This window comes from Pinus tabuliformis, chromosome 6 (genome assembly GCF_031772625.1).
Source record: "Pinus tabuliformis cultivar Carrire ecotype Pingquan chromosome 6, CPIR1, whole genome shotgun sequence".
In the NCBI taxonomy this organism is placed as follows: Eukaryota; Viridiplantae; Streptophyta; class Pinopsida; order Pinales; family Pinaceae; genus Pinus; species Pinus tabuliformis.
This window is the reverse complement of record NC_142292.1, coordinates 363,341,784-363,630,141: the sequence shown is the minus strand read 5'-3', so window position 1 is coordinate 363,630,141 and position 288,358 is coordinate 363,341,784. Positions and strand designations below refer to the sequence as shown.

Genomic DNA, 288,358 nt, shown 5'->3' with positions numbered 1-288,358 from the left:
GAGCAAGCTAGCATTCTTTGTTATAAAGATGATAGTGACCCTATTTGGCTTACAGAAGAAAGTAATCATCAGTGGGAAATAATTTCAAAGGACAAGGGCTACAATCTCTTTGGTGAACAATTGCTTACTCTATGTGGGGCCTTTGATTTAGTCATTTGTAATGGCTTGACTAGATGGGAAAAGTCTGGTAATTTCACTTGCAATACTTACAATGGAGCAAGTGTGGTAGATTATGTAATTTGCTCACATGGTTTATGTGAGAAAATGGAGGAAGTTTTGATTGGAGATCAGCTGTGGGACTTGAAATCAGATCACAAGCCAATTTATTTATGTTTCTCTTGGATTGGAAAGAAACAATTAGAGTCAAAAATTCAGCATGTCCAACAAAATCTCCCACAAGGCTAAATTCTTTTGACCCCAGAAAATTGTAATACCTTCAAAATGAAATTAGAGAGGCTCTTCGAGAAGGATAAAATTACAATTCACAACCTTCATAGTCATGAATTAACACATTTAATTCAATGCGCACTTGCAAAGTGAAAAAGAGAAAAAAATTAAGAAGTCTGAAACAAATTGCTTTCCGGTTAATGCCTGGTTTGATGAGGAATGCAAAAAGGAAAGGAGAATGTGGAAAGAGTCAAACAAGGATAACATAAAGCCCAAAGCTTACAAGCAGTTATTAAGCAAGAAAAAAAGTTGATTTCATGGTTTCAAGGAGGGAAGAACTAATCTTCCTTGGGAAAAATAATCCCAAATTATTTTGGAAGGAGCTCCAAAAACAAAATGATACAAATTGGAAATAATATTGCAGCTTCTAAATGGTTTGACTATGCAAGACAACTCTATGAGCAGGTTCCCAAGGTTGACCCTCCCCCCTTGGTTAAGATTGATACTGAACTCTTCACGGTACAAGAGGTAGAGATGGGTATCAAGAATTTGGGTGTTGGAAAAGAAAAAGACTTAGCTGAACTCCAAGTAGAATATCTAAAGTGGGGCTCAAATATTCTTGCACCTCACATTACAAAAATATTCAACAACGTCATACAACAAGGGCCCCCCATAGATTAGACAACTAGTATGGAAATACCTCTTTTCAAGAGAGGTGATGTCAATAATCCCTCCAATTATAGGACCATCATGATAAACCCTTTGTTTGCAAATCTATTTTGAAGCATGCTAGAAAAAAAAATTAGCAAGTGGGCAAAAGAAAGAGATAAGCGTGCTAAAGGGCAAGCAGGTTTTAGACCTAAACATTCCACAATTAATCATTGTATAAATTTAAGGCACATCATTGAAAACGTTTGGGAGAAAAGGGAAGATGTCTTTTGTTGCTTTGTTGATTTCAGAAAAGCGTTTGACTCGGTTCCAAGGGATAAGCTTTGGCACAAAATGGAGGAACTTGGGGTTCCTAAACATTTGAGAGCAGTTGTGCATAGGTTTTATGAAGAGGGGAAAGTCAAAATTAGAACTTCAACAGGGATTTCTGAAAGTTTTAGAAGCGATATCGGGGTCAAGCAAGGTTGCCCATTGTCTCCTACCCTTTTTGGTTTATATATCGACAAGCTTGAGGAGTGGTTAAATTCGCAAGGGGGTGATGGAATCTATTTGGACAAATTTGTTATAAGGCTTCTTTTGTATGTAGATGACCTTATTCTGATTGCTAAATCAGCTCTTGGTTTGCAGAGCACTTACTATCCTTTGAGCATTTTTGTATAAGTGTGAGGATGCAAGTCAATATCAGCAAAATGAAAGTAGTGGTCTTCTCTAAGAAAAGAAAACATAACCAGCATAAGTTATACTTTGAAGGCAACATTCTGGAAGAAGTTGCGGATAACAAATACCTTGGAATTGACTTCAACAAAAATCTAAGCTGGAATGGTTGTAGAAAGAAAATAACTTTGGGGGGGTGGAAAGCATTTTATGCTTTTAAAAATAGGTGTAGAGAGGCAGAGTTATGGGACTGGAAAACCACTCAAACTTTTTTTGGACTTCTAGTGATTCCGGTCATTCTCTATGGTTGTGAACTGTGGACCAGCAATACATCCGACATGCAGTTGAGACAAATTGAGAAAATTCAGAAGTGTTTGATTACAAACAAATTTAAGATTAAAAGTGCAATTCCTTATTATATCTTGTTAAGTGAAACAGGGACTGCTCCTATTAAAGCAATTGCTATGGTGCGAGTCATAAGGTATTTAAGAAAAAATCAGCAAATGGAAGAGGGTAGATGGCCTAAGGTTGTCTTTAATGATAGATTGTGCAAGAACAAAAAAACTTGGATGCAGCAAAATAATAAATGGTTTAGTAAATGGGGTATTTGCTTGAATGCGTGTCCCATGAACAACAAAGAGATAAAAGATTTTGTTATGGAAAAGTTCCACAAGCGTACTTGGGATAAGGAGCTAGGAAGAAAGAAAAATTACTATATTGAAGTGTTTAATCCCACTCATAGTCATCAACCAAAAGAATACATTGAGGCAAATATCTCTTGGAGAGCCAAAATTCTTATTGCTCAGTTAAGGACTAATTCTCATCAACTCCGTTGTGAAATAGGGCACTAGAAAAGGCCAAAGGAAGTGTTGGAGGAAAGAGTATGCATTTTTTGTTCTTCCGGAAAAGTGGAAATAGAAAAACATTTCATTTTAGAATGTGAGGCCTTCAAAGACATTAGGGAAAGTTATGCAGATGTGCTGGGAGCGCTCTTGGGATAATCTATTTAGCAAGGGTTTTTTCGAGAAGCTAGGAGCATTTATTTTGAAGCTTCACAAAAAAAGGGATGAATACATCAAGCAGATGAAGAAGCAATCTGTCCCATAGTCTATCTTTAGCCTCGTGGACGTTAAAATAATTTCTTTCTTTCTTTCTTTCTATATGGGTTCAACACCCTGAAAAAAACCATAGGGCACTTGGATTGTGCAAGGGTTACCCATCAAACTTGTGATTTCAATAAATTCCTGCCGAATTTTAAAGAAATTAGACCGAAAAAATCCACCGAAAAAGCTTCCAAAAAGTCTCACTAAAGACAACTCGATATTAATATAATCATAATTAAATTAATCGAGTTGTATTTAAAAATAAAAAAATAAAAAATATATATATTGAAATAGATTTAATTTATATGTATGAGTAGGTAATTATTTATATATGTATAGAGATTAACTTATAATTAATTTGAAATTGTAATATTAAATCAAATGAAATGAATATATAACTTAAAAATAAATATATGAAAATATACAAATATAATATTTATTGAAAAGTGTGTAAAAACATGAAGATTATATAGGGATATGCATTGTTTCTTTCAAAAAATATGAAATGACAATAATAATATTTTATTCAAAAAGTGTGAAATGACTTTTATTATGAGTACTTTACTTTATGACTTTAAAAATACTTAGAGCACTACCATGGTTAACCATGAGTTTTTATCCACCATTGATAATGTGACAAGTAAGTACCTTTAACTCAAACAATGCCACCTCAACCATGGGGGATGATGTCATCCCCTAAAATGTGATTGGTTCTCATAAAGTGAATTTTGATTGTAAATTTTCCTTAGGAGGCCCATTTTTTACTTCAAAATTCCTCTAATGGAGGGTTGGTACACATTGTTGATCGAGATGTCTTCACATTCACTTATGTGTTGAATAACTTGGAGATATGCACAGGTTGTCCAGGCATCGATTGACCTATGATTGGATGGGGATGAGGTATTCATATAGAGGACGTGGCATGGTTGGTCATGTGATGGAGTGGCCAAGTGTCTGATATGACTCAAGGACTGATATTTTTCAGGTTAGATCACTTGAAGTGGAAGGGCACATTAGTAGATGAGATTGTAGATTTTCATGTTTTGGCTAGACTTCTTCATTGGGACTTCCCTATGAGCTGAGATGAGATATTGGTGACCTATGAGGGGGTGGAGACTTGATGGATATATGATCTTGTCAGGGATGTAACATGATGATCGAGATGATGTTGGCTTTGGTTCGAGGATCTTGAGATGACACATTGATGGACTCATGTTTATGACCAGTGGAGCCTTAATGTAGATGTATGTGGTGATCTTGGAGTATTTTTGACTTGTTGATGAGCTTGAATTAGTGACTTGGGTAGACCAAGTGCAGAATAATTCAAACATAGTATGGGATATGTCTCTTCGAAAAGAATTGGAAAATAGAGATTGAGTTTGAGATACCTTATTTTCATGATCCAAAGTTAGAGTTGGGTGAATTCGGTTACATCTATGATGGGACCTTGGTGTGACACTTGGGTCATCAGTTGAGTCTATGATACTTATCCATTAAAACATGAATTTTAGAATGGAATGATTGACAAGGTTGATTGTTCCATGATTTGGAGAGTCTTATGAGGAGGAGGATTGGGACATCCATGGATATTGCTCGGTATATAGATGACATGATGAGGCGAGTGGGACCTAGCTTCTTCACAGAGATGTGAGTAACATGTTTTCGTATCTAAAGAGACGAGGAGTGGAGAGACTTGGATAATGATAGAAGTAGTGGATCCTGATGACTTGGTGGATCACCTTGAGAGGAGGTTGTTTGGGAAATCATGCAAGGATTGCATGATTAACTTGGTAATTATGAGTTTTGAGGTCTCTTCATGGACTTAGGTATGGATTAGGTCATGGAGTTGCTAGATGGAATTCATTTGGAGATATTCATAGTGAGAGGGGCATGGGATTCCCTTGTTTGAGACAATTGTGTGGATGGACCTATGTATCTAAGGTACAACATGTGGACTTTATGGAGGATTTCTTAATGGGGAAGAAACAACTAATGACTATGTGAGGATGTGAATTCTGGTGAGTTGGATGCTAGAGTTAGACTAATCACCCAATTAGTTCAAGTCATTAGGCTATATAGTGCATAGAGACATGTTAGATTTATGTTGGAGTAGGGAAGTAGAGTCCATATGTGGCTCAACACATGGAGATTCAATGGTTAGCATGGTAGAAGTTGTAGCTTGATACGTTGTAGACAAATATTGTTACGAGAGACTTTCTATGATGGCATTGGGATGTGCAGATACTTGTGATGGATTGTGATTGATCACTTGATGACAAAGATATTTTAAGGAATAGTCTACATATATCCTACTTTCTGGATGAGAGAGTGTGGAGGACTTTGGGTTCTTGAGTGATAGTTAGGAGGATGTGTTGGGACTGAGATGAGTGAAGAGGCTAGAGATATGTCTCTTTTTTTTAGAGATTGGATTTAGAGGAACTATCCTGCTCCATCCTTTCATATATTCATGCACTATGATGAGGAGGTTTTCCTATGGCACTCGTGAGACAGGGTGTCAAGATGAAGAGAATCTTCCTTGTTGATATTGATGACAAGCATTGGTGATGGGTTTTTTTCCAAGGGGTTATTTGTCAAGGATGAAAAAAAAATGGGGGAGGATGCCAGGCCTCTGTACCATGAATGTGTGTGCCATCATTTTGGGTCTTAGAGAGAGAACACAAGACATGTTAGAGAGATATCTCACTTTATGTGTGATGTATGGTTGCGATGATATTTGTGACATTTGAATGAGTTTAGTGGGCGAGATTGGATGTGGACTCACCTTGGATATGGATCGGGAAATTTTTCATGTGTTATATGCTATCCCCTAAGATATACATGTCATTTCATCACTTGGATCATTCACCCTTTTGAAATAAAGTCACACAGAGGGTTGTAAGGTGGACCGAGACCGCTTAGGGTGGACGAGGTTGCTCATAATGAAGGATGTGTGGATGAATTTGAGTGACATGGGTTGGCTCTAATGTGCATGGTGAGACATGTTGCAGTGTCACCTTGAACCACCAGCCATAGGTGTTATTGGGAAATCTAGTGTCTATTTAGAGTTTCTAGTCCCACTAAGACGGGTAGCTATCTTATAAACAAACAAATTAAAGTCACTTGTTTTTCCTTTACGAGAGAGAGATGAGAAAGAAGCAGAGAGTACCAACCTTAGTCTTCTGCTTGGCTCCTTGCTTGTTTCCTTTCCCCTTTGACAGAATCTCGCCACTGCTTCCTTACTTGTCCCGCTTCAAAGAGCACCTGTAGATTCACAGCAGCATAATACCATCAAAGCATATAGATCTTTCACTGTAAATAATATAGGATCAGATATATATTGACCATACAAATGCATATATCAACATAATATTCATAGATACACAAGAATATGGAGGAAAACTCAAATAGCTTTATTAGTAAAAGTAGTAGAAGAGAGGATTACAACCACTTGGTCTGACCCAGCGCCATCTCCCCAGCTTGAAAGCCCTCTTCACCTCACACAAAGCAAGATCACCCAACAATGTCTTCAAAGAGAAACTAGCATCACCTCTTTTCAAATTACCCAATTCCAACCTTTGGATCTCTGGGATGAGGGATCCATTTATAGATATTTGCAGGGTGGTGAGTCAGCTTCTAGGATTTTGATTAGTGGCATCTCTCTGATAGTTCTTGGTTCCACTTGGAGATTTCATGATCTCTTACTCATCCTTGAGCGAATTCAGGTAGGCAAGTGTCAAATGAGCAACTTCTAGAAGATTCTCAGGGTCTCCACTTAGCAAATTGCTTGTGCCATTTGTCTGCTCTCACTCATCGCACCCTACAGAAGGGATTTTCAGTATGCATCGCACTTTTTTCATGTGGTAGGTGAGATGCATCGCACCCTTTGCACTAGGTAGTCTATATGGTCCTGCTTTGACCAGTTCTGAGTGGTTTCTCATGGAAAACTTTTGGGAGATGATGTAATTAGCTGACCTTGCTCCTTTAGGGTATGAAACAACACTTTTAGGGACTTAGAATCCCTTGGTTTATGGACATATGTGATTGGGGTTGCAATGCCCAAATATGTCTATAACAGTTGCCCCCTAAAGCATGAGGTCGTAAATCTTTTGATGTCGGGTGAAATGCTTTATAATGAGGATCCGAGGTTTTTCGCACTGGAAGGTGACCTGTAATAAGATACAAGACAATACATTATCTTCATAATATTTTCATGATCTAGCTAAGGCGGGCATTCCCATGCTCAGCTTGATAAATTCGTTTTCATGTGCGTAGGACAGACAACCGTCTATGTGCAGACTGATGATTATGGTAGAGCCATCATCCCTTAGTTTGGATGATTATCTGTGCAGCAATGATGCACATTTGATGTCTTTATCTTCCTGATTATATCGCAGCCCGAATGGATGAAACTAGATCCGAGGTCTTCAAAACTCGTTCGATCTTCTCCAAAAGGTACAAGTCGATCCATGTGAAAAAGATGTTTTGATGTCGAACATGGAAGAACATCGCCTGATTACCAGCCAATGATGTAATTTGTTAACAGGCGCAAGAGGAATCACCGATAATGATGATGACCCTCAAGGTACTGCAGTACAATTCACATGGTGCGAATACATGAGTCAATGTCGAACACCACGAAAAATCTTTCGGTCGAAGGCCATTAATGTAAACCTATCACCGGAAGTGAGAAACTTTCCGTTGAGGCATGCAAGCTTCAAAGTACTGGAAGGGTTGTCCCTAGGTCAGCTTCTTGGATAATGAGATGATGTCGACAAGAAGTGACCCATCGTAGGAGGGCATTAATGGATCCCAAATCTATGACACAGAATGGAGCAAATGATTTTGTAGAGGTGAAAACGATCTTATGATACAAGGTTTAGGGTGGCGGTCATGAAAGAATGAAGCATGAAGGTATTGTAGCGGATGAGACACAAGCTGGGTAGGTGAATTCTCTGAAAGAATTCTCTTGAACATATCGGCGACACTGAAATGGATTGGTGGCGTTAACCCCAAAAGTGGATGGTATGATGGACCAATGGTGATATGACTGGTTAACGGAATAACCCAACCCGACTCAATCATGGTGATGGAGTGAAAGTGTCATGTTCAAGAGCGACCAGCTACCAATAAAGTTTCATCAAGTTTTCTTCCCAATTTTCCCCAGTTATTTCTGACCAGTACCTCTTTATTTTTTTCAAGCTTGAGGAGGATAACATATGCTTGTTCTATAATTTTCCCTTCGGGAAAACCCATCGCTATGTTTTAACGAGCCTAGCGACAGTGAAACTCGTTCTTGTCTGAATGGACAAGTTTGTCGCTATTGTTTTAACAAGTTTAACGACAAGGATAACTCGGTCCTTTTCAATTTTAGAGAGTCTGAAAAGAGATAGAAAGAAAACTCCAATATTCATTTTTCGTAATATAATCCCTTAAGTCCGAAAAAGTATAAAACAATGCGAAAGGGATGACTTTTCGATAGTTTTAATGAGCCGAACAAGACAAACGCTCGATCTTTTTGTGTAATAATCCCTCAGGTCCAAAAAGATTAAAATCTAGAGGATGTATAGCACTTCCAATCACTTTAACGAGCTGGAGAGACCAATTGCTCGGAAATCATTTCATATTTTACGAGTCAGATGAAAAGAGCTTAAAGGAGACTCATTTTTTGAGGAACAAGTGATGTTTTCAGATAGCAGCTAGTTCCAGGTAAGGTTTGGAACTTTCCAATCACGACAGTGTAAAGAAGGTGGCTAATAGGATCACTCGTCGCAGTTGTTCCTCAAAAGGGGTAAACAATCAAATGGAGGCAAATGATCGGCTATAACAGAGTGGAGGTGATGATAAGAACACGACCGAAGCTCAAAATCTGATGATAATCATTCACAATGGTTATTTACCGAAGGTGGGTTCATTTTTTAATGAGCTTGAACTCTGGTGGAACATATGCTCATTGCTAGGTTTAATTTTTAACGAGCTTGAGCTTCGCTTAAAACTGCTTGTGCCCATCATATAATAAGGATGTCTCATCGATAGGTTCATTTTTTAGGGAGCTTGCACCATTCAAAATTATGCTCTGACTCCTTTTATTATGTAAGCTAGGAACAACCAATCCTATGAGTTTAAAGGGTTAATAACCTACAAACTAAGAAAATAAATGGTCGTTTTTCACTTTCACGCAAAAAGGTTTGCATGCCCCCAGTATAGCGAAGTAGAGTTTCCCAGGTTACCCCTCAATTTGCAGACAAAACATTCATTCTATCGGGAAAGGCCTACCTTCTAACAGAGGTATCTTATTCTGTTCTAATCCCATTTTCCTAAATGGATGGGTTTTTCAAACCATTCATATATCCTCTATGGAAACCTACCCTATACCTGAAGTTTTCCTGCCGAAGCAGACCAGGGTGCATGCCCCCTGGGTTTCAGTCACGACCACCGAATCACTCGCGCTCATCAGGTGGACGGACTGGAGATTGATGAGAAATTCCTTGCGCAAAAAGACCTGTTAGGGATGGCATTTGACTATTAGCTATGTGTGAACCGGGGAATGAAAGCTGGTCTACGAGTTGGACCACTCTGCCTTCATGCGGAAAACACATTACTCGAAAGAGTGAGGAGACAATGGCTCCCACGCTATAAATGTAGTCACGCCCAAGGAGTAGATTGTAATCTAAAGGCCCTTGGACTACCATTACATTCAGATAAATGGTTTTCCTTCTCAAAGTTATAGGCAAACTTGGAAGGATCCCTAACAGTCGATTGGTTCCTTTGTCGAAGCCTGTCATATTTCGCATCTCAGGAAAAAGCGATGGCGAACCAAGCGCTTTCCAAGCAATTGAGGAAAGGATACTCACAAAAGCCCCTTCATCTATGATGGTACCAACCATGACCATTTTGTAAGTTTGCACTATGATTCAGAATGGTACATTAGATGGTAAACGGGGTCTGCCTAGTAGATTCCAATCGAAGGAAATGACTAGGTTGCTTGGAGGTGGGACCGAATAAACGGCCGGATACAACTCTGACGAATTTCCTTCCTGAGGTAAAGGAATCGGCAGATTTACCCCATGTTCATCGGAGTCTGTGTTTACGAAAAGAATTTGAACGGTGTCGTCCTCATTCTCTTTGGTGACTGTATCATCTGAAGGTAAATCTTATGAAGCCAAGATGGGGTCAACTGCCATCTCGACCTGTTGAATTTGGTTTGATGTGGAATCAGAGGGTTTATCTTCAATGATAGGTGCTTCGACTGACAACAGCGGTGGGTTTGTCAGATTTTCAACTAGCCATGGATTCGGCAAGAGTTTCTTGTACCCAGGAGGGAGTCGCTGCAGTGATGTAGGACGATTATCCAAGACTCTTTTAGCTTCGTCCAGGAAGGGACAACGGTGAAGGGCATGATCGCCTTCACACAGTCTGCAGGGAAATTTAGATTTTCCTTTTTGTCCGGTGACTTCATTTTCACTAGTTAACGGTGTACTCTCAACATGATCATCAAAGGTTGATGACACTGGATTGTGCAAGTGGGGAGACCAGTCTCTTAGGATCCATGGGATGCAAGGACAATCTCAGTGATAGTGGTCTCCTTTGCAAATGACACATGGAGATTTAGGTTTGGACGGTGTAGTGTGTGGATTTTCGCTAGATGATGCACAGTTGCCCCTTTTTGCCGTTGGCTCCCCCTTCTTCTTCTCCTTCCCCTTCTTCTTCTTCTCAGTTACTTGGTTTTTAGTTTTACTATAGTCACCAAGCGAAGAGGAAGAAGGAGAGGGAGAGACAAATGAAGTAGAAGGCTGGGGGGGAACTCTCGTATCATCTAGATGCTGATTCGATTGTTCAGGAATCATGGTGCTTTCAACGACAAAGGTCGAGAAAAGCCATACCGACAGGCCAATTGTCAGTCCTGTAAGGGACAATGCGGCCATATGAGGTGCACCAACATCTCCCCAAGAGGAGAAAGGACTAGGATTTCCCCCAAGGGGAAATCCTTGGTTGGTGGACTTCATTTTCTCAACCTAAGACCAACGAGGGAACAATGATGTTATTCTGATTAAAATAAATTTTAGATGCTTTGACAGAACTTGCTTTTTCAATTTTTAAGAGTCGAGAAAAAGCTAAAGATGACTCTAGTCGCCTTCGATTTTTAATGAGCCTGAATTGACAAGTGCTCAGATGGACCTTTTCCTTTAAGGAGCCTGAAAAGGAACGAAAGAGACTGCTCTGGAAATCTAGACAGATTGATTACCAAACCAATCGCAAAACTGTAGAATACTTTTTACGGTACAGCAGTCAATCTTCCTGAATGTTGTGTTCAGTGCATTGCGATCAATAGGGCGGTAGACACGGCTTCCTAAGGATAAAGGATATAGCCTAGTGTGGTCTCCCAATATATACTTGACGATACATGGGAGCACAAGTCTGTACTGGCACTTGTCGTCTCAAAGAGGAGGAATCACCCAACCTACGATGAAAGCGACAGTTACCAAGCTTTACGACGCCAGAATACATCTCTAGCCTAGACTTCTAAATGTTGTGTGTTAGGTTCCAAAGCGTTTTTATGTTCATTGAATTTATTTTATAGTTGATATTTCTTAAGAAGTTGGCCTTTAAGGTTCCCCGTGTGATGTAGATATACAATTCCTAAAATGCAATCTAAGATGATAAACAGTTGTTTAATCTTCTTTTTGCAATGAAAATCTTAGCTACTAAGGAAAGAGAAATGAAATTCTTTCAACATAGAGCAGAGAGCACACACTAGATGCACTATCCTAAACCAAAATCAACAAGCAGTCTAAATGCAAATGCACATGCATGTATTTGTTTTCGCTTTCTTAAAGTGTGAATGACAAAAAGAATGCTAAGTACAAATCTGAATTATTCCTTCTTTCAAAGCGACAGTACTAACAATTTTCTTTTCAAAAAACAAAAAGGAGACAAGACGACACTTTACGATTTTGAATTCAAAACTATTTTTGACACTTGAAATACTGCTAATTCAGATCAAATATAAGAGTAACAATGTAATCAACTATCAAAAAGAGAAGGATTCTTTTCCTTGACTGAAAATGACACTTGCAACACTTTCAAATCCAAAGACGACAGTTCGATTAAGCTACCATTTTGTAAATGAGAACTATGAATAGCGAAAAATACATAAAAACATTCACAAATATTTGCACAATGGAGGTTATATGATGCAAAGAAAGGGGGTTTCAACAGTGGTCTACTGATCACAGACAACAAAACTCCTGAATAAACTTGAAGAGAGTGAAGAAAAAACCAAATTCTGGAGGCAGATCTAGTTTTGTCTAATCATCGCACCTGTAACATAGGAAAACAGGGATGCATCCCACCTACTACACACCGGAGGTGCGATGCATCCAGATTACCAAGAAGAGAAGGTGTAATGGTCCAGGGACGAGACTTTAACTTGGTTTTTGGTCACATTTTGCATCTTAGTTCAGGGATTTAGGCTGAGCAAATGATAGTCAGTAACTACAAAGTACAGGGGCTGATCTAATGAGGTTACTCAAGCTACCTCTAGGGCACTTAGGATGTTTGCAAGTCAATTGCTCAGTTCATAAACAAACCTGGAGATTGACTGAAGCAGCATTGATCTACTTTGTACTCACATAGCAAATGCAGTTCGAAGGCTATTTGGCTTAACTTCAGGCTCTGCCTGTGGTTTATGAATCAAACAAATAGAGACAAGCAATCAAACTAATCGCTCCTCAGTGGAGTCGCCATTTTGTTATCGGGAAATCTAGTGTATATTCAGAGCTGCTAGTCCCACTAAGACGGGTAGCTATCTTAGAAACAAATAGATTAAAGTCACTTGTTTTTCCTTTACGAGAGAGAGATGAGAAAGAAGCAGAGAGTACCAACCTCAGTCTTCCGCTTGGCTCCTCTCTTGTTTCCTTTCCCCTTTGACATAATCTCGCCACTACTTCCTTACTTGTCCCGCTTCAAAGAGCACATGTAGATTCACAACAGCATAATACCATCAAAGCATATAGATCTTTCACTGTAAACAATATAGGATCAGATATATATTGACCATACAAATGCATATATCAACATAATATTCAGAGATACACAAGAATATGGAGGAAAACTCAAATAGCTTTATTAGTAAAAGTAGTAGAAGAGAGGATTACAACCACTTGGTCTGACCCAGCGCCATCCCCCCAGCTTGAAAGCCCTCTTCACCTCACACAAAGCAAGATCACCCAACAATGTCTTCAAAGAGAGACCAGCAACACCTCTTTGCAAATTACCCAATTCCAACCTTTGGATCTCTGGGATGAGGGATCCATTTATAGATATTTGCAGGGGGGTGAGTCAGCTTCTGGGATTTTGATTAGTGTCATCTCTCTGATAGTTCTTGGTTCCACTTGGAGATTTCATGATCTCTTACTCATCCTTGGGCAAATTCAGGGAGGCAAGTGTCAAATGAGCAGCTTCTAGAAGATTCTCAGGGTCTCCACTTAGCAAACTTCTTGTGCCATTTGTCTGCTCTCGCTCATCGCACCCTACAGAAGGGCTTTTCAGTATGCATCAAATTGTTTTCATGTGGCAGGTGAGATGCATCACACCCTTTGCACTGGGCAATCTGTATGGTCCTGCTTTGACCAGTTCTAAGTGGTTTTTCATGGAAAACTTCTGGGAGATGATGTAATCAGCTGACCTTGCTCCTTTAGGGTATGAAACAACACTTTTAGGGACTTAGAAGCCCTTGGTTTATGGACATATGTGATTGGGGTTGCATTGCCCAAATATGTCTATAACAATAGTTTTCAGGCATAGGTTGGCTATGGTGGAAAGGTGAAGAAACGCGACCACCCAACCACCCATAAGACCACTATAAATGCACTCAAATAGATGCCATTTGAGGAGAAGCTTGGATGAAAGTTTGGATCTATTCCTACATTCATAGTGTAGGTTGAAACTATAGGTAGAACCTCCATATATGGGTAAGAGAATAGGTAAAGTGGAGGAAGAATAGAGTAGGATGGATGGTTTCTAAGGGAGATTTTGGTGTGACAGTGAAGGAGGATGTATATAGGGATTGGTGGACACGTGGACGAGAGAAATCAGACTGCGGGTTTGAAAACAAGGGTTAGTGACTTCGCAACTCATTAGGGTGGCAAGGACCCTAACCACTCATTATAGGGTGATTTCTTATCTAATTTGGTAGATGTTTGTGAGGAAAGGTTGGAGAAGGCCTACCAAAACTATCTGCAACAAGGGTAGAGTTTTGTTTGATGTTTTGGAAGGTTTGGCGGAAAACCCTTTCCCTATCCTAAGGGTGCTCATCTAGGGTGCGTGGTATTCTTTGGGGTATTTTACCATTATATTGGGGGGTTAGGCTTGAGAAGCCTAGATATAGGATACTTGTAGGCTTTGGCCATTGTTGTACATTGTATTATTGCAATAATATCATATTTTATATTGATATGTTTCGGTGGGCTTATAGGGTCTCACCCCACACATATTATTGGTGTACATTTTACATGGATGTTTACATGTAACATTGTGACATTGTATTGCGACAATTTTATCGTAGCACACTTATACATGTGGATGATACATGATGTTGATGGATGAAGTTTTGGCATTATACTTGTGTTAAGGTTGAATTTTAATTCCATAAATATAATATATCTAACACATGACAGAAGTATAAGAGATAGAGGAATACTTCGCGAGTGAAGTACTTGTAAGTTGGTCATAGTCATTACAAGGAACCTCGTTCGTGCCACATGCTCAGAGTACTCGACATGCCTTGACTCGAGTAATGCTTTGGGGGTGTGATAGTTAGGTACATTGATAATAATATTATTTGAGGCTATTGAGGTAGCTAAATCAAATAAATCTATATTAATCTAAAGCACATATAGCTTCATATGGGTATAGATATACTAGTCATGAGTGCATAGTTCTATTAGCAATATTTATAATTGGAATTAGAATCACAGTAAGTATGACAAAAGGATTTTCTATTGGAGGTTTTCACAATCAAAATTAGAATGTCATTGAGTGGGAGGAGGGTGTTATATATTTTTGTGAGTTAAAAATGGAAAAGGACATGAAGTTTAATGCAAATTTATTTTCACTCTTTTTATTTAATTGATTTTTTTTAAGTGATAAACTTTATCATAATTTAGTTGTTAATCTATAATTAGGATAGTTATTGTAGAATGTCATTGAGTGGGAGGAGGGTGTTATATATTTTTGTGAGTTAAAAATGGAAAAGGACATGAAGTTTAATGCAAATTTATTTTCACTCTTTTTATTTAATTGATTTTTTTTAAGTGATAAACTTTATCATAATTTAGTTGTTAATCTATAATTAGGATAGTTATTGTTGATTATTGTTCATGAATGTGGGTTCGATCATCACCATTATACAAGGGAAATCACTTGTTAAATAATTTATTGATGATTTGTAACGTGGTAGACTTTTACTCTTGCCAAATGCCATTAGATTTTGGGTTTTAAGTCTTATTCTAAGACCACAAGGGAGTTTTATTCTTAAGTAGTTTTAAGTCTTACTATAAAATAATAAAAAGAAGCTTTGATTTAAATATCACTTAAAATAAAGTTTGAGTCCCCGTGGTCATCGCTGAAACAATTTTCAATGAAGTAATATTCTTTCATCATTGAAATTACATTTAATGAAGTCATATATTTTTTATTCATATATTTTTTTATTGACATTTAACCTTAATCATATACATAAAACCAAATACTATTTCTAGTTATAATTTAACATTTTATATTTGTTGTTATTCATTTATCAAAACCAAAATTTTAATATAAAATTTTGTCAAGATAAAAAATAAAATTATATTCTTAATTAAAATTAAAATTTTCCATTAAAAAAAATAATAGTTATTAAATTCCTCTTTTTATATTTATGTTTATACAGTAAACCTCATATTGAAATTAATCATTTATTAATTTTCTCTTTTTATATTAGCATGTTGAACATGATTTCCTCTTTTTATATTATCTAATCAATGTTTATAAACATTAATCATCAAAATACTTATTTAATGATATATTTCATATTGTCAAAAAAACCTAAATTCTAATTTTATTTTAACCTATTAATAATAATAATATAAAAGTATGTCTCGAGTAGCTCAAGTGGCAGTGGTTGTGGAAATGAAGTCTCACCGAACTGAAAGTCTTGGGTTCAAATATTGTGCTACCCCCCTAGCGGGGTGAATAATGGACATGTAAAAACACAAAAATAGGAGTCCTACCAAGCATACAATATATATATATATATATATATATATATATATATATAAAATAAAGTAATAAGAATTCAATATCACTTATAACATGAATTTTTTAAATTAAATTAAAAGAGAGAGAGAAAGTAACATAACTATTTTTAAAACAAATCTCAATCCTATAGGTTAATTATTATTAAAAATATTCCATAAAAATTAAATACCTATTATCCACCTACTAAGTATTAAAAAATTGTTTCAGCGAACAGGGTAATCATGGAAGCTCAGTCCAGTGTGTCGTGGGAGATTGGTTTCTTTGGCAGGGTTTGGGATGTCATTGGAAGGTCTCTTCACCCAACCCCTAGTCTAGTGAGAGTCACTCACATGTTATTCTAGTTAGGTCGGGAGAGTGAAATTGGAATGAGAATATTGTTAAAGCCCACTATGAAATGTCTTGCGGTTTCGTTGTGTCTATTGTCCCACTGCATCAATTGTCTCACTATGAAAGGTCCCACAGTCTCTCTACGTCAATTGTCCCTCTGCATCATTTGTCTCTCTGCGTGAAAGGTCTCACTATGTCAATTGTCATGAATGTTTACCCCTGGGGGTGGTGTCGCCTGCGCTAAGACAGGGTAGCTGGCCACACTAAACTTAGTTGCGAAAAATGCCTACATCTGGCCTCTTTCTCCCCTCTCGCATGTGGAATATGTGAAAGGGAACACGCTGAATTGCGAGCAGGTATGGCTGAATTGCGAGAAATTCTTGAACATCATAGGACTGAGGCATGTAAAATGCAGGAGATGAATGTCGAGAAGAGCAAGAAAATTTGGCAGTTGGAGGACGAAGTTGATGCACTTAGAAACAAGATTTAAGATCTCCAAATTCAGCTAGTTATGCAATACTCAACAACCAGAGTAAAGCACTGGCTTCAATCTCAACCGTCCAATTGACCCAAAAGATTAGTTTTCCTCAAAATGTTTGTTAAAAATGTTAAGTTTTAAATGCATTTTTCTATTATCACAATATTGTAATGTCTATACTAGTACATTAATATTCACTCAATTATTTTTTATAATTTTGAAGGAAAATTAAACTTGAATAGTTAGTTTCCAACTTATGAAGCCTATCAATAAAAATGTATTGAAATTATAAATCACTCCTATTTAATTATCACTAAGCACAAATTAATATGTATGCAATACTCTTTCCACTCTTTCCAATTAAAAATATATATGTTAATAAGTAAATTCAATTTTTAGAAAACTTATTCAAAACAAACACTCTTATCAACATAATTATTATAATAAATAAAACTAAAAAATTATATTTTCTCTTAAAAATTACAAATATAAACGATTAAAAAATTAAATAAAATACCAAACAAACATTATACTTATAATTCTTCTCATATCAATGCTCATGCTAATAAATCAATTCTTTTCATATAAACGCTCATGCTAATAAATTACAAGAACTTGATGACTTAATACTCTACATATCAGTAATATTTTAATACGTTAATAAAAGTATTTTTAGTATTAAATAATAAATTTAATATCAAATTATTTAATGTTAAATATTAAAATTGACACCAAATATATAATTATATTTAATATTTAAATACAATTGTGTTTTCTATTGGGATATAATTATAAATTTATAAGAAATTTGTATTTTAATTTATTACTTTATTTATATATTTATATTATTTTATAAAAAACATTAAAATTTATAACAATTAATTCTCAAAATGAATACATTTATTGTTATTTGTGAATGTGGATTTATTAGTCCCTGTCGGGGACTATATGCGATCGATAGATCGCTGACCGCGCGTTGACCTAGCTAATTTTCCGAAATATTAAGGCAATTTCCTAAGTCGAACTAAGGTTTTGGGCGAGGAAAGGTTTTGGGGTCTTATTGCTGGCTTCGCATGGTTCGAGGTGGAGGCCACATGGTCCCGTGGCTCCCACGCGGATGGCATGTGTTGTGGTGGTCTTATGGGCAGACAACTGTCCCAGGTACGCGGACGGCATGTACTGTCGGCTTGGGTTTTACCCTGTTCGCGGCGTTTGGGTTGTTATTGTTAGTTGGTTGTTTATTGTTTAGCTCTGCAGTCTCTGCGATTTTTCCTTTGTGTCTGTTGTATTGTCTGCGGTGAAAACAGAGTGCGGTTAATTGTGTAGCAAACGTTTGGTTGCGGTTCTGTTGTTCCAGGTCCGGCTTGTATGCCTCGAGTGTCTGGTGTTGCTTTGGTAAGTTCGGCTACTGTATTGTTGAGATGTTTGTCACAGTATTGAGGGTTTCTGTTAGCTGCATGGGTTTTATGGAAATTTCCGTAAATGTCCTACAAAGTTACTCGGCTTGGGTTTTACCCTGTTCGCGGTGTTTGGGTTGTTATTGTTACTTGGTTGTTTAGCTCTGCAGTCTGTGCGATTTTTGCTTTGTGTTTGTTGTACTATCTGCGATGAAAACAGAATGCGGTTAACTGTATAACAAACGTTTGGTTGCGGTTTTGTTGTTCCAGGTCCGGCTTGTGTGCCTCGAATGTCTGATGTCGCTTTGGTAAGTTCGGCTACTGTATTGTTTAGATGTTTGTTCCTCTGTCGTTTGGCGTTTTCCAGTAGCGTTGATGTTTGTCACAGTATTGAGGGTTTCTGTTAGCTGCATGGGTTTTATGGAAATTTCCCTGAATGTCGGTTTCGACCACCATGTGACTTCCTTGTCATTTGGGCCGAGACGACCTGGGTGAAGCTGTGATTCTTGGTGCAGATTGAGCGGCACGTGGTCCCGCGACTCCCAAGCGGACGGCATGTACTGTGGTAGTCTGCCTGCTCGAGATCCTGGAAAGCTAGTCAGCTTGGGTTTTACCCTGTTCGCGCCTTTTGGGTTATTATTGTTACTTGGTTGTTTAGCTCTGCAGTCTCTGCGATTTTTCCTTTGTATTTGTTGTATTGTCTGCGGTGAAAACACAATGCGGTTGCTGCCTTCTCGGTTAATTGTATAGCAAACGTTTGGTTGCGGTTCTGTTGTTCTAGGTCCGGGTTGTATGCCTCGACTGTCTGGTGTCGCTTTGGTAAGTTTGGCTACTGTATTGTTTAGATGTTTGTTCCTCTGTCGTTTGGCGTTTTCCAGTGGCGTTGATGTTTGTCACAGTATTGTCTGTTTGTTTCCCTCAAGAGTCCATGGTTATTTGAGCATTATAAGTTAATGGAATTTCTCTTACCTGCATGGGTTTTATGGAAATTTCCATAAATGTCAGTTTCGAGCACCATGTGACTTCCTTGTCATTTGGGCCGAGACGAGCTGGGTGAAACTGTGGTTCTTGGTACAGATTGGGCAGCAGTCTTTTGTAGTTTGAAGTGTTTTTGCACATGAAGATCTAAACAAATTGGGGTTTTTGAACTGTTTGTGCGGCATATTGGGTTTTTAATGGAATGTATTGTGGTTTGGAGAAAGAATTAGGTACTCATCTGTTAAATTCAAGGTTCTGGTGCTGGGTTCTGCATGAATATGATCTAGACGAGAAGGAATTCGAACTCTCGGTTAACTGTATAGCAAACGTTTGGTTGCGGTTCTGTTGTTCCAGGTCCGGCTTGTATGCCTCGACTGTCTGCTGTCGCTTTGGTAAGTTCGGCTACTATATTGTTTATATGTTTGTTCCTCTGTCCTTTGGCATTTTCCAGTGGCGTTGATGTTTGTCACAGTATTGTCTGTTCGTTTCCCTCAAGAGTCCAGGGTTATTTGAGCATTATAAGTTAATGGCATTTTGGTTAACAAGGCGGAGATAGGAAGAAGGTTGGCATGTACTGTGGTGGTCTTATGGGCGGACAACTGTCCCTGCTCGAGATCCTGGAAAGTTACTCGGCTTGGGTTTTACCCTGTTCGCGCGCTTTGGGTTATTATTGTTACTTGGTTGTTTAGCTCTACAGTGTCGCGATTTTTCCTTTGTACTTGTTTTATTGTCTGCGGTGAAAACACAATGCGGTTCCTGCCTACTCGGTTAATTGTACAACAAACGTTTGGTTCCGGTTCTGTTGTTCCAGGTCCGGCTTGTATGCGTTGACTGTCTGGTGTCGATTTGGTAACTTCGGCTACTGTATTGTTTAGATGTTTGTTCCTCTGCCCTTTGGCGTTTTCCAGTGGTGTTGATGTTTGTCACAGTATTGTCTCTTCGTTTCCCTCAAGAGTCCATGGTTATTTGAGCATTATAAGTTAATGGCATTCTGGTTAACAGGGCAAAGATAGGAAGAAGGTTGGCATGGTTTCTGAGAAGGACAGAAAACGAGAGCTTACCAATTGAATTAGCTTAGTTTGTTGTTGTTTATGTATTGGATCAAATGTTTCCTTTGCGAAAATTATAAGCTTTTCCCTGATACTGAGGGTTTCTGTTACCTGCATGGGTTTTATGGAAATTTGCGTAAATGTCGGTTTGGACCACGATCTGACTTCCTTATCATTTGGGTCGAGACGACCTGCGTGAAGATGTGATTCTTGGTACAGATTGAGCAGCAGTCTTTTGTACTTTGAACTGTTTTTGCACATGAAGATCTAAATAAATTGGGGTTTTTGAACTGTTTGTGCCGCATATTGGGTTTTTAATGGAATGTATTGTGGTTTGGAGAAAGAAATAAAGACCTGCAAGTATTTATGTATTTATGTGCCGCATATTTCCTTTTTTTTATTGATGGAATGTATTGTTATTAGTGGAATGTGTTACTCTGTTAAATTCGAGGGTCTGGTTTCAGGAGTTGTCAGGCTTGAGCAGACTGTTGTTCCTTAGGCGTGTATTCAAGGTTTTTCGCTTGTATAATTTATGTGTATGCTTACTTTGGTGCATAATGTTTTTTTAAGTTTGTAATTCTGTTATGGATGTATGAATATTCGACTCTGACATTACTCCTAGAGCGGAAGATTGCTTTGTTAAGAACTTTGTTAAGTTCATTTAGTTACTATTAAGTTCATTTGCTTTGTTAAGAACTGCTGAATTGAAGGTTTGCTATACTGGTGCTAGATGTTCTTCGTTTGCTGTTGTTTATATATTGGATGAAATGTTTCCTTTGCGAAAATTATAAGGTTTTCCGTGATACTGCGGGTTTCTCTTAGCTGCATGGGTTTTATGGAAATTTCTGTAAATGTCAGTTTCGATCAGCATGTGACTTCGTTGTCATTTGGGCCGAGATGACCTGGGTGAAGCTGTGATTCTTGGTACAAATTGAGCGCCAGCCTTTTGTAGTTTGAAGTGTTTTTGCACATGAAGATCTAAATAAACTGGGGTTTTTGAACTGTTTGTACTGTTTGTGGCGCATATTGGGTTTTTAATCGAATGTATTGTGGTTTGGAGAAAGAAATAAAGACCTGCAAGTATTTATGTATGTGCTGCATATTGCCTTTTTATTAATGGAATGTATTATGGTTTCGAGAGAGGAATAAAGACCTGCAAGTATTTTTCCAGGCACTTCTGGAGACTTCGTTAACCAATTTCGTCATTTGCATATTTTCTCATGTACTCGTACATGCTGTGTTGTGCATGAATATGGTCTAGACGAGAAGCAATTCGAACCCTTGGCTTCGTTGCAGGTACGACGTTATTCTGCTAATTGCTTTTTGTCAATTTCTTAGCATCCAACTAGCTCCGTATAGTGATGTATCAAGACATTTTGTCTATTTAAACCTTAGATTAAAATCTCATGTTAGCTAGTTATAACCAGATTGGTTCTGATATGATGTTGAACTACCTTATTCTCCTCAGAGAGAAAAAATAATTTTATTATGAAAACAAAATTACATTTACTATATATGTTTTTGCATTTCACAGATATCCTTAAGCATAGGAAGTGATAAAAGTATTGCTGGCAACATATCTTGCTTCATAAACAGTTTTCAAAAATGTCAATATGACAGCCCTATCATAGTCATTCTAACATATATCAGAGCTTTGAAGCCAGTTTTGTCTCATAAGAAATTAGCTCCTAGATATGTCCATAAACAGTCCCATAAAAAAATATAGATATAGAGATATCCTTAAGCATAGGAACTGATAAAAGTATGGCTGAGAAGATAGCTTGCTTCACAAACAGTTTTCAAAATGTGAATATGACAGCCCTATCATGGTCATTCTGACATATATTGCAGGTTTGAAACCAGTTTTGTGTCATAAAAAATTAGGTCCTAGATATGTTCATAAACAGTGCCATAAAAAATATAGATATAGATATTCACATTTAAACAGTCCCATGATTATATCAAAAGTGTGTCAAGACATTCCATGAGCTGCCCTTCCACTTTCTCTTGAATGATCCAAGGTCGTGCTACCAAGTGTAATCTAGCTTTTGACAGTCCACCAGTTTCCATGTTCCTGTCTTTGTAGACATGTTAAAAGATAATGTGTTAAATACTCTATTCAAGCAAGTTGAATCTGCTCAAATATAGGGTGAAATTTATAATTATCCAATGAATTTGTTCCATTCATCCAATTCACCACAATTTGTGAATCATCAAAGATCTGTAATTTTTGGGCATCTTTTTTCACGTGCCACAATTGGCAACAGTCTTTGGACAATTTGCTCAAGCAAACTGTTGCTGTGTTTGCCAAAGTTGTCCTTTGAACATATTACATGTTCATCATTTATATGAATCATACCTCCAGCATCACATAATAATGGATCTTCTTGACAAGCCTTATGGAACTACGCTTATGCACTACTTGTATCTGGTTCTCAATGGCTTGTTTGGGTTCCTTGACCCTTGAATTCTGTTTAGATCCATATGCTATAACCATACTCTGATATCGAATAGCAGGAAACTTTTTACCTTGAAATAGCCTCATAGTTATTTTATTTCACAAATGCAATTGACAATGATGTTAACTTTCAGAAATATTCTTAAACTTATGCGGCATTTTTTCATTTTGTCTTTCCATTGCTTCCTTTTGTTAACTTCATTTTGTCTTTCCATTCCTTGCTTTTGTTAACTTTCAGAAATATTCTTAAAATTATGCTCCTGTTTTTCATTATGTCTTTGCATTGTTTCCATTTCCAACTTCTTTGTTATTTATAAATATGGCTTCTTGGTAGAAATTTGATATTTGTTTAGCAACATAATGCAATAGCCTATTTTTTTAATATACATACATTTTGTTCAAAACAATCATGTTCAGTTTTTGCTAACTTCATCAATATTTTTTGCAAAGCTGTACAAGACAATTGCAAATGGCAACTCTGGTAAGCAATTGCAAATGATGGAAGAAATAATATATGTTGACAATTACAAATTCAAATTTCAATGCATTTTGCCTGAGAACATTGATATTGTATTAAAAAGAAATGGTCTTTTTAGACTAAATGCATTTTCATATACTGTAGGAGATTGTCTATTTGACTCATTCGAAATGCTTCTACATTTTCGTTATACTTCAAATGAATTGCGAAATGGGTTAATAGACCACTTTCTTTTTTGCTTAAAGAACAATGACGTTGAAGCAATACAGTCATATCAGATTGAACTAGCACCTGATTTCCTATACGAGTTACATGGTGTTAATGATATTGGTACATATCTTCATAAAATGCATTATTCTGCATCTACAAATATAAAGGAGTCTGACAGAGGTTTATGGGGTGATACCTTTTGTATACGTTGGTTAGCTAAATGGCTAGATATATCAATTACAGTTTGGTCATTGACAAGAAAAACGAGATATTTGCTCTTTAATCAACATGAAAATGCAATTCCATATTGCATTCTCTTTCATGATGCAAATCCTGTTAGTGGTCATTATGAACCATTGGTTTACCAAAAGTTTCCAATTTGCATTTCCAACCAGTCTAATATCTACCTGTCACCTATTTGCAAAGATATTGAAAGCCATTGGATGCAAATTGCAAATAATATGCTTTTAAATGGACTAACAATTGCAAAGCAAGTGACATCTAATTGTGGTGACAGTCTCTTTAATGCAATTTGCTATTTAGTAGCAACAGAATTCAATGCAGAGTCTTTGCGACTTTACATTGTGCAATCTTTTTGCAATGCACTTATGCATAAGAATCAAGAGGCATTGCATTGTTTAGAGCAATACCTAGTAGTTGACGCGGTACACTATACAATGAATAGCAACTGGCAACAGTATTTGATAAATATGGCAATGCCATATGAAAAAGGACAAGTGGAAGGCGGACCATTTTGTCTACAATGGATATCTGTCATATTCAAATTCAATATCCAAGTATGGTCCTCTGTTGCTAATAACTTTGTCAATTACAGTTCCGCTTATTCGAGATGCAATGATATTGTTAACATCTTGTCATTCATGACAAATACATCACATATTCACTACCACGCAATGATACAAGAATATGTTCACAATTCTCAAGAACTGGACATCGAAGCAAATGACGTTTCTAATCAATTGCATCATAAGCATATAGTAGAAAAAGAGCAATGCATATCTCAAGTACATTTTAGCAATAATATTGCATTTGAGATAGCATGCCATTTAGATCAAATGCAACCAACTAAGGATTGTAGGCTGAATTATCACAAGCTAAAGCAATTCATACGTACAAAACGCATGATACAAGAATATGTTCACAATTCTCAAGAACTGGACATCGAAGCAAATGACGTTTCTAATCAATTGCGTCATAAGCATATAGTAGAAAAAGAGCAATGCATATCTCAAGTACATTTTAGCAATAATATTGCATTTGAGATAGCATGCCATTTAGATCAAATGCAACCAACTAAGGATTGTAGGTTGAATTATCACAAGCTAAAGCAATTCATACGTACAAAACGCAAATGAAATGACAAATGCAAAAAACGATTTTCTAATAAGAAGTCAAGAATTACAAGCAAGAAAAATGCAATACAAATTTATATGGAAAAAGTCGAAGACACGCCTAGGAATACATGTGCAGTTCGTAACAAATTGCATTTTGCAAAAAATACTAGATTCTTCACTATAGATTTGCAAGAAAAGCATATGAATTTGACATTGAACAATAGGACCTTTAGCAATGAAAACATATGTGTTTCTTGCAAGAAAGCGCTCGAGAATGGAAAGCTACCACAATTTGCAACACCTGAACAAATAAGACGTAACATTTCATTGCCAACTGTAAATATACTTTCAGACCTAGAAGAAAGACTTGTGTCATTGAGAATTGCATTTGCACAAATCAGACAATGGGGACATAGACGATCACAAATTGGCTTAACAGGATCAATTATCAATGTACCATTTCATATGGACATTGTGCAAAAAGCATTGCCACAATATCTAAATGATACAATGACAATTGCAGTTGCATTGAAAAGACAATTGCAATACAAAAATGCATACCAAACAGGTAAAGTACGTCCAATTATTGTCATGAAAGCATTGAACGAACTATGTTCTAGAAGTCTTTATAAAGATAGCAACATTTGTATAAATGAGAATTGGGCCCATGTTTTACAAGAGAATAATGAATCCATTGTGGAAAATTCAAACAGTGACAATGAAAGTGATACAGATAGTGATGCAAATAATGAGACAGCTACTGAAACATTGGTGCATGGATTAATAGAATCACAACGCATCTACGATTTGCAAGACATGATTATTGAATTGGCACCTGCTGAAGGACAACGACCATTAGGCATTTTCAAGGACAAATATGCAGAAGAAATGAACTTTCCAACATTATTTTATGGCAATGCACGTGATCATGACATCACAAATAGGTTTAGTTACCAAAAAATTGTGCAATGGGAATTGTTACAAGCAAGTGGTGACTTCCAATATCATACAACAAATTTGTTTTTCAAGACAATGCGAATAATAATTGATAAAGTGCTTTCTTGCATATGGGTGCGAATAAGAAAAGGACAACTAAAAGGCAGGAAAATATTAGCAAAAGATGTCAAGTATCGAGCAAATTTGGAAAAGTTATTGAAGTCTGACATTGGATACATAGATTTCAAAAACATTCGCATATCTTCTGACCATTTGGAACAAATTAGGAAAAACATATTTGCAATGATACGACAACTAGGGCCTCCAACTTTCTTTGTGACATTCACAAGTGCAGAACATCGATGGAAACCATTAGTAGATACACTCGTCACATTGTTTAGAAATAAAGTAAATAAAAATGCTATTGACATATTAGAGGATGATGACATTGACTACCTTATAAGAAAGTATCTAGTCACATGTAGCCAATACTATAGACATAGAATTAATGCTATAAAGCAACTGATATCTCAAGATACTACATTCTTTGGGAAAATATCTGATTACTATTTCGTAACAGAATTCCAAAATAGAGGAACTGAACATGAACGTGGATTGTTATGGATAGAGAATGCTCCAATATATGGAAAAGAAAGCAATTCAGAAATTGAGAAGTTTCTTGACAATTACATCACTTGTAATACATATCATTTGGAGCCAGATGTTGCTAAATTGCATAAACATCACCATACAAGAAGTTGTAAGAAGCAAAAAAATTCAAATGGCAGATACAACTTCCCCATGCCACCAATGAAATCAACATTGATCATTGAACCAACCAATGCAGAAAATAAAAAAATCATAGAGAAATCAATATCGTTCTTTGCATTCTTGGCGGAAACAAACTACAATGATTCAATAATACATGACAGTTTCCTCCTAGAAATAGGGCTACTAGAAAATGAGTACATAGAACTATTACAACATACAATAAAGCAACCAACAATTTTCCTAAGACGAAAACCTTCTCACATTTGGAATAACAGTTTTGCAAAGGCTATGCCTACTTTATGGAATGCAAATACAGATGCACAATTTGTGCTAAATGCATATGCTGCAGCGTCATATTGTAGTTCATATATGACCGAAATTGACAAGTCTATGACAAATGCATTTAGAAGAATACACAAAGAGCATCAGAAACATGAAATTGATGCTATGAAAATGATTCGTAAACTTGGAAATACATTACTCAATCTACAGCAAATGTCAGCTCAACCAGCAGTGCATATAGCACTTTCATTGCCATTGAATTCTAGTTCAAGGGAATGTATATTTGTAAACACGTCTCCAGTCGATGAACGCACATTTATGCTTAAACCGCCTATTCTTTTGAAACAAGAACCTGATGATTCGGAAGATGTTATGTGCCATTCCATTGTTGACTACTACATTGGACGACCAAGTTCCATTAGCAAAATCTGCCTTGCAGAATTTGTATCAAATTACAAGAAAGATGGCAGACCCATATCTAAAAGGAAAAAACCAAATGTTATACGATTTGTCAAATATAACAAACACAATGATATTGAAAACTTTTGTCGAGAGAAATTATTGTTATATATGCCATTTGAAAATTGTGAAGATACATTGAAACAAGAATTGCCTACATGGCTCTCTGCATATACATTACATGAAAAAACAATTCAAGTCAATGAAGCCAAATTTACATATAACATCAATCCAACATGGGGTGATTTAGAGACTGCAACAAATGAGCAAATTAGTTCTTTGAATAGTAATCAAATGAATATGCAAAACCAAGAGAACAATTCCCATTATGAGGAATATGATTTGCAATCAGACTTGCAATTTCCAAAACAATCTGAAATGAAGAAAAAAATCAATCTTGGATTTCAAATTACTGCCCATCCATTTTTAATGGAGAACAATGAATATTACAAACTTAGAAGAATCTTGAACAAAGAGCAACAATCAATTGTAAAAGACATTGCAATTAAAAAAAAAAACCCGAAGGAACCAATTTACCTTTTTATTACAGGTGGAGTAGGTGTAGGTAAAACGCTCATAGCAAAAGCGATTTTCCAAATGCTTATACGAATTTATGATTCACAAAACACAACTGATCCTATGAAACCAAAAGGTCTAATATTAGCATACACAGGAAAAGCTGCATATAATGCAGGTGGAACAACAATCCATTCTGCATTGCTAATGCCTTTTAACAAGTCTCAACTGTTTTCACTAAGCAAAGAAGTATTGGACAACTTATCAAAGCTATATCAAGAATTGCAAGTAGCTTTCATAGATGAGGTCTCGATGATTGGAAGTCGGTTCTTATATTCTATTGACAATAGACTCAGAAACATAAAACATGTCCAGACGAAATACTTTGGGAACATTGACATGATATTTTGTGGTGATTTCTATCAAACACAACCTATTCAAGACTCTCTTATTTTTGAACAACCAACAATCAACAATCAAACAATAACACATGATTTCTGGAAGGATAATGTCAAGTGCTTCCAATTGCATATGACGATGCGACAAACAAATAAGAGATTCATATCAGTGTTAAATAGAATGCGAACAAATTGTCAAACATCTAACGATATAACATACATGAATACAAGTTGCATGCGCCCTGTACCAAATGATCCAACATTTCCCTATTTATTTTACAAAAACAAAGATGTTGCAATGCATAACAAGAAAATGTTGATGCTGATGCCTGGCAAAGAAATTTTAATTAATGCAATTGACGAAAATGAGAAGAATAACGACAATTTCCCAACTCATCAACATACGGCTGTTTTGGCACCGCACCTTTTGATAAATTTGAACATGTTAGTTGAAATGTATGCTTGCAATTATGATGTACCAGATGGGCTAGTGAATGGTGCAGATGGAATAGTTAAAGCATATACCCATACAGATAACGTCGATGTTCTATGGATTAAGTTCCATGACCCTAATATTGGTCATCGACAATCTAGAAAACTAGCTCATTTGTATACTTCAGAGATAGCACATGATTGGACACCAACATTGCGAATATCAAAAGCAATGCCTATGACATCAAAGATGGCGCCATTGAAAATACGAAAACAATTTCCAATTCAACTTGCATGTGCACGCACAATACATAGATCACAAGGCTTAACCTTGGATAGGGTTGCATTCGACCCTACTGGAGTACAAGTGCATGGCCTAGTATACACAACACTATCACGTGTCAAAAACATAGAATCATTGTATTTGCTTAATCCTCTTAAACATAATAATTTCAAGGTCAAGCAAAAAGTAAATTGTGAGATGCAACGTTTGGAAACCATTGCAAAATGGCAATTAGAATATGACTCTTCATCAATACAATCATTGCGATCCATCTTTATTCTTTCATTGAACACTCGCAATCTTCATGCGCATCTTGCTGATATATGCAATGACTATGACACAATGCAATCTGATATCTTGTGCTTACAAGAAACACATATGTTGCTGTGTATGGAAAATGAATACTTCAAAAATTTCAATTGCATCTCAAGTTGCATTAAGCATGGAGTAATGATATTGATAAAGAAAAATATCATTATCCTTGAACATACCCATTTTGAAGACTGCTTTGTAGAAGCATTGCTCGCAAAAATAAAAGTTCACACATTACAAATTGCAATACTCAATATATATGCATCGCCACGTGCAAACCTGAACAATATCCTCAATGTCATTACAAAAGCTTTGTACCACTTAGATCTAAAAAATATCATAGTTATATTAGGGGACTTCAATATTGATATGGTACATTGCAATCAAAAAACAAAGCAGCTAGAAACCTACATGCAAAACTACAATCTGCATTTCCTAGTTGACAAAACTAATAGCATGCACAAATCATTGATTGACCATGTTTGGGCAAATCTAGCTAATATAAAATATACAATTTTCGTATTGGATACATATTGGTCTGACCATGATACAATATCTCTTGTCCTTCAGCTATGATAACCAATTTCGTCATTTGCATAATTTCTCATGGTACTCGTACAGGCTGTGTTGTGCATGAATATGGTCTACACAAGAAGGAATTCGAACCCTTGGCTTCATTGCAGGTACGGTGTTATTCTACTAATTGCTTTTTGTCAATTTTTCTATTCATTGCTTTTTGTCAATTTGTTAGGCTTTTAATTTTTGCATTGTCTATGTTTATGGTCCAGTTACTCTAGGTTTATACTAGAGTTACTCCGTGATTGTTTTAAAAAATATAGATATTTAAGCTGTATTGGCTCATTTATATTTTTTCTCTCATTCAATTATATTGCAATTCAAATGTGGAATCGTCATTGTTTATTCTGTGTTTACATTAATATTAATATTAATATTATTAATTATTCCCTGCGACATTTTCCAACATTTGCCAAGAATTCCTCTATTGTCCCTCTGTTACATACTATGCATTCTATTGTACACATTTACATATATGGTGTTTTGTGTCGATCAATGCAAGTTATGCCAAAGACAACCTTGTCATTTAACCAACACAAGTATCCTATCATAAATTTGCAGATATGACCTCATCTATTTATGCATGCAGATTCTGCTAGTAAAACCCTTTTCAATTGAACAGAACGACCAAGAAAAAAGAACAACAACATGCAACATAAACAAACTGAGTATATTCTTTTTGCCTTTCCTTTCCTATGGATCTTCTGTTCTTGTTCAAGTTTTACTTTTATATGTTCTTTTGACTTGCACTAAATATGTCTTACTATTCTATAACATAGCATAAATCTTGAAAAAGGAAATGAAACAATTGAAGAAATAGAATGCATAAGCCAATTAGAAAGCGCAACCCAACCACTTGTTTTGCAAAGGTATGTCTATGAGAACTACAGAAATATGCTAATTTGTATTTAGAATATTAATGTTTACTATATATGCATTCTATTTTTATTTTTTACATATGTATGGTTCTATGGTTTTAATGTTCTTGTTCACTTTTTACTTCTAATTTGCACTAAATATATGTTACTATTCTATAACATAGCCTAAATCTTCAAAGACGAAAACAAACAATTGAAGAAATAGAATGCATAAGCCAATTAGAAACGGCAAGCCAACCACTTGTTTTGCAAAGGTATGTCTATGACAACTATACAAATATGCTAATTTGTATTTAGAATAATAATGTTCACTAGGGTATGTCCATGACAACTATACAAATATGCCAATTTGTATTTAGAATATTAATGTTTACTATATATGCATTCTATCTTTACATATGTATGGTTCTATGGTTTTATTGTTCCTTGTTAACTGTTTACTTCTATATGCTCTTTCAAATTGAACTAAATATATGTTGCTACTCTATAACATAGCATAAATCCTGAAAAAGGAAAACAAACAACTGAAGAAATAGAGCACATAACTCAATTAGAAAAGGCAAACCAACCACTTGCTTTGAAAAGGTATGTATGACAACTATACAAATATGCAATTTTCTATTTAAAATATTAATGTTTAATATATATATCTTCTCTTTTTACGTATCTATATTTAAATGTATATATAACAGATTAATCTTTACTATATATATCTTCTCTTTTTACATATCTATATTTAAATGTATATAAATTAGAAAATCTTGGACGAGTGAAGAAAGCACTAGTAGTAAGTCCCCCCAAACAATGCAGCAAGAAGACATGTACAGGTTACATATCTCAATTTCTTTATTGATTGCTTATCACAAAATACACGTGATAATATCCACATCATATTGAACCATGCGTTTGCATGTGTTAGTCCAACTGAAACAATTGCAGCCAAACTTCATTCAACAAATGTACAAAATGATACATAAAAAAGGTATGCATATGAAACACAAAACTCTAATCTATTTCTACTTATTCAGTTTCTAGGAGAAACATACTATTCTACAAATGTTTATAGCAATTTCTAACTAAGCAATTTTAATAGGCAAAAACAGATACTGCCAATTAAAGTATCAATTGAAGATCTGAATAGTCGTAAAATTGGGCAGTTATTTGTTGGAGACATAATGGTTGTCTATACTGCATTCCTTGATAAAGCAAACAAATCACGTCAAGTATTGCGAGCTGATTTGACAGATGCTCAAGGAATGATGACTATAACGTTGAGTGTACCTGCACATTTGGTGCAGCGACATGAACACAAAATTTTGCAAGGCAACAACATCTCAATTACAAATTTCAGAATATTGCCTAAAACTGTATATGATCGCGGTGACTGTGACAAAATAATATTGCTTAATGAATCAAGTATCATAGAAACTGTACCTGAAGTTTGCAAAGAATATTGCTTCATTCCCAATACAACCATTAGGCAATTTGCAAACAAAAAAGAAATGTACCCAATTGGCACAATCGCTGCCGCCGTTACACTTGCCAAACGAGTTGGATTGCATTACATACTTCATATCAAAGATGGAGATTCTGAAAACGACAATGCAACTGTATGTATTCAGATGTTACTTATTCCTAATTTTCAGTAGATAACATGCATCACTTCAATACATAGTTGTTGTAATTTGTCTATAGTTTTTGTAATTTGTCTAGTGCAATTGCAATTTTTCAATGCATACGAACAATGTATTTGCATATTACTTTTTGTATTTTTCAATACATAACAATTTCTGTTTTGCAGTTGCAACTCTTTGACACATATGAACAATTTTTCCTTTCAATGGAAAAACAATTGCAAAAAGGACACTTTCCGCTCATCCTTTTCAAAAATTTAACAAAAAAGGTAAACACAAATGAAACAATATTCAGAGCATCGAAGTCAACGTTCATGACTGAACTTAACACAGATGCACTCAACAATCTCAGAAAACTAACTACATCTACCTATGTTGTAAGTATAGCAATAATAATGTTTTTTCTTCCTTTGCATTTGCCATGTAATAATGTAAATTAACACTTGAATGTTTTATAAACAGGTCGAAGGTATTCTGATCGCAACAAATCCATATTCAACTCCTTTCGAACCTGTTTGTGCAATTTGTAACTCCCCAGTGAATTCATCCATAGCAATAGCCAATGCAACAATTTTCTGTTCACAATGCAATGATAATTGCCCTTTCCTCTACAAGAATTGTATAAATGTTGTAATATAATCCATTACAAATAACTTTGTCCAGTGCATTATCAGGGAGCCGTTATTACATGACTTGCTTCCTGATTTAAAATCAATGTCATATGAAACATATTTGCAACAGAAAGCTACCACTGTTTACATCTTACGTGACTTCAAAATTTAGAGCAAGTTCACACTCAATGAAGATAGTGAGCTATTACATGTCAACTAACAAATGGAAGGTACATGAACATATGCCTTAACATGTTTTCTCTCAAATATGTCCTCTCTTCAATTTACAATGTTATCATTTTGTTCTAACTAACCATTTGTTATACAGATTACAAAATGCAGGAACATGGCAGCCTTCACATCCACAACAAATGCAAAAGTAATATGAATATGTTTCTTCATATTATGCTGTTACTATAATACAAGTATTTGACTTGCAATTTTGACTCATTTACAAAGAATATGTAACGCAACGGTTGATGAAAAAAGGCTAGAAAGTCTTTATGCATCTGTGTTTGTAGTGTTTCTGTTTCTGTTCTCTATCTCGAATGGAACGCATTCTGCATCATGCTTTATATCATTGAATACAGCAAATGCAACATCAGATCAGCAATAATTTTGTATCTGGCACTTATTATCTACTCAAGTTAAATGACAAATTGTATATTGAATCAGCTAGTCATTTCTGTTCCTTCCTATGTTATAGCTGAATGCTACGTTAGTTGTTGTTTCTTGCATACTGTAGGTAACGACTCAGGAAACAAGGCTAGAAAGTCCTTATACATGTCTCTTCGAATGCATTCTGCAACATGCTTGAAGCTAGACTTTATAAATAGCACCAAACTATATGGACTTTAAAATGAATATATGTTGTTTGAAAATGGAATTATGGCATAATGCATTTGGTATTATTAGTCCTTCCCTGGAACTATATGCAATTGATCAATTGCTGACCGTTGGTTGACCGACATGATTTTTCATTATAATAGCATTATAAACTAAGTCGAATGAAAGTTTTGGGCTCGAAAGTTTTGTTTTATTTTACCTATGTTTCTCTTACCTGTACAAGGAATGAAAATCTCATCTAAACATAAGTTTCATAGAGGAAAACAATGCTGGCAATGTCGCTGCAACACTGATGACTTGGCTCGCTCCAAAGAGCAAGGTCTGTTCACTATCTTTTGTATCAGTGGCAGCCCCAATATTTTCAGTTTTCTATCCTGGTTTTTGAGGGGAGGCATGGAATTGGATGTTCAGAATCCTCTTAACATCATGGCTACTGCAGTTTTAAATTCTTTGGTCAATGACTTAAGACTTTGAACGTAACAAGTTTTCAGAGATGGACAATGGAATGAAGAACATGCAACAATGCTTGTTCTTGGTGACATAATCAGCATCAAACTTAGAGATATTTTTCATGCGGATGCACGTTTTCTTGAAGCAGATCCTTTAAAGATTGATCAGGTCTTAATCCAATCCTTTTCTTTACTTCTTATTTCTGATTACAAGTGCTCGAATTTTCGGTATGCTTTTATATCGTTTATGGGATTAACTTCAACATTTGGTAGTTTTCCTGAACCACGCTTTATGACAATATTTTTGAATGTGTGTAGTCTGCCCTCAGTGGTCAGTCATTACCAGTAACAAAGGGTCCTGGCAATGGGATTTATTCTGGCTCTGCTTGCAAACAACGTGAACTTGAACATGTTGTCATTGCTACTGGGATCCATACCTTTTTTGGCAAACCAACACATATTGTCAACAGTACAAACCAAGTTGCCCACTTCCAAAAGGTTGGTATTTATTCTGGACTTCTGATTCTTCTTTTTGTCCTTTCTCTTATTTCATAAATACATAATTTTTGCCGATACTGCAGTTGTACCAAATTGGCTAGTTAGGGTTCGTGGTAATATTCAATGATGCAGTACTGTTAGCTTCCTTCCAACAACTATCAATTACTAATTGTTGTCATGAATAGGTTTTCACAAAAGGATATGACAAGGATGCTATTGTCTTGATGGTTGCAAGAGCATCCAGAACAGAGAATCAAGATGCCATTGATGCAGCAATTGTTGGGATGCTTACAGATCCTAAGGAGGCAAGTATTTTTTTTATGTCATCATACTAAATTTTAGTCAATAAGCAGGGCTATGCTTATTTTACTGATTTGTATCTTTTGTTGTGCCTTTTAACATCCATGCATCTAAAAGACACAGCCAACCATTCCAGACCTCCATTTTCTTCGTTTCAATCCAACTGACAAGAGGACAGCTCTCACTTATATTGACAATGAAGGGAAAATGCATCGAGTTAGTAAACATGCTCCAGAGCAGGTATTGTTCTTTGGATCAATTATTTTTATCTTTCACACAGAAGCAATGAATAATATAAATTTTCATAGGAATGCTGAATAATATTCTTCTTTTTATAAAAAAAATCAATGAATTAGGGAGATAGATTTAACCCGAAGGTCAGTGTTTGGCTCTGCAGTTGTGGGTGTCTCCCACTAGAGATTTGTAGATAACATTATACATAAAACTACTAAGATTCATAGTACATAGCTCTCTATTTCAGGTGAACGTGCAATGTTTGCCTTACTCAACCATTAGATATCAGTTCCAGTCTTATTTGTGTTTTTGGCCTAAACAACATAAATTCTCAACTGGGAGGCATGGAAATCTATTGGAATGCATACTTGCTCACCAGGATATCCAAGTCCTATGCAATAAAAACGGGCACTAATGCTTTGTGAATGACCTGGTAGAGTTTATAAGAATAATTTCATTTATGAAAGATGAAGACCTGTAATTTCTAACCCTATGATGCCCAAAGGTGTCAGTGGAGCAGAGTCATTTTGGATACTAGCTTATCCCCACCCTGAACTCCTAACCTTGTATTCTATGGCGATTTATACCTCTGGAGGTACAGAACCCTTTCCTCTATGCTGTCCTTGGCACATCCTAATGAAGCGGTTCCATATTCCCACTCGTGGAAGCTGCATTGTCTCTTATAGATCGCCTAATCGATCTCTCTTTCGACATTCCTTAACTGCTGGTTGGTATTTCTTTCCACACTAGCAAGTTTTTTTTGTCTTTTCCACCAAATTCATTAAACAGACCTTGTCTTCCACATTTAGGGTCCTATCAAGAAACTACCTTTGGAGTTCTTCGGCAAGGGGACTTAAAGGTTTGTATGAAACCCGTGCCTACAATTTCTAGTTGGTTGTTTGCATTTTCTTGCACCATTTTGCCCATTTGTTCTATACTAAGACAATGGCAATGACATGGTGGTCGAAACCGACATTTACGGAAATTTCCATAAAACCCATGCAGGTAAGAGAAACCCTCAATATTTAACCAGAATGCCATTAACTTATAATGCTCAAATAACCATGGACTCTTGAGGGAAACGAACAGACAATACTGTGACAAACATCAACGCCACTGGAAAACGCCAATCGACAGAGGAACAAACATCTAAACAATACAGTAGCCGAACTTAACAAAGCGACACCAGACAGTCGAGGCATACAAGCCGAACCTGGAACAACAGAACCGCAACCAAACGTTTTCTATACAGTTAACCCAGCAACAACAGAACCGCAACGAAACGTTTGCTATACAGTTAACCGCATTCTGTTTTCACCGCAGACAATACAACAAATACAAAGGAAAAATCGTAGAGACTGCAGAGCTAAACAACCAAGTAACAATAATAACCCAAAGGGCGCAAACAGGGTAAAACCCAAGCCGAGTAACTTTCCAGCATTTCGAGGAGGGACAGTTGTCCACCAATAAGACCACCACAGTACATGCCATCCTCAGCACTCTGGAATATTTTGAGCCAATGTTCGTATTAGATCTCGTTAAAAAGCATTACCTAGTTAGCGTGAATCTGAAGTTTGATGACACATACAGATCTGTAACCAGTAACAGGATTGCATGTGATAAAGTATCTTTGAACAGCTTGATCTTATTTTGAAATTTTGTTATCTAATTAGCAGCGCTGCTGCAGTGACTTTTGAAATCATGCACACAACAGCTGCCAATATTACAATATTACCAGGAGAAGACCTTTCTCGGTCTGCTTTCGAAACTGATCAATTGTTTCAGGTATATACAATATTCAGTTTCTAATAAATTGTTTTTGCAAATTAAAAGAGATCTCGTCAACATTGGAAAATTGCAACAAGTCATGTTACACATCTGTTTTACTCTTATACAGCTTTAGTCAATCAAATATTGTTTTTAATGTTAAACAAGCTTTTGACACATTGTACATGATATAAGGATTGCACAAGAAGCTTTAGTTCACATAACTCCTTAAGATGTTTTGTCTCAAATATGTCCTCTCTTCAATTTACAATGTTATCATTTTATTCTAACTAACTGTTTGTTATGCAAATTACAAAATGCATGAACATGCTGGCCTTCACGAATGCAAAAGTAATATGAATATGTTTCTTCATATTATGCTCTTACTACAATACAAGTATTATGACTTTGTAACCTCACAGTTTTGATGTCTCCTTCTGCATTGTCATGTTCAGCTAGTTAGCATGACTCTGAAGTTTGACCACAGGTACAGTTTTGTAACCAGTAATAGAATTGGATATGATAAAGTACCTTTCAGCAGCTTGATCTTATTTTGAAATTATGTTGTCTAATTGGTAGGGCTGATGCACTGACTTCTGATATGAGGCACACAACAGCTGCCAATATTAGAATATTACAAAGAGAAGACCTTCCTCGGTGTGCTTTCGAATCTGATCAGTTGATTCAGGTATATACAATACTCACTTCCTAATAAATTGTTTTTTCAAATCAAAAGAGATCTCGTCAACATTGCAAAGCAATGCGAAACCCGCAATAAGACCCCAAAACCTTTCCACCCCAAAACTTTGGTTCGACTTAACTTATAATCACTTGCTTATAACAATGTGTTAAATGGCTAGTGATTGAAGCTCAATTGTTGATACCTTGCTATGAAGATCCTTTATTGATCAATCCCATTCATGATCAAGCTATCCGACTATGCAGTCTTCACCAGCCCCATGGTCATCAAAGGTCAGCTTTGTTTAAACATTTTTATTTAGTTCAAGTGCATCCATTTTGTATGCAGTTCTTGATTTCTCTCCAACATTTTCCAACATTTGCCAACAATTCCTCTACTGTCCCTCTGTGACTACTTTTTCATTTTGATTTCTTAGAATAAAAGCAGATTCCTTGGTGCAATTAAATTTCTATTTAAGAAAATTAAGCATAAATCTATCTGCAAACACCAACCCCTGTAGTACTAACTATATGCTTTGTTTCAAAATTCAGTCAGATCGCGATATAAACAGTATTGGCAATTTCTCTGAGTTTGAGGAGCCAATTCTTCGTCAAGGGAGTTCTGCCAGATTTCGAAGGTACACAAGATTTGCAAAACTTTGTCAATTGCTCCTATCATGGGGGGTTTTGCTGATCACCATTTCTGTACTAATTTCCCTGGCATTGTATATCACCTTTGGCAGTGTCACAGCAGCTCGTCAGCTTATCACAAAAACTATAGTTCAAGTTGTAATATATGAACGCATAGTCGCAGCCATTCTAGGAAAGTCTCGAAATGCTGTTGTTAAAATTCAGCAGCTAAGCTCGTATAAAGAAGCATAAATTTCTGCAAATTCCATGGGATCCCCTTCAACTGAAACTTTTGAAACATGGAGACTTGGAATGAAGTATTGTCATTGCTGACAAAATGACATTGTACTGACAGAATGACAAAATGTTACAGCACAAAATTTGAGTGCCATTTCTTTGACTTGACATAAATGTATTTTGATAAACATGAATTGCATTATATTTTGAATTTGGATTCTACTGCCACTGCTTACGCTCCAAAACCAATGTTCTCTATGTAAAAAATATATATTTTTATATATATTAAATATATCATTACACAAGACGGAATCTGAGATAGGTCGAAAGAGCTCCCGACGATGAACCCTACTGCCGCCGCCGCCTCTGCGCCCTCGGCCATCGCTCGGCCTCGGCTCTATATCGTCGAAGGGGAAGATCGATTCCAGACCGGGAAGCCGGAGCACTCCTCAACGCTGGAGAAGCAGGCATTGAACAGACATTCGGAGCAGAAACCGAACCCTAAATGCGAGGCTGCCGCCGCCGTAGCCTCCTTATCCTCGGACGCCGCTTGGCCTCTGCGCGGACATGCTGATGAAACGGAGGCTCGATTCAGGGTCTTTTGAAGTTGCAAACCAGAGTTGCAGCTCCAAGCAGAGGTTGAGCCGAAGGAAGAGGCGAACCTCCATGCATTGAACTCAAGAGCGCACAGCCATGGCAGCTCTGGCCCCTCCACTGAGCAGCTGCCTCTCCACAGATCTGGCGCCCTTCACTCTGCAGTGGATCCAAGGTGGAGCAACAGGTACCTTCAGCAGAAGTTCTCTTCTCCCCCATTGCCTCCTTCGCGTCAAGAGATAGGAGACACTAAAGATTCTGGTTCCATGCTGCTCCAGAAATCTTTTGAAATTTCCCCTGCCCCCTTTCAGGTTCAAATGGCACAGATCTTGGGCAAAACCATTCTGCAATGGGTAAACCCTACAGATCTGGTGCAGAACCTCAAAGCAAATCTGGAGCACAGTCTTGGGATCCCCTCAGCCCTACAGAGACTTATTTTCCAAGGTAAACAGCTCGAAGATCCTCTTCCTCTCTCTTTTTACAGCATAAAAAACAACAGTTCTTTAGTGTTTTCCTTTCGCTTGAGAGGTGGAGCTGCAGGGTAGTCCTCTTCTGCTCCTCCATACTCCTACAAAACTGCAGCCCGCTCTGAGATACCCGCAACCCCGGAACCTCCCAAAACCAAACCTTTTTTGGTTGACAAATTGGAGGAGGTTCCCTCTGTTGAGATCTCCTACTCTGACCTTGCAGACGACACCCAAAAATTTGCTGAAAGGGCCATCATCTGCAGATTCAATGGGCTCTGGCCACGCTCAAAGGATCTTTATGACTGGATCAAAGACAACTGGACTGATCGTTGCAAGGTTTATTTCCGTGCAAAGGGATATTTTATAGTGTTGTTCGACAACCTCGAGCACTACGAAACAGCCTTAGAAGAAGGCCCTTGGTTCATGGGTTCAGCAGGCCTCTTCTTAACTCCATGGTTCCCAGACTTTGACCCAGCTTCTGCAGTCATCACTAAAGCCCCAGTATGGATTAGACTTCCAAATCTCCCAATACACCTGTGGCGCACAGAAGTTTACAGGCAAATAGGCAACACCTTGGGTTGCTTTTTAATGGGAGATTACAAGAGGGAACAGCAAGGTCTCTTTACATATGCCAGAGTATGTGTGGAGCTAGATTTAAGCAAGGGATTGCCAGAGCAAATCAATCTCAAGATCAATGACTTTGTTTGGACCCAGTTTCTAGATTACGAAAACACGGCCTTCCGATGCCGCCACTGTCACCTAACAGGGCACCTGTAGAACTCCTGCCCATCGCCGACAGCAAGAACGAAAAAGGGAATCTTCGCAAAATCCAAACCCAAGCGTTGGGCTCCCTGTCCACCGCCGCCAGCTGGGAGCTCTAGCTCCCCAAGTATGGAGGATGAGGAAAGCGATTCAGAACCGGACCAGGCGCCTCAGCCCATGGTTCTGCCCAAGGACACTAAGGGGCACACCCATGTCTCAGCAATCTCCCAGAAACGCGCCCATGAGACTTCCTCCTCTGAATCAGAAAAGGAGTTCCCGAAGATAGAGAATTCCAATCTTCAAGTTGTTCTAGCTCATTCTCCCCATGATGGCTGGACAAAAGTCAACAAAAAGAAAGGGAAAAAACACTGTGTTGTAGTTTCTGACCCTCTGGGGTAAAAGTCTGTTAGTCAGTCCTTGCACTCAAACTATTTGATGTAGCTCTGTGTTTGAATCTTTCCTCCGGGACCGAGGTTGATGGATCCATCATTTCCGGTCTGCCGGTCTCTTGCTTCTCCTGATTGTACTATATTTTACTTAATAGATTTAGTCTTTATCGAGAAAAAAAAAAATATATATATATATATATATATATATATATATATATATATCTATATATCTATATATATATATATATATATATATATATATATATATATATATCTATATATATATATATATATATATATATATATATATATATATATATATATATATCATTACACAATGTATTAGCTTATCATTTTAAATTTTAAATTATATTTTTTAATTCGATTACTATGATATTGCAGAAAGCAAGAGTATAGAACACCAAAAGATAATGGATTTTTTCTTGGAGATCATGATCAATTTACATTTCAACTCGTAACGTTTAAATGTTTTTTTAATTTTAATTTGTTTATTTTATAAAATAAACTTATCAAAATTATTTTATTATTGTACTTAGATGCTATATTTACTAACCCAAAACTATAAAAGAGACCAAAAGTCATCTCCTTTTGCATCACAACAAATCATTAATTAAATGCAACAAATTACTAATTACAAATTAGATCAATTTACATTTCAAGTCGTAAAGTTTAAATGTTTTTTTAATTTTAATTTGTTTATTTTAATTTTTAATTTATAAAATAAACTTATCAAAATTATTTTATTATTGTACTTAGATGCTATATTTACTAACCCAAAACTATAAAAGAGGCCAAAAGTCATGTCCTTTTGCATCACAACAAATCATTAATTAAATGCAACAAATTACTAATTACAAATTAGATGCATTTCAAGTCGTAAAGTTTAAATGTTTTTTTAATTTTAATTTGTTTATTTTAATTTTTAATTTATAAAATAAACTTATCAAAATTATTTTATTATTGTACTTAGATGCTATATTTACTAACCCAAAACTATAGAAAAGGCCAAAAGTCATGTCCTTTTGCATCACAACAAATTATTAATTAAATGCAACAAATTACTAATTACAAATTAGATGCATTTCAACTCATAAAGTTTAAATGTTTGTTTAATTTTAATTTGTTTATTTTAATTTTTAATTTATAAAATAAACTTATCAAAATTATTTTATTATTGTACTTAAATGCTATATTTACTAACACAAAACTATAAAAAAAGGCCAAAAGTTATGTCCTTTTGCATCACAACAAATTATTAATTAACTGCAACAAATTACGTCCTTTTCTTTGCTAATTGGTAATTGGACAAATTTAAAGCTCACACTAAAGTTATGATAAACAATATTTTTAAATAAATAAATCTTTTGTTCTTTTGACCATGGAATAATTCCTCAATCATTGAGATTAACCTGAATCGTATCATTATGTCCAAATATGTTACTAGATATGTAATCTTTCAATCATGGCTTCAAGACTCCATAACTATAATTTTTAAATGCTTAAGTTCTTCTTTGACCTTCGAGAATAATCTATGTAAATATTCAACACTCTCCACCACGAATTTAATTAACAAATTTATATTCATAATAATGTTTATTTGCTCATTACCATTTTATCAATATTTCCATAATATTCAAATGTAAAAAAATAAAAAAATTCTATGTTTTGTGCACCATGGTTATTAAAATACATAACTTGCTTTAACACCTTCCTATTATTTTATTATATTTTAATTTTATTATATTTTAAAGTCATGGTTATAAAAAAATTATTATTATTTAATTTTATTATATTTTAATTATTAATCTAAGCATTTTTTTAAATCATGAGACATTGGAAAATTATATCTAAAACTAATCTTATTTTAAGAAATACAAACTCAACATTATAACAAGATATATGGCAAGTGTCTTTTGAAAATTAATTTTAATCATAATAAGAAAATATAGGACCAATGTCTTTTAAAAATTACTTTATAATTGAAAATAATAAAACAAGTGATAAGCTAATTTTACTTTATACTTTTAAAACATATTTTAAATATATATGTTAATGTATTAAGATACAAATTAAATTATTATTTTAAATAGATGGATATATTTGCAATATGAAACAAAAAATTTGACATATAATAAAATTGTAACAAACATTTATCAATTCAATGACATCTCTGACAATTCTTACTTAACAAAGCCAAAGTTCATTGTATTTCACTCTTCGCATAAAGTCAAAAAGTTCATTCAACAATTCGCCATCCAATTCATTAAATCTTAATACAAATACGCATGCGTACAACACACTACTAATGGAAACTAGCTCTCATGATAACGCAAATTAAATCTCATAATAATAACTCACCAAACTGTTCTGTTAACCGGCAGGGACTAGCGCCACAACAGTGGCTCCTTGTTTATTAGGTTAGTGGTCTCCCGGGGATAAGAATAATTTTCCATTTTATGAAACTGACAAATCATTTTTTCTACATTAAAAAAAGTTAAATTCTTAATCATCCATTTTAAATATTATTTTAAGATTAACATATATATATATAAATTTATGCATAGACATTATTTTTCATAAAATTTAAATATATATAGATATATACTTGAAACCATATATTATTTCTTATAAAAGTTTAGCTTTTCTTTTTTTCTATATAAATTTTATAATATTTTTTTTAACTTGTTTAGAAATTACATGTTTTTAATTATTAGGTTCACTCAACCTTTATTCTCAATTGCATTTGAACATCGATGAAATTAATAATAACTCTCATTAGTTATGTATATTTTTTTTGTTAATTAAGGCATTCTGTTGAATTATGAACATTGTCATACAAATATCAAAGTTTTTTCCTGCTCATTGTAGTGGTATTCCACGAGGGAAACCAAACCAACAACGGTGAAGGTAGTTGACTAGTTTCCCAATCATCAAAATACTCAAATTGTAAATTCAGTTCTAGCTAGACTACTTTTGAGCAGTTGTCTGAAAATATTCACAAAATTACTACATATCGTCTGCTAGTTGTAACTGGCCATGCATCTAACTATGGAAAGAAATGAAATTTCTGAAACCAAAACATTTGCCAAGAGCTCTAGATGATCTTCGTTTGTCGGAGGACATTAATGGGGCTAGGTCATGTGCACTCGAGCCTACAAGAGGTTTAATACCACACTTAGAAGGCCTTCAATATGTGCCAAATGGGCATTAAGGTTGCCTAAGTAGGAGTGGTGGTGGCATTGGATTCATTGAATTTTATTGAGGCATGCAATGATCTCATTATGGTTCTCATATTTTTGTTTAAGCACCTAACCAAGAGCGTCTTCATTTTCCAAGAAAAGTGATGGAATTGAGGAATTGACTACACCGTCCCCTGGTGTAGCCAGGGTCAAGAACCCAAATAGAAACTTCAATTTGAAGTTCGAGTCAGAATAGGCATGGGGGTCATTGATGGTTAAGGCTTCCAATTGTTGGAATTCCACCTGAATTTTAAGTGGAGTGGTAAAATGGAAAATGGCAGTAGTAACTTGGGATTGAGTTTGAGCATGACGCCTGCTCAAAAGGCCACATCCTCTAGACCCCCAACAAGAGTGCATTCTCTAGTGAGGCATATCGTTCAGGAGTAGATAAGACATAATATTGGTAAACCCCCAGAGGAGGCAAAGACCAACAAACCAAGCTATACCCTGCCAAGATAGATTGAGAGGGGAATTAGGTATTGGGCCCAGACTAACCAAGGGATGGGGTGAGACAATAACTGAATAAAGGGGTTGATTCTAGGGAGAATCTCCATGCGACAAGTGAAGACCAAACTAATCAAAACAACCCAAGAGATTTTAATGCCACCAGGACACGTAGAACGCCATACATTAAATTCCACCATGTAAAGAAAACTGCACTTAAAAGCTTGTAGAGACTAGACATAGGATAATTCGCCCCTTCGTTGACAAACCATCGAGCTATGAGATGTTGCATTTGAAGCTCCCTGCTACACTGGATGACATGGTTTCCTAGGCTAACATTCCCTACGACCTCCTCCTTGCACCTAGTTCGAAGCTCTGTCGGAATGTGAATGGTGTAGGGGTTCAATCCTCGGGGGCATGGGCCTTCAATGAATGATGAACCAGAAAATCCACCACAGTGGTGGAAATATTTGACTTGTAGTTAGGAGTCTCATCTCGTGCAATAGAAAAACCTGAGGCAATGATTGGGAAGGTATGATGCTTTGTGGAAGTGGACTATGCCATCATAATGTGATAGAATGTTGAGATTGTTGGAATATGCAACTGTATGGGGTGAGATGGCCACACCATCCCTCCCTCTCTAATGTAAGGAGAGGTTGTTGGGTGGTGGGCTCCCCCCCACTCCCATTTTCCGTTGGCTCATTTTTTAACACTCCGATCGGGGATCATTAGTTATGTATATTAATTGAAGGGACTATCTATTAATTATTTCCATATACCAATAATAAATATAATAATAAATATGGAAATAATATTATCTTGAATTATTTTCTCATGTGATTTTAAAATTCCTCTAATTTTTTGTAATTCTCTACATTTTATATGAATAATTATAGACAAAGGATATTAAAGTAAATTTGGGGTTTTTAAATGAGTCTCTAAATATATATATATATATATATATATATATATATATATATATATATATATATATATATATATTAAAAATAATAAAACTATGTCGCATTAAGTATGTACTGCACAATTACTTAAATATATTGTTTAGTGAAGATTAATTTATATCATCTCATTAATAATAATTGTTAAATAAATTGATTGATGTAAAATTAAATGATGAAATTTAAAATAAGATTGAAAGATATAAACTATATACACACAATGAAAAAGTGTTGCTTAGTAGCTAGTATATGTATCTTAGTTTATATATAACTAAATTAAAGTAAAAAACAAAAAAAAAAAACAAAAATTGCATATACCTCATCTTGCAACAGTAATACTAACTACTAATATTGTAAACATGTATCTGTTAATTTTTTTAAAAGTTTGATGATGTGAAATAAATGTAAGAAAATTATTTATTAAAAAAATCTTTGAAAATTAGAAGTGAGATTTAGTTAAAGGAAAGAAAAGTCATTAGAATTAAAAAATAAAACTGAACCATTATTTTCATAGGTAGATACAACATAAATTTGTCTTAACATGTTTCTAGAGTGTTGGTTGGAGCAGTTGATAAAGATAGAAGGAAATGAAAAACTGAATGGAAACCAACAATAAAATTACACAAGTAAAACACAATGTTTACGTGGTAAAACCTTGACAAGGAGTCAAGGAAACATCCACGGGGCAGGGGATTGGATTTTTTATTAAACCAATAATGATTCTCCTTATTACAACAGTTCAGGCATTCATCACATTATAGAAGGCTCTTCCATTGCATAACAGTTGTTTCGTTATAAAACCAACTTTGCAGTAAATACTATTGTACACATATTTACAATTAGTTGTTAAATTCCAACAAACTCCACCTTGACAATAATTTTCCTAATCCCTTACCCATGCTCATTTAACATCTCTTCTGCAAGCCAAGAGAAGCTAAACACCATCGTAGCTTCTCTACTGTAACTGGCTTCATGAATATGTCTGCACAATTCTCCCGTGTATGGACCTTCTTGAGAGCTACTTTTTCTCCATCAATCACATGTCTCAGAAAATGATACCTTACATCAATGTGCTTGGTCTTGCTGTGATAAGCTGGATTTGTAGCCAAGTGAATAGCACTCTGACTGTCACAGAGTACATTCACTTTCTCCTGCATCCTTCCAATCTCATCAAGTAGACCCTTTAGCCAGATTGCTTCTTTACTAGCATCTGAAGCAGCTATATATTCTGCTTCGGTAGTGGACAACGCAACTGTTTCGTGAAGCTTTGAGATCCAACTAATTGCTCCACCTACAAGAGTAAAGGCATAACCTGTAGTAGATCTCCTTTTGTCCAAATCACCTGCATAACCAACATCTACATATCTGCAAATTGATTCTTCACTACCATTAAAGATGATGCAATGGTCACTTGTGCCTCTTAGATATCGAAGCACCCATTTCACTACTCGCCAATGTTCTTCACCTGGATTTTCCATGAACCTGCTGACAACTCCAACTGCATGTGAAATGTTAGGTCTTGTAGATACCATCGCATACATTAAGTTGCCTACAACATTTGCATATGGTACATGAGACATATATTGCTTTTCTTCATCAGTTCTAGGACTCAAAACTGAAGAAAGCTTAAAATGGGAAGCTAATGGAACATTAACAGGTTTCACATTGTTCATACATAACTTTTCAAGTAGTCTCTCCACATACTTCTGCTGTGATAACCAAAGCTTACCATTTTTCCTGTCTCTATGTATCTCCATGCCCAAGATATGTTTTGTTGCTCCAAGATCCTTCATATCAAACATCCTAGAGAGCTGAGCCTTTAACCTGTTGATCTCTTCCATGCTTTTGTTTGCAATAAGCATATCATCAACATACAAAACTAAGATAATGAATATGCCATTTAAATTCTTGAATATAGAACTTTTCAAGTACTTTGTCCACATACTTTTGTTGTGATAACCAAAGCTTACCATTTTTCCTTTCTCTATGTATCTCCATGCCCAAGATATGTATTGCTACTCCAAGATCCTTCATATCAAACGTCCTAGAGAGCTGAGCCTTTAACCTATTGATCTCTTCCATGATTTTTCTTGCAATAAGCATATCATCAACATACAAAACTAAGATAATGAATATGCCACTGAAATTCTTGAAGTATACACAATGATCATACTCATTTCTAGTAAAGTTTTGGCTCACCCTGAAGGAGTCAAACTTCTTGTACCATTGCCTGGGAGACTGCCTCAGGCCATACAATGATTTTCTGAGCTTGCAAACTAATCTTCTGTTGTGACCTTATACAAAACCTTATGGTTGTTCCATATATAACTCTTCATCCAAATCACCATGTAGAAAAGTTATTTTAACATCTAACTATTCTAACTCAAAGTTAATTAATGCAGTTAGTGCCAACATAGTACAAATAGAAACAAGTCTTACAACTGGTGAAAAAATCTCATGAAAGTCGATACCTTCAACCTGGGAATACCCTTTTGCTACCAGCCTCGCCTTATACCTTTCGATACTTCGATCAACTTTCTGTTTCAGTTTGAAGACCCATTTGCATCCAACAACACTTCTCCCTTCAGGAAGTTCTACAAGATCCCAGGTATTGTTCTTGTCTAAGGAATCCATTTCTTTTTCCATAGTCATTTTCCATTTTTTGCTATCCGTATCATCTATTGCTTCCTGATAACAAGAAGGTTCCCCATCTTCAGTAATCAAAGCAAAAGATGAAGTAGAATCATCATACCTTTTGGGAGTTTTTCTTTCCCTTATAGACCTTCTTAGAGTGACTGGTTGCTGAACTAGTTCAGAAAATTCAACAGCTTCTTTTGTATCTTCATCACCTTTTCCTCCAGAAGTCTCTCCTTCCTTTCAACTTTCAAAGAAAGGTCTGGACTCCAACTGAATTTTTTGATTTGGTGATACTTGTTCTTGTTCAATTCTTTCAACATTTGATTTTAAAAGAGAAGATTCATCAAATGTTACATCTCTACTAATGACTATCTTCTGTGACGTAGGATCCCACAACATGTATCCTTTCACCGCATAGTCATACCCAACAAAGACATAACATTTTGATTTTGGATCTAATTTTGAGCGCTAATTTTTAGGAATAAGAGTATAAGCATCACAACCAAATATCCTTAAATGTGAATAATCACAAGACTGACCTGACCAAACTTCTTCAAGAATTTTACAATTAATTTCTACTGAAGGTGATCTATTAACTAAGTAACAAGCAGTGGATAATGCTTCTACACACAACTCCTTTTGCAGGTTAGCATTGCTGATCATGCTTCTAGCTCTTTCCATAAGAGTCTAATTCGTACGTTCAACAACACCATTTTGCTGAGTATAAACAGCAGTTTTGTGTCTAACAATTCCTTTATCCTTACAGTATTGTTCAAATTCTAGAGAAGTAAATTCACCACCATTGTCAGTTCTTGAACATTTAATTGATTTTCCTGTTCTTTTTTCTACCATTGCTTTAAATTGTTTAAAGACATTGAATACATCAGCTTTCTTTTTCAGCATAAATACCCAAAATTTACCAGAGAAATCATCAATAAACGTTAAAAAATATAGAGCACCTCCATATGATACAACAGGAGATGGTCCCCACAGATCAGAATGAATATAGTCTAAAATTTCTTTACTATTATGACTTCCAGTTTTAAATCTCTGTTTACACTATTTTCCATACACACAATGTTTACAAAAATCCAACTTCAAGGATTTCAAATCAGGAAGTGATTTACGTTTCATCAGTACCTGAAGACCTTTCTCGCTCATGTGACCCAATTGCTGATGCCATAGGCGAGTACCTTCTTCTTCTTTCTCTGACACAATCGCTGCTTCACTAACCTGAGTACTTCCTTTGAGTCTGTAAAGATTTCCGACCTTTTCTGCTTTCATAACAACTAGGGTGCCTTTAGAGACTTTCAGCACTCCATTCTGACCTGTAAACTTATAACCATCTGAATCCAACACTCCCAAAGAAATCAATTTTTTCTTCAATTCAGGTACATGTCTAACACTAGTTAATGTTCTAACTGTGTTATCATACATTTTAATCCTGATATTTCCCATCCCAACAGTCTAACATGATACATTATTACCCATAAACACAAAACTACCATTTACATATTCATATGAAGTAAACCAATTTCTGTGTGGACACATGTGATGAGAAGTACCAGAGTCTAATAGCCAACTTTCAAAATCCTGAGAGACATTAAATACAGGTAAAGTTTCATCTATCATACATAATTCTTTAGTAGATAAAACTTCGTCTATCATAACTGAATCAACCTAATTTGCTTCCTTCTTCGGGTTATCAGACTCTTTTCGTTTTCAACAGTGTTTCTTAAGGTGTCCAATTTTATTGCAGTGCCAAAATTTTGCCTTACACTTCTTTCCCTTTGATTTTGATATGGAAGACCCCCCTTGTTTTTTCTCCTCTTTCCTTTGACCGTCCTCTAGCTATCATGGCTTTTGGTGTAGCTGTTTCAGTATTGGATTTCCTTCGTACTTCTTCAGACAAGAGAGCTCCCACAACTGATTCAAATTTCAAAGAATCGGCAGTGCTCAAACTGATTGAAGTTACGAAGTGGTCCCACGACTCGGGAAGAGAACACAATAAGGTTATAGCTTTGTCTTCTTCCTGAATTTTAACTTCCATGTCTGATAATTGGCATATAAGTGTATTAAAAATATTTAAATGTTCTGCAAATTTTGTACCCTCCTTCATCCGCACACTGTACAATTGTCTTTTCAAGTAAATTATATTGGTTAACGATTTTGTCATATATAGTTTTTCCAATTTTTCCCATAAACCTATTGATGTACTCTCTTCAACAATGTTGAAGAGAACTTCATCCATCAGGCATAACCTGATGGAACTGAGAGCTCGGGCATCCAAGTCCTCCCAGTCCAAATTTGTCATGCTTGCAGGTTCCTTATTTGCCCCTAACTTTCAGTTTCCATAGAGCAAAGTTGTTCTTGCCAGTGAATTTCTCCACCTCGAACTTTGTATTCGTCATCTTGGCCATTTCTTTCCTCCTAGGGTTTCAGTCTTTCAACTAGGGTTTCTCAGAATTTATCTTCCTTTGATTTCTTAAAAAAAATTGATTATGTTCCCCTTTAATAAATTTCCAAAACTTCCACAAAAAACTTCAAACCCTATTCAACTTTTCCTATATCCTTTTTAGTTCAGAATTTCAGAGAAAAAAAAAGTCTTTCTTCCCTTTTTTTTAATAAACCCTACTCATCTTCGGTTCAGAAATTTCCCTACTCCAATTTTAAAAAAAATATATCTTTGTTTCTGCTATAAAAAAAATTACCCAGATTTCTTTTTAAACAACAGCTCTACTTCAAACAGGGGGCTTTCAGCTTCTCTCTATTGTTTTCTACTTTGACAGGGGCTCTCTGAATTATGATGTTACCCGGACATTTTCTTTAAAAAATTACAGACTTCAAACAGTGGCTCTTTCCAACAGCTCATTTTGTTTTCTATGGCAATGGGCTCCAAGGCATAGTTCCTTTCTCTCCAGCAACGAGCAACCGGCATCCCTCTTCCTCAATAGCGACAACACTTAACCGGCAGTCCTCTTCCTCAACAATGACAATACTCGGACCAAGAAATCCGCTGCAGCAAAAAAAAACTCAGCTATACTCGGACCCTCCTCGATGACGCATGCGATTTCTTCCAGACCCTCAGCAACAACAACAAAAAATACACAGCGTGCGTTTTTTCATAACTCGGTGTGGGGTTCCAGCACTAGACGGCTACGCTCCAACTTCACACTAAGGCAAGGGCGCGCCTTTTTTTTCACAGGTTTCAATGCGTGCGTGCTTGTTGGTTGGAGCAGTTGATAAAGAAAGAAAGAAATGAAAAACTGAATGGAAACCAACAATAAATTACACAAGTAAAACACAATGTTTACGTGGTAAAACCTTGATAGGGAGTCAAGGAAACATCCACGGGGTAAGGGATTGGATTTTCTATTAAACCAATAATGATTCTCCTTATAGTTCGGGCATTCATCATTTTATAGAAGGATCTTCCGTTACATAACAATTGTTTCGTTACAAAACCAACTTGGCAGTAAATACTATTTTACACATATTTACAATTAGTTATAAAATTCCAACATAGAGTCTCCAAATCATTCTTACTATTATTTGTAGTTTCTCTTGTACAAAAAGAGTATTTTTGTAATGTTCTTCCAAAAATAATATGTTAGAGTCACAAACTAAATGTTATGATGTTCTTAAATAATATAATTCAATGTTGAATCATCAATGCATATAGGAGCTCTTTTACTAATATCAACACCAACAAAAAATTATCAAATTGCATAAAATGCTTCAATGCTCAATAAGATAATCATGCTTGTTTGCATAAAAAAGTAACATAATAATACATGTGAGAAAAATAAAGATCAGAAACAAATGAAATTATCAAAAGCCTCATACAATTTACAACATAAACAATATGATTTCCAACTAAAAACACATGCAAAAGATAAAAAAAATATTTGAGGAAATAGATGGTTGGAATTTTTGCAATTAAAAACCTATTATACCACACAATTTCCAGCTACTAAAACATATTTTCAAGTTGAAAATTTATGCATAATTTCACCAATATATAATGAAGAAGATGGTTGGAAAAGTCTGCAATCAACACATGGTTGTCCCATGAAATTTCCAATGTCCACAATGTCATCTTTAAAATGAAAGCTACAGTTTTCTATAAAACAAACTACTTTAAAGACAAATCATTGTCCAAATAATTATTATGTAAATTAATAGCAATACTTATATTAATGTCCAATACATAGTGGTAGCTCGTATAATATTAAAAGAGGTAAACTTGTTGAGGTCAACTTGTGGAACACAAAATGATTTCACACTGATTTGTAATGCTTATAATAGTAAAAGAGGTAAGCTCATTGAGGTCGAATTGTGGAACACAAAACCATTTCAGACTTATTTGTAACGAACAAACTATAAGACAATTGTTTCAAATATTTTTCTAGAGCCATCACATAATGTTTGTTAGACAATCGACGTTTCGAACCCTCAAGTGTGGTTCATCTTCAGGATCCTAAGACAATTTTTGCACGAATCCTACTTCACAATTTTGGAATGGTCATGAGGAGATATTTCAGCTGAAATATAAATAACCACACCATGACACAACTAAACCTCGTCAATACAAATAAAAATATGAATATGTTAAATATTTTTTTAAACATACAACATAGAGATATAAATATAAATATAAATATATTAAATATTTAGTTCTAAATAAAAATAAAAATTAATCTCAATTGTATCCATTTTTAACAGTTATAACAACTATGTTGAATAATAATAACACAATAATCAAAGGAATCACATTGCCCACTTTCACTTCACAAGTTGTCATTTTCTAAATCTCTTTTACTTGAGTGCAGAAAAGTACACTCAAACTTTGTTTAAATTTTATTAATTTCTTATTTTTAAAATTGTTTTTTACTAATTTAATTATATTCATTGAGATGATAGTTGTTGCTTTAGGGAAAAGAAATTATAGAAAGGTGAAGGGAAAAATAAATAAATCAAATTAAAAATTAATAAGGAAAAAAACTATGATTAACAAAATTGGAATTGAAATTAGAGAAAAAAAATCCATAGAAAAAGACAATAAAAAGTATAAGTCATTAAAAAGTAATTAAACTAAAAATTTAAAATATATATATATATATATATATATATATATATATATGGACAAGTTTTTTAAATTATTTTTTCCTCTTTAAAATTTGTCTTCTTAAATTGAAAATATAGAGAAAAACTATAATTCATAAAAATAGAAATAATACAAAAAATTTAAAAAAAAAATGAAATAAAAATGAAAAGTTAAATAAGAATGAAATACAACTAAAAAATAAATATTAGTAACTAATAGAAACATGGAAGTCACTAAACAACACCCATAATAAGACCTCAACCAATCAGTTTACAAAGAAATAAATTTAAATAACAATAAAAAATAACAAAAATTGAATTCTCAATGTTAAACTATGGATAAGAAGCACAATTTGTTGGTCAAAGACAAAATAATACCATGCTACAAGTATAATAATGTATTTCAAAATTATTTAAATTCATATACTATTTATTTAAAATAATTTATAATTTGATTAATAATATTATTTTTTTGATAATTTAATAATAAATTTAAAATACAAATAACTAAAATCAGAATTAAATAATAATAATATAATTATGCTAAAATTAAAAATAACAATGGTTGTACTTATACTTGCTTCCTAAAAATAGAGTGGCTTATGAGTTGGAAATAGGAAAAAGCATGCCAAAAGAGTAAATAATAGAAATATAAAAATTAAAATTAAAATTAAAAGGCAATAAACTTAAATAAAAAAACAAAAGGGGAAACTTATGAATAATGAAAAAAACGCAATTAATACAAATACTTAAATATTTACCTATTTGCTAATGCAAAATATTAGAGAATTTTTTTGTGAGATATTATTTTTTTTATTTTTTTATCATTTTATTGGAGAGAATTGACAACAAAGTTGGATATAGGAAAAAACATAGGAAAAGCAAAGGAACTTTATAGGGTCATGAAGTTGTAATTTATGTAAAAGTGGTGGTGAATCAAGTCTATGTAAAAGTGATGGTGAATCAAACCACCATCTTCTTATGGGCTATCACCCTTACTTTTTATTTTTTATATAAGTGATATAAACAACTAGAGTGGGCTTGTACTCATGTGACATGGTGTCAATTTTGACAGGGATCGCTATAACCTCCATGTGTACTAATGCAACCCCTCACATGGTACATAGGGATAGTTGGGGGTTTGAAGTAACAGCATCATAAAGAGTGCGTTAAAACTACAACCTATCACTAACTGCTCTACACCACTAAGGCTTTATGGAATGCCTCTTTACAAGAAATGTTTCGTCAAAAATTATCAGGGAAATTGAATTTAATTTCCTCTTAGAAGGGCCCTCGATAAAGGAGGATTTAAAATCTTGGATCTTAGATAAAAACACAAAAGGAGATCAAGATTTTACTCCAATTGTGGCCTAGAGCATATGATTAGATTGAAATTATGCATTGTTTGAAGATTCGTACCCTTCCTCTACTCATTGTACTATGTAGATTTTGGCTATTCTTGCAACTTTCTCTTAGAAAAAAATATCTATTCACAAAACTTGTCACTTGGCCCATCATATCCAAAAGGACTCCCCATGAGATATCTTTAATGAAGTAACAAAAGGTTGTTGGATGGTGCCTCCATTGATGTAAAATTCATTTCTTAGTGAGCAACATGAAGGGCACATCCTCTTTGAGGAAGAAATGAAGAAAAGAAGGAAAGTCTTGACATGAACACATTGTCTTGAACACTTTTAATATATTTCAATGGATTGAAATAATTGGAAGTACTAGTGGACAAGAATCTTTGGAAGAGAAGGAAGCCCAAATGCTTAGGAGCCCCAATGGTGTGATCACGATGCCCCACATTTGTTGAGGTAAATGAATTGGAAAAGCAATGAATTTGCAAGTAATATCATCATCATCTGATTGTACTCATTGTATCGTTTCCAACAGTAGGTGGTATGCCACGTGATTCCTCACGGTTGAGGAGATATGCTCTCTCAAAGTTGAAGCAAAAAGGTTTGGTCATGATGCCCCAAATGAATGATGACTTGGACCAAAATTATTGGCATATAAAATTAAATAAAAATATATTGGAATTTGACCAATTATGTAGGTATTCGTAGTTACAAAATGTTGACCAAGTCGGCGCTCAAAACGAGATTTGTATATATTAAAAATGATTTTAAAGGGGGAAATAAGGTCAGCCTCTCAAAAAATTGAATTTATCAAATTAATTTTTTGCTAAATGGTCAGGTCAGCTCCATTTTCAAGGGAATTTTAGGAAATTTGGCCCTTCTTTTGGTCCCCTTGAAATTGTATAAATTGGACACACGTATCCCCTCCAAATGAATTCATTCAACTCTTGATTATTCATTTGATTAACTCTGAAATTCTAAGGCTAAGGGTGTTATTAAAGATCTGTAGCAGAGGCCAAATTCTTAAGGGTTTTGGTTTTATTGTTTTATCCTTCTATGTGTGGTGATTCGTGAGATAGGATAATTTATTTAAGGGTCATTAAAGTCATGTTTTGAGGCAGAGAAAAGGATTGAGTTTTAGCAAGAAACCACAAGAAATTAGGGTTAAATTTAGCCTTATAGCATACCACAGGGGAGGCCGCATACAAAGGCTTGTTAGGGATTTAATTCCAGGCTTGTGTAGGTCGTAGGATAGGTCCAAATTTCCTTGTGGAAACCACAAGAAGGACCACAATCAAGCCTATTTGAGGCCACAAAAAAGAGGCTGCAATAATGTATGTTGTAGGGTACAAATACCCTTGTGATAGTCACAGAAAGATGTCAATTTTATGTTTGTTTTAGTAGCACAAATAAGGTACCCTTAAGGCATAGAAGAAGGACTAATCAAACCTTTTTTTCAATCATTGAGAGGGATAAATAAGGCTTGTTTGAGGAAAACTGATCCGGATTTATGCAGGGACGAAATAAAATATAGATTTAAATAGAAACACAAAGCTACAATGAAAAATGAACTTCAATTCATTGATAACAAAATACTGAAAATTATTTACATGTAGAATGGAAATAAACTAGCTCAAAAGATAGTAGCTTATCTCTAAGAAGCGATATGGTGGCTACATGCCTCTGATCTATGTTACAATGAGGCTCAAGGCCTATTTATTATTGAGAAACAATGGAAAACCCTAAACATCCAAAAACCTAATCCTAGGAGATGAAGCGCCAAAAGTTTGTGGGCCCCGTTGGGGTAAATTAGTACATCAACTTCCTAGGGTCGTAACTTAGGCATACAATCTTTGTTTGACACGTACAATACCTTGCTAGAAATATCTATATGAGGACTACAACTTTCGACTGTAAACCCCTACTACAATATTTGGCTTTCCCAGTTTTCCAAAAATGTTTTTTAGGGCCTTATAATGGCACTAGAAGTTCAGGACCCGAAAAATTGCCAAAAATAGTAAATTGTGTTACAATTAAGGAAACTGAAAGAAACAATGTTGGGGTCCAACTGGAATAGGTGGGCGTCCAACAATATCCACCTCAATCATTCCTCCCCATTTAGGAAGAAATAGTCCCCATTGCATTGAATGTCTCCATGAGATCGGGAAACTTCTTTTGAACTTCGTCCCTAGTAAGCCACTTGTTTTGGTGCAGGAGTTGGCCAGCTTTGACAACCCAATATAGTTGGATACTCTATTGGAAATTTTTCTTGATCTATGTGTCCATGATTCGATCAATTTTGTCTTGTTCAATGCAGTCCATGTTGAGCTCTGTTGGTGTCAACTGCTAAGCAATGTCTAATGTGTCTAGCAATGTGTTGACGGTGCTGGAAATCCATCAACCAAGGGGATCTCCCCGATGTGAAGTCCCAACTAGACCTCACACCATTTGGTGTAGGAGTCCCATCCAATATGAAGGCTTGGTTTCCATATACTTAGATATCTTCCTTGGCTCTAGTTGTCAGCACATGAGAGTGTTATGTTGGTATCTTCAAACAACAAGGTATGTGTGCATGGTGAGTGTGTAATGTAATTGTGTTAAGGTTCTCTTACTACAAAGGGGAGAGTAAAGTGATCCTCTAAATGAGAGGTAGTAGTACCACCCAGGAAGAGACACACACAAACCAGAAAGTTCTATCCAGCACCCAGCGGAATAGTCCATAGCAGATGCGGCAGTCATTAAAACCGAGGTGAAGGGGACAACACATACACCACCCAGCAGAGTAGTCCACATGGATGTGACAATCATTATAACCAGGAAACAAAGATGGTATGTCGAGTATCCAACGAAGTAGTCCACAAGGATGTGACAGCGGTGATAGTCAATACACAAAGGTGGTATGTCTAATATCCTGCGAAGTGGTCAACGGGGATGAGACAATGGTGATAAGAAATACAACACATCTTCAACAATGTAAGTACTAAAACAACCAAAGTAGTTCAACTATCTTAGTACAGGTTAAGAAAACATGCATTACAAATGTTTAAAGAGTAGTCTTACAAACATCTACAAAACATGCATGAAAACGTGTTGGCCTTAACAGGCTTCTGAATTAAGAAAAAGTCCCAAGACACATCTGTACACCATAAATCACTAATCCCACTAGTGCAACATTGGAGCCACCCCTCGCTCCTCAAAGAACAGACTATAGAATCTCAAGGCTATGTGGGAGGAGCCAAGGTGAAAAGTCCTTGCTCATATAATGGGATGTGTATATATAGCCAAGGGTGATGTTTGACCCTTGTGACTCTTAGACTACCCTCATGATCGTTCAACTTCCCATGCATTTTCAACTAACATGACTCTTCTACTTCCTATGTGCATCCATTGGACTTCACTTTACATTACATTCGGTTACAACGGATATGGCCCATAGTGGTAATGTGGCCAAGACAACTCATGACACAACTTGGCATGACACTGTAGACATGTACTGGCTGATTGTGGTTTCCATGTCAAGGTGTTGTGTTTTTGAGTGATGGTTGTGCTCTTGGTGTGCTTTGTCTTTTCCTCTGCATGGCTTAGTGTTGTTGGGTCTTCGTTGGTCTTGGTCTTGCATGATGGTTCGATGTGTGTGTTCCTTTCTCTTATTTCTTGATGTGCTTGGTACATCTGTCCAGTTGCAAGCAAGTATTCTAGCATGTGCACTTCTTCTTTATCCCGTTCGTCGTCTCACTATGATCTATCAGTGTACCTGTTCCTGCAATTCACTCATGACAGGACAACATCAAATCCAAAACCTCCTAGTCTAGCATGATGCATTGTTTTCATGTTCCGAGCCCAAGACAGATGACATGCTAGGAAGAGGGCTGAGAAACTGTGCAATGCGCAATCCCAGGTGACAGGGAGGGAGGACAAGTCACAGTGCAGAGCACAACTTAGGCTAGGATGAGGAACTCCGAGAGCATAGCCTCCATTGTCTAGGAAAACTGCATAGTGATCACTATGAGGAAAAATTGCGCAGTGAAGGACACCAGTGGCAGCTGCAAGGTGGGACCCTGAGGGGAACTCCTGCAATGTTCCTGGAGGGAAGACAGGACAGGTTTGTAGGGGACCTATTGGGTAATTCTGCACAGTTTTCAAGAGAAGTGCAGGACAGGCAGTCGGGGACCAACTAGGCATGTCTATGCAGTTTCTGAGAGCAGTGTAGGACAAGGCAGCAAAGGACTATCTGGGAATGTCTACGTTGTTTCTAAGAGCAGTGAAGGACAAGGTAGTAGAGGACCAATAAGGCATGTCTTCATAGTTTTGGAGACCATTGTAGACCCAAGTCATAGTGCAGTGCAGGTTTCCAGTAGACAAGAAGGAGGCTTGATGACTGTGCTTGAGAAATGTGCAGTTTAGTTTGGACATGGAGGAAGTTTTCTGTGAAGTTATGGGAGGCATATCGGTTTCTCGCCTTTGAGATTGTGTAGCGCAACTAACATGGAGGACGACCTCAAGAACTATGCAGTCTCGGGCAGCAGAGAAGGGTCACTGAGCGTTGATACTGTGCAGTCCATCTCAATCGAGGTCCAGTGGAAAAGGGTTATCCGACAGACAAATATTTCAGAAAATGGTTATGTGTGGGAGGCAAATGAACTTGTGCAGACTTGACATTGTGATCATGCACTTAGCATACTCTGAAAACATGATAACACTAACCACTCAGACAACATAGAAAAGCATGACCCTCTGTGAGACCGTTTAGAGGTGAAAGCGACAAGTGCGACACTTAGGATAGACCTTTGGACAACTATGACAACACTTGTGTGACAGTGCTTACAAATTTGTGTTTGAGTACAACAGATGTTCACATAGTGAATACAACCCAAACACACAAAGGCAAACCTTCAAAATGACCAGAACAAGATCACAACCATGACAGAGCAATCAATATGCCAAAAGATGACCATTCGTCAAACATGCAAAAAAAGGGGTGAAAATACTTCACAAGAGCTCATGGGATGATCTCCAGTGTTTGCAACCATTAATGGAAAAACCAAGGAAGGCTCTGAAATTTAAATGCAAAACAAAATTTTGGAGGGTGTTGCAACCGCTACAACAATTGGTGACACACTGGTTGAATACCATTTTCTCTGTTTTGGTTCATTTTATGGAGGGGCCTTGGTCCATCAGGAAGTATTGATTCATTATGCAGGTTATTTTGGCTTCCCCACTTACCCCATGGACATACATGGTTCGCCTTGTACCAACTCAGTTGAACACAACGTAAGATTCAGCCAAATCATAGTGTTTCGAATTGGGAAGGGTAGTTTAGCTCATGAGCTTAAGATTTTCAGTATAGTTTTTCATCTTTGATGTTTCTCTAATGCTACCAGGTTTGGATAGTACCCCAATGGAGTCACGTAGGAACACAAGAATTTCTCCACTACCAACGAGCCTGGACAGTACCCCATTAGAGTTTCTTTCTTCACCTCTCTCCGCAGGAAATCTTTCTCTTCTTTCGCCTTTGTTATTTTTGAAAGAGAATTGTGCATAAGCACTTATTTATTTTTGGGGCAGAAGAGGGATCCCGACTTATTGAGAGAAGGATAGGTTGTTCCTTCATAGAAGCATGTAAAGACCTCTGATTCAAGTTTACTCGTTTAGATTTTCCCTTTCTCCATTTCTACTGGTTGCCAGGATAAGCTTGCACACCAAAGAAGAAAACTAAGTACAGACATGAGGTTTCCCAGACTAGACAAGGGTTCATGGTTGGACCAAATCTCTCCTTACGGATGGATCGTATTTTCCATCAAGACTTCATAAGCCAAAAGTTACAACCAATCATAAGGAAGATGGACACAGGTCTAGCCAAGGGCTGTAGTGTCCTAAGACTCTTTGAATGCCATCCACATACACATTTAGAAACCAAGACACAGGTCCAGGCACAACACTTATTTTTGTAGTGCAAATAAATGGAAAACTCAACATGAAAGGACAAACAAGATGAGAGGAAAGGCATACACAACAAGGAAAAAAAACAGAAGACAAGAAAGAAAAATGACTAAAACAAATAGGATGTAAAACCAGAGTAATAAAACAATCATGGACTAAGAGTGCAAGATGAGTGCAAGGAAGGGAAAATTGAGATGCAACTAATCCTACTCCTATCCTAACAGCTAAATGGTTGAGGTTACATGAAATGAAATTTCCAATGAATCCACCATAGTCGTTCCACACTTGCATCCATAAAGATACAAATGATTAAACCAGATAAAAAGTAGTGTGTAACATAAGATATAAAAACTTGAACAGCTCGCACAAGGATAAAAAGGTCTTTCCTGTTGGCAGAAAGATGTGTCATAACCACTACTATTACTCAATACACATGCTTACCTTTTCGATGGCTATTGTTATTCAACAAACCTCGAAAACCTCTTACGAGTGTGTCCTCATCTACACCGAGCTTCTTGGCAGGCACGAGCACTAATTGAAACTTGTTGTCTGCAATAGAGCTTGCCAAGTAAGATTTTTCCATCCATTCAGTGATTGGATCGTAAAATTCGTAATGGATGCCTGGAAATCCTTGTGATCTTTGAAAATATGGATTTTTTATTTTTCCAGACGGGATCATGATGGGAATCTCATTAGGAAAAATAAATCTGAACTTTCTCAATATTCATGCCAAGACAGTGAGGACCTGCCATCAGCGCAGGTTGAAGTGCCTCACCTGCTTGATAGAAATCTGAGGTGAAAGAAGTTAAACAATGAATATTAGAGTGCATGAAGCAACTGTAATCATATGTGCTGATGGGAAAATGATAAGTTGAATGACAGTCACCCAAGATAGAGAAATGAACAGATGAGTTAGTTGAGATGTCATATTCTCGGTTTTAAATTTGAATAATATTGCAAATTCTCTGCACAATCGAACCAAGTTCGGTGTGAGCTAGATGTGATGGACAACCTTCCTACAACTGGTGAAAAATTGCACAGGCATCATGGTCATCACAGGAGTTTAAAAAGGAATTCAGCACTGTGGATGCGTGAAACTAGTAGGGGAATGGTGAATGGAGAGGAACTTGATTCGTGTGATAGCCTGTGCGCTCATCATCATGCATGGATATTTCTGGTGTGATGAGCGAACAGATTTGTAGTACAAGGATCACAAGGAGACAGAGAAGTTGATTATGAGAGGGAAAATTCGACAAGTATGATTGTGGGCAAAGACAGTGTTTGAGATGATCAACTCCATAATTCCATGATTTCATGATGGACGAACACTCCCAACCTGAGTTTGATGTAAGATATGTGCATGAAGACAGGTACACTGTAACAGATTCACAGATTCGGTCGGAAGTAAAATTTTGAAAATTTGAAAGATCACACCCAAAATACCAAAACTTTTCTATACGGGAATCCACATCGATTGATACAATGAAGATAGATAGATTGTGCATGAGAAACCAAATATGATTGGGTTCAGCGGGCTTACCAAAGTCGTGAGGTCCTGACATAACCATCAACGGGTGTTGAAGTGCCTCGACTCCTTGGCACATCCTGGAACTTTCCAGAATTGCAGAATCATATTTTGAGTCTTGAACCAAATCATGCATGGCTTGAGGATGGATGTTGTTGCTGATTTCAAAACTACTCTCAAGATGGAAGCCATCTATGTCACAATTTGCACCATAATTTTCAGCTTCAAAAATCTAACTTGAAGAGTTGCCTTCATGCAAGAGAAGAGAATACAAGGAATGGGAACTAAACTCTATGATTAGAATATTTTAAACTTTATAATGGACAGCCTCACCATATTGTGTCAATCAAGGAGATAACTCATCGGATGGAGAAACAAAAAGGCACGAAGTATCTCTGCCACATGTAGATGCGTTGTGAATGGTAGGACACACAAGCAAGTGAGGTGAAGAGGAAGTTTCGATATGAATGTCTTCTTTGATCGGAGCACATTCTAGATTTGAGTTAGAGTCTTCATGAGAAAAATGAAGATCACATGATGTGCTTGGGTGTTCTTCACAACATATGGAAGCATGGCAGTGGTGAGTTCCCAAGACTAGGGTTTGATCGAAAGAATTAATTGTACAGGATTTTACACCGAGATTAGCAGAATCAGAATCGTTCAAGAATGGGAACTCATTGTCTTGATGTGGACAATTTTGAAACAGATAGGGAAGATTGATTGTTTCCTCGCCTACCTTCTCCTCTACCTGTGTAATGTGACTTCCTTGCGCTTGATCATAATTTGAGCCAACAGTTTGAGAATCAAGAGAATGTGAACAACTGGTTGGTGGAGCAGATTAATCAAGCGAGTCATGGTACAAGGATTCATGGCTTGTAAATGATGGAGGATGGTAGAGATGCAGATCAGATTCGAGACTTGAGTTATGAATGGTGAAGTCCTCTTGCGGAATGTAGGGGTGAGTCTTCACTATAGGATTCTTGAGCCATTCTGGAACTTCCTCCATAGAAGCGGGAGACAGGTGAGAAGATGGGTTAGGGACGTGTTGCAAAAATTTCTTAGCTTTGAAATCACCACAAGGGGGCACCCACATTGGTACTAGAAAAGGAGGACAAGGAACAAACGGGTGTTGGGCTCCTCCTCTGCAATTTGAGGTGCCTCATGGTTCGCAAGAGTTGGGGAGGAAGGGAAATCGGTAGGTTTTCCATATTGAGAAATATGAACCAAGTGTTTAAACTCTTCTCTCAAGAACTCAAAGTTCAAAATTTGTTCATTTATTTATAACAAAGGTGAAGGAAGCGATCAGCAAAGTCCTCAACTAATTCGTCAGGCTCCATTCTTAAACAACATATTTTTTCAAGAAAATCCTGGTGGTTATACTCATCGAACGTTTTAGCCTTCATTTCGGCAAGCTAACCAAATGAATCGATAGATTGAAAGGGTAGAATGCGACACCATTTCTTAACATGACCTTCGAATGTGAGGGTGAATAATGCAGCCCAGACATATCCAGAATTTATTTCGTGACACTTGCAAAAAGTCATAAACTGAAGCACATGCACACGAAAATATGGTTCACCCTCACCACTAAACTTCAACTTGTACAGGTCATGGATAAATTCTGTGGGGATGGTACATTCGAACTTTATAGAAATACATCCTAGGATTACGATGTCAGGAAGAGCCATTTTTAAATAAGAGATTCAAACCAAACTCTATAGGCAATCTTGTCGTTTATCCCTCCTTCTAGCGCCATTTTGTTGACGGTGTTGGAAATCTGTCAACCAAGGGGATCTCCCCAATGTGAAGTGCCAAATAGACCTCACACCATTTGGTGTAGGAGTCCCATCCAGTATGAAGGCCCGATTGCCAAATACTTAGAGATTTTCCTTGGCACTAGTTGTCAGCACATGAGAGTGTTACACTGGTATCTTCAAACAGCAAGGTATTTATGCCTGGTGAGTGCGTAATGTAACTATGTCAAGGTTCTCCTTCTATAAAGGCGAAAATTAAAGTGAGCCTCTAAATGAGAGGTAGTAGTACCGCCAAGGAAGAGACACACATGAACCAGAAAGTTCTATCCAACACCTAGCGGATGTGGTAGCCGTTAAAACCGAGGTGAAGGGGACAACACATACACCACCTAGTGGAGTAGTCCACATAGATGTGATGATCATTATAACCATGAAATAAATATGGTTTTTCGAGTATCTCGGGGAGTAGTCCACAAGGACGTGACAGAGGTGATAGCCAATACATAAAGGTGGTATGTCTAGTATCCCGCAGACTAATCCATAGGGATGAGGTAGTGGTGATAACAAATAAAACACATATTCAACAATATGAGTACTAAAACAACAAAAGTAGTTCAACTATCTTAGTACGGTTTAAGAAAGCATTCATTACAAATGTTTAAAGAGTAGTCTTACAAACATCTACAAAACATGCATGAAAACATGTTGGCCTTAACAGGCTTCTAAATTAAGAAAAAGTCCCAAGACACATATGTACACCATACATCACTAGTCCCAGTAGTGGGACATTGGAGCCACTCCTCACTCCTCAAAGAACAGACTATGGACTCTCAAGGCTATGTGGGAGGAGCCAAGGTGAAAAGTCCTTGCTCATAACATGGGAGGGGTTTATGTAGCCAAGGGTGATGCTTGACCCTTGTGACTCTTGGACTACCCTCATGATTGTTCAACTTCCCATGACTTTTCAACTGACATGACTCTTCGACTTCTTATGTGCGTCCATCGTACTTCACTTTAGATTACATTCAATTACAACGGATATGGCCCATAGTGGTGATGTGGCCAAGACAACTCATGACACAACTCGACATGACAATGTTGACATGTATTGGTTGATTGTGGTGTCCATGTCAAGTTGATGCGATGTTGAGTGATGGTTGTACTCTTGGTGTGCTTTTACTTTTCCTCCGCATGGCTTAGTGTTGCGAGGTCTTCGATGGTATTGGTCTTGCATGATGGTTTGATGTGTATGTTCCTTCCGCTTGTTGCTTGGTGTGCTTGGCACATCTGTCTAACTATAAGAAAGTCTTCTAGCATGTGCACTCCTTCTTCATCACTTTCATCGTCTTGCCACAATCTATTAGTGTACATGTTCCTGCAATTCACCTATGACGGGACGACATCAAATCCAAAACCTCCTAGTCTAGCATGATGCATTATTTTCGTGTTTCGGTCCTGAGATAGATAACATGTTGGGAAGAGTGCCTAGCAACTGTACAATGCACAGTTCTAGGTGACAAGGAAGGAGGACAAGTCACTAAGACAACGCAGATTGCAGTTCAAGCTGGGATGAGGAAATCTGGGAACACAGCCTTCACTTTCTAGGAAAATTGCGTAGTGACCACTGGGAGGCAGAATTGCACAGTGAAGGACACTAATGGAAGCTACAAGGTGGGACCCTGAGGGGCACTTTTGTGTAGTTCCTAGACAGAAGACAAGACAGGGCTGCAGGGGACCTACTAGGAAATTCTGCGTAGTTTTCAGGAGAAGTGTAGGACAGGCAGCAGGGGACCAGCTGGGCATGTCTGTGTTGTTTCTGAGAGAAATGCAGGAAAAGGCAGGAGAGGACCATCTGGGAATGTCTGTGGAGTTTTTGAGAGCAGTGTAGGAAAAAGTAGTAGAGGACCATCTGGGCATGTCTAGGAAGTTTTGGAGAATAGTGTAAACCCAGGTCTCAGTGCAGTGTAGGTTTCCAGTAGACAAGAATGAGGCTTGATGACTATGCTTGAGAAATGTGCAGTTTAGTTTGGACATGGAGGCAGTTTTCCGCGTAGTTTTGGGAGGCAGACAGACTTCTAACCTCTATTATTGCGTAACACAACTGACCTGGAGGATAGCCTCAAGCACTGTGCAGTTTCGTGCAGTAGAGTAGGGTCACTGAGGGCTGAGACTACACAGTGCAGCTCAGTTAGGGTCTGGTTGAAAAGGGTTATCCGGTCAGAAAATTTTTCCAAAAAATGGATAAATGTGGGAGGAAAGTGAACTTGTACATACTTGACATTGTGATCACATACTTAGCATACTCTGACAACATGACAACACTAGCCATCAGGAAAACATATCAAATCATGACCCTCTGTGAGACCGTCTAGAGGTGAAAGCGACAAGTGCAACACTTGGGCTAGACCTTCGAACAACCGTGACGACACTTTCATGACTTTGCTTACAACTTTGTGTGTAAGTGTGACATATGTTTAGATAGCGAAGACAACCCAAACACACAAAGACAAACCTTTAAAATCACCAAACCAAGATCGCAAGCATGACAAAGAAATAAATATGCCAAAATACGATTGTTGGTCAAACAATAAAAAAAATGGATGAAAATACTTCATAAGAGCTCATGCTATGAGCTCGAGTGTTTGTAACCATCAACAGAAAAACCAAGGGAGGCTCTAAAATTTGAATGCAATCCAAAATTTTGGAGGGTGTTTCAGCCAGTACAACACTTGGTGACTCACTAGTTGAATACCAACTTCTCTATTTTGGTGCATTTTAGTTTGGGCCCTTGGTCCATCAAGAAGTATATATTCGTTGTGCAGACTACTTTGGCTTCCCCACTTACCCCATAGACATACATGGTTCTCCTTGTGCCAACTTAGTTGAACACAACACAAGATTCAGCTAGATCACAACCTTTCGAATTGGGAAGGGTAGTTTAGCTCGCGAGCTTAAGATTTTCAAAGTATAGTTTTACAACTCTGGTGTTTCTCCACTGCCAGCAGGCCTAGAAAATACCCCGGTAGAGTCACGTAGGAACACAAGCATTGCTCCACTGCCAACGAGCTTGGACATCACCCCGGTGGAGTTGTTTGCTTCACCTCTCTGCGCAGGAAGCCTTTCTCTTCTTTCGCCTTTGTTATTTTTGAAAGAGAATTGTGCATAGGCACTTATTTATTTTTGGGGCGAAAGAGGGATCCCGACTTATTGATTGCAGGAGAGGTTGTTCCTTCAGAGAAGCATGTAAATACCTTTGATTCAGGTTTGCGTGTTTATATTTTCCCTTTCTTCATTTCTTCTAGTTGGATAAGCTTGCACACCAAAGCAGAAAACTAAGTGCAGGCATGAGGTTTCCTAGACTGGACACAAGTTCATGGTTGGACCAAATCTCTCCTTATGGACAAATCGTATTTTCCATCAAGACTTCATTAGCCAAAAGTTACAACCAAGCACAAGGAAGATGAACACAAGACTAGATAAGGGCTGCAGTGTCACAAGACTCTTTTAACGTCAGCCACATACACATTCAGAAAACAGGACATAGGTTCAGGCACAACACTTATTCGCGTAGTGAAAACAAATAGAAAACTCACCATGAAAGGAAAAACAAGAAGAGAGGAAAGGCATACACAACAAGGAAACAAAACCAGAAGACAAGAAAGGAAAATGACTAAAGCAAACAAGATGTAAAACCAAAACAAGAAAACCATGACGGATTGCAAGTGCAATATGAGTGCAAGGAAGGGAAAACTAAGATGCAACTAATCCTACTCCTATCCTAAATGTCAAATGGTCGAGGTTACGTGAAATGAAATTTCTAGTGAAGCCACTGTACTCATTCCTGACTTTCATCCATAAAGAAACAAACAATTAAAACAGATAAAAATTAGTGTGCAACCTAAGATATAAAAACTTGAACAGCTTGCACAAGGAAAACAAGGCCTTGCATGTCGGCAGAAAGAAGTGTCACAACAACTACTTTTACCCAATACACATGCTTACCTTTTCGATGACTATTGTTACTCAACAAACCTAGGAAACTTCTTGCGAGTGCATCCTCATTTGCATCGAGCTTCATGGCCGACGCGAGGACTAATTGAAACTTGTTGTCTACAACAGAGCTCACCAAGTAAAATTGTTCCAGCCATTCAGTGATTGGATCGTAAAATTCATAATGGTTGTTTCGAAAGCCTGGTGATCTTTGGAAAGATGGATTTTTTAATTGACAGACGGGATCACTATGGGAATCTCAAAAGGAAAAATAAATATGATCATTCTCAACAGTCATGCCAATATAGTGAGGACCTATCATCAGCGCAGGCTGAAGTGCCTCACCTGCTTGATAGAAATATGAGGAGAAATATGCTAAACAATGACGATTAGAGTGCGTGAAGAAATCATCATCAGACGTGTTTATCGGAAAATGATAATTCGAATGGCAGTCACCCAAGATAGAGTAATGATCAGATGAGTTGGTTAAGACGTGAGATTCCCAGTTTGTAATTTGATCAATCTTGTGAATGCTCTCCACAATCGAACCAAGTTCATTGTGAGCTAGATATGATGTACCACCTTCCTGAAACTAGTGAAAAATTGCGCAAGCATCATGATCATCACAAGAATTTAAAAAGGATGTCAGTACTGTGAATGCATGAAACCAGTTGGGGCATGGTGAATGGAGAGAACATGACTCGTGTGATAGCTTGTGTGCTCATCATCACCCATGGAGATTTTTGGTGTGATGAGCGGACATAATTGTAGTACAAGGATTGCAAGAAGACTGAGGAGCTGATCATGAGAGGGAAAATTCGATAAGTATGATTGCGATCAAAGAAAGTCTTTGAGATGATCAACTTCATAATTCCATGATTTCATGAGGGACATACACTCCCAACCCGAGCTTGACGTAAGAGATGTGCATGAAGACGAGTGTGCTGTAGCAGATTCATGGATTTGTTTGTAAGTGAAATTTTGAAAATTTGAAAGATCACACCTGGAATACCAAAACTTTTTTACACGGGAATCCACATCGATTGAGACCATGCAGATAGACAAATTGTGCATGAGAAACCAAATCTGATTGGGTTCTGGGGGCTTACCGAAGTCGCGAGGTCCTAAGATAATGATCAATGGACATTGAAGTGCCTCGACTCCTTGGCACATCCTAGAAATTTCCATAATTTCATAATCGTATTAGTAAGCTTGAAGCAGATCATGCATGGCTTGAGGATGGTTGTGTTGCTAATTTCAAAACTACTCTCAAGATGGTAATCATCTCTGTCACAAGTATCACCATATTTTTCAGCTTCAGCAAGCTAACTTGAAGAGTTGTCTTCATGCAAGAGAAGAGATGACGGGGAATGGAAAGTACACTCTATGATTAGACTATTTTCAACTTTATCATGGACAGCATCACCGCCTTGTGTCAATCAAGGAGAAAACTCATCATATGGAGAAACAAAAAGGCATAGAGTATGTCCGCCACATGTAGATGTGTTGTGAATGGTAGGACACACAGGTAAGTGAGGTGAAGAGGAAGTTTTGATATGAATGTCTTCTTTGACTAGAGCACATTCTAGATCTGAGTTAAAGTCTTCATGGGAAAATGGAAGATCACATGATGTTCTTGGGCATTCATCACGGAAAATGGAAGCTTGGGAGTGATGCCTACCCAAGACTAGGGTTTGATCGAAAGTATTAATTGTACAAGATGTTCCACCAATATGAACAGATTGAGAATCGTTTAATAATTGAAGCTCATTATCTTGATGTGGATAAATTTCAAACAGAGGGAAAATTGTCCTCTTCCTGTGTAATGTGACTACCTTGTGCTTGATCGCAATTTGAGTCAGCAGCTTGAGAATCAAAAGAAAGCGAACAACTGGTTGGTGGAGTAGATTGATCAAGCGAGTCATGGAATAAGGAGTCATGGCTTGTAAATGATGGAGGATGGCAGAGACACAGATAATATTTGAGACTTTAGTTATGAACAGTGACGTCCTCTTGGGGAATATAGGGTTGAGTCTTTGTTATAGGATTCCTGAGCCATTCTGGAACTTCCTCTATAGAAGCGGGAGAGAGATGAGAAGATGGGTTGGGGACGTGTTACACATATTTCTCATATTTTCAATCGCTGGAAGGGGGAACCCACATCAGTATAGGAAAATAAGGAGGACAAGGAACAAACAGGGCATTGGGCTCCTCCTCTGCAATCTGAGGTACCTCATGATTCCCAAGTGTTGCGGAGGAAGGGAAATCGGGAGGTTCACCGTATTGAGAAATATGAACCAAGTGTTTAAACTCTTCTCTCAAGAACTCAAAGTTCAAAAGTTGTTCAAGAATTTCATAACAGAGGTGAAGGAAGCGATCAACAAATCCCTTAACTGATTCGTTAGGCTACATTCTTAAACGGCAGATTTTTCATGGAAATTGCGGTGGATATATGCATCAAATGTTTTAGTCATCATTTTGGCAAGCTGACCAAATGAATCAATAGAGCTAAAGGGTAGTATGTGACACCATATTTTGACATGACCTTCAAATGTGAGGATGAGTAATGTATCCCACACATCTTCAAACTTTATTCTGTTACACTTGCAAAAAGTCATAAATTGAAGCACATGCGCACGAAGAGATGGTTCACCCTCACCACTAAACTTCAACTTGGACAGGTCATGAATAACTTCCACGGGGAGGGTACATTTGGAATTTATAGAAATACATCATGGGATTATGATTTGAAGAAGATTCATTTATAAACTAAGAGATTCAAACCAGACTCTATCGGCACAACCTGTTTTCTAGCCCTCCTTCTAGCACCATTTTGTTGACAGTATTGGAAATTCGTTAACCAAGGGGATCTCCCCAATGTGAAGTCCCAACTAGACCTCACACTATTTGGTGTAGGAGTCCCATCCAGTATGAAGACCTATTTTCCATATACTTAGAGAACTGACTTGGGTCTAGTTTTCATCACATGAGAGTGTTATGTTGGTATCATAAAATAGCAAGGTATGCATGTCGAGTGAGTACGTAATGTAACTGTGTCAACATTCTCTCACTACAAAGGGGGAGAGTAAAGTGAGCCTCTAAATGAGAGGTAGAAGTACCACCCAGGAAGACACACACAAACAAAAAAAAATTATCCAGCACCCAGTGGAATAGTCCACAATGGATGCGGCAGTCGTTAAAACCGAGGTGAAGAGGACAACATGTACAACACCAAGTAGAGTAGTCTGCATGGATGTGACGGTCATTATAACCAGGAAACAAAGATGGTTTGTTGAGTATCCCGTGGAGTATTCCACAAGGATCTAATAGCGGTGATACCCATTGAACAAAGGTGGTCTGTCTAGTATCTCGTGGAGTAGTCCATGGGGATTAGACAACGATGATAAGAAATACAGAACATCTTCAACAATGTAAGTACGAAAAAAACCAAAGTAGTTCAACTATCTTAGTACAGGTTAAGTAAACATGCATTACAAATGTTTAAAGAGTAGTCTTACAAACATATACAAAACATGAGTGAAATTATGTTGGCCTTAACAGGCTTCTGAATTAAGAAAATGTCCCACGACACATTTGTACACCATACATCACTAGTCCCAGTAGTGGGACATTGGAGCCACTCCTCACTCCTCAAAGAACAGACTACAGACTCTCAAGACTATGTGGGAGGAACCAAGGTGAAATTCCTTTCTAATACAATGGGAGGAATATATATAGCCAAGGGTGATGCTTGACCCTTGTAACTCTTGGACTACCCTCGTGACTATTCAACTTCCCATGATTTTTCAACTAACATGACTCTTTGACTTCTTGTGTGTGTCCATGGACTTCACTTTACATTAAATTCAGTTACAATAGATATGGCCCATAGTGTTGATGTGGCCAAGACAACTCATGACACAACTCTACATGACATTGTTGACATGTACTGGTTGATTGTAGTGTCCATATCAAGTTGTTACGCTGCTGAGTGATGGTTATACTCTTGGTGTGCTTTTTCTTTTCCTCTGCATGGCTTAGTGTTGTGGGTATTTGATGGTATTGGTCTTGCATGATGGTTCAATGTGTATGTTTCTTTCACTTTTTACTTGAAGTGCTTCGTACGTCTGTCCAGATGCAAGCAAGTCTTCTAGCATGTGTGCTCCTTCTTCATCTCGTTCATTGTCTCACCATGATATATCAATGTACATGTTCCTACAATTCACTCATGATGGGACGACATCAAATCCAAAACGTCATAGTCTAGCATGATGCATTGTTTCTGTGTTCCAGGCCCGAGACAGATGACAAGATTGGAAGAGGGCCCAGTAACTATGCAATGCGCAGTTCCAGGTGAAAGGGAAGGAGGACAAGTCACTAAGACAGCGTAGAGCATAGTTGAGGATGGGATGAGGAACTTCAGGAGCATAGCCTTCATTGTCCAGGAAAATTGTGAAGTGACCACTAAGAGGCAGAATTGCGCAGTGAATGACACCAATGGCAGCTGCAAGGTGGGACCCTGAGGGGCACTTCTGCGCAGTTCCTAGAGGGAATACATGATAGGGTTGCAAGGGACTTGTTGGAAAATTCTCCACAGTTTTCAGGAGCAGTTCAGTTACCTGCATACAAATTCTAAAACACAGAAAATAAACAATGCAAGAGCATAACACATAAAACACATACACACAGAGATTTTCCCCTGGATCCCAAAATCGGGACTACCAGCTTGATTTTTCATTATGTTCCTTTCAATGTTATAATACATATTTGTACATGCCGAAGCATCCAATACCATGGACCGAAAACCATCGCTTCCAATACCATGGACCGAAAACCATCACGTCCAAATACCATGGACCGAAAAACATCGCGTCCAAAAAACATGTGCGAAAATCATGCACAAAACCATAGGTGGGTCTGCCCAACCTAACATAGGGTCCAAAACCAAAATTTTCCAGGGCACTGCCCCGGACCCCATAAAGTGGGGTTACGGGTACACCTCAAACCCCTTGTGACCCCCCCTCGCTACACAAGCGGCGCAACGAAGGGGGTGCTCGCCCCCCCCCCCCCCCCTCCCCCTCTAACCCCCTAGTTAACTATGTGGGCTAGTCATGGAAAGAATATAACACAACCCAACATTCTCCCACTTGTTGTTTTCTTTCCACAGGGGGCCACAAGAGAGCTTAGTCATTTTTCCAGCCCTGAAATGCCCATTTTTTCTCTACACCATGGGAACTTCTTAGAGCTCACACATTTTGTCAATGCATCTGCAGTATTCTTCAAAGTGTCCACCTTTACCAGCAACACCTTTTTTTTCTTCTATCATATCCCTCACAAAGTGATACTGAACATCAATGTGGTTTGTCTTTGAATGATATGCAGGGTTCTTTGGCAAGAAAATTGCACTTTGGCTGTCACAGTCTATCCTTATAGTTTCTTGTACTAACCCCATACTTGAACACAATCTCTGCAACCAAACTGCTTCCTTGCTTGCATGAGTGGCTGCCATGTATTCTGCCTCTGTAGTTGATAGTACCACTACAGATTGTTTCTTACTTATCCAACTGACTGCACCTCCAAATAGGTTAAACACATACCCACTTGTATATCTTCTCTGATACAGATCTCTAGCCCAATCTGCATCAACAAAGCCATGAATATCCAACACTCTGTACAATCCTGGTCTTCCTTGGTAGCACAAACCATAACCACTAGTGCCACGCAAATACCTGAAAACCCGCTTCACTGTTGTCCAGTGCTCCTTCCATGGTTTTGACATAAACCTTCTCAATACTCCCACTGCATGTGAAATGTCTGGTCTAGTACAGACCATTGCATACATCAGGCTACTGACTTCACTTGCATATGGAACACGGGACATGTCCTCTTCCTCTTCTTGTGTCTTGGGACACTGTTCAGCAGATAACCTCACACCTACAGGAATAGGAACCTTCACCGGTTTACTATCCTACATATTAAACCTCTGCAGTATTGTCTCGACATACTTCCTCTGGTTTAACCAGAGCTTCCTCTTTGTACAATCTCTTTTAATTTCCATGTCCAAAATATAGTTTGCAGCACCAAGATCTTTCATGTCGAATTTGGAGGACAATTGGGTCTTCAAATCTTGGATAATTTCTTTGTCATTTCCAACCAGCAACATATCATCCACATACAAGACCAGATAAATAACACGGTCACCAATTAATTTAAAATACACACAGTGATCTGCTTTGCTTCTGGTGAAGTTAATTCCCCATATAAATGTATCAAATTTCTAATACCACATCCTTGGTGACTGTTTTAACCCATACAGAGACTTCTTTAACTTGCATACCAGTTCTTTCTTACCCTTCACCGCAAAGCCTTCAGGTTGCTTCATGTAGATCTCCTCTACGAGATCCCCGTGAATAAATGATGTCTTCACATCCATCTATTCTACCTCAAAATCAAAAGCAGTAGTAACAGATAAAAGTAATATAATAGAAGTTACCTTGGCAACAGGAGAAAAAATATCACCAAAATCAATTCCCGGCACCAGGGAATAACCTTTTGCTACCAACCGACCTTTGTATTTCTCCACTTTTCCTTCTGCATTTGTCTTCTTTTTGAACACCCATTTGTTGACAATTGTTTTCCTTCCAGCTGGCAACTCCACCAGATCCCAAACCTCATTTTTATGCAAAGATTCCATTTCATCAACCATGGCCTCTTTCTAGAGTTTTCCATCCTCTGAATCCACTGGTTCCTTCACAGTTCTGGGATCATCATCAGTAACATACAAAGAAAAATTTGAACAGAAAGTAGATGGACTATACCTTTCTAGCTGCCTTCTTTCTCAAACTGATATTCTCACAGTCGAAGTTTGTGGCTCTTCATCTTCTGATTCCTCCTCTACTGTAGAGTCTGATTCTTCTTCCTTTAGCTCGAACTCTATCTTCTCAGGTTCCTTTGGTTGGACTTCATGTTTAATAACATCTTTCACCTCTCTGAACACCACATCTTGGTTGTACACAACCTTCCTTGTTACTGGGTTCCAAAGCTTATGACCCTTTAAACCATCTTTATACCCAATAAAGATGCACTTTTCAAATTTACTATCCAACTTGGTTCTTTTCTCCTTTGGAACATGTACATATGCATCACATCCAAATACCCTTAGATGTGAAAGAGAGGTTTTCTTACCAGTGCATACCTCTTGTGGAGTCTTATCCTCCAACGCTGATGAAGGTGACCTGTTGACCAGGTAACATGCAGTATCCACCACCTCTGCCCAGAATTCTTGTCCTAACCCAGCACCACTGAGCATGCTTCTTGCCCTTTCCATCAATGTCTTGTTCATTCTTTCTGCAACTCCATTTTGCTGAGATGAATATGGAGTAGTCTTCTGCCGTGATATACCACGCTTTTACAGAATTCTTCAAATTCCTTGCTACAAAACTCTCCACCATTATCTGTCCTTAGCACCTTTATCTTCTTCTCTGTCTGGTTTTCCTCCAGAGCCTTAAATTCTTTAAACCTGTCAAAGACTTCAGATTTCTTCTTAAGGAAATATATCCATGTATTCCTTGAGAAGTCGTCTATAAATGATACATAGTACACAGAATTACCCAGTGATGGAACCTTCACAGGTCCAAACACATCACTGTGCACAAGCTCTAATATGTGTTTCACCCTCTTACCACTAGAGGGGAAACTCACCCGATTTTGCTTCCCATATACACAATTTTCACAGAAATCAAAATCCAAAGAGCTATTACTCATACCTTCTACCATACCCTTACCATGAAGTATTTGAAGGCCCTTCTCTCGAATATGTCCAAGCCTTTGATGCCACAGCATGGTCTTCTCTCCAGATACCACTAGATTTTCTGCTCCACTTTCAGGAAGCACAGAACTATTGCACCCATCAATAACAGTGCTACCTTGCAGCTTGTACAGAGTTCCAATCCGAACTCCCCGCATTAATACCAATGCTCCCCAAACCATCTTGCAGGTATCCTTCTCGAGCACTGTTTTTACACCTGCATCATCCAACTAGCTTACAAAAATCAGATTTCTGGCCAATGCAGGAATGTGCAGAACACCCGGAAGTGTTCTAACCCTTCCACCTTGCAACTTCAACTTTACTTTTCCACGACCAATGATTCTAGCCTTCCTGTCATCCCCCAAGAAGACATCACCACCATCATATTTCTCATACTCACAGAACCACTCTCTATGGGGAGTGAAGTGAAAGGATGCACCTGAGTCAATAAACCATGCCTCATGATCTACATGTGTACTTGAAGAAGCCAATTACACATCCCCACCTTCATCTGAGGTGGTTTTCGCCTCTGTAGAAGGAGCCTCATCAGATCCCTTTCCTTTGTCAGGAGCTTTAGATTTACAGTCCCTTTTGAAGTGGCCTTCCTTTCTGCATTTCCAGCACACCACCTTTACAGGTTTTCTAGGAGATTTAGATCTCCCTCTAGATTTAGATCTCCCACTCGATGACTTATTTTTGTTTCTGTTCTGGGACCGTCCTCATACAGACAAGGCATCACCATTTTGGCTCTCCATATTTTTCCATCTCATCTCCTCCGTCAGCAAGGCTGAGACTATTTCATCAAACTGCAAGGCAGTTGCATTGCTACCTATTGCAATAACTAGACTATCCCACGAATCTAGTAGAGAACACAACAAACTGATGCACTTATCTTCATCTGAAATTTTAATATCAACAAATGATAACTGACTTACCACAGTATCAAAAGCGTTCAGATGCTTTGTCACTGAGTCTCCATCTTTCATCCTCAGGTTATACAGCATTTTCCGTAGGAATAGTTTATTCACCTGAGACTTAGATTGGTACAAAGTCCCTAACTTGTCCCACAAAGCCTTCATCGTAGCTTCCCCTGATACATTCAACAATACTGAATCTGAGACACACAACCATATTGTGCTCTTTGCCTTCCGATCCAACTTCTTCCATTCTTCATCGGACACTCCCGTTGGTTTATTACCCAGATCTACCGCGATCCACTGATCTTTATCCACCAACAGATCCTCCATCTTGAGTTTCCACAACTCAAAACTCTGACCATTAAATTTCTTGATCTCCATCTTTCCACTGCTCGCCATCTTCTTTCACCACCAAAATCGATCTCGCAGATCTCCCACATAACAAGGTCTACCACAGGCGCGAGCGAAACCCCTCAGCAACAAAGGCATCCCCTTGAAACCAAATCTGCTCTGATACCAAATGTAGGTTTTAACCTCGTACAGAAATTACCTACATATGAATTCTAAAGCACGGAAAATAAAAAATGCGAGAGAATAACACATAAAACACATATACACAGAGATTTCCCCTGGATCCCAAAATCGGGACTACCAGCTTGATTTTTCATTATGTTCCTTTCAATGTTATAATACATATTTATATATGCCAAAGCGTCCAATACCATGGACCGAAAACCATTGCGTCCAATACCATGGACCAAAAACCATCGCGTCCAAAAAACATGTGTGAAAATCATGCACAAAACCATAGGTGGGTTCGCCCAACCTAACATAGGGTCCAAAACCAAAATTTTCTGGGGCGTTGCCATGGACCCCATAAAATGGGGTTACGGGTACACCTCAAACCCCCTGTGACCCCCCCTCGCTACACAATCAGTGCAACGATGGGGGTGCTCTGCCCCCCTCTAACCCCCCAGTTAACTATGTGGGATAGTCATGGAAAGAATATAACACAACCCAATAGGACAGGAAGTAGGGGACCAGTTGGGTGTGTCTGCATAGTCTCTGAGAGCAGTGCAGGACAAGGTAGGAGATGACCATCTGGGAAATGCCTGTGCAGTTTCTGAAAGAAGTGCAAGACAAGGGAGTAGAGGAATAATTGGGTATGTATGCGCAGTTGTTTCCGACAGAGAAGAAGGAGGCTTGATTACTGTGCTTTAGAAATGCGCAGTTCAGTTTGGACATGGAGGTAGTTTTATACGCAGTTCTGGGAGGTAGACAGGTTGCTCACCTCTGGGATTTTGCAGTGTAACTGACCTGGAGGACAGCCTCAAGCATTGTGCAGTTCTTGCTAATCACTAAGGGTTGAGACTGTGCAGTGCAACTCAATTGAAGTTCGGTGGAAAAGGGTTATCCGGTCAGATAGATTTTCTAGAAAATGGCTAAGTGTGGGAGGCAAGTGAACTTGTGCAGACTTGACATTGTGATCACACACTTAGCATACTCTGACAACATGATGATACTAATCACCAGGAAAGCATAGCAAAGCATGAGCCTTTGTGAGACTGTCTAAAGGTGAAAGCGACAAGTGCGACACTTGGGATAGACCTTCGGACGATCGTGTTGACACTTGCGCGACAGTGCTTACAACTTTGTGTGTGAGTACCATGGATTTCCACGTAGCGAAGACAACCCAAACATACAAATACAAACCTTCAAAATCACTAAAACAAGATCGCAAGCGTGACAAAGAAATCAATATGCCAAAAGACAATTGGTCAAACAAGAAAAAAAAGGGGTGAAAATACTTCACAAGAGCTCATGGGATGAGCTCAAGTGTTTGCAACCATCAACGGAAAAACCAAGGAAGGCTCCAAAATTTGAATGCAAGCCAAAACTTTGGAGGGTGTTTCAACCACTACAACTCAATGGTAGAAAGTATCGCCGAAGGCAGTGCACATTGAATCCAAACTGCAAACCAAGGAATGTGGAGATACTGAGCTTGAAAGCATTATCTTCCATAGCCTTGGTGATGGTGTAAGGATCATATCAGAGTGGTCAAAGATTACGAGGGGCTCCAGTGAGCTTCTCTTTCTCCAGATGTAACCAAACTTTTTCGCCCACCTAAAACTTATGGGGCACGTGATGTTGATCATGTCATTGTTTGTATTTGGTATTTTATTTCTCCAGGATGTCGTGAACCTACTGGAGGATGTGTTGAATGTGCTTAATCAACTTGATGGCTTTATCAACTTCAAACTGGACATGAGCAAATTCTTCCTATGTAGTTGCAAAAGGCAATGCAACATCAAGGGGACATAATGGTTGAAATCCTAGCCCTGTTGAGAATTCAATAGGGAAATCTATATGTTAACTATCTTAACTTGATAAATGTTTCTGCTACCTTTTTACTTATTAGCTTTGATCTTTATTATTCCAATGTGCAATACATCAAATAACTACCAAAACAATAAGAACAATGACACAGGATATAGGATGCAAGTCACGGCCAAAACCCCTCCTCTTGAGGGGAAAACCCATAAAATCTCTTATTATCTTTCAGATATTTCAATTAATGGATACCATGACCTAGACTCAAACAAATACCCTCAAATATCAAGTCTTCCTCTGCCTTCTCCTAAAATATCTTCGACCTCCCAGTAGATCCAAAAATTCTTCTCCCCAGCAGTTGCTACAATTGTTGTTGCTTCTCTTTGATACTTTGATCTCCCTCTAACTACCTTCCCCTTGACCTCGCTTGCCTATAATTGAGTCTTAGCACTAATAGGACTCCCTAATAGACCTTAACTCGCCTTCCTTCTCTTTTTCTTCCAAAATCGAACCTCATACTAGCCCAACGCAGAAACCCCAACTTCGCATTTCTAGAAGAATGGAGAGAGACACCCAAACACTTTGACTTCTTCACCCCTCTCTTCTTCGCACTTCCTTCTTCGACTTTCCTCTTTTGCCTTCTTCGCATAAGATATGAGTGAAATGAATGGTCCAAATGGAGGGCGAGTTCCTCTTATATGTAGGCTCCTTCAAGGGTGGATGTGGCTCTTCATGTAGGTCGACTTGACAGCTCATTAGGCCGACTTGATCTTAGAGGTATTTTGACACTTTGAAGACAAAATAAATTTTATTTTACAATTTACAATGTGCCCATAGGGTCTTCCGTACATGACAAACCTTAGAAACACTCAATGGGTGATTGACCTATAAAATAAAAGAACTTGAGCATGAAACCCATGCTCCAATAATAATAATAATAATAATAATAATCTTATATATACAAGAATATGTTTCATACTAATGAAGACTGAACCTAGTTACACATTTTTCAACACTCCCTCTTAACTAGGGAGGTATTCATAAGAGGTACATGGTCATTCTCAATCTAAAGAGATATCATAAGAAGAGTCGGATTGGTAACCCATCTGTCTAGCATCATAATAACCAGCATTGTCACATAGCAAGGCCTTGACTAATAGCTCTATCTCTCCACAAGATTATAGCACAATGCTAGCGAGACCAATGATGTATAGACACCATCATCCTTCTCTCTCCAAGGTACATACCCCACCCGGGTGTTCACAGAGTATGACCTTACATTGTACTATTCTTATCTTGGGTAGCTAATCCTCAAATAATATTGGTCCATGACTACTCTTTTCTAGAATGCCCTACCACATTCTCAAAGAGTATCGAATGCCACCCAATCCTCCATTATTTCTTCCCAAGTGAAGACAAGAATGTTTTGTCTATCTCTCCCTCTCAATTAGGGAGGAAAAATCCACCAAACCAATCTTGTCCCTTAAGTATACAAGCTTCTTGTTTGGAAGTGAATTCATCAATATGTCAGCTACCTGCTCAGCAGTGGAGATATATCATAGCTACACCACACCATTTTGTATATTATTTGTCTTCCCATGAAACATTGGGTCCTCAGACAAACGAATACAACTGGTGCTATTACAACGTATCACTGTAGGGTTCATCGGTCCTTCAAACAAGTCATATAGCAACTTCCTTAACCAAACTACTTCTCTACTTAATTCGCATGCTGCAACATATTCAGCTTCAGCGCTACTCAAAGCAATGGTGTATTTATTTATGCTCATCCATGAGACCATCAAGGATCCTAGACTAAAACATCCTCCTGTAGTGCTTCTTCCATCTTGTTCACAGCCTCCCCAGTCGGAATCTGTATAACCATTCAATTGAACATCATTCCTTCTATCATAGTTCAAGCAGTAGTTTATGGTTCCTCCTCGATATCTCATAATATGTTTTGTTGTTATCCAATGATCATGCTTCGACTCGACTTGGAATTGACAGAGTACATTTACTGCAAAACATATGTCTGGTCAAGTATTCACCAAGTACATCAATGAGCCAATCAATTGTCTATATCTGGAAGGATCTACAGGGCTTGGTTCAAAACTCCTTAGTATTTTCAAGTTTCTGATATTCGAAGTGTTCATAATTTTACAGTCCACCATGTTGAACTTCTTCAGTGTCTTGGTCACATACTTTCCCTGACCTAAATAGATTTCATTAGGTTCCAGCCAGACTTCTAGTCCCAGATAGTAATGCATCAGCCTAAGATCCTTCATGTCAAATTTTGCTACCAATTGTTTATTACATTCTTCAATTCCACATTTTACCCCTGTCAAGAGAAGATCATCTACATACAGAAGAATAATTACGGGTTCATTGTTTACAAACTCAATATAGAGGTTTGAGTCAGCAGAACTTTTCATGAAGCCTAACCTCTGTAGGTATGCATCCATCCTAGCATACCATGCCTTCGATACTTGCTTGAGGCCATATAATTCTTTATTTAATTTGAAAATATATTCCTTCCTATCTTTGATTTCGAATCCGAAGGGTTGTTCTACGTAGACTTCTTCATCTATAGTGCCATTTAGAACCACAATCTTGACATTGATTTTGTGGATGTTCCATCCCATCGATGCTTCCAAAGAGACTAATGATCGAATCATTGTATATCTTGTTTTTGGAGAAATTTTTTCTTCATAGTCGATGCCTTCAAGTTGAGAGAACCCTCTTGCCACAAATCTTGCTTTATACTTATTTATACTTCCATCAGCTGCATGCTTGATCTTATAGATCCATTTGGAAGTAACTACATATTTTTCTTCAGGCCTAGGTACGATCTCCCAGACTCCATTCTTCATTATAGATTGATATTATTCATTCATGGCATCTTTCCATAGTCATGTATGAAGCATGCCCAGAATATCTCTTGGATATTTTACTTTCTCTAAATGATCCTTGAGTTGCCCCATGACCTTATACATCAAGTAGTGTAGACTTCAATCAATTTGATATTTTCCTTGTTTCTTGAATGACCATGAGTTGAACAGGTTCACTAGGTCCTTCTTCCTCACAGTGAAATCCTTATCCTTCCTTGTTAATTTCTTGCTCAAATATAGGAAGTTCTTCGTCACCAGAATCTATAAAAATTTCTTTTGGTTTCTTGAATTCTATGCTCTCATAAAATATGACATCATGACTAACTTCAATGTGATGTCCATTTTTCATATAGATTCTATCGCTTTCGATGAGTTACTATACCCAAAAAATATACCTTTCACACCGGAAGGATCCAACTTCTTCCTTTTGTCCTTTGGTATATAAACATACACAGGACATCCAAAGATCCAGAGATGATCGACAGATAGCTTCTTCCTAGTGAACACTTCTTCCGGAGTCTTCTTGTCTAAAGATCTGTGAGGACATCAATTTTGTGTGTAGACTGACATCTTTGTTGCCTCACCCCAAAGAAACTTAGGTAGATATTGATCATGTAACATTGATTTTACACTTTCTTCAATGGATTTGTTCTTTCTTTCTGCAACTCCATTTTGTTCGGGATTGTATGGAACTATCAGCTCCCTCTTAGTCCCATATTCCCTACAGAATCTTATAATCTCTTTGGATATATATTCTCCTCCATTATCAGATGTTAGTATCTTGAATCTTCTTTCTGTAAGGTTCTCCAATTCAGCTTTGAATTCTTGAAATTTAGTAAATACTTTATCCTTGGTTTTCATTAGGTAAACCCAAGTCTTTATTAAGTGATCATCTATGGATGTGACATAATAAAGATGTCCTCCAAGTGATTTTGGAGTCATAAGGCCACACACATCAAAGAGAATGAGATCCAAGATTTCTTTTGACTGTGAAGCACTGCATCCAAATGGTATCTTGGTATTTTTTCCCAATGCACATCCTTTGCAAAGACCTTCATGATCCTCCTTTATATTTGGTATTCCATCTACTAAGGAATTTGGAGTTGGAAGTATCTTGAAATGTAAATGACCAAACCTTCAGTGCCAAAATTCACATGGACTAATGTAAGTGTGGACTAAGGCATGGTTTACAGGAGATATTAATTTGTATAGCCTTCTTTCTCAAATGCCAATCACTTTTGCTTGTTCTATGCTTGAACCTTTTTACCATACAACTACTTTACCATAAATGAATGCTACTCTATCTCCTTTATATTCAAAGCTTGAAATAGAAAGTATATTTTTGTGCAAACCTGGAACAAAAAGAATGTTGTTGAGGTGGATGTTTCTTCCATCTTTGAGCCTTATGGATGATGATCCAATGCCTTTCACTGGATATATTTTGTTGTCTCCAAGTTCCATAGAGTATGCATATTTTCCTTTTGACAAGGTATTCAATTGGTGGGAGTAACCAGTCATGTGCCTTGATTTACTACTATCAATCACTCATATATCTTTGTCTTGGAATGTCCCAGAGAGAGCCGAGAAGAGTCTCTCATCCCTTTCTTTGAGCGATACCTTCTTTGAAGAGAATATGAGACTCCATACTTCTTTGATACCTTTCTTGAGATGGCTTGCAATCTTTTTGATGACTTTCTTCATTGTAGAGGAGATCTTCATGATTCCCTTAGAGAACCAAAGCTCTAATACCATGTTGAGAATTAAATAGGGAAATATATATGTTAATTATATTAACCTGATAATTGTTTATGTTACCCTTTTACTTATTAGATTTGATTTTTCTTATTCTAATGTGATATACATCAACAGCTACCAAAACAGTAAGACCAATGACACAGTATATAAGCTGCAAGCCAGGCCCAAAACCCCTCCTCTTGAGGGGAAAACCCAAAAATATCTTATTATCTTTCAAATCTTTCAATTGACAGATACCATGACCTAGACTCAAAAAAATACCCTCCAAGATCAAGTCTTCCTCGGCCTCCTACTAAAGTATCTTTGACCTCCCAGTAGATCTGAAATTATTCTCCCCATCAATTGCTACAACTGTTGTTGCTTCTCTACGAGACTTTGATCTCCTTATAATTGCCTTCCCATCGACCTCGCTTGCCTTGAATTGAGTTGCTTCTCTACGAGACTTTGATCTCCCTCTAACTGCCTTCCCATTGACCTTGCTTGCCTTCAATTGAGTCTTAGGGCTAGTAAGATTCCCTAATATACCTTTTCTTTCCTTCTCTTTTGCTTCCAAAATCAATCTTCAAACTAACCCAGCACAGAAACCCTAACTTCTCATTTCTAGAAGAATGGAGAGAGAGACCCAAACACTTCGACTTCTTCGTCCTTCTCTTCTTCACACTTCCTTCTTTGAGTTTCTTCTTCTATTGAATGATCCAAATGGAGGATGAGTTCCTCTTATATATAGGCTCCTTCAAAGGTGGATGTGACTCTTCATGTAGGCTGACTTGATCTTGGAGGTATTTTGACACTTTCAAGACGAAATAAATTTTCTTTTACAATTTACAATGTGCCCATAGGGTCTTCCATTTATGACAATGACTCTTATACCTAGGAAAAACCCTAGAAGCACTCAATGGGTGCTTGACCTATAAAATAAAATAAAAAAATTTAACATGAAACCCATGCTCCAACAATAATAATATTTATTTTATTTATTTTTATACAAGAATTCATTTCATACTAATGAAGACCTAACCTAGTTACACATTTTTCAACAAGGCCCACTTCAAAGGGGTTGTGTCAAGTCGAGCTCTAGAGAGCTCTATTATAATTTTGTTGCACATAGGGAAGACTCTCATCCCATGTCCACAGATTCTTAGAGTTGTACATGTGTAGTATGTGCACAACATCTTGTTGACGACCTTTTTTTGGCCATCAGTCTAGGGGTGGAATGTAGTCGACTTGGTGAGCTTAGTGTCCAACAATGACCAAAGGCTCGACCAAAAATATCTTAGGAACTTGCTATCCCAATATGATATAATGGTTTGTGGGATCCCAAAATGTACACACACACGTTCAAATAAGATTTTGGCAGTGGCCTCTACTGTGATACTCTTCTTGCAGGCAGCCAGTATGGCCATCTTAGAAAATTTGTTGAAGACCACAAATACACAATCATTTCCATTCTTGGTAGAAGGAAGGCCAGACATATAGTCCATGGAGATGGATTCCAAAGGTCGTCTAGGATTAGGCAGATTTGTATACAATCCGTGCTCCTTAATAATTGGCTTGGTAATGGCACAAGCAGTGCAAGATATGATGTATTTTCCAATATCCTACTAGATATTTGGCCAATAAAAATACTTTTGTAGTATGGCCATAGTTTTCTCCACACCAAAGTGTCCTGCGACCCAAATGTAGCACACCTCCCAGATCAGCTTGGCACGCCCACTTAAAGGAACAAAAAGGTGGCTTGAGTAGCATAATAATGCATCCTTGAGGTGGAAGTATGGAACTTTCTTGCCATCCACTAGCATATGATATGAGGTGCCAAAATCCAAATCATTTTTATATAATTTTGGTGATCTAGAGTTCTCATGGCCACAAGAGTTTAGAAGTGTGGTCAACGTTGCAACCAATGGCCAACTAAGGCAATCTGCAACATGATTTGTGATGCCCTTCTTGTACTTGATATTCAAATGGAATTTTTACAGATGTGTGGACCACTTCTGATGGTGATCGTTCTGCAACTTCCCTTGGGTTTATATAAACTGCAAGGGTCGGTGATCTATGTGGATGATTGTCTCCATCCCTAGAATGTAATGTTTCCATTGTGGGTAGGCCTTCATGTTGGAATACATCTCCTTATCGTAGGTGGTGTATTTCTGAATTGTGTCGGAAAGTGTCTCATTGTGATAGGATACTAGATGCCCTTGTTGGGACAGAATTGCACCAGTAGCATAGTCAAAGGCGTATGTCTGAATTTCAAATGGTTGTTGCAGGTATGAAAATGTGATTACTAGTATAGAGCAAAGGCATTGCTTCATCTCAAAAAATTCCTTTTGTTGGGACTTAGACTAGAAGAACTTTTCTTTTGCTCCACCCTTGGTAACTTGATCAAAGGCCAAGTGATATGAGATAATCCCAACATGAACCTCTGATAAAAATTGGTAAGGCCCAAAAAGCTACGAAGCTCTATTAGAGTGGTAGGGGTTAGCCAATACCAAATGACTTGGACCTTAACTGGATCCACATGCACGCCTTACTCATCAATGATGTAACCCAAACATTGGACATGTCTCATGTCAAAGGTGCATTTCTCCAAGTTGGCACATAGTTTGTGTTGTCGTAGGGTTTGACGAACCTTCTGAATGTGTTGCAAGTGCTCTTTCCAACTCTTGCTAAAGCTGAGGATGTCATCCAAATATACAACAAGAACGATTTGGTAAAGAGCCACAAGATGCCATCCATCAGCCTCATAAAAGTTGCAGGGGCATTTGTTAACCCGAAAGGCATGACCAACCACTCAAAAATTCCCTCCTTTGATTTTAAGGAGGTCTTCCATACATTCGTGGGTTCTATTGGAACCTGGTGATAACCATACTTTAAATCAATCTTGTTGAAATACTTGGCCCCTTTGAGCTAGTCAAGAAGGTCATTAATCCATGGGATTGGATACCTATTCCTAAAAATGATTTTATTTAGTGCCCAATAATCAATGCAGAGTCTCCAGGTTCCATCCTTATTTTGTACAAGTACAATTTGGCTCCCACAAGGTGAGGAAATTGGTTATATGTTCCATTTTTTCAGCAACTCCTAGATATATTGCTTGATTTCTTCAATTTCCATAATAGAGTGGTCGTATATTGGTCCATTGGGTAGAGGTGCTCCAGGAGTCAGATAGATCGAATTCTTGACCTTGCAGTGCGAAGGTACCCCTGTGGAGGAGGAGAAGATGTCTCTGTATTCTTCCACAACCTTATCCACCTACTTTTGTTTTGTGATGGAACCCTTCACGAGGTCCATGGATGTGGTCGTGATCTTCCGCTTGCTTTGAGAATGAATAAAAAAAAAAACAAATTTCCTGGTATGGGAGATGATCTTACTACATTGCTTACCATAGATCAAAGAGATGGTGGTAGGTGGGGCTACCTCCGGTATTTTGTATAAATTATTGCCCAAAGTGATAATAACGAGAATGAATGAAAAATAAAACAAATTTCCTGGTATGGATGATGATCTTACTACATTTCTTAGCAGAGATCAAAGAGATGGTGGTAGGCAAGGCTACCTCCGGTATTCTATATAACTTAATGCCCAAAGTGATAATAACAATGTGAGGCCTCAACTCATACACAGCATGGCACTTCCAAGGATATGGTTGGCCTAATAATACATCACAAACTTCAAGAGGAGAAACGTCACACAATACCTCATCCATGAAGGGTTTAATGTTGTAAGCAAGATGACACTACTGGAAAACATGAATATCTCATTCTTGGTGGAGCCACCCGATGTTGTATGGTTGCAAGTGTGGTGTGGTTAGTAGGCCCAAACTCTTAACAACCTTTGATGAGATGAGGTTCTTTTGGTTCCCATTTTCGACAATGAACTGCAGCTAAGACCCCTTCACCCACATGTGTGAGTCAAAGAGACCCTCCCCTTCCTCTAGATCTCCGGGCTCCATATTTTGGATCTTGGTGATGGCAACAGTGATGATGGGATCTGCATCAATAGTTTCCTTCCCTTTGTCATTCCCCTTGTCAGGTTCTAACTAAGATTCGAAACATGCATTTGAATCTAAAGCCTTCAACTTGGCCACAAGTGGTTGCTTCGCTAGACACTCACTTGAGTTGTGAGTGAGGCTCTTAAGGAACTCACACCACTTTCTTTTGTCCTTTGTCTTTATGGTGTGTTCTTTTCTTTCAGCTTCGGCAAGTTGTCCTGGGTCACCCCACCTTGGATTTGTCCTTTATTCTATGGTTTGGGGGTTCCTTTCCCTTGCTTCAGATTCACAGATCCAAATTCTCACTTATTCTATTTAATTTTTTTCTCAATCTTGACAATGTATCGATAGGCAACGCCAAGCAAGGAGATATCCAAGAACTCCATCTCATCTTGTATGTATTTTTGTATAAATTCATGACACTTGAGTACCAGATTCCACTCATAATCATTGATACCAAACTTCATGTGAAGGGTATGAAAAATATTTGTGAACTCTCGCACGTCTTGGTCCCTTCTCTTTCATAGTGTGGTGCACTTTATGTACTTATCTTCATAACTCCTCACGGGTTATATTGTTCCTTGATGGCATCTTGGAAATAATTCCAAGTGGGTGTGGCTGAAAATAATGAGGGTTCCCTCTCATCCCTCTTATCATAATAGGTTTCTCAACAGTCCTTGATGTGGGGGCGGCTTTGAGGAGTGCAAAAGTAATATTTTCCCTATTGGAAAAATCATGAACCGAAAAATATCCTTCCAACATATTTAACCATTTATCTACAACATCTGCATCTATCTAGCCTTCAAATATGGGAATGTCAATGTTTTCTTGTAACTTAAAGGGAGTGGTGCCTCCAGGGTGACTGTTGGATGAAAATGTGTTGCTTTTGGGCATCTGCCGAAGGATCTAGGCAAAGTTGTCCATCATCGTGTTCCTTAGTCACCCGAGGGATTCTTCGAGAAATATTTTGAAAGTATCTTCTACTCCCTCGTATTTCTTATCTTCCGCCATGGGAAGTCATCGGGGTCAGCGAGGTCAGACTTGCAAAGGTTCAACAAGTTCAAACCCTAACTCCTTATACCCCGACCTCGTTGGGGACATGCTAGAAAAACAAAGAAAGAGCAGACCACTCTAATACCACTGATCAGGATTTATGCAGGAACAAAATGAAATACAGATTTAAATAGAAACACAAATCTATAATGAAAAATGAACTTCAATTCACTGATAACAAAATACTAAAAATTGTTTACATGCAGAATGGATATAAACTAGTTCGGGTGATGGTAGCTTATCTCTAAGAAGAGATGTGGTGGCTACATGCCTTTGAATTGTGTTACAATTAGGCTTAAAGGCTTATTTATTATTGAGAAACAATGGAAAACCCTAAACATCCAAAAACCTATCCCTAGGAGATGAAGTGCCAATGGGCTTCATTGGGGTAAATTGGTACATCAACTTCCCGAGGTCTTAACTTGTGCATATGATCATTGTTTGACGTATATGATACCTCATTAGAAATATCTATTTGAGGACTACAACTTTCAATTGCAAATCCCAATAGTAGCCCACATGTTTTCCCGTTTTCCAAAAAAAAATCGTTTAGGGCCTCAAAATGGCTCCGGAAGTTCAGGACCCAAAAAACTGTCAAAAATAGTAAATTGTGCTATGATTAAGGAAACTGAAAGAAACAATGGTGGGGTCCAAGTGGAGTAGGCATGTGGCCACCAATATCCACCTATATCATAAGCCAAGGGACATGTTTTGTGTCATTTTTGGTAGCGGAGAAGGGATCCCCTTTTAGGTCATGTTCAAGCAATAGCCTAAAAATATTATTAGGGATTTGGTTAAGCCATAGTCAAGCGCTGACTAGGACTTGGTTTATGGCTTATTTGGCTCCAGTGAAATTATTTTTGATCTGGTTTTTGTTTGAGTACTAACAAGATTATAGCTTGTTGACTATGCTCCTTTGGAATTTATGAAGTGTTGTTGTAAGTCTACAATTGTTACAGCTTGGGTGCATTGGTCTACAAATAGAATCTAAATTTATTGATGATGGTGTATATTTGTTCCAGAGAGTTTATATTACTAATGTATTGTTATTTTACTCTTATATATATGGCATTGTTGTAGAGTGAAATAGTATCGATTCATACATTATTATGTTGGGTATGTATGGAAAGTTGTACTTTGTACAATGTTAACCAGAGTTGTTGATCCATATAATTGGTTATAGGATGATAAGATACCACTACAAAGAAAAAATCATCTTGATGACTAAGTAGTGGTGACAAGGTTATGTTGCTATAATTTCTTGTTTGTTGAGAGAGTAATTGAGGTCTACTTGTATTGCTATATGTTGAATACTCAAACTTGTTGTTGATCATAAAGATGCCATGAAAGAGCCTTGCATATTCTGTTTTTGATGGCAAGGTTTGACAATGAAATGTGTTGAGCAGAGTTAATGAGCTATGGATTGTATTGCAGAGAGGGAATTGGATTAGTATTTTTATGATCTGGTGTTTCCCAACGTAGAAGTTGAGACAATTTAAGGTTGGGCACATGCCAAACTTGTGGCATATTGGATTGTGCATGTGTGAAAGAGCTAGCAATGACATGATTTTTCTTTTGTGAAAAGGGCAATGTTGAGGAGAGTTATCTTGTTGGTGACAAAAGTGATAGTAATTTCAGTAGCAACAATATTGTGGAAATATTACGACAGGAGGACAAAAGCAGAGGCAGTGCAACAAGGTTATTGATAGTAGTGGTTGGACAATGATTAGAAAAGTGAATGTTGTGTTTAATCAGTGTGACTAGTGTAATATATCTTATTCTTTTATCTTCTATCTTTAGGGTGGTAGGGTGGTACAAGGTAGATATTGAATTTTCCTTTGGGTTGGAGCCTAAGAACACTTCAGGGTGGCAAAGTGGTGCTAGGGCAACAAATTGATGCTAGCAGGGTTTTAGAGCATCCTTCCAGCTGGAGCTAGTAAAACCAAGATCTTGCGGCACATCCTTTCAGTTGAAGTTAATAAAATCAGGGGGTTAGAGCCTCCTTTCAATTATTGATGGAGAATATTTGAAGTTCGAGCTTTCTGTTGATGTAATATTTAAGACATATATTAAAATCATTCAATTGTTTTCTCGCATTTGGGTTTCCATGTAAAAAATATCTTGTGTACTATGTGTGATGTTGTGCATTGCCGAATGGTATTACCAATTGTTAATGTTTGCATAATAATTTGAAATGGTAAAAAGTTCCCAATATTGATTCACTTCCCTCTCAATGTTGGTGAATATTCCAACAATTGGTATCAGAACATGTTCCTTCAGTTCTATCTTATGATAGTTGGAAGGAAAATCTTAGGAGAACAGAGATGGGAAAATCAAGAAAGCATGCCTTCAAATGATCAAAAGGAGTCTTCGGTAATGCACTAGTTTCAAATCAAGAAAGCATGCCTTCAAACAATCAAAGGGAGTCTTCGGCAATGCACTAGTTTCAAAATTTGTTACAATCTATGAAAAGAAATAGGTTGGTCGAATTCCTTTTTTCGATTAAACAAGCTATGGATTTTGAAAAGGCATAATGGAAACCTATTTGGGAGCTCTTAGATATGAGGTATATGTTTCAGTTATTTTTGGAAACACATCTACCGACGAATAAATAAGGTACAATAAAAAAGCAATGAATGTCATTCTAAGTGCCTCGCTATATTTTTTTAAAACTAAAGTGGATAAATGATCATTAGACAAAAAACTTTGGGAGATGCTTCAAAACTTCTACTTAAAGAAGCACACAGATCAAGATGAAGAAGATGATCATGATCATGATTCAATTAGAGTAGATATTTAGATCAAAGAATCTAACAACAATGAAGAATAAGAAGCAAAAGTGGACATGGAGAGAGAATTGATTAGTGCATTAAGTGATCTTAGAAAAATAGAGAAGAAAAATGATATACTTGAATAAGAATTTTCCCTCCTAAGACTTCAAGTAGAGGAGGTAAAAAGAGAGATAAAAAATATTGATGAAGCAAAAGTTGCTCAAAAGAAAAAAAAAATTGACACAAATCCATCTGAAATAACAAACTCAACGCATAGTAGAAGGAGAAATTGCAAGATGTTGAAAATAAGAATCATGTCATTAATGAAAAGGAACAAGAAATTTCTCGCTTCAGGTTGAAGATGAAAGAAGAATTTGATGCTCCATGCAATGAAGGTAAAAGTTTCAAACCCCCACAGAGCAAGGTTGAAGAGAAGCCTCAAAGAAAAATCCTTCAAAATCCAAATTGAAGTGAAAGAAAAAAGAAGATTGAAAGTGTTGGTCTTCCAAGAAGTTATGCTAAGGTAATCCAGGACAAGGATCAACAAAGAACTAAACCGCCTCCAAGAAAGAATTTCTTCATAAGACCATCAAGGCAAGACATCTCATCCAGGTACACTCATATTTTATGGGTATCGTTTTTCATGTTCAACTTTCAGACATAATGCTAAGGATTGAAAATATTATGATGGGGATGATTATCAAGTTCATTATCAAAACCGTAGAAGCAATTTTTCAGGAACACAAGACAGATGTCGAAATGAACCCATTAGCAAAATGTACATATGACTTTCTCCATCATTCAAGTATCATGTGGAATGCTTCAAATGTCATAACTATGGACATATAGCTTGTGATTGTAGAAGCATGATGAAGTCTTCCATAAGGGAAAACGTTGATATCAAGTACAAGATTTTCAGAAGAAAACAAAACAAGAAGAACATATGAATGAAGAAATCTTAGAGGCCATGCTCACATGGTTTGTAAAGTAGCAAGGCCACAATGAATTCACATATGGAAAGGAAGATATCAAGATTATAATGATGATCCTATAGCAAATCATATTCATAAATCATTATAAACAATTCGGCTTGGAGACTCCCACTCCTATGAACCTTGAAGAGGTGGATTCTAAGTAGCAGCAATTAAAAATTTGATCTTTGGACAACTTGATTTGAAATGGAAAACTCAATGTGTTTTGAAGGAAGACATGAAGAAGTCATTGAAAGAGTAATAAGCATTATAGGCAGTTTAGTCGGCATTGTGTACAGTTGAGCATTATATTTGAAAAGTGGATTCATGGACTGTTTTGGTGGCAATTCAAGATTGATATTACGAATAATTGTAGAAGCAAATTGATAGGTGAAAACAGAATGGAAATCGAGGTACAAAAGGAAAGGGGGAGAGAAATTGTCATGGGAAGAAATAAAAATTGCAAGAAGACAGAGGGAGATACTTCATCAGGGGGATTTACCCTTTTCCATTGATGTCAAAGGGGGAAAAAATTTAAGAGAGGAATATCATAAGAATGGAGATAGGGGGAGTATGAGTGTTTCCATGAATGACAAAGGGGGAGATTTTTGAATGGCTTTGTCATTGATGTCAAAGTTAATTGTTGGTGAGCAGCATGAAGAGCGCAGCCTCTTTAAGGAAGCAATGAAGAACAGAAGGAAAGTATTGAAATGAAGGCTTTGTCTTGAAAACTTTTAACATATTTCAATGGATTTCAATAATCAGAAGTACCAATGGACAAGAAGCCCTTAAAGAGAAGGAATACCAAATTCTTAGAAGCCCCATTAGTGTGATCACGATGCCCCACATTCATTGAGGTAAATGAATAGGAAGAACAATGAATTTGCAAGCATGCCAAGTCCATCATCATTGGATTGTACTCATCATTCCATTTCCAATGGTAGGTGGTACACCACGTGATTCCTCACGATTGAGGAGATATGTTGTCTCAAAGTTGAAGCCCCAAATTTTGGTCATGGTGCCCCAAATGAATGATGTCTTGGACCAAATTGTTGGCATATAAAATTAAATGAAAATATATTGGCTTTTGATCAATTATGTAGGGAATTTTAGGACAGGTCAACCCTCCTTTCAATCCCCTTGAAAGTGTATAAATAGGGCACACGTATGCCCTCCAAATGAATTCATTCAACTCTTGATTATTCATTTGATTAACTCTAAAATTATGAGGCTAAAGATGTCACTGAATATTTGTAACAAAGGTTGAGTTCTTAAGGGTTTTTGGTTTTATTTTTTTATCCTTTTGTGTCTGGTGATTCACTTGATAGGCATAGTTCTTTAAGGACCATTAAAGTCATCTTCTAAGGCAAAGAAAAGGGATGATTTTAATCAGGAAATTGTAGGAAATTAGGGTCGAATTTATCCCTATATTAGATTGTAGGGTAGGTTGTAAACATAGGTATGTTAGGGGCTAAATTTTGAGCTTATGTAGGCCATAGGACAAGGATCGAATTTCCTTATGGAAGCTGCAAAAAGGGCCACATTTAGGCTTGTTTGAGGCCGCAGAAAGGGGCCACACTATGGTTTGTTGTATGGCCGCAATACCGTTGTGATAGCCACGGGAAGATGCCAATTCTAGGCCTATTTTGGTAGCACAAAGAAGGTCTCGTTAGGGAAAAAAAGAGGGACTATTCAGGCCTTTCTTTTATCATTGAAAGGGTTCATTAGGTCATGTTTGAGGAATACCAAGGGATGTGTTTTGTGTCATGTCTAACAGCAAAATGAGACCCCTTTTAGGGTATGTTCAAGCAGCAACTTGAAGATTTGATTAGGGCTTTGGTTAACCCTCAGTCAAGGGCTAAGCAGGACCTGGTTTATGGTTGAGTTGAATACATTGATATTATTATAGAGGTGTTTTTTGGTTGAGTACTAAAGAGATAAGAGCTTGTTTATTATGCTCCTTTGGAATTTGTAAATTGTTGTGGTTGTTGTAGATCTATAATTGTTGCAACTTAGATGCACTGGTCTGTGGAAAAAAAAACTAAATTGATTGATGATGGTGTTTAGTTTATATTACTAATGTATTGCTAGTTCACTCTTATATATGGTATTGTTGTAAAGTGAAATAGTATTGATTCATACATTACTATGTTGGGTATGTATGGCAAGCTTGTAATTTGTACAATGCTAAGCAGAGTTGTTGATTTGGAATTGGTTATATGATGATGAGTTGCCACTAAAAAGACAAAATCCTCTTGATGACTAAGCAATGTTGACAAGGTTATGTTTCTAGAAGTTATTATCTGTTGAGAGAGTAATTGAGGTTTGACTGTCTTGCTAGGTGTTGATTACTCAGACTTGTTATTGATAACAAAGATGCCATGAAAATAGCCTTGTATATTTTGTTGCTAATGGTAAGGTTTTGACAGTGAAATGTGTTGAGAAAAGTTATTGAGCTAGAGATTGTATCACAGAGAGAGAAATGGCTTGGTGTTTGTGATATTGTGTTTCCTAAGGCACCAGTTGAGACAGCTTAAGGTTGGGCATAGGACAAACCTATGACACATCAGATTGTGCAGGTGGGAAATAACTAGCAGTGACATGATTTTTCTTCTATGAAAAGGGCAGTGTTGAGGAGATCTAACTCATTGGAGATGATGGTGGAATTGACAACAGTATTGTGATAGTATTATGATAGTTGAACAGAAGCAGAGGCAGTGCAATAAGGTTATTGACAACAGCGGTTGGACAATTATTAGAGCAGTCAGTGCAATCGTTGATCAGTGTGACCAGCATGATCTATCTTATTCTTTTATCTTCTATCTTCAGGGTGGGAGGGTGGTGCAAGGCGGAGATTGAAGTCTCCATCATACTGGAGCCTGATAACACTTCAGGGTGGCAGGGTGGTGCTAGGGCAACAGATTGATGCTAACAAGGCGTTGGATCATCCTTCTAGTTGGAGATGGTAAACCTAGGGTGTTAGCACATCCTTTCAGTTGGAGCTGATAAAACAGGGGGTTGGAGCCTCCTTCCAGTCCTTGTTGGATAATCTTGGAAGATGGAGTTTCTTGTTGATGTAATCTTTAAGACATATTAAAAGTGTTCCATGTTTTTCTCTCATTTTAATTTCTACATAAAAATCTATTATGTACTATGTGAGATGTTGTGCATTGTTGAATAGTAATCAATTGTTAATGTTTAAATTCCAATAAGTATAAAGGGAAATTCTCACATAGTTCATTTTTTATTAAAATTGAAAAGTGAATTAATGAAATTTTCTTTTCCTTTTCTAATTTTAGTTGAGTAGAAGATTTAGCAACTAGGTGGGTCTCATACTCACATGACATGGGGTCTATTCTCATCACTACCATTGTAACCTCTAGTTGATGGTTGGGTAGGTGGGATACCCATGGGGTTTCAAACAGTTAATCATTACGCAAGGAGTGCCTTAATAGTGAACCCATTCAACCCAGATGCGGGTGAATTAAGTTATCATTAATGGAGTTAATTAATGGTGCCGACACTCGGCCCTGCCAGCTGCTGGACAACGCAATTCTCCAAGCTCAAACTTGGCTCATGATGGCTCACATAAGGCGAAAGCGGGTCTGCCTGCAAATCGACTTAAATTCTCACACCAGTCGAGACAAGGTTGTTGTTGTTTTCTTCATGGCACATTCGGCCTTCCATTCCATTGTTTGCTCCCTGTCCTCTCGCCTTTGCTTGCTCCATGCAGAAAATCTCTGCAGCAGAACGGTTTCAACCATTAGCGGGTGGCTCCTGGTGGCTCTTGATGTTGGAATTGGGCTTCCCTTTTCCCAATCTCCGTCCTACTCTCTGAACCTTGCTTGGAATCCCTTTGTGATGTCTCGTCTCCCCTCCAAAGATACATGTTCTACTAAGCTCCCCCTTTGCCGCTTAACCATGGTCCGCCATCGCATGAGAAGCCGACATGGAGGGAGCCGTGGTGGTCGCGCACGTCCTCAAGCTGCCCACTCTATTGATCAACCTCCGCCCCCTACTACTCCGCCTTCATCTCAAGTGAATTCACCTCCTCCTAGCCCTTCTCGCAGACCTTTCCCGCACAATGCTTTCCAAACGACACATTTTAAGTTTTAGAGCAGCCTGAACAAGCCCATTATCATGGCCAATATTATCATCATTTTCTCTGAAGCAGGGGCTCCGCCTCAAGCTCTAGCGTGCACCTCGGCTGAGCACTCTCAGGGCAGTCACAGAATTGCAGGCAACCATGGCATTGAGCAAAATTTGGTCGAAGAAGGCAAGGTGGACAAGCGTGGCGAACAGCATGTCGAGGGTGGTGCTCCTGGCGACACTTTTCCACCAAGTGGTAGCTCTCTTGGGTCCTCTGTCTCGATGGCCATTGCAAGCAGTTCTAGCAGCACCCGTCTAACGTCGGATCCTCCTGGCGGCAGCGGGGCTGGTGAAGTGGCAAGGGATGGAGAAATCTGGTATGGAAATGCATGCCCTGTCGTTGAGGAGCAACTGGACCAGGACGTGGTCATGTGATGCCACCTGGACCCTTTCGTGTCCTCCCAGAGTTATCTTATCGCTCACTTTGTTAAGTTCAGAGGGTTTTTGGTTTTGTGGTTCTAGTTTTGTCTCGGTGGCTCGGTAGTCTGGTTCTTTGTCTTTGTGGTTTGTTAGTATATGAATCTATGGTTGAAACGGACAGCATCTCTGTCTTTTGTTGTTCATCTTGACAACCTCAGAGGGGGTTATCCCAAATCCTCTTTTTGGTTTTCTCGTTGTATTCAAGTTCCTATGTATGGTTTTTTGCATAACTGTAACTGGTCCTCCCAATCATGGGACAGTTTTGATGAGTTGAAGGCACTCAGATGCTCTAGACTGAGGCTTCAACCTCCTTGTAATATTATTCTTATTTCCCTTTAATAGAACTAGTCTTTACAGAGGAAAAAAGAAATAGTGAACCCATTCACTAATTGTTCTACACCTCGTGGGCTCTTAAATTGAAGGACATGGGGGTGGGATTTAATCCACTTATGTATGCGCTAGTCATGAGACCATTTAATATAATCTCTCTTGGTGAAACCACATGTTCAACAACTACGTCAAGGTTCCCCCATGGCTTTAGGTTAGGCACTTGTTGAAATTGAACCTTCCCAACTATGAAAAAAGACTCACTTTTCATCATTAGATCCAACTCCTTTGGGTCTAAAAGATGGAATTAAAGAGTAAGAACTAAGTATTCTTTTCTAGTAAGAGTAAAGGAGTTTACACCTGAAATTACACACACACACACACACTCCTTGTCATTAGATGTGTATTTTATTATAATAATTAATGATTTAAAATTCTTATTTCATTTAATGTGTCTATATTAAGAATTTAAGTAATGTTAATTTAATTTTTTTAATGACTTAAAAGTAGCGATGATATGAAATAATATATTTTAAGTATTTCAAGGAATTTTATCATATCTCAAGATAATATTAGCAAGATTTTCACAAAGTTGAGATTTATATTTGATTAATAGTTCTCAAATAGAAAGATGGCACATAATCATACTTAACTATTATAGATCCAATTCAAAAATTATAGTTGACCCATTTTTTTGAAATTGTATTGGTTTTTGAATTTGCAACTCATCAATTGTAAGTTTTCTTATGACATCCATTTTAGACCCCATATTTACTCTATCGTAAGATCCATGTCTATATTTATGCCCCTAGTTGTAGGATGAAAAAAATCATATTGGAACTTTTAATCCTCTAGAGATTGAACAAATCTTGAAAACATATTATTGGTAAGATATTTAACCTAATTTTGTATCTCTAAGAAAAGAGAGAGGTAAATTACATTAGATATAACTTTAGATCAATTGTGAAAGAAATAATATTAGGATGGGACCTTGTGGACATCAAATCCAAAAACTAAAAATCCACTTAGAATAACAAGAAACTATGGTCGGATCATATCATCGAAATATCATATAGATTATTTCTCCTTGAAAGCTCTTTTTCCCTAGAAAGAATGAAAATCTAGCTGGCTATGATTCCTTCTTCAATTCCCAACCATAGGCCACTCATTTTAATAGTATAAAACGCATAATATCAATGGCTAATCCCATTCAAATTCAATGTGCTTGGGTTCTAAAAGTATTTTCTCCTAAACATCATAAAACCAATCATGTTTCTCATAGTCGTGGCTCTCCCTCTTTTCTATGGGAGTGGAAAATTAAAATCCTAGAGACAAGCCTACAAAATGGGCAAGGACCAACTCTATAAATGATGTTAAGGAAAGGGAAAATTGGGGAAAAAATGGAGGAAATTTAATCTATGTTATAGTTGGATATGTAATGGAACCACTAACATTAAAGGAGAGAAATTAATTCAAAATTTCTCAAATCTTGAAAAGATTTAAAATGTACGTGTCTAAGTCTAGGAGCTCTTGATTGAAGATGTCAGACAAAAAAACCAAATTCTTTCACATGCAAGGAAATATAAAAATAATAAAAATCGCATCCATGAAATCACCCTTCCTAACGTTGACAAGGAAAACAACTTCTTGGAAATTTTTGAGGCTACCCAATTCCACATCATATATCTTTGCACAAAAGGCTCTCATGTGAGTACTAGTGCTTGAGAAGACATGATATCCAACCTCCCTGAGCTAAAATTAGCGAAATAATACACTCCCCTCATGAAGAAGATGTTTTTACCATGAAATAATGGTATCCCCTTAAACCATGGACCTAAATAAGGCATTTGGACTAGATGGATTCCCCATCAACTCTTACAAATAAGTTCAACATGTAGTTAAGAGAGACTTGCATCACCTATTGAACCACTCAAGGAAAAAAATGCAAGTGAAACAAGAGATCAACCCCACCTTTTTAGCCCTAATTCTTAAGGGAAAAATCTTACAAGGTTTGATGGGTTTAGTATTACCACTCTATGATGTCTAAAATCAAATCCTCTCCAAAAGAAAATCCAATATATTCAATGAACTCTTGGGGACTTTGAGTTCAAATAAAAAGGGAGGTTTTGTGAAGGGAAGTTGATATGTGAAAATGTCTTCATAGTTTAGGAAGTTGCCCACATTGGCTAATCATGGTTGGAAAAAGGGATGGTCACTAAACTAGACATGTCTATCACTTCTAATATAGTGAGGAAAAATTTTCTCTTCTTAGTGATGTGAAAATTTCAACTCTATTGCAGCAATTGGAAATTATTCTTCTAACCGTAAATTTAATTATGCCATTAGAGAAATTTTGAGGTCAAAAATGGGCCTCAAAACAAAAATGTACAACCAAAATCAATTTTATAAGAACCAATAGGATTCAAGTTGATGATGTCAACCATGGGGGATGATTCACCATTTTTGGAGAAAAAAACTAAAAATATTAAAATATTAAAGCTAATTTTTCAACTTATCTTCATATGTATTTACTCAAATTTCAAGTGGGAGTAATTTTTCAATGTGTAATTTAATTCCTCGTCCAAGGAGTACCCATGTTGCATACTTTCGATGGACCTTGCTACACGAAAAATGAGAAATACATGAAAAACTTGATTGCAATCACATTTTTTCATATCTTTCTCATGTTTCGTGTAACAAGGTCCATCGAAAGTATGCAACATGGGTACTCCTTGAATGAGGAATTAAATTATGCATTCGACAAATACTCCTGTGTGAAATTTTAGTAAAATATAAGTCGAAAATACGAGTTGAAAAAAAAAAATCCCTCTAAAATTTGATGATGTAATGTAAGCTTATTTTATTATTTCCACTATTATTTTATAATATTCCTTAAGAGGCCAATTTTAGACCTCAAAATTTCTCTATTGAGTTTATTTGCTACATCAAACAACGAATAAAATCACAATTGCAATTTTCACCATAAAAACGTTGCAAAGAATAAAATGCTAGACATTGAGAAATGCTAGTGCACACATAAAAATTCTAACACCGTTATTTTGGACAATCGTCCCTAGAAAACCCCAATGTGGGAAAATAGGTGTAGCAGATGAGGGTTTTATTATTATTATTATTATTATTATGCAACAATAAATATGAGTACAATAATTTAGATGTCAAACTGGCAATCCAATCTGAGAGAATCATTGACAAAATTCTTGTGAAGAAATTTCCTTACCCCACGACATAAATCAACTCCCGAAACTAGATCTATAGGTCATCCTCTCAGCCCCTACATTAGCTTTTGTGCAGGCCCTTCTACTCTACCTCTGGAAACTGTTGATTATTGTTGTTTTTATATCTGCATCTGGAGTTGATTTGCTAGACCTTCTAGACTAATTGGCGGCCATCTGCAATTGAATCGAACCCTCCTCTGGATAATTTAATCAAATTACCTTTGTGTGTTGCCTGCGTAGCCCCTGCACAATCTCTCTATGGGAAAATTTTCACTCCCTCAAATTGACTCTTCTAGCACTGGAAACCTCCACCGAAATACTGACTCACTCCTATGCTCTATCTTTAACTCAATCTCACCAATTGAATCACCTACACTGGAAAATAGAACTGTCAATATCATTGAGTATCTGCACTAGTGTGTTCTCCATCTACTCATCGACCTCTTCTTATAATCTCCATTTGAGACTTCAACTGCCACGATTAAATCTTAATCAATGGTTGAGATCATCTCCAAGTCGATCTATGTGAGTTTCTAGGGTATTTTCACCTTTCTCAATTAATTACTATTAATTAACCCATTTTCCTAAGTTAGGAAAAATTTAAATGATGGTTAATTGATTTAATTTATCTATCTCTAAGTGGAATTTCCATAAATGATTTATGGGTTTTGGAGTTCTCTTGTGTTTTAGCCTCTCCGCAAAATTTGAGATCAAAACACCACCTGAAGCTATAAAAACTAACACTCCCTCTTGTTGATAAATCTAAGGCATGGATAGTTAAAAGATTTCTCTGCTTGATAATTGCTTGTAATATAATTTTACTTCTTAGCTTATGATATTTTCTTCGTTATGTTATTATTGTGTTATTTTCATCAAGACAATTACCAATATTCACAATAAAAGACAAGTAACACAGTATGTAGGCTTGTCAGCTAGGGTCAAAACCTCTCACCCCTTGAGAGGAAAACCCCATCAAAATTATTCTTCTATATCTTCAATTAACGAGTATCAATACCATGACACAGACCCTTGACTCTAGTATCCTTTGAAGAACCTTGTCACTATCCTTGATGCTCTGCCTCTTCCCTTCCACTTTATTTCTTAATCTCGAACTACTCTCCTTGGCTCCTTCTAGAGAAACTCGGTTTATATTCTTCACATTGCTCCTTCTCAACTTCCTCTAGAGAATCTCGATCTCTAGGATTCCACTGGTCTCCTCTAGGGAAACTCGGTCTCTATATATCGTTCACCCAGAAGAAACCCTCCTTTCAAAAGAAACTTTGATTTCATTGATCCCAGAAGAATCTCTCCTTTGTACTGCCCAGAAGAAGCCTCCTTCATACTACCCAAAATAAACCTCCTTCGTATTGCCCAGAAGAAACCTCCTTCATATTTCCTAGAAGAAACTTCTCTTATCCCTTTTCGCACTTCACTTGATACCACCTTCTTCGCACTTCTTCTTCAACAGATTCTTGTCGAGTTGCTTGACTTCAATGGAGGCCGAATGTGGCTATATATACACCTCCACACATGTCCTTGAGGTCGACATGATCCCTAGAGGTTAGGTCGACTTCTTCCACTATGTTCTTCCATCGTTTGTAGGTTGACTTGAAGAGGATAAGTGACAAGTTCTTGGAGGATACTTTACATAGACAATATTGACCTTTTACAAAGTGTAACATGACTTCATTACATGACAATGACTCTATCATTTTATGACTAGATGACAAATAATTCCTAAAGGCTCTCAATGGGAGTCTTGACTCAAAAACAAAATTCGTTTCTCATGAAACCCATGAAGCAAGTCAATATAATAAATTTATTCTTCTTTACATCACATTACATAAAATCATAATTACATGTCACTATGAATGCCGAACCTAGTTACACTTTTCAACACCTCTTAGCAAGGAAGGTGTTCTCTAGCGTTTCACTGCTACAACACCATGTCTCTGCCTCATCCTCCATACACATTATTGATGTCTAACAACTGTAGTTTCCTACCATTTTCCACCAACCACTGTGCTAAATTTAATTCATCTGCTACTGGTTATAGTTGAACCATGTTGCATCTATGCTATTGTTGACACTGCATTGTACAACCTGTATTGCTACCAACTTTGCATCTGTATTGCAACACAACTAACATTCCCTCTAATTGTTGTTGTTTCTGCTAAAACTATTACAACTGAGAAGTATCCAAACTATTGAACCAACTATGTCTTTGTGTTGTAATTGTCTCTGACTACTACTAGCCTCTATGCTGTCCACTGTGATATTTGTGTTGTTGTTGATTATGCATTGTGCCTCCTCCACTATTATCAACATTTTTGTGTGCTCCTCGACATCTATCTGCAACTAGTCTACAATTGTCACTCTGGAACTGGCTATCATGTGGGCCCATGTAACAAGGGAAATGATACATGTGAGGAGTAAACTGCAACTATTTCTCCTCTATGGACCCTAACCATCTCTATGCAATGTTGGTGTCTAAAACTCGATATATATCCACCTCTCTCCTGGAGGTATAGTTGCACACAAAGTGAATTGGTCCTCCAATTTCGAAGACAGTTGATATATCTCTACGGATGTTGTCACCCGATCTTGTTTCTCCTTATTATCCTTCTTCCTCCGAGGACATTGAGTATTTTAGTGGCCAAACTTGCCACACCTGAAGCACTTGATCTTAGACAGGTCCTGATCAGGTGCTCAAAAAATAGCTCAAAATATAAAGTTGTCGGATTGGTGTGGAACCTGAACGACCGTATAGTTCTCGTCATCCTGAATCTGGCGCAACTTGTTTCACACAAAACAGACTCTGTATGACTCCAGCAACGAGTTTTGTTCACTTTCCCAAACAGGCGAATTTTTCAAAAAAATTGATAGCCCAGTCAGCAGTCTGTACTACTAACGTGGCACTGACTAGGAAAGGTTTGTGGCCGTTGACTTGGTCAATGGGCTCCTAGGTGAATCATAGTGTGACAAGTGGCTTCTTTTCATTGGTCAAAATTATGTGTTTTTTATTGGTTGGTGGCCAACCACGGGCTGACACTTGGCCCAACTAGAGGCCGGCACATGGCAGCCCGGGAGGCCACCAAAATTTTGTTCATAGTCTGGGTGGAGGCAACAGGGGTCGAACCCATGACCACCCAACACAACAACATAGCCAATTACCAATACACCACGACAGAAGTTCATAACTACATATGGTTGTGTGTTATATTTAAATATATGTTGGTGTGTTGTTTGGGGAACGGGCCAACCTGCGTGGGTGCCAGCCCTTGGATACACCACGGCACACGACCACCCACAGAGGAGGAGTGGGGGCCAGCCCTTGGATACACCACGGCACACGACCACCTATGAGGAGGAGTGGGGGCCCAGCCGGCGGGGGAAAGCCGTTGGCCGAGCCCCGGGCACGTGGTCCCCCACGTATCCATAATTTTTGGACTTAAGGCCATAGAGGACAAATTAATTCTCCCACAATTTATGTCGGAACTTGGCCAAAACGGTGCTCCATTAGCGTGTTTTGGGGCGAAATTGTAGGATGGTGCCAGATTTTGGGGAATTTGCAATGAGATTAGCAGAAGATTGGGAAATGTCATAACTTCTTCATTTTATAACCAAATGTGGAGCATAAAGAGGCTACACATGCATTTTTGGGCATTCGAGATCCATTGGAATAGGTTTCATAGCATTCTGAGTATTGTAAAATGGTGTATTCACATTTTTTAGCATAATAGAGAGGGCCAAGCCATTGGAAGTTGGACCAAGGAGACCTAGCCCAGGAGGGGTGAACTCCTTCATCATGTGTTTTTGTGATATTGTTTATGGTGATGTTAATGTCCGTTATATGTTGTTGTTCATTCATTTGTTTATGTAAATTTGCACATAAAAATTACATTAAAAACACTCAAAAACCCATGTTTAAACTTGCAAACAATCTCATGAATCCTCAAGCATATTTAATATAATCTGAAAATGAATTTTAGCACAACAGAACTAAATTTCTTAATCAAATTAGGTCCCTCTTCTTCTTCTTCTCTCCCTACAATCCTTGTCCCTGACTTGGATATTTTGCTTTCCCTTTCAAAGCGAGGGCCACATTTTCTGCCTCCTTCACACACTTCGACCCTTTGTTGCTACTACCACTAATGGAGTTCTTTACTAGAGTTCACCCCATCTCCTCTTGTGTGAGATTTTCCCACATCTAGTCCCACCCAGGCAACTGATCTCGTCCCAGAAATACCTAGACGAAGTTTTCCCATTCCTCGATGACACTATTAAGGACCAAGCGCATAAGTTTTGTAGTTGGTGGTGATTCTCCTACGAATATAATCTCATCCTGGCTATCATGAATTCTGGTTAGAAAGGGGTTGATGCCTTCACCCTTTTGCATATGAACATTCCTTAGCTTTTCCTTTAGGAACGTCTTCTGATGCTTGGAAGGATTCTGATATAGTGAGGCAATAGCATCCCACGTTTCTTTGGTCGTATTTTTGGCCACAACATGTGAGACTATATGATCTTGAACTCCATCGAGAATCAACCACTTTTTCTTAGCCATCTCCTTATTGTAATTCGCTAGTTGATCAACATATGTAGGTACGGCTACAACTCTTTCTACACACATATTTAGACCATATTCATCTAGCAGGAATTTTATCCTGGCCTTCCAAATACAATAGTTCAATGCACCCTCTAATCTGTCCTGGTCTGGGAGTCCTGTTGAAGCCATTACTACAAAAAACTCAACCTAGGACGGAAATCTCCTTCTTTCACCTGCTAGGATGCTAGCACTGCTATTCACACTCCTTCCTAGAGTGATAAAATTCACCTGCTACAACTGTCTACTGAAACTGGAAATTTTGGAGTTATGAAACTATAAACCCTCTAAGAGAAACTCCCTTTCTATGTGCAATTTATCTTCCACTCGACATTGATTTTGCTACTGCAAACTGCTGCAAAACCCTACTGCTCCCAGACAAGAAATTTGTTCTGAAAAAATACTATGTTGTTATCCTTTGCTTGCTAGAATCACTTTCTCATGCATATTGATCTTTCGTACCACCTGCAACTAAAAAATCGACCCCTATCAAGCAATTTGCATTGCCTGGCTAGGCATTGTGCAACCCGTGGGAAATTTGTGTTGCAGCTCCCTCTAAGCCAAGAAATTCTCCCTCTTCGTCTCTGAGACTTCTATCCTTCAACCTTGCTCTAATACCGTGTGAAAATTTCAACTCTATTGCAGCAACTGGAAATTATTCTTCTAACTGTAAATTTAATTATGTAGTTTGTTTACCACGACAAACAATGAATAAAATCACAACTGCAATTTTCACTATAAAAATGTTTCGGAAAATAAAATGATGGAAACTAAGAAATTCTAGCACACCCAAAAAATTTGACACCGTTATTTTGGATAATCATCCTCGACAAAACCCATTGTGGGAAAATAGGTGCAGCAAATGAGGGTTTTATTATTATTAAGCAGTAGTAAATTTGAGTAAAATAATTTGGATGCCAAACTGGCAAACAAATCTAAGAGAATCACTATAAAAATACTTGTGATGAATTTTCCTCACCCCACGACAAAAATGAGCTCCTGAAACTAGCTTTACAGGCCATCCTCTCAGCCCCTGCATCAGCTTTCACGTAAGCCTTGCCAAACCCTTATGCTCTGCCTCTGGAAATTGATATTGTTGTTGGTGCTATTGTCTCTACCTCTGGAGATGATTCGCTAGACCTTCTGGACTAATTCTTGACCTTCTTCCACTAAATCGAACCCTCCTCTGGCTAGATCAAACTGCCTTTGCATGTTTCTTGTGCAGTCTCTCTGTGGGAAAATTTGCACTCCCTCAAACTAACTCTTCCGACACCAGAAGCCTCCACCGAAATATTTCCTCACTCCTTTTCCACTTTTTACTTTATCTCTGACTCGATCTCCCCTACTAAATCACTTGTATTAGAAAATCGAACTATCTAGATCACTGAATATATGCATTGGTGTGTTCTCCATCTACCCATATACCTCTTCTTATAATCTCCAGTTGAGACTTCAACGACCACGATTAAAACTTAATCGATGGTTAAGATCATCTCCAAGTCGATCCGTGTGAATTTCTAGAGAATTCTCATCTTTCTCAATTAAATATTATTAATTAAACAATTTTTCTAAGTTAGACTTCAAAAAAATTTAAATGATGGTCAATTAATTTAATTGAGCTATATCTAGGTGGAATTTCCATAAATGATTTCTAGGTTTGGAGTTCTCTTGTGTTTTAGCCTCTCCAAAAAGTTTGAGACTAGAACACCATCTGATGCTATAAAAACTAACAAGTGATGGAGAGATTTGAATTCTAAAAAGTGTTTATCAATTGATAATGTCTTGTATTGAAACCCCTTTAATATCTCCCTTGTTAGTGATAGGTCAGCCACATTTTTAAAAGCTTTAAGGAAAATCAAAAAGAGCTAACCCATCCCCTACTCTGTATATATTAAAATAGCATAAATATTATATGAGGGATTAGAGAGAGCTAAGCTGGAAAAAGACTCCAAAAATAAGAATAATTAAGAATGAAGCAATTATTCCTGATTTATTAGCAATACTATGCTACTAGGCATCACTCACAAATGTATTCAAATTAAAAATAATTATATTTTTTTACCTTACAATTCTCAATTTCACTTAAATATCATGAAAATTATGAGTGGGTGTTAGTTATATGCATAAAAAGGATATCTTCATGGGGGACCCCATGACTTAATCTTCATGGGAGACTTGGATTGAAGTCCTCCTTCCTAATCTACCTTTTCTGTAGTTCTCATTGCTATGTTAAAAGAAATTAATTTTAAAAATGTGAAAATGAAGCAAAGCAAATCAGATGGAGAAATATTTTTATGTCTATAAACAGAGATCCCATCATGATGTATAAGATCTTGGTAGCAAAAATAATTTGGAGACTAATCTATGAGGAACCAATCTCGTGGGAGAAATTCTACATGTAGAAATACTTTGAGGGAGAGAATAGAGGAGAATATTGGGTGTAGAAATATTTTGAGGAAGAAAATATAGGAGATTATTGGGTAAAACTTTTCCTTAAGTAAATGGTTTATCAACATTAAAACTAATTATGAATTTAAATGGAAATTATTGAAAAGGACTTTTCTATTTTACTAGAAATGGAGAGGATATCTTTATCTAAGATTATAGTATTTTAGGAAGTCTATAGTATGTGTGTGTCATATATTAATTATTTTTATAATTAATAGTAAATATAGATTAAATAGTTGTATCATGTCAATAAACATCAATTCATAATAAACATCAAAACAATTACTTCATCATACATATGAAGTTGCTAAAAATAAAAAATAAAATCATAAGAACTAACTAAACTATAAATTTATTTAAAATTATTATTATTAATAAAAACAATTAATATAAGTTAAACATATATACATTCAAAAAAAACATGCAACAAGATTCTTAACCATGGATGTTCACCATTAATTTATAATGGAGATTCTTAATTTGCAAATAGGTTTTGTTAGAGTACTATGGGTCAATACGGTAACTCATGAATATCACATGCTTAAAAAAACCATAATTAATTTCATATGGCACTTGTTTAGATGACAATTTTTTTAATTAATGAATTAAATTTAAAGGGCAAAAAAGCATAACTACTTTGGAAATAAATCTCAGCCTTTACTTTCTGTATACTACAAAGAATATTCTAAAATATTTTATGGAGTTGTGTATACTACAAAGAATATTCTAAAATATTTTATGGAGGTTAAACCCCTACCATCCACCTAATAATTATTCATAATTAAATTAAAATTGTAGAAGCTTTATTCCAAAACAAACATGCTTATTGGCATAATAATAATTTAGAATAAAATTATAATTTAATTAGTTTTATGATTTTTTTTATTTTAGAAAAGCTAAAATATATCATGAATTCAACGTTTTCATACTTATTAGTAGTTACCAACCATATAATTGTAATTTTTTTTAAAAGGAAAAGCATACGTGATATTTTTGAAATAGAAATAAGAAAGTGCAATATCTTGGTTGCACTTGATTTCTTAACAAACATATATCTTAGAATCCAAAATAAGCTTGGTTCATACCAAAATAAGAAAGACTAATTTGTCACTGGAAAAGAAAGATGAAAGGGATTAAAGGAAAACACTGGTGATAAAACATCATTGTGGAATTTTGAACATGTACAAATGCCAATATCCAAAAGTAAAGCTCCCTCTCAGAGTGGGTCTGCTAGAACATTATGCTCCGTGTAATAGTGAAGAATTTGAAGATCATCAAACTGTGGTTGTAATTGTCAGATTTTCTTTTTCCATGATTCCAACTAAAGAATTCTAAGATTTGTCTTTCCATCAAAGCTAACGTCGAAGCATAAGCAAGAGTTGAGATGTCATTTTCCATGATTCCAACTAAAGGATTATAAGATCCACATTTCCATCAAAGTTAACCTCAAAGCATACGCAAGAGCCGAGATGTCTTGTATACGGAAGGAGTGAAAACTCCTTAAGCCACCTACTTTTTGAGCCTAATCAATACAGACTAGCACATGCCTCTAGAGACTTAACTCTAGGTAGATGGATGGTAAGCCACAATCCCAACTAGCACATGCATTCATAGACTTGATTCTAAGTAGATGGGATGATAAGCCACAATCCCAACAGCTAGAACTAAAAATTAAATAGAATAGAACCTATTAAAAAAAGCTCCACCCCTTTCTTAATTACAAGTTCTATAGTCGGAGATACCACAGTTAAAAGACTTCAGTAAATTGCATCTAAGCTGGAAAAATAACTATTCCTTTCCACTAAGAGTAAAACCAGTGCAAGAAATGACATGGCCTTGACTCCTAGGTTCCTCTCGGAATGTCCGGATAGGAATAAGTTCACAACCCAAGATCCACTGAGAAGTCAACAAATTCAGGACGAAACCTTTTCGTCAAACACCGGGTTGCTGAAAAAGGAGCATGAAAAACATGCTTGCAACACATCCTCTCAAAAGATCTCTTCTACGTAGATTTTCAGAAAGAGAGGTTTAGGAAACTTCCAGGAATGAAACTATACCCAAATGTCAAAACATTCAACGTTGCATCAAGACCTTGCTCTTTTGTATTAAGCCTCCAAAGCAAACTCGGAGCTGCTAAAGTGGGTGGTGGAATATTTCAATACAATAGTCATATATTTGCAATTTCACTAGTCTCTTGAAATAGCCTCAAACAATGAAGCAAGGCGCTGGCAGCATTTAAGGGGATCCAACTTCAAAAAATTCTCACCCTAGCTATAGGGGAGGATTCCTCAATTATCAGCAGACTCCCCTAATGAGCAAGACAACCCTTCCTCTCCTCCATTTGCCAAAATAATATCTCACACCATTTTTTCTTGCCAATCCTTCGTGAGTGTAAGATTTACCAAGTTTGAAGAATATACAATTCTCTGGCAGAGACTTGTGCAAACAGGGGAACCTCAACTTAAAATGAAGAACTTAATGTCTCATAAGCAAATGGACAAGACACATTTATTACTCCGGGTACCATAGAGGCACTTAAGGTGGGAAGAGCAACAAGTGGGTGATGAAACCGCCATGCTTGCAAAGTTCACTACTGGAGATCCAAAACCTCACAAGTTAGCAAAACAGGAGACCGTTATGACAGTGACACAGAAGAGCCCAAAAAGCTGAAATCAAATACTAGTATTAGCTTAGCAACTTAGTGGTTCTTTCAACAATAGAATCGAACGAACGCATCAATCCCCTTCCTGAAAAAGAATGACAACAGCAAGATGGAGGCGTTGAAGTCACTCAAGAGGACATATGTGATCTATTTGAGAAATGTGAGTTCATAGCACAGGGTCAACATGCAAAATTTCCCTTAGTTTTCTCTAGAATCGAACCCTACGCACTTCTACCGCAAAAAGTTTTCCTTGTTTCTAAGTCTCGTAGCTTTGTGTACTTGAGTAAGAAAAGGAGCATGCGGTGATAAAACCACCATACTTACAGAGTTCACTAATGGAGATTCAGAACCTCATAAATCAGCAAGAAAAAAACGGTCAAGAGAGACAAATAGAGGAGCCCGAAATTCTTTAAGACCAAAACCAATTGAATACATGACAAGAATTACAACATCGAGTTGGATGCATTTAAGTCGCACATGAGGACATCTGTCGTCTATATGAGAGCGTTGAGCCAACACAGGCCAACGTGTAAATAATGAAGATGACTCAACATCCAATTCATTGGAAGAAACCAGCTAACAACAGTATTTACAGCATGCCAAGGGTCCCTTCTTGTGATGTGGGGTGCAGGGAATACCTTAGCCTCTCATGTATCTTATACCTTGTGGTTCATGATAAGGGGAGACTTTTTTTATAGGTGGTTTGACTTGGTTCTAGAAGTGGTACATTTCTTGAAGTGTTGGTTTTAGAAGTGGTACATTTCTTGAAGTGTTGATTGTTTTCAACATGGCAAATCTTTTTATAGGTGGTTTGACTTGGTTCTAGAAGTGGTACATTTCTTGAAGTGTTGGTTGTTTTCAACATGGCACACTCGTTGGGAATATTGTTGTTTCAATGGGAGGTGGACTTGCCTTGGAGGATGAGTGCTAGGCACCAGGGGAAAAGGTGCTTGGCTCTAGGAGCACAAGAACTATTTGGCATACCTTAGGGTGAGTGTTAGCCACCAGGAGAAAAGGTGCTTGGCTCTAGGAGCACAAGAACTATTTGGCATACCTTAGGGTGAGTGCTTTGACTTGAGGGTGCTTGGGTTAAGGAAACTTACTTGGGGTTGGATTTGGACTCGAGATATGGTGAGAAGAAATAATGATGCATCTGATGTTTGTCTTGGAGACCAAGGAGCCTTGTGATGAGGATCATTTGACACTTGGAGTTGATGGTTGGAGAGTGCATAACTTGAAGATTGATATCTCAATGTGTACGTATTTGAGAGAGTATTTTCATGGAGGACTTATCTTGTGGATTAGATTAGGTTGTTTGTGGACTTATTCTACCTTTTCTACTGTTGACCTCCTTTTCTTATTCTACATAAGGGGAGAAAAGAGTCTTTGATTATGATGGAGTATTTATTAGATAAGTGTATCATGTTGATGAATGTGTCTTACAGTGTTTGTACTTGTGTTGATGCAAGGGAGGAAGGCGCTACGGTTTGTGAGGCAAAACCTCACACTATTAAGGTTTGATGTACTTGTGAGATAAGGACCCAAGGATTTTGGCAAAAGAAACCTATAAGATATTTGGAGCACTTTGCTTGGAAAACCCATATGATGAAAGGTTGGTTTATGTCCTTGTGTGAAAAGGACTCAAGGTTTGTGACAAATAAACCTAGAGCAAACTTGGAGTACTTCGCTTGGAGAACTTGTATGATGCAATGTGGAGAACATGCAAATGGAAGACAAAAGGTGGATTTATTAGTGTTGATGCTTGTTCAATGTTTGGAGTGGAAAAGAGTAGTTTGGTGTGATATCTTGCTAGACTATGTTTGCTAGTTATGATTTGTTATAAATGACAAATGCCTCGGTAGGGTTTGGAAGCATTTGGAGTGTCATAGCTTGTGATAAGCTTGAAGGAGAAGTTGTATTTACTTGTGATAAGTTGATTGGTATGTACTTGTAACTTTACTTCTTGTATAAATGAAGCATACCTTGTCCAAACTTTATGTACTTGCAGCTCTTATTTTCATTGTATATTCTCTTAGTAATTGAGTAATTTCTAGCATTGTTTATGTATGTTGATTTAACATAAGAATGGACATATTTTATTGAGTAATATGAAAAGTAAACAAAGGTTAAGATGGTAGATTTGTGACCATAAAAAAAATTGATGTTCATAAGTAATTTTCAAATCTATTATATGTTGGGTATTGTACCCTTGGGGTTCTAACTATTATCCCCTTGAAATACATTGTTTCAATGCTTAGTTTTTTGAGATTCATAAGCTACCTTATGTATCTTAGTTGGATTTTCAAATTTGACCATAACAATAAAAGCTCATAGGAAATCCAAAGAAGCTCAAGCTTTGAAGTTTTTGAGTTTGTCTAAAGAAAAAAATCATAAAATTTACACATGGTATCAAAACGTATTTCAGTAAAATTGCACTCTTGGTAAAGAGGTAGCTGGATATTTCAGATTTTCTAGACCTAGGAGAGGTGTCTGGGCTATTATAAGATGTTTGATGTGAATCAGTAGAGAAATTGGGAAGAAGCACCTAAACCCTAGAAGGTTACTCTCCTTGATTTGTTATTAATTATTCTTTGAGGTGTGAGCTTCAAACTCACAATGATAACTATTCTCATCTTAAAGAGTGATAACTTGAAAGGTGCTTTTGATTTTACCCCTTGGAAGCACAAGGTGCAAATGTTATTTGAAGATGTTGAGCTTTGGGAGCATCATGACAAAGAGATCATTACACTTACAAATTTGAAATTGTTAGTGGTTCACAATGAAAAGGAGGCAAAGATAGAATCATTCTTGATTCTGTGAAAGGTTATTTAATCACACACATTACATAAAAGAATACCAACAAAGAGATTGATGATGTTTTGATTCCATCATTCCAAAGTGTCAACATCTCTAGAAAGATACTCTTGAGAAACCATCTCTCAACAATCTGCATAAGGAGAAATTCACAAAGTATCTTCTTGGAAAGGATCTAATAGTTGAGAGATCAATTGGCTGCCATATAGAAAAAACTAGAGGATGCAATATACGTACGCATTGCTTTCAATAAGTGTGTTTCATCCTGGAAAAAAAAAAACAAAAAAACAAAAAAAAAAAAAAAACAATTTGTCTAAGGAGTTTGTTTGAAAAAAATTGCAATTAAGTGTATAGGAAGAGATAGTGCTTGAATCAAATTGATTCAGGAGCATTCAACTCAGCAAATTCATTACATTCTAGTTAACTTAGGGGATCTTGTGTTTTCAAGGAAGTTGGATTCCTATGTATGTGATTATTAATGTTTTGAGTGATTGGAATAGGAATTAATTAGATATTGTGAGGATATTTGTAAATGCTCTCGAATGTAGGAGAACATGAGTGATTAGTGGGGACTAAGAGAGTCAGCCAGTCAGTTAGGAGTTAGAGAGTCAGTCATTTAGGCCTATGGGCAGGAAAGGAAAGGCCACTGATATTGAAAATCAGGCCAATGAAGAAATTCATGTGTAATGGTTGTTTATTAATACAGATAACTCGATCATGAGTTTGTGTGATGTGTATTTGAATTATAAGTTGTGTGTGAACTTGAGTAATTATGTGTAATGTCGGTTGCAGGTGTGCAGAATCGGAGAAGAAGCGCAGAGAGGAGTGTTATGGTTTTACACACAGACATTATTGGAAAAACCCTTAATGTTAGAGCAAAGGTGAAGGAAGCGTATGTAGAAATTTTGAATAATATGACACATATTCACAGAGATTATCCTGATCATACAATTATAAGCGGAACATGTATAATACATAATCTCCTTTACGTTGATCATCAATTTACAGAAGCAGAAACATTCACAGGCGCACATAGAAGCATCAATCAAACTTATTAACACAGTATGTATCCCGGGGAAAGCATCTCGCTAAAAACCCCAACTATCTGTATATTATATTGATTGAGAACATGTAACATTACAAAGTACAATGCTTATCACAAGCAATCCAGTACCAGCTCCACCTGTTACACACAATACAGCTCAGATCTGATCTCCAAATCTATTCCACTACTTGCCTGCCTCCACTGCTCAATACCTGCTCAAGAACTTATGAGAATGGCTTCCCAAACTCGTATTTCACCTCAAAATAGTCACTCACACTTTGTTTGACGTGAGCAAAGGCTACAATACTGGGCAAATACGTGAGCAAACTCATTGGCATACTCAATCCCTTGATTGTGCAAGATCTGGTGCACAATTATAATCACAACTGATAGCAATCTGATTCTCTACCACCTGTCCCTGTTGAACTGAACATGCACTGACATGCAATTGAGTTAACTGATGTATTCATTAGTTGCATCATGAGTTAATAATTAGTTTAACAACTCATCATTAGTCTATCTGCAGTTAGACTAACTACAACTAGTTTAACCAAGTCAAACTGAACACAACTCCATCAACTCCACCAAACTCAACTGATTGAGTTCTAACTGAAGTCATGCATGCAACAACTCAACTGACTCATAAGAAAAGCGTATTTCCTTCTGACATCTGCATGTGCCACCTCTGTAGCTCAAACTGAAGTGCTCCAAGAGAATAAGATCAAGTTTATAGTCCAAATATTATTATGAGACAATAATATTTGATTTTTCTATTTTTGACAGCCAGTCTAAAAATAGACTTTGATCACTCACACTTTCATCAAAAAATAGAAGTCCGTCTATTTTTCCCAACTTGACCAATCATCCATAAACAGCAACCTGCAATCCATAGACATGATCCATATGTCTAAAAGTAGACATAGTCTAAAAAATAGACTTGCGCCAAAAATAGCCTGCGAGCCCACTTAGTGAAGGCGACTCTTTTCACTAAGCTCCATCATCTTGTTGCACTCTCAACAAGCATTTCTTGTTGCACACTTTTCAACACTCCCTCTCAACAAGAAAGGCTTCCTCTCAAACCCGATCCTGTAACTCTGGAATGTTCTCCATGCAACACATCTGGCCGGTCCACTTGCTCTGTCATCAAAGTCTCTGACTTCTATTGCCTCTGTCGACTGAAACTCTGCATCTCTGTGCTCTTCAGTATCTGACTACTCTAGCCTCTCTCACTTTGATCTCTGACTACATCCGTGTTGTTGCTGGTTCTATCTCCCAGCATTGCATCCGCACTGCACCTCCCAACTAACCTCCCTGTTGGGATAGAAACACCCTCTGATGTTGAAGCTCTACCTGCTGCTGACAAGTGCTCCCTCTCTGACATCTGCGCTACTGCAACATCTCCATGCATCTCGCACCATTGCACACCTCTCTGTGCCACCTAGCACTGTGCAAAACACTTGTGCCTCTCACATTGCTACAGCCTGCTAGCTATGCGCTGTCCTGAGATTCCATGCACTGTCGCTCTCTCTGCCGCTCCATCCGCATCTGTCTCTACCCAATCAGTCAGTTCCTGCTACTACACATCTGGGGCTCCCGTAGCAAGGTCTCATCCAAGAGGTTGGGTACCTCAAGGATCCTGCCCCTCCTCCTTGGGATGATCAATCCACATCACCCCACCTCCTACCTGGAGGTATCACTGCATGTGATCCCTCAGCCCACCTGGCTTGAAGTTTCCCCCTACTGGAGGTCTCTAGATGAGTAGATGTCTCTACTCGATCTCTTCTCAGCTTCCCCTGTTGTGGCTCCTCCACAACCTCCTGAAGTTGCTGCACCAATCGTGGCTCCTCCACAATCGTCTGAGACTTCTTCTGGCTCTGCATGTTGAGAGGTAATATACGCTCCCTCTCAACCACCAAGTCTCCATCAGTTGCCTCGCTGCTCAAGGCTTTGCATGCATCTTGAACCTCAAGAGCATACAGGTTCCTGACCCGTGAACTGATCTCATGACAACAAAAGCATCTCACCTTCGACATGTCAACATTCTTCCCATCACTGGAAGAACTAGATTCGGAAAGAGAAACCTTCTCCTTCCCCTTCTTCACCTTACTCGCTAAGGCATAGTTCTCTTCATCCTGCATGGATGAAGAACCGTCTTTGGTGCTCTGTCTAATCTCCTCCTGCACAAGATCTGACCAAAGTCTCTCCCATCCTGGCAGTTTCTCCCTTCCATTCACTGAGTCCTGGTAGCTATGCCAACTCTTAGGAAGGTCAAGGAGTGCTAGACTCACCATCCTCATCCGACAGTCACCCCCACACTTCCCAGCTCATCCCGGCATTGGGTGAACTTCGTGAGATACTGGGGCATACTGTCTCCATTCTCACACTGAATGTTTCTGAGTTTATCTCTTGCTTTGGAATTAAATTCGAATTCCACCAGCTCAAAACTCAACCGCTTCCGATCTAGAATTCGTGAGAACAAAGTATTTCTTGTACAGAGATCGACTGTATGGGCATTCACTGGATATCTCACCTTCCAAAAGAAGGATGAATCCAGAGGCTACCTGGCCCGATTACAGACTCTGCCTGAAGAAATAAAATGTAAACACTTTCTGAATAATAGATCTGATGATCAATCCTCGCTTGATATCCTGTAAAAATCTCTTCTACAAATCAAGCAGCTCTGATACCATGTAGAAATTTTGAATAATATGACACATATTCACAGAGATTGTCCTGATCATACAATTATAAGTGGAACATGTATAATACATAATCTCCTCTATGTTGATCATCAATTTACAGAAGCAGAAACATTCACAGGCGCACATAGAAGCATCAATCAAACTTATTAACACAGTATGTATCCCGGGGAAAGCATCTCGCTAAAAACCCCAACTATCTGTATATTATATTGATTGAGAACATGTAACATTACAAAGTACAATGCTTATCACAAGCAATCCAGTACCAGCTCCACCTGTTACACACAATACAGCTCAGATCTGATCTCCAAATCTATTCCACTACTTGTCTGCCTCCACTGCTCAATACCTGCTCAAGAACTGATGAGAATGGCTTCCCAAACTCGTATTTCACCTCAAAATAATCACTCGCACTTTGTTGGACGTGAGCAAAGGCTACAATACTGGGCAAATACGTGAGAAAACTCATTGGCATACTCAATCCCTTGATTGTGCAAGATCTGGTGCACAACTATAGTCACAACTGATAGCAATCTGATTCTCTACCACCTGTCCCTGTTGAACTGAACATGCACTGACATGTAACTGAGTTAACTGATGTATTCATTAGTTGCATCATGAGTTAATAATTAGTTTAACAACTCATCATTAGTCTATCTGCAGTTAGACTAACTACAACTAGTTTAACCAAGTCAAACTGAACACAACTCCATCAACTCCACAATCAACTCCACAATCAACTCCACCAAACTCAACTGATTGAGTTCTAACTGAATTCATGCATGCAACAACTCAACTGACTCATAAGAAAAGCGTATTTCCTTCTGACAGCTGCATGTGCCACCTCTGTAGCTCAAACTGAAGTGCTCCAAGAGAATAAGATCAAGTTTATAGTCCAAATATTATTATGAGACAATAATATTTGACTTTTCTATTTTTGACAGCCAGTCTAAAAATAGACTTTGATCACTCACACTGTGATCACTCACACTTTCATCAAAAAATAGAAGTCCATCTATTTTTCCCAACTTGACCAATCATCCATAAACAACAACCTACAATCCATAGACATGATCCATATGTCTAAAAATAGACATAGTCTAAAAAATAGACTTGCGCCAAAAATAGCCTGCGGGCCCACTTAGTGAAGGCGACTCTTTTCACTAAGCTCCATCATCTTATTGCACTCTCAACAAGCATTTCTTGTTGCACACTTTTCAACAGCGTAAAGGTGCGAAGGAGTGAAATAACAGAGTGGAGATCGAGATCAGAACAAGTGAATATCATAGGGTGAGAACAAATACACAGATAGAGAAGCGAGAAGACTACTACACAGTGAGATGCAGAAGAATGTAGTAGAGAAGCACAGTGATTGGATCAATCAGATCAACGAACGAGAGTGAGGGAGATAGACAGCTAGGATTAAGTCGCATAGAATAAAGTCAAGAAATGAAGAGATCAGGTGAAGCCATGTGTTAATGGATGCGGGGTAGTATTCACAAGGGGTAAGCAATTTCTCGCACGCCCTAAAGGTGGTAAGCGGTCTTTCTAAATTCTACGCGATTACCTTTAGTGGCTGACACGTAGCACACGGTGGAAAGAGAAAACCACTTTTCTCGTGTGCTCTCGACCTGATATCGGTCGTGCACGATTCCATGCGAGATTGCGCGATAGCCGTTGGATCAAGCGGGATTGATCAACGGTGGAGATCATCCAAACTGGTTGGCGATCGGGTGACGCGACAACTGTTGGATTGGGCGGAGCAGATCAACAGTAGAGATCGTCCAGGTTAGTTGATGATCGGGTGATGAGATAACCGTCGGATCGAGGAACAAGATCGACGGTGGAGATTTAACGCGCTAAGGAGAGCATTGATGTATTTGCAAAATTTTTGAAGAATGGCGGAAAGGTAAGGTTTAAGTGTGTTTATGAAATATTTCTATTATACAGAAGTTATAATAGAAATAAGTTGGGTTAAGGTATTATGGTTTAAGTTGATTTTAACCAAAGTATAAAGACCAAGGTATGGTTGATAAGCACCGGAGGTGAAAAATAACCCAAAGTCTAAACTTGGGATAGTTTGATGAAATATTTCCACTTAAAGAATTGAACTTTGATCAAGTGGGTTTTCATCAAATGTTATATTTCCGTTGGTTAAACCTTGACTTGTGAAGGTTTTACTAAGTAAGGAATTTGGAATTCCTGGGACACATGTAGATGACATGCAATTTTATTTGCATATTGTGGGTATTGCGGCTTCGGCTGCATCATTGGGGTATATGTGGCTTAGGCTGGCATCATTTGGTATCAGAGCAAAACAAGGAAATTTTGTGTGTAAGAATTCTTTGAGAAAACTTAGAACAGAGTTATGTATTGAAGGTATGTATCCAGGGAAGAGGAGATCAGACATTAAACCTGAAAAACAGTAGGCACATAGAGATAAAGTGTAGCAGGATTTGCAAATGCAAAGGAAACAAAGAACAATCCATTCAAAGTGCAGGTGAATGGTAGAACAAGATCATGCAGAGGTTTTGGAGGCAATGGCATAAGAAGGTGAGAAGAATGCAGCGACCTAGAGCTAGGAGTGCTCAATTGGTTCCAAAGAAGAGAGAACCAGAGAGATGTCGAAAGACTGAGCTCAGAGAAGAGAAGCTTAGTGATGCATGTGTAGCAAAAAGGAGACTTGGCACTATAGAGGTTTTTTTGCAGCTCACAAGAAGATCATAAAGGCAATTCCACAGAGAAGAATTGCTAAGGGATGAAGAAGCTGATAAGAGTTTCTGAATGAAAGCAGAATGTGGCAGAACATTGAAGAATTCTAACAGAGGTTGGAAAAAAAGGACAGTTTTGTTCTTAAAAGGGGAAGATGAGTTGAAGCCTAGGAGTAGAGAGAAGTGCTTAAAGAGGTTCAAGAAAAAAGTGAACCAAGTGCTTGCCAAAATAGTAAGTACAGAGGAAAGCTTGGTGAGGTAAGTGGCAGCAGGGAGGACTTGTTGTTGCAGAGGATTTAGTGCAGATCATAGTAAGTGAGTGAAGAACTCATGAAGATAGAGAAGAATATGACTATTGATAGTCCTAACAGAGATAACAGAGGTTCTGAGGAAAACCACGGTAGAAGAAAAATGAAGAAGGATGCCAAGGCAAATGGAAAGAGAATGAGTCAAGAGGAGCGTGACAAGGAGATTGCAGAGTTAAGATAAGAACTCAATGTATTAAGGATGATACTAGAGGAAAACCAAATACAAGGTTGGGTCTTGAGGAAAAAGGCAGTGAAGTGGTCTAAGTTACAGAGAATGCTACAACAGAGGCAAGAGAAGTGGTTGGTGAAAGAACTCAAAGAAGATGAGTTGGAAATGGAAGTTTCCATTTGTGAAGCAGAACGGGGTGAAGTTCTGGTTAAAGATGAACACTGGAGATCTGTGGAAGATCTTATGAATTATTGTGAGAATTCAAAACAAGAAGGAGATATGATGACTAAAGCATCAAGTGAGACCACAAGGTCTTATGTTTTTAAAACTGATAGTTTGTGTATGATTGCAGGTATTGCAGGAGAAAAGCAACTTTGTAAAGATGTCTTCAGAATGGATGAAGATCTTGAAGTAAAAGGTGACAAAGAAATTTCTCAGAAGAGGAATAATTTGATTGGTTACAGCGGAAAGAGTTTATGGATGAGTTATTTAATAAGAGAATAAAGTCATTTGAAGTTGTCATAGAGATGGAAGATCAGGAACTTATTCTGATGAAGAACAAAGGAATATTGTCTCAGAGATGTAATCTAATGAATTTGATTAATGTTATTGATGAAGAACAAATGCAGGAGAATATTAATGCAAATGATGGGACAAGGATAGCTCTTGAAGAAGGTTTACAGAGAGACAGCAAGGCAAAGTGTATTGAAGAAGAAGGGGAGGCAGATTTGTCTCAAGAAAAAGGAAAGACAATCATAGAATTGAAGGAAGAAGAAGGACATTTATTGAAAGATGCTAAGAAAGAAGAAGCCTATGCAAAATATTTAGCAAAAGGAGAGGACATCTAATGATTGGTCAATAACAAAGGAAGGTATGGAAAATTGTGTGAAATTTCCAAATTCTACTCCAATTGAAATTATTGAGTTATATAGAAAATTAGACTTTCAAAGAAGAGAGTTGGAAAAGCAAAGGATGTATACTCAGGATAAATTGCTGAAAAAGGAAGACAAAGAAATTGTCATGAATGACAATCATAAGGAAAAGGGAATGGTAATAAAAGTTCAGCAAATTGACATTACAGAAGGAGGAGTTCATTATTGTGAACCAGAGCAGAGAGATATCATTGCAACAGATGATATGAAGGAGAGTTTAAATCAACATACTGATGTGTTGACAAAGGAAATGAAGGAAAACTCAGAGCAGCGTACTGAGATGTTTCCAAAGAAGGAAAACGTAATGAGGCCTTATATTTTTAATTCTGATAATTGTTTTATGATTACAGGATTTGATAAAGATGTGAGACAGACATGTTTCAAGTTGAAGAGTCAGTTTTAGAACTGAAGAAGACTAGAAGTTGCCAGGTCGGACATGCTGATGAGGAAGATGAAAAGTAGGAAGATACCATGCTTGAAGAAGTTAAACTAACTGTCAGAATCAATCAAGGAAATGAAGGACAATTACTGAGGGTTGTCAAGGAAGAGGAAAGAAAATATGCTAGAATTGATGAAAAACATAGTGATGTATTTGAGGGGAACCAAGTACAAAGGAAATTGGAGGACAATTTACTTTTTTAAAGTAAATTTACAGATATTGAACAGAGGTTGTTTGGACAACAACAAGAGGGTAAGAATGAAAGGACGTAGTAAGGATCCAACAACTTCAAGGAGAAGACATTAAACAACAGTTTGAAGACGAGTGGACAGAGTACAACAACAAATGGAAAAGTAATTATCAGTCAAAAGATAAATTGGACATAGAGATTGAAAGAATAATAAGATTGATGATGAAGGTACCTCCGAAGAAAGTAGCAGAAAGAGAAAGACGGCAGCAAACTGTGAAAGCATAGCTAGTGGAGAAAAGCAACATAAAGTGTGGAAACCTAGAGAACAGCGACAAACAACAATAACAACCGAAGACAAATTACAGAACAAAGAATGGGATCCAGGAAGACAAAGGTCGGAAGCACATGATCAGGGGATCATGATTATTTTAACCTTGGGAGTCTGATGCAGGAGCATTCAGCTCAAAAAATTCATTACATTCTAGTTAACTTAGGTGGTCTTGTGTTTTCAAGGAAGTTGGATTCCTATGTATGTAATTATTAATGTTTTGAGTGATTGGAATAGGAATTAATTAGATATTGTGAGGATATTTGTAAATTCTCTCGAATGTAGGAGAACATGAGTGATGATGAGTGATTAGTGGGGATTGAAAGAGTCATCCAGTCAGTCAGGAGTCAGAGAGTCATTCATTTAGACCTACGGGCAGGAAAGAAAAGGCCACTGATATTGAAAATTAGGCCGAGGAAGAAATTCTTGTGTAATGGTTGTTTATTAATACAGATAACTCAATTCTGATTTTGTGTGATGTGTATTTGAATTATAAGTTGTGTGTGAATTTGAGTAATTCTGTGTAACGTAGGTTGCAGGTGTGCAGAATCAAAGAAAAAGTGCAGAGAGGAGTTGTATGGTTTAACACACAGACAGTATTGGAGAAACCCTTAATGTTACAGCAAAGGTGAAGGAAGTGTAAAGGTGCGAAGGAGTGAAATAACATAGCAGAGATCGAGATCAGAACAAGTGAAGATCGTAAGGCGAGAACAAATACACAGACAGAGAAGCGAGAAGACTATTACACGCTGAGATGCAGAAGAATGTAGTAGTGAAGCACAGTCGTTGGATCAATCAAATCAACGAACGAGAGTAAGGGAGATAGCCGGCTAGGATTAAGTCATGCAAAATAAAGTCATGAAATGAAGAGATCAGGTGAAGCCACGTGTTAATGGACGCGGGTAGTATTCGCAAAGGGTAAGCAGTTTATCGCGTGCCCTAAAGGTGGTAAGTGGTCTTTCTAAATTCTACGCGATTACCTTTAGCGGTTGACACATAGCACACGATGGAAAGAGAAAACCACTTTTCTCGTGTGCTCTCGACCTGATATCAATCGTGCACGATTCCATGCGAGATTGCACAATAACCGTTGGATCAAGTGGGATTAATCAACAGTGGAGATCAGTGAAGCTGGTTAGCGATCGAGTGACGCAACAGCCGTTGGATTGGATAGATCAGATCAACGGTAGAGATCGTCTGGGTTAGTTGATGATCGGGTGACGTGATAACCATCGGATTGAGGAACGAGATCGACGGCGGAGATTTAACGTGCTAAGGAGATCATTGATGTATGTGCAAAAGGTTTGAAGAATGGCGGAAAGGTAAGGTTTAAGTGTGTTTATGAAATATTTCTATTATACGAAAATTATAATAGAAACAAGCGGGGTTAAAGTATTATGGTTTAAGTTGAGTTTAACCAAAGTATAAAGACCAGGGTATGGTTGATAAGCATCGGAGGTGAAAAATAACCCAAAGTCTAAACTCGGGATAGTTAGATGAAATATTTCCGCTTAAGGAAACCCACTTTGATAAAGTGGGTTTTCATCAGATGTTATATTTCCGTTGGTTAAACCTTGATTTGTGAAGGTTTTACTAAGTAAGGAATTTGGAATTTCTGGGACACATGTAGATGACATGCAATTTTATTTGCACTCCGTGGGTATTGCGGCTTAGGCTACATCATTGGGTTATATGTGGCTTAGGCTAGCGTCACAAATTCAATGAGGTAATTATAAGTAGAAGACCTATCCTTAATTGGGATGATGAAGAAAGGAAACAAAAAAGGACCCAAAAGAGTAAGAAGCAAGAATTGAGCCAAGATAAGGACGATTCAACAATAGAAAATATTTGAAGTGTTGCCAAAGGGGACAGTATCCTAGCCTATGTGCAAGAAAGAAGAAAATGAAGGCCAAGCAACAAGTATAAGTTGCAAGGAGTGAAGAAATTGTCGTTAGGGTGGATGATGTTGTCATTAATGTCAACCCATAGAGTTGATTGGGTTTGACTTTGACCAAAAACACCAGTCATTGATATCAAATGAATAATGAACACTTCTTAGAATTTTCTGAATTACAACAAGTTGAAGGCTACACTGTTGGATGGTTAAAAACTCAAGTCCTAGGGTTTGGGTTCCTTGGACTGAGGATGTACCTGACTTTGTCGAGAGTTTTTTGGTAGGTCAAATCATTGGGTTTGGGTCAGAGATCTATTTCATTAGATTATGCTCGAAAAGATGTTTCTGTTGATATGTGGTACGCCCCGAGAGGCCTCCTAGTTTGAGATATATTCCCAATTGAAGTTGGTGACCCCATTTTCAAGGGTAAAACCCTAAGGGATAGTGATATGACACCTCCTCTTATGGTTTTCAATATATCGTTGTTTATCATCGTAATCTCACCACGGATAAGTTACATAACTTCAAGAACCAAAGACAATAAATCAATCATTGACTTCATGCACCCTTGTGTTCCCTATAAAACACACCAAAGAGGGTTAGTGTACAAGTTTCTTAGCATTCAAACAAACAGTGGATAATAACTACTAACTTGAAAGTAATCTTATTAAGAATTAAAGAGTTCCTAAATATCCTAAAGGCCTACCAAATAAAGCCCCTAATTAACCTTACCACACTATAAAAAGATATTGCTAACCTCCAAAACATAACATCTCAACAAATATTTCCATGCCTAAGCTTTGAAATCACTCGACTTTTCTGTGATAGATCATCGAATTTCCTTGAGTTAGTTTGAAGTTCGATCCTATTTTAGCGCAGTGAAATTGCAACAAGTAAGTAACCTTTTTTTTTATCTTAATTGGGTATTGTTTGGCAAGTTCAACCTTGTAACAACTCTATTAGGGCAAGGTTGCAACCCTGGGCAAACATTTATTTACTATTCTCAAGCATTTCATCCTTCCTTTTTGGCCCTATGGTCAGGGCATCAAATGCAGGGAATTCGCTTGAAGTTGGAGTGCAGGATTAAGTCTTGATTTTCTACCCTCTTTTAGGATTAAATTCAAGTCTCTTTTATGTTGCAATTTTGTTGTTGGTTCTGGATTCGCTTGTGTGTCTTTGTAGGTTTGTTGGGCGTCTAGCTTCCCATACTTCTCTATTATCTTTGCACCATAGTTACTTGTGGATGAGAAGGTGCAGTGGCTTGATCTTACATGTTCAAACTTAACTTGTGCACAATATTTGATGAAGAATTGTCATAGTAACATACCTTGAGAATTGTTATAGTGATATACAATAAGTAGCACAAATCCATGATTTTGATTTGAGATTTCCTCAGAGAAAGATAACCACCTGAAGCAACTTGTGGCCTAGTTCAAACAACGAATCATTTTCAAGATTAATTGGTCCCTGAAGGCTCAGATCGCATGAAGGCAATGCGGTTTAATTAATGGCATAACTATGGTTTGACCAAACCTAAAACAACAAATCACTTCTCTGAAGAATGACGGCCTAGTCTTATTACTATTCTATATTTCATAGTCTTGTATAACTTGTAATGTGATAACCATGATTATGTACCTTATGAATGAATCTTGATGTAAATCACTGTATCACACGTGGTAGTAACCTTATGAGGGCTATAACTTGTTAATTTTACATTGACCTCATAAAGTCTTTACATTAATACACAGACCTGACGATGATGTGAAACAATGATTAACTTAGTAAGCATTCTATGACATAACTTTGAGTTTTCCTTTGACTTAATACATTCACACGATCTTGTACAATGACTTGAACATAACAGTTAAACAAGTGATGAACTCGACCAATAACATGACACTTAACATCCACTATTGAGACAGTTGTTTTGATAGCCTATTAAGAATTGCATCTAAAGGTACATGTCAACAAATGATGTGATTATGTGTGATAGGGCAGCAAGGGACACGCTAAACATCAACCTTGTGTTGACTTGATATCTACATGATCTATTGACTTGATCTTGACTACATGTACTTCACAAGTGGTTTGACTATACTTTTGACAAGCCATTTAATTGGTATGACAATGTTGTAGTCCTATTGATGACATTTTTTGAGTTGACACCTTTCACTTTGATCAATTGACTTGACTTATGGACTTGTGAAAATATTGATCTAGGGTTGGTCTTGAAATAATAATGTATGGTTTCTCTTGTATGACCTAGGATTTGTGCATAGGTGACATAATTGTAATCTTGCAAGGCAGCAAGTTTTGAAGCTAATATCATCCAGTTGCACAACATATTGAAGAATGGATAACAGTTGTTGACCAGTCAAACAACGGTGTTTGCTTATATGTTGGTAGCTCTCTGGGGACAAAGTTTGAAAGCATTGATTGAAGATCATCGAGATAACCTGAGGCACATTGGTTTGTGTCATTATTTGATAACAGTACCAAATGGTTGTAGCATCGAGTGTAACCTGATACAATGACGACAGTGGTTGTGCATTGATGACTATTCATTTATGAGCAATGATATGTAGTGTGCAGTAACAGTGATGTGTAGTTGAACGATGATAGCTTGATGTATAGCATTGTTGCAATGATTAGTTTGTGGGAACAATGATTAGTGGCTAACAGGATTGGACATCTACTCTACATCTTTTTTAGAATTATTCTATATTGATTCAGAGTATAGGTGATCCAGTGTGAAAATTGTAAAATGTGATCTACCAACTCTTCTGGGTGATTGGAGTCACCTTCAGGTTGTGGCCTTAGAACACTTTAGGGTGACAAGGTGGTGCTAGGGCAAGTTGTGGCTTGCATAGGGCGTTGTGTTCATTCTGTTGTGGTTGATAAACTAATAGAGTAGTGATGCATCATCTCTGACCACAGTTGGTAAACAGAGTGTTGAGGCACTCATCAGGTTGTGACTTGATCTACATGGCGTTGGGGCTTCTTTTTGTTTGCAATAGGTAATTAGGGTCTAGTAGCATTCTACAAGTTGTGCCCTGTGAATTAGGGGTTTGACGCCTCCCTTAGTTATAGCTGAAATATTGATTAATTAATTTTTCTTTTGAAGAGAATAAGACAAGTACTAAGAAGCATTTGGTGGTTTTTGACCTGGAGGGAATTTTCCACTTCAAAATTTGTGTCCATTGTTTTATCTTTCTACAGTGTTGTATAGTGTTGTCTAATGTGAATTATTGTTTATGACTATATGAAGAAGAACAATAATAATAATTGAAGTTTAATTAATGTTCTAAAAAGGAATAAAAAGTGTTAATTGTTAAGAAACATTAATTCACCCCCTCTCAGTGTTTACTACAGATAAATTAGCATCTAAACATTTATATCAAACGGTTTTAGAGCCCCTTTTTTATTACTTACTGATTTGTCAGAGTTGGTTTAGATCTTTGAAATCTAAATCTTAAAATCCATTATCATGGTGATTGAATAGTTTTTAAAACTAATTATGTATAATGATTTATCATAGCATTACACAAATTTTGTTGATTGATTTGACAAGTAAACAAAACCTAAGAAAACAGAATTCTGATTGTAACAAAATGTTGTTTGTAAGTAATTTTCCGATTTGTTATATGTTTGAGATTACGCCAATAAAATTGGGAATCTTCTCCCCTAAAAGCACATTGTATTGGTGTTATTTATTCAGTTGCCTAATGCATTTTGGTTGGATAGAAGTGAAATATGTATTGTTATATTTATATTTTATATTTTAACCAGAGATAAAAATTTGCAAGAAATATATCTAGGAACTTTGAGCTTTGAAATTAAATTTTTAAATGCCTTAGCAACAGATTTTATGAAATTCCCAGAAGCAGCAGCAAATGTAAATATATCTACGAACCTTGAGCTTTGAAATTAAATTTTTAAATGCCTTAGGAACATATTTTATGAAATTCCCAGAAGCAGCAAGCAAATGTAGTCAGATTACTTTAGATGTCTTTTTTTCTAACTTAATGTGTATACCCCGTCTTTTTCTAGGTGGCATTTACATCTGTACTCGTGTAAAAAGACCACATTTCGAGTTATAGAAGGGATCAAAAAGACAGACAGCACACAACTTCAGATAACCTTATTGAAAGCATTAGTAACTCCTTTTCCGATTATGATAGCATTGCTGTTGTATAGGAATAGTCACAAAAGCCTCTTTTGCATTCAATAAATCAAACTGTTATTGTGAATAAGACGATTATTTATAGCATTTTTAATATTGTTCTCGCAGTATTCATTACTCAATAAATTAAGCCTATTGGACTGGCTCAAGTAGTTAAGTTGCTTTGAGCTTAATACAGAGTATTATAGTAGATTCTTCAAGTTGGCTGCCTAATATAGTATTCCAAGCAACTATCTTAATACAAAAAAATTATACATATAAATATTATGTACGTATTCAATAATAAAATAATGAAGCTTATTTATATCAGTGACCCTTACCAGTCTTAACATTTTTTTAATGTAGAAAAAGGAGATTTCCTGGAGAAAATAAGCATATATATATATATATATATATATATATATATATATATATCCTTTCTGTTTTCATTCAGAAACTTTTACATCAACTGGTTTCTTAGGAGAATTAGTAGTGTCTCGTAATAAGTCAGAAATTGCGGTAATACCATTTACAGAATTCCGAAAAACGCAATTGACCACTAAGACCTAGTTCTTAAGCAGTGCCCGAAGAATATAATCTGGCTCAATAAATACATCTGCGCTCAATCAAAAAGGAAGACTGAATCCACAATTCAAATTTAGTCATTGCACCGAGGAAGTACAATGCTCTACAACCCAAGTGGGTGGAGATCTTCATTACTTCGTGCGTATACATGAAACACTCTAGAAAACATAAAAAAGACACGATGTCTTCTTTTCATAATACCATAAATGCTAAGACGTTATTTATCTTACCACATTTTTATAGCTATAAATACACTAGAAAATATCTGAAACCAGGATCTACCAAGATTCCAGAGGGGTAAAAAAATGCAGGTTTGCATCTAGAGTTTTTTTATCCAGCTCACCACTTAATAGATCAGAATTTAAGATGGATCTATGCTAGTGTAAAACACAATCGAGGACTTTACATCTAGCAAGCTCATCTTGTACATAAAGCTCCATTGTGTCTACAAATGCAATAATCAGTTTCACAAAGCACAGCAAAATCCCACTTGTCTCTCCTCTGCTTCAAAATGTCATAGCCACCTTTACAACAAATGATACAAGCAAACCCTTCAATTGCTTACTCACAAAATTTAGTTGAAAATTTTGACAGCAACATCATTGTTAGATGAATAAAACGTGCTTCTGGCGACCCTCGAGACAATTTTCTCTATTGCAACTCCAACTGTTGTACTTCAGAAAAGATGTGGAAAAGAATAGCTGCATTGCTGCTTCAAATGGCATTGAACAGAACATCTGTTACAGTAAACATTTGGACTGAATGAATATATCAAACCCCAAATTCTAATGTTGTTGAATTTTGAATACATCAATGTAAACATCTTGAAAACATGGTTCCTCTGAAATCTTATAAAAGAGAAAAATACCGAGCTTCTTACCACCATATGCTGCAATGGTCATGGGGTGCTTTTCTTACATAACTTCACACAAAACAGGCCCCATTGCAAAATGCTGATTTTACAAATATGTTGGCACTCTTGCCAATTTACAATTAACTCTTGGAAATCAAGAAATATACATTTGAGCTGTTTATTTTCTTGAAAACCACAGCCGCCTTCTAAGGCTTCATATCAATTTCATGTGTGTAAATTACAAAAGCAAGTACAGATAAATTTGTATTGCCTGTTGCTGAGCAATTTAATCAACCCATCAAGAAAATAAATATGTGACAGACACCAATTTCAAGACAGTTTCTCAGGGTGAAGAAAACCATGGGCCAACATTGCCATTCAGATGACCATTATTGTGAATCCCAGGACCATTTACAATTATTGATGGCATTCCCACTGCCACTGAAGGAGGCGTGCCATACAAGCTTGGTGGAATAACTGGTGCATGGCTCACCAATGGATCCAAGTTTATTAATAACATATCATTTCCTCCATTCCGCTGTTGTTGAAGGTTGCGCACTTGTCTAAGCCCCTCTTCATGTATCCTGACAATTGTATCCAATTCACTCATTGAAAGGGCTTCCAACCCAGCTCCATAAAGTGGAGCATGCCGAGACATCTCTTCCTGTAGAGATGCTTCCAAAGATTGGATGTATCCCTGCAGAAACAAAAAGCTGGACTTTAGCATACACAATGTCCATGTAGACCATACAACAAAGCTATTATAAATTGTCCAAAGGTGGAACATTTATGGTAAGAATCTCTCATTTTCATTATAGATAGTTTATTTCAGTTGACCTGCTTCTGAAACTTGCCTGTGGAACATATTTAGGGTACTCTATTGCCACTGACCTTCTCCTGAAGGCTGCCTACAGGATATCTTTACAGCAAATTGCAATGTAAAAAACAGGAAAAATAGTTAATGACATGGTAGACTTATTTCCTATAGTGATGAAATTTCCTCGGAGATGACTTTAGATGACATGTCCCAGTCTAGAAACAACAATTAAATAGCGACTGAAAGATGTTTCTGAAGAAAAACATATGGAAGGGCCCTTGAGTTTTTACAGGTGTCTACATATTAAATTCTGTGACTCTGAAGCAACATCAAGCTACTAAGAAGCTGGCCTTCAAGAACTCCAACCTACAAAGAAGCTCATTCTTCACAAGTATTGAAGCATAATGCTTTGGGGAACTACAGATCAATCCAATAGAATACTTTAAATACTTGATGCCTAAGAAAGCTGTGGTAAGTCTAAATGACATTTGAATATTTGCAGGACATGCACAAAACTTTTGGAACTGCAATAAAAATCCTACCACATATACCCTTAAGAGGTTAAATCTAGATCCTCTTAAAGCACCAAAACTCCAAAAATTGCTTCAATTGACATTGCAATATATCTTCAAAATCTAAATCTAGATCCAGTTAAAGCACCAAAACTCCAAAAATAGCTTCAGTTGGCATTGCAATTTGCAGTTGAACTTTAAAATCCAAATTTAGATCCCAACAAAGCACCAAAACTCCAAATATAGCTTCTATTGGCATTGCAGATGGATGTTCAAAATCCATATTTAGGAAGAATCAACCCATCCATAAAATGTTCATGGGGAACTAAGAGACAAAACTGCATGGACAAATACAAAGGAATCTTTAACATGCACTTGGGAATTGCGTATCTGAAAACAAATTGTGTCATTCAAAAACAGAAATTAATTGCATAGGAAACATATAGGTTTTGAAACAGAACAGAATTTTGGAGCTGCAAAACTTGACCACATAAATTACAATGCCCAAAGATTCAAAGACTAAGGAATTTTAGGAAATCTAGAATTTGCAAAGAAATTAGAAATGAGGACCATAATGAACAAATAACTTCAAATGGAGTAACAATAGAATGCTTTAAAAACTAACAAGTTTAAGCATCACAAACAAAGCACAAATCATGCAAGTTGTGAAGCAGGAGCATCACTATAGCTATAGTGATGCCATTGTTTTCATCGATGGCAAAGGAGTAGTGAAGAGGGCAGCAAAGACGCAGCAAAGAAGCAAAGATGTGATGGGAAAGGAGAAGCGAAGAGGTAGCAAGGCAAATAGCAGCAAATAAGCAGCAAGGCAAAGAGCAGCAAAGTAGCAGCAAGGCAAGGAGTAGCAAAAGAGCAGCAGCAAGCATGTATGGTTGTGGTCAAGGCAAAGAAGCAGCAAAAGATGAGATGGCAATGGAACAACAAGGAAAAGAAGCAGGAAAAGAAGAGGTGATGGTAAAGGAGCAGCAACAAGCCAAAGAAGCAGGAAAAGGCAAGAAAATTGTTGTGATGCAAGGCAGGAATCCATGACAGCAAAGGCAAGGCAAGACTCCATGACAGCAAAGGCAAGGCTGCTAAGACAATGACATGAAGATGTTGTCATGCAAGTCCAAGACAAAGGCAAAGATGTTGCAGATATTATTGTGATGCATTAATGGCAAATGTTGTCATTGATCATGAGGAGTGAATGCTCAATTATATAGTCAAATGTTATTCCTATAATGTTACATGATGTTGGCATTATGTTGATGAATTTAATCATTACATGTGGATGAAAATAATATCGGGTGGATCATTTATTTTTGTGTTCTAATATTCAAAAATATGAAGAGTTTGGAAACGAATGAGTGGAAGGCAAAGAGTCAAGCTTGTTCACTTCATCTTCTTATGTGGGTTACAAACAGTAAGCAAACTATCTTTATGAAATATGTGATTTTGAAAAGAAAAAAACAAAATTAGAGAGCGGGAGAATGTGTGAGAGTTGATTGAGGTATTATGCATTAGTTACCTGACACGTATGAAGCTTATGTGAAGCAGATTTGAAGGGAAGAAGAGGCAGAAATGAAGATGGAGATATGCAGAATTTATGGCCAGGAAACCAGCACATTGTTGTTTCTTGTTTGCATCACGAGATTGTAGTCTCCATTCAAGTAGTGGCTTGATAAACATTAGGTTGGAGCCTATTGCGGTAGGAGCCTCCTGTGGGTCGTAGCCTATAGAAAAAATATGGGAGTTGTAGCTTCCTTGGATGTTGCAGCGTGCAAAAAATTGAGGTAGCAGCCTCTTGTAGGTTGGAGCCTACATAAAATCAGATGCAATAAGGAGTAGGAGTTTGACTTTGCATCACAACAATAATAAAATCGTGGTTTTCTCCCTTTATGGGTTTCCACATATATCTGGTGTCAATATGTGTTGTTATTATATGTTGATATGATGTTTTGGTTTGCTTATTACTTGTTGGTCACATATTCAATCTGCTAGTCATTATTTGTTAAGCTCCTAATATAATGTTCCAGTTAATGACTTTAATGAAAATAATTTTAATGTCCATGAATATACTAAACTGATTCGCCCTAATTTTAATGTCCATGAAGATAGATGGGTGTAAAGGTCGGGGCAAATGACCTCCATCTCTTGCGGCGACGACGATTTTGTTTATCTCTACCACTGAGATCGACACGCTTGCTCCTATTGTTTTCTCTGCTTCCACTGGCACAATTTCTAAACAGAGTTGTGGGATGGTCCATGGTGATCAAGCCCTGACAAAGACTGACACATTCATTGGTTCTATGTCACCTTTGGCCCTTTAAAATGGCGGTTACAGGTCTAAAATGATAGGCAGGGTGCAATTATACGTAATAATATTATGAATATAAATTATACGTATTGTTATTATAAATTTTATTATTAGATATATATATTATAAATTAATATATATATATAAGCTAAGAAACCGGATTTGACCCTTACCCCATGCGTGTCCCAAATCGGGCATGATTCAGTGGGACACGTGTCCTACGGTCGTGTCCCGATCGGGTCTGTCATGTCCCGATTCTGGGACATGTGTCCCCTTGAACAGTGTGTCGCACAGCCCATAAAGGGCGTTTTTGCACCAATTCACCCTCATTGTTGAGTGTCTATCTTGTTGTGAGTGTCTGGGAGCAAATAGCAAACGGTTTCAGAGCATTTTGGAGGTGATTCAAGCATCAAGTAACTGAATTTTGTTTATACTTTTTTGTATTTTTATTATAGCAGTTTGCATGTGCATTTTTTTTACAAGTTTGTGCATTTTTCTTCATTTTTTACAGCTTACAGCATTCATGGCTCAATCAAGGGTAGCAAGAAAGGTGCTAAAGAAGGGGAAGAATGTCCCCATTGGAGATGCCCTTCCTCTTCCAATTTCATCAGGGTTCGCAAGTGTTCCCTCTATTGGAAGTGGGGTTGCAACAGCAGCTTCAAATGTTGAGGGAAGACAGCAAGTTCAAAGTAACGAATATCCCTAGTGGAAGTTTGTCACAAGAGAGCAAGGGCCAAGCAACAAGTTGAATGGAGTAGGCAATGTTGCTTGGAAATGCAACTATTGCAACAATCATTTCATGAGCACATATTACTGTATGAAATCTCATTTGTTGGTTTTACCGGGTTGTGGAATTGCAGCATGTACACAGGGATCTTTAGCTAAGCTAAGAGGAAATAAATGGAAAAATAGGTCAATATTGGTATGGCAAAGGTGGCAGCAACATCTAAAAAAACCAAGAATGATGATCCCCTACCATTCTTGAGGAAAAGTAGCAACAAATTTCCATTTGAGAGCTTTGGTGGGGGACAAGCAGCGAAAAGAAAGGCAGTGGCACTTGGGGTCCAATGGACAAGACTTTTCAAAAAGAGAAACGGGAAGAGCTTGATCTCACCATTGCATTATTTTTGTATCAGAACTTCATATCCTTTAATGTTGCACACTCACCTTTGTTTATTAAGGTGTGCCGAGATCCAACTCAAGGGGCTCCATCAGAGAAGCTTAGAACCACATTGTTGACTAAGGCAAAGAAAGAGGTGGACAAAATGCTTGAACCTATTAAATCAGCATGGCCAACATCTGGGGTTATTATTGTTTTTATGGATGGGAAAATCCAACACACCACCCACTCATCAACTTCATGGAATCAGTGGATGCACTTGGACAATACAAGGATGCACAATATATGGGTGAGTTGTTCATTAAAGTTATTGAAGATGTAAGTGTTGATTCTTGTGTGCAAATCATTACAAATAATGCACCTATTTGCACGGTTGTTGGCATGATTGTCGAATTTAAATATCCACAAGTATTTTGGACACCTTGCATTGTCCATTCCTTGAATTTAGCACTTAAATCTATTGCTTCTGATGTGCTTTGGATTGGAAGTATTATTGAGGATGCACGAGATATCCACAACTTTGTACAAAATCATATAAATGCCCTCGCAATCTACAAGGAGTACACCAATCTATCATTGTTAAAGATTGAAGATACATGGTGTGCCTCTTCATTCATCATGTTGAAGAGGCTGAGGGAAGTCAAAACCGCTCTTGGGGCCATGGTTATTTCAGAGTTTTGGTCCTTTTTGAGAAAGACAGATCAAGCAGCCTCAAAAAGAGTGAAGGACACAGTGTTAGATGATGTTTGATGGGAGAGGATAGATCTATTTATTAAGATCATGGACCCTACCATCTCTTTGCTATGATTTGCAGATACAGACCAACCCATCCTAGGAGAGGTTTATGAGGGATGGGATTCCATGATTGATTCTGTGAGGAGCACTATTTTACAGAGTGAGTGCCTAGAGTATGAGACATCATCAAAGGCCTTCTTCACCACCACACAATATATTCTTATCAGCAGATGGGAGAACAATTGCACACCTTTGCATTGTTTGGCTCACTCATTGAACCCAAAATACTACAGCCATGAGTGGCTGAATGGTGGACCTTCCCACATTGTTTGGCTCACTAATTGAACCCAAAATACTACAGCCATGAGTGGTTGAATGGTGGACCTTCCCGCAGATTCCCTCACATGGATGGTGAAATTTCACGAGGAGGAAGGATGCATTGAGACGGGAGTTTCAAGATAGAGCATCCCTTGATGAGGTGGAGGATGCCTTTGCAAAGTTTTCCACTGGCACTAGTCGATTTGCAGGATGTGAGGTGATTAGAGACGGGGGCTAAGAAGCCCTATTCCTGGTGGGAAACTCATGGGGCAACAAGCCCTCCTCTACAACAGTTAGCCATGAAGCTCATCTCTCAAGTGACTTCATCCTCTTGTTGCGAGAGGAATTGGAGCATATATGGGAATTTGTAGTCATTAGTGTCAAGAAGAGCAGGCTTGAGCAGTAACCTTCGTCTTATTTACAAGCAGAGAGACGAGTGGTTGAAGGGAAAGTCAAAGATGTTGTTGGAAATACTAAAGGGGGGAGTGAATCAATATTTCTTTTCAATTGTTAGTTTTACCAGTTAGATCACTTATATTTAGAACACAAAATGAACAATGAGAATAAATGCTTTTATTAATTTCTTCTTTATAATAAAAAAAGTACAATATATGTAGGGCTCCAACCCTAGATGAAGACACCGATCTTCAATCTCCCAGGGTCCAACCTGTATTTGCCAAGCACCAAATTGGACTTCCAAGGCTCCAACCGTATCAATTTTGAGGCACCAACCTCAAGGGCTCCAACCCTATATCTGGTTCAAGCTCCGACATGGTTTCTTGAGGACTCCGATCCCCTAGGGCTCCAACCCACGACTTCAATTCATCAAGATAAGTTTAATAGTTCTTCAAGGCTCCCAATATCTTATGCAACCAACCCTGACAATAATCTCCACCTTCAACAACGCCCTTGATCTCCAAAGTACTTAGCTCATCAATGACAACTTTTATCTTCTCAGAAGATGTCTCCACAACTCTTCATGTTACCCAAACAAAATTTCTTCAAAGTCACCCCATGATGGCTTCAACGCATCTTGGTCTTCAATGATCTCCACAAATCTTCAATATGTTGCTTCACAAAGTTCTCCAACTCTGCCCTATTTTGTTCGCAAGAGAAGACTTCAACAAGCTCTATTTGTCCAATCCCAACAAATCAACACTTCGACCACGACAACTATGACAACTTCGACCATGGCAGCTTCAACAACGGCAACTATGACATCATCGACCACGGCAACTACAGCAGCGTCAACCACGGCAACTATGGCAACTTCGACCACAATAGCTTCAACCACGACAACTACGACAGCTTCGACCACGACAACTACGACAGCTTCGACCACGGAAACTATGACAACTTCGACCACAGCAACTAAGACAACTTCTCTGGTCCTAGCTCGAACCTGTGAGAAACTATTTAACCCAAGAATAATTCCATAAACTTGCCTTCCTTGCTTTTCTAGGTTGCAGCTACTTCTCTACCTCTTGTCTTGTCTCCAACGAAAAATCTGAGCTTGAATGGATGAATTTAAGTTTATATTTATAGTGGTTTTTCCATATTCTAAAGGGACATGTCTCTTTTCCAAGGGTTATGAGCCTACTCAAGTCCGCTTGGACAGTTTGACAATTTTTTATATATGCTAATTTCAAAAATTGATTTCTCTTCAACACTAATAAATTAGGAGGCGAGTATTCATTGGAAAGCTTATGACCTCCTCTACAAGCTGAGATAGTATTCCCTTCAAGATATGACCTCTAATGATGGAAATTTAATTTTTCTTTCATCATATGCATATTTTTTCATAACAGCCCTATTAAAGAATTTCTTTTATGGAATTAGAGCATCAAGTGGATTAGAATTTTTTCACTATTTTGACATGTTAGTGCATGTGATCTTCATGCATTAGGATTGCATACAAGGACTAGGGTTTCTTTGACATATTCATACATCTAGGGTTACTAGATTAGGGCTTCATCACATGGGAATTATGAGCATCATTCAACAAGGCTAGGGTACCTTTTCAATATGTCTTCATGGGCATCTTCATCAAGGTAACTTCTTTCTTAGGGCATCTCCAACAAAACTTGGGCAATGCATATAAGGGCAATTTATTGGCTTGCCATCATTACTGACTGACATGGCTAGCTTCAACAATGCAAACATGATATCATAATGACATCATTGCTAGTGCTTTGTTATGGCAAGTGCATCTAGAATTCCGTTAATATACACATGCACCTAGGGTCTAGTGAAGTAGTTAGGGTTTACGTCTCCTCGGATTTGCACAATATCTAGGGTTTGTTTCAACAATTCAACTATGATGCCATCAATGACAACCTTATTCAACAGATGTCTTTCCTGATAATCTGGGTTTGGACAGCCGTGTTGAGTTGGCATTGGCCAACTTGGATCTTAATGATCTAGTGCTAGAGCCTGTCACTTCTAATTATGGTGATACTGTAGAGGGGTCATCCTCCACACCAAGATGATATTGGCTATAGAGGAGGATGCAGCAAAGGAGAGCACTGATGCTGATTTTGATGATCATGATTGATGACTCATGAGCTACCTACTGCCTTAAGGCTTGTAGTTGTTTTGTATTTTCTATTTCTACTTGCCATTGGCATTGCTACTACCTATGTAACACATTTTGATTTTGATGACTTAATGAGAAAACTAGAATATCTTTTCTTTCTCCTATTGGATCATTGATGAATATGTCACAATTGTATTTATATGCATAATATTACTTTGTAAAAATTACATCTAGATGAAAATCTATGTTTGAATCAACGAATTTGTATCATGAATGAGAATTTTTGTAAGAAATATCTAATTTTTAATATATATATATATATATATATATATATATATAACAAGTCTTGTTCTAGGGGGTCAACGTGCCCGTGTCGGACACTCGAATCCCCGTGTCCTATGTCCCCGTGTCAGGTGACTTAGTATAAAAGACATAAATTTAAACAAAATTTTTGAATCTGTATATGAATGAACTTAATGGCACACCTCATGCGAACCTCACCGGAAAATTCGAATTTGAATCCAACTTAATTGTAGCCAAACTCGAAGTCAAACTGGAACCATGTGACATCAGAATTGGCTAAGTGAGATAGTGTTATTTTGAAATTGAAAGAACGCAAGACTGTCAAGAGGACAAATTTGCTAGTGCGGCATGACTGGGTTTTGAAGGATAGAGGGAAGGTTCTCAGTCAAAACAAGATGGTGACAAAGTTGCATAAGAATTTATTTCCTATAGATCACAAATAGGCATTATTCAACCATATATAAAATGTGTCAAATAAATATCAGAGTTCAAAGGCAGACACAAAATTTACAAAATTTCCACACACAATGGACTTGAGGTGGCTGAGGACCAATGAGATTCAACATATGTGAATCTTCTCAAAGTGCAATTTGGGATGGTATAAATCTGCACCAAATCTTTCATGTAGAAAAGGCATACAGGTTAGCGTTGAAGCCTGAAGGTAGACGAAAAGTTTGTGTGCAAGTATAATAAGAAAAAACTAGGCAGAGGAAGAGGTGCTCGTAGTGGTAGGGATTGCAGTTTCACACAAAAGGAAGAAGATGTGTAATGAGAAATCAGAAAAAACAGGAGATCAATGCACTGCGTAGAAATTGAAGTAGAGGTTCTGGTGGTTTGGGAGGACTCAGAATAAGCTTTGGAGATGAAGGGCATAACTTGTGTGAGTGCCCACAAAGAGAAGGTGAGTCAAAAATGAACCAAGGACTAAATCAGCACAGGGAAAGGCGTTAAAGGACCAACAAACAATAACAGCAGAAGAAAAACAGAGATATGATTCTGATAAGCAATAGAGGAATGATCATGCCAATGAGGTAGCAACAAGTGCCCAGAGAAGATGGCACAGAAAGATATCTTCAGGACAAAGTGCAAATTTAGAGGTAAGTTCTCTAAAATTATCAGTGATTCTAGAAGCACAAAAGCTATAGTCACAATAGATGAGATGAGACAATATGATTAATGTCCAAAAATGATGGAAAGAGTTGGTTAATGGGACTAGGAAATACAAACTCAGGTTAGAACATAAGGATGAAAATTTTGTGCTATATCATACCTGTGGATGCTTGCAATTTGTTCTCGAGAAGAAAATGGCAATACAATAGATGTGCAATACATGATGACATGAAGCAAACTTATTCTATCACCAAGGATGGAAGGGGATCTCAATTGCTACCAACTAAAAAAAGCATTTTTGTTTACAAAAACATTCTTTAGAGTGGTGAAAACAACAGAATAGAGTTACCCCATCATGCCAGGTAAAGCAACTGAGCAAAAAAAGATCTGAGCATGACAAGGAGGAGATCCCTCAAGATGTAAAGAAGTTTCAGCATGTATAGCGATAGAATATGCAATAAATTACTAGAGGGTTTTCCACTAACAAGAAACAATGCACATGAGATAGACTTGATTCCAAGAACAGCATTCAAAAATCAAGCAATACACCAAATTAGTCCAAGGGAAATCACGGAGTTGAACCAATACATAGGTGAGCTATTATCCAAATGCTTGGTCAAAAAGCACGACTCTATGCACAGTAGAGCACATGAGTCAGTGCACAGTACCAACATTAATAATGTCAAAGAAAGATGCACAGTGGAGGAAGGGTACAAACACCAGAGTGATAAATAAAATCACAATCAAGTGGGCTCTCCTAGGCTACCACAAGTCAATTGGGCAGGCTGAATGTTCCAGACCTTTTACAACAATTATTTACAACACCTTCAAACATGTGAATGAAATTTTATCAATATAACAATTTATGTAAGCCAAACCAGGACATTTGATTGGACAGCCATTGTAAAAAACTGGAATTCAAAATTGAAAGGAATCAAATCTTCAATGCAAAAAAGCACATAAATCCATTACAAAGTGGCAAGGAGCGAATGAGTAGCAGATTTTTCCATGAGATATTACCTATCTAAAAATATGTGACTCCAAATTGTGGAATACACTGATTGGATTCTTCAGCTTCAACCACCATTAACCAAGATTGTTTCCTCGTTACTTGCTTCCCTTCTTTTCCACCAGCATCCTAACATTTGTTTTTTTTCCAACTCGGTTGTGCCTAGGCCAGGCCAAGCCCAAACGTTGAATGAAAAAACTATCTACCCACCTATGGAATGCTGTCATCAGGATTGAGCGAGGCTCAGTCAAGCTAGAATGCCCCATGGGACAGCTTTATCCCCCACAGGTGGTTCCCACCTTCGATCCCTCCCCCATGAGATTTGAAGCAATGACTTGATGAGGACCAAAGCCCACACAAACTGACTGATCTACACCTCATAGGTAACCAGCATCCTAACATTATTATAGCCAGTGCTTCACAAGTTTCTAGCAAATCTTACTCCATTCAACAGCCTAGACATTAAACCCTCAAGCAATCAAACCCTCAAGCAAGCTCAGATACAACTTCTCTCAGCAACATTACCAAAGCTCAGAATTTAGAAAGTATTTTGTGTACTAAAGGAGGGCCCAAGGATATTTATTTTTAAGTTCTAGATATCATTTTAGGGTTAGAGTTTCCTTAGAGCATTTGTAGGGTATGGAAATCCAAATTAAAAGTTATAGAAATCTGTTCTTGGGGCCCAAAAAGCACAGTAAAAGTCTCAAACATTTCATGATATGCCTGAAATCTTTCAAATTCTGTATGATATGTTTCAAAATTTACTGGAACATTTCAACATTTCCCTGAAATGTTTCAAAATTTCCCAGAAACTCCAAAAATCGTTTCTAAAGTTCGAAACAGAATTTCAGATTTTCTGAAACAGCACTGAATAGTTTGTGTCGTTACAAGGGTGAATCCTCTCCATTAGAAGATCCGAAAAGAAATCTGCATTTCACAGACCCTTGCCCCACATTCCTGGTAATTTAGCAAAGAAAGCAATGAGTGGACAACTGTTAAGAAGCCTCTTAGGCTCTTGTAATTGTCATCACACAAAATATTAAACATTAGATAAATATATATGTAATAAAGGATAAATACACATAACAAATGATCAGTTGGAAGTAGGTACTGGGCCACTGTTTTCATATAATTTATACTATCAGTTGGTTCTTTTTTTCTATTTCGTCCCCGTTTACTAATCCTCTTATCACATTTTCTCGTTCCTTTGTAGCTAAGTGTCATCACAAGCTTAAAGTTGTTTATTATCCAGTGTTCCACGGGGACGCGTCCCCCAGGGTGGGGTGCGCGCACCCCGCGCACCACACGCACCCGGGATGGGGAGACTCTCGGGGGTGCGTTTCCCCACGTCCCCCTTTTGGGGAGACTCGGGGAGACGCAAGGGGGTGCGTTTCCCCAGTGTGGGAGACTCGACTCCCCGAAAGGGGTACTTCTGGGCGTCCCCCCCAAAAATGGGGTTCTTCTGGGCGTCCCCCCGAAAATGGGGTTCTTCTGGGCGTCCCCCTTCATTTTTGTCTAATTACCCTTTATAAACCAAAAAAAAAAAAAATTAAAAATGAAAATTAATTTATTAAAAAAACATAAAAAATAAAAATAAACTAAATTAATAATTACAAATAAAAAATTACATTAATATTGAAAAGTTAGGGTTAAAACTTAATTCAAGTTTTTAGTTTTCACTTGCCGCCATTCATGAATCATTATGCTCTTACGGTTTACCCCTCAACGCATTTTTTTTCTTCCATTTTCTCTTCAAACCTTCAGCGCATCCTCCCTCTTCTCCACGCAGTCCACGCAACGGCTTGCTGTTAGGTTCAGGCTTCAGCGCTTAGGAACAGTTGAAAACTTGCAGTTCTTGCTCCACGCAGGCGGCAGGCAGCAAGGTATCACTATTAACAGCAGTGGCAGCGGCATCCTCCCACGCAACGTATTAACAGAGGCATTCCTCCCACGCAACGGCAGGCAGCAACGTATGGTGGGAGCATTGTTGTTTGAGGAGGTGCGGAGGAATTCCAATATAAACTTCCGTGACAGCAGCGGCAGGCACTGGGCAGCATCCTCCCACGCAGCGTATCAAGTTTCAAGTTCAACAGCAGTGGCATCAGGCGGCAGCGTATCAAGATTCTGATTCAACGATTCAGCAAATTTGCAGTGGCATCCTCCCACCCAGGCGGCAGGCAGCAGCGTATTCAAACAAGAAAACTCGTTTCTGAGGTGATTTTGTGAAGTAATTTTGTGGATTTTTTGCTGTCTCTGAGGTGGTTTCGTTGGGCTTCTCAGCCTTCACTAATCGGGCCATGTATTATTTAATGTTATTATTAATTATTAAATTGTTTTAACTTGTACCAAACCCTCCACGCAGGCAGCATTGCTGCTATACCATCGTCCTCCACCCAGCCGGCATCTTTGCTGTAACTGTAAGCCTGTAAAGTGTAACGCTATTCCAAAGTCCAAACTTCCACGCAGCTGCTCCAGACTGTACACAGTGAGTTTGACTGCAATTTTTTTTAATTTTTTTTTTCATGTTTCACTGTTTCAGTGTTAAAGTTTTGAAGTTTTTTCATTTACATGGCATTAAAAATTAAAAAACTCAGAACTGTAAATTCAATTGTTTGTCAAATTCACTGTTAAATTTTTTTTTTTTAACTCAGAACTGTAAAATTTAAATTGTTTGTTAAATTCACCGTTTAAATTTTAATTTTTTTTAAGCAAACCCTTCTTGCAGGGCATTAAATAATACAAAATCTGCAAAATAAACTATTTGCAAAATGAGTGACAGCAACCAAAGTGGCAGTGACAGTCAAACTGAAAATGAATATGATTCTCAAATGGAAACAAGGAGTCCTCTTCAAACTAAAACGCCACCAACAAGGAATGAAACCCATTTCAGTAGTACAGCTAGTGCTGATGTCATTTCAACGACTCCAACGGCAACCCCATCAAAGTCATTGGCAGAATATGCAAAGGGGACATTCAATCCAAGCAAACCTCTTTTGCTATATGCTACCAAAATCACTGGCTCTTCAACCCAACCAAAACCGGGAAGCACAAGAGGTGGGACACGCCATTGGAAATGCAACATTTGTGCCCATTCTTGGGCTGGGAGTTATAGTCGTCTCAGGATGCATCTTTTGGGTGTAGGTGGCAAAGGGGTTAGCATATGTTCACATTTAACACTGCTGCAAAAATCAGAGCTCTTGAGAATGCAAATGGCAGCAGATGCAAAGGGCATGTTCTCAAGCAAAAATGTCATGGCCCAACCTCAAGAAAATTTTAATGAAGCCACAAGCTCAAGAAGAAAATCAAAGAAAGATATGCCTCCACCATCTCATATTGGGACTAAGGGTTCCCGCTCTTGTGCAGTGGGACCAACTCTTGCAGGGATGTACAGTAAGTTGAACCATGATGATACAGATGATGCCATTGGCAAATTTCTTTTTGCCAATGGAATTCCTTTCCATGTTAGTCGTTCTCCTTACTACAAGGAGATGGTCAAGGCAATTGCAACAGCAGGACCCTCATATGTGCCCCCAGGTGAACATAAGTTGAGGACAGTGATATTAGAAAGGCAAGTGGCCAATATTAATGTGCAAAAGGAAACTTTGAGGCAGACATGGGTGAGGTAAGGTTGTTCTATTGTTATGGATGGGTGGACAGACATTGCCAAACGCCCACTCATCAACATCATAGTCACTTGCCGAGAGAGGCCTTTGTTTCTTAGAGCTATTGATTGTTCTGGAAAGCGCAAAGATGCAGCTTTCCAATTTGAGCTTCTTCGTGATGCTATAGAAGAGGTTGGCTCTACAAATGTTGTACAGGTTGTGACAGATGCAGCAACAGTGTGTAGATCAGCAGGATTAATGATTCAGAGTAAATACAGACATATTTTCTGAACCCCTTGTTGTGTGCATGCACTCAATAATGCATTGAAAGACATTGGCAAAATTGAGTGGGTATCTAACTTGGTGACAGCTGCAAGAAATGTGCAAATGTTTATTTGCAATCACCACACCTCCTTAGCCATGTACAGGTCTCATGCGAGGAAGGAATTCCTCAAGCCTACTGATACCAGATATACTAGTTATTTTCTTTTATTAGAGAGGATGTTGGAGGTGCAGTCAGCAATGCAAGCCATGGTTGTGACTCCAGATTGGAACAGATGGGCAGAATCCAAGACAGAGGAAGGGAAGAAAATCAGGATTCAGATATTGGATAATGATTGGTGGACAGATTGTGGTTATTTGGTGTCACTCTTACGTCCTGTAGTTGAGGTCATTCGCTACACTGACACAGATTCTCCTAGTCTTGGAGAAATCTATGAGACTTTTGATAGTATGTTGGATCAAGTAAGGGTGGCCATTCGTGAGAAAGATCCTTCCTTAGAGTTCTATACGACTCAGATTCGACCCATTATTCAGCATAGGTGGGATCGAATGAATACACCTTTGCACATGGCGGCATATGCACTCAACCCAAAATGGTATGTGGCAAGAAGTGGTAGAATTCTTCCCATTGAAGATCCAGAGGTCAAAAAGGGATTTCGAGCAGCCATTACAAAGATGTATAGTTCAGAAGAAGGGAGATCCATTAGGAGACAATGGATGCAATTTGCAAGACTCAGTGGTCCCTTCAACAAGCCGGATGCAAGGGAAGATCGCAATGATTTAGGCCAGACTGACCCCATTGATTGGTGGACCATGCATGGGGATGAGGCTCCAGAGATCCAGCATCTTGCTATTTGCTTATTGTCTCAGATTGCTAGTTCCTCTGCAGCAGAGAGGAATTGGTCCACATATAGCTTCATCCACTCTATCAAGAGGAATAGACTTTCCTCTAGGAGAGCAGAGAAGCTAGTTGCAGTGCATAGTTCTCTACGTCTTGCACATAGGAAGACACCAGAGTATCGGAGGGGACCAGCAACACGATGGGATGTGGATCCAGAGGATAGTGCACAGATAGATGATGAGGATGGACCAGATGAGTTGCAGCATGGTTTGGTTGGAGTTCCATTGGTTACTCAAGAGAGTGACTCTGACTCAGATAATGACATTCCCATTGATGATCCTGATGACTTCATGCAGCAGATGGATGTAGAGGACCAATCATTGAGATTGAGTCCTTGAAGTTGATTTTATTTTCAGTGTTCATTTTCCATTTTTACTTTTAAGTTTTAACTTTTAACATTTGAGTTGTGACACTAGACATTGATGACCGACTCTTCACTCTGAACTATTTTTGAGTTTGAAACTTTGAGTTATATAAATTGAAAATTTTAATTTAGTGTTCAATTTAGAATCTAGAAGACTAGAATGATGAATGATGAATTCAAAATTTTCAATTTAATTTTTAAATCAATGATTCAATATAACAGTAAATTATAGAATGATGTAAATTATAGAATGATGATTGATGAATGATGAATGATATGGATCAATGTACATTGTATTTGAATATTTCATATTGAATTTTATTATTGAATCTTGATGAATTAGCATTATTGAACAATGAATATGAACATGAAAATTTCAAAATTATATACATATATATAATTAAAAATTATATTATATATACCTCAACGTCTCCCCGTCTCCCCTAAATTTCCCTAAAATTTCAGGGTTCTCCCACACGTCCCCTTTGTGCGTCTCCCCGCACCCGCGTCTCCCCGTCCCGGAGACTTGGTGGAACATTGTTATTATCACAATTTCCTTTGCTTTTGATGGCTTAGACAGGATTTGGACTAATCCTACTAATAACGGTTATGCTTAGTTCAATTCCCATAGCTCTTATGCAGTTCCAGTTCCATCCCACAACCCTCCAAGCTCACAAAAGGTGTCCCAATAAAATTGTGTTTGGCATAGTGTTGCGGGGGAGCGCCTCCCCCTCCCCCGCATCCCACTCCCAATCCGCGCTCCCCTCAATCCCACTCCCAATCCGCGCTACCCTCGATCCCACTCCCAATCCACACTCCGGACGGGAGCAATTTCGGGAGCACTCCCAATCTGCGCTCCCCTCGATCCCACTCCCAATCCGCGCTCCAGGCGGGAGCGGGTCGGGAGCGTGCTCCTGAAATCGATCCTGAAAAGGGAGCGATTTCGGGAGCACGCTCCCTAAAACAAACACTCCCTCCCTTTTCAAGAGCGTTTTGCCTTTTTTGCAAATTTTTGTTTGCAATGATGTTCAAATACAATTTTTTTTCAAAGAAACAACTAAGTTTTGAGTGGGGCAGCTTAATGATAAAGTCTATGGCCCTAGTATTGATATGTGATTCATGGTAATGTTAAATTCTTAAAATGAAAGGATAATGTCACTTCATCCTTTTACTTAAATTTTTAACATTACCATGAAATGACTCAGGATGTTTGAGAGTGGTTCCGACCTCATTGGATTTCATATGGAGAAAGCAGAATTTTAGATTTCATTCAAAATCCAGCAGACTTATCAGTTTTTAAGGATTTCAAGATTGCAATATTTCCATTGAATTTTGTCATGTATTAGGGTATGGAACTCGTAATTAATCAAGAGCACCAATCCCTCTATGTACCTTGATGTTAGTCACATTGGTTGTCGAACTACTCTATCATGACCCTCCTAAAAATGTATGCATCACTCAAACAAAATCTTGATTTGACATGCTATGCTTTTTCTATCATATGTTAATGCTTAAAGGGTGATATTAATGACAAAGATCCCTATACAGATACATAGGTAATGACAAAGTACCTCTAGATATTAATGTTTAGGGGGTGATATTAACAAAACTAAAAAATTAGACATTTCTCATGGTGGCAAGAGGCCCAAGCATAAGCAATAGATAATAGATTTACTTGTCTTTTCTAGTTTCTAGTGGTTTTTATAACTATTGACTCTTTCATATTTATTATGATATTTTTTTAAACAATATATAACAATTTAAGTTTGAAGTTGGCAATTATAACTCATTAGTAATGAACAGTGTTGTGGGGGAGCGCTCCCCCCCCCCTCGCTCCCACTCCCAATCCGCGCTCCAGGCAGGAGCGCGCTCCCGATAAAAAAAATTGCGCTCCGTGCAAATTTAGGGAGCGACATCGGGAGCGTCGCTCCCGGAGGCGATCTGGGGAGCGAACGCTCCCGAGCATTAAAAATTCGCTCCGGGAGCGAATCGCCCGACGCCGGGAGCGATCCGGGCGGGAAAAAAGCCGCGGATGCGAAAAAATTTTCCAATTCAAACAACAAAAATAAAAATAAAAATTGTTTTAAAAGCCCAATGGGGCAAACAAACATTTCATTATCACTTGAATGAGAGCTAGAGCAAGGAGAGCAAGAGCAAAGGAGCAAGGAGAAGCGAGGAGCAAGCCTACAAAGAGGTAAGTAACTTAGTAATTTAGTTAGTTTAGTTAGTTTAATTTAGTTAGGTAGTAATTTAGGTAGTTTAATTTAGTTTATTAACTATATTTAGTAAAAAAAAATATGAATCTAAATTAAATTAATAGATTAAAATTATTAAATTAATTAATCTAAATAAATTACATTAATTTGCAGATTCAAAAGCCTACAAATATCAAACATCATGCACCTGGCTATATTTCTTGTGATTTTCCTCTTCTTGGTCCCTTTTATGGTTATTATGGTGCTGGAGAGTAGGAAACGGAGGGGCCAAAATGAAGAGGGGGATGAAGAAGCTGAAGAAAGTGGATTTGATGAAAACCCCGGTGAGGAGTTGGAGGAGGGTGAACATGACTCTCAAAAAACTAAACAAGATCAAACCCCATTGTGGAAATATGTTAACAGGCCTGAAGCAGATAAAGGGGGTGGAACCACTAAATTTCATTGCCCCCATTGCAACAATGATTACACAGGTTCATTCACCCGTGCCAGAAAACACCTCTGCGGGAAAAGGCCATGGGATGGAGATAAACAAATAGGAATCAAAGCTTGTCCACCGGTGCCAGTAGCGGATAGAGCCAAATACATAAGGGAAGAGGAGGAAGCCCAATACAAATCAAGAAAATCAAGGGGTTTCTTTGAACCAAGCTCACAATCACAAGCACAAAGAACTCCTTTAGCATCCTCCCAAGGCAGTGGATATGGAGGCACAAGGTCATCAGGTTTAAGGCGTAGAACCATATCAGATTTCCTTGATGAGGGGTGTAGGAATGATGTGGATTCAAAGGTTTACAGGTTTCTCTATGCATGTGGGATACCATTCAATGTTCTTCGCTCACCTTATTGGCATGAAATGGTTTCTGCCATAAATGATGCCCCTAAAGGATATAAGAGCCCTGGGTATGACAAGGCAAGAACCGTTGGACTTGATCATGAAAAAGCAAAAATATCACATTCTCTGAATAGAATGACAAGTTCTTGGACTGACCATGGGGTGTCCATTGTATCTGATGGATGGACAAATGTAAAAGGCAAGCCATTGATAAGTGTTCTTGCTGTGTCTGTTAGTGGTGCCATCTTTCTAACTGCACATGATTACTCAGACAAGTTCAGGACCGGCATCAACATTGCAGAAGCATTACTTGAAACAATTGACCGTATTGGGCCATACAATGTCATCCAAGTCATCACTGATAATGCTCCTAATTGTAAGGCAGCGGGAGCAATTATTGAGGATAAATACCCCAAAATATTTTGGTCTGGATGTTTGGTTCACACATTGAACCTTCTGATGCATGATGTTGTCAAGAACAAAAATGCACAATACCAATGGATTGGTGATTTGTACAAGAAAGGCAAACAAATGATAAGAGTTATTACAAATCATAGCAATACACATGGCCTTTTCCGCAATCACTCGAGATTGGAGTTGTTGAAGATTGCAAAGACCAAATTTGGTAGCTATTACCTCACCTTCAGGCGCCTTTTGAAGGTAAGAGAGTCATTGGCTAGCATGGTAACAAGTCCACATTGGCAGGTATTAAAGGAAAGGGCTACAAATGCAGCTGACAGGCAAGATTTTGAACTGGTGGAGGAGGCCGCTCTTGATGGTCAGTTTTGGACAAGTGTGATGCAAGTGTTGGATTTCAAATTTTCACCAAGCCCATTTATCACATGATTCAGTTTGCAGATAGAGACAAACCAGTGATTAGCAAGGTGTATGAGCAAATGGATACCATGTTGGGGCAAATAAAAGATATTGTTCATAACAGAGATCCCGACTTATACAAAATGATTCATGATTTTGTGTGTGTACAGTGGAATAAACTTAATCTTCCACTACATTGCTTGGCATATATCCTTACGCCAAAATACTACTCTACATCTTGGTTGGGCCAACCTGCACCAAGGGGTGGGGTTAGGGCCAAACCCAATTTAGATGCAGAAGTAACTAGTGGATATTTGCAAGCATTGGAAAAGTTGATACCTGAAAGGGAGGAATGTGCAGTTGTGCACCTTGAAATAGGCAGATACTTCAGTGGCATTGGTTTGTTTGGTACCTTCCATGCAATGGAAGACAGAGACAGATTTGATGCTCTCACATGGTGGGAAACATATGGCGGCCATGGACTTTTGCCAAAATTGGCAAAAGAAGTTCTATCACAGGTTGTGAATACTTCTTCTACAGAGAGGTGTTGGAGCACCTACAGCTTCATACACAATGTGAAAAGAAACGGACTCAATGAAAACCGAGCAGAAAGCTTGGTTTATGTGCACTACAACTTAAGGTTGTTGAGTCATTACTGTGATCGGGCTTATGAGGATCCCACATATATAATTTGGGACAATCACCCAGAGGATGACAATTTGGAGGATGGTATAGTGCATCTTGAAGAACTGGAAGAGGAACTTATAAGGGATGAAGATGAATCAGCTGCAGCTGCAGCAGCCATGCCACCTCCACCTCCACCATCCAGTAGCAGTGCTCGAGGTCCGAGTCTTGTTCCTTTGCTATCGCCACCTCCATCTACACCCTCATGTGGAGAGCATGTGCCTTCTAGTTCTGGTCGTCGGTCTGTGCGGGAGACACTTAGAAGACCACCACGACCTGCTTATACTCCTGGAGACTCTCGTGGCAAGGGCCACATGTAGATTTACAGTTTAATTGTCTTTTCTAGTTTCTATTAGACTTTAGTTTTCATCACTGTTGAGTTTTGAGTCCTTGACTCTTGACTCTTGACTCTTTTATATCATAATGATAATTTTGTAAACAATATATGACTGTGACAATGAAAATTTGAAGTTTGAAGTTGGCAATTATAACTCATTGGTAATGATTGTGAATTATGAATATGATGCTTCGTGAAAGACTAAAGTTGTTTCATTTCATTTCATTATTCATGTTTCATTTTATAACATTTCATTTCATGTTAACAGTTAAAAGTTAGGACTTAGAAATATCTAAGATATTACTTCTTGTAATGGTTAACCGTTAAACTTAGCTTACAAGTACAACTTTGGTGATCAATGATGATAAATGTTATATATTGAATTTTCAATTTTGAAATTGAAGTTGAAACTTTAAGATTGAATTTGATGAATCATGATTCACGAGACTCATTATGTTGCAGTTGTAATATGTATTTTACTAACTTGTGGACATGGTTGATGAAGATTATAATTTCTAGAATCTAGATGGTTGATGTGATATGGTTCAATGAATTCATCATTCTACATGTTTTTGTTGACATATATGTATCAAAAATTAAAAAATATATATATTTTTAAAAAATCACTCCCAGATTCACTCCCAAACCAGGAGCTTCTGAAAATGGTCGCTCCCGCTCCCGATTTCGCTCCTGTTCCCACTCCCAAGTAACACTGGTAATGAATTATGAATATGATGCTTCATGAAAGTTGAAAGTTGTTTCATTTCATTTTATAACATTTCATTTCATGTTAGATATTATTTGTTGTAATGGTTACACTTAGCTTACAAGTACAACTTTGGTGATCAATGACGATAAATGTTATATATTGAATTTTGAAAGCTTGAAACTTTAAGATTGATGAATCATGAGACTCAATATGTTGTATGTTACTATGGTACTAACTTGTCGACGTGGTTAATGAAGATTATAACTTCTAGATGATTGTTGTTATATGGTTCAATCTATGTTTTTTTATGTTTTTATATCTAATTCATCATTCTAGATGTTTTTGTTAACATATATGTATCAAAATATATATATATATATATATATATATATATATATATATATATATATATAAAACGCTACGGGAGCTTCTGAAAATGTCGCTCCCGCACCCGTTTTCGCTCCCACTCCCCATTTCCGCTCTTGCTCCCAGGTAACACTGGTTTGGCATAAATGAGTAACAATCTTCACACAAAAATTTTGGATCGATGAGGACGAATTTGGAAATTCCACGACATGGTTTTTGTGCATAATGTTCCTAATTAGGTGACATGCGAACAGATTTCCCAAAAAAACAATGTTCCACGGAGTTCTCGGACAGGGAATCGTGGGAGCGAGGATATGCACAAGGGAGACGTATATAAACAACCCAAAATTTAGGGAAATTTTTGGGAAACGGGGGGTCATAGCATGTCAAGTCAAAATTTTGTTTGAGTGATGGGTACTTATTTTCATTGGCTCATGATAGAAGAGTTTGACAACCAATGCCACTAAAATCAAGGTACATAGAGGGCTTGGTGCTCTTGATTAAATACTAGTTCCATACTCTCATGCATGACAAAATCCAATGGAGCATTGCAATCCCCCCAATCCTAAAATCATAGAAAATTGTTAAGTTTGTTGGATTTTGAGTGAAATCTAAAATTTTACTTTCTCTATATGAAATGGAACGAGGTCAGAACCACTCTCAAACATCCTGGGTCATTTCATGGTAATGTTAAAAATTTAAATAAAAGGATCAAAATGAAGATAAAGGAGAATTTAACATTACCATGAATTGCATAGCATTAGTAGAGCAAGCAATATGGTCAAATACTAGACTTCCCCTTTCATACATCATTCCCTTTTTGAAACAAAATTGCGTTCAAAGGGTCCTTGGCAGCAATGTACAAAACAGCATCCCCATGCGACCCCCTGTGTCCCCTACAAGGAAATGTGTTCCCTCACTAGGGAAACATTTCCCCCGGTGTTTCCCCAAAAGGGGGATGTGGGGAAATACTTCGTCAAGAGTTTCCCCATCCTGGGAGCATGGGGGAGCGAGAGGGTGCACTCCCCACCGTTGGGGACATGTACCCATGGAACACTGCAAAAAAAATGTGTGATTTCAGAGCTACAGGCATATCTTGAAAGCGGATTTTTCCTGTTGCCGCCATTTTTCAAGCCACGTCTCAAATAGAACGCCCAGTCAGCAAGGAGATCTAATTGAGTTGTTTCTATATTGTTTTATGATAGAAAAATGATTTGTAATTAGAACTTGAGTTGTAAGTTTGACAGTTCTGACTTGGGGGAATTGGTTTCAATTTCCCCAACAACGAAATAACCAATATTTTGTAAGTTCTTCACAGTTTGACAGTTCTGGCTAAGGTTCGGTTTCAATCCACCCCATTGCCTCTCTATACAAAAACATGGACAGAGAACAGAGGAGAGAGAAGGATGCAGTATCTCAGATCAATACACTATTGGGACACAGAGTAAATCATTATGTATTGCTCGTGTTTTGAGACCACCTGTGTGTGACTTGATCGTAGTGTCGTAGTTTTCCAAGCAACGCAATGTCGGTTGGGAGGGCCCCTTAATTTGGTCCATGCTGCTCTGTTTCTTTAATATGTAGTGTAGCACTGATAGATACAATTCGACTATAATTTGTTTCTTTCAATTTCACAGTTGGTGTGTTTTATTCACTAGTTTATTTTACTCTGTTTCCATTGTTTATGCTTTGTTGTGGGTTTTGCAAAAAAGAGATATCTCACTAAAGGACTGACAAACACTTTGTAATTCTTTGTATTGTTGCATGAACACTCTAACTTAAGCACAGTGAATGAATTGCAACCTGTGCATTAAGAAACTCTGTGATGTCAACTCAGTGATCAGATATCTCTCATGAATTGTGTTGAGTGGCTTGATTTACTTTTCCATATTTGCATGTGTGCTTTTCTTTGACAATCGCTGCATAAGAATAAGTCTCCACTGAAGTTTGGAAATGACATTTGTTTCATACACAAGTACAGAAACATTTAGGCGCATTCTCTAAATGAAAGACTGTCCTCTATGCCCAGAAAAACATTTCTCTAAATTTACCATCCAATAAACAAGATCACTGTATGTAATGACCCAAGGTGATTGTTGCCCTTACGTTTAATTTTTGTCTAGAGCTTCTGGTAAATCAAGAAAGATTATATGACAGCAATGCACATTCATATAACAGTAGATATCTTTTATGTAATGCACGAATACAAAGATTCCCATAGAAATATGATTCGTCAACCAAATCACAATAAATTAGGGTTGATTGCCCAATGACCAGTGAATGTATCCAACCAATCATCCACCAGTTCAGCAATGTCAACAATTTAGTAAACCAGCATTCAACAGTAACTACGCTATTACCATCCAATCCATATGTTACTATACTAATTAATTCACTATCTACTGTGTTGTCCTGAGCTTACTGCAACAGGAGTCCGAGTTCTCTCCATGTGGGGAGCCGCGACCCCTGAGGGATGGTTAAGATGCTTTCCTCAAGGAAGGGGTAATGAATTACACTAGGGTCCGCTGACTTAACTGCTGCCTTTAACCGATCGTTGGGAGGAGAAACCGTCTAACCGAGCCCTGAAAATGCCTCTGTTCATTTGCTATGCCTCAAAACCTTCACGTCAAACCTATACAGCAAACCTTCGTTGCTTGACCGAGTCTTCGTGGTTGTACAGATGATAGTAAGATTTTGTCGTTTAGATTGTTGAAATTCTGATGTTCTGTGCTATAACAATTACTTATTCCAATTCTTTTTTTGTTGCAATATTAGTTAAGCAATTGTAAATAGAACATAAACCAAATGCACAATTGAAGACATCCAAAAACAAGATAAGACCCAAAGAATTTAGGTCCAATGACCAGGCCAAAAGCCACAAGGGGAAAACCCAACCAGATTCTTCTTCTACTAGATATCAATTGTTTAGTAGAGATACAATGTACAATGAGAGATGAACAGAATGAGTAAGTTCACCCAAATCTAAACATGTTGTAGAATGAAGATCACTGGGAGTAGCCACTGATGCAAACACTGAATCAACCTTCAAGTTTTGCTCTTACTCTCCAAGTTTCTCTCTCTCACAATCTTCTTCAAGTCTCTCCAACTCTCTCTCTAGTTCGAATTTTTCTTTCACAATGCACAAGTAGTGAGAAAGGTGATTGCCAATTGATGCAATCAACTATACTTGATTGCCAGTTGATGCAAGGTGATTTACTATTTTTGGAATGCCATACTTGAGATGCTAAGCATAACTTTCTATTTTTATAAAGTCACTCCAAAATTGTCAAAAATGGAATTTTAGATAAGGAAATTCATCTATGAGCTGCCAATTTTCAATACTCCCTCTCAGCTAGGTTGAACTTTTTTTTGCATCAAAGATCTTAGCTTTCTCTGCTCATCTTTGTTCATCTCTTCTTTGTATCATAGAACAATGATGTTTCAATCCAATGAAGAAGAATCATCAAAGGGGAGATTCATCTATCACCCTATATCCACTAATCTTCCCATCTTGATACAGGCTTGGGGGGATTACCACTTATCAACACATGACAAGGATCGTGCACAACCAAGTCTCACCTCTGCTTGGGGGGGTTACCACTTGTCAACACATGGCAAGGATCACGCGCAACCAAGTCTCACCTCTGCTTGAGAGGATTACCACTTGTCAACACGTGACAAGGACCGCGCTCAACCAAGCTTTACCATAAGAGTCAAGTGGTAGAACACTTGCATCCATAGACTTTGGGGGGATTACCACTTATCAACACATGACAAAGATCGCACACAACCAAGTCTCATCTATGCTTGGGGAGATTACCACTTGTCAAGGATCGCGCACAACAAAACTTTACCGCACCCATTGGCCAGATAGGCGGTATTCCCAACAAGCCCAGCTTGTGGGTAGGACGCATAATAGGGTATACTCTTGGCAGGTCCCAAACCTGATGGTAGGGGGGATTACCACTTGTCAACACAAGACAAGGATCGCACACAACCTACAGTCAAGAATTCCCTCAACCCTAGGAGCTCTCCTGGTTCCATTCCCAACTTGGGAGCTCAAACAAGAGGGAAGAGCATAGCTCAGTGTTCTCAATCATCCATGACCGCCCCCACCTAGAAAGGTCACATCTGTCAGTCTAAGCTGCTCTTTGAATACCAAGAACTTCCCTTTTAACAAAGGCTTGGTAAGTATGTCGACTATCTAATCATCAGTTGCAATATGATGGAGTTTTACTGCTCCTCTCAGCACCATATCTCGGATATAGTGATATTTGATCTCAATGTACTTGGCCTTCTCATGGAAAACAAGATTTTCTGCAAAGTTGAATCTCACTCTTATTGTCAGAATAGATCACTGTCATATCTATCACATGCTCAAACAACTCTCCAAAGAGCTTCCTCAGCCACATTGCCTCACAGTTAGCCATGCTAGCATCAATGTACTTCACTTCAGCCGTGCTAAGGGCTATAGACTTCTGTTTTCCACTCATCCAAGATATCATGGCAGATTCCAAGCTAAAGCAGCATCCAGATGTGCTCTTTTGGTCAGCAAAGTTTCTAATCCAATCAGCATCAGAGTACCCATGTAGTCTCACATCTCCGGTAGTATATCTCAATCCAAGATTGATGGTCCCATGCATGTATTTCAGCACATGCTTTGCAACAATCTAGTGCATAGTTTTAAGACTCTGACTCGGCCGAGGATCGACTCCGACTCCGACTCCGACTCCGAAACGGTAATGACTCGGCCGGCTCGATTTCAGTGACTCGGTCGTTGTAAAAAATACATTAAATATTTATTTTTTTTATAAAAAAAAACATAATTTTAAAGATTTTAAACATAATTTTAAAGATTTTCATTCATGTTTCCAAACACACAGCATTATAATATAGATGGAAGACAACATACGATCAAAGTAGGCTCATGAACCAACCCCTTATATCAAAATGGTACCCAATGGCAATACATAGTCAACTGTCATACATGATCAAAGACTCAAAACAAAAAACACATAACCAAGGAGGCTAGAAATGGCCTCTACAACAAAAGTAAACTGTGACGGTGACCAGACTCCAGTACTAGTACTACTGGCTAGTAGCTACTGTCAAAGGAGCCAAGATCATGTTGATCAATCTCTGGATCATCATCATCAGAGTCAGACAGGGGGCCCCATGGCTCCTCATCATCATCATCTCCAACCGCAACTGTAGAAGTGGTACCACTAGCAAGCTGTGCAACTGCAGCAGATGCAAGCTGAGATAGAGTAGATATGCGGCTGCGCTTCTGTCGTGGCTGAGCAGAGGAAGCACCTACAACTGGAGTCCTTGCTGGCTGTGAGACTGAGGCTGGTGGATTGGGATCTGCATTCAACTGAACAGGCTGAAGTTGAACAACATGTTCAAGTTCAACTGATGTCTCCATATCTAAATCTACATCAAGATCCTCATCAGGATCAAACTCTGTTGGACAACTCTCCACTACCCAATCTGATGTTGGATCAATGTCTTCCAACACAATGGGATCTGAATCAGGTCTTTTGTTCAGCAAATGGTTTCGTCTGAGCCGAAGGTTGTATTGGACATAAACTAGATCATTTAACTGTTTTTGATCCAAACGATTTCTCTTCTTTGTGTGAATACTCTCAAAGACAGACCAATTGCGCTCACACCCAGATGCACTGCAAGTTTGACTCAAAATACGAATTGCAAACCTTTGCAATTCAGGACAATGGCCACCAAAGGCCTCCCACCATTGTGCTGCAAAAAACATAGGAGTGTAATGAGTTAGCTCAACAAAATTACAAATTATATCTAACTTTCAAATTATAAACGATTTAACAAACTTTAAAAAAAAAAAAAGTAAAACTATTAAGAATTTGAAAATTGAAATTTTTGTTTACCTGGCTCATCTGCTTCTCTTGCAATCTTTGCTAGGTTCTTCCCAAAGGTACCTGCTGCATTGCTGAAGATATTGGCCTGTTGGTGTATCTCCAGCTGATCAGACTCCAATGGGATCATGCGTTCAATGCAATCAACCAGTCCATCTCTGACCTCCCCCCTCAAAGCTCCTGACTCCTTAGATTTATAATGATACCCTGGGTTCAAAAAATACCCAGCTGCATGTATAGGGCGATGGAGTTGATTGTTCCATCTTTCATCAATGATTGCCCAAATGGGCCCATACTTTGCCACTCTATCCTTGTATACCGTCTTTATTTGCTCCTTTGCTTGATCCATAGCCTCATAAATGAAGCCCATAGCCAACCTTTCCCCATCCACCAACCGCAACACCTTAACTAGTGGCTCAGCAAGCTTCACAATCTCTATTGCCTTTCTCCAAAAAGTTTCTTCATGGACTTTCCTTTTCAATTCTTTGCCTCCTGGTTTGTTAGACCAATTGCTTTCATTCCATTCATCACTGGAAAACATCTTTTGCAAGTTTCTATGTTGGGAAAGCATAGATTGCAATGTCAAAAAATGTGTAGCAAATCTAGTGATGGCAGGCCTAATAATATCCTTGCCCCCAGTGTGTTTCCTCATGAGGCTCAAAACCAATGTATGATTGTAGATAAATTTTGTTATGCTTTTGGCATGATCTATAGTGTTTTTGACCCAATCTAATTTTCCAATATGCTCTAGGTGCCATTTTTTGACTAGGAAATGAAAGCAAACAATCTGAAAATGAAAAAAAAAAACCTTGATTCAATGTTCATTTATTTGACAAAAAACACTCTCTAAGATTTCTAGATATGCACCTAAAATTTACTAAAGCAAAAACAGATTTATAGAGGTGAAAAAAAATACCTCCAGGCACAAACTGCCTCCTCAAGCTTGCTCTAAGAATCAGCTCCTCAATGTTGCTCCAAATGGCTGCCCAAGAGGCTCCTCACTCCAGCTACAATGCTCCTCCAAGACTCCTCACTGCTGCTCCAAAACAAGCTCAAGAACTGCTCACTAACTCTCAAAGAAGACTCTCACTCAAATGCATAAGATTGTTGTGAGTGAATGAGAGCACTTGGGTGTGTTAAATAGGGTTTGGGGGGGGGTCATAACGGAAATGGCCGAATCGGCCGAGTCAGTGTGTTAAATAGGGGTTGGGGGGGGGGAAATGGACCCCAAAAATCATTTAGCAAATTCATATAACTATTTGGAGTCCAAACCAACCAAAAAACCATTTAAAAATCCATTAAAATTTTATAAAATCGTTGTAATACGTGTTGCTGAGCAGTTTGTTGTGACTCGACCGAGTCATAACGGAAATGGCCGAGTTGGCCGAGTCATGGCTGACTCAGCCAACCGGACCGTTCCAAAGGTCGTTTCATTATTGGAGGTTGTGGCTCGGATCAACCCGGCCGTTTCGGTTTCGAAACAGTCGTTTCTTAAAACAGTGATCTAGTGTGCATGTGATGGCTTTATCATATATTGGCTCAAAGTATTGACCGCAAAACATATGTTTGGTCTAGTGTTCACTAAGAACATCAATGCCCTAATCAATTGTCAATACTCGGAATGATTAGCCAAATCAGGTCCTCCAACTTCCCCACAACTTTTTGAAATTCATTTCCATTGGTGTGTTAATGGACTTACATTATGTCTTACCAAATCTTTCCAAAAGCTTGACAACATATTTTCCTTGAGAAAGGAAAATCTCACCAGGTCTCTGCCATAGCTCTATAGGCCCAAAAAGTAGTGCATCAAATGAAGATCTTTCATTTCAAATTCAAAAGTTAACTCCCTCGTACACTAGAGGATAAGAGGTTCTCTACCAGTCAAGAATAAGTCATCAACATATAATACCAAAACCAAAGGCATACCTTGTATAGTCTTAAAGTATAGATTTGCATCAGCATTCCTTCTAGTAAAACCAAGCTTCATCAAGAAGCTATCAATGCATGCATACCAAGCTCTTGGGCCTACTTCAATCTACACACGAATTTTCTTGTCATGCACTTCAAAGCCTTGTGGTTGCTTCACAAATACTTCTTCCTTGAGGAAGCCATGCAGAAAAGTAGTTTTCACATCCATTTGGTGAAGAGTCCATCTCTAGCTAGCAGCTAGAACCACAATAGATCAAATGGTAGTATATCAAGCAATAGGTGCAAAAATCTTCTCGTAGTCTACTACCTCTTTGTGAGAGAAACCTTTAGCCACAAAATCTAGCTTTATATTTTTCAATACTGTCATCTGCACCATTTTTAATTTTGTACAACCATTTAGGAGTCACAACAAACTTACCTTTGGGTCTTCAAACTACTTCCCATACATCATTATGTATGATGGACTCATATTCTTCGGCCATTTCCATACTTGATCTTTCACGTCTTCTCCAAAAGTGCATGGTTCAAACTGGATAATATTGCTCGCGGCTACAAAGTATCCTTGGAACTGGCATGGTTTCTTGCTTTCTCTAAAGGTTCCTTTGGGGGCAGCAAGTCTATTAGCATCTTGTAAAGTGTCGTGAAGCAATAATGGTCTCTTTCTAACAGGAGGATCACATGGAGAAGGATCTAAGGGGCCCTAGGGCTCCATGGGTTCATTAGCAAGATCGCGTTGAGGATCTTCTTGTGCATACAAGGCATCATCTTGACTTTAAACATTAGTAAGAGGAGAAGTGTATCTTGCCTTTCCAAGAGGTGCATCTTCATCAAATGTTACATCCCTGCTAAACTCTATAGTTCTTTGACCAAGCAAGTATATTCTGTACACTTTAGAATTTTCACAATAACCAACAAATGTACCTTTCTTACCTGAAGCATTCAGTTTGGTCCTCTTTTCCTTTGGCACATGAAAGTAAACAAGGTAGCCTCATTGTTTCAAGTTCGATGTGGGAATCTATTTTGGACATAGGCAACAGTGTTAGCAGCTTCTCCCCAAAGAAACTTTGGTAGCTTCTGATCATGCAACATAGCTTTGACTGCTTCCATGATGGTTATGTTCTTTCTTTCGGCCACACCATTCTGTTCTAGGTTATATGGTACGGTGGCCTCTTTCTTGATTCCAGATTCTTTTCAAAATTCAATGAAATCATTTGAAGTGAGATCTCCTCTATTGTCAAATCTGAAGATTTTGATTTACTTTCAAATTTGATTTTCTAACCAAGCTTTAAAGTCTTTGAACATGTTAAATGTTCGCCTTTTGTTTTTCAAAAAAAATCCAAGTTTTGCGAGAAAAATCATCCACAAAGATTATATAATACAAGTAGCCACCAAGAGAAGTTATAGGCATAGATCCACATAAATTAGAATGTACAAGATGAAGTACCTTACTAATTTTTATTTTGCTTGAAGGGAATGATCCCTTTACATGCATTCCACTTGCACACCCATGGTAAATTCCATCATGATCCACTCTAATCTCAAGCATTCCAAAAACAATCTTTCTCACATGAGGCAATGCTTTATAGTGAAGATGAGTGAACCTTTGGTGCCACAGTTGACATTGATGATTACTATCATGAATCAATGCATGGATAGGTCTTTCGTTGATTTTATAAAGATCTTCAAATCATGATCCTAGAGTGAAGACAAGTAATAATACAAATTGACTTCATTGTCTACAATGATATAATTCATCTTTGATCGCTACAAAAGAGGTTAGTTTAGAAAACTATCATTCCATCATTTGCAAAAGTCATGATTATTCCCTGCAATCACTATTGTCAGTAAACCCATGACCTTTTTCATCAAATATAATGTGAGAGAATCAAAATCCCCCTATCTTCAGTATTCAATTTCTATCAGTTATTCTTTCATAACCTTCTATGCATTATACTTCTTTTCAAGACAACATTTTCTTGCACATGCATAAACAGAAGTAAAACTACTCTTTACTTTTACATGCATCAACAAGTACCAAAACCACAACTATTAAACACATGCAACACCTTAATTACTATCTGCAAAATTACTATCATGTCTATTTATTATTGAATCAGGGAGCAGGCTTTCTTGAAAAGTGGTGACCTCTTTTTCCTTTCTGCTTCTTGTCTTGCGAAACAAAGGCATTAGGTTCTCCCTCTTCATGCTTAAGAAGTCTTCCTCTAAAAAATCATTTTGGTCTCTTCTTTACTGCACTTTCCCGGGAGCTCATCAAATGTGGGACACTTATCATTGGCGTTGATGGTAGTAATAAAAGTTTCTCAAGTTGGAGAAAGACCTCCTAACATAATAAGGACCATCTCTTTTGTTGAGAATTCAATAGGGCAATAAATATGTTAATTCTCTTAACTTGATAACTATGTGTGTTACTTTTTACTTATTTGTTAACCTAGGTTGTCATTCATGTCAATATGGCAATATTCTGGACAATAAACAATGATGTGAAGCCAAGTAGAGCAAATCCATGAAGCAACAGGAGTATGTCAATATGGCAATATTCTAGGATACTAAATGATGATATGAAGCCAAGGAGAAGTAGAGTAGATCCATGAAGAAACGGGAGCAAGAAGCCAAGGAGCAAGGCCATCAGGAAAGCCAAGCCATGAGTAAGAGTCTGTTAACGAAGGAGTTAACAAAGGAGGCATATCAAAGCTATCGCGTATGCTTAAAAGTATTGCAGAGTATCAAAGAGTTAATAGATCAGAGGCGTATTGCAGAATATCAAAGCAAGAGAGGCATATCAGAAAAGATATCAGAAGCCATCAAGGTATGAAGGTATCAGACAAGTTCATTGAAAGACATTACAAAGCCAAAGGAAGACCTATTGGAGCAAGAGGAGCCATATCGGGAGTATCGCATGTATTATATGCCCAAGAAGTCCCGCAAAGAGGAAGAAGTCATCAAAAGACAAGGAACAAAGAGGAATATGCATTAGGAGAGGAAGACCTATTGGAGCAAGAGGAGCCATATCGGGAGTATCGCATGTATTATATGCCCAAGAAGTCCCGCAAAGAGGAAGAAGTCATCAAAAGACAAGGAACAAAGAGGAATATGCATTAGGAGGAGAAGCTAGAGGAAGAGCAGTTAACAGAGGAACCATATCATGAGATATCGGAGGAATATTAGAGGAGTTATTGGAGTAGTGTATCGGAAGCCATAGGAGCCACAAGCCAAAAGTAGATAAGAGCAGATAAGAGCGGAGCAGTATATATATATATAGGAGAAATCACATCGGCGGGTTCTATTAAGTACCACAGGAAAAACACTGAAGAAATGAATTGGTATATGAATGTCGTGCGTTAAACGGAGTGTGGCAGAAACCGTGATTTTAACACAGAGTCCATCAAAAGCAAGCGAGTTTAAGTTAAGGAGGAAACAGACGGAGAGTGCACAGGATCCGTTGGATCTCATACATCAACAGTCATTGCATGCTGGAAGAGCGAGGAAGATAATTAGCGAAGAGGTGATTTCTCAAAACCATAAGTGGTATTTTGAGCAGACAAAAAGCTATAAGTTGTATTGAAGGGTAGTCACCCGATTCCATTAATTGCACGTCGCATGTCGGAGGAGAGAGGAAACAGCTTTATCGGGTGGGTAATCCTCGTGCATGTAGCTCGCCCGATATCGTTGTCGAGCGTTGGATCAAATGCGATTTTGATCTACGGTGTAGGATCACCAAGCAGCTTTGTTGGTCGAGTGTAATATCAAGCGTCGGATGGGATGGTAAGATCTATGCTGGAGGATTGATCCGAAAAACGCAAACATCGGAAAATGTGCAAAAGTTGTAAAAAGGCGGAAAAGGTAAGTTACGCATGATTATTGTGTATTTCATGTGGATAAATTCGATATAAGGATTTCATGTGGATAAATAGCGCAGATATAAGGATTTCATGTGGTTAAATTCTATATAACCAATGTTATAGAGTGGGAAGGTTATATATATATGCAGACCCACTGCACCATTATAAACTGCCTTATTGTTATATCGCATCCGCTTATCGAAACTCTCATAGAGCAAGCTATAAAGGGCTGTCACCCCCAAACCATTGATTGCGACATATATTACGATCCCAAATGCACCATTTAACATCACTAAATGTAATATCGCATCTGTTGTATCGCTAGTCTCTAAGGGATGTCAAACCGCCGCTTGTGATTGCTATATATATATATATATATATATATATATATATACGGACCCGACGGGTGTATTAACTTCTATTTCATGTAATATCGCATGTGGTTCAACCGCAAGTCTTGAAGGAGTGTAACGATATAAACTGCCAATTGCGATAAGGCGATGGACCTGACGGAGTTATTAACAACTGGTTAATAACTCCGTCAGCAGAAGGGGAATTGGCTATGTTATGTGCAAACCTCCAATTGCGATAGAGTTGTATATAATATTGCATCTAGTAGGAGCAATCGGCCATTGGCGATGGTATAGGCACAACTTATAAAAGACCTTCAAAAAGTTGTGATTGCGATTGGATAGTGACGTGGCATGTGGGGCCTCTCTGTTGGTACAGCCTCTACAATGAAATCCTCCTTAAATAATGATTGAGTCTATTGTATAAATATTAAAGAAAAAAGGGCCTCCGTGATATTGTTTAATATGCAACATTTCTTTGTAATTCGGCCTCTCTTCTGAATTTACGTGTCCTGTGAGTATTGGAACACTCGAATAGGCAAAAGAAGCCACGGACCAGGAAGCCGAAGAATCAAGCGAGTGTAGATGGACAAGCAAGCGCAAAGGAAGCTAAAGCGACCGGAGGAGGGAAGCCAAAAGGTCGAGCAAGCGTTGAGGAAGCCGAAGCTCAGGCGAGCAAGGAGGAAGCCAAAGGTCAGCATATCAGGCTTATATAACAAAGAAAAAAAGTGGTTAAAGTTGGCAAACTGGAAGAAAGGAAGAAGCGGTAAGTCCAGCAGGACAGGAGGAAGCCGAAGGTCCAACAAGATAGGAGGAAGCCGAAGGACAAGCAACTCTGTTGATTGGATTCGCCTTTGAAAAGCTCAGACCAGTGTTGGGTTAATCAAAGCTTAGTGCAGTTAATTGTAGACACATTGAAGCTGTGTGGAGATATTATTGGAGATCATGATGGCTATTTGATATCATCATGAGATAACTTTTGCAAACTCCGTGTGGACAGTATGAAGAGTTGTAAAGACTTCTTCATATGAAGATTGGTTGCCATTGGTTGCCATTGATGTTGTAGCATGGAAACTACAGTGACGCTGTAAACAAACAGAATTCAGTAAAGAAGGGTTTTGGGAGCAGAACATTACTATCAAACATGCCTTGACAGCAGAGGGTTGGTGCCTCAAAAGTTGGAAGGATTGGTGTCCTTGGAGTTGGTGCTCCTATATCCAAGGTTGCACCTTGACAGCAGAGGGTTGGAGCCCTTAAGGTTGGTGCCTCAGAACTGGAAGGATTGGTGTCCTGGGAGTTGGTGCTCCTAAGTCCAAGGTTGGTGCCTTGACAAAACAGAGTTGGTGCTCTAGAGGTTGGAGCCTCACAAAAGTCCAAGTTGGTGCTTTGCAACAGATTGGAACCATATACATATATTGTATCTATTTTATTGCAAAGATTATATTAATAAAAGCATTTATTCTTGTTGTTCATCTTGTGTTCTGAATATAGATGTTTTGACTGGAAAAAATAACAACTGAAAAGAATAATAATTCACCCCCCTTTCAGTATTTCCAACATTATTAGCTTTGTTCGTTATTATTCCAATGTGCAATACATCAAAAAACTACCAAAATAGTAAGAACAGTGACACAATATATACGTTGCAGTAAGGGCCAAAACCCCTCCTCTTGAGGGGAAAACCCGTAAATCTCTTCTTAAATTCAAAAAGAGTCAAGGGATCTCTACTTGAATGGTTCATGAGGCACAATACTTGCTAAGGTTTTGCAAATGGGGTAGCAAGCTAAGTGGGCTTGATTGTAAGGAAAACTCCACAGTTAAGCGCGCTTGAGCCAGAGGAGTTCTGGGATGGGTGACCTCCTGGGAAGTCCTGGTTACCGGGTGCAAGCCCCGGAAGTGATGATTGATGCTATGTGATTCGTTCTCCACATTTCACTAGTTTCAATCCCACTTCTTCACCCCTGTGAGCATCACCCGATGCAATGAGTGCTAAGTGAACTATTCAAAAATCATGAGAAATTAGTTAGTTACGACTACCTCTCATGGAAATGGTCATACGTTTGAATGACTTACTTAACGCAGTTGAATCCCAAAAATGATATCTAAAATCTCTTCTTATCTTTCAGATCCTTCAATTGACAAATACCATGACCTAGACTCAGACAAATATCCTCCAAGATCAAGTCTACCACGGCCTCCTACTGCAATATCTTTGACCTCCCAATAGATCTGAAATTCTACTGCCCAGCAACTGCTGCAACTATTGTTACTTCTCTAGACTTCGATCTCCCTCTAATAGCCTTCCTCTTGACTTCACTTGCCTTGACTTGAGTCCTACAGCTAGTAAGATTCCCTAAGAGACCTTCACTTTCCTTCCCTTCTCTTCTGCTTCCAAAATCGAATCGCAAAAGATCCAGTGCAGAAATCCTAACTTTAATCTTCCCAAAAGAATAGATAAGGCCTAGAAACACTTCAACTTCTTCACACTTCTTTCTTCGACTTCACCCTCTACTTCTTCGCATAAGAAATGAGAGAGTGAGTGATCCAAATGGAGGACAAGTTCTTCTTATATATAGGCTTCCTCAAGGGTGGACGTGGCTCTTCATGTAGGTCGACTTGATCTTGGAGGTATTTTGACACTTTCATGACAATAAATTTTTCCTTTATAATTTACAATGTGCCCATAGGGTCTTTATATGATAATGACTCTTTTACCTAGGACAAATCTTAGAAGCACTCAATGGGTGCTTGCCCTATAAAATAAAAGAACTTGAGCATGAAACCCATGCTCCAATAATAAAAATAACTTCTTTTCTATTTTATTTTATAAGAATACATTTCATACTTCGAAAGACTGAAACTAGTTACACATTTTTCATCACTCCCTCTTGTTACACATTTTTCATCACTCCCTCTTAACTAGGGAGGTATTCATAAGAGGTACATGGTTATTCTCAATCTGAAGAGATCTCATAAGAAGAGTCGGATTGGTAACCCATCTTTCTAGCATCATATTTACTAGCATTGTCACATAGCAAGGGCTTGACTAACAACACTATCTTTCCACAAGATCATAGCACAATGTTGGCGAGACCAATGATGTATAGACACCATCATCATTGTCTCCCAAGCTACATACTCCTCCCGGGTGCTCACAGAGTATGACCTCCTATTGGACTAATCTTATCTTGGGTAGTTAATCCTCAAAGAATATCGGTCCATGACAACACTTGTCTTAAATTCCCTACCACATTCTCAAAGAGTATCGAATGCCAGATGGTTACCCAATACTCCATTCTTTCTTCCCAAGTGAAGATAAGAATGTAGTGTCTATCTCACCCTCTCAATTAGGGAGGACAAATCCACCAAACCAAGCTAGTCCCTTAAGTATACAAGCTTCTTGTTCGGAAGTGATTTCGTCAATATGTCAACTACTTGTTCATCGATGGAAATATATGTTAGTTGCAGCACACCATTTTGTACTAGCTCTCGACTATAGTGATACTTGTTGATGTGCTTTGTCTTTCCACGAAACACTAGATTCTCAAACAAACGAATACAACTGGTGTTATCACAAAGTATCATTGTAGGGTTCATCGGTCCTTCAAACAAGTTGGATAGAAGCTTCCTTAACCATACTACTTGTCTGCTTACTTCACACACTGCAGCATATTCAGCCTCAGCACTACTCAAAGCAACGGTGTCTTGCTTTCTGCTCATCCATGAAGCCATGGAGGATCCTAAACTGAAACATCCTCTCGTAGTGCTTCTTCCATCCTATTCACTGCCTCCCCAGTCGGAATCTGTATAACCAATCAATTGGACATCATTCCTTCTATCATATTTCAAACAATAGTTGATGGTTCCTCGCAAATATCTCAGAATATGCTTTGTTATTATCCAATGATCATGCTTCGACTCCACTCGGAATTGACTTAGTACAGTTTCTGCAAAACATATGTTTGGTCGAGTATTCACCAAGTACATCAATGAGCCAACAAGTTGTATATACCTAGAAGGATCCACAGAGCTTGATTCAGAACTACTCAATCTTTTCAAGTTTGTGATCATCGAAGTGGTCATAGGTTTATCGTCCATCATGTCGAATTTCTTTAGAATCTCGATCACATAGTAATGCATCAACCCAAGATCCTTCATGTCAAATTCTACTGCTAGTTGTTTCTTACATTCTTCATTTCGACCTTCTACACCTGTCAAGAGAAGATCATCTACATACAGAAGAATAATTACAGGATAATTATTTTCAACCTTAATATAAGGGTTCGAGTCAGCAGAACTTTTTGTAAAGCCTATTCTTTGGAGGTATGCATCCATTATAGCATACCATGCCCTTGGCACTTGCTTGAGGCCATATAATGCTTTCTTCAATCTACAAACATATGCCTTCCTATCTTTGACTTCAAATCCCAAGGGTTGTTCTATATAGACTTCTTCATCTATGGTACCATTCAAAAACACAATCTTGACATCCATTTGGTGGATGTTTCATCCCACGATGCTCCTAAAGAGAATAATGGTCAAATCGTTGCATATCTTGTTGTTGGAGCAAATGTTTCTTCATAGTCGATGCCTTCAAGTTGAGAGAAACCTCTAGCCATAAATCTTGTTTAATACTTATCTATACTTCCATCAGTTGCATGCTTAATCTTATAGATCCACTTGGTAGTAGCCACAGATTTGTCTTTGGGCCTAGGTACGATCCCCGAGACTCCATTTTCATTCATGGCATCCTTCCATTCTCGATGTTGTACAGCCTCTTCAAAGGTAGATGGTTTTGTTTCTAATAATTTTGTCATGTATGCAGCATACCCAGAATATTTCTTGGGTCTCTTACTTTATCTAAATGATCCTTGTGCTACCCCATGACCTTTTGCATCAAGTAGTGTGGATTTTAACCAATTAGGTATTTTCCTTGTTTCTGAAATGACCATGGGTTGAACAAGTTCACTTGGCACTTCTTCTTCAAATATTGGAAGTTCTTCAAATATGACATCACGACTAATGTGATGTCCATTTTTCATATAGATTCTATATGCTTTTGATGAGTTACTGTACCCAACAAATATTCCCTTCATACCTGAAGGATCCAACTTCTTTCTTTTGTCCTTTGGTACATGAATATACACAAAACACCCAACGATTTGGAGATGATCTACAGATGGATTCTTCCCAGTGAATACTTCTTCCGGAGTTTTGTTATCTAGAGATCTATGAGGACATCGATTTTGAATGTAGATCGTTGTCTGTGTTGCCTCTCCCCACAGAAACTTAGGTAGACCTTGATTATGTAACATTACTTATACACTTTCTTCAATGGATCTGTTCTTTCTTTCTACGACTCTATTTTGTTCAAGATTGTATGGGACTACCAGCGCCCTCTTAATCCCAGACTCCTTACAAAATGCTATAATATCTTTGGATGTCTATTCTCCTCCATTATCAGATCTTAGTATCTTGATTCTTCTTTCTGTCAGGTTTTCCACTTCAACCTTGAATTCTTGAAATTTTGTGAATAATTCATCCTTGGTTTTTATTAAGTAAGCCTAGGTTTTTCTTGAATGATCATATATGAACGTGACATAGTATAGATGGCTTTTGGAGTCATAGGACCACACACATCAAAGTGAATGAGATCCAAGATTTATGACGACCACGAAGCACTGCTTCCAAATGGTCTCTTGGTATTCTTGCCCAATTGATCCTCCTTCAAATTCGGTATTCCATCTACTATGGAACTTAAAAGTTGGAAGTATTTTGAAATGTAGATGACCAAACCTTTGATGCCAAAGTTCACATGGACTAATCTCAGTGTGAACTAGGGCTTGGTTTATGAGAGATATTAATCTATAAAACCTTCCTTCTTGGATACCAATAACTTTTGCTTGATCTATGCTTGAGTCTTTTCCCCAAACAACTACTTTTCCATCAACAAAGGCTACTCTATCTCCTTTGTCTTCTAAACTTGAAATAGAAAGTAAATTTTTGTGCAAACCTGGAACAAATAGAATGTTGTTGAGGTGGATGTTGCTTCCATCTTCGAGTTTTATGGAAGTTGATCCAATGCCCTTCACAAGATAGCTCTTGTTGTCTCCAAGTTCCACAGAGTAAGCGGATTTTCCTTTTGATAAGGTCTTCAATCGGTGGGAGTGGCCAGTCATGTGCCTTGATGCACCACTATCAATTACCCAGATGTCTTCGTCTTGGAATGTACCAGAGAGAGCTGAGAAGAGACCTTCATCCCTTTCTTTGAATGATACCTTCTTTGAAGAGAATAAGAAACTCCATGCTTCCTTGATACCTTTCTTGAGATGGCTTGCAATTTTCTTGATGAACTTCTTCATTGTTGAGGAGATATTCATGATGCCCTTAGAGAACCAAAGCTCTGATACCATGTTGATAATTCAATAGGGCAATGAATATGTTAATTCTCTTAACTTGATAACTATTTGTGTTACTTTTTACTTATTAGCTTTTTTCGTTATTATTCCAATGTGCAATACATCAAACAGCTACCAAAAGAGTAAGAATAGTGATACAGTATATAGGTTGCAAGCCAAGGCCAAAACCCCTCCTCTTCAGGGAAAAACCTGAAAATCTCTTCTTATCTTTTAGATCTTTCAATTGACGAATATCATGACCTAGAGTCAGACAAATACCCTCCAAGATCAAGTCTGCCATGACCTCCTGCTGCAATATCTACAACCTATCAGTAGATCCGAAATTTTGTTGCCCAACAACTATTGCAACTGCCGTTGCTTCTCTAGGAGACTTTGATCTAATAGCCTTCATCTTGACTTCGCTTGTCTTGACCTGAGTCCTAGGGCTAGTAAGATGCCCTAAGATACCTTCACTTGCCTTCCCTTCTCTTCTATTTCCAAAATCAAACCCCAGAAGATCCAGCGCAAAAATCCTAACTTCGATCTTCCCAGAGGAATAGATAAGGCCCAGAAACACTTCGACTTCTTCGCACTTCCTTCTTCGACTTCTCCTTCTTTGCATAAGAGATGAGAGTGAGAGATCCAAATGGAGGATGAGTTCTTATTATATATAGGCTTCCTCAAGGGTGGATGTGGCTCTTCATGTAGGTCGACTTGATAGCTCCTTAGGCCGACTTGATCTTGGGGGTATTTTGACACTTTCAAGAGAAAATAAATTTTTCCTTTATAATTTACAATGTTCCCATAGGGTCTTCCATATATGACAATGACTCTTCTACCTAGGACAAATCCTAGAAGCACTCAATGGGTGTTTGACCTATAAAATAAAAGAACTTGAGCATGAAACCCATGCTCCACTAATAATAATAATTTCTTTTCCATTTTATATTTACCAAGAATACATTTCATACTTACGAAGACCGAACTTGGTTACACATTTTTCAACATATTTCTCAAATACAATTTCACTAGCAATTGACACCTAATCCTTGATTTTAGAAATCCTCATGAAGTATGCTTACATGGTCTCTCCTATGTTCATCTTAATGCCCTTGAGTTGATTCTTCAAGGCACAGATTTGACTCAAATTGTTTACTTGATACATTCCAACCAACTTGAAGATTCGATTTCTTCAACTTAGAAACATAGGTGATGAGATCGTCTCCAAGAGTATTAAAAATAATCTTCTTAGCCTTGACTTCTCCCTTCTTGTATCTGGCCTTAACAGCAACATTCGAATTTTCTGGTGGTTCTGCTACCATGCCTTTAACATATTACAGTATATCATGTTCTTCAAGAGTAATATCCAATCTTCTCTTTCATGGACAAAAATTCAAAACATCATTCAGCATCTCTTCGTTCTTGAAGTAAGAAGAAGACATCTTCCAACAACAAACAAATTTCAGTAGTAAGTCAAACAAATTTCAGCAACAAGTAATATTTCAGCAGAAAATAGAAGGATGACATCTCTATCTTCTTAGGCTTGTCTTCACCAAAGCTCTAATACCATGTTGAAATTTTGATGATCTATGTTGTAACAATTACTCATTCCAAAATTTCTTGTTGCCGAAATATTAGTTAAGCAATTGTAGATAGCACATAAACCAAATGCACAATTGAAGACAGCCAAGAACAATATAAGACACAGAGAATTTACGTCCAATGACCAGGGCAAAACCCACAAGAGGAAAACCCCACAAGATTCTTCTTCTATTAGATATTAATTGTTCAGCAAAGATACAAAATACCTTGAGAGATCAAGAAATGAGTAAGTTCACCCAAATCTAATAAAGTTATATCATGAAGATCACTAGCAGTAGCAGATGATGCAAACATTGAATCAACCTTCAAGTTCTACTCTTACTCTCCAAGAGTCTCTCTCTCACACAATCTTCTTCAAGTCTTGCCAACTCTCTCGCTCAAGTTCAAATTCTTCTTTCAAAATGCACAAATAGTGAGAATGAGATGATATGAGATACATGTATATAGGAGAAGCAACAAATATTGGTCATAAAGGAGCAATACACATGCCTTCAGGAGGAGTTACATATGCCATTTAGGGAGGTACACATGCCTTTGTAACTCGTGCCGTTAAGGAGGTACACATGTCTTTGTAACTCATTCATCAAAGACGTATGCATGCCTTAGTAACTTATGCCATGAAGGAGAGAATGTAACATACAGATTAAAGAGTGTGTATGAGGAATCTTTTATGACATGCTTTAATGAGTGCGTAAGAGGAATATGCCATGCTTTTAATGAGTGCATAAGAGAGAGTGTAATGTATCCATTAAGTGAGAGAGAGAGTAACATATGCATTAATTGAGGCAAGTTACATATGACATGATTGAGTGCCATGATTGAGAAAAATGAATTTCTTTTTAATAATAATATAATAGTATCATAAAGTATAATAATGCAAGGCGATTTACTATTTTTGGAAAGTCTCATACTTGAGATGCTAGGCATGACTTTCTATCTTTTGAAAGTCACTCCAGAATTGTCAGAAATGGGATTTTAGATAAGGAAATTCATCCCTGAGCTGCCAATTCTCAACACGGATAAGGGCTTTATTGGCCTCTAATTGGCACAGATGAAACCTCTCTGCAGCCTTCTTTTCCTTCAATAATTCGTGCTTCAATTGTACTATAAGCAATCATAAAAGGAGTATCTTATTGCCCAGGGAACTGTAGCGACCAAATTATCCACAAGGCTATCTCTGCTACCTTTGAAAGAAACTCATTGACCAATTAAATATCACAGCGACTTTAATTTTGTCCTTTGTTACTGGACTGTTACTTAACCAGAGGCTCAGTAGACGATAAAGGCGCATGTGCTAACTAAATAAGGGCCTCGCTGCTCTTAATATGCTTGTGGTGCCTCAGAGAGAATCACAAAGGATCTACAGCGTCAAACAATGTTTCATTTAAACCATAGGCCAAATTGTCACTCTAGACCGATCCTTGACCAATCACGGAGGATTTCTTCTAGCCAAAATAGGTGTGAGTTTACTCCAAGAGACCACGTTGTAACAAAACAAAACAAAAAACAGTGCCTAGCTAGGTTGGGATCACCTCCACCGAAACTAATCAAAGATATAAGTGGTCTTAAAACCCTCAAAGCCTCAGGCTCAAAGAAAACAAAGATAATTCAATTCAATTCAAGGATGATAAAATGATTCTAACTCTCTCATATTTATAGATTTCCTTGTGGGGGTTGCCCCCAGCGACCCCAAAATTTACCCAATTTTGCCCCAAAACATTGGATAATGGGTTCCCCCTTTGTTAAAGACCATAGCCTACAAGGTTGGATAGGCTACTTCGTCCAACCTTGGGCCATTAATACGTAGGGGACATTACGCTGTAGCATTGCCCGTGAATGGATTTAATTGCATTTGATTACAGTTTGGGTTGTAAAGTAGTTATTAGCATTTCTTCATTAAGATAAGATAAGATAGGCTCTAATCCTACATATATTTTAGTTGCATCTCACAAGCTTATACTCCCGAATTCAAAATTAAATTCTAATACATTTTCATATATAAATTGACTAACAGCAAGTACAATGGCTCCACGCATATCCCTATTTGTATAAATACTCTTGAAGGATTACAAACTCGGTTGGTTAACCTCCCCAAAACTATCTCTTCTTTTTTGAGTTATATGTGTTCATGACGTTCTTGGCATAATGTAGTGTCCTCTTGGAAGTGTGTTGAAGCCCTGCATTCAACACTTTGGTTCCATTGCTAACTATATTGCTTCCGGGATTTTAGCAATGGTAAGGTTGATAACCTGAAAGAAGATTAAGGATACCTCAAGATTTGGAAGACTGCTCATGGATTCTCTTGGATGTTGCTTGTACAACACTGAAAGAAATGGCTAGATAAAAAATATTGCAAGTTGGAAATTTTGATTTTGATGGAAGATCTATTTGAGAAAATTGATTTTGAAATGTGGGTGTCATTTTTCTCTTAATATAGAAAATTTTTCTTTCTCGGTATGGAGAGTTTGCTAGATATATGTTTGACAAAAGTTGTGAGGAGCATTTATTGCTCTTAAGAGTAACAATTTAGATCTATGCTGAGAAATGCAAAGAAGATCTTCATTATTCTATGGTGAGTCGAGCTTGCATGCAGAAGTAGATGTTAGTTGTGATAATTGTCTACCCCTCGAAATTAATGTGAAGTTATGTTGATAGGTGGTTGTCATTGATGTCAACCCGAGCAGAACTAAGAGCTACCTTGATCTTTGTCAGTAAATATGGCATGGAAATTCGTGAATTTTCGTGTCCAAATCATTCTAGTTGAATTCTCCTCAGAAAGATCTTTCTAGTGGTATGAGGAACGCCACGTAATTCTTCAGGCCCTGAGTTATTCATGTTTGAAGTTGGAGACCCCCATCTGTGGTCTAAAACCCCAGAGGTGGTGACATGGCACTTTGTCATTCGCTATTAATTATTAGACATCTAGTTTAGGGGTTTCACATTATGTTTCATGGATAAAATCACCTTAGGATGGGCATCCCATGAGTTTTTGCAATCTTAAGACATATCCCTCATTGATTAAAAAAAGAGGAGAGGAAGAGGAGAAACCCATATTCATCCATCAAAAGGGGCAGCGGCCCTCCTTCCTTAGACTATAAGGCATACATTATTTGAATTTTAAAATTCCCAAGTCTTTCTATAACGAACAAGGTTTGTATACCTGCAATAATATTCAGAATACTTCGAAGACAAAAACATTCATTGTAGGACAAGTAATTATATATAAGAATATTTGAATACAAGTGAGATGATTACAATGAGGTGAGGGCCTACTTATATACCCTAGGCAGATGTCCCTTTATGAACGGTCATGCCCTTAAGAACATACCTCTTCATTAACTAATTACTAATTAATCATTATTTATGATGTATTATTATTATTTATATTTACATTATTTATATCTATCTATATTTTATTCATAACATTGCCTTCCTCCTCAAAAAGCTTTGTCCTCAAAGTTTGATGATGAAAATGCTTGATCTCTTTTTCATTTTCGAATGACTTCTTGTCTCAAAACTATCATTTTCGTTAATAGAAGTTGATATTATCCTTCGAGTGATAAATAAAATTGTCGAACTGAGAAGGGATCAAACCATCCTAAATTAATCTTCTGTGAAACTTGGTAGTTACTTGATCGCTGGGAAAATTTGTTATTGTCAGTCTGGATTGTGCTGTCGACTAGAAGCAGGTTATAGGTCCGCATAAAAAAGGCAAGTTGTTAGGGGGAGTTACCCTTTGCCATTGATGTCAAGGGGGGAGAGAAATCATTAGGAAGGTTAGAAGCATAGTTTTAAAACTAGGTCGGTCTGACTAGGAATCGACCCGGTTGACCAAGCCATACCCCTCCCCGGACCGACTAGCTCAATAATCAAGTTCGGTGGTCGCTCCATTACCGAATCGGCCGAGTTGGTCATCAATTCGTCCGGTTCAGTAATGGACCGGTTGGTCTCAACGGTGGGAAAAAACCAGGTTGGACGGACTTGAAATCATGTTTCTTTGTTTAAACTATTTCCTAGACGCTCTACCCTTCTCCCACGCCTATAAAGGTGACCCAGCCCCTTCATATTTCCTCACAACTATCTCATTGCATTTATGTGAGAATTTGTGAGTAGTTTGAGCAGTTGGAGTTGGTTTTTGGAGAAGCATTAAGGAGGTCAGACTCTGATTCAGAGTCTGAGCCAGATGATGTTGCTTTGTCTAGCAGTAGTGACTAGTGATCACTAGGTAGTATTTTGTATTAGTGACTTGTAGTCTTGTAGTTGTATTGTTTTTCTGTAGAGGAAATTTAGAGCCTCATTGGTTATATGTTTTTGTTCAAATCTCTATATATTACATGTATCCGACGGTGCACTCGATGCCATTTTGATATAATAGTTATATTCATTAGCATACCTTCATCATACGTTGTCCTCTCTATTATTCTAGTGTTGAGTTTGGAAACATGAATGAAAATCTTTAAAAATATGTTTTTTCATATATATATATATATATATATATATATATATATATATATAAATATAATGTACATTTTACAAAGATCGAGTCATTGGAATAAACTACCCTGAATCAATATCGAGCCTCGGAGTTGACCCTCAGCCGGTTCCAAGTCCGAAATCTGAGTTTTAAAACTATGGTTAGAAGCATGATGTTAGGGGAGTTACGATCGTAAGGGGAGTACTTGCGTTGCCATCAATGCCAAAGGGGTGATTGTTGATAGATCGTTGTCATTGATGTCAACCCAAGCAGCACCAAGAGCTACCCCGATCTTCGTCGGTAAATATGGCATGAAAATTCACGACTTTTCGTGTCCAAGTCATTCTAGTTGAATTCTCGTCTGAAAGATCTTTCTAGTGGTACGAGGCATGCCACGTAATTCTTCACAATTTGGGAGTTATTCACGTTTGAAGTTGGAGACCCCCATCTATGGGCTAAAGCCCAATGAGGTGATGACATGGCACTTTGTCATTGGCTATTAATTATTAGACATCTAGTTTAGGGGTTTCCCACCATGTTTCATGGAGAAAATCACCTTAAGATGGGCATCCCATGAGTTTTTACAATCTTAAGACATATCCCTCATTGATTAAAAAAAAGAAAGAGGAAAAACTCATTCATGAATCAAAAGGGACAGCATCCCTCCTTCCTTAGACTATAAGGCATACGTTATTTGAATTTTACAATTCCCGAGTCTTTGAATGTTTATTTCTTGAAACCAGTGTTGCAAACATCTCGATAACATCCCGATTTTATCTCAAAATCACGATTTTTTGGCCTAGCTCATGTTTGCCGACTTTTAAAAATATATTCCCGATTTTTACGATTTTTTGGTTTTCCAGACCCTTGTCGATTTTATCCCAATGTCGATGTTCGCAACATTGCTTGAAACCCCTCCCAAACTTCCAACGTTTATCATCTAATCCTATAAAAAGTAAACCTTACCACCTTGCCTTTTAGTTAATGCACTCAACGAATGATCTTGTGACAAAAACTTAAAAGGCTCTCTAAAATCTTCGGCCAACCCTGAAAAAGTAAACCTTACCACCTTGCCTTTTAGTTAATGCACTCAACGAATGATCTTGTGACAAAAACTTAAAAGGCTGTCTAAAATCTTCGGCCAACCCTGAGGTAGTCAACGCAGCAATTCCAGTAAGGTTAGAGTTCAGTTCTGTTTGTGGTTGGTGGTTCGTTCTTGTTGCAGATTGCTTTAATAAAGGAAGAGTGAGGGTCTGATCACATTTCAGGTTAGTTTTCTTTGCAATTTTGTTGTTTTGGTTTGTTTTGTTCATTTTTTATTCTTCTTGCAGGTTGATTTGGTTCTGGAACTCACTAAGCAAAGAAGCAGCACTAAAATCACAAACCACCGAAGTCTCGTAGAGTCAACATCTACCTTGTACATTTTCACTAAAAACTCTTTGGCCTTTCTGTGGAAGAATGCTACATCAGAGGTGTAGGTTCTGTTTTGTTTACATGAGGTTAATCTATTATCAGCCTTGTGGGATCATTAGACAGCTCTGTCTCGTGATTTAGCTAATCACACACAGACCTATGATTAGGGACTGAGAAAATGACAAAGAAGAAATCTGAGTGAAGCCCTAAATTCTGTGATGTTGATACCTAATAAATTAAAGCCTTCTCAAACTATTCACAACAAATACTTACGGCTTGTTTTGGCATAGTGAAACCTCATTCTATATCAGTCCAAGCAGATTCAGAAAAGCTGACTTCCAGTCCTAGTTATATAATTGTTTTACAGTGACATGTTGATTCTGAGTGAAGGTTATGTAAGAAATCACGGGCAGAAAGAATTACAATAGCATCATCAAGTTGTACAGTAGGGTGAACTCTGTGTGGTAACATCAAAGACTTACTGATCTCATCATCAACATTGACACTCATCTCAACATCACCACTTGCAGCGAGGACAGAGGTTCCCCTGTCTATATATGACATTGATTCTCACCATAAAACAGTGGTAGTATTCTCATTGTGCATCAGTGAACAACGTCAAGGATTTAATGCACCAGGCCAATGATTGACTTTCAATTTCGTTGAAGTAACACTGATTGCTTGTTTCTTGTTTTCTTTTCAGAATTATATTGCATACAGTTAGGGTCATTTTGTGTGATTTTATTTTTGGAAATTGGTATTCAGTTGGGTATATTTTCATTGCAGGTGCAAATAATCAGAACAGTGGCAGCTATACCTGGTAACTAGCCCTTGGTCAAGGAAATTACAGAACAGTTTCATATGGAAGAATTGATTCATCTCAAGTAACAGCTTCTATTGGTAACTATGAGAATCAATGATATGTTTTTGTATAGGGAATTAATTCAAAATGTCTAAAAAGTTGGAATACTATGAGAAATTGGGTGTACGTTGTTATTACAAGTAGCACTAAAATGGTCAATCTTAGTTCTATAAAGTCAAAAGATTGTCTCATATGTCTTCAAGAAAGAGTAGACTAAGTACATTGAATGGATATAATGGGCATAGCAAATACCATCCATGTAAAAGGAGTAATATGTATAATTTACTCCAAGGATAGTTCACATAGAGTCTAAGTCTAGTCGAGTCTGTAATCTAGTCTACAGTAGTTGAAAGTGAGTCCAGTTGAGAAAATGAAAAAAAAATTGTTGTCAATTGAGTCATTATTGTAAAATTTGGGTAAGGGAGAGAATGAAAAATGAGTCTTCAAGCAAAGCTGGTTATCCTCCCCACGTAATGTACACTGGTCGACTTCTTGCCATCATCCATTGATATGCAGTCAACCACATTTGTATAAGCCCAATACCAACAAAATCATTTGTCTCATAGTTGAGTCATGATCACAAATTAGAGTGGAGGTCAGTCAAAGTTATACTTCCTGTTATATGCAAACTCCATACATTTCTAAAGGAGAATGCATGATCAATAGCATTGAATAATTGACAAAGCATCAGAAAGTATTTCTAATTAGCAACGAGTGTACAAAGAACACTTGGTCGAAATATTAAGCATAAATTGAGAAATTTTTGCAACAGTTGATAAAGCATTTGAACAGAGCACTTGCAAGCAATATTGATTCTGAGAGAAGGCATTCTAGAACAATACATCATATGAACACACACACACACACACAATGAATTTAAAGGACAAGATGGTGACACTAGAAGAATTGAATTGATTGAGCCCCCTAGTATGAGAGTAGCAGAATAGTTTCCTAGGTTGTAACCTCTAAAGCCAAAAAGCCAGGAAATGGTAGGTTGGTTGAGGTACAGGCTCAAATGTAGGGTGTCATGCAGGGGGCAGATGGGAATAGGATGATCCAAGCATCGCTATGACACACGATGGTGTAACAAGAGATTCAAGAGGACCTTCGTGGGGTGATTGGGTGGGTGGGTGGGGTGATTGGGCACTCATTGATTGGACAGGGACCTACCAAATCAACGATTGAGGCTAAAGAAGTAACAGGTCACCATAGGACCTCGTATGCATGTATCTTCCTATACAGCTAGCGATTGTTGCAGCTAAGTTACCTATGCAGACCATTATGCATGGTTGATGAACAGTAAGGATAATTTATGACTTCAGAGTTTTGTGGTAAATAATGACTTGGAGAATGTCTTTAAGTTTAATCACATCATTAGTTGTTGCTTGATGTTTTGAACCATCTAATGTGATTCATCCTCAGGATACAGAAGTAGAGACCCAAGATGTTGTTGCACACTTAATCGGGACGAGCAAGGACTCGAGCTAGGGAAAGATGTTGAGAGGCCTCTTAAGCTCCTGCAATAGTCATCACACAAAAGATACTATATATTAAATAAATATATGAACATGTAATAAAGGATAAAATACACCTAAGAAACAAGTAGTTGGAGGTGAGTACAACTGTTCCAACCATATTCTTGAAGAAGGAAAAAAAACCAGGTTGGCTAACCTTCTCAAAACTCTCTTCTTTGTTGAGTTACATGCATTCTTGATGTTTTTGGTGTAATGTAGTCTTTTCTTGAATGTGTGTTGAAACTTGAAACCCTGCTCTTAACAACTAAATTCAAGAGCAAAGAATGTTTATATGAATGGTTGGTCATCCCTTTTGGTTTGACCAGCATGCCAAGTGCATTCATGAGATTGACAATGAAGGTATTGTGACCATATACTGGCAATTTTGTGGTTGATTATTTGGATGTCAATTGAACATTCAATAGGCACATAAGAAAGCATCTAAGGTTCGTTTCTCAAGTGCTAAGAAAGGATTAGTTGCACAACAACTTGAAGTGTGATTTTTGATAGGAGGATTTGGTATACCTTAGTTTTGTAGTGTCTATAGATTGGATTGTGTGTGGATCCAAAAGGCAAATTTAGACTGGCCTAGACTTTGTAATGTCACAAAGATCATGGGTTTTTGTTGAAATTGGCAACTAGGGCCAAATTCCACTTTGCACAGCTCCTTTGGGAAAGATTATTACAGCAATGAATTCCTCTTTTCGAGAGGACCAAAATTTATCTAAAGATCGTCAAATTTGGATAAGGAAAAGTAGGTTTTTGAATTTATGTTTCTCTCATGTAAAGTATCAAGGTCGGCCTCACCTATATGTCGGCTCAATAAGCTCAAAAGTCACGTCTCTTCAACTCCACCAAATTGTATATATAGAGGAGCCTTCTCCCTCATTTGAGATACATCAAAAGGCTTGGATCTAAGTCTTCAAGGAGGTCGAAGGATGGTCAGTTTCTGGGTTAACTTCTGCACTAGGGTCGAGACTCTCTCTGATGGACAGCCACAGGTCTGGACAAGTTTGTATGGGCTATCTTATCCTTGCAGATCCATGTTAAGGAGCAGAATGGCAGGCCGAGTTAGTTTCTGGGCTTGTCTGTGGTTAAGATAAAGGAGAAACCCTCTCCTTATGAGGCCGCATCACTGTCCTATTATCTCAGAAAGGGCCACTGTATATATAGCCTAAATAAAGGAGGCCAAGATGCCTTATATGATCAGAGACCAACCCTGATGGAAGCTCCTTGCATATTAAGCTCAGTTGCAGTTATGAGGAGGTATTTTGACTCCAGTTCATGCCGAGATTACAATTTTGAGATCACTCATTTGTTTAAGGGCTGTAATGACTAGATCTTCAGATTGACAAGTCAGTATTGACTTTGAATCATTGTACTTTACCTCTCTCTCTCTGCTGAACATTTGATGATTTATAATAAGAAGAATTGATCAAGGGTTTTCCCCATCTTGGGGTTTTTCCCTGGCTTGAGCCATATCCATGTGTACTCTTGTCTTGGCTTGTCTTCTGTTGTCTATGTTCTTTCTATAGTTACTGTCATGATAATAATGTCTTACGTAATTGCTAATGAAAATTGAGCTATATGGATCTCCGAAGTAATTGTCTCATGATAAGAACATGTTATCTCAAAAATTAACAGTTATCATAGTATAGCAAACTTTTACATAAAGTTCATTAAAGGACCAGCAACATATATGGATCAATGACATGTATGAAAGAGCAAGGATTCCACTTGAGTGCGCACCCACAATCAAGCTCTGAATCACCAAAGCAAAAGATCACATAGGCTATGTTGGCATTACAAAATTTAAACAATGGGTTTCATGTAGATTATGAGGTGAGCATGGTAGCTACTGGTGTAGTGCTGAATCAAGAAATTCAAACATTGAAGCATTTGAGGTACTACTTGAAAAAAGAGTAGATTTTGTACACAAATAATCAAGTATTACAGATTATTAATAATAAGGTGAAGTTGAAACAGAGGCACGCGTAGTGGGTTTAATTTCTGTAAGCTACACATTCTTGTCAAAGCATAAGTTCAGGAAAGAGAATAAGATCTGGGACTTACCAAGTAGGAGAGAGACGATGTTGGAGACAATGATGTAGATTTTCCTTCAAATCCTACAACTACTATGATGACAAATCTGAAACTAATTTGGCTGCACCAAGACTTAGAATTTCTCTACAACAGATAAGCAACGGAATAAAAGAAACATAGAGATAAAGAACACAATCGCGGAATAACATAATATTTTTCCAGGGAACTCAACTGGGAAAACCCTCTCCTTGCTGTAGAATTTATTGATAGAAATTGAGCAAATAGATCTCCTTACAAGGCAAACTGTTTCAATAGAAAACAAGCTTGTTCTCACTGCTAATACTTAGTTGAAACTCCCTGCAAGAACCCCTGATCCAGCTCCTCTTTCCTTGCGCAATCTAGCCCCTATTTGCTAGCACTGGAAATCTCCTATTTCCTAGCGCAGAATGGGCTCCTATTATTTAGGCATTTCTCCTAATTCCTAGCGCAAATTTCAGAAGGAAATTATCTCTCTCAAACTGCATATAGGCTTCTCCTTACACGCTCTCCTAGCAAGAAGCTCTTTCTCACACAACCTCGTGCTCAACAATAATTTACAAATGTGCCTTCATCCTCCTGTTATTCAATTTGATCATGCTATATGCTGAGGTTTGCCATTACAGTTAACTTCCAAACCCTTACCATTACCTTGAGTGGGTGATTAGTCCCACATTCCCAAGGTGGCGGTTAGTCCACACTATCACAGTCACGGAATAACACAATATTTTTCTAGGAAACCCAACTGGGAAAACCCTCTCCTTGTTGTAGATTTTATTGATAGAAATTGAGCAAATAGATCTCTTTACAAGGAAAATCATTTCAATAGAAAACAAGCTTGTTCTCACTGCTAATACTTAGTTGAAACTCCTGCAAGGACCCCTGATCCAGCTCCTCCTTCCTTGCACAATCTAGCCAGTATTTCCTAGCATAGAATGGGCTCCTATTGTTTAGGTATTTCTCCTAATTCCTAGCGCAAATCCCACAAGGAAATTCTCTCTCTCTCTCCTTACATGCTCTCCTAGCAAGAAGCTCTTTCTCACGCAACCTCATGCTCAACAATAATTTACAAATGTTATTCATCCTCCTGTTTTGCAATTCGATCATGTTATATGTTGAGGTTTGCCATTACAGTTAACTTCCAAACCCTTACCATTACCTTGAGTGGGCGGTTAGTCCCATGTTCCCAGGGTGTCGGTTAGTCCACATTATCAATTCCCAAAGGTGCGGCAATTAGTCCAACACCCCCCTCTAGCGTAACTCGAGGGAATCGAACATGGGCCAAAGGCTCTGATACCATGTTGAGGTTTGCCATTACACCAAAACTTGCAGGCATTTGTTAACTTCCAAACTCTTACCATTATTACCTTGAACGGGCAATTATTCCCATGTTCCCAGGGTGGCGGTTAGTCCACATGATCAATTCCCAAAGGTGCAGAAGTTAGTCCAACATTATAATTGGCAAATCCAATTTTAGAACCACAAGTTGAGTTCGACTTGTTAACTAAGTCAACTCCTAGGTCTACACGTCCTTGCTTCAATCAAAACTGAAGCTCATTAACTCTTCTTCTTCTAAATATGAACTCGCACTTGGATAGCCACATAACTGAGCCTCCATATCTGCGCATGAACAAACTAACTCGTCCAATTCATGAACTCGTACTTGACAAAAGGAAAACAAATCGAAGTCTTTCTTGACTATGGCACAAGTCAGGAAGACCTTCTTCGCTACTTATTTTCAACAAATGACGAATGAGACAGTTGGTGTCATGCAAATTAAGGATTTGTATGAGCATGAGAAGGATTTTGCATAGATTGGGGAGATGTGCAAAAACAAAGTGATGTTGGGTGAAAGCATGTAGGTGGAATATTTCACTTAGGTGGGATATTTGTTGAAAAAAGAGCAAATATTTATTCTAGAAAGTTTGATAAGCAAGAACTTGATAAGAGAGTTGCACGACAACATATTAGGAAAACAACTTGGGCATGACAAGCCACGGTTTGTTGGAATTGGATATCACCAACCAAATAAGTAGAGGGGGGTCAATAAACTTACGGTGCAGTGTAGAATTTGTCAAAGGGTGAAGAGAGTAAGTAAAAGTGACTCAAAACACAAGACTACACATTATTGTCAATTTCAACAATGCCTTGGAAGACTTATCAATGGATCTACTTGGAGTATCGAGAACACAACGTGAATTTGATGCAGATCTTTTGTGGTCAATAGACTTTGTAAGATGATGCACTTCATACCCTACAAGAATATGGGTAGTGTAGCATATTGCACAAAGGAGGTTGTGTGATTGCATGGATTGCCAAAGGCTCTCACAACAGACAAAGATACAAGGTTACTTGAGTAATTATTGAGGACATCATGAAAGAAGATATGGATAGCGTGAAGTGGAGAACAAAATCTTGGAAATCTTTTGAAATTCTTAACTAAAGACAAACTAAAATAATGGGATCAAGTTTTGGTGCAGACAAAGTTTTTAGATATCAACTCCGTAAAGACACTGACAGGGTTTTCACCTTTTAAGACTATTTATGGGTGTGAATTAAGAGCAATAGAAAGCCTAGATCTATTAGTTAACATGCAGTAAAGTGATGACAGGGAATCATCTGCAAAGCATATGGAACAAGTATATGCACAATTCCAAGGCATAAACAATCAAAGGAGTATGGCATACAGGGAGAATGTTGATGCACACAAGCAATATAAATCATTTGTCGTTTGTGTTTTGGCCATGGTACATTTGAGGAAAGAGAACCACTCAAATAAATAAAAAGATTGGGGACAAACCATATGAAGTAGAATTGACAAATGAATCCAATATATCATTATTTTCAATGTTCTTGACTTATACGAGCATAGAGAAGCTAAGACAATCAAAAAGATAAAGATATAGATGTAGAATCTGCACAGGCATATTGGCACAAGCATGTGGCAAGATTGAACAAATGACCACAAAAGTAGGTCAATGAGATTGAAGAGTACAACCAATATGAAAACAATCTGGGAGTGCCATTGCAACTAGAAAATTACGAAAGTAATAAAAGAAAGGAACCTACATATATTTATAAAATCGTGATGAAGGTACAATGACATAAAACACTAAGTGACTTTGTCCAAAACAAGACAGCAGACAACCCAACACAAGAACTTGTCAAGAGAGAGAGTAAGAGAGGGAGATCGGACGATGAGATTGATTATGTCTAGTTCTCCTGAGTTTGACAACCGAGGTAAAGGGGAGTGAAATGGGCACTAGCTTGTTACCAGAATCTTTTGAACCATCGATGAGCCCAGTGACATGCTCCTAACATCTGAGGTCGAAAGAAGGAAACTTCATATAGATCTTTGGCTGCTCCTCTAGAATTGGGAGGTAATTTGATGGCCAAAGTGTGCTCTACTCTAGATACATCTAGAGCTAATCTCTTCAATGCTCTAAGGACGTGAGACTTGCAATACAACCCAACACCTCTGAACTGATATCAAGAGGTATCTCAGAGTGGGAGGCTGAGGAGAACCCAAAGTCTCCCCATCTCGCCATTTGGTATAGACTAGAATTTTGTTTGCCATTTGTCACTCTGATCTAATGGATCAACAAGTAGGTATAACTAATCGATCTAGTCATCCCATTGTGGGGCATGGCATGCATGACCTAAGATTTGTGATTGAAAATCTCCCTAACAAAGAGGGCTAAGCATCTCTAATGTTGTTATCGAAAGAAATAAGAGAGGGAGCCTTTGAGTCACTAAAGAGGTAGTCATGGTGTCCTCTAAACTCATATTATTGGGGGAAATAAAACGAGGCGGATTGTTGTCATCAAATCCTAAGGTGACACACCTAGTAGATCCAATAAAGCCGCAGTATATGGTGATCTATCTTTATTCAAAGTCTATGGGAACCAACCCAAAGTTGTCCCAAAGGGTTATTGAGAAAGTGTATCCAATATTTGCATGTATAAAGGAGGGGAGGAGATGATCATGCTATCGTGCAGCGCCAAAATTTGCTCTAAGGTAGAAAGGCATCATTGAACCTACGATCGTCATGGATGAGATCCAAGTGACCTGAATGTACAATATGTAGATATCCTCTTTTATATCCTCTTTTATTACATAGTTCAATAGTTGTCTAGTCGGTAAGAGATAGCATAGTACATCAAAGGAGAATCTAAATGGGGGAAGGTGTTATGAGGAAATGGTAATCATTTGAATAAGCCGAAACACCTCTATGAACTAGCGTCACGCCTGGCCTGCTGAAGGATTTGACGTGAGAGCCTCCAAGGAGAAAATTGCAAGGTAGGGATACCCCTCTCACCCAGTAGCAATCTCCAAGGGATCAAACTCTATGAAGGACAGAAACCAAATGAAAAATGACCTCAAGGTGGAAAGGGTGGACACCAAACTCTCCCTGAATGAAGGGTTTTGGAACTGTTTGCTTACATTGGATGATGTGCATAAGACGCAAGTTTTATACTCTCTCCAATATAGTCCATTTTGTCTGCAGCAAGCTCAGTCCCCAATTCTCAGTCATAGACAATGGTGGGTCTGATGGTCCCCTCCATGAGATAGAGTTTAGTCGAGATGTCATGAAATTTCCCTTAGCAGCAGTCTCTCGATTGAGAACCAAGGAATGATACCATTACTAGGTTGTGCTTGCAGAGCCTACCACCAACCAAAATGAGAAATTATGAACTATATTCCCAGGTAAATGTAAGCTATGATGATCTCAATCTCTTTCCAGTGGTAGTAGAAATGTAAACATGTAAGAAAGTTCATTGATGCATTGAAGATCCAAACCTGTGTTCTACCCAGGGTGACCATCAATTGTCGAAGGTCACAAAAACTAGCCAATGTGTCGATTTGTCTCTATAAGCCCTCAAGAATATAAGCGAACAAGACTAAGTCATTAGTGAATAGAAGTAGGGAGATCAACATCTAATGTAGAAGACAACCATTTCCGTCTCTGATATGCTCATGAAGGAATGGCTCTAGCTCCTCAACATGGATCCCAAAGAGGGTCGATGAGAGGGGGCACCCTTGTTTTACCCCACTGGTACTCTAGATGAAGTCGAAAAGGCCATGTGTCATCCTAACCAATGTTTTAAAACTCCAACTCCGGTTCGGAAACGACCAAGGGTCGGCTCCAAATCCGACTCCGACTCGGTATCGACTAGGCCAATTTGATTTCAATGATTCGGTCGTTGTAAAAAAATACATTAAATATTTATTCTTAAAAAAAAACATAATTTTAAAGACTTTCATTCATATTTCCAAACACAAAGCTTTAGAATATAGAGAAAAGGCAACATATGATCAAAGTAGGCTCATGAATATATCAATTATATCAAAATTGCATCCAGTGCACTGTCCAATACACACATGAATGATGATATAGATATCAAAACAAAAACACATAACCAAGAGGGCTAGAAATGGCCTCTACAACAAAAGTGTGAAACATCACTAGTCACCAGTACTATTGGCTACTACTAGAGAAACCAACATCATCTCGCTCAGACTCTGAATTAGATTCAGACAGGGAAACCCATGGCTCCTCCTCATCATCATCTCCAACTGCAACTTTAGAAGTGGTAGCACTAGCAGGCTGCGCAGCAGCTGCATGCTGAGATAGACGAGATATGCGCTTTCGTCGTGGCTGAGTAGAGGAAGCACCTGCAACTGGAGGACTTGGGGTTGGGCCTGAAGCTGGTACAAGTGGATCTACATTCATCTGAACATTTTGCTCAAGTAATACCTATGTTCATAAATCCTCATCAAAATCAAACTCTGTTAGATGACTCTCCACTACCCAATCTGATGTTAGATCAATATCTTCCAACACAATGGGATCTGAATCAGGTCTTATGTTCAGCGATTGGTTGCGTCTGAGCCGGAGGTTGTATTGGACATAGACTAGATCATTTAACCATTTTTATCCAAACGGTTTCTCTTCTTTGTGTGAATCCTCTCAAAGACAGACCAATTGTGCTCACACCAAGTAGCACTGCAAGTTTGACTCAAAATACGAATTGCAAACTTTTGCAATTGAAGACAATGGCTACCAAAAGCCTCCCACCATTGTGCTGCAAAAAACATAGTAGTGTAATGAGTTAGCTCAACAAATTATATCCAACTGTCAAATTATAAACAATTTAAAAAAATAATAATTTTAAAATTGAAATTTTTGTTTACTTGGCTCATCTGCTTCCCATTCAATCTTTGCTAGGTTCTTGCCAAAGGTACTTGTGGCTTTGCTGAAACAAATGACCTGTCGGTGTAACTCCAGTTGATCACTCTCCATAGGGATCATGCGAACAATGCAGTCAATCAATCCATCTCTAACCTCCCCAGCGAAAGCTCCTGCCTCCAGAGCTTTAAAATGATACCTTGCGTTCAAAAAATATCCAACTGCACGTATAGGGCAATGGAGTTGATTGTTCCATCTTTCATCAATGATTGCCCAAATAGGCCCATACTAAGCCACTCTATCCATGTATGTTGTCTTTATTTGCTCCTTTGCTTGATCCATAGCCTCATAAATGAATCCCATAGCCAATCTTTCCCCATCCACCAACCGCAACACCTTAACCAGTGGCTCAGCAACCTTCACAATCTTTGTTGCCTTTTTCCAAAATATTTCTTCATTAACTTTCTTTTTCAAATCTTTGCCATCTTGTTTGTGAGACCACTTGCTTTCATTCCATTCATCACTAGAAAACATCTTTTGCAAGTTTCTATGTTGGGAAAGCATAGATTGCAATGTCAAAAAATGAGTTGCAAATCTAGTGATGGCAGGCCTAATAATATCCCTGCCCCCTATGTGTCTCCTCATTAGGCTCAAAATCCATGAATGATTGTAGATACATGTTTTTATGCTTTGGGCATGCTCTACAGTGTTCTTAACCCAATCTAATTTTCCAATATCCTCAAGCATGAGGTCTATGCAATGTGCAGCACATGGGGTCCAAAAGATGGTTTTGTGTTTTTCCTCTAATAGTTTACCAACAAGAACATAGTTAGAGGCATTATCTGTGATGATTTGAACAACATTAGCCACCCCCACCTCCTCAACAACCTCATCCAATAGCTGAAACAACAATTGTCCATATTTCGCCCTATCGAATGCATCAACTGATTTAAGAAACATGGTTCCCTATGGGCAAAAGATAAGAAAGTTTATGATGGTACGGTTCCTTTGATCAGTCCATCCATCTGACATGATGGTACAACCTGTTTTTTCCATGAGTTTTTGAAATATTTCAAATACTCATCAATGGAGAAAATTTCTTTTTGCAAACGAGACCCCCTTAACTCATGCACAGTAGGGCCTTTGAAGCCCTTTCCAGCAGCAAATATGCATAAAACATAGGCTCATAATATGGTGAACGAGAAGCATTGAAGGGGATATCAACATCATACCACCATCTAGCTATGTAATCACAAGCAGTCTCCCTCAATTCTTTCTTCCAATGGTCATCTAAAGTGGGTTTCATATGACTTCTACTAACTTGAGGACCATGTGCATCTGATGGAGAGGATGGTGTGACAGTGAAATAACTTTTGCTATTCATATCACCCTTCTTTTTCATTTTACCCTTACCTTTTTTTCTTGCATGGACTCCAAAGAGGGAGGAACATAGCGAAAAGGGTTCGATGCATTAGTACAAGGGATAGATGAAGAGCCCTCAAAATCAAAATGGGAGTCGGTAGCCATCATTTGTTGTATACTCCTCTTCCTCCCAATTTCAGCCTTTATTTCTTTTTGCCTAGCTTTTTCTTCATGAAGCTTATCAAAGCTATCTAACAACTCCTTCCTAATTTCCCCAGCTTGTGGTGATTCACATGGAGTAATTTGGCCTCTAATACCAGCCAAGTGTTGTTTCAGCCTATGAATGCCACTAGGACCCTCCTTAATTTTTCTATGGCAAAATTGCAAAGCATTTGATTATCAACCATTTCAGCATATGCCCAAGCAACATCTTTCACTCTAGGAGCCATATTTTGACTTGGAAATGAAAGGAAAAAAAATCTGAAAATGAAAACAAAAAAACAACATTGCTTCAATGTTCATTTCTTTTACAAAAAAGACTCTTTTCAATTTCCAGATTTGCACAAAAAAATAAACAAGCAAAAATAGATTTTAGAAGTGAAAAAAAAATTACTTCTAGGCACAAACCGCCTCCTCAATGTTGCTCCAACAAACCAGCTCTTCAATGTTGCTCCATTGGCTGCCCAAGAAGCTCTTCACTGCTACTCCATTGTTTGTCCAAGACTTCTCACTGCTGCTCCCTCCGAAAACAAACTCCACAACACTTCACAAACTCCTCACAAATTCTCACACAAATGCAATGAAACAGTTGAGGAAATGAGAAGAGTTGGGTAGCTTTCATAGGGTTGGGAGAGGTAAATGTACCTCAAAATAACCCTAAGGCAAATTAGAATTGGATGTGGGGTCCAATTTCTCCCCCAAAAAAATTCGTTGGGTGTGCTTTTGCATCGGTGAGCGAGCCAGCCGATTTAACTCGGGCTCAGCCAAGCCAGCCGGGTTGTTACCGAGTCGGTCGAGTCAGTGACCAGCTCAGTCGGCTAGGTAACAATTCGGCCAGTCGTTCAATTTCGGCCACCGAGCCGACCCGACCAGGGATTGTCTTGGTCTGGCTCGGCCAAGTCGAAGTCGGCTCAGTTGTTTTTTAAAACACTGATCCTAACACATCGCAAAACTGACTCATACAATATCTAGATGGTTGTTAGTAGGATCTCAAATATGCCAATTTCATAGTCTTTGGAATAATGCCTCCCTCGGGAGTAGGCACTGTGTCAAACACTCTCTAAAAATCTACAAAACAATTATAAACCTTCAAAGAGCGATGATGAGCCTCCTCAATAATGGCTCGAAGTGTGAAGATGTGATCAATCATCTAGTAGTTAAAGTGAAAACTTCGTTGTCCTCTAGATCTGCGAGGATGGCTCTCCAGCTCTTCAGAAAACCATTGGTGTAAGATTGTGGCATAAAGCTTGGAGATTGTATGACCCACCATGATCGTCCAATAGTTGTTTGGATCAAAGATCTCCCTTGATTTGTGGATCAAATGAATAATCGATAATGTATCAAGCAAGGAAGCAAGATCAGATCAGGTGAGTGTTGGACTATAAAGAGACAAAGTTAAGAGTGCGGAATACAAACAAGGTTTGGTGAAAATAAAAAAACAAACCATATGCATATCAAATTGGGATTTCTAAAGCTGAATATCAAAGCTTCACAAGAGAAAGGTTGTTGCAAAAGAAGCAAAGGACAATGTAGCAAATACAATGTGAGGACACACTCTCTTAATTGAAATGGACAGAAAGACATCCAAAAGAGCGTTGACGCTGGCTTACGCAGTGCTAGCGCAGAGGCAGCACAGTTAATGAGGGGAAGTCGAATTTCTACTGAGGGAATTCGAAGTTCAATTGTCGGAAGCCAGGGTGTGAGACTGGAGGCAAGAAAGTCAATTTCTCAACCAGCAAATGATCCAGAGCAAATAGGCAGAGTAATAACCAGGAGGGGTGACACAGAAGCTACCCAGGGTGACGCAGTTTGACGCAGAAGCCATCAAAAGGTCACACAGAGCCTCCAGAGCTAAGGATCAGTCACTGATTCTCCAATGACAAGGTGAGATTATTTCACCAGTCTTTTGTCCAGTATTTTCTCTGTAAAGGATTGCTAGTTGAGCATCCTAGATTTGTATTCAGAATTTTCTCCTACATAATAGAAAACCCTCAAAGTTGTTGCACCGGTTTTCCCGCATTAGGTTTTTCCAGAGACTATTTTGTCCAAAAATAATTGTGTCCTATGTATCTTGTTCTTTGCTTAGTTTTTTGTTTCATGTAATCAAATATTAAAGTCGTGGAGGCTATAGAAGTAATTTGCTTCAGTACTCAGATAATAACTTGATAACGTAAATTAAAATCAAGTAAGTGAAGTAGATTCAGATTTGCTGCAGTAGGGGTTCCTTGAAGATTAGGAATTTTCACATGGTATCAGAGCATTGATTTTGAAACAAGGAAGAGCAGATCCAGCGTTGAGCAGAGAGGCCAAAAGCTATAGTTGGCAGCAATTCGAATCCCCTTGAAGGGATTGCACAGTCCTTGCCGGGAAGCAGAGATTCCGAGGAAATCTCTCTCTAAGAGAGTCGACAGAGAGGTACGATTTCTGAATCGTAAGTTTGCAGAAGCAGAGGGAGTGACACAGAGCCTCAACACAGTGCACAGTTTCTGTCGGGGAGGAATCCGTCGAAAAAGAGCAAAGACACATAGAAGGGGAATTTTCTCCTCAAAGAACTTTTCTCGCCAAAAGTTCGAATTTCTCACTTGTCGAACAGCAATGCTGAGCAGTGACTAGAGGAGTCAGTTCAACAGTTTGGGTGAGATGGCATTGCATGGGCTTAGAGATCAGGACAAGTTGGAAGGTGCTTCCAACTATGTCTTATGGAAGACTAGAATCTTAGTTATTCTGGAGGAATACGATCTCGAATCCTACGTCAAAAGTGTTGTAGTTGTTCCTACTGACAATGATCAAAGGAAGAAGTACAAGGTCGAGCAGGGGAAGTCGAAGAGGCTCATTCTCGATGGAGTTTGAGATCATGTGGTCTCACACTTGCAAGTTAAGGATACAGTGAGAGAGATGTGGGAAGCCTTGTCTTCTCTGTGTGAAGGCTCTTCCTAACAGCGGAAGGTGTACCTAGAACAAAAGTTGCAGCAGACATTGATGCAGAAGGGAGAAGGAGTCAACTCCTATCTTCAACGTCTTCAGAACACCCGAGACCAGCTTGCTGCAGTGGGGTCCACTCCTCAGTCTACAACGATGGTAAGGATAGCCCTGAATGGATTCTCGAATGAATGGAAAGTCTTCGTCCAAAACATATTGGGCAAGGAAAGACTACCTTCATGGGAGGAGATGTGGGCAGCCCTTCAACAGGAGGAATTAAGGAGGGACCTAGTAAAGGTCAACCTCAATGACAGCAATGAGAGTGGAACGAAGACCAAGGAGGAGGAGGAGAACACAGCTCTTGCATCGAAGGGGTAGTAGAAGCTGAAGCGAAAGGAGGACATTTCGAAGGTGAAACGTTTCAAATGTGGCAAGATGGGCCACTTTGCATCCCAATGTCCTTTGAAGCAAAAAGATAAGGATGAGAAACATGATACTAAGGTTGCTCCAGCAAAGATTTACGAAGATGAGATTGCCATGAGTGCCCACGCATCCCCAGGAGGGAGATGGGGTGATATTGAGTTGTAGTCGGGAGGAATAAATATGGGCAGGATCCTTGAAGAGTCCACCTCTTGGATCAATTCCTTGCTATAGGAGCCCAAGATTCAACAGTAGCGAGATGGACTTAGTGTCAAATGATACAGTGGATTGCTTGGAGAGACAGATGCATTAGCCGAAGACCAGAGACTGATCAGTGCAGAGCAAGGTTGGTAGCAGTGCAGTTGGCACAGTGCAGAAGTCAGCGGCAACGCAGAAGATTCAAAGGGTTAGAGAAAAGTAGCAGTCATATTCCAACATTCATGGTATTATGCTGAACAAAGTTAAGTTCAGTTAATTTTGGATGTTTTTTCAGTTGCTTCTCTTAGCAATTGAGTTGCAGTACGAATGCAGTGTTAGCAGTGGTAGTGCTAGCAGCATCGCAAATGCAGTGTTTGAGAGGGAGTTGTAGTACAGATACAGCAGTGGCAGTGGCAGTGTTATGGGTAGCAGTACAGTTGCAGCAGCAGCGCAGTGTTGGTGGCAACAATAGTGCAGAAAGGAGGTGCTTCAGAGACCAAGCAACATGAAGTTGGACATTGTTGCTAGAGCACTTTCCTCGCTAAAAGGGACTGTTAGTTTTTGGTTGCATCGAATGTGCTCTAGCCATGAAAATTGGTGGAGAGGCTAAGGCACACGAGTTCTAAATAACACAGACACTGTTTGGTGAAAATCCACCCAAATTGTATTTTATTATAATTATTAATATTTTTAATTGGGTTCCTAAGTCTAAACTTAGGAAAATTAAAATATTAATGGGTATTAATCAAAATATGGGTGAGAATGTTCTAGAAAGAAAATCAAGTCAAGATTTAATCTTAGCCATTGATTAGAGATTTAATTTCGGTCGTTGAAGTCTCAACAAGAAAAGTATAAGGAGCCTTGGGGTTCACTTAGAAACACACAGAGAGATTGAGGAAATCGATTTTTTGAGGTGAGAAGTTCTCCAGAGGAAAATCGATTGGGGAGATCTTGCAGCAGAGGGGCAGTAAGAATCCAGGAGAAGGAATTTCTGAAGAGTACAAGGCAAAGAAAGGACAGAAAGACATCCAAAAGAGGGTTGACGCTGGCCTATGTAGTGCTAACGCAGAGGCAACGCAGTCAGTGAGGGGAAGTCGAATTTCTGCTGAGGGAATTTGAAGTTCAATTGTTGGAAGCCGGGGTGTGAGACTAAGAGACAAGAAAGTCGATTTCTCAGCCAGCAGAGGATCTAGAACAGAGAGGCAACGTAATACCCAGGAGGGGTGACACAGAAGCTGCCCAGGGTGATGCAATTTGACACAGAGGCCATCAGAAGGTGACGCAGGGCCTCCAGAGTTGAGGATCAGTCACTGATTCTCCAATGACAGGGTGAAATTATTTCACCAGTATTTTCTCTCTAAAGGATTGCTAGTTGAGTATCCTAGATTTGTGTTCAGAATTTTCTCCTGTATAATAGAAAACCCTCAGAGCTGATTCACCGGTTTTCCCGCATTGGGTTTTTCCAGGCAAATATTTTGTCCAAAAATAATTGTGTCCTATGTGTCTTGTTCTTTGCTCAGTTTTCTGTTTCATGTAATCAAATATTAAAGTAGTGTAGGCTGCAAAAGTAATTTGATTCAGTATTCAGAGAATAACTTGATAATGTAAATTAAAATCAAGTAGGTGAAGTAGATTCAGATTTGCTGCAGTAAAGGTTCCTTAAGGATCAGGAATTTTCATAGGCAACAGTGATATGCTGCCGTGGTTCAGGGTACATCACAGTGTCCCACTCACCATGCTTAAGAATATCATTCCAGGATGCATTGGCTACACTGGCCATGTTGAAGTTCACATTCCTCTGTTGGATGCTTACATCATGGATAAAATAACTTCAATTCTTCTGAATGTGAAGCTTGTTCAGAAAACTTTAGCAGCCCTATAGCAGATGAGCAAAGGCATATGGCCAGCATGTAATCTTGTACTGTATCCTATTTATAGGATTTTTATTTACCAGAAACAATAATAGATGGAATCCTGAAACTCTATTATAGAAATATTGTTAAAATAGCTTAAGAACAGATTCCATCTGAATTTATAAAAACCAAGGACACATAATCACAATCAGGTGCTTTCTCATATCAGGAATAAGGCCGGGCTATTTATACATGTTGAAGAGAAAGTCTTACCCCTACCTAAAGAGAGAATTACCTCTGTTGCTGTATGCATGAACATCTTCACAGAAAAGGTTAAACTTTAATGTTTTAAAGTCACATAAAAAGCAAGGAAAACACTAGACTGATTGACTTGATCAAAGAAGGTGGCAAAAGATAGAAAGCAATAAGCTCTTTCTGGAACAATCTACATTTCAAGAAACAGATATACATTATCGAAGTGAGATTTAACTAAAAAATATAGCAAACAGAGCCATGTGGCATGAAAAATACAAACCTGGCATGCATTTAATTTTGCCTCCAAATTATCAATATAACCTTCACATCGGATAATCTGATCTTCTTTCTCTCTTAAGCCTCCTTCAGTCTGTCCAACTGTTTGTCTAAGATGTTTAACCTCATTTTCTAATGATTGTCGCACCTCTTCCCGGGTTACAGTTTCTGTTGCAAATCGTTTCAGCTCTTCATCAAATCTTTTCCGTGCAGCCTCTGCACTTTTCAGCCTCTCCGCAAGTGCATTTTTCTCTTTGACCACCCTCTGTAATAATTGACAACATTAAGCAATCAACTTCTTATACATCAAAAACTAGATTAGAAATGCCGAATTTATGTAATATATATTTTATCACATCAGTTGTCCTCCCACCAATTAATGTAAGTGTGACATGGAGATCTACTAGGAAAATAAAATCCGATATTAATGTATATCATGCAGAAAAACTGGCATTTGTAGTTACATGGGGATTCCATGAGGATGAATGGTAGTGCCATAGTGGTTTATCCCAATGTAGTCTTCATTAAAATTACTTGTATAATGATCCATTTAAATAACACAGAACAAATGAGAAAATTGATGTATCCTACATTGTAGATGGAATATACTTTAAATCAAACATACCAACATTATTTACAGTAATTAACCATTTTCTCTTACAGCTGTATATGCCTGATGCTTCTTGATGGGGATAAAAAATAGCTGACATTCATCTTTGACAATGTTGGCAGCCATGGTATTTCACTTAAAAGCATAACTTTCCTCTGGCCTAAGATGACTAACAATTCCAGGAAACATATACTTTTGCATATAGGTACTCCTTCCAAGAGCATAAACCCTATCACCAGAAACATCACCCCACCTAGGAATTTTTAAGGCTGAAAAGCTAGAGAAAAATGACAAAATCTCTAAATGTGCTAGGCTCTGTTTCCCCTTTCACAGGACCAAGACATTCAGAGCATCTTCGAGGATGTTTCCAAGGTGATTTTGCATTTCTATAATTTTGTTCAATAAGAATTTCTTGGAAAGAAATATTTCTTGACAAGAAAATTTCTGTGGTAACTAAGTTCAAACAGTTAATACTGTTTTAGTTCATTCTTGGCATGGCAATAGCTACTTAGTATGTTCCCTTGTTTTAGGGTGGTTTATGTCAGTTCTGCATTCAGAAACTTCAAAACATTCACTGTACATCCCCATCTTTCATTCTCAACGAGATATAGTCTGCCAACTACATTTAGCTTAGCCATCTCATTCAGAAACTTCAAAACATTCATTGTGAATTTTCATCTTCCATTTTAAAAAGAATATAGCCTACCAGCCCCACTTGCCAACATTGTTTTTCATGAAATTGCTTCCTCTAACTATTATTAATTTTCAAATATGTACAAAGTGAGCCATTTTTACAGAAGCAACAGGCCACATCAGAGCCACCACCAGCAACAAAAACATCAGCTTCCAAAGCTTGAGAACTTTAACAGCTGTCAAAATCCCCAAAGACCATAGGTCCTATTAAAATTGGCACTTGGGCATACAAAATAAAACTACTGTCCCCGTAAAGCCACCTAGCAGATAAACAAAAGAGAACCATAAAATTCTCCCATCAAGGCTCAATTTCAAAAACATATGTGTACATGAAAATTATTCAGGCGACCATTGGGATCAGAACCATATCTAGAGGAAAGCCATCCTTGTCATTCAAGGCAGGGCCCCAACCATCATCCATTGGCTTTGCGTCATGTACAGTGGTGCCTCAGCCATCATTCTCAGGTTGTTTCTCATTTTCTAAGATAGAAAGAACAAGAGCTGAGAATTTGTCATTAAAGGACCATGGAGCATGGTGGAGAGGCCAACTATGATATTGCCTCTGTCATTCCCATACACCAGAAAATTGGTGCAGAAGAAACACATTCAGCACCACTTTCTAAACCTGTACAGTAATCTACAATAAGGGATTTGCAATAATCAATAAATTGTCAGCCTAAGAAAAGAGTTTTTCAGTTTGGGGATGATTAAATATAGAAGCATTCTTTTTTCTCCATGTAAGAAAACGAACTTCTATTCTAAGAAGCTTCCATGCTACTTGAAACTCAATGGTCTAGACTATAGAATTAAGCATATTAATAAAGTCATTTATTTACGTGTAATTCATGCTTTACTGTTTGTCAGAATGACTTAAGTACACTTAACTCATTCTAAAGTTTATGCATTCCACTGTTTACACACTTAGCATTTTGACTTGAGTCATTCTCTTACTACAAAATGATATGTGCTCTTTCCATTTTATTAGTCCAGGAAGCAGTATTTTCTTCCCACTTCTATTTTGTTCTTGGTTTCTTGGAGTCTTTAATTTCTTTCTGTAATATGGAATCAGAACCATGGTGAGGGGAAGTCAAAGCAGGTGAAAGCGTAAAGGACTGCATACATCAATAACAACAAGGTACTGTCATCTGATACAACTGACAAATATATCAGGCTTTGGCACAAAGAAAGCTGGGCATTTTTTAATTTTCAGGCTATCTAGCCAGGTTTATTTTTCTGAAAACAAAACAATTACTAGGTTTATATTCTTGGTTTTAAAGAACAGGCTAGGCTTCTTTTACCCAATTGATTTTCTTAAAAAAGATAAAAGTTTTCAGAAAATCGAAAGGCAAAAAAAATGGAAAATTACTTATTGCGCAGCCACCAAAAGAAAAAATGGATTCGTACACCCTGCATTCAATGACTGTACAGTAGACTATACAATGTAGGAAGGCGTGTGGATCAGCTGCCAGCAAGCCATACAGCAAACAGACAGTCACACAGCAGCAATTAGTAATGTTACAAGATGTACGCCATCCATACACCAGTTACCAGCAATCATACAACCTGCACAAACTCATACAACTGCCAAAAATTGAGCAGATTAGATCATACAGATGGCCTGGTGTAAAATTGGGTGCACAGCAGCAGAAATTCAGTGGTTTATGCAGTCAATTCGACCATACAGCAAACCAAATTGGTCAATTTCACAGATTTTGCAGATTCAGCACGTGATCAACTGGAATTTGCCAGACTCTAAGGTTTGCAAAAGATTTTTGTATCTTTCAGCAAATTTATCAGTTTTCCAGCAAGAATGTTTATATGTATTTTAATCTCTGTAATCTTCAGTTTGGGGTTGCAAATATCTCCAATTTCTTCCAATATTTCTGATTTCTTCCAATTTTTTCAGTTTGCTGAGTTGTTCACCATTTTCCGAGCTTTTCAGGCCCAATTTTATCCTTGCCATTATTTGCCCAATAATTTATAATATCCTACCCAATATTTCAGTTAAGTTCCATTCCAGATCCTCGACAATAACCTGCCCCCATTGCATGTTCTCGAGACCTTGATTTTTTTCCATGTTCTGTTCTCCACAAGAGCCTTAAACTCTTGGAAACTCTTGAAGACCTGATCCTTGGTCTTCATAAAGAAAATCCAGGTCTTCCTGGAGTAGTCATCAATGAAAGTGACATAGTACTCATATCCACTCAATGATACAAAAGACATAGGACCATATACATCAAAGTGAATCAAATCAAGAACGCCTGCCACCCTGCTGTCACTGCTCGAGAAAGGAGACTTGGTGTACTTCCCAAAGCACACCCCCTGCGCACATCATGCTTCTCAGTACTAAAATATGGTAAGCCTGTGACTATCTCCCTCAATACCCTGAATGCTCCAAGCTGCAAGTGGGCCATCCTCCTGTGCCATAACTCGCACAAATCACTATTGTTGGTCGTTGACACTAAGGCTCTGGTAGGCTGAAACATGAACCTGTAGAGTCTCCCATGGCGGACTCCAATCACTCTAGTAGAAGTGATATTGGATCCCTTGGGATACATGAGCATCTGTCCATCATGGAACACCACCATATACCCCTTGTCCCTCAATACAAGAAACCAAAATCAGATTCTTCTTCAGCCATGGAACATATAGGACCTTTGTCAATATAAAGACATGACGTGACTCCCTCTAAAAGGATACAATCCCTACACCTGCTGCTCTGACCTTGGAGTTATCTCCAAGCACCACCTCCAATTCCATATCAATCTTTGTAAGATCTGAAAAGTGCCCTCTAACTCCGGTCATACGGCAGCAAGCTCCATTGTCTACAAACCAAACACTAGAGAGTGTAATAGCAGTGACAAGAATCACCACTAAAGCAAACTCTGAGTCAAGTATGGTGGCAAGCTCATCCACCTCAACTAATGCTGCAACACTGTCCTTCTTCCCCTTCTTACTGAAGCACTAAAAGGCATAGTGACCCATCTTCTGACAAGCAAAGCATCTTACTTTGCTCATGTCCTCCTCTTTCTGTTTTCCTTTCTGTTGGTTAGCCCCACTAGAAGACCCCTTCTTGGTCTTCTTCTTGCCCTTAGCTATGAGGGCAACATTCTCCTCCTCAACAGCCCCACCATGTTGACTGCCACTATTGCCACTCCTCCCGATCCCCTCCTAGATGAAATCATCCCACATCTTCCTCCAATCTGGAAGATGCTCTCTACCAGCAATGCCATCTATGAATCCACTGCACTTCTTGGGAAACCACTCAGTACCGTCCTGACCAACTGGTCATCTAGGATAGCCTCTCCCACTGCAGCCAACTCATCTCTCACCAGTATGATCTTGGTATGGTATAAGGTCATTGTGTCAGTCTTGGTCATCTTGGTGTTCCTTAGTTTCTCATTAATACCATCTTCCTATTCTCATTGATGCTCTGGTAAAGTGTTATCAGGGACTCCCACATCTCATACACAAACTTCTTTCCTGACACATGAGGTATAAGGTGGTATTTAATTGCATCTAGAAGGATCCTCTTAGCCTTCACATTGTGCTTGTTGAATTATGCCAAGTGAATAGGATCAATAGGCGGAACTACTGCACTCTCGACAATATCTCACAACTCAAACTCATCAAGCAACAAGACTATCCTCTCCTTACAGGGACCAAAATTTTCAGCCCAACTCAACCTATCCTCCACCCTCAAACCAGTAGCCATCTGTCACTCTCAACCAACATGACTTCTGAACAATGAAACTGAGAAACCACTCTCCCTCTCGACCACAAATTTCAGCTATATAGGCTGGTTTATGCTTGTTGGTTGCACTTTACCAACTACAGGTTCACTTGTGCTCTATTACCATGTAGAAATTTTGTGTCGTGTAACCCCAACAAGTATCAATTTGTTTTTCTCATCTTGTTTAATGCCCACACCCCATGGTTAATTCCTGATTTAAACATGAATATAAAATTGCAACTAAAACACTCAAGGCTACCACTATTTTTCACTTTCAGCTAACAATTACCCAAGCATACACAAAAAATTTGGACACTGATTTTTGGTCAAAACAATTCTGGAAAAAACCCCGAAGGGAAAACCAGTTTGAAGAGTATTTTTTATTTGTTTTTATCTCAGATAATTTACAGCATTAAATGCAAATACAGAGCTACTATCTCCCTGCTGCTGTCTAGTTATTCTTGCCACAGTCTAGACCACTGCCCTTGAAAATCGAGCCACTGTCCAGCAATTTAGGCCCTAGAAATTCGTGCAACAGGCTAACTATTCAGCCCTCAAAATGAATGTCACAGGCTGACTGTTTAGCCCTCGAAATGTGTGCCACAGACCAACTTCTTCAGCCCTAAAAATCGTGCCTCTGCCTGACAAATCTGTGCCGTAAGACAGACTTACTCTTCTCAATTTTCATGTCCTCTTCCCAGAATTTTCTCCTCAAAATTTGGGCCCCTCAGACCACAATTAATCTGCACTGATATCTGTACCCCTTCAAAATCTGCACTGATATCTTCCTCGATTTGCATGCTGAAAAGAATGTCTTCTCGATTTGCAAGCTGCTGAACTTGCTGAACCTACTCAGTCTTTGTGCCAGAGTATCTGCCTTGGGATGTGTGCCTGTTGATGGTTTCTCCTTGTTGTAGATAGGTCTCTCCTTCAGCAAAATGGCTATCTCAACCTTCTCCTCCTCTTCCTCTCCTCTTCTCTTCTCCAACTCTACACATGAAGAATGAGCCTCCTCTTTGCCTTTTTCCTCCTTTTTAATCTCTAAAATGATGAGAAGCCCTATCCCTAAGATCAAAGGCTGAGATTAGATATCAACTTTTCTTGATTAATGAGCCCCCCTAGTCACTTTAATAACTTTTTGTACCATGTACCTATTTCTCATAAAGTCACTTTAAAAACATAAAATCACTTTAATATTATAAAGTACAATGTACTTTTAGAACCTCATAAAGCGACTAAAAAGTCACATGACTTCAATGACTCAAAGTCACACTAGGAAGGTGGATTCACTTGTTTTCCTAGGCTTACACAGAAAGCACTAGGAAACACCTCCTTGATACCTTTTTCAACATGGGATAGTACAAACAATATGAAAACATTTGCTTTGTACCAATGTTTTAAGACTCCGACTCCGACTCCGACTCGGCCGAGGATCGACTCCGACTCCGACTCCGAAACGGTAATGACTCGGCCGGCTCGATTTCAATGACTCGGTCGTTGTAAAAAATACATTAAATATTTATTTTTTTTATAAAAAAACATAATTTTAAAGATTTTAAACATAATTTTAGAGATTTTCATTCATGTTTCCAAACACACCTACAACTGGAGTCCTTGCTGGCTGTGAGACTGAGGATGGTGGATTGGGATCTGCATTCAACTGAACAGCATGTTCAAGTTCAATTGATGTCTCGATATCTAAATCTAAATCAAGATCCTCATCAAGATCAAACTCTGCTGGACGACTCTCCACTACCCAATCTCATGTTGGATCAATGTCTTCCAACACAATGGGATCTGAATCAGGTCTTTTGTTCAGCAAATGGTTTCGTCTGAGCCGGAGGTTGTATTGGACATAAACTAGATCATTTAACCGTTTTTGATCCAAACGGTTTCTCTTCTTTGTGTTACTTGGGAGCAGGAGCGAAAATGGGAGCGGGAGCGACATTTTCAGAAGCTCCTGGTTTGGGAGCGAATCCCAGAGGAGTTCGACAACCAATGTCACTAAAATCAAGGTACATAGAGGGATTGATGCTCTTGATTAAATAAGAGTTCCATACCCTAATACATGACAAAATTCAATGGAAACATTGCAATCCTCCAATCCTGAAATCCTGAAAAACTGATAAGTCTGCTGGATTTTTGAATGAAATCTAAAATTCTATTTTCTCCATATGAAATCCAATGAGGCCGAAACCACTCTCAAACATCCTGAGTCATTTCATGGTAATGTTAAAAATTTAAGTAAAAGGATGAAAATGAAGATTAAGGAGAATGTCACTTTTACTTTAAGAATTTAACATTACCATGAAATTTGAATAGCATATCAATAGTAGAGAGCATTTGAGTGTGTTAAATAGGGTTTGGGAGGGGGAATGGACCCCAAATGACATTTAGCAAATTCATATAACACCTTGGAGTCCAAACCAATCAGAAATCACTTTTAAAATCCATTAAAAAAATATTAAATTGCTGTTTAACGTGTTCTGGGCTGGCTTTTTGTGACTCGGCCGAGTCATGGCTGACTCGGGCAAACGTACCGTTTCAAAGGCCGAGTCATGGCTGAGGGTATCAGCTCGGATCAACTCGGCCGTTTCGGTATCGAAACGGCCGTTTTTTAAAACAATGCTTTGTACACAATCTGTGCATCTCAACATTTTCGCAGAAGGACAAATTTGTATATTAATTACTCTGCTAATGAATCTTCTAATGATTCCTTGGTGTTTGGTGGTAGGGCGTAATACATAATAGAAGTCAAACGTTGTGTGCATTTAACCTTGTCAAGGAAAAACTGGTATTTCTTAATGTTCACTATTTTCCAAAAGTGATTAAGCATTTTGCTTTATATTAGTGAAATTATGAAGCACAACCCCTTCTCACATGTGATTTTCAACGATCACAAATCTTACTTCGTGGATAACGTTTGTGAAAGAAAGAAGCTTTGTTATTGAAGAGCTTGGGATTTTAATGTTGATTGCTTTGAGGTGTTAGAAAATCAGAAACGCAGAAACAAAAATTTATATTGATAATTACTTGTGATATTCTTATGTTTTCTTATGTTCCTCTTTTATCTTTAGTTCATCAAGTAATTACCAAAACAATAGCACAAAGATCACAAACACCAGATGTAGGCGGACAGCCAAGACAAAACCCTATCTACGGGAAAACCCTGTCAACAACTCTTCCTTAATAATTTCATGAGATGATCCAGGACTCTTGACCTAGACACAAACACTCTCCACACCAAGTCAACCCTTTCTTCCTTCTATAGATGATAACCCTTTCAGCAACAACTTCAACCAAGCAGCAACAACTTCGACCTAGCAGCAACAGCTTCAATGCAGTAGTAGAGACTTCGATCTTCCTAGAAAGTTTACAAGTGTGAAAGAGATGGCCCAAAACTTCGATCTAAACCTTCCCAACAATTCTCCTCCTCCTTTTCCAACTTCACATTTTTTAGCTGCTTCTTCTTGTGAATCGAACTTGTGTATATGAGTGTTCTCCAAATGAATCGAACTACTCTGTTTGAGCGTTTAGGTCAAATTACTTTGTTTGAGGCCAACTTGGTGTGGAGGTGACAAATAACTTATTTGAATCAATAATAAATCTTTTTACATGATTCAAAACCCCAAGAAGGGTCTCTTTTAATGGACAATGACTCTAATGAGACAATGTAAATCCTAGAAGTCCTCAATGGGGACTTTGACCTAAAACATGATGACCCAAGCATGAAACCCATGCTTTCATAAGTCATAATAATAATAATAATAATTTATTTTTCTTTCTTTTGATAAATACATTTCATTATGACTCAAATATAATTTATGAAGACCGAACCTAGTTACATTCTTCAACATGAGGGGGGCAAAAGAGTATGCTTTCATAGCCCAAAGTGGTCAGAACAGCAGTGATGATTGGCATCAAAGGTAAGAACAATTGAATTTGACATCTCTTTCTTATTTGATTAAATAAAATTTGGTTGATGGTCATTTAGAGATACAAAATCAACAAGGAATCTGTCGAGCATGTCAGGCTAGTAAGTGACACAAAATTCACTTTGAAAAAGGGCAAGCTTGGAGAGGAAAGGAAGTTCTTTAGTCAATCCAAGTGATATTTGTGGACCTATGAAGGCTAACATCATTCTCTGGTGCCAAACATTTTTGGCTTTTTGTAGATGACTTTTGAAGAAGATTTCGAAGTACTTCTTGAAGTTCAACAAGTTCAAAGTATTGGTAGAAAACCAATCTCAAAAAAGCATTGAAGTCCTTTATCTGATAATAGTGGAGAATTTTTCCCTAAGTGTTTTCTTGATAATGTACTCAATAAGTCATTCAAAGGAAATACACCACATTATACACTCCACGGGGAAATGAAGTGATAGAGGGATAAAACCATACTATTCTAGAGATGGCTAGGTGTACGTTGGAGAAAAACTCTATTCCTAACTAGTATTAGATGAAAGAAGTACACACATCAATGTGTCTTCCTAATTGTTTGTGAATTTTTTAGTCTATTACAACAACTAGATATTATTCTTCTAACTGATTAAAAATTAAGTGCAGTTTATTTGCTACGACAAATAACGACTAAAATCACAATTGCAATTTTCACCAATAAAACGTTATGGAAAATAAAATGTTGGAAACTGAGAAATGTAGAGCACACACATAAAAATATGACAGTTATTTTTGGACAATTGTCCCTGGAAAAACCCAATGCGGAAATGTAGAAATTTCTGTTTTCCCACCCCGGTTTTCAGTTTCACCTTATTTCTCCCATGTTGTTAAATGTCCTTTCCCATAACCATACATTTAACAAGCTGAAAAAATAAATATTGCTGAAAACACAAATTCTGGAAATTTTACAGAATGCTGGAAATTGCAGAAATAAAAATCAGCAGTAATAAACAGCCATTAAAACACATTTAAACATTGAGATTTTTTGTCAACTTGACGCTGGAAAAACCCCCTACAACTATTGGGGAAAACCAGTTCAAGAGCTCTTCTTTATTTCTGAAAATGCCTTTTTCACAGTGAGAAATATTCAGCAAAAAATCAGCAAGCAAATTTACAACTTATCTCTTTTCCCATTCCTCACAGCAAACTGGAAATTACAGCAAACAGGACAGCAATAAATGTTGTACGGCCTCCTCGATTTTCGTGCCCACTTTCAGCATTAAATGTTGTTGTACGGCTAGCATTAAATGCGTTGTACGAACTGTAATAAATGCGTTGTACAGCGCTCGTTTTGCGAGCAAAAAAATCAGCAAACTGCTCCTCGATTTTTGTGCAAACCACTCCTCGAAAATCGTGCCAAAATCTACCTTTCACTGTGTGCTGAACCAGCTGTACAAATCTGCTCAACTGCTGCCTTGGAATGTGTGCCAAGCTGCTGTCTCATTCTCCTCCCTACTCAGAAATCTCCCTTGCTCTCTTGCTCTCCTTCTCCCAATCTACTCATGAAAGAATGAATGACCTTTTCCTCCTTTTCCTCCTTTAATCTAACCCCAAGTGACTTTTGGGTGATCCCTAAATCCAATCGCTGAAATAGATTGAGATCTAAGGCTGAGATTAAATCCTCATTTAAATCTCACTTTTTATTTTTTAATTCACCCCACTTTAATAAAGACCCACTTAGTCATTTATTTCCAAAGTCACTTTTCCTTTCTAATTTTTCATTGACTTTATAAAAGTCACTTTAAAATTAGACTTAGTAACTTTATCACTTAAAGTCACTTTTAAATTAGATTTAACTTTATAAAAATTATAAAGTTACTTTAGGAGAAAAATTAAATTCTTTTGGACACTTTTCCCTAGGCCAAAGATCAAAGCCTTAGGGAACCACCTGTCCTCTGGTACCAAATTTCAACAGGAAAAACCAGTGCAGCAAATGAGATTTTTATTATTATGTTGCAATGAAATTCTTAGTACAATAAAACAGATTCCGAACTGGCAATCCTATCTAAGAGAAATACTAGCAAAATTGTTGAGGGAAACTTACCCTCATCCACAAGCAATCCTGGCTTAGTTTGGGCAGTCGAACTGGCTAACTCAAACCCCTTTGTGCATCTTTTGCGCAAGCCTTCGCAGTCACTCGCACGCACTACCCTAATCTGCCACGAATATGCCTCTGACTGACTGCTGCTACTCTAGAAAGAGTTCTCCGACCCTCTAGAAAATTATTCCAGCCTTCGTCAACTAAATCCTCCTCCTACTTGGCCAAATTGAATTGCCTTCTTGAGGCTACTGCGCAGCCTCCTGGAGGAATAACTCACCCTCTTCTCATAATTCTTCGAAACTGGAAAACTTCCTCCAAACTCATTATATTTGCTTCCCCTCTCTGGCTCGAACTCTGCTCTGTTGAATCACTGCAACTAGGAAGCTCGATTTCTGCCAAGGAATTCAATCTCAAGTGTATTTAGCTCCAACCCCATCAACCTCTTCTTATAATCTCTCATTGGCTCACCAACAGCCATGAATAAATCCTCATCAACGGCTACGATCATTTCTGAGTTGATTCGTGTGAGTTTCTAGAGAAATCTCACCTTTCTTAATTAATTACTGTTAATTAGTCATTTTCCCTAAGTTAGATTTAGGAAAAATTTAATAATTGATTAATTAAATTAATTAAACCATCTCTAGGTGTTTTCTCTTTAAACTTTTTCTGCGTTTTGGAGATCTTTTGTTCCTTAGTCTCTTTGACCAAAGTTGAGACTAGAACACCTGTTTGATGCTACAAAAATCAACACTCCCTCTTAGCGAGGAAGGTGTTCTCTCTATCTCGTAATGCCATCTCCCATACACGCTACTAATGTCTGACAATTGTGACTACTACCACTACCCACCAACTACTGCGCAACTCTAATTCATCTGCTACTATTAGTTGACCAACATGCATCTACGTTGTTGCTGACACTGCACTATACACCTTGTACTGCTACCAACTTTGCCACTGTGCTACAACTGATCTCATGTTGTTGTTGCTGCTGCAACTACTGCAATTGAGAACAAATCTCCTAGATCAATTGTATCTATGGACTGCAACTATCTCAAGAGTCACTAATTGCTTACTAGTCTCTAAATTGTCCACTGCAACTGCACTGTGCTCCTCAGCATTTGTCTGCAACTAGTACTGTAACTGTACTCAAGAACTGACTTTGCCACCTGACGACAGTGGTCCATCTACCAAATATTGTGGGCCCCTGTAGCAAGGTTATTGATCCATGAGGAAACACCTTCCTAATGCTAAACACTTGCCTGATGCTACCCTGAAGGGATCCTGCCTAGCTCTGCACAACTCTAGGGTCTAGAGCTCCATGTCTCCCAACCTCTCTCCAAGAGGTACAACTGCATACAAAGTGAAATCTTCCTCCAACCTAGAGGACAACTAGTCAATCTCTGTCGAAGTTGTTGTTTGCTCCTGCTTCTCCTTCTTGTACTTCTTCTTCTTAGGACACCAAGTGTTGTAGTGACCAAACACACCCCACCTGAAGCACTTGATCTTCAACAAATCCTTCTTTTCTTCTACCTGTGAGCCTTGTCCCTGACTAGGACCTTTCTTTGTTTTTCCCTCTGATGCAAGGGCTACGTTCTCCTCCTCCTTCACACTCTTCGATCCTCTATCGCTGCCATCGAGACTACTCTTCACTAGAGCATGTCACATCTCCTCCTACATGAAACCTACCCACAATCGATCCCATCCAGGTAGTTGATCTCGCCTAGTGATGCCCTGGACGAAAGTAGCCCACTCCATGGTGAAACCATTGATGGTTACACGCATAAGTTCAGCTTCTTGTGGTGTCTCTCCAACTTTGGCAAGCTCATTTTGGATGTCCTAAATCCTGGTAAGGTATGGAGATACTCCTCCCTTCTGCATCTTGGTGGTTCTCAGTTTCTCCTTCGGGAACAACTTTCAATTATCGAAAGGATTATGGTACAGTGCTGCGAGAGCATCCCACAGTTCTTTGGTTGTATTCTTGGCCGCTATGTGTGAGACTATATGATCCAAAACTCCATCAAGGATCAACTATTGCGCCTTGATCATCTCGTTATTGTAGTTCTCTAACTGGTGTGGAACTTTAGGTAAGGCTATAGCTCGCTCTGTGTACGCCTTCAAACCAAACTCATCTAGCAAAAAAGCCATGCCGACCTTCCAGATACAATATTTTCATGCACCATCTAGCCTGTCCTGATCACCAAGTGTTGCTAAGGCCATTTTCTGCAAGCCTCACAACTTGGAAAATAAACAGGAATCTTCTCTTCTCCTACTTGGCTACCTACTCTGCAAATCACAATCCCTTCTGGAATGTGTAGTCTTGCCTGCTGGTTCTGCCTCCGCAAACTGGAAACCCTCCGAGAAAAAACCCTCAGTGTGTGCAATTTCTCTTCTACACAATGTTGATTCTGCTGCTACAAAAAATGTAATCAACTGCACCTAGATCTGCCCTGCGAATTCACTTATCTACTTCACTGTAACTGCTTCCCGATTTTACCACTGCCTATTGGAACTGCTACTGGGCTTTGTGAATTTTCCTACCATCTGCACTGGATAATCGACCCCTCTGCCCAGCATTTCGAATTGCCTTGCTGGCTCTACGCAAATCTAGAAAAATTGTGTTGTTGCTCCCTCTGAATTGCAAATTTCTCCCTTTTCGTCTCTAAGCCACTGATCTGTCAAACTAGCTTTGATACCATGTGAAATTTTTAATCTATTGTAGCAACTGGAAATTATTCTTCTAACTGATTAAAAATTAAGTGCAGCTTATTTGCAAAGACAAAGAACGAATAAAATCGCAATTGCAATTTTCACGATAAAAACATTGCGGGAAATAAAATGTTGGAAACTGAGAAATATAGATCGCGCACACATAAAAATAAGACAGTTATTTTTGTACAATTGTCCCCGGAAAAAACCTATTGCGAGAAAACCAGTGCAGCAACAAAGGGTTTTATTATTATGCAGCAGTGAAATTCTAAGTACAATAAAATGGACGATAAACTGGCAATCATGTCTGAGAGAAATACTGGCAAAATCACTGAGGGAAATTTACCCTCCTCCACAAGCACTCTTGGCTCAATCTAGCCACTCGAACTGGCTGACTCAGACCCCTCTGCGTAGCTTCTGCGCAAGCGTTGCGCAACCTCTCACACGCACTACCCAAATTTGCCACGAATCTGTTTCTAACTGAGTGTTGTTGCTTTGGAAATAATTCTTCGGCCCTCTAGAAAATTATTCTGACCTCCAACAACTAAATCTTCCACCTGCTCAACCAAATTGAACTGCCTTCTTGAGGCTATAGCGCAATCCTTGTGCAGCCTCCCAAAGAAATAACTCGGCCTCCTCTGCAGAACTAGAAAACTTCCTCTAGACTCGATGTCCCTACCCTCACTGTCTCTACTTCCCCTCTTTGGTTCGAACTCTACTATGTTGAATCACTGCAAATAGGAAGCTCGACCTCTGCCAAGGAATTCGATCTCTAGCTTCAACCCCATCAACCTCCTCTTATAATCTCTTGTTGGCTCAACAACGGCCATGATTAAATCCTCATCAATGGCTAAGATTATTTCTAAGCTGATCTGTGTGAGATTCTAGAAAAATCTCACATTTCTTAATTAATTGCTATTAATCAATCAATTTCCCCAAGTTAGACTTGGGAAAATTTTAATTACTGATTAAATTAACTTAATTAATCCATCTCTAGGTGTTTTCTCCTGAAACTATTTTTAGGTTCTGGAGATCTTGTGTTCCTTAGTCTCTCTGCCCAAAGTCGAGACTAGAAAACTTGCTCGATACTGCAAAAATCAACATTATTCTCCAACAAAAGTGGTACAAAAGAAGATTCCAGTGCAAGCATGGTCTGGCCTCAAGTAACTCATCTCAAAGTTATCGGTTCCTAAAGAAAAATGAGCCAAACTTGAATGAAAAATGCAACAAAATGATGAAGAGAGGGTATAGTAACAACCATAAAGCTTATAAATTGGTTCCTATTAAGACTAACATAGCGTGTCTTAGTCTTGATGTGGTAATTAATGAAAGTGCAAAACTGTTCGAGCAGAAATTAGATCTAAAGTCAAATCTGTAAGTTGTTAAAACTAAAGAGAATATAGTCGGAAAAATAAATTCAATTGACAGGAAAAAATCAGCAAGTGGTATGAATCAATTCACATGATTTTCTAGCCAAGAGGATGCTAGAATAGCTCAAATCAGCGAACAAATGACATTGTTTTGCAGCAGCAGAAGAGAAAGAAAAGACCAAAATGGTCGAACAGCACCTATAATGAAGCTCACTAGGATGAGCTATACCTTATATGAGCCAGAAAAGAAGACCATAAAGAGGTAAAGCATCTACTACAATGAATTATAATAATAGGATGAGCTACCTGGTATGAGTGAAGGTAGACCAAAAAGAGGTGAGGCATCTTTTCATCCTCAAGCTGTGCATGGGAAAAGGCTATGCAAGCCAAACATAAGACTTTCATGAAGAATTAAACATGGGCTCTCATAGAGTCAAACATAAGCCCACTATGGATGAAGCCCACTAACCGCAAATGGGTCTATAAAGTCAAACATAATGTAAATGGGACACTTCGCAATCATAAAGTAAGGATGATTGAAAGGGCTTTGCCTAGAACATGAAAATGGGACCAATCTACTTTGTTCTAGTCATGGCAACACAGCTTGGTTGGAAACTACAACAAATGGATGTGAAGATGCCTTCATCAATGGTGATCTAACAGAAAAAGTATACATGTACCAATTGAAGGGGTTTCAAGTTCCAAGGACGGAACATTTGGTATGCAGATTGAAGAAAGTTATTTATGGGTTGAAGCAGGCTATACAAGTATTACAAGAAGTTCAACCATCTACAATTTGTCTCTTTGATGGTAGCCTAATTAAAGTGGGAAATGACACACTGCGAGCAATTCCTCTAAATCCCTCTGACATGTACAAGAAGATGGTCTAATAGATGCTCATTTGGTGGGATGCAATTTTGTCGCTTATTACTAAATTCTATTCCATTGGAAACATAGGCTCTCAAGGGGTAAGGGTCTTAACCTCTAAACTTGGTCACCATGTACTGAAAAATGTTATCTTTGGAATGCATTCACATGTGGTCTACATGGTATCGAGAAGTTGGGAATGTTGTCAAAACTTCATAAACATTACAAATTCCTTTGTTATGTTGCCCGCATGGATTTTATTTCATAAGTTGTGCAGTTAGATTGTAGGAGTTGTGTAGTTAGATAGGGCCAAGTTTGATCAAGAAGCAAGCCATCATTGATACAGTGACTTTCAAACAATGAAGGAGCATCCAAACCACAAATTCCTATAAGAAGGCATCCTTTACACATTGAAAAGAATCTTTGGACAATTTCACGTGAAGCTTATGCTAGCGAATTTCGTCTAAGGCTGCCAAAATTGCTTCTTGAAGATTGAGAGAAAGATATTGAAGAATCGACAAGTACAATGGATAAGAGGGCCTTAAGAGGAAAGAAACCCCAAGGCCCAAACAGAACAAATTTGCAGCCACCTCGTCATATGTAAGCTAAATCTCATTGTAATCTTTTCTTCTTGTTAATAAGAGAATCTTTCTTCTTTCCCGCCATTTACTTGTGTCGATTTAAGTTATTTGCATACATTTCTTTCATTGAATCATCAAGTAGATTGGTTTCAACTTTCTACTATTGCAAGTAAACAAGATCTAGGGTCTAACCATTATATAGGATAAAAGAAGGCATTCTTTGCTTGGCCCTTATCCAAGATTACCTGAAGCTTGCCAACCTCCTTCAATGCCTCCAACACCACATCAAGCTTAGAAGACTCTTCGAGGAGCGCAATACATGACCCTTTGCATCCTTATACAACCTTATTTTTTCATTATAAACTTGCTTGGTATTGTAAAAAACCCTTTAAATTATCATCTATCATTTGTGCACCCCCTACTAGTGTGGTTGACTTTGGTCACACAATATTGAAATCCCCATAACGAAGGGTTTTAATTTAAATTGGTTGTGCAAATGTCTCTAGATTGAGCCTCCACATCTTTATAATGTTTAGTTATGTTGTAACTTTCCATCATTGGTAAATCTAAGGCCTTATTCCCCCAAGGGTTTTCTCCAACTCTAATACTCTATCTTGATATCCCTCTATGTATCTTGTGTTTGTTGTGTGAAATAGTTCAAAGTTACAATGTGCATAATTAACTAATTGTCCTTTCGATAGCTTGTGAAGATCAAGGAGAGCCAAGTGCTTCCATTATTGTAGCAGGGTTAGCCCCACAAAAATTATGTAGGAAAAACATGTAGGAAGCCTCCCTGATCCAAACCAAGCTGACATAAAAACTCATTCCAAGCATAACTACGAGTCACTATTAAGCTTTTCACTTCCCACTTCACTTCAATCTTGATCACATGTCATTGTAGGTGATGAGTAGAGCCCGATGCAACATCAAGTTCCAGATCAATGAGACCCTCCCAATGATGTGACTACCCTGCTCCTTCACCCAAGCATTAATAATGTCCTTTGAAAGTATGTAGACAAAAAAATACCCAAGCAATTGCATCAGATTATTCATATCTATCACAAATAATGTCAGATTCTAACAAAATATCTAGAGGGGTCTCTTCAAGAATGTTTTCATTACCCGTGGAATACCTTAAGAGTGAATTTTTGAGGTTTTTTTGGAAACCACTTTTCTCTTAATTATTGGCAATATTTTTTGTGAATAATCAAAGATTGAGCTGTAATCAAACTGGATCACAAAGGCATTGAGGTAAGAGTTGGGCAAATAATGGTTAGTACATGCCAACTAAACATAGGGGAGAGGAAGTAAGGCCGCAAATCCAATAACAGTTAAGGTACATAACCAAATCAAGCTCACTAGACAACAATTGACTTAACCAAATCAGGCAAAGGAGCTAATAAGGTTCGCAATGCATTTTCTTAGTAGTCTAACCCACTAGATTCACTATATGATACAATGCACTTGCTAGCAGAGTTGATAAAGTCGCCATTGGCAAAAAATCGGCAAGGATCCTAAAAACATCGGTTTTGAAAAATCAGCAAAAAAATTGGAAAATTTTCAGAAAACCATGTCAAACATTAAAAAATGCAAAAATATAATCATTTTTTTTCAAATTTTTAAAGATATAAAGTAACAACAACATCAAATAAACACATTGGCACATAAATATGAAGAAACAATTGATATATGTGATGTCAAGGATGTCAAATAAAAATGATACATCAAAGGCCATCAATCTATATGCTCATGATGTAATCCATATAAAAGTTTAGTTCCCTATGCATATATAGCTATGCTGTTTCCACATTTTTTAAAAATTTTGAAATGTCAGTTGCGAAACTGACACCCATTTCCTCTCTCCAGGTGATATAGATTAAGTGTTGTGGTCTCTTTGCAAAATGGCCATTTTTCAATGCAGAAACCTCCCAATAAATGCTTCCAAAAAATGGAAACTGGGAGTTCCTTCTGCACTATCCCATCACAGGAACAATCGACGCCCTCCCTCCTCCCTCCAAAATATAAACATTTGAAGATAACAATAAAATAAAATTAAAAATTAAAAAAACAAAAACAAAAAAAGCCAGATAACTATTTCGAGCAGCTTAACCCTAGCACCATACTGTCAATGTGCAACCTCATCTTCTCCAAAGATTAATCAAATTATAAGAGATCTGTTGTCCATCAGGAATTTCTCTTCTGTTTTTCCCTCTTTAGACTGATATCATCATGCAGTTATGATTATAAGTAGAAGAAATATTAACCAGCATTATCTATTTTAAAACTAAAGATAGTCAGCAGACAACTAGACTTTACTACCAACTCAAATTGCAGGGAAAAACTAACAACTTTCACTGGTACAGTCCAACAGAAACTACTAATAAAATATAGAGTTAATCAAGCTTCATAAAACAAATTAGTCTATCAGAACTGAACAAGATTGTCAACCACTTAATGCCTGGAACTACAGAGTCCAGACTCAGATATAAATCACTAAATATAAGATGAAAGTATAGATCTCACAAGACATTGAAGAGCCAAACAAGTACTGCAAAATCCATTTACTAGGATTTGGTTAAATTATCCATCAGATCATAAAATACCTTTAATTCATCGCGTTTACGAGTCTTCAGTTGTGTAAGCTGTGACTCTGCATCACGCAGATGATCCTGAAGGACCTTCCTATCAGCAGTTAGCTTAGCAATTTCTTCAGCTCGCTCTGAACGAATCCACTCTAGTTGATTTTCTGCTTCTTGCAAGTGTTCTGAAAGATCTTTCTTCTCCCGTGAAAACTTTTCCAGTTCAGCTTTCAGTTCAGCCTGAAGCACCACAAGAATCAGAAACATTTCAGCAAATTTTAGTTTAAAATGTACACACAAGAATCCATTGACGATTCTAGTTTGAAGATATCAGAATTCTTGCAGATGAATACCTTGAGATGTGCTTGTGCCATTGCAGAATCAGCTAACTTTTGGGATAAAAGCATATTTTCTTTACTAAGATTAGCAATTTCATCTTGTCTGTCTTCACGAGCTCGAATGATTTCTTCTTCGCTCACACGCAACTGCTGCCACAGAGCCGCTCTATCAACATTGGCCAGTTGAGCTGCCTCGTGCATCATGCTTAATACAGGTCTTGCAGTTCCTTCCTCTTCTCGTACAAGGAAAGCAAGAATATCCATGCCAAGGTCCATTTCATGATGACCATTTTTGTTTCTGTTTGCATGCTCAACAAGTCCCCTCAACATCCTTTCCCGATAACCCTCATTTTTATATACTTTAAACATTACTGCATACAAAGTACTCGCAAATTCTCTCACCCGAGTGTTCCTACTGAGCATCAACACTTCAGCAAGTCCAAGCACAGCAGGGAAGTCCTCATCCTCTTCAGGTGAGGGCTGACCAGATGTATCTGTAATAAAGGCCTGTGAGCTCTGATTGTCTGAAACATTGCATCTCAAATCTATAATTGGCCTCTGAGAATGTCGTCTTTCCAGGAACATTGCTATTGATCTTTCCCCAAGTGCCCCTCGAGCAATAGCTCTCTCAAACACATGCTGGGCTTCTACTCTAAGAGAAGGTACAGATAATAACTCTACAAGAATGTACACATCTGCAAGACGCCAGCAAGCAGTTGCCACCTGCTCTCCTGTCAACTGTAACTTTCTTGCAGTACCTATACTCTCCTTATCAACAACCACATCAATTGATGTGGGCTCTGTGAAATCGTTTTCACCTTTTTCAACATCCGAATCAATGTCTCTCAACAGAGCTTCAGCAACATCAGCCTGACTAGCAGCTATGTTCCTTAGTCTATCTAGAACCCGAGGAGATACACCAGCTCCTAACTTCTTCAGTCTCCCACGGACAGCTCCCACCTGCAAAATATTAAATACGTGACATTTAGTCCTGAGGTTCAAATCTTTTGTGTGCAGCAACTTTGACATAAATTTTTCAATTTTATCTATCAGAAACCCTTAACCTTGAACCATTAAGGCCCCTTCAGTGGATTACCGCTTGAGGTACTTGTTGACACTCAGATGCAGCCTTGAAAATAGTACTTATAACTGCAGTAAGAGGCTCATCATTGTAAACCGACAGCATTCCAAGTGCTTCGTGCAATACTTGTTCCCACACCTCATTGCCGATCTCCAGCTGACTGAGTGCACCAAGTACCTGCAACAGCAAATGAACTGCATCTGTCAAATAAAAAAACATAAAGTGGTAGAATATTCATTTAAGGACATATTTTCAAGAAGTAGATTGTATGCAAAATTCAAATACAAATTTAATAGAAAAGTACATAAGTTCATAGATCAATCATACAGGTAACCATAACGCTGGCTCTGCATCTGTTTTGTGGAGTTGGGTCAACAATGCATATGCAGCCAGGGAATGCTCAGATACATCCACAAGCTTTGGCACTAGTGAAATCAAATCTGGCTGCAAATGTTTAGGTGACCTCTCCAAGACAAAAGCAATCTTCTGTGCTGATTCTGGTCGCCGCCGAGGTTCTAAACAGCCTTGTGGCACAGCACCATCCAGTGCCCTCAGAGAATTGACAATCAGTCTTAGCAGCTCATCCGACTGCTCTGGACATTTAGGCTATAAAACATGCAAATGTGTAAGCATATTACAGTGGAAAATTAAAATATCAAGTAGCAAAGTATATTAGTTCAATAACTAAAAGCAGGTTGCATTAAATACCATAAACGACTGAATCTATCATTCATGAAAGAACTCTCTTATAAAAGGCCACAGTATTTATGCAGTAGAATTGAAAACTGCAGACCTTCAGCATTTGGTTGGCATTGTTTACTGGTGAATGATGTTGTAGGCCTGCTTCTTGCACCAAAGAAGTAGGTGGAACGACAGCTTTCCCTGCCAGCAGAGATTCCAATGAATCACTGCTTTGTACTGCCTGCATTTGCAATGCCCCATCAAGACTCACATCTAAGCGTTGACCAATTGGATTCTGTGCAATGCCAGTTTTTCCAGTTGTTCCTTGTAATTCCATGTTAGTTCTACAAATAGAATTTCCATTGGCATCCAAAATATCTTTTGACCCTGGGTCAGAAGTATCATTGATCTTCTTTCCTTCAGATGGCTGACAGCATTCTACCATGATATCTAAAAGTAGATCAACAATAGCCTGTTGCAATACCTTCACACCCATTAACAAGTTCATAAGACTAGGAGATGAGTTTTCTCCTTTATTACCACTTTTACTCCCACCAGAAGCAGATGAAACCTTTGTTGGAAGCAAAAGCCGCTTCACTTTGGCTGGATCATCTAAATAAACCCGTAGACCAGTCAAAAAGGCTGCAATTGCACCAGCATCCATCAACAACTTTTCTCTTAATGTAACTTGCAGCTGCGATGGGTCCAATAAAAGAGTTGGATTATCACCATATGTAAGATGAAAACCTGCCCTGGCAAGAAGGCTTCTGAAAATATCTTCTTCATCCCCACTGATTCCTTCACTGTCATCAGAATCAATAAGCTCATCTGGATCTGTTGACAACGCATCTTGCTCATCATCTGAAACCATTACCTACAGAAAGATTTAACCAGCCTCTTAGGGTGCACAATAGTAAATACTTATGCACAGCTGTAACATTCCCTAAAATACAAACTGCAATAGAATGAAACAGTAGATGAGCAATGAAAATGTCAGAATGTCAAGGACAATTTGCCTGCAAACATTAGCAAATGAACTCCAGAGAAATGTCATTCCATAAGTTAATAGTATGTGAAATATAGCAACAGAATAACAACCTATCTATTGCAGTCTCAAATATTTTATCACATCAAGATAATAAATCAGAAAAGTAACTTTTTGTCAGGATCACATCCTTTCTGCATGACATATTTAGGGATACAGATGAGAAGAAAAGTCTGGAAGAAAATCAACTCTTTCAATATATTCCATATGTGAGATGATTATCACTCTCAAGCTGCCATCTATGCATGATGCATCCTTTCTATACAACTCCAAACAAATGTCTTGAACTGCCTGTAATATACCTACAAGCAAATAATTCCCACCAAGATGCATTCCCCTGCCTCACTATTTCTATCCACAGATTTATCACTCCAACAATATATGCTTTAAACGAATGCAAATCTTTCATCAAGGGTAAATGCTGTGCAAAAAAACTCAAATGATGAGACATTCTGAGTCTCAACAACAGTTCTGCTCCAATCCATCTGGACTTTTCCACCCCATACACAAGCACAAGAAATTTGCCAAACAGCCCATTTACCTAATTGTGGTATACTGGCATACGAGCGCACAGCATAAAGATAGAGAATATGTTCTTCAAAAGTGTGGTTGTTTTCATATTTAGCCATGAGTACTTTTACTTATATTTAAATTTGTAACAAAATTATAACCAGCAGATAAAAATTGCATAGCTGGAAACATTACCCTAAAGATAAACCTCATCCTGAAGATAAACCTTTCAGGATAAAGCTCACCCTAGAATCCTTAAATAGACTTAGCTTTCTAATATAAGATTCCTTATTAAAAAAATGGTACTCAATAATAACAGAATTATTGACAATAAGTAATGGCATAATTGATTAAACCCTAAGAATCTCTCATGGCCAACAGATTGTGCCCTTGATCACTTGAGTTAATCTACATGCGTACTTCTGAGAACATCATCCACTAAAATGTCCCCTTCAACCATGAGATCTTGTTTCTTTTTTAGAGAAAATCGTCTAGCCTCTATAGAGAAGCACATATCAAGATGTCTCCGAGAAACCAAGCTTTACCTAATGTCATCCCTGCCAATCACAAAGCATTATGTACAAGATCTTTCTTTGCATAAGATGTTTCATCTAGCTTGAAAGATTTCTTGTCCTGCGATTAATAATGTGAGGCTTTCTATTGTTTGTATATTATCCTCTTAAAATTGGGTATGCATGATTTCTTCAAAAATATGGGGAAGTTTCTCTTCTGCCATCCTCTATGAAGTTCAAGGTGGGATTTGTACTTATATCTTGAATATTTTCTATCTGAAGAGGGTTGTAGATACAACCTTGCAATTCATAGGCAAACAGGTTTTACCTTCATACAAGTCTTCTCCTGCTACTCACAGATCATCTTGGAGAAGAACAATGTCTTTATTGCCTTAACATAATAGAATTTTGAAGGAGTACTGGCTTCAAGGAAATCAATCTATTGTTTGTACAAGAAAGCACTCCCTTAACAAAGTTTAATTCAGAAGTTGGAAGGTGACCAGAAGCATGATTGTGATCATTAACTCTGAGAATCTGTTGCCACTTTATTCCAGCTAGTGCAGCTGCCTGGTCAGATGGTCAAACATATCTTGTATTTCAAATCCTCGCAGTTTCTTCTTAAATAGCATCTAGAGTTTACAATGTACATCTATAATGTAAGCAGCACATTAGAAAAGATGGGAAAACTAAGAAAATTCCAATGCTACAGTTTAGCCTTTTCAGGCCTGTGGCTTGGGAGCTTGGGCTGGATTATTGATCATGCAGATTCTTTAATTTACTCAGAGACATTTCATGTGCATATTGAGCTCTAAGGCCAGCAGCTTGGCTTCTAATTTCCAAGGCTTGTGGTTAGCTCAGAAAAACATATGGTTTAGTAAAAAGATAAGGTAATTCTATTAATAACAAGTGCAAAAGAATAGGTTGAAGAGATTAGAAAAATTCAGCGCATTACATACAAAGGTGGGAGTGCCAAAGCTACTACTAGAAGTTAGATGATAAATAATAGATACAAGTGAAAATAGCTCAGATGGTGAGCCCTTGAAAAGAGAGAGCCGCCATTTAGCATTAGGTATAGATATAGAATACAACAAGGGAACATAAACATCTGCATCTGCATCATCACTGTGAAGTTACCAATGCAATGCCTAATAATGTCATCTGGGGACTGTCCAGGGCCGAGATTGCCTGGCTGGGGGATCCTGGGAAGGACTCAGAGGCAGTGTATTGAAGATATCCTAACATTTGAAGCCCGAGAGAAAAATTTACTAATAGGCATCTAGCTCTCCGACCTGAGCTGGATAGCAGAACAACACTGAGGCATAACTGTGCCCTTCTGAAACTGAGTTGTCGAGCCACAGAATGGGAGGATGTGTGTTGTTTCACGAATCCAGTATCTACTATCATCTATGTCCAAGACTGTAAAGTCCGCACAGAGCTTAGCAGCTCCAGTCAGTGAGATAGACTGGAAAAGGGAGGTGATCAACCTAGTGGGACCAGGTCTCAATAAATCTTGTATGATCTGCAAAGTATGAGTAATCACCCTGTGCATGTAGAAAGCCAGGTACATTCTGATCATGTTGAAAACAATATTTGTATCATGTGGACTTAAAGGATATCAATAAAGTTAAAGTCATAACAGACCATTGGAGTGTGAAGCCAAAAGATGCTTGTAACAATTGAGTTGCCAAAGGTGGTAGCCCAGTTACAAAAGATTTGCAAAAGACATAGGACCAAAGAAAAACTGCGGCTGAGTAACTATTTGAGTTACAAGTTTTGATTGCTAAAATACCACTATGGAGTGGTTCAAATAGAATGAAGCCTTGGAATGTATCTACTATGTCAGAATTTGAGAAGTGACATAACTTCATTATGATAGTCGGAAAAAAAAATTCGTCGTCCACCTGACATTATATGTTCTCTTCCCATTTGCATATACCCAAGGATTGGACAGTTCCAAGGTTGATGATATCAGAGGATAGGAATAGAAACAACTGGCACTTACCATCAGAAGAAATTGGTCAACAAGAGACACTTGCTCTACAGGGAAAGTGCCATTCAGGAAGCCACTGACTCCATTCCATAGCCTTTTTCCTCAAAATAGTGAGGTTGCACATGGGAGAATAGCACTAAAAAGATTTGATGACCTGAAATTAAGTGATTGTGTTTGGCTACTTTGGACCATAGAGTTCAAAATCGGCCGAATTTCAAAGAATAGCAAACAAATTCAATCAAATTCGACAGCAAAATTCAGCTGATCTGAAAAATCTTATTTTCATTAAATATACAATTAAATTTGTAGGTGAATTGATCGTTTTTAAAAGGAATTTGTAGAAATTTCAAATCTGTTTATTTCTAAAATTGAAGGAATACAACATGTGGTCATTGATATGTTCATGCCATACTGCTTGCAACTGGAAGGATAATTAGAAAGTATACATTGGAATCACAGTCAATGAAATCTCCTCATTTGCCAAATGGTCAGACCTCGCCTTTGTATTTGTTGGGCATAACCGGGAAAGTTGACAGAATCCCTTCATTGGCCAGACCTTACATTCCTATTTGTTTGGCAGAACCCACCTTGAATCGCCCATTCATGTGCCCCCCACACAAATGATATACATGATGGATTGATTTAATTATCTTGTTATATATATAACTATTTATTTTAGGGATCACAGACAAAGCTCAATAGGCTTTGCCAAAAGAGTGTGAAATAACACTTATCTAGTAATATGCATCATATGCGATACACACACGAAGGAAATGGAGCAGCACCGACAGTCTGAAAAGGGTTAGGGTTTCTGCAGTCTAATTGCTCCACACCTGCACACTACCTGTTGTCATGTGGTTATTTCCGAACACCTTCACTGTGATGGTTCCCGTAACATGCCCTAGCCCACCGTAATGGCCTTGTAACCCCGTCTTTGCTCTGTTTTTACTGCATACCTGCCTACTACCCGACATTGCATCGCAGCGACGGTTACGATAGTCCTGGAGGCAGCTGGCGGAGATCTCCTTGGAACAGTCATGGAGTTGGACATAGTGGATTACTCGGAGGACCCGTTGGAGGACGTTAACATCTGGACAACTCCTCGCTCTGCCTCGGAAGACCTACTCCCCTTCTGTTGCGATCTAACGGCCACCATCGCTGGACTGCCCTCGATCTCGGGACCCTCCAACTCCACCGTGACCTTCTCCGAGCCTCCTCCGGTATGGCCGGTACCATCCTCCCCTCCCCAGTCTCCCTCCGCATTTAACTTTGCGTCCGACTGCTTTCGCCCTAATCCCGCGGCTAAATCTTCGCATTACCCTCCCCCCCCTCGTCTGCCGGCTCTCTTAACATCCCTCCCGACAATCCCTCGACCCCGGTACAAGGGACCCCTCAAGCAACATCATCAGCGGCACCTCCATCGGGTAGCTACACAGCAGTCCCCCCACTCTCGGAACCTATCCCTGCGGACGCACATCTCAGCACTGAAAACCCTCCCTCAAACCCTTCTCTGCTCGAGGAACGACCGGACTCCTCTGAAGATGCTGCTAGGCCAAGCAAGAAGCGCAAGTGCTTCAAACCCAAAGGTGAAGACGTCATCATCAGGCTTGGGGAAGATATCTAGTGGGGCGACACCATGGATACGTGGACCGCGTTCTGGTTGGAAGGATTCGAGGCAGAAGCTACACAGCAGCTCGATTGAAGCTTTGGACCTCAGAGGTATGGGGGCAGCACCTGGCCGACCTTCCATTTGTACAAACTTTTGTTAGGGGTTGGTTCGCTCTGCGTTTTGCCAGAGCCGAGCACACGAATTGGGTCCTGTCCTCCTTCTGGCACTTTGAACACACCCCAGTCCTCCTCCGTCGTTGGAACCCTCTATTCGATCCGGAAAAAGAACAGATAGGAGTCGGGCCTATTTGGGTTCGGCTTTCGGGATTGCCCCTCCAATTCTAGTCGAAGGACATATTTCGACGCATCGGCAACACCCTTGGCACATACCTTGAGCACGATAGATCGTATTTAGCTACTGGAATGATGGCTTATGCCAGGGTTTTGGTTCATCTGGACATAAGGGGGGCCTCCAGGAGCATATCACATTACAATGGAGATCTTTCTCTCGACAACAAACCCTGGATTACGAAGGGGTCTCGTTCCGTTGCAGACGATGCCATAAGGTGGGACATCTTTTCAAGGACTGCCCCTTGAATAGGAAGGCGCGAGATGGAGAAAAGGAGAAGGTCAATCCGCAAAAAAGCTCTCACTCACAGGGAAGCCCCCCCTCGGCTGAAGAGGCAGTAAACTTGGCACAGGCTGATGCAGAGAAAGCACCCTCAAAGGAGCCCAGGAAGAAGCGTGGGAAAGCACCATTCGGGCCACCCTCTCCTCCTCTGACCAAAGCAAGGGCGGCTGTCGAGGCTACATTCTCCACGGGTATGTTGGATTCATCCTCCTCCTCTGCTTATACTACTGCTTCATCATTTTGCATTGCATCAAATAATGTTCAGCTCTCTGATCACTGCAATATACCTCCCATTACTCTGGCATGTCCCCTAAAACCCTCTTCTCCCACCATATCCTGCACCCCGCCATCTTTTCCTGAGGATCCCCCAACCATCACTTCCATTCCTGCACCTATCCCTCCATCCACCAAATACCCTCTACGTTCTTCACAGGCTCCTGATTCCTTGGGCATTGGTCTGATTTCCTCCCCCCCACCTCCGAAACAACCTCGAGGTAGACCCTCCTCCTTATCTAAAGCCATTCTACAAGCTGGGGAAGAGATTGCAACTGGTAGGCAACATTCCATCGATTGGGTACTTAGAGTAGTGAATACCCTTGTGCACCCCCCTCCATGAAGATGTTATCCTTCAACTGTCGAGGGCTGGCTAGCCCTGACAAAAAACTAGCCATGCGAAGACTGCTAAAATCTGAGATGATCGATGTCCTCTTTCTACAAGAAACCCTAGGTCAGGCTAGTGTTATCACTCACCTTCTCGAATCATGGCTACCAGGGTGGAATTTTCACTCTCTTGATGCAATTGGCCACTCAGGGGGTTTGGCTCTGGGAATTAACACCCGTACCATCAAAATCTGTAACATATGGGGAAGCTCTGGGCACATTGGGGCAGACATATACTCATCTGAACTTGATACAGAGCTCAGGATTATTAATATCTATGGTCCCTGTCACAATAGGGAAGAATACTGGAACAAGCAGCTAAAATCTCAAATTTTGCAATAGGATAAGCTCATTTGCGGGGGGGAGTGGGCATAATGGTTGGTTTTGCGGAATCATGGGGGCATAATGCACAAAGAGACATCCTCTCAGATTTTTTTGAGACCATTCTGGAGGATCATAATCTTATTGATATCCCCTCAACCAAAATTCAACCTACATGGAGAAACAACAGATCAGGCGAGGATAGCCTATCCAGGAGACTCGACCGATTCCTCATTAAGGAGCACCTGCTGAACATGGGACATGGATTTAGACAGTGGGTTGGTTCAGGGGGCATATCGGATCATAGGCTGATTTACCTGGAAATAAGGGGAGGAATGAACAAACCTAGGGCCCCCTTCAAATTCAACTCTGCATGGCTAAGAGACGCAAAATACATCAGGCTAGTCACTGAATTCTGGAAGACTCACCCCCCAGCGGCAGGAAGGAACATCTCAGAAGGGTTTGCTCAAAACCTGAGAGAACTGAAGAATCTCTCCAAAATATGGGCACACAAAAAGCGAACCCTGGAGGACCTTACCCTCAAGACTACTGAAGAAGAAATAGAGGCTTTTGAGAATGATCATGGAGGGATTTACTCCTCCCCAAAACACAAGGACAAAATTACATCCCTTCTGGCTAAAAGGAGTCAAATACTTAAGGATCGGGAGGAAAGTTGGCGACTGAGAAGCAGAGCCATTTGGCTTATGGAAGGGGATGATAATACAAAGTTCTACCACAAATTTGCGAATGGGCGCAAAGCTATAAATACAATTTGGCAGCTAATAGATGAGCAGGGAGAAATAGTGAATACCTTCCCTAGATTAGTTGCCCTGGCTACATCTCATTTCAAGAACATTTACAAGGCCCCTCAAAATGCTACTCTAGCTGAAGTCATGAGAACAGCTCAGTTGTTTCCCAAGTTCGTCGACCAGGAGGATGTTTTGGAACTAACAAAGGAAGTCACTTTGGGAGAACTGGAAACCACACTAAAATGGTTCAAACGAGACAAAAGCCTAGGATCGAATGGATGGAATGTGGAATTCTACCTAGATTTTTTTGAAATACATGGAGGGGACCTCCTAAAAGTTATAGAGGAGTGTAGATCCAACGGAAGAATGTATGAGGCCTACAACTCAACCTTCATTGCTCTCATCCCTAAATCTGACAATCCCACCTCCTTCAATGACTTTTGGCCCATTTCCTTGTGCAACTGCATTTACAAAATCATATCCAAGATCATAGCCAACCGCCTCCGACCGATCTTGTCTAACCACATCTTAACTGAACAATTCGCTTTTTTGCAAAACAGACAAATCCATGAGGATGTCGGAACTACACAAGAAATCATGCACTCCATTCAAACAAAGAAATTTAAAGGTATGGTCCTAAAAGTAGATCTCTCGAAAGCTTTTGACAGAGTTAATTGGCTCTATATTAGAATTCTTCTAACTCACTTCAGTTTTCCATACGAGTTCATAAGATGGATTATGTGCTGCATTACTAATGTATCATTCAGTGTCCTTGTAAATGGGGCAACATCACCCTTCTTTCACTCCGAGAGAGGTCTCAGGCAGGGATGCCCTCTGTCCCTGTTACTATTCTTACTCATCATGGAAGGTCTCAGCAGAATCTTAAAGGAGGAACATCATCGAGAAAGACTAAGAGGTATCAAGATCGCAGATGGATGTGCATTGACGCACTTACTCTTTGTAGACAATGTTCTGCTCTTCCTAAACAGGAGTATTGGTGATTTGGCCTCACTACAAAACACTTTCTCTATTTTCCTATCGGCCACAGGCATGATGGTGAATAATACAGAGTCCACTATAACGGCTATTGGGTGCTTCCCATTCGAGATACATTATGCCCCAAGCAGATTCCCTTATACCCTACTGCAACTAGAAGAGGGTCTCAAATACTTGGGCTACAAATTAAAGCCTCATGTATATAAGATCGCAGAGTGGATTTGGCTCATTACCAAGATGGAAAAACGGCTTAACATATGGTACCACAAATGTTTATCGAGAGCAGGCAGGTTGATCCTCATCAAAGAAATTTTGGAAGCAACACTAGTGTACTAGATGTCGCTAGCCTGCATACCAAAGGGAATCCTTTCTAGAATAAAAAATCTATGTTACAGATTCTTGTGCAAAGGGAAGCAGCCGGGGAAAATATTTGCTTGGGCCAATTGGGAATCCCTAGCTCTCCCAAAGAAATGGAGGGGTTTGGGGAATCAAAAGCCTAAGCACTTTCTCTACAGCCTTGGCGGCCAAATTAGGATGGCAGCTAATCACATCAGACAGCTTATGGACAACGGTGGCCCTCTCTAAATACATTGCTCCTCAAAGTCTCATGGAATGGCTAAGACAACCATAGTGGAATTATGTTGGCATATCAATCATATGGAAAGTAGTTCTGCAATCAATGTCGCTTATTCGGGACGGTCTCACGTGGAGAATACATTCGGGAGCATCAGTCAGACTAGGGATAGACCCCTGGATCGAGTGTGGAAACGCTCACAGGCTCCCTGAGGAGCTAAGAACCTATCTCTCTACTAGGGGGATCACCCATTTCATTCACATAGCAGACAAAGAATGCTCAACATTTGCACAAGCCTGGAAATCTGGGAGGGCACTGCAGATCCCTCATCTATGGAAGCAGCATTGGAAGGAATACACGAAGGCCCTTACTGAATCTCATATTAGAATATTGTAAGGAGAGGATGAGCTAATATGGGCACCAGCAAAGCACGAGAAATACTCACCAAAAGAAGGTTATATAGTACTAATGGACTCTAAAAAACCACCACTATGTGAAACTTGGTGGAGCAGCGGAAGTTAAAAGCACCACCCAAAATGAGGCTCCTCATGTGGACCATTTTGAGGAACAAGATCCCCACAAGAGATAACTTAAGCAAAAGATCCTTCCATGGACCCTTCTGGTGCGGTCTATGTAACGTTGATAACAAAATTGTGGATCACCTCTTCCTCAAGTGCCCGGCTATAAAAGATCTATGGAGTTCTATACACTCTCATCTACCCTCTCTCCCTCAACGGCAGGGCATGTCCATTCGTGAGGCTTGGGAAGCATGGTGGTCTGCCGCCTCCTCGACGAAAGCCAGAAATATCCCTAGTCTCATATGCCAGGCTATCTGGATTGCCCGAAATCGATACATTTTTCAGAACTCTCCCCTCTTCTGGTCGACTGTCACAGCCCGCATCTTATCTGATTACCAAATCATTCCCGAGGACGAATCTAGCTCTACTCCCAGATATATTATCCCTGAAAGCATAAATTATTCACATCCCTGGGCTTATTTTAACGGCTCAGCACAAGACATTGGCTATGGGGGTGGTGCCATACTACACCTTTCGGAATCTCACTCTTTCAAAATACAAATGGGACTGGGCAGAGGCACAAACAATTTTGTTGAGCTTATCACAGCCAAATATACCATACGATTTGCACTGGAAAAACATTGCAGAAACTTACAACTATATGGGGACTCAAAAATTGTATGCAAATGGATAAACAAAACTGCAAATTGCAATGCATATTCTCTTAGACATATCATGGAAGAAGTTCATAGACTCATCAATATATTTGACACTTTTGTTTGTCATCATATATACAGGGAGCGAAACACAGTTGTCGATCTCCTATCCAAGGAAGCAGTACACAGGCCTATAGGGATATGGAGGATACTGGAGCAGAGGGATGGAACCTTCCATCAGCACTACCATAGACCTTATATAGACAATATCAGATTAACTAGCTTTGAAGGAGCCTGAAAATACTTTTTGTTTATATCAGTGTTGTTAAAATCGCGATTTTATCGGAAAATCGCGATTTTTTCCTCTGCTCGATCAAATCGCGATTTTTATACCAAAAAATCGCAGACTTTTTTTTATAGCGATTTTTTCGGAAAAAATCGCGATTTTTGCAGAAAAAATCGCAGAGGCACGGGGCAGCGGGCTTTTAATAGGCGAAAATCGATTTTTTTTATGTCATTTTGCTGTTTGCGCGCGGAGGAGGAGGAGAAGAGGTGAGGGAGAGGAGCTGGAGGAAATCAATAGGATTAGACTTTCATTTTATTGTATATGACATTATGACATGATGAGATACATTATCATATTTTTTGTTGATATTTTGAGGCTGAGTTGGGACTTAGGACTTACTATTCAGGACATGATTCAATGTTATGTGTGATTTTAGCGCTAGAAATGATATTAAACATCTTATATATTAGTTTTTTTATCATATTTATGTGTCAATGTATTTATTTTATGTTGTAGATGGTTTAGATATTAAAAAAATTGAAAAAAAATGAAAAAAAATGAATATTTTTGTGCCAAACGCTTTTTTTCCGCTTTTTTCCGCTTTTTTCCCGCTTTTAACGATTTTTTCCGCTTTTTTCCCGGCGCCGATTAAATCCCGATCGCGCTTTGTGCAACATTGGTTTATATAATTTTATATGTGCACAATGATACTAGACTCTTATATGACAGTTTAATACTCTCTGCGTAGAGTAAATTTTTATCTTATTTTGAACCTCAGTGACAATTCAGTGTCTCCCTGCGTGGGGTACACCTTTTTTTGACTACACAAACATGATGGCCTTTATGCCTCACGTATAGCATATGCTTTTGCATCTACAAAATGTAACTTTCTTTGCTTAATGAAAATTATGACTTTTCCAAAGGAAACAAAAAAAAAAAACTATTTAGTTTAGGTTAAATTACTAGTTTAATTAAAGTTATAAATTAAAATCAATTAGTAATAGATTTTAATTTAAGATTAATTTATTTATATTAAAAATTCAATTATATATATATATATAAAGAGAGAGACACACACACACACACACACATAAATATACATATATTTGAATTTAAAGACAAACTTTATCAACAGTTTTTGGCTAGGTGAATTTTTCTCGAACTTCATTGTTGACGAACTCCAACACAAACACAAATCAGGTGACTATGTCATGAAATGCATGCTCATATGAGAACCTAACCTATAGTTGTCTAATTGACACCCATCATTAGGATGTGTCGAAGCCAACAAAGAATATTACAAAAAATATGCTACAACTAAGACCATCCCATCATTCTTAAGGCTGTGAATTGCTCCAAGGAGAACTACAGAACATAAAAACAACTTACTCGCATTAGCCAATGCCATTAACGATTTGATTCTGGAAACATCTAATATTTGGTTCTATGTTCATATTCAACACAATTATCAAATTACCAATGCCTCAACACACTCAAATCACAACAAGCAATAAAATAATGTCAAATATTTATCACAATTAAATTGCTAATTTGATAATGATAAAATATATTTATAGTTAGAAGATACAATATATTTCTAAGAAAAACAGCAAGCACAATAGTAATTTTCATATCAACTTCATCAAAAATCCGATGATTATTCAAGTTGCAGAATGGCAAAACACCTAAAGACAAACTAGGCTTCCCAAAGACATAGCAAGTTGAAACTATGTTGACAGGATAGACAACAATTCTATCAATGATGGCAAATGGCTTACCAAAAGTAGTCGATTATTTATCACTAATCACACCAAACACACTCCCAGCTACTTTGGGAGTTCCACAACACAAGCTTTGCCCAACGAAATTAATTGTGTGAAATTTCTTTAATTGCAGTTACTGGAAATTATTCTTCTATCTTATGCAGATTGTTTGTCTTCATAAATTAATCACGCCAAATAACGAATAAAATCACTACTGGAAATTATTCTTCTATCTTATGCAGATTATTTGTCTTCATAAATTAATCACGACAAATAACGAATAAAATCACTACTGCAATTTTCACCAATAATAACAGGAACTGAGAAAATAATGCACACACATAAAAATTTAGACACCGATATTTTTGGACAATAGTCCCTAGAAAAACCCCAATGTGGGAAAACCAGTTCTGCAGATGAGGGTTTATATTATTAATAAATCTTCAGCAATTGAGAATTACAACAATCTGCTCGCCTCTCACTAGCAAAGCTCCAGCAATTTTTATCCTTCACTTCTACTGGTAAAATCGATCTGGAAATCCATGATTTCCTTCTGCAAGGCAACTTGGCCCTCTCTATGCAATTTGCACTCCCTCCAGCAACTCGTAGTGGCAGACTGGAAATGCACATGGCCTCTTCTGGAATTTGCTCAACCTCTAGAAAATTGTTCCAGCAAATATACTACCTCCAGCAACACACTAAAGCCACTCGCACTTCCTCCGGCAACTGTCTCTAGCAACTAGAAATCGAACTATAGCTTCAGCAACTTGCACTGGGTAAATTGGCAACAAGCACTAGCTGAATTGGCATCTTGCAGAATAATTCAGCCTCCTTCCTCCTCCTGGAATACTGGAACCTCTGTTGCGAAGAATTTCTCTGTAAATTCTCTCCTCAATTTCTCTGCTAAAACCCCGTTGTTGGTGTCCTCCATGCTATCACTCCGCCCTTGATATCACTACAATTTTGTGTCTCAAATGTGATCTCCAAGTGCCACATAGATTTGCCTTATAATCTCTAGTTGACAATTCAACGGCCACAATCGAACTCCAATTGATGGCTAAGATCATCTTGACACCTTCTCATGACTTTTTTAAAAGTCACAAGAGCAAAATTGATTTGTCTCAATTAATCTGATTTAATTAACCACTTTTCCTAAGTCTTAGGAAAATAATTTAAAAATGTATAGGGGGTTTACGCAGTGCATATTATATTAGATATCTTTTTTGGGATTCAATTGCGTTAAGTAAGTCATTCATGTATGACCATTTCCATGAGAGGTAGTCATAAGTGACTAATTTCTCATGATTTGAATAGTTCACTTAGCACTCATTGCATCGGGTGATGCTCACAGGGGTGAAGAAGTGGGATTGAAACTGGTGAAATAAATCACATAGCGTCAATCATCACTTCCGGGGCTTGCACCCGGTAACCAGGACTTCCCAGGAGGTCACCCATCCCAGATCTCCTCTGGCTCAAGCGCGCTTAACTGTGGAGTTTTCCCCACAATCAAGCCCACTTAGCTTGCTACCCCATTTGCAAAACCTTAGCAAGTATTGTGCCTCATGAACCATTCAAGTAGAGATCCCTTCACTCTTTTTGAATTTAAGTATAGGGGGTTTATGCAGTGCGTATTATATTAGATATCTTTTTTGGGATTCAACTGCGTTAAGTAAGTCATTCACGTATGACCATTTCCATGAGAGGTAGTCGTAAGTGACTAATTAAAAACGGTCAATTAGCCTAATTAAGACATTTTCCTTAGAAACTTTTTTTGAGTCTTGGAGATAATTATCCTCATGTGTTCCTTAGCCTCATAGGCACCAATAGAGGCTAGAACACCTGTCTGAGCTACAAATACTAACAAATTGCAAACTTAATATCATTGGTCTCAACTAAGAAAAGGCATCCCAAAAACATGTCAAGAGGAACCATATACAGAGAAATGAGAACTTGGGGAAACATCTTGATTCTTAGAGCACAATCAAATTCTTCAAATAAGTGTGGTTTATGTTAATTCTTTCATACCAGATCTGATTTATTTTACTTCAACAATTCTATTAAAACCCCAAAAATTACTTAACTCAAATATTTCTGAAATTGCTAATAAAATAAACACACTAGTATATTAACTCAGAAAATAAAATGGAGATATCAATCACACTACAACAGCAAATTTGTGTCCAACACAATATTCCTTCATATCAAATATCTCAAGAAAAATTGGACCTTCACCCACAAAGAATGCACAAAAAAATACAACTGCTAAGAACATGGAACCTAGCAATATTGGGAAAAATAGAACTCAAGGAAATCGGCACTACTAAAGAAACTCTACCTCCAGAAAATTTAACCTCCCTCACCGGCAATCTGGCCCCTCTTTTCCCTTATACAGCCCTTGCATACTTTAGAATTTTGGCCCTCCTCCAATAATTTGAGCCTCCGCTTCAGCTAACTCAACCTCTCTCTTTCCTAGCTTCGACTTCCCTGAAATTTCTCCCAAAAGTCCCTGCTGCAATTCTCCTGACCTCTCTTCAATCAAATCGAGCCTCTCACTCTTGAGAAAATTGCTTCCTCAACAATTGTGTGTCTTCCCCTCTCCCTTAGGCTTATTTCATAATTTCATTAAGCCAAAATCCCTAACCCTAATCTCCCATTCTATTGGAGGTTCACCATTTCCCATTCTATTGTCTTATCTATGCACCACATACCTCTGGTGCTGCCACAGCAAGATAGAGTTTACTGCAACACTTGTATTCAACATGGAAGATACCAAATCACAACCATCTTATCATCCACTTACTCATTAGCTGGATTGAAGTTACTGATGACTGAAAATTTTGGCCCACCTACCATCAATGCAGGATGGGTATACCATCTGATCTCACATGCCAACAAAAGATCCATTGTCTAATGTCAGAAATACCAGATTCAACATACACAAAATCTTGACATCGGATTGATCAACCCAGCATCATATGAACATACTACCTAGGCTACTCTCTTCATGGCCAAACATTCAACAAAGAAATTTCATATTTCACATGCGAGCCTCAAATACTTTTATTTCTGGTGATTCATTTTTAAATGTAAAATTTGCTCCATTAAGTATCTGGTCTGCTTACACAATTTGCTAAAAGTAAACTCAACTAGGACATTCAACACCAACATGAAGAGAACTTTTTGATCCTTGCAATCTGAAAAAAAATACAGCCCTAACCTTCTCATGTTGTTGGATTATTGCTCCTTCATTGTTTTTATGTTCACATCATCAAAAAGTGAGTGTGGCAAATAATAATGTCTAATCAACTCTACTTGGGCATTGTTTATTATTTTATTCATCAAGACCCTCACACTAGAAAATGATAGGTTGTAGTTTTTCTTTAGAACCTCAGTCCTTTCTATCTCAAAAACCCTTTATATATTACTAGTGTTGGACAATTCAAAGTGCTAGCTTATTATATCAATTTTCCTTAACCTTAATATTTTCTTGTGAACTTAGTTAATCTTCTTTTGTTCTTTAGTTAAATCTTTTCATCAAACAAATATTGAGAACAAAACAATGACAATATAAGACACAGTAATTGTTGAAAAATGTGTAACTAGGTTCGGACTTCATATCTTGTATATTGTAATATTATTATTGTTTTTTGGAGCATGGGTTTCATGCTCAACGTCTTTTAATATAGAGGTCAAGCACCCATTGAGTGCTTTCAGGATTTATCCTAGGTCAAGAAGTCAAAAGAGTCATTGTCATATGTTGAAGACCCCATCAAGCACATTATAACTTGTAAAGAAAATTATTTTTGTCTTTAAAAGTGTCAAAATACCCTTCAAGACCAAGTCAACCTAGCAGCCGAGAAGCCGGCCTATTTTGAGGAGCCACATCCACCTTTAGAAGCCTATATAAAGGAGGGAACTCGACCTCCTTGAGAGACATCCATCACTCACTCACCCAAGTGAAGAAGAAGAGAAAGAAGGCATCGAAGAAGGAAGAGGACGAAGAAGACTTGTTTTCGAGCTATTTCTCTCTCACACGTGCAGAGGAAGGCTAGGGTTTTTGCTGCTGGTCTAGGGTTTTTCTTCTGCATGTTCGATCTTGAAAAAGGAAGAGAAAGAAGGTCACTGAAGGTCACATTAGGTCATCCTCAAGAACCAGAGGAAGGAGAAAGCCAAGCGAAGGTCTGAAGAAGCCTTGGGAGGCCAAAATAAGCTCACACGTGTGGCATCAGCTATTGCTAGGAGGGCTGAAAGTTTTAGATCTAATCATCTATAATAGAGACTAAAATTCTAAAGATGGGGTCGAAATTGTTGCTAGAAGAGAATGGACTCGGTTTGACTTGAATAAAGGAAGCACATCATTTGGAAGGTTTGGACTTGGTCTTGGAAGGTATTGGTTTGGTCTAGAGGTCTTGGAATATGTCAATTGAAGAATCTATAAGAAGAGAAGAGATTTGTGGGTTTTCCTCTCAAGGGGATAGGTTTTGGCCCTGGCTTGCAGCCCATATCATGTGTTCTTGTGTACTATTGTTCTTCGTGTTTTAGTAGTTGTTTTATGATAAGAACAAACATAATAATAAGTAAATAAGAAAAGTAAAAAGACATCACAAGTAGTTATCAATAAAAGAGAAATCGATCTAACTACTGCCCTTTAGATTTCTCAACATGGTATCAAAATTAAGGTTCGCCAAGGGCATGATGAAGATATCTACTACATTGAAGAAGTTCCTAGAAAGATGTTCAAGGGCAGCAAGTCATCTTAAGGAAGGCATCAAAGAGTTCTGGGATCTCCTATTTACTCCAAAGAAGGAAGTGACCAAGACAACTACAATGAATGAAGGACTCTTCTCAGCACTCACTGTACATTTCAAGATGAAAGCATTTGGGCAAGCGATAGTGGAGAATCAAGACGTATGACCGGTCATCACAAACAACTAAAAACATTGTCAAAAGGAAAGTCCTCTTACTCCGTAGAGTTTGGTGATAATAAGAGCTACCCTGTGAGAGGAATTGGCCCAACCTCGCTAGAGTTGGAGAATTGGGGAAATATTCATCTCAACAACATACTATTTGTTCCAAGTTAGAATTTACCAAGAAGATAAAGGTGATAGAATTGCCTTCATAGATGGAAAGGTTGTGGTATGGGATAAGAACTCAAGCATAGAATATGCAAGGATGATTGGGATTCGTGAAGGAAGACTTTACAGGTTGCTAACTCCCCTTGCTCAAGCTTTGGTTCACATTGAAGTCAGGCCATGTGAACTTTGGCATAGAAGACTCGATCACCTCCACTACAAAATCCTTCCAACCCTAAATTCAATAGTAAATGGCATCCTCGCACTGAAAGAAGATAACAAAGGAGCATGCAAGGGATGTGCATTGGGTAAGAACACCAAGAGACCATTTGGAAGCAGTGCTTCAAGGTCAAAAGAAATCTTGGATCTTATTCATTCCAATGTTTGTGGTCCTATGACTCCTAAATCAATTGGAAGTCATCTATATTATGTCACATTTATAGATGACCATTCAAGGAAAACTTGGGTTTCCTTGATGAAATCCAAGGATGAAGTATTCATCAAATTTCAAGAATTCAAAGTTGAAGTCGAGAACCTGACAGAAAGGAGAATCAAGATATTAAGGTCTGATAAAGGAGGAGAATACACATCCAAGGAAATTACAGCCTTCTGTAAGGAATCTAGGATTAAGAGGGAGCTGATAGTCCCATATAATCCCAAGCAAAATGGAGTTACAAGAATGAAAGAATCGATCCACTGAAGAAAGTGTAAAATCTAATGCTACATGATCAAGATTTACCGAAATTTCTGTGGGGTGAAGCTACAAAGACAGTTGTATACATACAAAATCAAAGTCCCCACAGGTCACTAGATAACATAACTCATGAAGAAGCATTCACTGGGAAGAAACCAAGCGTGGATCATCCCCAAATTTTTGGCTGTCCTGTCTATATTCATATACCAAAGGACAAGAGAAAGAAGTTGGATCCATCAGGCATGCAGGGAACATTTGTTGGTTACAGTAATTCTTCTAAGGCCTATAGGATCTATATAAAGGAAAGACACTGAATAGAAATCAGTCGAGATGTGATATTTGATGAAAGTATTGCATTCAAGAAATCAAAGGATCTCCTTATGGACTCTAATGATGAAGAACTTATGATATTTGAAGAGGAAGTCACTAGGGAGCAAGAAGAATCCAATCATGAAGATGAAGGTCCCAATGAACCTATACAACTTGTGGAAATCCCCAAAACTAGAAAGAGACCTAACTGGTTGAAGTCTACACTACTTGATGCAGAAGGTCATGGAGCAGTTCAAGGCACATTCATGGAAAGCAAGAAGCCCAAATGATATTCTAGGTATGCAACCTATATGACGAAATTGATAGAAGTAGAGCCATCCACCTTTGAATAAGTTGTCACGCACCAAGAATGGAAGGATGCCATGAATGAAGAGTATCAATCAATAATGAAAAATGGAGTTTGGGAGATCGTACCTAGGCATGAAGACAAATATGTGGTAACTTCCAAATGGCTCTACAAAATTAAGCATGCAACAGATGGAAATATTGGTAAATATAAGGCAAGATTTGCTGCAAAAGGCATCGATTATGAAGAGAAATTTGCTCCTATAGCGAGGTATACAACCATACGTTCATTGGTCTCTTTGGAAGCATCGATGGGATGGAACATCCATCAAATGGATGTCAAGCCTGCATTCTTGAATGGCACAATTGATAAGGAAGTTTATATAGAGCAACCGTTGGGATTTGAAGTTAAAGATAGAGAGACATATGTTTGCAAGTTGAAGAAGGCATTATATGGCCTCAAGCAAGCACCAAGGGCATGGTATGCAAGGATGAATGCATACCTATAGAGAATAGGCTTCACAAAGAGTTTTGTTGATCCGAACCTTTATATTAAGGTTGCGAAGGGTGAGCCTGTTATCATTCTTTTGTATGTGGATGATCTTCTCTTGACAAGTGTGGAAGGTCGAATTGAAGAATGTAAGAAGCAACTAGCAGAAGAATTTGACATGAAGGATCTAGGGTTTATGCACTATTATTTGGGACTGGAAGTCTGGCGAGGACCTGATGAGATCTATCTAGGTCAAGGGAAGTATGTGACCGAGATGTTGAAAAGGTTTGACATGATGGATTGCAGACAAATGACAACCCCGATGATCACAAACTTGAATAGACTAAGGAGTTCTGAATCGAGCCCTGTGGATCCTACCAGGGTAAGACAATTGATTGGGTCACTAATCTACTTGGTGAATACTCGACCAGACATATGTTTTGCAGTGACTATTCTTATTCAGTTCCAAGTTGAGTCGAAGCATGATCATTAGATAGCAGCAAAGCATATACTAAGATATTTGCAAGGAACAATCCACTACTGCATGAAATATGATAGGATACAAATTTCGACTGGGGAGGCAATGAACAATATGGAAGGAGCACTACAAGCAGATGTTTTAGTTTGGGATCCTCCATGATCTCATGGATGATCAGAAAGCAAGAAACGATTACTTTGAGTAGTGTTGAGGCTAAGTATATTGCAACCTGTGAAGTAAGCACAGAAGTTATCTGACTAAGTTGTTGTCAGACTTGTTTGAAGGACCAATGGACCCTACAGTGATACATTGTGATAACACCATTTGTATAAGATTGTCTAAAGACCCAGTGTTTCATGGAAAGACAAAGCATATAAACAACAAGTATCACTACATTCAGAAGCGAGTACAAAATGGTGTATTGCAGCTACGATATATCTCCACTGATGAACAGGGAGTTGATATTTTGACAAAATCTCTTCCTAACAAAAAGCTTGCGTATTTGAGAGACAAGCTTGGTTTGGTTGATATATCCTCCCTGGTTGAGAGGGAGAGATAGGCACATCATTTTTGTCTTCACTAGGGAAGAAAGAATGGAGGATTGGGTAAGCATCTGGCATCCAATACTCTTTGACGATGTGGTAGGGCATCCAAGATAAGAGTAGTCGTAGAAGACCGATATTCTTTAAGGATTGACTATCCAAGATAAGAATAGTCCTGGTCTGAGAGAACCTGGGTGGGGTATGTTCCGAGAGAGAAAATGATGATGGTGTCTATAAACCATTGGTCTCGCCAGCATTGTGCTCTGATCTTGTGGAGAGAGAGAGTTGTTAGTCAAGGCCTTGCTATATGACAATGTTGGTTGGTATGATGCTAAGCAGAAGGGTTACCAATCTGACTCTTCTTATGAGATCTCTTCAAATTGAGAATGTCCATGTAGCGTTTATAAATGCCTCCCTAGTTAAGAGATAGTGTTGAAAAATGTGTAACTAGGTTCAGTCTTCATAAATATGAAATGTACTTTTGATTCTTCTATTGTAAAATGAAAGAAAATTTATTATTATTGTTTTTAGAGCATGGGTTTCATGCTCAAGGTCTTTTATTTTAGAGGCCAAGAACCCATTGAGTGCTTCCACGATTTGTACTAGGTCAAGAAGTCAAAAGAGTCATTGTCATAAGTTGAAGACCCCATCGGATACGTTGTAACTCGTAAAGAAAAATATTTTTGTCTTTAAAAGTGTCAAAATACCCTTCAAGACCAAGTCAGCTTGGCAACTGGGAAGCCACATCCACCTTTAGAAGCCTATGTAAAGGAGGGAACTCAACCTCCTTAAGAGACAGTCATCAGTGACTCATCCAAGTGAAGAAGAGCAAGAACGTAGCAAAGAAGGAAGAGGACGAATAAGACTTGTTTCTGGGCTATTTCTCTCTCACACGTGAAGGAAGGCTAGGGAATTTGTTGTTGGTCTAGGGTTTTTCTTCTACAGGTTTGATCTTGAAAAAAGAAGAGAAATAAGATCACTGAAGGTCACATTAGGTCATCCTCAAGCACCAAAAGAAGGAGAAAGCCAAGCAAAGGTCTAAAGAAGCCTTGGGAAGCCATAATAAGCTCACACATGTGGCAACAACTCCTACTAGGAGGGCCGAAAATTTCAGATCTACAGTAGAGGCCGAAATTCTGAAGTTGAGGTCGAAATTGTGTTGCTATAAGAGATTTGACTGGGTTTGACTTGAACAAAAGAAGCACGTCATCCAGAAGGTCTGGACTTAGTCTTGGAGGGTATTGATCTTGGTCTAGAGATTTGGAATTCGTCAATTGAAGGATATATAAATAAGAGGAGAGATTTGTGGGTTTTCCTCTCAAGTGGAGAGGTTTTGACCTTGGCTTGCAGCCTATATCCTGTGTTCTTGTATACTATTATTCTTCTTGTTTTGGTAGTTGTTCAATGATAAGAACAAACATAATAATAAGTAAATAGGAAAAGTAAAAAGACATCACAAGCAATTATCAATAAAAGAGAAATCGATCTAACTATTGACCTTTAAATTTCTCAACAGTAATTAGGCTCTCAACCAGGGGAAAACCCGAAATAATAAAAAACAAAAAACTCTTTTCTTATAGAATCTACTTCCAATGAGACAACGACCCAATCCCTAGACCCAGTCCTTCTCCAAGTACCAAGTCAGCCCTTCCAACAAGTCCTTCCTCGATTATGCCACCAACCAGCTTCAACCTACAATTTTGACCTGCCAACTTCAATACTGCAACTTGACCTGCAATTTTCGTCCTACAATTTTGGCCCTTGTTGCTACTGTAGAAACCCTAGTTCAGCTTCCTCTTGAGACCTTCCTAGAGCAAGACAGCTCCTCCCAAGGTCAACGAGGTCAAGATAGAGTATTCTTCCTCCCAACAACAAGATACTACACTTCGTCATACTGAAACACAACCTTACAATTTCAGTCGTTCTTTGAAGCTGCAAAAACCCTAATCCTTCGCACGTATGAGAGGGATTGAGCAAAAAAACAAGTTTTTCGTCCTTCCTTTCTTCTTCTAGATCTTCGCTCTCTTCTTCCTCTGCTTCCCAGCTACAGATCAAATGTTTTCCTTGACATTGAACTTCTTGGTGAGTGAGAGCTAAATGAGGTCGAGCTTCTTCTTTATATAGCCTTCCCAAGGGGTCGAATTCCCTCCTTTAGGCCAACTTGTACTTTAGGAGTTTCCAAGACTTTCTAGACTCAAAATAAATTCTTTTTCCAATTACATTTTGCCTGAAAGGGTCTTATAAACATGATGTTGACTCCTTTGATTCATGACAATAAATCCTAAGACCTAACAAACCCTAGAAGCATGAAGAACATGCTTTTACCTAGAAGACCATCAATAATGAGCACGAAGCCCATGCTTTAAAATAATATATTTTTCTTTTCTTCTTTTGTTCGGTACATAGGATACAGATTGAAATGAGTACAACAATCATGAAACCGAAACTAGTTACATTTTCAACAACCATGTGTCTATTTTCTCTAATCACAAGTCAAGAGTCAAAATTGCTTCTCATGTTAATCCAACATTTGAGGGCATCACATTTATCTTCATATAATGTTTGCAAACTCAACAACTACAACAATGTTGTTAAGGTCGTGGCCTAAACATGCAGTTGACTAATTCTCTCTTCATCGCAATGCCATGATGTCGTTGCTGACAAAACCACAAATCTACAAGTTGCAAAGTTGATAACTGCAATAACAGCTTCATTGTTGTGCCCTCGACATAGAGTTGCCTGGTTTTCTTGCTATATCACTATGCTGCAACATCACTGCTATCAAAACCACAGATTGACAACTTGGGTGGGTCATAAACTGCCTGATAAATTTCATATAGATCACTAGACCGAACTCAAATGCCTATGCTAAATAACAGTAATTGCTCGGACTCCATCAATGGGTAACACCTGTTTCTTGTGGTATTCTTTGTTGGGTCTATGCCCTTATTAATTCCACTGGGGGATTAAATAATGATAGTTTGCTATTATTAAAACTAGGTTATTAAGCACTGATATTTTTATACGGTTGCAAGAAAAATGTTTCAGCCACAATTGCTCTTCTAGATCAGTCGCTTTTGAAAAATACACTTCCTACTCATCACAGGGGTGACGAAGAACATTGGTCTAGGCTACTGGAATATGTTGTTGCAGCATTGTAGATGCGTTGAATATCATTCTAGACACCATACCTTCTTTTGTTTGTTGCATAGGATACATATTGAAATGAGTGCAACAATTATGAAAACCGAAACTAGTTACATTTTCAACAACTATGTGTCTCTTTTCTCTAATCACAGGTCAAGACTCAAAATTGCTTCTCATGTTAGTGCAACATTTGATGGCATCACATTTATCTTCATATAGTGTTTAAAAACTCAACAACTACAACAATGTTGTTAATGTCGTGACCTAAACATGCAGTTGTCTAATTCTCTCTTCATCACAATGCCATGATGTCATTGCTGACAAAACCACAAATCTACAAGTTGCAAAGTTGATAGCTGCAATAACATCTTCATTGTTGTGCCCTCAACATAGAGTTGCCTGGTTTTCTTGCTATATCATTATGCTGTGACATCACTGCTATCAAAACCACAAATTGACAACTTGTGTGGGTCATAAACTGCCTGATAAATTGTATAGAGATCACTAGACCGAACTCAAATGCCTATGCTAAAAAACAGTAATTGCACGGACTCCATCAATGGGTAACACCTGTTTCTTGTGGTATTCTTTGTTGGGTCTATGCCTTTGTTAATTCCACTGGGGAATTAAATAATGATATTTTGCTACTATTAAAACTAGGGTATGTAGCTAGATAGAGGAAAAAGAAGCTGGGGAGAAAAAATTGTGATGGAAAAGAATGTGGAAACTAAACAGTCCTCTTAAAACTACAATACTTCTGTGCCTTGCAATGTCGAACAAAATCTAAACTCAGGGGAAATTGGCATTAACCTGGAAAATGTATTGTGTAAAACCAACGAGGAAACTGTGGATCACCTACTTGTGCATTGTTCATATACTAAAGCGATTTTGAATAAAGCAATAAAGCTCAAATGGATACAATGGGTGGAAAGGAATCCTTATCACCAGGTACAAGGATAAATGAATTGTTTCCCATAGGGCTTTGCCATGATTTGTCTGCAGGGGTTTATGGGTGGAAAGGACAATCCTTATCACCAGGTACAAGGACAAATGAATTGTTTCCCATAGGGCTTTGCCATGATTTGTCTGCAGGGGGTTTGGCTTGCAAAAAATAACATGATATTACAAGATAAGGATATTCCTACAATACCGATTGGCCATCAAATTAGATTTGCCTATGGAGGATCATGGAAGCCTGAAAATGTCAAAGCTCAAAGAATTTTAAAACCCCAGAGATAGAGAAAGACAAGACTTGAGGTTTCTTTGATAGTGCTTGCCAATGAATTCCAGCTAAATGTGGTTCTAGCAGCATTTTATATTTCAGTGAATCCCATTCATCTCTTTCAAGTATGCTATAGGCCAGTGGACAAATAGTAGAGCAGAATTCCGTGACTTAAGATTATTGCTGCAACATGCAGTTGAAAAAGATAATGCCAGGCTCCAGGTAATGGAAGATTCTAAATTGATTATGGATTGGACAGAAAATATGGTGCTGAGCACAACCATGAATGGGGACAGGGTTTCTGAGGTCATAGTGAAGTTTTCTGAAATCTTTTTCTCGCGCATCTATAGAGAATTCAATAAACAAGAAAACAGATTACCTAAAGAAGTATTATCACTGCAGGAAGGGCAATGTCTACAAAGTTACGGATGAATTTTTCCTTCCAGCATCAGTTCCTTCCCTACACTGATTTTCACAAAAAAAATCAGATATTCTGCTCTAGAAGTTAATCTTGTGAATTGTTTATAACTTTATGTAATGGCCTAATTTCAGGCAAATTTGAATGTAAATTTGGTGCTTTCTAGAAAAGCTGAGGCAAAAAATGCCTACAGATGACTGTAAAAATTAGGTTATAAAAAACCCTTTTGGGGTCTTCTGGACAGAAGGTCACAGAGACCTACAGTTCTGAAAGTGTCAATAAAAAAAAATGAAAATGTATATTTTGATTTCTCCTATAACATATTATAATGTTTTTTTCGTGAATAAAAAAGGGATCCTTCTCAGGCACAAACTCATATAACCTCCCAGCATCTCTTCTTCATTATTGATTTATGATCTCAACAATTGCTTCATTCTGACCTAACTTGATGCCTATTAAAAAATCTCGTTGTCTTGAACTCAGCTGCATACATGCACAAAACTATGCATGGATCCTCATTTAACATGCTCTGATGTTAACTTTGGAGTGCAAACACATCAATAAGAGTCAAATGATAATGAAGAGAACATATAACATTATTTTTATGGATGATATTACAGAAATTATACAGGACAGAAAATCATACTCTCTCACATATGACACCCTTAGGAAGTTATGGTTGTTTAACTACCTTGCACTAACCTGTGCTTTTGATGTTACATGTCAGTCACATTTACCAACATTAATATGACTTGAACACTAAAGTGGTTGCTAGCATTAAAGTCATGCAATAACGTATAATATTTGTACTTAACAAAACAATGGATCTCTTTGTTTGCTCCTGCAACAATTTGGCGATCCACTGATACTATATCCAAATGGATCAAGTTTAATTGGGAGACAGGGACCAGAATGGTTTAAAGCCATAAGACTCCAATCAAAAGGATCTATCATGGTATTCTTCTTGATTCCTGAATACAGACACCATGTTTGGAGGAGGTTTATGGATGATAAGGCAAACTGTGCCAACCCCTTTGAAGCATAGCCATCATCTAATCTAGCACAGTTTAGACTCCCTGGCTTACCCCTAGAGTTTTGGCATGAATTGATCTTTTCATAGGTTGATAGCTATTTAGATTTACATTTGTATCATCAAAGATCACAATAGAAAGAACCGACCTGGGCAAACAACTGTTGAGTTCAATTCAATCAAAGTTGTTGGTTAACTAATGGGAGCAAATGCCTGAATATGAAAAAGCACGTGTGGAGACTAAAAAGAGAGAAGGGGAGAGAGAGAGAGAGAGAGAGCACATGTGAAGACTCTAGAAAGAGAATGAGAGGCTAGGGTGTACTTTTCTCTAGGTCACATCTCAAGAGTGAATACAAGTGACTGAATGAACATATATTAATTGTATGACTCCCTCCTCCTATTTAAATTTTATATGAGAGGTAAGGGAGGCCCACAATACAATGTGGGCCTCAGCCCTTACAAGCAACTTACAATGAGCACATATAGGCCAACAAGTAAGATGTCACATTCTAAGGTATGGATCATGCTCCAAGGTGATGTACCTACACAAGGAAAGTTCACATCCCTCCATCACAAGCCTCCATGGACTCCATCAATTCTCCTGAGCAATGTACTCCACTGGGTTAGCTAACATTGCAAGAACATTGTTGAAGCCCTAGGCATCCCCAAGCCATCTCCAATCCTCCAAACAAGAATCCAAGTTACCACATGACAACTAACAGTCAATGCCCTCCTGCAAGCTACACAATATTCCTCATCCCATGCAGGGTTCTCTCTAAGCAGCTGGATCCTTCACGGGGCCCAAATGAAGGGTGTCCACCAAACTGTTAAGAGAACTCCAATGCCTAGGGAAGAACATTAAGCCAAGAACGATCTAAGGTCAAACATCCAATGAAAAAGCTATCTCAACTGTGCAAAACCATAAAGACCTATCTCTCATGTGCCAAACCATCTCAGACCATCCAGGATTAAACATGAAGCACCCCAAGCATGGCGTAAGCACTTTCAAGTAACGCCAAAAGTTAACACTTGGATGGTGGGGTCACCATTTGCAAAGGGCAGTCTTACCTGCTGCCAAATTGCCAGGTGAAACAGAGCAAGCAAGTGAATTGTCCAGAAAAAAGAACAGCAGACCAAGCAAGCAAATTCTCCAGAGAAAGAACAACAGACCAAGCAAGCAAATTCCCCACAATAAGAACAATAGATCAAGCAAGCAAATTCCTCCTCGAAATGGCAAAACTAAAACCCAAGACCTCAAAACTTTGAACGAAAAGGAAACCATGTCAAATAAAAATTTCATCCATAGACCTGAATTCTTTTTAGGTTCTTGAAGACCATAGCCCAAAAGGCTCAAAAGTAGAAGGGTCCTTAAAAGATCCATTAAATGGACTTGATACAAGGAAAAAGAAAGCAATAACCCATATATAGGACTGTTTCAACCCAAAGGATTGAAATTCATATGCTACTAGGGATGCTAGAATCAACTCGACAACACTTGCAAATCCAACCTTTGCAGAAAGCCTTTGTAAAAGAACAGGACATTTAATCCTTCAACAAGAGGAAATGAAGGATCGAGAGATGCAATCCCAAAGGAATCATGTCAACACTCAAATTCCACTCCAGAGAAGGAAATCAAGGATCTAAAAAACATTGCCTATAGGAGACCTGCAAGGAACAGAAATGCAATCACAGATGTAATTCTTGGGTTTTGAACTTAAGAGCTATTTCAAACCATCTTGTGTACTAACATTCAAGAGAAAGTTGAAAGGTATTACATGTTTTTTAAATATATAGTTAGTTTTATTACCTACCAAATAAGACATTTTCTAAGAAACAAGAGATCTGCTCTGAAGCTCTTTGTAGCTCCAAATGTCTGCCACCAGATGCCAGGAATGCGTGGCACTGAGACTATTTTGTTGATCTACGGGGGATAACAGCTTTACAGGGTCAAATGCCTATTGACAAATACAATAATTGGGCACCAAACTGATAAACAAAACAGTAAAAAAAATTACCCATCCTCACCCCCTCCCCAACCTTACCATTCATAATCACAACAGATGTAAAACCACTTTACAGTCTCCCCCAGCTATTTCTGGTTTCATTTATGCAAGCATCATTTGTTGAATTTACATAATCATATCCTCTTGGCCAATCAATTGTTTACTTTGTAAAAGATGAAAACAAAAAAGTAAAAGAAAATCCTATGCCAAGATCATCTTTTTGATCAGAGTAAAGCACACCCAAACTGAGACTTATTTCTTATTCATATCCCACAAATCACTCCCGCTACAAAGTGCATTCAAATAGGAGGAAAAATCTTAGCAATGGTCATTTTAATTCATAGATCGATATGATAATAGTTTATTACATGCGAGACAAAGCAAATACAAAGCATAGAAACAGTCTATGTAAAAGAAAATGTTGTCCTTATGGGCATATTTAGATAAAAATATTACCTCAAGATCAGAAAACTCAAACCAGGGACAACAATCCAGAATCTCGCAAACAAATACAACTGTGTCACGGGTAAGGAACCCTGCATCTGGATCCAGCATGTCCGAGACTTTCATGAATTGTAGAACTGAATTATTCCAAGTCTTTGTACATATGGATGACTCCTTCCAGACAGTTTTGTCAGAATGTTTTTGATTCACTACTGCCATCCGATATCTGACCCAGAAATTCTTATCAGGATCGGTTCCAACAGATTGATCACTTTCCAAATATATGCATAGAGTATCAAATGACTCATAGACACCTGCCTCGTCACATTCAACTGCATTAGAAGTAATGATAAAACCAATAGTACAAATGACATGACAATTGAACAAGAATACACGAAAAGACTATACAATATATATGAAGAGAACAACAAATTAACAAACCAGAACCAGCTATTTAAACTTAAAGAATGGGATTCAGTCCTGCACCTATGCGTAGCTCACAACCACCGGCCTGAAAGAATTTGCTAAAGATTTTCCTTGTCTCCATGATCTCCTTAAAAGCTAAAAAGTTCTCGACCTTCCATGTGAAGGTACCTCGGTTTACAGTTCTTCCAGCTTCACTTTTAGAGACACTGGAATCTACTTCATGATCTGTGCACTCCTGCATTATAGAGGTCTCCTTTAAAATGAGAACCTCTGCAGAAAAGACCACCGTGTCTTGCACCAAGTACCCTGAATCTTGGTCAAAGAGACTAGTCAAGGTGATAAATTCACGCCAACCCCAATCTTTAGCAACCTTTGAATAACGGTTTTGAGACTCCTTTGTAACCGATTTTTCTTCAGATCTTTGATTCACAACTGATAAACGGTGACTGACAAAACAACTCCAATCAGCAGAATTGTTACGAGGATCTGTAACTTCAAGAAACATTGAAAGGTGACAAGGAGGTTGTGATTGCCCTGGTCATCCAGACAACAAAATTCTAATTCAGTGTTTAATACTACAAACATGTAACAATCAAGACAAGAAGTCCTTACAATTGAAGTCCAAAGAGCACTAAAAAATATCTTAATAGATTCCCTAACTAGTAAGAATCTGATATAATTCAAAATACCTGCAGACAAGAAAAATTCAGAACTACAACCCAGAAATATCCAAGCCAATGCTGTGCTTATGAATTCAACAAGAAAAATGCAAAGAACTCAATAACAGGCATAATCTGAAGTTTTCCTCAGAAGGGCTTTGGCAGGACATAATAAAGAAGAAGTGCATAGATCTCCTTATCAAGGAGGAATAGATAAGGAAGCCAAGAAAATCAGGAGGGCCTTAAGGTGTATGGAAGGCTATGGTAGCAGTCTTTACTGTCATAGGGGATCATCTTTCATCTCTCATCTGAAATGAGATTCAGGTAATAGGAGGAGGCACCCTGCCTCTCTCAAGATCTTTTAACTTGCCTTCACTCCAAAAATATTTTCTTCCTGGGATAGCTTATGAAAAGACCATCTCAAATAGGTGAATATTGGGATGGAAAGGGGCAGAACAATTGGGGGTCAAAAGAGAATGTGCAGAGAAATGGAACCACTTTGCAGATTCCCTATGATCCGCTTGTAACAGACTGAAGGATCACTGATAAAGACTGGTTTGGGCAACAAACAAAACTAGAGGAACTTACAAGGACAGATTAGGATACCAGACTGTAATGCCTGACCAAGAAGGGGACCCATGGCTGTGGAATTTATGTTGAAGTTTGAAGCCCCTCTCAAATCAAAATCTTTCCTCTGGCTGGTCCTAAAGAATAAAATCTTGACCTGGGCCAGTTTACAGGAGAGATCATGACAGGGACTTACAATGTGTACATTATGTAGAGAGAACACAGAGAGTGTCAGCCACCTCTTCATAGCATATAATTTCATCAAAGAAATATGGGCAGCAGTAAAAACCAGTGTTCCGCAGAGATGTGTAATATGGGCATCAGTAAAAACCAGTGTTCCACAGAGACTCATACCTCAGTGTGGGAGAAGGGCGCACTCCCCATGTTTCCCACACTCTCAGACGAGGCTTCTGGGTAATCATTTCCCCACATTTCCCTTTTGGGGAAACGCAGGGAGGAAAATTCCCCACTGTGGGAGAGGGGGGGCTTCTGGGCATGCCCCTCAGAAAAGGGCTGCTTTTAGTCATCCCCCATGAAAAGGGGACTTGTCACTCTTTACTATTGTTGAGTTTGAACAATTTCAATTTACTATTTCAGACTTCAGTATCTACTATTTTTCTTGGTAATTAGATTCTAGAATGATGAATTTAAGTCAATGTATTAATATTTCAGTATTTTGGTTTCATCTATGATTTATGAATCAACATATTTCATTACTAATCAGAATTTAAATCATGTTTATATCATTTACAAACTTGAATTTAGTACTATTTTACTGTTTAGTATTTACATTGCACAAAGATGAATTTGCATGGGATGAATTAATATTGTTGGGATTTTATCATTATTATCATTATGTTTATTAACTCAAAGATGGGGACCCTAACATCCCACCAACCCCCTTAATTTCCCCAAAATTCGGGGTTTCTTCCACATGTCACCCATGTGCATATCCCTGCTCCCGCACTCCCCTGTCCCAGAAACTTGGAGGACCATTGTTCCAAACATTAACCAGTGGAAAGGCAAGTGGGAAGAAGAAACTGTGGATCACAGTTTAACCTCCCGCCTTCAAGATAGGGAAGTAAATATAAAACACTCTCTCCCTATTCTCATTCTCTGGATTGTTTGGCTCACTAGAAATGAAGCTCTTTTCAAGACCATCAAATTACTCCCCTGGACTCTTTCCACGGGATGCAAGGGACCTATATGAGCTACAAAAAGGCCAAGAAAAAGCGCAAGCAAAAGCAAAATGATCCACCCAACATCGATGACTCCGCCCCCTATGGTTTCTTTGATGGAGGAAAACAAGAATCCTTGACATTTCAAATCCTCACAAGATTCTTGCTGAACGTGTTCTTGGAGCAGGAACAAACAATTATGGAGAAGTGAAAACTGTATCTACACTGATAGCGCTAGCATTGGAGAATTGAATCACTGAAATTTGTATAAATGGAGACTCCAGATTGGTTATAGAGTAGATGGAATCTCTTTACATGGAAGCTTGCAGCATGTAGGGGATCTTAAGGCATCCTTCACATCAAAATCTTCAAGCACATCTACAAAGAGTAAAATCAAGATGCACATAAGTTATCTAAACAGGCCTGCAGCAGGGGTCATGGACCTCTGTCAATTAGGGTGATCAAAGATGGAGTAAAGGAAACTCTCCCTCCAACAATAGATGAACTTCAAAGAGAAAGTTTGCTTGTAATATTGTCTTTCGTAACTGAAATTATGCTGCTTTTTTAACATATTTGCTATGCATATTGATAGGTTCTACTTAATTTTATTGTGGAGGTGTCATTTCCAATCTCTCGAGGACTAACTTTATAGACTGTGCCTCTAGTCTCATGAACAGTTTAAATGTAACTTTTTCTTTTTCATTATGGAAACATTACAAGTTCTTTTTTCTGTGAAAATAAATAGCATAAACTTGAGTGGAGAACCATTTTATGGCATAGTTATGAACGTAACCTCCACGTCTACCAAGCCAAAATAGTATTGGGCAATATGATCTGACAGACACATAACAAATGAAGGACCTAATAGAAGCAACCATACAAAAGAACAAAAAAGATAGATGCACTGGAGCAGAGGAAAACAATAAAATATGAAAGAAACTCAATAGCTACAAACACAACACGTTTAAAAACTAATGTTCACAGAGAACGAGGAAATTTGCCCTCTGACTACAATGAAAGCCATCTGGATAAAAAATACTTTTGAAGAAACTAAAGAAAAAACACCGAAAAAGATGGATTCTAAAACCATTCTAAAACCACACCAAAATATCAAACATTTTAAATTGGACAAATTAATACCATTTCAACTAGATAGACAAACAATAAATTAGACAGCAAAAAACACCGAAGAGTAACAGTGAGGAACTACATTCACATTCACACTATAGGATATCCATAATTCAAAAACTGTTGCCCTATACTGCTAAGACAATAACAAGTCTGCACACTACCTCTAGGGTACACAATAAGACGGCAGTCGCGGTTGCCAACCTGAAATCGCCTACTCTTGACACATAGGCCCGTTATTTTCCTTTTCTTAAGGATGTCTTTTAACCTTGTGAAATTCTCAATTCTCCATGTAAATTTCCCTTGATGACCATCTGATTTTCTGACATTGCTTCTTCCAACAACGGTTCCGAGATTTCTAGTAAAACCACTGGACTCCTTGATGACATGAAATGAAGCACTGAAAACAGCAGTGTCATCCACCAAATAACCCATCTCTGGAGAAACAAAATCAGTCATTAGCATGTAATCGTTCCATCCAAGGCTCGTATTGTCACCACTCTTATTGTCCCCTGCGAATCGGCCATAGGAATCCCGATGCATATGGTTCATCCCAGCTCGCTGATTCAGAACAGACATGCGAAAGAGACACCAACAGCTCCGTTCTGTAACAACGGACTTATCGGTATCTTTGCTCTCCAAGCACATCGAAAGATAATCAATGCCATTAACAGACGACTGGTACACGCTCAGCCGCAGATTGCATTCCCCAGCTGGAAACACAGGGCTCATGATCTTCTGCGTCTTGATCATCTCCTTGAACAGGGACAAATTATGCACCTTCCACAAGAACTTTCCACTCAGGACCTCTGGCATGGGGCCAGCGATCGGCTGCAATTCATTCTCCCTAGAGAACGACACAGACTCGTGCAGGACAAGAATCTCCGCCAAGACAACGACGCTATCATTCACCAGAAAGCCAGCCTTGGGATCCAGGACTGTCGAGCTGGGCGTAAAGTCACACCAGCCATGAGACTTCTTCTTGGTGGAAAACCGATGCCAGGAATCGCGCTGTATCGACTTCGCCTCGTCTCGCTGATTCACCACAATCAATCTATAGCTGGCAAAACAATCCCATTTCGATGAAGCCGATCCCCGGGGATCCATAACCTGCAAATAGATGGAAAGGTAACCTGGAAGCGCCTGTGAGTCACCCCGGGGATACACCAGAAGCCTGCAGTCATAACCCCCCACTTCAAAATATCGACTCCACAATGCCCTGGCCTTCACCCTGCTAAACTGCGCAATATTCCACCTGCAGACTGCGCAGTAATCGCCTCTCCTTTCCACAAACACGTTCTCTTGCCCCCCTTCTCTGGGTTCCTCTGCAGTTTCCCCTCCTCTGGCAACTACTTTCTCTATCCGGTTGTTCAATGCCAATGAATTATCCAAACCCCCGGACGAGGACGCCGCAAGCTCCTCCGCCTGCTTCATCCCTGAATATAGTATGACCCACTACCCTAAAAAGAATAAAAACCAGCCTCCAAAATCAATAACCCGCCCCCAACTGACTCAGAGCTGCAAAAACCCTCGCATTGATGAATTATAACGCATATGACTGCCCGTCGATGATAATGCCTGTTAGGTTATATTGGATCTTCTTGAATTGCAGCAGGTGTAGAGATTTTTGTGGCAAACTTATTGAAATAATTGAGGCCCCCAACAAAGTGGTTTTGAAAAAACGAGGGAAAAAATTAATGCGTGTTTGAGAAAAAAATGTTTTCTGTCAGACTTACTTGAAGCTGCTGCTACCTGTATTGTTGATGATTCTTCTTCTGTGTTTGTGTTTTCCTTGTCTGTTATTCCCTACCTTTGGCTTCCTCTAATTCATGCAGACTGCTGCTGCTGCTCCTCCTCCTATTAGCTTCTTTCCACTGGAGAGAGTGGTGTCCTGGAGCAAGAATATGTGGTAAGGTATATGTATTTAAGGACTGACATGGGATTTTATATTTTACATTTTATCGGATTCCAAAAGTCTTGAATATTATTTTTGAGTATCATATAAATTAAACCCTAAATGTGGATTTTTTATTTTGGGTTTGTGGTCTTTGCAGATACGGGGAAGGCAAACGGGATCATTTACCTGTGCCTTTGGAATTTCACTTGGAGTACTCCTTTCTTTAGCTTACACGTTACATAAAGTCTCAGTCGTATTCATCTTTTTCTTTTGGGTTTTTTTCGTGGTAGTTAGCCCAATGGTTCCAATCTATAAGATTTTTCCACAAGTTCTACCCAAGTCCCATTCTATTGGAGATATGTTAGGTATATTTATTAAATTCAATTAAAGATATATTAAATTTGAAAAGGGTAAACATTTGATGATTTAATTTACAATATTTATGTTTCTAATCTTTATTAATTTAAAGTAACTCTGTGTCAAATTAAAAATTAAAAATATATATATATATAAAATATGTTTAGTTTTAATTTATTAACACTTATAAATAAATATAATATAAATTTTTGAAGATCTTTCAGCGAAAATTATATAGAGATACTTTTGTTTGGAACCAACCAGTATGGTTCATCGTTAGGACAAGTTGAATGAGCAAATCTCGTTTTGCACATTAGTCAAATTAGCCATTTTCCGATCAAATCTAGCTGTTGTCTTTTTAGCCGTTACCTTGTCTAGTAAAATTGGGTCATTGGATATTCTGCCCTATCTATTTAATGTGCAAAGAGAGATTTGCTCATTCAACTTGTCTGACGATAAACCACACTGGTTGGTTCGAAATGCGTCCACAAAAATATCTCTATGTGATTTTCGTGAAAAAATCTTCAAAAATTTGATATGGATCAAAAAAGCCTAAATTCATTTAATTATTAATATTTATTGTTTTTTAAAAAGGAAAATTAACTTAGATTAATATTTTATTACATGCAGTGAAAATTTATGATAATGTGTATGAATTTGTCTTATATGTTTATTGGAAATTATACTTTGAGTTAAGCAAATTGTTTATAAATATTATAAAGAATTAATTTCAGTTTCATGATGGGAACTTGAGCTTTACATGAATAGTTAATATTGTAGATTTTGAAATAAATAAATAAATAATACTATGAATGGATTTGTATTTATAAATAAATATATTTTTATAAAATTATGTAAATTATTATATTCAAAATATAATTAAAATTTATTGGAATTGTAAATTTTAATTATAACTTAAAATATTTCAAGGTTTTTTTTTTGAAAAAATCATATTGAAGATTTTGTTCTACCCTCCAAAAGCATTGACTAAAATCGTCAATGTGATTTCTTCCTAAAAATTCTCTATACAGTGTGATATGTATCACATAGGCTTGAATTTGAACTTCAAAGTTTTTCAAAGCTTTTAATTCATTTATATATTAAAAAATATAATTTAAGTAATGTAAAATTATAACCTCAATAAGAATTTCATCATTAAATTATATAGTCTAAGACATAGAACGTTTAAACTTCATATTTCAATTTTGATAAAGTGAAAAAATCCAAAAAAATATCATGAAAAAGGTAAAACTCAATTAATTTTAACCCTCATTCATGTATATTATTGTGACCATAATTCCTTCTTTCACCTTGTTATTTTCCATTGCATCTTGTTATTTTCCATTGCATACCCCTTCTCATTTTTATTTTTATTCTTAAATTATTTCCACTTTAAAGCAAATCAAATCTCTCTCATCTTATTACCTATTTTTTCATCTTTTTATTTTCTTTAGTTTGAGACCTTAGCCTTGGTTATTATTACTACCTTTCTTTTACATTTTCCTTGTTTTAAGATTTATATCTTTTTATTTTCTTTAGTTTGAGACCTTAGCCTTGGTTATTATTACTACCTTTCTTTCAAATTTTTCCTGTTTTAAGATTTATGTATTTTTATTTTCTTTGGTTTGAGACCTTAGCCTTGGTTATCATTACTACCTTTCTTTCACATTTTTCCGGTTTTAAGATTTATGTCAATAGATAGCAAATACAACTATTGATAGCTTGGGGTGGTAGGTGTAAGGGGGTCATCATTTACCTCGAATGAACATTTAAAATAACTTTTGCACAAGGACTCAATATCTCACCCAATAATCAACTAGAGGCTTATGCTCTATTGCAAATACCAAAAATAGTGAAGGCTTCAAGTATTCAATATCTAATTACAATGGGAAACTTGCAGACAATCATAAGTTATTTGACCCTAAACTCTACTCCAATTAACAATTATTTAGCATCTATCATAGTCAAAGCTAAACATAAAGTAAATTAATTCTCCAAAATCATAATCTATCATGCAAAGTTGAAAAATAATTATGAAGCAAACTAGTTCACTCACATTGCCTTTAACTTTAAAAGGGGGGTTCTCAATGTTATTGGCACCATTAATCAACATCTCATTTGATAGTCATGAGTACAAAGAGATGTATCAATCATTTAATCATTTACATGGTCCACAACATCGAGTTACAAACCCAATGCTAGGCAAGTCATGTGACGAGACATTCGTTTTTCTATCACATGTTTGGAATGATGTTCACACGTGTAGTTGAATCCTTGTTTGGAGATTTCCCTCATTAAGGTGGTAATAAGGCAATTTTAATGGGAAATTGTTAGTGGGAAGTTTGGAATATAATTCAATGAGGGTTAGTAAGAATTCATGTTTGCTTGGTAGTAATTGTATTTGTTTTATTGCGTTTAGGTATGTTTAGTTTGCAAGGGAGTATTCCCCTCTAAAATAATTTTGTTGGGGTTGAATTGCAGGGGGCGGGGACGAGGCTGATTGTTTGAATCTCTAAATTGTTTCTAATCTAGATTCTAGACGTGTGACCAACTCTTTCGTTTGGTTTCCTATTTGTTTCCAATCTTTGGCCTTTCTTTTAAGGTTTGATATTTACCCTCTATTGCTTCATAGCTCTAAAAATTCTATATTCACTCAGACTTTGAATACGTGGAAAAGGATTTAGGAATTTGGTTGTTTCAATAAGCTAAATTTAGTTGGGGATTCTAGTCAGTATGCAACCTTAATGGACTAACAAGTGCAAGTTGAAGAGATTAGAAGAGTCCTCATAAATCATGACAAGCAAATTCAATGCAACAATACATATATATTCTTTGTCACCTATAAAGTCCATGAGAGTGACCACCATGCCAATTCTCAAATTGTAGTGATCATGAATGCTCTTATGGAACAGTGCCAACAAATTGTTGTTCTTAAAACATAACTCAATATTCTCATGAACATGGTGACGAAGACCAATCATGAGCATCTAATCAAATATGTTGATTTATTTGAATTGGGGAGAGCTATAGGAAGATGAAACAATGCACTAGCTTGTTAATAACATTGACACGGTAATGCAAGACTCTACCACTCTAAATGTTGGCAAAGAGGATGTTATCAGTCACCATGCCTTCTATTAAGTACAATGTTTTTCAATGTTATTAGAATTTTAGATCTATATAATCAAAATATATAGTGTCAATAAATTACAAGGAATTTTATATAATGATGTAGGCAAACTTTGATATGGTAATGTAGTTTGTAAGGTTTTTTGTTTGAGAAGCTCGAACTATACCTATTATGTAATTTTGTTGCAAGTTTTTTTATACATTTAAATTAATGCAATTTTCCTAATCATGGTTTAGAAAAAAAAAATGTGTTGCCTATTATCCACAAATGGAATTCAACTCATTACTCTTCTCTAAGGAAAACCATAGCACCTAAAATATTCATTGGTGGTTTGTAAGTGGGTAGACTTTCACTCTTGTTAGATTCCTCCAAGTCTTGGGTCATTAACATATTTCCCTTGTGCATAAGTAATGCAAGCTCTCAACTAATCAAAAGTAGTCTTAAGTCTTATTCCAAGACCAAAAGGTGGTTTTAGCCAAGATAATATCATAAGTCAATATCCAATGCTAATCATCATGAAGCTCCAACAGAAGGGTCATGTGCCAATAAGTAACATCTAACTTTGGTCCCATGCATGGAACTAAAGACTAAACCTTGGCTGTAATTTCACCTCATATCTAAGAGGACTTCTAAACCTATATTTATGATTATAGCATTCTTCTTTTATCATTTTGTTTTATTTTATTTTAAATTCAATTTAATTGCATTTGTCTTTTAAATTCAAAATAAATTGTTTTTCTTTGTTTTGTGCATTGTTTTATAAAGTAAATATTGTGATTATCAACAAAAAAACACATGTGCCATTGGTTCTTGTTTACCATTGGCCTGCCACTCGGGAAACCAAACAAGGAGCAAAATAGGGAACTAAAAAACTAATGTTGCTGGTTCAAAGTGTTGGAAAATGTAACTAGGTTCAGTCTTCATTAAATGTAATTGAGTCATCTTATAATGTACTTGTCAAAATAATAAAGAAAAGAAATTATTATTATTATTGTGACATATTAAAGCACGAGTTTCATGCTTGGTTTTAGGTCAAAATCCCCATTGAGGACTTCTAGGGTTTATTCTAAGTCAAAAGAGTCATTATACTTTTAAAGAGACCCTTCTTGGGCTTTCGAATCGTGTAAAAAAATTAGTATTGAGTCAAATATAGTTTATGTATCCTCCACATCAAGTCGGCCTAAGGACATCAATTCGACCTCCCTTGAATCCTATAAATAGAAGCAAGTCGAATTCATTTGGAGCACAGTATATGAAGCAAGTTTGATATCTCTAAGGAAGCCAGAGAAGTGCGAAGTGGGTCTAAAGAAGCCAAAAGAAATGCGAGTTGTATGGAGTCTAAGGAGAAGAAGGAAAACGAATTTTTGGTGCCTATCTCTCTCTCTGTTTCGTGCCCTAGTTTGGGAGATCGAAATTTTCCAAGTTTCACTGATGCCAGAAGCTGCTGCATAGTCGAAGTAGTTGGAAAGGAGGTCGAAGATCTAGAAGGTTGACTTGGTGTGGGGGGAAGATTTGGTCTTTGTCTAAGGTGAAGAGTCTCTAAAAATATTATTGAAAGGAAGAGAAATTTGACTGGTTTTTCCCCTCGATGGGAGTTTTTCCTTGACATTGTGCTTACATCTAGTGTCCATTGTTTTATGTGTTACTGGTTTAGTAGTTTCTTGATGAACTAACAGAAAGAAGATATAAAGAATCATAATAAAAAATCAAGAACATCACAAGTAATTATCAAGAACAAGAAAATCTTTCTGCCTTTTTTATTTTCTAACATGGTATTAGATCTTTGGTGAAGAAAGAAGAAAAAGGCAGTCTCAAGCACGTAATCAAGGAACCATTCAAAAGGGTTATTTCAGGGAAGAAGTCCACTATATTCAAGGAATATGTCTAACACAATCAAGGGAGAGAACGAACTTGAAGGAGCCTCAAACTACAGGTCTTGCAAGAATAGGATTGACCTTATCCTTGAAAAGAACAAGGTTCTACTTGGTCAAAAGAAAAGTAAAGAAGCCTACAGAAGACTCCAATGATGTCGACAAAGTAAAACTTAGGGAACTAGAATTGGTGGACATGACTATAATGGTAGAAGGAATAAAGGACAACCTTGTCCCATTCATAACCAACATCAATCACGCTGAGGAAATGTATGAAGCCTTGTCAAAGTTATTCACTTTTAAGAACATTGGTCAAGTAGAAAGTTTAAACAATGAGCTAAGGACCACAAAGATGACTAAAGAAGACACAGTGGCCTCCTTCTTTGTGAAGATAGCAAGAATAATGGATGATCTTTTGGCCATTGATGAAATTGTTCCAGACAAAGAACTCTTGATCACTGTTCCATTACGATTGCCACTTACTTGGGGTGCTTTTTCTGCATGACTTAACAACTAGAAGGAAGCTCCCACTTTTGAAGAATTATGGGCTACCTACAATCAGGAAGAATTAAGGATCTCATTAGTTGTCAATTTTGAAGATGTTTCAAATGCCTACATTGCTCAACATAAAGGAAAGAAATCAAAAGGATCAAAGAAGAAAGTTGACATGTCTAAGGTAGAATGCTATTAATGCCATAAGAAGGGTCACTACAAGAGTGACTATCCCGACAATCCAAGAAACAAGAAGAGAGAAAGAGATCAAGCCAATGTTGTTGAAGAAGAAGATCCAAAGAAAGTCAAACCCTAAGAATCTGACATAAAGGACTTACACTACTAAGTCCTTTGATTTCAGTCTTAGTTATTCTATTTTGTATTTTTTATTTTTAGAATTGATAGGTTCTAACATGTTTTTGGAAAAGACATTTTCTTTTGTTTTATAAGTTTATAGGTATCCCTCAAGCTTTGGAGGGAGCCCCCAATGACTCCCAAATATAAGTATCTCATTCCCTTTCAATTTTTGGTTTCATGTACTCATTTAGTTTTGATTATATTAAATATTAATCATCATTCTCCCTCTGTTGTCTTGATTAGGAAAACATTTGTTATATCCTCAAGGAGTACGGAAGAGAGCCACCCAAGATAAGGTTTGTTAAGAAACAAAGGTATGCCTTAAACTACAAAACATTGACTTCTTTATAGTAATTTTTATTCATTTGACAATATATTACTAACATTGTTGTGACTAACTATAGTGAATCATATTGATTCTTATTTTGGGAGATTCATCACTTGATAAATCTACCCCACCCCTATTCTTAACTGATTTTATAGAACCCTAGACAGGTTCTCTGGAAAACCCTAACCTAAGGGTATAATAATGTGAATGTCTGAAACCCTAAACTGCTTAGGGGTATAAGAAATATTATTTGAAGTTTTTATTGATGATGTCATTTTGAATTTTTTATTGATGATGTCATGTTTGGGATTTTGACATGATCAAGAAAACCTAACTTGTTAGGATTGAATGATAAAGTCTAAAATCCCGAACCTTTGAAATTTTTGGTAATCTTGGATTTGCTATGTTCCTATATTGAAACCCTAACTCATTAAGGTTTGGTGGAATGTGTAAGCAAGACCCTTATAATGTCTTAGAAACAAATTCCTTGGTATGTGTGTGTTTGTCTAATCAAGTCTATTGTTGATGCAGGAGCATTCAGCTCAAGAAAAATCATTATATTTTAGTAGACATAGGGGGTCTTGTGTTTTAAGGAAGTTGGTTTCCTAAGTGTTAAATTAATGTAATTATTTAGGCTTTTGAGTGATTTTAATGAGAATAGGAATTAATTAAGTATTGTGAGGCATATTTGTAAATGTTCTCGAATGTTGGAGAACATGAGAGATTTAGGATAGTTGAAAGATTTGAGAATCAGTTGTAAATCTTGGATTAGAAATAGGTTTCATGATTTTGTGGGTTAAAGAGGATCCTTAGGGATAAAGAAGAGATTTTAGGATTTTGTTGAGAAGGTTATGGATCTAAACCAGAAATTGGTTATAGAATCCTTTTGTATAAATGTAAACCTAAAAGGCATAGAAAAGGGTTAGATGGTTAGCTAGTTAGATAGTTAGCTAGTCAGTTAGTTAGTTCAAGAGTTAGATAGGTTTGACTGTAATCCTACAGGCAGGTAGGAAAACAGAGGCCACTAATTAGAAAATCAGGCCAGAGAGAGAGACTCTTATGTAAATATTTATTTATCAATACAAAGGATTTGATTCCTGAATTGTGTGGTGTGTATTGATTAAATGGAGCTACGAATTGTGTGTAAACTAGAATTTATGCATAGTATATGTGTGCAGGTGGAGTTCGAGCAGAACACAAAAGAGAAGTAATATGAAGGATTGTGGTTTGATCGTTGAATCCAATCAAAGGATCCAAGTGAAGTTCAGGGATGACAGTGATTAAGAGTACATAGAGTTAAGCCAAGAGGGAGTTGTATTGCAAAACAACTAAAGACCCGGCACCCTGAAGTAAACCCAAAACCACAGAAAACACTGAGAAATGGCCTAAAAACGAGGTAAAGGGAAGGTTGAAGAAATGAAGTGACGATGCATAAGAGCCGTTGGATCTATGAGATCAACGAATGAAGTTGAAGGTGATGGGCGACCAAGATTAAGTCGTGCAGCATATAGTGAATGAGAAATGAATGGTGGAGATTAAACCCAAGTGCTAGCGGAACAGAAGAGTGGTTTCCTTAGGCAGAAGTGGGTTTCACGCGGCATCAAAACCGTAAGTGGTTTCCAGAAAACGGACCCGATGAGGTTCACGAACCATAATTCATTTGAAGTCCAGAGGTGATCAGACCGTTTGTTGAATCCGAGATCAGACAAATATTGTGTGTTAAGCAAGTATGAAGGAATCTTTGAAAAACGTACTCGATGAGCTTTTATTCAACCAGATTAAATCTTGTTGAGATCTGGTGATGAGGACCATCCGTTGGTGGGTTGATCGGATGGATATTGTGTGGAGAAGGTGTGCGCAAGTCAATATTCTGGGCGGACCCGATAGGGTTATGGACTGGAGTTAAGTTTGTTTGAGTTTCGAAGGATGAATGGAGATTGCATGACAGTCGTTGATCTGGTGGAGTAAAATCAACAGTGAAGGTTGAACACGATAAAGGTGAGCTTTGAAAATGTGCAAAGGTCGTGGAAAAGTGGGAAGGTAAGGCCTACGTGTGTTTTTGTAGTATTTCTATTATACGCGGGTTATAATAGAAATAAAGCAAATTAATGAATTTGGGTTAATTCGAGTTTAACCGAAGTCTAAGACCATGGTTTGGGTTGATAGGAGCGGGTAATAAAAACTAACCAAAGTTATTAAAAAGGTTGAAGGGTTGAGTTATAAAGTTTTGCTCAAAGGTTAATTAAGAGTTAGACAATGGATAGTCAAATAAACGTTTCTGCATGAGATTTAAATTAAGAAGTGTAAAGCCTTAATATCTGAAGGTTTGACTAGGCAGGGAAAGTGAAATTCCTGGGAAAAAATTAGATTATGCATTGTATATGCATATTGTGGGTAAAGTTGGCTTAGGCTGGCATCATTTGGTATTAGAGCCAAACAAAGAATTATGTGTGTAAAAGTTCCTTCAAGAGAACTATGTCCTAAGAATTATGTTTGAAGGTGTGTATACAGGTGAATGGTGATGATGTAGAAATTTTGAATAATTAAACACTTATTCACAGAGATTATCCTGGTTATACATTATTGCGGAATACATGCACAATACATAATCTCCTCTACGTTGATCATCAATTTAGCAGCATTAAAAACAATGAAACATCGATCGCATGCACACATTAACACAGTATGTAACCCGGGGAAAGCATACAGTTGAAAACCCCACACTATCTGTATATTATAATGATTGAGAACATGTAACAATACATAGGACAATACTCCTCACAAGTACCCAATACTATCTCCACCTGCTACACACAAAACTAGCTCAAATCTGAATCAATCACAGGTTCAAATCTCTTCCACTGCTTTGCCTGCTTCCACTACGCAATCCTGCATTAGAATAATGATGAATGGTTGAAGTAAACTCGTATATTCCTTGGCTGAACCATGCAATCCTCATTGGCATTACTCAATCCCACTGATTGTACAAGATCTCATGCACAACTATAGTCACAATTGATAGCAATCTCAACCTATAACACCTGTCTCCACTGAACTGTCCATGCACTGAGTTAACTGATGTATTCTTTAGTTGCTTTATGAGTTAATAGTTAGTGAATTAATTAATAATTAATTCACATCACTCATCACTAGTGTATTCTGCATTTAGACTAAATACAACTAGTTTAACCAAGTCAACTGAACACAACTCCATCAACTCCACAATCAACTTCACCAAACTCGACCACATGAGTTCTAAATGAAGTCCTGCATGCAATAGCTCAACTGACCCATAAGAAAAGCGCATTTCCTTCGGATAGCTGCATGTGCCACATCTGTAGCTCAAACTGAAGTGCTCCAAGAGGATAAGATAATGTTTATAGTCCAAATATTATTATGAGACAATAATGTTTGACTGTTCTATTTTTAGCCTGGCAATATAAAAATAGAAACCGCCCATATGTCTAAAAATAGAATTCCATCTATTTTTACCAACATGACCAATCATCCACAAATAGCATCCTGCAACTCATAGACCATGATCCATAAGTCTAAAAATAGACTTTGCGCCAAAAATAGCCTACGGGCCCACTTAGTGAAGGCGACTTCATTCCACTAAGCTCCATCATCTTGTTGCATTCTCAACACTCCCTCTCAACAAGACATGGATTATCAGCAACCCCTATCCTGCCTCGGTGGTATTCGAATTTGCTCCTGGTGAGCACCTTCGTTAAGATATTAGCATCCCGATCCTCTGTTGGAATGTATGAAAGTAACATGATTCTCCGCTACACACAATCTCTGATATGATGGTACATGATGTCAATGTGCTTGGATCTATCATGAAATACTGGATTAGACGAGAGTTTAATGCAACTCTGGTTATCACAATAAATCACTGTAGGCTCCAAGTATGAACCGAACAACCCGACCAGGATCTTCCTCATCCATATAGCCTCGCATGCAGCCAAACTTGTTGCCATATACTCGGCCTCTACTGAACTGAGTGCCACGGATCTCTGCTTCCTACTGTACCAAGAAACTGCTATCGACCCGATACTGAAGACCCCTGCAGATGTGCTCTTTCTGTCTGTTGGGCTCCCTGCCCAATTTGCATCTGTGAAGCCACATAGCTTCACCTCATCCTCTTGTCTGTACCACAATCCATATCCTGATGTGCCTCTGAGATAACGCAATACATGCTTGCCTGCCTTCCAGAAGAGCTTGGTTGGCTTAACCATAGCTTGTGAAAGCTGGTTAACAGCATAGCATATATCGGGTCGTGTATTGACCAGTTACATAAGCGACCCCACCAACTGTCGATAAACAGTGGCATCCACTACTTCTGCTGAAGTAGCATCCTCCTTCCTCCAGCCTCCAGGAAGAGGAGTATCAACAGGCTTGCAGCCATGCATGTTGAACTTCTCCAGTATCTCCCGAGCATACTTACCCTGAGAAACAAATAGTCCATCATTGCGCTGCCAAATTTCCAATCCCAGGAAATAATGAAGGAGGCCCAAGTCCTTCATCTCGAACTCCTTAGCAAAATCATCCTTGCATGAAAGTATCAATAGCTCATCACCTGTTAGAATCAAATCATCTACATAAAGTACAATGATAAGCAACTTACCCTCCACCACAATCTGGTATAGGTTAGGATCTGCCTCACTCTTAGAGTTCCAAGTCCGATGAAATAACTGTCTATCCGTGTGTACCAAGCACGTGGTGCTTGTTTCAACCCATACAGTGCTCTCTTGAGCCTGCACACATGCGACTCGCTGCTGAAGATCTCAAAACCTTCGGGTTGCTCTATGTACACCTCCTCCTCAATGACTCCGTTGAGGAACACAGTCTTCACATCCATCTGATGAATGTGCCACCCCATCTGCGCTGAGAGAGCAAGAATCGTCCGTATGGAAGAATACCTTGCGACAGGTGCAAAGGTATCCTCATAATCGATCCCCTCTATCTATGAGAAGCCTCGGGCAACAAATCTTGCCTTGTACATCTCCACACTCCCGTCAGCTGCCTGCTTAACTTTGTAGATCCATCTCGAACCCACCACTGATTTCCCTTCTAGTCTTAGGACAATCTCCCATGCACTGTTTCTGACAATCGAATCATACTCTTCCACCATGGCATCTACCCATGCGGGATCCTCCACAGCTTCCTCGAAAGAGGATGGCTCTTGCAGTGACAACACATTTGCTCACAAGAGCCATGTATCCAGTGTATTGATCAGGTGACTGTCTCTGTCTACGTTGAGTTGTAGGTGGTCCTACAACCTTCTCTGCATCTTGAGCCAGTCGCTCAGCTTCTGTCAAGCGCTTTCACCCTCTGATGGTTGGCGCTACATGAGTGGTCTCTTCCACTCCATGAACTTCATCCTATGGCTGATCCACGTCCTGAAGCTCATATTTAGGAACTAATAGCTCCTCATCTGCATGCAAGTGTGGCTCCCTCTCAAGCGAACACTTCATGGCTTTCTCCTCCTGAAATTTTATATCTCGTCGCACAACAGTCTTGCGACTGTCTGGCAAATACACACGATAGTTGTGGGGCGTATCAGTGTACCCCACAAATATCCCAACCTCTGCGGTCGAGTCTAGCTTCTTCCTGGCATTCTTCGTCACATGCATGTAAACGTTAGCACCAAAAATCCTCAAATGAGAAAGATCAAGCTTCTTACCAGAATAAGCCTCTTCGGGTGTACTCATGCCAAGTATCCTGTGAGGACAACGATTCTGAACATATACTGTAGTATTGCATGCTTCCACCCACAAGTGAAGGGGTAGGCCCTGATCATGTAACATCGCCTGTGCAGCACCCATGATCGTTCTGTTCTTCCGCTCAACAACCCCGTTCTATTGTGGGTTATGGGGAGCTATGAGCTCTCTTCGAATCCTTTCTGCGCTGCAGAAATCCTTGAACTCGCTAGAGATGTATTCACCACCATTGTCGCTCTTAAGAGCCTTCACCTTCTTCCCCGATTCCTTCTCGACCAGTGCTTTGAACTCACAGAACTTTGAGTATGTCTCGCTCTTCTTCTGCATGAAGAAGATCCAACACTTTCGAGAGAAATCATCAACAAAGATCACATAGTACATGTGCTTTGCTGTAGAAGCAACTGAGAAAGGTCCACACACGTCTGTGTGAATTCTCTCAAGGATCGTCGTGGCGCGACTATCCTTCTCGTGAAAGGTGGCTTTCACAAATTTTCCCAAAGTACACCCCTTGCACTGATCTGACTGCGCAAGAGTGCCTTTAGGAAGCCCTGTAGTAATCTGCTGCAGTATCTTCAAGGCTCCATGGTGAAGGTGACCCAATCTCCTGTGCCACAGCTCGCCATCATCTCGGTTCACTAATCCTTCTGCCTTGCAAGCCATTGTTGCGCAGCCATCTACATGCAACTGATAAAGGTTCCTGACTCGAACCCTATCTTTCGAGTTTCTCCAGTTGTCTTACTGCACAGGAAAGCCTTTCCCTCGCTGAAAACAACATCATATCCCTTGTCTTCTAACATCTCCACAGAGATAAGATTCTTCTTTAATCCTGGAACATGCATCACTTCCTTCAATACGAAGGGTTTATCAGACTCCCTCTCAAAGGAAATGGTATCGATACCGGTCGCACTGTATCTACCATCATCGCCCATCTTGATGTGCACTCCAAGATCTTTCTCCTCCAGATCAGAAAACAAATCTCGATCTCCTGTCATGTGAAAAGATGCACCACTATCCAAGAACCATACCGATCCCATCACACTTGATACCAAGCATGCGATCAATGAAAAATCAAGCTCAAACTGTGAGGCTAAGGCCTCTCCTACTGCAGATCCAGCAGCTTGCTTATTTTTCTTCTTCTGCGGACAATTTGTGGCACAGTGTCTGTGCTGGTGACAGTGAAAGCACTTCACCTTGGAAATGTCCTGCTTCTTGCCTTTCGCACCGGAATGAGAAGCTTTCTTATTCTTCCCATTCTTTGCTTTGGTAGCCAAAGTGCAATTTTCTTCATCAGGTGCCTTTGATGAAGATATGTCCCTGGTATTCCGCCTGATCTCCTCCAGCACAAGGTCTGACCTAAGTCTCTCCCAACCTGGCAATTTCTCCCGACCATTGACAGAGTCCTGATAGGAATGCCAACTCTTCGAAAGACCGAGGAGAGCCAAGCTCACCAAGTCCTCATCATCGACAGTCACCCCCACACTTCCCAGCTCATCCCTGCATTGAGTGAACTTCGTGAGATACTTGGCCATATTGTCTCCCTTCTCGCAGTTAATATTTCTGAGTTTATCCTTGAGCGCCAGCTTCCTCTGATCGCTCTTGCTTTGGAATAGATCTGTCAACGCTTTCCACATCAAGTACGGAGAAGCCTTTCCATGCAGGCTGGACACAATGTGATCCTTCACGCCCTCTAAGAGAATCCTTCGACACTTTACTGTCTTCTTTTGCCAAGCATCAACTTGCGCATTATCAGTAGGCTTTGGGACCTCAGCCTCTATGAACTCCTTCAGCCCATTATCATCTGACACCGCCTCCATCCTGTCTTTCCATGCAATATAATTCGAGCTACCCTCAAGAGCATACTCCAATCGCAATCCGTTGAAAGACATTGCAACGTTGACACCAAGAAAACACTGCTGCAAATTCGAATTCCACCAGCTCAAAACTCAACCGCCTCTGATCTAAAATTCGTGAGAACAAAGTATTTCTCATACAAAGATTGATTGTATGGGCTTTTACCGGATATCTCAGCTTCCAAAGGAAGGATGAATCCAAAGGCTACCTGGCCCGATTACAGACTCTGCCTGAAGAAATAAAATGTAAACACTTTCTGAATAATAGATCTGATGATCAACTGCTCTGATACCATGTAGAAATTTTGAATAATTAAACACTTATTCACAGATATTATCCCGATTATATACTATTGCGGAGTACATGCACAATACATAATCTCCTCTACGTTGATCATCAATTTAGCAGCATTAAAAACAATGAAACATCAATCGCATGCACACATTAACACAGTATGTAACGCGAGGAAAGCATACAGCTGAAAACCCCACACTATATGTATATTATAACGATTAAGAACATGTAACAATACATAGTACAATACTCCTCACAAGTACCCAGTACTATCTCCACCTGTTACACACAAAACTAGCTCAGATCTTAATCAATCACAGGTTCAAATCTCTTCCACTGCTTTGCCTGCCACCACTGCGCAATCCTGCATGAGAATAATGATGAATGGTTGAAGCAAACTCATATATTCCTTGGTTGAACCACGCAATCTTCATTGGCATTACTCAATCCCACTATTTGTGCAAGGTCTCATGCACAACTATAGTCACAACTGATAGCAATCTCAACCTCTAACACCTGTCTCCACTGAACTGTCCATGCACTGAGTTAACTGATGTATTCTTTAGTTGCTTTATGAGTTAATAATTAGTGAATTAATTAATAATTAATTCACATCACTCATCACTAGTGTATTATGCAGTTATACTAAATACAACTAGTTTAACCAAGTCAAACTGAACACAACTCCATCAACTCCACAATCAACTCCACCAAACTCAACCACATGAGTTCTAACTGAAGTCCTGCATGCAATAGCTCAATTGACCCACAAGAAAAGCGTATTTCCTTCTGACAGCTGCATGTGCCACATCTGTAGCTCAAACTGAAGTGCTCCAAGAGGATAAGATAATGTTTATAGTCTAAATATTATTATGAGATAATAATATTCGACTGTTCTATTTTTAGCCCGAAGTCCATCTATTTTTACCAATATGACCAATCATCCACAAATAGCATCCTGCAACTCATAGACCATGATCCATATGTCTAAAAATAGACTTTGCGCCAAAAATAGCCTGCAGGCCCACTTAGTGAAGGCGACTTCTTTCCACTAAGCTCCATCATCTTGTTGCATTCTCAACAAGCAGGCAAGAGGAGATCAGATTTTAAATCTGACATACAGATAGGCACACAAAGATAAAGTGCAGCAGAATATTGGGAGAATTTGCAAATGCAAGGAAAAGAGAACAATACATTCAAAGTGTAGGTGAATGGTAGAACAAGATCATGCAAAGGTCTTAAAGGTAGTGACATAAGAAGGTGAGAATATTGCAGCAACCTAGAGCAAGGAGTTCTCAATTGGTTCCAAAGGAAAGAATCAGAGAGATGCCAAAAGACTGAGCTTAGAGGAGAGAAGCTTAATGAGGCATATGTAGTAAGAAGGAGACTTGTTACTGGAGAGGTATTGGAGGAAAGATCATAAAGGCAATTCCACAGAGGACGTGGGTAGAATTTCTAAAGGATGAGGAAAGCTGGTAAGAGTTTCTGAATGAAAGTAGAATGTAGTAGAACCTTGAAGAATTCTAACAGAGGTTGGATAAAGAGGACAATTGTGTTCTTAAAAAGGTCCAGATGAGTTGAAGCCTAGAAGGAGCAGAGAGAAGTGCTCAAAATAGGCTCCAGAGATAGAGAACCAAGTGCTTGACAAAAGACCAAGTACAGAGGAATGCTTGGTGAGGTAATAGGCATCACAGAGGACTTGTTGTTGTAGAGGCTTTAGTGCAGCTCATAGTGAGTGAGTGAGGAACTCATAGAGATGGAGAAGAAAATGATTACTCATAGTCATAGTAGAGGTTCTGAGGAAGACCACAACAGGAGAAAGGTGAAGAAGGAGAATGCCAAGGCAAATGGCAAGAGAATGAGTCAAGAGGAAATTAACAAAGAGATTGTTGAGTTAAAAGAACAACTCAATGTATTAAGGATGATACTTGAGGAAAACCAAAGACTAGGTTTGGTCTTGAAGAAAAAGCCAATGAAGTGGTCTAAGTTACAAAGAAGGCTACAACAGAGGCAATTGAAGAGGCTGATGGGAGAACTTAGAGAAGTTGAGTTGGAAATAGAAGTGTCCTTTTGTGAACCAGAACAGGGTGAAGTTCTAGGTGAAGATGAAGACTTGAAGACTGAAACTTCAAGTGAGACCAAAAGGCCACATGATTTTAAATCTGATGATTTATGTATGTTTGCAGGTGAAACATGTAAAGAAGGACAATTTGCTGATATTGTCATAAAGGAGGAAGAAGACAAGCAAAATCTAAATTATGTTCTAAAAGAAGAAGTGGAGAAGGATATCAAGCAACCAAGTGGAGGGCTTGAAGAGGCTGAAGAGCAGACCATCGAAATATTTCTGAGTCATGTAGAGGACTTGGAACAACAGAAAGACCTTAGTAAAACATTGATGTTTGAAGTTGTTACAAGACAAGAACAATTTCTTGAGAAAGAAGGAGAAGAGATTCAATCTGAAGAGTTGATATGTGAAGCAACAATTGAGATTGTTGAACTTTGTAATTTTCATATTGATAATTTAAATATAAATGCAGGAATTATAAGTGATGATAAAGTACTTGTGAAGTGTCACAGGGAACTTGAATTGCTGGAGTATTTTATGGGAAATTCAAAGTATGACAGAGTGATTGTAGAGGAAGGATTTCACTACAGTGGACAAGAACTCTACAAAGAAATCATTGAAGCAAATGGTGAGGAGGAGAAACTAGTTGAAAGTCTCATGAATTCTTTTGAGAATTTAAATCAGCATACTGATGTGCTAATAGAGGAGGAGAAATCAGAGTAGCATACTGATGTGTTTCCAAAGGAAGAAGAGGCACTGAGGCCTTATGATTTTTATTTTAACAATTGTTTTATGAGTGTAGGTTTAGTTGCAGATGCTGGATAAAGTTTGGCACAGATGAGCAGCCAAATAAAAATGAAAGAGGAAGATTACGTGGAAGTATTTAATCCATGGAACAAAGATGTTCAATTGCTGGAAAGTTGGGATTCAATGCAGAAAGAGACAAACATGAAAGAGTGTAAGGATGAAAGGGAGGCAGTGAGAGTAAGCAAAAAAAGAGTAAGTGATAGAATCTGATAACTTCAAAGAAAAGAATAGCAGTTTGAAGAGTTAGAGAACAACAACAACAACCTGAAACAAAGAGAAAGATGAAGCAGTAAGTGGCAAAGTATGTACCAGCCCAAGGATGTACTGGAAAAAGAGATTGAAGAATTATGGCAGTTCATGATGAAACAACCCATATGGAGGAGATTGACAGCAGCAGGAAGCATGATCAATCAGAGTTTGAACTTGATTGACAAGAAGAGGAAGATGAAACAAAAGACAACAGACATACAACAACAGCAAAGGTGCAAAGCTTTCAGACAACTACAAACTAAAGTTTGGGATCCTGACGGTTTTCTATCAACATATGAAGACACATGATTAGGAGATCATGAATATTTTCTACCTTGGGAGTCTGATGCAGGAGCATTCAGCTCAAGAAAAATCATTGTATTTTAGTAGACATAGGGGGTCTTGTCTTTTAAGGAAGTTCGTTTCCTGAGCGCTAAATTAATGTAATTATTTAGGCTTTTGAGTGATTTTAATGAGAATAGGAATTAATTAAGTATTGTGAGGCATATTTGTAAATGTTCTCGAATGTTGGAGAACATGAGAGATCTAGGATAGTTGAAAGATTTGAGAATCAACTGTAAATATTGGATTAGAAATAGGTTTCATGATTTTGTGGGTTAAAGAGGATCCCTAGGGATAAAGGAGAGATTTTAGGATTTTGTTGAGAAGGTTATGGATCTAAACCAGAATTTGGTTATAAAATCCTTTTGTATAAATGTAAGCCAAAAAGGCATAGAAAAGGGTTAGATGGTTAGCTAGTTAGATAGTTAGCTAGTCAGTCAATTAGTTCGAGAGTTAGATAGGTTTGACTGTAAGCCTACGGGCAGGTAGGAAAACAAAGGCCACTGATTAGAAAATCAAGCCAGAGAGAGAGAATCTTATGTAAATATTTATTTATCAATACAGAGGATTTGATTCCTGAATTGTGTGGTGTGTATTGACTAAATGGAGCTATGAATTGTGTGTAAACTAGAGTTTCTGCATAGTACATGTGTGCAGGTGGAGTTCGAGAAAAACATAAAAGAGAAGTAATATGAAGGATCGTGGTTTGATCGTTGAATCCGATCAAAGGATCCAAGTGAAGTTCAGGGATGACAGTGATTAAGAGTACATGGAGTTAAGCCAAGAGGGAGTTGTATTGCAAAACAACTAAAAACCCAGAACCCTGAAGTAAACCCGAAACCATAGAAAACACTGAGAAATGGCCTAAAAACGAGGTAAAGGGAAGATCAAAGAAATTAAGTGACAATGCATAGGAGACGTTGGATCTATCAAAGCAACGAATGAGGTTGAAGGCAATGGGTGACCAAGATTAAGTCGCGCAGCATATAGTGAATGAGAAATGAACAACGAAGATTAAACCTAAGTGCTAGCGGAATAGAAGAGCGGTTTCCTTAGGCGGAAGTGGGTTTCCCGCGGCATCAAAACTGTAAGTGGTTTCCAGAAAATGGACTCGATGAGGTTCACGAACCATATCTTAATTAATTTGAAGTTTGGAGGTGATCGGACCATCCGTTGAATCCGAGATCAGACGAATATCGCGTGCTAAGCAAGTATGGAGGAATCTTTGAAAAACAGACCCGATGAGCTTTTATTCAACAAGATTAAATATTGTTGAGATCCAATGATCAGGACCATCTGTTGGTGGGCTGATCAGACGGATATCACTTGGAGAAGGTGTGCGCGGGTTAATATTATGAGCGGACCCGATAGGGTTATGGATTGGAGTTAAGTTTGTTTGAGTTCTGAAGGATGAATGGAGATCACACGACAACCATTGATTTTGTGGGTAAAATCAACAGTGAAGGTTGAACACGATAAAGGTGATCATTGGAAAATGTGCAAAGGATGTGGAAAAGCGGGAAGGTAAGGGTTACGTGTGTTTTTGGAGTATTTCTATTATACGAGGGTTGTAATAGAAATAAATCGGATTAATGAATTTGGGATAAGTCGAGTTTCCGCATGAGATTTAAATTAAGAATCCTAAAGCCTTAATATGTGAAGGTTTGATTAGGCAGGTAAAGTGAAATTCCTGGGACAAAATTAGATTATGCATTGTATATGCATACTGTGGGTAAAGTCGGCTTAGGTTGGTGTCAATTGTATGTCTAACTCTTATTGATATTTGTGTAGTTGGGTTTGACTAACACGTGATATGAAATGCCTACACATGATGATGAAGTCCTAGATGTATGAGCTGGCCTGTTTATCGGTGGTCATGAATCCTAGGGTTTGGAAACAAGCTCTATTCAAAGTTTGTCCTTCTAGGATGATAGTATTTGTGAAATTATAGGGTTTTGGAGTTAAACCTTAGTAGAAGTAAAAATATTTGATAAATGATGACAATATGATGATTTGAGGTTTGTGTAAGATTGTTGAAATCTGAGTTTTAGTCGGGATTGATGTTTGATTAAAAATTTAGGGTTTGCAACTAACCCTAGTGGAAGTTGGTCATGTTAATGAATAAGCTGTGATTGCTTTTGATTGATTCTTTTGTACGAAATATAGGATTTGTATGAATCCCTAGTGGAAAGTCTAACATATGAATTCTAAAAGTTGTTAGATGCCTTGTAGATCAATATATGTTGTAGTAGGGTATGTCACACCTTTGAAAGAAACATTGAAACCCTAGAAGGAATGAAAGTTTTTATGAACTAGTCTAGCGTTTATGACTTAGTCCCTAGCAAGATGTTGAAGAATATGTGTTTCTTGTTTAAGTTTGGGTATCTGATATATGTAAGGTTGAAATGCTTCTGTAATTATGATATGGCTAACTTCATGCTTCTATAGTTTTGGTTGTACTTGCTATCTAAGTTTAATAGGTACAAAAACTTTAATATGGTGATGATGTTCATTGATATGATCAGCATGATGAGGATGATAATACCTTTGATAAAATGGTTGGAAGCCATGAAAGATTTTTCGATGACAAAAAGAAGAAGTTGATCTCCCCGAGGAAGCATGAATAAAAGAGATCTCCCTAAGATTAAGAGGGAGTCTGGATAAAGAGATGCTCCCTGTTTAAGAGGGAGGGCATAGCTTGGTTTTGATTGGAGAATGAATTTCAAAGGATATGTTGCTGCATGGGAAGTAGGAAAGGAAAGTGTATGATTGAGAAATCTTATGTTAGAGATTCGGTTGATAAGTCCTACTATGAAAAGTTGATAAGCAACATCAAGTTGTCTGGAAGACCCCAGAGGTTTGTATTTGATTATATACATATGAAAGTATATTATTAATTAGGGTTATGTTTGTACAAGTGAATCTCTCGAAGCTTTTTGATAGCATGTTGGTTACCAATTAGTTTGTTTGGGAGAGATTGGTTATCCTTGATCTGCTAGTTCAAGGAGTGTTGAGGCTTTGTGAGTGAAGCTTTTTCTGGGAGGATAAGTGGTCGACACTTTGTGTTGATGTCTAGGTCCCGAAGTTGGAAAAGGTGGTGTTGATTAGAGATTTTTTTAATAAACACCTGGATCTTTAGGTTGGTGGTTAGCAAGTAAGCCCGATGGTACATAGAGAGGCTAAAAGCTTGAATCCATCTTATTCCCACTTGGATAGGTTTCCCTGGTCAGGAATCTAGTCTATGGAAATGCGGTGCCTAGATTGTTGAGAGAGCAATGGAGATTACCTTGGTCAGGAATATAGTCCATGGCATTGCGGTGCCTAAAGTTCTTCTTAGTTCATATAGTTGAGATCTACCTTGTACTTGTATACAATGAATACCTCCCTAGTTAAGAGGGAGTGTTGGAAAATGTAACTAGGTTTGGTCTTCATTAAATGTATTTGAGTCATCTTGTAATGTACTTGTCAAAAGAATAAGAAAAATATTATTACTATTATGATTGTGACTTATTAAAACATGGTTTTCATGCTTGGGTCACCATGTTTTAGGTCAAATTCCCCATTGAGGACTTCTAGGATTTATTTCGAGTCAATAAAATGATTGTACTTTTAAAGAGACCCTTCTTGGGCTTTCGAATAATGTAGAAAGGTTTAATATTGAGTCAAATATAATTCATGTATCCTCCACATCAAGTCGGCCTAGAAGAGATCAAGTCAGCCTAAGGACATCAACTCGACCTCCCTTGAAGCCTATAAATAGAAGCAAGTCGAATTCATTTGGAACACAACATCCCAAGCAAGTTCAATATCTCTAAGGAAGTCAAAGAAGTGTGAAGTGGGTCTAAGGAAGCCAAAAGAAGTGTGAGTTGGGTGGAGTCTAAGGAGAAGAAGGAAAATTAAATTTTGGTGCCTCTCTCTCGCTGTTTTGTGCCATAGTTTGGGAGGTTGAAGTCTTGTATGTTTTGCTGATGCTGAAAGCTACTACATAGTCAAAGTAGCTGGAAAGGAGTTGAAGTTCTGGAAGGCTGACTTGGTGTGGAGGGAAGGTTTGGTCTTTGTCTAGGGTGAAGAGTCTCAAAGGATAATATTGAAAGGAAGAGAAACTTGATTAGGTTTTCCCCTGGCATAGTGCTTACATATCATGTCCATTATTTTATGTGTTATTGCTTTGGCAATTGCTTGATGAACTAAAAGAAACAAGATACAAAGAATCATAATAACAAATCAAGAACATCACAAGTAATTATCAAGAATAAGAAAATCTTTCTACCTTTCTTATTTTCTAACACAAAGGGCATCAAAATAGCTCCCTAGGCATAAAAAACCACCTTAACAAGCCTTAAAACAACTGCAACTAAAACTAACTAAGAGTGTGATCATATTATTGACTAAGAAGAGACAAACACGTTGACCTTGATGGGCATCGATGCCTCTAGGATGTAGTGGTTGGGAATAGGACTAGGACTAGGAGAAATACTTGCTTTAATGTGTGTCAGTTGAGTGTCCATGTCCTAAAGCTGAAGTTGAATCTCATCTAGAACAAAGAGGATCTCATCCTTGGCGTCGTTCTTGTCGACCAATACTTTATCTAAGAGGGAATCCAACACCAGAATAAATCAATCATTTATAGATATTGATTTTTGCGGCCATAAGTGTGCCTCAAGTCAAGTACATTGGTTGTGACTATCATAATCCCTTCCAAGTCCTACAAGCAAATCCACTCACTGACCATGGCATCCTTTGTTGCTTGTATTTCTTCCTGAATTTCTTGGGGTTTCTGCTCATAGTAAATTTGAGTTCGCATGTGTGCCCAAGGGACACCGAGAGAGTTGCATGCCCAACTACCTCACCCAACCATAGCTCTTGGTGTGCCATTGTTGTTGTAATTGGGAGGGAGATAAGCACAAGGATAAGCTAGAGAGAGGGAGAACTAGAGAGCCATAGAAGAGTTGGAGGAAGTGAGTGAAGATTTTAAGAATACCAAAGAACCACTAGCATTCAAACACAAAGTAATCCATGCCACTCACCAAATGGAAGATAAGAACAAAGAGAACTCTCAAGGAAATCGATAAGAGGAAGTTGAGGGCCAATAATATAATAAGAAAACATAGACGATGTTGTCGAGAGGGAGGATGGCATTAAGGCCATAATAAAAAACTAGCCTCACACCTAGCTAGAGCATGCGAGCAATCTAACCTCAATATGGTCGTGTATGGGGCAATGAGGATTGAAATGCACCATCATAAATGTACAAGCTAGTTGTAATACCATGTGAATGTCACTTTAAAATGGTTATAAGGGGCGACAACCATGTCATCCTCGTGCATTTCGTGAAGTGATGGTGGAACCCCCCTCCCCCACTTTGCATAGCATCCCTATGCATCCCATATGGGATTTATTTTATGCATTATTGATTATCATTTTCCATTTTTTTTCTTTATATGTAATAATTTTAATTTTATTCAAACAAATGACTAACTAATCATTAGAAGTGTTAATTATGCATCAAAACATGTGACTTCTCAAATATATCAATTTTATGAAAATCTTAATGAGCAACATATTGCATTATTAGTCCATATCAATAATTTAATGGAAATATGGTGGAGTAGAAGCTAAAATATATTGCATGAGATTTGAAGTTTTAATATCCATGTTGTTTTTAGTTCAGATTCCAAAGATCCAACCAACTCTTTCATCATATTTCCTAGTTGTTTCTATTCTTTGGCCTTTTTTTTGTAGTTTGAGATTTACTCACTATCACTCTAGAGCTCTATAAATTCTATGTTAACTTAGGTCTGGAATGCATGGAAAAGGATTTGGCAATTGTGTTGTTTAAAGAACCTACATTTAGTTGGGAATTCTAGTCATTATGTAGCCTTAATGGATTACAAAGAGTTTCAAGGGATTATGAGTCTTCGTAAATCATAAGAAGCATATCCAATGTAACAAGACACATGTTTTTTTTATCACCTCTAAAATCAATGAGAGTTACCACCATGCCAATTCTTAGATCATAGTGATCATGAATACTCTTATGGAACAGAAGACAAAGATTGTTGTCCTTGGAGAAAAATGCAACCTCCTCAGGAACATGGTGACAAAATTGAATAACATAGACCAATCATGGGCACCTAATCAAAGACGTTTCTTAACCTGAATTGGGGGGACAAAGGAAGATGAAACAATGCACTGGCTTGTTAATGACATGGACATAGTAAATCAAGACTCCTCCACTCTAAATGGTGTCTAGGAGGACGTTACCAATCGCCATGCTTTATATTAAGTACAATGTATTTCGATGTTATTAAAATTTTAGATCTATATTATAAAATATATAGTGTCAATAAATTATAGAGAATTTTATATAATGATATAAATAGTCTATGATATGAGAATGTAGTTTGTAAGGTTTTTGGTTTGAGAATTTTAAGCCATACCTACGATGTAATATCATACAAGCTTTTATGTAGATTTAAATATATGCAATTTTCATAATATATATATAGTTGCAACTATTATTGGATACTATCCACAAATGTGAGTTAACTTATTGCTCTTCTTTAAAAAAAACACAACACTTAAAAAAAAAAATTGTTGTTCTGTAGGGGGGGGGTATACTTTCACTCTTGCTAGATGCCTTTAAGTCTTGGGTGTTAACCTATTTCCTCACATACAAGGAAGGCATGCTCTTAGTTAATCAAAAGTAATTTTAGGTCTTACTCCAAGACCAAAAGGTGGTTTTTGCCTAGGTAGTATTCACAAGTAAATTAGTGTTTGGTGTCAATCAACATTGAAGCTCCAATGGGAAAATCATATGCCTGTAAGCAACATCTAACTTTGATAGCCCCGAGGGTTCGCTCAATTGGTTAAGTCCCTGTCGTTAAAGCACCTTTATTATTGAGAGGTGACGAGTTTAATTCTATCGACAGGAAGTGATCCTTTGGGTGGATCTGCCTGGTACAAATATTCCATGGATGTAGCAGTCACTGATCTCAAGGGTCCATGAACCATTAAAAAAAACATCTAATTTCGATCCTATACATGGAACTAAATACCAACCTTACTTGTAAGTTCACATCATATCTAAGAAGACTTCTAAACTTGTATTTATGATTGTGACATTCAACTTTTATGATTTTATTTTATTAATTATTGTTTTTAATTCAATTTAGTTGTCATTTTTAATATCATTTTTTTCTTTGTTTTATGCATTTTACTAAGGGAAAAGGAACATAAAAGTGGATTAGTGTGGTTATATTGTTGAAAAATAGGGAAATTTTTATCTTAAATGGTTGGATCCATTGAATAGGGTCTAGGAATAACAAATTAAAACTATTGATTGCCCTTAAAGGTGCAAAGATGCATCGAAGGAATAGAAGATTTGGGAAGGTCATCTTGCCACAAATAGAGCCCACTACTAGATGCATGTGCGTAAGGCCTTCCAAACTCTCCAATGCAAGCACCACGAGGCAATACCACTGCTCACGACCAATGCATGAGCACAAAGTGTTGACATACCTTACCCCAGGTGTGTCATGCCCAGCTATTTGTTCGCGAGTCCCGAATTTCCACCAGTTTAGTATCCTGGAACTGAAGGGGAGGTTTAGGATTACTTTGATTTTGTCAAGAATGCACATGCCAATGGTTTTAAGGTTGTCATATCCACATCTTTTGGATTTGACGATATCAAAGTCTCTGGGGGAGTTCAAACTAGATATGGCTATTGGATATGCTCAAAGGTTTGGGGTTTTGATGGCATTTGGAGGGCCTCATGCCACTTTTATAGATACTTTGCAAGAGTGTAAGAGAATCATGCCAGAGAGGATTATAGGAGTGAGTGTGGATTCAAATGGTAAGCCAAATCTTCGGATTTGGTGTGTGAGACAACTTCCCGACTTCCTTCTTCTGGTATCTTGGAAAGCTCTATGCTGACCAAGTTAGAGCTATAGGCGGTGAGGTTCATGGCTTACATTGATTAGAGTGCCAAGAGTTGTTAGTGATGAGGTTGATGTATTGCACTGTTCAGGGTGCCACATGTTAAAAAATGATTTTATAGAGGAAGATGAAAATGTATAGATCTTATAAGCTAGGACGAACAATCTCTGCTCACCCCAACCCCGCAGAGTGACACATTTGGTGTAAATATCATTCAATGGGTTAAGTATTAATGGATGGATGGTGGATGAACAATGCCTGCCCTACCCAACCCTGTAGAGAGACACCTTTGGTGTAAATATCATTCGATGGGTTAAGTAATAATAGATGGATGGTGGGAGGATGTAATAGATGAGGTTGGGAGATACCAAGTCACCATTAAAGTAGTCTGAGATGGATAACAATCAAGGCTTCTTATGCAAAATTTCACGATGTTCCTTGATGACTTATCCAAATGAGACGCATGACAATAATAGTGTAGTGATGATATATAAAGAGAATCTCCTAAGTCTATTTGATAGGAAGAAAGATAAGATGACCATTATGCCTCAGGACATTTTTGTGGTTCATAATATGACTTGGTTAGACACTAGAAACTATGTGTGTGGCTTAAAGATTATTCTATAATTTTTTCAATTACCCTACATGTGAAAAGGTGAACATGAAAAATATATGTTTGTTCTAGAATAATAATTCAACTTGTCAAAAAAAATCTGCTCTGTAACTAGGGGTGAAAGGCGGGAAAACTATTGTTCGAAAGATATTGAAGCAACATGAATTTTGCAGGGGGGAACTCTACTCCCTCATATCAGAACATTTTGATTAATAGAGGGAATAGTATGCAAGGGGGAGCTGGAAATATTTCCCAAAAGGTTGGAGGGATTGGCTCTGGAACCAATCAAAATCTGACGGAAAATACGAAGGCAAACAACACAAATCCTGACGCAGGAAAAGTGGTAGAACCAATATAGGAGAAACAGTCTAATTAGTTAGTACCGAAAGGAGGATGAAAGCCTGTGACAACAAAGACACCAAAGGTGACCCTGACTGAACTGCAAACCCAAGCCCACATGGACCACATGAAGACATATGCATTAATCTGCAAATTTATGGGGATATGGCCCAATGAGAAACTCCTTAGATCTTGGATTACGAATGTTTGGAAGCCTAAAGGAGAAGTGGTCCTTCACCTAGGCTCTAAAGGTTTTTTCACGATTGTATTTGCTAACCTTGAAGATAGGGATAAAATATTTGAAGGAGGCGCCTATTTCCCACCATCAACAGGATTATAAATGTGCTCCTGAAAGTAGAACTCATAACAGAACAAGAGACCTTCACCTTTGTCCCATTGTGGATCAAGCTATATTCACTACCACTAGATTATTGGCTCCTTGAAACCCTTGAAGCCATAGGTAACTTCCTGGGATGCTGTCTGAAACTCTCAAAGGCAACCCAACAAGGAAAATATATAGCGTATGCCAGGATCTACGTGGAAATGGACATCTCTAGAGCCCTCCTTGAGGCAGCCCAACTCGAATTCCAAGATGAGAGTTGGACTCAGAGCATTGATTATGAACAAATCCCATTCTGGTGCCGACGATGCCACGAACATGGGCACCTTCTTTGGGAATGCCCACTAAATGTTGAATTTGAGCAGTCTAAGCCTAATACAGAAAGAGATGGTGATGGTTTCACAAAAGTTGGTACAAGGGGAACGTTGGAAGAAGACAACAATAACGAAACCATAGTGGGAACAAGGAGTAAAAAAACTGATATGGTCAAAGAAACTCCTTAGATAGAGCTAGAGCAATAGCTTGAGTAGGAGACCCTGGAGAAAGAAGCAACAAAGAGAGATATTCCAGCTGAAGAAGAGACATTGAAGTTGCCCATGCGGTCCCAGGAGAAGAAAGGTGAGCTTACCATCCCTCCATTGTTGGACAAGGATTTGGGTATGACACCTGGCGAGGTTGGGACCGAAGACTCAAATATGATAGAAATAATGGAGCGGGAAGCTCTGGACCTCCCGCAACTCCTAGAACAATGGAAAACCCAAGGGATGGAAGCGATTCCAAAGGACCATATTGATCGAGTGTAATACATGTTTCTAACAAGGGAAGAAACCCAAACAAAAGGTTCAAAACAACCACATGGAGAAGCAAAAGGCCTCATAGTCAAACCAAAGATCCAACATAGCCAGATCCCAAAGAAAACCCAATGGAAACAAGGTCAAAAAGCAAACAATGTTGCACTCAAGAAACTGGGGGCTCTATTGAAACCCTGGAACCCAAATTCCCCCTGCCCCCTCCTCTTTTCCAATGAAAATTATAACATGGAATATAAGGGGCATGAATAACCCTCGAAAGCAAAAAAATTTGAAAGAAAAAAAATGAAAAAATGAAATCTTGATATTATGTTCATTCAAGAAACAAAATGTACTGCGGCTCGTATGAAAATAAGCAATGGAAAATTTTGGTTTAAATATGAATTTGTAGATATTGAATCTAGAAATTCGGCGGGAGGACTCTTAACCTTATGGAATCCCCAATCAACCCATGTGGTATCCTCTAATGCCTCTCGCCATGCTTTGATTATGGTCATATAGTACATAGGGTTGCCAAATCTAGTTTTTTGCACTAATGTTTATGGACCACACTAAATTGATGAGAAGCTTGATTTTAACCAATCCCTAGAAACTCTTTGAAGAAGGTACCCCACATCAAAATGGATCCTGCAGGTGACTTCAATATGATTCTTTCCCTTGGAGAGAAAAAAGGCGGTACTGGGAAATTGGACAGAGACGTTGAATATTTTCAAAATATAATTGATGGCTTGAACCTTATGGACTTAGAGACCTCAAATGGTGTATTTACCTATATAAATAAAAGAGGAGGGGGGGGGGGGGGGTGGTGGTCCTTATCTCGGAGGAGTTGATTTTGTAAGGAATAGCCATGGAAACTAACATCCTGTACAAAAACCGTTCAGATCATTGGCTTGTTGATCTAGGTGGATATTGGTGGCCACCCGCCTATTCAACTTGGACCCTCACTATTGTTTCTTTCAAATTTTTTAGTTTCCTTAATTGTAGCACAATTTACTATTTCTGGAAAAAAATTCAGGTCTTGAACTTCCGGAGCTGTTTTGAGGCCGTAAACGATGTTTCTTTGGAACAATTACTTGGCAATTGTTATGGCAATCACGTTGGTCACTATAGTCCTCAGAGAGATATTTCCAACGAGGTATCATACACGTCAAACAAAGATAATATGACCAAGTTACGACCCTGGGAAGTTGGTTGCCCAACTAACTCCAATGGGGCCCATGAACTCTTAGTCTTACATCTCCTCAGGTTAGGGTTTTGGTTGTTTAGGTTTTATCTTATTATTCAATAATAAAAAGGCCCTTGAGCCTCATTGTAACTTAGTTCAGAGGCATGTAGCCACCACATCTCTTCTCAAAGATAAGCTACCATCACCTGAGCTAGTCTTATTTCCATTCTGTTTGTAAGCATATTTCGGTATTTGATATTAATGAAATGAAGTGTCATTTTTGCTGCATCTCTGTATTTATGGTTATATCTGTAAATTGTTGCGTTCGTGTTTAAATCCAGATTAGTGGTATTAGAGGGGTCTGCTCTTTCTTTGTTTTTCTTTGCATGTCCTCAACGAGGTCGGGATATAAGGAGTTAGGGTTTGAATTGGTTGAACCTTTGCAAGACCAGCCTTGCAAATCCCGACGACCTCCCATGGCAGATGAAAAGAAAGATGCAGGGGCAGGAGATCTTATCAAAATCTTGCTCGAAGAAGCCCTCGAGCGACAAAGGAACGCGATGATGGACAACTTTGCCCAGATCCTTCTGCAGCTACCCAGGGGCGACACATATACTTCCAACAGCTACTTTGGAAGCGCCACACCTTTTAAGATACAAGTTAGCTTTGAGATTCCCATATTTGAGGGCCAGATAGATGCATATGCCATAGATAAATGGTTAAATCTACTAGAAGGATATTTTTCTGTTCATGATTTTTCCAGCTCGGAAAATATCACTTTTGCACTTCTCAAAGTTTCCCCCCACGTCAAGTAGTGGTGGGAAACCTACTGCGAGTAGAAGGATGACAATACTACCTCACTGTTTTCAGCCGCACCCACTTGGAATTCGTTCCGAGATGCCATCAAGGAGAAGTACTACCCTATCGGAAGCTATGAAGATAAATACATAAAGTGGACCACGTTGCGACACAGAAGGGACCAAGATGTGCCAAAGTTTACCAATATTTTTCATACCCTTCACACAAAGTTGGGTATCAAGGATTCTGAGCAGCATTTGGTACTCAAATATCGCGGCTACCTACAAAGGTACATCCAAGATGAGATGGAGTTCCTAGACATCTCCTCGCTTGGCACGACGTATCGATACACTGTCAAGATTGAGCATAAGTTTAAACAAAAAAAGCAAGACTTTGGATCTATGAATCTGAAGAACAAAGGACAAAGCCAAGGCGGGGTGACTTAAGACAACCCGTCGAAGCTACAAGAAAATAACACCACCATGAAGTCAAAGAAGTATACAAGAAAGTGGTGTGAGTTCCATAAGAGCCCCACTCACAACACAAGTGAGTGTCAGACCAAGCAGTCGATGGTGGTCGAGTTGGAAGCTTCAGAATTAGATGCATGTTCTGACCCTGAGTTAGAACCCGACAAGGGGGATGCCAAAGGGAAGTAGATTATTGATGCGGAACCCAATGCCATTATTACCACCGCCAAGATCAAGAAGAATGAGCCCGAAGAACCAAAGGAGGGGGAGCATCTTTAGCACTCAGAAATGTGGGTGAAGGGTTCACCGTTGTAACTCATTGTCGATAGTGGCAGCCAAAAGAACCTCATTTCATCAGAGGTCGTGAAGTGGTTGGGCCTACTGACCATACCACACCCACAGTTGTACAACATCGGGTGGCTTCACCAAGGACGAGATCTCCAAGTCAGCTAATAGTGTCGCCTTCCCTACAACATCAATCCCTTGACATATGAGGTATTGTGTGATGTTGCTCCTCTCAACATTTGCGATGTATTATTAGGACAACCATACTTGTGGAAGCGACATGCTGTATATGAGTCTAGACCTCGCTCTATGATTATTTCTTTGGGTAATACGTTATACAAGATACCGGAGGTAGCCCTACCTATCGCCACCTCTTTGATCTCTGCTAAGAAATGCAGTAAGATCATCTCCCAGACTAGGAAATTTATTTTCTTTCTGGTTTTCTCTCAAAGTAAGGGGAAGATTGTAACCACATCCATGGCCCCTGGGAAGGGTTGCTCCACATAGAAGAAGTAGGTGGATATGGTCATGAAATAATACAGGGACATCTTCTCCTCACCCACAAGGGTATCGTTGCACTGTTAGGTCAAGCATTCGTTCGATTTGGCTCCCGGAGCACCTCTACCCAACGGACCGATATATCGTCGCTTCATTGTGGAAAATTCCAAGTACAAGTAATGACATCATCAACATCGGGTGCCACACAAGTTTCAAGTGGGCGACAAAGTCTGGTTGAAAGAACGCCTTACAAGAGCCCATCGGAAGCTCATACCACTCCGATATGGTCCTTACACCATTACCAAGGCTGTGGGAAACACTGCTTTGGAGCACAACATTCCCCCATTCCTTGGCTTGCACCCAATGTCAATGTAGATTGCCTTCGGTCATACTGTCCACCATGGTTGGACACATCTGACATTGCATAACAGCTCACACCAACAGAGCTAAACCCAGACTGCATAGAACATGCCACAACTGATTAGATCATGGACACATAGATCAAGAACACTCAACAACAGAGGATACAACTATATCGAGTTGTCAAAGCAGACCAACTCCTTCACCAAGGCAAATGGCTCACCAGGGACCAAGTTCAACAAAAGTTTCCTCATCTCATGGAGGAACTCAATGCAATGAGGACCATTGCTTCCTAAGGGGGGAGGACCGATCCAGGTGGATATTGGTGGCAACCCTCCTATTCCAATTGGACCCTCACCATTGTTTCTTTCAGTTTTCCAGTTTCCTTAATTGTAGCACAATTTACTATTTTTGGCAGTTTTTTGGGACTTGAACTTCTGGAGCCGTTTTGAAGCCCTAAACGACGTTTCTATGACTGCTTCTGGTTCCAATATGATTTTTCCTTCCTCGTCAAGTTCTGGCAATATTGTTTAAACTGGTAGTTTGTCACCTATAACCTTCTTTAAGCATGAAACACGGAAAATTGGGTGCACTTGGGAAGATACATGAAGCTCCAATTTGTATGCCATAGTACCAATCTTTTGAAACACCTTCTACGGACCATAATACTTTGGTGATAATTTATTATCCTTCTTAGCTTGCTTGAGGGAAATTTGTTTGTATGGTTGTAGTCGTAGAAATATCCAGTCACCTACATCAAAACTTCTTTCGCTGTGATGTTGATCTGCCTATTGTTTCATTCTATTCTGCGCCAAAGTGAGCTTATCCTTTAAGAGTTGAAGAACTTGTTGTTGATGCTCGATGTTATCTTCCACTGCTTGAACCTTAGAATTTTCTCTTAAATAAAATGTGATGGACAATGAATGATACCCATAAAGTTCCATAAATGGGGTCATTTTTGCTGTAGTATGGAAGGAAGTGTTATACCACCATTTAGCCAAAGGCAACCACTTGACCCATTGTGTCTGTTTATCAGTTACAAAGCAACAAGGATATCCTTCCAAACATTTGTTCACTATCTCAGTTTTCCCATCAGATTGAGGATGATAAGATGAGCTATGAGCTAACTAAGTACCGAGACAAGAAAATAATTCCATCCAAAATTTTACAGTGAAAATGGGATCTCTGTCACTTACAATAATCTTTGGGTTTCCATGTAGCTTTTGTATTGTTTCCATAAATGCATTAGCAAATGTATTAGCTTTAAATGTATGAGATAATGCAAAAAAGTGTGCATACTTGGTAAGTCTATCAACTACCACCAAGATGACACTCTTTCCTTCGGATTTGGGTAGACATGTGATAAAATCCATTGAAACCTCCTCCCAACGTTGACTTGGAATGGATAAAGGTTGTAACAAACCCGAGGTCTTAATTGTTTCAACTTTATTTTGTTGGTAAACCAACCATTCTGCCACAAACTTTTGAATATCATATTTAAGGCCATCCCAAAAAAATTCCTTCTTAACCTTGTGGTAAGTTTTTAAAAATCCCGAGTGCCCTCTTAACAAAGAGGTGTGCAATTCCAGAAGAATATTTTGTTTGAGTTGGGAATTCTTACAGAGGTATAAGCGATCTTTGTACCATAACAAATCATTTTTCCAACTAAATGTGTCAGATGCACTGGGATCTTGCTACAAATTTTGAATGAGTGCCCACACTTCTTCGTCATTCTTTCATTCATCCCTTGCATCGTTTATCCAATCTGGTTGGATGATAGAAATGGCACAAAGCAATGATTCCACATCCTCATCCTTTCTTGAGAGTGCATTTGCAACAACATTTTTCTTCCATTTTTTGTAGACGATTTCAAAGTCATAACCCAACATCTTTGTGACCCATTTTTGTTGCTCTTCTGAAAATATTCTTTGTTCTAAAAAGTATTTAAGACTATCATGATCCGTTTTTACCTTGAAGTGTCTTCCCATTAGGTAAGGTTGCCATTTCTTAAGTGCATGTAATATTGCCAACAATTCTTCTCATAAATAGCTTTGTGTAAATACTTTCCTTTGATTGGACAACTTTCAAAAGTAATGGGTCTTGTTTGTCAATTTAATTGTCTTAAATTGGTTACATAAATTATCGATCGGAATTGGTAAACTTGTGAAGTGCATTATATATGCTAGAATCCTTTTGAGTTTATTAAGATAATGATTGTGGATGGTTTATTTTTAAGGATTTTCTTTGTTCCTATGTTCTTAATGAAAACTAAAGACTTATAATACAGTCAATTCTTCAAAAGGAAAATAAAGTAAGCTATCATGATCTTCTTTAACTGATTATTGTTAGTTACTATGTAAATGATAAAAACAGAGCTATCTAAACTAATGTTCTAGAAAGATAATTACTTCTACTCTAAAAATAATTACTTCTATTCAAAGATAAAATTTATAAAGCAATCTAGATTAAGATCTACACACTACAATTCTTAATTGAAATAAAACAAAAGCATAAAGAATGTAATCTAAACAAATATAACTATTTATGAAAGGAAGGAGATTTATATATACAGTCCTATTTTAAAAAGCATGTAAATGAATTGAAATCGACATAAAACAAATGAAAAAATGTAAACAAATGATTGCAAAGAAATGAAACTAAGATAATGCAATTCTGGAAAAATAATGAAACGAACTGAACTGAATACTAAGCAAATAAATGAACCTTGATTGTCTGCAAGGGCCGTCCACAAAACAACAGGCTTATAAATCTATCTCAACAACTAAGTGCGCATGATATTCATGAAAATATTTCTTCAATTAAAGAAGAACGAAGCCATGGAACTTCAAATTGTCATTTACAAATTACATATACGTTTGCGTGTGTCTTATTTCTGTTTATATATATATATATATATATATATATATAACATTTGCGCCCAACAATTTTAAGATTTTCATGCCTTAAAAACTTAAAGACAATCCTAATCTAAATGTTATTCTGATAATGGAAAAATATAATGCTTCTCGACAATTTGCTATTTGGAAAGCAAATCAGAGAGTCGTGATTGAATTGAACTCTTACTGCTGGGTTCATTCACGCATTGACATGCTTCCTTGACTGCACCATTGGGCGATTCCCTTGATGATTTGGCTCGGGCGAATAGGAGGAGATCCATGAGGAGATAAATTCCTATCTGCCCATGTGCTTCTTTTCTTAGCTAGCGCACTGGAACCCGACAAACCATGGAGGTAGCTACGGAATCATAAAACAACTACAGATTCGTGTTAATTTTGTAGCTATTAAAATCTTTAACTAAATAATAAGGCACATTAACAAGTATGAAAAATAAGACATATGAGTATATTACCATGTCAAAATCCTTTATTTTACTATTTATTGGAGTTGATAGTAGTGATGAAAAGAGGAAAAATGGATGGAAAATTATGTCAAAAATAGAACAATCATGAGACTCTACATTCCTCCATGCTGAGGTCTTTCCATGTCCTCATGCAAAAGACAAAACTGATGTCTCCTATTTAATTATTTCATTTCTTTTGAAACTTCTGCAAGTACATCTAACTTCATCTTTTTCCATTTCTTTCCACCCACTGTCATCCTTGGCTTTTTCATGAGAATCTTGTATTTCATGTTTATGACTTGCCTATGTAGAGCTATGTTTTTTTGTTTCAACTTCTTGTTCTTCTTGTACCACAAACTTAGGTGTAAAAGGAGATTGTCACTCTTAGCCACTTGGATTTCACTTTGTGCCTTTAGAGTTTGATTCTCCTTCTGAATGTACTTGTCTAGTGTCTCCAAGTCAAAAATTTATTCTTTTAAAACATTTACTACTGGAGGTTCTTATGGTTCACTAAACTAGACTTCCTCTTGATTTGACGCTGATGTTTTGCTACATCTCTTTTCTCTAGAGACTCAATATAATCATAGATTTCTTGTTGTATTGGACCAATTTCCTGTGTTTTTCAGCCTAGACTTTGAGGAGGTGTGAAGAAAGTTGGTGGAGAAACCCTTGAATCTTCCTCTACTTCTAGGTCAATATGCTCCATACTTTTTTTAGGCTATTCTTTTGTTGTTGGATTGAGTCTCGTACTTCTTCTTAAGTTTGTCACATGAGGCTTTTGAATATTTTCCTTCTTCCTTTCTATTTTAGGTTTTTCTGTTTTGGGCATGCTCTATATCTTTTGGATGGCTTTCTTTCTTCTAACATCCTTATTGTTCATATTCCCCAAAATTTCTGCAAGAGGAATGTCATCCTCTGACTGCTCCTGTGACTGTTGTTGTTCTTGTTATGTTGGTCCTTTAGTTTTTGCTTTTCTTCCTCTCTTAGCCTTGATACTACTTGGTTGTTCTTGTGCTACTGGTTCTACAATTTTTATTTTTCTCCCCCTCTTAGCCTTGATACTACTTGGTTGTTCTTGTGCTACTGGTTCTACAATTTTTATTTTTCTCCCCCTCTTAGCCTTATTGTTGCTTGGTTGTTCTTGGTTATCTTCTTTAAAATGGTTCCTCACTAAAAATATTTCCCAATTATCACCCAGATTCTTAAGATGGAATTCAACAAGGATTTTAATGAGACCATGGTGATACATGGCCTTTTCTATAAATTTATTTTTTCTTTGGACATCCCTTGACATCTTTCTTAGACTATTGAGCAAGAAATAAGGAAGATTTATTTCATTATCCTCACTAAATTTCATCAACAATCGGATATGATAGAAAAACATCCATCCAAACCTCCCTTTGCAAGTAACAAAATTTTGAATTATTAGAAGTAAATTTCTCCACTCGGGATGCCTTTCTTGAAAATGGTGGTATCCATGCTAGGGTTCTTCAGAAAAAATTTCCATTCTTCGCTCTCAATACCTCTGTTCTTAAACCAATTTTCTCCAATTCGAGGTAATCCAATAGCTTCGGCAACAAAAGATTATGTCGTTGTGAATTTTATGTCCCCTATCTCGACTCCCACACCATCAAAGGCTCTGGTGAAGGACTTGGTTACTTCCTTGTAGAATCCGTCAAATTTCTCTACAAATTCTAGCCACTGCGCTCTTTACAACAATTCCCTTGTCTATGGATATCCTTCCAAAAATTTTCTTCCTGCTGGTTTTGTTATGACTATAACTCCCATGGTTGAGAAGCTTCATCTCAAGATTGTTTGTTTGATAGGTTATGAGGTTTTCAGAGGGTTCTAGAGTAATGAGAACGAGAGTGTGAATGACAAGAGTGTGAGTGGTAAGGGTATGAAGAAGTGCGATATAATCTATCCGTTGAGGGAATGAATGAACATGATTTGGGCAATCGGATCAATAAAAATTGGGATGTGGGTTGGAGCGTAGGTATAATGATGAGGAGTGAATAGCGAATTAGCTCTGATTTGACATGATACTATCAACATTTAATAATGACGATTTTGAACTCGGTAGTACAATGTCTACATAATTCATACGATTAATGTTTTGATCCTTATTATCAAGTTAAAGAATTGCATACCTTTGAATTATTGCTTCTAACCTTTGGTTGTGTTCTTTGTATTGTCTTCAGGTGCCTTGCAGTGGAGGGAGTCAATCACTTCTTTCAATTATTCCATCAGAATTCTCTGTCAAATTGGCTGCAGAAATCTGTCAAAGCT

The 288,358-nt window shown here is 38.1% G+C and overlaps 1 protein-coding gene across 2 annotated transcripts; it reads right to left on the bottom strand.

The window, feature by feature from the left end:
* Positions 1-128,532: 128,532 nt before the first annotated feature.
* On the bottom strand, positions 128,533-251,272 carry LOC149258806 (uncharacterized). Of its 2 annotated transcripts, XR_016256974.1 has the most exons (11): positions 249,495-251,272; positions 245,859-246,332; positions 245,385-245,686; positions 216,511-217,272; positions 216,045-216,323; positions 215,733-215,894; positions 214,652-215,596; positions 214,323-214,538; positions 195,167-195,427; positions 129,246-129,915; positions 128,533-129,102 (listed from the first exon to the last, which is right to left on the bottom strand). XR_016256974.1 is itself a non-coding variant. In XM_089416314.1 (10 exons), exons 1-10 carry the CDS (start codon positions 250,762-250,764, stop codon positions 129,562-129,564), a joined length of 5,025 nt encoding a protein of 1,674 aa, XP_089272440.1. In that variant the 5' UTR covers positions 250,765-251,272; the 3' UTR covers positions 128,533-129,561. The 2 variants fall into 2 exon arrangements, 1 of the variants encoding a protein (XP_089272440.1); XM_089416314.1 differs by having other exon boundaries at positions 128,533-129,915.
* Positions 251,273-288,358: the final 37,086 nt, after the last annotated feature.

What these genes read in the sequence shown, in the direction of transcription:
- LOC149258806 (XM_089416314.1), bottom strand. Translation starts at nt 250,764, where the DNA reads ATGAAGCAGGCGGAGGAGCTTGCGGCGTCCTCGTCCGGGGGTTTGGAT. An exon ending in TGGTTGTGAGCTACGCATAG is followed by an intron (nt 245,687 to 245,858) that starts GTGCAGGACTGA and finishes GTGACGAGGCAG; the next exon opens with GTGTCTATGAGTCATTTGAT. An exon ending in ATGCCAACCAAATGCTGAAG is followed by an intron (nt 216,324 to 216,510) that starts GTCTGCAGTTTT and finishes CATGTTTTATAG; the next exon opens with CCTAAATGTCCAGAGCAGTC.